This window comes from Trichosurus vulpecula, chromosome 3 (genome assembly GCF_011100635.1).
Source record: "Trichosurus vulpecula isolate mTriVul1 chromosome 3, mTriVul1.pri, whole genome shotgun sequence".
Lineage (NCBI taxonomy): Eukaryota > Metazoa > Chordata > Mammalia > Diprotodontia > Phalangeridae > Trichosurus > Trichosurus vulpecula.
Window position 1 is genome coordinate 91,729,196 of NC_050575.1, and position 251,511 is coordinate 91,980,706.

Sequence of the window (251,511 nt, forward strand, 5' to 3'; positions counted from 1 at the left end):
CAGCCACAAAGGCTAACATGATCTTAGGCTGCATAATGTCCAGACAGGAAAACCATAGTCCTGCTGTTCCATCAGACTATGTCTGAAGTTCAGTGTTAGGGAACTTCCATCTCCTGAGACAACCCATTTTGTTGTACCAGAATTTGTTGTAAAGTATTTCTTCTTACACAAGAAAAAGTAAACTGAAATAATCAATCAATCAGTACTTATTAAATGCCCACTATATGCCAGGTCTTGGGCTAAGTGCTAGGAATGCAAAGACAAAAATGAAGTAATGCCTGTTCTCAAGGGAAGGCTAATAAGAATTCGTATGTGTTCTTAAACTGTTGTTTCATTCCTTTTAAGTATTTATAGCAATTTGAACTGTGTATTGCTAAGCACAAGTGCTGCCTGATATACCTTAATGAAGAGATCTGAATCATTGTAATTAGCATATCCTCTCTGGGTTTGTGAACTAAACAAGAATTCTTTGTTGTTTTTTTAAAGTGTTTTAAGGGGCTTTTTTTTTCCTTAAAAGAAGTTAAACATTTCTCGAGATTTTTTTATGATATTAATTTATTTGGGAAAAATTTCCCCCTTCATTCTGTAGTACCAAAATATGTTAGAGGAGTTAATATTTCAAGTTATAACCAAAGACCAGTTAGTTAAATTTTTTAGACAATCTCCGCCCCTCATGTGCGGTAATAGAATCTAATCTAAAAACAGCACGAAGATATTATATTGGCGCTTTATGATGTGTTTCCCATTTCTTTCCTTCCCTGCCCTGCTGGGTAAGAGCCTGAAAGCCAAACTTGAACTGAGTATTTACCTCCTTTATATTTACAAATCTCCTAAGATGCTTTTAACACAGCAGGTGATGCTGGCGCTTTGTGGGTTTTAACATAAGTTTGTAAGGGGTGTGTGAGCAGCCTGTGTTGGGGAAAGAGCAGAGTTTGAGAAGAAGAAACGATAACAAGAGGCTAAATCGATGAAGGAGAATTCCTAGAACATTAAACTTGAGAAAGATTTTTGATTAAAGAACAAAAGGTTAAAGAGCTGGAACAGACATTAGAACAGAGAACAGAATGTGAGAGCTGGTAGGGACATTAGAGCATAGAACACAGAAGACAGAACATGAGAGCTGGCAGAAACATTTGAACATAGAACACAGAACAGAGAATGTGAGATCTGGCATGCACATTTGAGCTCAGAACACAGAACACAGAATGTGAGATCTGACAGGGACATTTGAACATAGAACACAGAACGGAGAATGTGAGAGCTAGCAGGGACATTTGAGCTTAGAACACAGAACACAGAATGTGAAAGCTGACAGGGACATTTGAGCATAGAACACAGAATGGGTAAGCTGGCAGGGACATTAGAACATAGAACACAGAACAGAGAATGTGAGAGCTGGCAGGGACATTTGAGCTTAGAACACAGAACACAGAATGTGTGAGCTAGCAGGCACATTTGAACATAGAACACAGAACACAGAATGGGTGAGCTGGCAGGGACATTAGAACATAGAACAGAGAATGTGAGAGCTGGCAGAGACATTTGAACGTAGAACACAGAACGGAGAATGTGAGAGCTGGCAGGGACATTTGAGCTTAGAACACAGAACATAGAATGTGAAAGCTGACAGGGACATTTGAACATAGAACACAGAACGGAGAATGTGATAGCTGGCAGGGACATTTGAGCTTAGAACACAGAACACAGAATGTGAAAGCTGACAGGGACATTTGAGCATAGAACACAGAATGGGTAAGCTGGCAGGGACATTAGAACATAGAACACAGAACAGAGAATGTGAGAGCTGGCAGGGACATTTGAGCTTAGAACACAGAACACAGAATGTGTGAGCTAGCAGGCACATTTGAACATAGAACACAGAACACAGAATGGGTAAGCTGGCAGGGACATTAGAACATAGAACAGAGAATGTGAGAGCTGGCAGAGACATTTGAACGTAGAACACAGAACGGAGAATGTGAGAGCTGGCAGGGACATTTGAGCTTAGAACACAGAACATAGAATGTGAAAGCTGACAGGGACATTTGAACATAGAACACAGAACGGAGAATGTGAGAGCTGGCAGGGACATTTGAGCTTAGAACACAGAACATAGAATGTGAAAGCTGACAGGGACATTTGAACATAGAACACAGAATGGGTAAGCTGGCAGGCACATTAGAACATAGAACACAGAACAGAGAATGTGAGAGCTGGCAGAGATATTTGAACATAGAACACAGAACTGAGAATGTGAGAGCTGGCAGGGACATTTGAGCTTAGAACACAGAACACAGAATGTGTGAGCTAGCAGGCACATTTGAACATAGAACACAGAACACAGAATGGGTGAGCTGGCAGGGACATTAGAACATAGAACAGAGAATGTGAGAGCTGGCAGAGACATTTGAACGTAGAACACAGAACACAGAATGTGAGAGCTGGAAGGAACATTTGAGCTTAGAACACAGAGCACAGAATACGAGAGCTGGGAAAGACATTAGAACTTCTATTCTAAGCAGCATAGAACGTTAATGCTTAAAGGGAACTTGGAACAAAGAAAATTAAATGTAAGAATAGGAAGGAACTAGAGAACATGGAATGCAGGAGTTGAAGGATCATAGATTTAGAGCTATAAAGGATCTTTGAGGCAATTGCATTTTACAGTTAAGGAAACTGAGGCCCAGAAGATGTAAGTGACTTTCCCAAGGTCACGTAGCTGGTAAGTGTCTGAGGCAGGCCTTGAACTCTCCTCTCACACAGTCATCACCCTAGTTCAGACCCTCCTCACCTTTTACCTGGACTATTGCAGTAGCTTTCTTTTTAGTTTTTCTACTAACTACCTTCCATGTAACTCCCAAAGGTGATTCTCCCACCCCCCGCCCCCCTTCAACTTCAATAGATTCCAATGACTCCCTGTTAGCTCTTAGATTAAATACAAATTCCTATGTCTGGGATTTAAAACTTCACAACCAGGCCCCTTCCTGCCTCTCCAGACTTCTTGCATATCAACTCCTCCATGTGCTCATTGGGCCAATTATGATACTAGCCTATTTGCTGTTTCTCACACTCAACAGTCCATCTCCCTGCTCCCTGCCTTTACTCTGGCTGTCCACTCTGGTTCTGAAGTCCGTAGATCTGGCTTTAAATCTTACCTTTGTCATAGACCATCTATGTAAACTTGAGCAAAGCATGTAATTTCTCTGAGCCTCAGTTTCCCCAAATGCAAAATGAGGGGGATTGGAATGGATGCCCTCTAAGGTCTTTTCAAGTTCTAGATCAATGATCCTGTGACTCCTGCCTCATAGAACCAACCTCTGGTCTCTACAATTCAGCTTGAATGCTACATTCTACAGGAAGCTTTAGCTGGTACCCTCCACTACTAGCATCCTCCCTCCCAACACTGTTGTGTATTCATCTCACGTATATTCTACATATACTCACATATGTACATGTTAAGAGACAATATGGAATAGTGGATTAAGAGCTGCCCCCTGAGCCAGGGTGACCTGGGTCCAAATCTGCCTGACTCCTAATGGCTGTGTATCCCTGGCCAAGTGTCTTCACCTCTCGATTTTTTAGGCAGCTCTCTAAAACTCTATGTTGCTAAGAAGGTGCTAATCTGCACTGGTAGAGGGAGTGTCCTCACCCAGGAGTTCCCTATACCAATGAAATCACAGGTCCAGTCCCTATCCCCTATGTGTATGTTCTCTTTCCTCCTAGACTCGAAGCTCTTTGAGGGTAAAGATTTTTAATTTTGTTTCCGTATCTCCCCCACACTTAGCAAGTGTCTGGCCTATCGTAGGAGCTTAATAAATACTTGTTGACTGACTGATTGACTCGTTGACTGAGGCATGAAAAGACCACAGAATAGTCCTTACTGCCTTCCTCATCCTCCCTTCCTTCCGTTCTTCCTCCAGGACAACCACTAACTTCTCTCCAGGGCAGAAGAGAGACTCCCTATGCACACCAATACAGACACCCCTAGCCCCATTGTAACTGGTCCACAAAGGTCAATTTGTTTAGATATAGATGGTTCAGTTTTGCATTATGCCTCATGCTTACCTCATGCCCTGGGTCTTCTAACTGCTTAAGAACGTTTTTATTCTATAGTGGTGTTGGGTTTTGGATTGATCAACAAACCTTTGGCCCCTTTCTTCATTCCAAAACATAGTTTTAAACATATTTTTCCCCTGCTCCCCTGTGTAGTCAGTCTCATGGAGGTTGCCTGATGCAGAGTCCAAATAGAAGAGGGATTATCGATAAATGATCCAGAGGTTCTCCAGGTGCTACTTGCAAACGACACTGTGCTGATTGCACTGAGGCCCAGATCACGTCCAGGCTTCCTCAATGAGACCCATGGTTCCTAACAACAGAGGGGGCCTAGTAATCCACATAGGGGGAAAATTGTCAATTAAACCCTGAAATGCAGCTGGATAGGCAGTCCAGTGAGTTAGCCTATCAGCACACAGATCTGGAATAGTCACAGCAAATGGATGATGGGCTGAGTCCAGAGTAGAAAAGGAAGATCAGACCTGACTAGGCTGCTTTTTGAATATCGTGCACCATTCTCTATGATCCCAAACTGTCCTTCACAGTGTTTTTAGAGGCAGCTAGGTGGTTAGTGTTGGGCCTGGGATCGGGAGGACCTGAGCTCAAATCTGTTCTTAGACACTTACTCACTCTGTAAAGTTGGGCAAGTGGCTTAACCTCATTTGCCTCAATTTCCTTCAACCATAAAATGGGGCCAATAATAGTACCCAGTGAGGCTCAAAAGAGATAATAACATAATGAGCTGAAGTATTCAAAGTGCTTTTGAGACACTAAAAAGCCCTGTAAACGTCAGCTTTTATTATGACACCACACAACCAATGACTTATTGATAGCGCTTGAAGGTTTACAAAACACTTTACAAGTATCATATTTGATCATCCCACCAACCCAGGGAGGTAGTTGGTATTATGAGTTCCACTTTATAGATGAGTAAACTGAGGTAGACAGAAAGAGGCTAAGCTACCTGCCCAGGGTCACACAGCTAGGAAGTGTTCTGAGACCGGATTGGAACGTGCTGTGCTCCATCTAGCTGCCTTAAGCTAGTAAGGAGGGGAGCTCACATTTATATGATGTGTAAATGTAAATGTATAAAGTGTTCAGGTCACAGAGACTTTCATCACAAAACCCTGGTAGGTAGGCAGAACAAGCATGATTTTTTTTTCTGTTTTATAAACAAGGAAACTGAGGCTCGCAGGCAGGGGTGGGGTGGGGGAGGAAGTGGCTTGTTTATGGTCCCACATCAAGCTAGTGGCAATGCCAGAAGACCCGCTCTTCCCGTTGCTTTGCGTCTTCTTACTTTTCCTCTCTCTTCCCCTCCTCTCCTCCCCTCAAAGTTTTTACTCCTGTAGAATAAGGGGACAGGTATGGGCCTAAATGATCCCTAAGGAACGGTTCAGCTCTGAATCTGACGCTCGCACCGGCTTGGCTCTGGAGGGCTTGGCTTCGGGTCTTCATTCCCTCTGAGTATTGCTTTGCCCCCTTGTGGTAAAAACTGAGAACTTCAGCCTCAGAGAGGAGAAAGATCTCGAGTGACTTTAAAAAAAGAAAGAAAAAGAAAAAAAAACTGCCTTAAGACTCTCTCCTTAATTGCAAAATCAGCCATGTCCAAATTGGTGTTCGTGCCCTTCTATACTTCAAAAGGATGCTTAGAATCAATCAACTTCGTTTTCAAAATAATGATTATATATCTGAAAAGTTCCATTATATAGGTCTGTTTCCATATCTAAAAAATGACAATTGGGGAAATGGTCTTTAAAGTGTGTTCTAACAATCAGTATAACTCAGGGTTTGTCTGTTTGCTTGGCCTAGAACTTTTAAGGTTCTGAAAAACAGAAAAACAGTCTAAGGTTGTTTGTGGGTTTGTTGGGTTTTTAAATTTGAAAGAGATTTTTAAATTTCTCTGATTGATTTTAAATTTCTCTGATTGCCACTTTGTGGCAAGATTCAAACTCACATCAGTGGGCTGGTCTCTTCGGTCAGTATACCAAGCAAAAAGTTCTATATGGGGACCTTAGCAAATACAGTGTGTCCCAATTCAGCATTAACTGTAGTGGAGAAAACCTTGGTCTTGGACCTGGAAGACTCGAGGTTCAATTCTACCTCTGGCACTTGGGAGCTTGGTGATTTTGTTCAAGCCTCAATTTCCTCATATGTAAATTGGAAGTAATAATAGTTTCTCAGTCCTAGCTTAGTGAGGGAAATAAAATGTAAACCTTAAAACTAGGGAAAACAAACAAATGAGTCCCGATATATTGTGAGAACATACTTCAGAGAGCATTTCCTCAATACTCAGTTTTTAGATAAGGAAACAGATCCATTAGTGAGGAAGTGACTTTCCCCAGGGTTTCAGAACCAGGTCTCAAACGTATTCTTTGGATTCTCAATCCTGTGAACTTTCTCTGACTCCACCCTCTCCTTCTGCTGGGAGGACACCCTGGAGGAGACAGAATTTGAGAAGGCTCCCTGGAGGAGATGGCATCTTAGAACAATTTTCACTGGCAGAGAGAATTTGGGGGAGAGAAAGAAAGGGAGGAGAGAGAAGAGGGAGGAGAAAGAAGAGAAGAGAGCAAAGCGAAGAGAAGAGAAAGTGAAAAAAACACATTCCATTCCAACCATGGGAGATGGCCTGACATGCAGCAATGCAGGGAGGCTGGCGGGGCAGGCTAAGATCCAGGAACAGCTGGCATGGGGGTGTGACAGTTCTGTGCTGAGCTAGAGCTCCAGGGTGCCTACCTGGGAGTGACACACTTCTCCCACTTCCCCCTAGCCCTGTACTGTCATTTCCAGCTAAGACCCAAAATCAGAGGGTGGAGGATCTCCACCCCACCCCCACCCCCCAAGACTCCAGCCTGGAGAAATAAAGCTTTGTTTTCACATTCCTAAGAGGGGCGGCTTCATCCTGAAGCACTTGCTTCTAGACATCTACTGGGAGATGCCCAGCTGGGACAGGGCTGTAATAAGGACCCATATTTGGTAGGCTCTTAGATTGGTGGGTGGTGGTACGGGAAGCCCACCAGGTTCAGTTGTGCTTAATAATAGCTCTAGACATGGGGACAGAATATGTTTAGTGGAAAGAAGTCTGGATCTGTAGTCAGAGAACCTGGGTTCGTTTCTTGCCTCTATGGCTTACTATATTGGACAAATCACTTAGATTTTCTAGACCTCACTTTCTTCATCTACGAAATGAGAGGATTAGAACAGATGACTTCTAAGCCTTATTCCACTTCTTTTCTTTTTTCTTTTTTTTGGAGGGGTGAGGGCAGGGCAACTGGGGTTAAGTGACTTGCCCAAGGTCACACAGCTAGTAAGTGTGTCAAGAATCTGAGGCCAGATTGAACTCAGGTCCTCCTGACTCCAGGGCTGGTGCTCTTCTCACTGCACCACCTAGCTGTCCCTCATTCCACTTCTAAAGCCAATATTCCAGGTTGAGGTGACTCCCCATCCTTCAGAACCATAATGTGGGTAATTTAAATTTCATTCCAAAAGAAGATACAACTGGTGCAGTGGAAAGGATGTTGACTTGGGAACTGGGAAAGCTGCTTCTAGCCTTAGCTCTGCTACTGTAGTTGCATGATCAATGACCAGTAACCTGGGGTCCCTGGGCCTTAAAATCTCCTAGAAATAGGTTTATAAAACGAGAAGCCTGGACACCAATGACATGTGGAGCTGCTCGAGGAATGGGAGATGTTTTTGTAGGTAGTAAGCATTTAATAAACGTTGAATTGAACTGAGAAGATTAGAAGAGGAGGTAAGAGGGCCGTGATGGCTATCCCCACGGACATGGCCTTGCGGGACATTCAACTCTAAGCTCAGCAAGTTTTTTACAACAATAGTTACCACTCTTATAGTGTTTTAAGGTTTGCAAAACATTGTTCATTTGTTACGTCAGCCAGGCACTGGATTGAGGTCTGGGCCTGGAGTCAGGAAGACCCAAGATCAAATCTAGCCTCAGACGCTACCTAACCATGTGACCCTGTGCCTGTAAAATGGGAACCAGCACCTGCCTCACCGGTGAGTCTCAAATGAGATGGGTTGGTTGTTTTCCTTTGCTCTCAAAGAGGACCAAAATGACATTACTACATTAGAGTCAAGTTCCAGTGTTTCGGCCTGTGGCTGATCAGACCAATACGAGCTCCAAATGTTCTACCACAGGTCAGGCACAAATAGTCCACGTGAACCTTTGAGGGGGATTCTCTAAATCTGTGTATCTCTCACTTCTTTTGAGCTATTTCAATTCTGTTTTGCTCATAGGGCAAGGCACCTTCTCTGATGAGGGCACACCACGTTGGGAGGTCCTGAGATAATATTTGTGAAACACTTACCTGTGCCTGGCACATTATAGACACTTAAAAAAATGCTCATTTCTTTTCTTCATTAAATCCTCACAATAGCCCTGTAATGTAGATGCCAATATTATCGTCTTCATTTTACAGATGAGGAATCTGAGTCAAGCAGAGGCTAATTGATTTATTTGCTCAGGGTCACACAGCTAGTAAGTATCCAGAACAGGATTTGAACTCAGGTCATCCTGACTCCAAGTCCTGTGTTCCTATCTACTTCACCACCTAGCTGCCTCCATTATATTATAGTGGAACTTGCTTATTTCATTTATGCTATAGAGATGTTGGGCTTTAAATTAATCTGCAAGCCAGGATGAAGGGTTAGTGACGGAACAGTTCCCAGCACATGGTAGGCCTTTACTGAATATTCATTGGGCTGGCTTATTTGACGTTCATAAGAAGGACTGATTAGACCTTGCCTGATTGACCTCACAGGGAAAACTAGCTAACAGTTAGACCTGTTATTCAGAAGTAGCATAGGCTAGTTCCTCTAGGGGAAGCTTTGGGACAACTTGTTGGGGTTGTTGGGCAAGGGATTCCCGTTCAGGTAAGAGACATCTTTAGTTGGTCCATCCTTTTCAGCTTTCGGATTCTGTGGGTGGGACTAGAGGAACTCAGTCAACCAATCAATAAGCATTTATGAAACACCTACTAATTCCAGACACTGTGCTGAGTGTTGGGAATTTACAAATGCAAAGAATGAAAGAAATCCCCATTCTCAAAGAACTTATATTCTGAGAGGGTAGACAAAAAAGACACATGTAAGTACATGCAGAATGAAAATAGGGCAGCTAGGTATAGCATAGTGGATAGCGCGCTGGGCCTAGAGTCAGGAGTTCAAATCTGGTCTCAGACACTTACTAGCTATGTGATCCTGGGCAAGTCACTTAACCCTGTTTGCCTCAGTTTCCTCATCTGTAAAATGAACCAGAGAAGAAAATGGCAAACCACTCTAGTATCTTTGCCAAGAAAACCCCAAACGGGGTCACAGAAAGTCAGACATGACTAAAAATAACTGAACAGGAACAAGATTGAAAATAAGGAGAATAAATACAAAAGCAGTTAAATACCAGGAAGATTGGGAGAGAGGGCCCTAGCAATCGGGAGGAGTGAGGGAAATCAGGAAAAGCTTCGTGTGTTATTTGAGCTGAGCTTAGAGGAACAGAGGGATGCTATAAGGCAGAGGAGAGGAGAGAGTGCATAGGTGAGGAATCTGGAGATGGAGTGTCCAGAGAGGAAGAGCTGTGATGGATCTCCAGTAGTGTTCCTTGCAGCCATAAATCCTATGGCACTCTCAGCCTCCAAATTGACTCTCCAAAGCTGTCACCTAGAGCCGGTGCCTCCTTTTCCCTTCCAGACAGGAAGGGTGGAGGATGACCTGAACCCCCACCCAGAATGAGCACAGAGCCCCTCATTCCTCAAGGAGTGAGAAGCTTTGGCATGAGCCTGGCCCTGGGGCTAGGATCTAGAAGTTCCCAGAGAGGGTGAGGCCATTCTAAAAAAACTGCATCATGAGCTCAGGGGGAGGGATTCTTGGGACAGCCTTTAGGGCATTGGGTGTGGACCTGCAGGATTTGTCATGATTAGAGGTTTTGAGTTTGCTAGGTGAGCACTGAGGCTCCTCTTTATTTCCTACTAGGTACTTGGTCTTCAATTTGACAATGCTGCCACCAGGTGGACTGTGGTACCAAGTTTAAAGAATTATGGGGAAATTCATTTCCCCAAAGCATTTATCAAATACTAATTATGTGCTTAGCTGTGCTAAGTACAAGGGTTGAAATATAAAAATTAAACAGTTTTTGCTTCTCCCGCAGGTTTTTTGTTGTTTTTCAGTCATATCTGATTCTTTGCGACCCCATTTGGGGTTTTCTTAGCAAAGGTACTGGAACGGTTTGCCATTTCCTTCTCCGGCTCATTTTACAGATGAGAAAACTGAGGCAAACAGGGTTAGATGACTTGCTCAGGGTCACACAGCCAGTGTCTGAATTTGAACTCAGGAAGATAATCTTGCTGACTCCAGACCTGGTACTCTATCCAGTGTACCACCTAGCTACCTCTCTCCAAAAGCTTACCTTCTATATTTCACCCCTGGAAGGGACTTCACGGAATACGCGTCTAATCCAATCCCCTCGTTTTGCAATGTGGTACAGCTGAAAAGATCCTGGACAACACAGCTGGGTTGAATCTCTACATACATTTAAGAACTTGGTGATCATAAACAGGTCACTTAATATCTTTTCGCCTCAGCATTCCTTATTGTTAAAATGGGGATAATATCTATAGTACCCATCTCACTGGGTTGTTATAACCTTACGTAAAAGGGTCAAGGACATAAAAGAACCAAAATTACATAGTAAGGTCTCTGGTCCCCAAATACACTGTTTTATTTTTTCTGCTTTACCTCCCCAACTCTGTAATTTACAATTACATATCACTTTATGGTTGCATACTGCTTTCCAACTGTTAATCCTGGTGAAGGCTCTGCGAGGACAAAAGGGCAAAATGGGATTATTATCTCTTTTTCACAGATGAGGACACCGAAGCTTACACAAGGGAAGTGCCCTACCTCCCCAAAGCCAGACTGCTGGGAGGAAGCCAAGTCTAGACAGGACTTGAATCCAAGGCATTTAACTAAATCCTGCATTTTCTCAACTGTACCATAAGCTTGTGACTTCCTGAGAGAAAGATCAAAATATCCTATAGGCCTGACTGACCGAAAGGCAAGTTTCTTCCCAGGAGCACTAAAGGAGACATTAATGATATAATTTTTGTGCTCAGTCATAATAACTCAGGGGTAACTAGGTGATGTAGTGAATAGAGTGCTGGGCCTGGAGTCAGGAAGACTCATTTTCCTGAGTTCAAATCCAGCCACATACTAGCTGTGTGACCCTGGGCAAGTCACTTAACCCTGTTTGCCTCATTTTCCTCATCTGTAAAATGAGCTGGAGAAGGAAGTGGCAAATCGCTCTGGTATCTTTGCCAAGAAAACCCCAAATGGGGTCACAAAGAGTAGGATACAACTGAATAATAACAACACATTTATATAGCGCTTCGAGGTTTACAAAGCACTTTCCTTATGAAGTAGATACTGTGTGTATATATGATTCCCATTTTACAGATTACAATACTGAGGCTAGAGAAAGTGACTCCATTTGCCTAGGATCACATGGCTGGTATTTGAGCCCAAGTATTGTCATTATAAATAGAAATCTCACTACAAATCTTTGAACTACACCCTGCTGCTCCCCCTTTATAATGTCTTGTAATCTGGACATAGAACAGCGAATGTCAGAGCTGAAAAGGGCTTTAAGACATAGAACACAAGTTCTAGAGCAACACTGAAACTGCAGACCACAAAGAATCCAGAATATCGATCAAAATCAGAGCAGGACAGGACTTTAGGGCATAGAACATAAGAGTCAGAGAATATCTTAGAACACAGATAATAGAACATTAAAGCTGAAGGGGGCCTTGGAACATAGAACACAAAATGGCAGAGATGGGAGGGGTCTCAGATTGCTGAGTTCAGCTCTTTCCCTTGATATGTGAGGAAGATGAGAATGAGAAAAATGATGCCACAGAGCAGGAAGAGAACTAGGTTAGCAGTCAGGAGACCAGTTTGGCTCTCGGCCCAGCCGTCATTGACTAGTGCCACCTTGACTAAGTCCCTTGTCCTCTAAGTTTTAATTTCCTCCTTTGTCAAATAGGGAAAATGATCTCTGTCTGGCCTCTCTCCCAGAACTGTCGTGAGAGTCCGCTAAGGCAAGGTGCCTTGTAATAAGAAAAGACGTGAGGTGACACCCTTGGGACACCTTTCATTTTGTCCGTGTCAAATGTAAAACGAGCACAGATAGCCACGTGCCATTTAGGCTGCATGCAGTGTGTGGCAATCCTGCCAGAGGGAAGGAGGAAAGACAAGAGATGAGGGTCTGGGGAGTCTCCAGCATTACTGGGAGGCAATCAACGGGAGGAGAGGGGTGTTCTGAATGAGCCATACCCAACTCCAAAGATAAGGCATGGAATCAGGCTTAGAACTGTAAAAGGCAGACTTCATCTAAATCAACCCTTTCATTTCATAGATGAGAAAACCTCGAGGACCAGAGAGGTTGTGATTTGTTCATGGTCACACAGGTCGTGAGTGGCAGAGCAGGGCATTCAAACCCAAATCCTCTGATTCCAAATTTATCGCTCTCCCTACTGCATGTCATGGCTGGGCACATCCTCATGGGATCCCAATGGCCAGATGTTTGGATTTGGAATAGACATTTCAGATTAGGCGGTTCAACCCCCTCTAATTGTGGAGGTCCAGGAGGAAAGGGACTAACCCAAGGTCACCCAGTGAATGATGTATCAGTGGCGGAGGAGACTCGAACTTATGCCCTGAGTCCAAATCCAGGACTCTCGCCTCTACCCTGTGCCACCTAGCTTTTCTCAGTCTTTCTGCTATAGAAAATCCAGAGACTGTAGGTCTTTGAGAAGGATAAGGTCCTCCTCAGCATCCAAGTCCCCAGAGGAGAATGAACTGTCAATGTCAGACTTCCCGAGGCAGGGGTCCCAGGCTCTGCAGGGTTCCGGAAAGTCTCCCCCAGCCAACTGTGGGTGGCCATTCCTCAGAAGGAAAGGGGCCTCCTTTCCTGTGTTCTGCCTTCAAACTGGAGCCAAAGGCCTTAGGCTGGTGTGGAAATAAATAAAGGCTGGGACAGAAACAAAGGCAGTTGGAGTGGCAGCTGTTTCTGTAAACAGCGGCCTTCCTTTCCAGAGCTGGCCAGGCATATTCCAGGTCTGCCCCCCACCCCCATCCCCCTCCTGGCAGGAACTTTGGTTGGCTCACAAGTCCTGCTCTGTTTCCCTACACTTTATAGCTGTGTGACCTTGGGTAAGTTGCCTTCCCTCTCGGAATCTTAATTTCCTTCTCTGTACAATGGGATGATTTTTTCCTATCTAGCCTTCTACACAGAGTTTACATAGGATTAAACATGAAAATGCCTTGGTTGTAGAATATGGAGTGTGAGTCAGAAGAAAACTCAAGACTACATACAGAATGTCAGAGATGGATGAGAACTTAGAACTGAGACTGTCAGAGCTGAAAGGGACCTGAGAATATGGAACATAATTCAAGCAGGAAGAAATCCAAGAGCATAGAATGAAGACTGTCGGAGCTGGAGGGGCCTAAGAGGCAATCTAGTCCAACTTCCCTTATTTTACAGGGGAGGAAACTGAGTCCCAGAGACTAGAAGTAGTTTATCCAAGGTCAAACAATGAGTTGGCAGCAGGAAGGAGTATGCCCCACCTCTGTCCCCCAAACACATACAAACCCATGGATACAAATCCTAAAATCTCATTTTTATATAATACTTTACCCCTGTGGCATGTTGGATAGAGAGCCAGCTTTTAAACCAGCAAGACTTAGATTCAAATCCTGTCCTATAGGAAGATTCCTGGGGAAACTGAGAGTATAAATTACTTGCTGAGGGTCAAACAACCTATATGTGTCAGAGGTAGAATTTGAACCCAGGTTTTCCTGATTCCAAGGAAGATGAAGACATAGTATAACCCCAAGTGAGTCACTTTACCTCACTTGAATGTACTCTGAGATTAATTGCAGAGAAGGTACATTGGTTGAAGGAGTTTCCTCCCCTGGGAGTTCCCTATACCAGTGAAATGAAGAGTTCAGTTCTTATTTCTATCCCTTGAAGTTAAAAAGCAGTTCACTTTCACTGCTCCTATGGGGTAGCTAGTACAAGTTGCATTCTCCCCATTTTATAGATTAGCATACTGAGACCCAAGCAAGCTGAAGCGACTGGGCCAAGGACCCAGGTCTGCTGACTTGAAGTTGACACTCTTTCCACTGTGGGCAATCCTTCTTCTCCCCACCACCCCTCCACCTCCCTGAATTCTTGGCCAACGTTGCAGTCTACTGGACTGTGATTCAGAGAAGGTTGGACGGTAGTGAATGTGATTCTTCCAAAAACAATTTGCAGCAGCAGCCCCTCTGATACCATCTGCCAATTAGTCACCAGACTGTCAATGGGCAGGTTTTATGACTGAACTGTCTGCCCCTCCCATATCAGGCATTAGGTGCTGCCTCCCTGGCTCACCCTCCTTCCTTTGTCCCCCTCCCACATAATAACTTGAAGCTGGGCAGGGAAACATCTCTTCACCTCTGAGCCCAAAGTAGAAATATTTGCAAACTCAGCCACTGCCTGAGGCTTCAAGACTTGGAGGAGTCAAGTAGATAAAGCTTGTATACAAGAGAGAGGTGGGGAGGAGGAGAGAGGTGGAGCAGGATATCTCTCTTCAGCCTTAGTCTTTCTTTTAGCAAACATCCCCTAAAATCTCCTGTGCATTCACTCCTCTGTGAAGAATTTTAGGATCTTGGAGTTAGAATACTCAGAGGCTATCTAGTCCAGCCTAGACTTGAATAGAGATACATTTGGGGGAGTCTAGATTTGTGATTTCATTGACAGAGGGAATTCTTTCTGAGGAAATCCCTTCTGCCAAGGTAGACAGAGTTAGGAAGTTTCCTTGGGGCCCTGAGAAGCTAAATGACTTGCACACTGTCAAAGGACCAATATGTATCTGAGGTAGAACTTGAACCCAGGTCTTTGTGATTCCAAGGTCAGCTCTCTACCCATTGTGCATGAGAGAAGAAGTGGTGGTCTACTGTCAGAAGCTTTTGAGAGGTCAAGGAAGATGAATACTGGGAGAAAAAAAAAGTGTTGATGAAATTTGGTGATATGGTCCATGGTGGTCCAAGAGAGTGAAGAGTGAGTGTAGACCCTGATTGTAAGGGATTCAGGAGAGAGTGGATAATGGAGAAGTGAAGGAAGTTTGAAACAATGGAGATGGCCCTGGATTTGGAATTAGATGACCTGGGTTCAAATTCTGACACTACTCTTTAATACCTAGGCAAGTCACTTAGCCTTTCGTGACCTTAGTTCCTTCATTGTAAAGAAGGGATTGGGCTAGAAGACCTCCAAGGTCCCTGTCAGCTCCACATGATCCTAGGGGCATTCAATGTACACAACTTTTTATATGAAGTTAAGCACTGAAGGGGAAGAGAAAGATGAGGCAAGGTGATTGGGTTAGAAGGACCAACAAGGCTCAAGGGTGTCTCCCTCGGTACAACTTCCCAGTGTCCCTTGCCTGTGTTGATGTGGCTTTCCGGTCACCTAGGAGCAGAAAAGATCCCACCCACGTGGGTTTGTTGGTTTGTTTGTTTTTAGATGTGAGGAGATCTGAGCATGTAAAGGCAGAAGAGAAGGAGCCAGTGGAAAGAGAGGAACTGGAGATGCCTGAGGAGAAGATGGGATGATGCTTGAACAAGGTTCTAGAAGAATCAGGAAAAGGGAGCATCAGATGAGAAACTTAATCTTAGTAATTAGTAGGGATATCACTTCCTCTCTAACCAGAAAGAAGGAGGATAGAGAGGGTGATGATGCTGAAAAGGTGTTAGAATAGCAAAGGGGAGCTGTGGAAATTCTCATCATATGATCTCAATCTTCTCTATGAAGCAGGAGGCTAAATTATTTTCTCCGTGTTTCTGGTCAGCTAAAGATGGGGCCAGCAAATTGACTAGACCTCAAAAAAGGAGAATTCATTAAGAGATGGTGGCAGATGAATGTCAGAAAGCAAGAAGGATGCCTACCACCTCCCCTGATGCCAGGAGTCAAGGGAAGAGGGAGGAGTGTCCATCAGGAGGGAGGGTCCTGTTTCTGTTAAAGAGCAGAGGTAGAAGGAACACTGGTTGAAAAGTCTGATGTTGCGGAGTTTGTGGACAACAGAAGTGGAGTTGGGCAATGGATTGGAATCTGACTGGGTGATGAGAGGGGGAGGGAGTAATTAGCATAGGGATTAGGCTTCAGCACATTACTGGCACCTAAGGTGGTGGGGCCAGACAGATGGGGTTACAAAATGCTCCCTCCATTTACGCTGACAGAATTACTCCTCCCCAGAGTGCAAGATGGAAACAAGAAATCTGATATTTTAGCATGTTAGACTCTCCTATGTCTCTTCTCAAGGCATGACATGGCTCTGTGATTGACGGACCAGGACCTTGGGTCTCTGTGCTAGAGGCATTTTAGGCTCTAGGGAGAGGAAGGGCAAAAGATTGCCAAAGGACTGTGTTGTACCTCCTTTAGGTTTTGTCTATACAACGACTTTTATGGGTCGTCAGCCAACCTTCATTTGCACAGTGTACTGACAAGAGTATTAGCTATGGAGTCAGACGACTTGAATGTGAACTCCCTCTCTACTCTCTATTAGTTATATGTGACTTGGAGCAAATCACTTAATCTCTCTTCACTTCAGTTCCTCTATCTGTAAAATTAAGGGGTTCAACTACATGAACTCCAATGCTCCCTCCAGCTCTGTATTTGTTAGGGGTGGCCACTTTATGACTTCAGATTGGATACTGGGGTGAAATGAGGCATTCACCAAAGGAGGTTTACTTAGCCCTAATATAGCAAAGATATGCAACAAGTTTCCAGTGGCTATTAGTGTCTTCATCTGGAAATGCATCTGATTATCAGTGCAGGATGCGGTGAGTCCAGTGCTTTTCAGGCATCCACAGAGATGAAGGGCCCCAAACTCACGTGGGTGGGATCTTTTCTGCCTCCAGGTGACAAGGAAGCCACATCAACACAGACAAGGGACACCAGGAAGTTGTACCAAGGGAGACACACCTTGAGCTTTATTTGTCATCTTTCATGGGAAAGTCTATCCTAAACTGTGTTGTGTGGAAGAGAGGGACCCAGATAGATCCTGGTCCTAGCATGACATCCTATGAAATTGCCAGTAATATGAACTCCCTCCTGAAGCAGCTTATTTCACTTCTTGGAAGTCTAATTAATAGGAACACAGTGGAAAGAGATAAAAAAAAATTGTGAAGCTAGAGCTGAAAAATGCCTTTGTTGTTGTTCAGTCATGTCTGACTCTATGTGACCTCATGGACTTTTCTTGGCAAAGATACTGTAGTGGTTTGCCATTTCCTTCTCCAATGTGTTCCCATTTTACAGATGAAGAACTGAGGTAAATAAGGGTTAAGTGACTTGCCCAGGGTCATACAGCTAAGTACATGTCTGAGTCTAGATTTGAACTCATATCTTCCTAACTCTAAGCCCAGTGCTCTATCCACTGAACCACCTAGTTTCCCTGAAAGTCACCTTAAAAAATATCATGTCTAACCATCTCCTTTTATGAGTAAGAAAACTGAGGCACAGAAAGGTTAAATGAATTGCCCAGGGTTACATAACTAGTAAGCATCTGAGGCAGGATTTGAACCCAGGTTTTCCTAACTCCAAGTCCAACACCATACCCACTATACCTCAAGCTGGACTCAGAGACAGGAAGACCTGGATTCAAGTCCTGCTTCTCTGATATATACTGGTTATGTCATGACCTTGGACAATTCATAACCTCTCAGTGTCCCCAGCCAAATCTCAAAGGATGCATTTTGAAAACCAAGTATCTAACTGCATTGGTGAAGGGAGTTTCCTCATTGTGTCTTCTTTATACCAAAGAAATCACAGGTTTGGGTCAAAAAAATGGTTAGATGATTTTTCCTTATATTGAAACTAAGTCTGCTTCTTTGCAGCTTCTAGCCTTTGTTCCTAGTTCTGCCTTTTGGAGCAAAGCAGAACAATCTTCCTTCCATGTGATGACCTGTCATATACTGATAGATAGCCATCACATTTCTCTAAATCTTCTCTTCTTTTTATTTGTTTTTTTTTTAAATTTATTTTTTATTTTTAGTTTACAACACTCAGTTCCACAAGCTTTTGAGTTCCAAATTTTCTCTCCCTCCCTTGCCTCCACCCTCCCGCCAAGATGGCATGTAATTCGATATAAGTTCTAAATATGCCTTTGCATTAAACTTATTTACATAATAGTCAAGTTGTAAAGAAGAATTATAACCAATGGAATGAATAATAAGAAAGGAGAAATGAAACCAAAAAAGAAGGTAAATAAGAGAGCAAATAGTTTGCCTCCATCTGCATTCAGACTCCATAATTCTTTCTCTGGATGTGCATAGCTTTTTCCATCGTGAGTCTTTCGGAGCTGTCTTTGAATCTTGCATTGATGAGAGTAGCCAAGTCTATCAAAGTTAGTCCTTACAGACACTGTGTCTGTAATCATACATAATGTTCTCCTGGTTCTGTTCCCCTCACTCAGCGTCAGTTCATATATGTCTTTCCAGGTTATAATGAAGTCCATCTGCTCCTCATTTCTTATAGCACAATAGTATTCCATTACATTCATATACAACAATTTGTTTAGCCATTCCCCAACTAATGGGCATCCTCTTGTAAATCTTCTCTTCTCCAGGCTGAACTCTGTAGTCCCAAGTCACATACAGCTAAGCCAATGAGTAGCAGCGAGGGGATTCAGATCCAAGTCTTCTAACTCCAAATCGAATCCCCTTGTCAGTGCTCCTTCCACTCCTCAGATTGCATGATTTCCCAGCCTCTCACCATCCAGATTACCTTCTTCTGGATACTTTTGAGCTTGTCAATGTCATTCCTGAAATGTGGCATCCAGAACGGAGCACAAATTCCTGATGTGAGATGATTAGGGAGAGCAGGTGTGTACTTGTAAGGACAATATATGATGGCAGCACTATCACCTTTCTTGATCTGTACACCGTGTCTCTCAATGCAGCTGGAGATGGCTGCAGCTTTTTTGGCTACCAGGTCATTGTTGATTCATAATAAGCATCTCTTCTGCTACAAGCCCTAGAGCATTTTCATGAGAACTGTTCTTTGGCCATTATGTTCCTGAAATTAAAAACAAAACAAAACAAAACAATTCAACTGCTGGATTTTTACCACTTAGCCATTTTAAACATCATCCTTGTAGATCCAGCACATGATTTTAGCCTCTAAGGGTCCTCATCTTGTGATTTTAGCCTCTAAGGATCCTCATCTTGTCATCTAATATGTTCATTGCTTTTCTCAGCCCCTGTCGGTATAGTTCAATACCACATCAATGCTGACTAAATGCAAAGATCTATACCAGGAGTTGTCGATACAAAGAGAAAATGTGACACAGTCTTGCTCTCAAGGCAGGATATGACATATACACATTAGTATAACTCAAAGTGATTGGGCAAAGGAGACATCTAGAGAAGGTACAGTTATCCCTTCCATATCACAACTTCCCTCATAACATTTTCAGTATATCAGGGGTCACCATAAGAAATTAAATGGGAATTTTGGGGCAGTTTTGCAGAAGCCACAGATGACACACAAAGGCCAGCAGACAACACAGAGCCTATGACCAAATGCTTAGACCAGATTTTACAATAAAATATTATAAACACCCCATAAAAGAAAAAGAAAAAAAATCAGACTTCTCTGGTATTAAGAAAGGGCCAAAAAATTTAATGTGGATTTTCCGGATCATGGGGGGCAGGATTGTGGAAGGAATGACTATACTTTAGGAAAATTTGAAGAGGGAGACAATACTTTTTAACTGTAGCAGCCAGAGAAGGCTCCACAGAGAACATAGCACTTCAGCTGAGGGCTAAGGATTCTGAAAGGTTGAGATGAAAAGAGAGTGTGTTCCAGGTATAGGGACAACTGGCATTAATTCATAGAGGCTAGATGGAATGTTGAGTTTAGGAAAATAGTGAGTAATTCAATTTGGCCGAAATAAGAAGTGGGGTAATGGGAAGTAAGGATGGAAGATCAACATGATGGTGCAGGGAGAAAGCTCTGGAGCTAAAATTAGGCAGATCTAGTTTCAAATCTAGTAGTGGTATTACCCTGGGCAAGTCACTTAAACCCTCTGTACTTCAGTTTCCCAATTTGTAAAAATGGGATAAGAATAATACCTATCTCCCATGGTTGCTGTGAGGATAAAAATGAGTTAATATTTGAGAAGTGCTTTGTAAACCTTAAAATGCTTTATAAATACTAGTAGCTCCAGATTGAGTAGGCACTTAAGCATCAGGCTAACCAGTTTGTATTTTTTTCTACAGACATCTGGAAGCCACCAAAGATTTTTGAGTAGAGCAGTGATGTCATCAGGCTACTTCATTAGGGAGATTATTTTGGCAATTGTGTAAAGAATGGTTTAGAGAGAGAAACAATTTACAGTTACAATAGTTCAGATGAACGGTGATGGAAGTGTGAACTAAGGTGATAACTTTATCTCAGAGTGTGACCCTTAGATGGCTGGGGATTCCTAAGACCCTTTCAGGAGGTCTGCAAGGTCAAAACTATTTTCATCAAAATATGAACATGTTACTTACCTATTATGATTCTCCTCCCTTTTCCATTTGTGTGAGGCTGGACCTTTTTCATATACTTAAACCAAAAAAACATATCACAACATTCAATAATACAGAAGCAGCTAGGAAAATTGTATTCTATTACTATATTCTATAAAGCCAGATACTAAACAGATTTGCAAAAATATGTAAAATAATACCACTCTTCTAATTATTTTGGGAGGCAAATATAATCTTTTTTTATTGAAAAGTTATTCATGTTAACATGTAATTAGTTTATTTTTAATCAATTAATAAATGTTTTTAAAATTTGTCACTTTTAATTTCTAATATGGCAAATATTGCAAATATAACCCACATAAACAACTTTCTGAGAACCTTGTTAATTTTTAAGAATATAAAAGGATCCTCAGAGGTGAAAAAAAAAATTGAGAATCTCTGGAATAGAGAGCAGGGAACAGAGTTCAAATGTAGCCAATGGCATGCTGCTAGGTCTCCCAGAATCACACACTTTTAAGTTTATCTGTATTATTAATATTTGTCCATTACCTTTTTAAGTCTAAATAATTAACAAAACAATAAATCAAGACCTAATTCAAAGTATTTGCTGATTTCCAAGGTGTGAAAGCTCATGCTGAAAATTTAACAATATACTCTCATGAACTGGAGCACCCCCTTGCTTGTAGCAGTAGAACCTGGCAACTATTAGTTTATGGGAAATGAAAGAATGAGAAAAGTGCAATATTCTTTGTCAAAAGCCCTGGGGTTCTCAGCATGGGGATGATGAAAAGATAGTGGTGCCATAGAGAAGTTGTGAGGAGGGGCAAGTTTAACAGGGAAATAAGGATTTTATTTTGTTGAGTTTGAGGTACTAGCAGGGCATTCAGGTGGAGCTGTCCAGCTAGTGGTTGGAGACTTGGGGACTGACCACTAGAGAGAGATTAGGGCTTAATGATAATTGAGCCTGTGGGAGCAGATGAGACAATCTAAGGGGAGGAAGTAAAGAGAGAAGGGTAACAGTCCAACAGTCCTATCCCTTCTTTGACCCTTCTCTTGCCTCAAATATAGGTATAAAAGCCCATTCTGTTTTCCTTATGATTTGCTGCCAAACTTCAACTTAATCTGAACTTTAACCCTCTGAACAACATTCTTAAAGGAATTGTCTTGTTTTTATATTTATCTCTTCTTACTTGCTCTTGATTTCACCTTTAGTATGTGTTTTAAAAAAAATCTAAGCTGGTCAATCGGTTCTTCGAGTCAGTGTGACAGTGGATAGAGTGCTAGAATGGAGTCAGAAGAGTCTGGATTCAATTCCTACCACTGACACAAATTAACCGTATGATGAGCTCAGACATATCACTTCACCTCTCAGCCTCAGTTTCCTCATTTGTAGTATGGGGATATGAATACATGTAGTATTTACTACATAAGATTGTTGGGAGGCTCGTGTATGTTAAATACTGTGTAATTTAAAATCTTTGGTCTGGATTTGTGATTTCACTGGGACAGAAAACTCCCAGTAAGAGAATTTCCTTTGCCAATGACTATCAGCAACAGTTATGCAACTTAATCTTAGAATCGTTTAGGACATTAAAAGGTTAAGTGACTTGACCATGGTCACACAGCCAGGATGTGTCAGAGGTAGGACTTGAATCTATATCTTCCTCTCTCTCAAGCCACATCTCTATCTCCTATGTGATGTTATTAGTATTTACATTGGTTTCTTTAGACAGATCTCCCACCTTCCCTTTTCTTAACCTCATAATTTTTTTTTTCTGTTTGAGTCTGTAACCCAAATCCCAAAGCTCATTAGCATGGAAAACAATGCCCATGCCTTCATAGGGGCCGGAGTGAGTTGTCAGGTGAGGGAGAGAGGAGAGCTCTGCTCTCTTTAGAACTTCAAATTTCTTCAGTGTCTTCGGGGTTCCGCAGTCGATCTGGGTACTCCTGGCCTCTAGCTTTGAGAGGGAAGATGGATGATGCTAGCCCCACTTCAGGCTGCTAAAGGAAAAGACTCTAGTAAGATGTTAACATAAGGGGAGCTTGTCAGCCTCCATCATGTTCCGAACCTTAGCTTACTATTCTAGAGACTTAAGGAACTTTCCCTTGGGTGAGATCTGAGACTTTCTTGGATGAGTAGAGTTTCATTACTTCTAATGAGAGCTCCTTCACCCTCTATTACCTGATATATGTTCTCCTACATATACTTTATCTGATTTCTATCTTGCTATTGACTTGAACAAATGGATTTCTTTGCTCCTTCCTATGTGTTCATTATGGACCTGGCATCCAGTGTGGGTGGGGAGGCAGGGGTCAAGCCTTGGATACAAAGCTTGTGTCTTCCTTTCTCCATTAGACAATAATCAAATGTGTAGCTTAAACCTGAAAACCACATCCCCTACACTAACTATATTTAAGTGAGCAGGCAGCTATAATTCTAGCCCAGTGCCCTCTCTGTGAGGAGAGCAGAATGGTAAAGCTTCTGCTCTCAACCTCCTATTCCTCCTCCTGGCAGAAAAAGAAGATTTCTTTGGAGAAGGGTAAGGGGGGAAAGAGTCTAGAGATGTCTATTCTACACCCTTTGAGCCACATGATGACATACCCCCATGCTACATGTAGAACATATGCTTCACTACATGTCATTACAATTTTATTCTTGAGGCCTTTCCCTCCCTCCCCTGTACAATTTTCAAAGGATCATAGATATATCATAGGATAATAGGTTTAGAAATGGGAGGGACCATCTACTGCAGTCTCCTCATTTTAAAGATTTGGATGCTCAGGCTCAGAAGGGCTAAGTGACTTGTCCCAGGTCATATAGGTCATAAGTCGTAGAACCCAGATTGAATCTAGGTCTTCCGGTTGCAGGAAGTTAAGTGGTATAATGGATAGAATGCCTGCCCTGGAGTCAGGAACACTCCTCTTCCTGAGTTCAAATCTGGCACTCACTAGCTGTATGACCCCGGGAAAGTCATTGAACCTTGTTTGCCTCGGTTTCCTCATCTGTAAAATGAACTGGAGAAGGAAATGGTGAATCACTCCATTGTTTTTGCCAGGAAAACCCCAGATAGACTCACCAAGAGTCAGGCATGAACAACTGAACAGCAACAACCACCTCTGGTTCCAAAGCCACCCCTCTCTTCACCATACCACTCCAACTACCTCAGAACTACCCTTCCCTGTCCTCAGAATGCTTTAAAATCTATTTCCTGAAAATCTAAGGCATACATCACACTACTTTTTCTTCTCTACATGGTCTTAGATGAAGTGGGCACCTTTCCTCAAGTTTCCCCGGCCTTTCCCTCATTGGTCCAAATTAATTGCAGAAGAGCAGTTCCCCTTCATCACTCATCACAGGCAGTTCACAGATTAGTAAGCACTATTAGATCAGAGGACTTAAGACTAGAAGGGACCTTAGAGATCGACTAATTCAACCTGCTCATTTTACAGATTAGGAAACAGAGGTGTGGATCAAGGAAGCAGCTTGCTCAAGGTCATGCAGATGGTAAGCAATAGAGCCAAGATTCAAACCCAGGTTCTCCGATTCCAAAGCAATGCTCTTCCTCCTACATTCATCCATTGACTCGTTCAATGAACATTCAACATTGACTCTAGTTACCATAACACAAGCCAGCCTGTAGGCATATAATAAGAGAAGGATAATTGTTCATCACCGAGCAATGCAAATATTAAATCACACATAGCTCTCATCCTGAAGGAGCACACACTTCAGTAGAGCAATGGAACACAAACATATTAACATGGTGAGAAAATAAGGGTGGTCCAAAAGCTAAAGTTATGAAAAATTTTAGGAAAGAAAGGTCACTTTGAGGTGGGGATGCTAGGGATGGTTTCTTGGAAGCAGTGGCATCAGAGTGGTGCCTAAAGAAGAGCTAAGATTTCAATAGTTAGAGATGAGAGTGGGGGGCATTCCAGTTGTGGGGAGCAGCCTAAGTCAAGTAATGGAAGCAGGAGCAAGTGCCTCCTACTTGGGGTGAAAGCAGACTGGTTTGGTTGGAGAGTAAGGTACAAGAGAGGAAGGCATTGAAGATGAGAATTTCCATTTTATATGACCTAAAAATAGTCCAGGCAAAAGGCACAAAAATCATATCTGCAAGATATCTGCTTTTTAATACCTTCCTTAACACACATAATTGATGGTCAAAAAAATCCCAAAGTTAGAAAGGACTCAGGAAGATATCTAGTTCAACTTTTAAACCCATGTCAAAGTGCTGTTTGTGAAATGACAAAGTTTATACATAGAATTATAAAGCCATGTAATTCATGGTTTCCTAGTACTTCAATTTGTACTTTTTTCTTTCAGTTATCTCCTTGGAGAATGTCAGAACTTTAAGGAATTTTAGAACATGGAACTTCATAGTGGAAGTGAGTTACACACATACAACATAGAATGTCAGTATTGGATGGGCCCTTAGAACATGGAACATAGAATGTCAGAGCTGGAAGACACTTAAAAGTATAGAATACAGTATGTTCACTATCAGAACCTTCCCTCTGTACGGCATCATAGTAGCTCACCTTAGTTTACTTTCTGATTACAGTGAGCATCGTATCTATTGCCTCATCTGATCCTTGTAGAGAAGTTATGAGGATGGTAGATGCAAGGACTGTTATCTGCATTTTATGGATGAAAAAACTGAAGACACAAGAGGAGAAATAATTCATTCAAGATCATATAGTGACTTTGAGGCACACTGCAATTTGAGCCGAGAGCTCCTGACTCCCCGTCCAAGGCTCTGTCGTCTGCACAGTGCTGCCTCTGTTGTTTTTTTTTTTCCCCTGGCTAATTAAACTCTGAACCCTTTTCAATCGTAATTCCATCTAATTTCTATTTCCACCCTTTGAATATGGTTTCCTTCCGTCCCTACTGACCTTGCCTTTGGGTGGAGAATTTTACACTACACCGCCTTCCTTTCCAGATATATATCCTTACATCCTCAAGTAGGGCTGGTTTCTGGTTCACCTTGTTCTTTGGCAACTTGTCTTTGCTCATTGGGATACAACATTGATCTTACCCAGTTTGACCCTTTCAGGGCATATTTAGCACGAATAGGGTGGGGCATGTTCTTTTCTTTGTGGCAGGGGACATGCAGTGGTTTGTGAGGTTGCCAGAGGCTAATTGTGTTCTAAGTCAACATGCCTACAATCTAATAAAATGTCACCAGGCAAAATGTTGTGTGGAGGTTATAGTTTAGAAAGAGGTTCTCAAATGTTTTGGTCTCAAAAGCGTTTACACTCTTAAAAATTATTGAAGATCCCCTAAAGAGCTTTTGTTTGTGTGGATTGTTATCTATTGAAATTTAGAGTATTATACAAAACATCTTAATGATACAAGTGAAAGTAGCTGTGACTTTGTGGATTCCCTTAAAGGATCTTGGAGACCCCTAGAGATTCTTACACGACACTTTGAGAACTGCTGGTTTAAAGGGAGAAATAGCCAGGTTTCCCATAGTTAATATTTCTCAATTTCAACTCCTTCCCTCCTTTCTCCCTTCCTTCCTTCCTTCCTTCCTTCTTTCTTTCATTCCTTCCTTCCTTCTTTCCTTCCTTCCTTCTTTTCTTCTTTTCTTCTACTTATCCATCATCAAACATTTATTAAACATCTACTTTGATAAGAGCACAGTACTAGGCACTGGGGGAAGTAAAGGTTTGGATGAGATACATAGTTTGTCCTCATGAAGCTTACAGTCTATTGGGGGTAGACACTCACAGATAAATGTGATTTTTAATATCACACGGTGAACAATCAGAGAGGTTTGGAACGATGTTTTGTGCAGTTGGAAGGGGAAGGTCATTAATAACAATAATGATGAAGTGTCCTTCTTAGAGGAGGTAGCATTTGAGCATAGGGAACAACAGGAACAAAGACAAAGTGGTAGTAATTTTTCTATAAAAATATAACTCTTAATTAAAATAAAACCATAATTTGCTCAACTCTAATTTGTCGTCCTAAGGAATATGCTATATATTGGAAAGGAAACTTGATGCAGTGGGTTTGAAATCAGAAGCCTTGTATTCAAGTCTCAAATCTAGAATCCTAAAAGCAGAAAATCTCAGAATTGGAAGGAAGCTTAGAGAGCATCCAGTCCAATCCTCTCGGTAACATCCTTAACAATTGGCCTCTAACAGAAGACCTACAGTGGTAGAGAAGCAACTACTGTCCAAGGCAGGCCAGTCTGCTAAGGGACGGTTTTAATTAATAATTTTTCCTTATATAAAAACTAGATTTGCCTCTCTCTACCTTTCCTCCACTGGCTCCACCCTCTGGAGGTAAGAAGAACAAGCATCATCCCTCTTCCTCATGATTATCCTTCAAATATTTGAAAACATCATCATAGCTTCTTTTCTATAGGCTAAGTGCTAGTTCCTTCAACTGATCTTTTAACACTTACTATGTTACACTGGGCAAGATACATACTTGTAGAAATACATATATATGTATATATATACACACACATACGTACATGCATTATATATCTATATATCACTGTAGTCTTCATTTTCCTCCTCTGAAGATGAGAATAATAATTCTTGCCCCATTTAGAACTGTTGGGGGCTCAAAAGAGATAACTGAAGGGATACTCTTTGCAAATTGTAAAATGCTAAACAAACATGAGTTACTATTATTGCTTTTATGAAAACAGTTTTAGGGGGCAGCTGGGTGATGCTGGGCACTGGGCTTGGAATCAGGAAGACTCATCTTCCCAAGTTCAAATCTGGCCTCAGACATGTACAAGCTATGTGACCCTGGGCAAGTCACTTAACCCGGTTTGCTTCATTTTCTCATTTGTAAAATGAGCTGGAGAAGGAAATGGCAAATCATTCCAGTATCCTTGCCAAGAAAACACCAAATGGGGTCACGAACAGTTGGACACAACTGCACAACAACAACAGACTCCCTGTGGAAGTCAATTCTAGAATGTCTTGTTGAATTGGTGGAGATCTGGATGCCTGCAGTCTCCTCCCCATTTTCCCATCCCTCAATCATTAATTAGTACCTAGGGGAAGAAGCAGATAGGAATCCCATGTAACCTATATGCTCCAGCTCACTCTCTCAGAGCCATGCTGGCTATATCTCCCTTATGGTGCCAAAGGAGGTGCACTGAGGAACTAGGGCACCTTTTATCCACTGTTGCTTTTCTCTGCTAAAGCCCCCATTGGCTATGTTCCCCCCCCCATTGTGAGGCACCAGTTACTAGTACCTCAGTCCATGTAACCATTTAACATTAATTAGCTTTTCCAAAGGAGTATATATTTCAATGCCATAGCAAGAACAAAGTATAAATGTTTCTCCCAATACCTCCAGGACGTGGTCTCCCTTACACCACCTCGGACTCTCTGGGAGTATCCTTAAAACTTAGCTCAGTTCCTCTATAGCATTAGTCTCACCAAACTCACTGGAAAGGCGGCATTCCTACCAGATGGAATGTGAGCACTGAAATATGAAAGTCATAGACTCAAAGTCTTGGGAGCAACCTGAGAGATCCACTAGTCTGCTTCTCTCCTGTCCAGGTTCAAACCCTGACTCTGTCACTTAATAGCTGTGTGATCTGGGGACAAGTCTTTACCCTTCCCCGAGCTTCAGTTTACCCTCTGTAACATGAAAAGATTGAATTAGAAACTCTTATTTGGTCTTTCCAGCTCTTAAGGCTGTTGTTGGCATGGGACCAGACAGTAGATCCCAAAGTGTCAAGACTGAGGATTACTCCTTGTTCCTCTGGAACCTAGACTCTGGCACACTGGGATGCCACAGATCCCACTGAATGATCTTTTGAACTCACTAGGTCAAGAGACTCCCTTCATCTGAAACTGAAAAAGAACAAACCAAAAGGTCACCAACAGAGGCCTGTTTTCTTGGGGCCCATATGGTCTCTGGGGGGAAAAGGAAGTGCACTTAAGAACACCAAGGGGCAATCTATGACATGTTTATGAAATCCCTGTCTCTCACAGAGTTTGACATAATCCCTCAGAGAATTATGGTATCATCCTCTTGTTTTCACACTCCTTAGAAGGAAAACACACTTTAAAGTTCCTCAACAAATGAGTTAACATGGGTAAAGCACTTTGTAAGGCTTAAGGCACCCTGTAATGCACCATGTAAAGCATCATATAATATCGTCACCATCATCATCAAAAAGGTAAGTATCCTTACCATTGGATGGGCTTTTCCCCTTAGAGCATGGTTTTTCACTGAACACTGTGAACAGAAGAGTAACCAAACTCCCTCACATTTGAACGAAACAAAGAGAAAGAAGAAAGAAAAGAAAGAGAAAGAAAGAAATTAGTAGGATTATTTGAATGGGGCCAGTTAAAGAGCCTCCACTTCTCCAAGTGGTTAGTAGCCCAGAACTGGTTACAGAATGCCTATGCATGCTTCACTGTCTCTCCACAGCTTTTTCCTTATTGAATATCATGATTTTCCCGGAAGCCATCTGCCTAGTATCCTCCATGTGGAGAGGTCGCATAAGCTGAGTAAGTTGATGGAGTCTGCACGTTTGCTAGACTCTCATTACACACAAGTGCTCACTCAAAGCTTTCTCAGAAACTTGACTGGAGACGACTTTAAGATCATGGCATTTAGCAGCCCAAGAGATGGTAGCATCCATGGCAGTGGTGTAGTTTCAGGGAGGGCCCTGTAGAAACACATAGTAGAAGCAGATATGTGCTTGGACAATGTTCCTGACTTCCAACCTCCTGTGCAGAGGAGGAAGAATCTTGATTTCCTAGAGTAATATTAGGATCTAGCCATCTAGCTAGGGAAGGAAGATCTCTTGGGAAGTGCTCCTGTGGGGGTTGCCTCGTGAATTTGAGAGTGTCTGAATATCATGTCTATTGGGAAAAGAAGAAGATTCCCCACCTGGCCCCATAGCTGCAAGACTAAAGCTATAACATAAGTTGAGAGAGAGATTGGGATGTTGCCACACCATGATAAGACATACTGGAGAACCAGGATTTGAATCTATGTCCTCCTTGGCTCCATATTCAGCATTTGTTTCTACTATACCCCGCTGCATTCCAATGCTTCTGTCTCTAAAACAAGTTCAGGGTGAATTGTTTACTAAAGGTCAAAGGGAGCTAGAGATCAGGATGTGTTTGCTCACCGTTAAGGGTTAGTGAGAAAACACTAGCTGGTGCTTAGATGATATTCCTTTCATTTTTGCTCTGTCATCTAAATCTGTTTACATTATAGCAATTATAGTGATTCATGTTTATTTAGCACTCCATTATTACTGTGATGGATTCAGACAGTGCACATCCAATGGTAAGGATAGTTACCTTTTTGATGATGATGGTGAAGATATTACATGGTGTTTTATATGGTGCATTAAGGGTGCCTTACGCTTTGCAAAGTGCTTTACCTATATTAACTCATTTGTCGCAGAGCTTTAAAGTATGCTTTCCTTCCAAGGAGTGTCAAAACAACAGGATGACACTAATTCTCTGAGGGATTATGTTGAACTCTGTGAGAGACAGGGATTTCATAAGCATGTCATGGATTGCCCCTTGAGATTCTCAAATTCAATTTCAGAGGAGGGTTCTCTAGTTCAGAGATGGGTCATACCTGCAGTTAAATTGCTTCTAAAAAGAGTAAAGCTGTGACCCTGAGATTTTTACTTAGACTTCCAGGAAAGTGAAAAAATTAGTTTCACCCTGTTTCATTCCAGTCATCTGGTCACCTGCCATTATCCATTCCATTCAGTACAGGTTGATGTGCTTACGGGGAGTCTGTGCCCCTCACCAGCTCCACCCTGGGTCACAAAGGACACCCTTCTCTTAAGTTTTTCTTCAGCACATTCAAAGCCATATTTTTCCTCTACTTCCCTTCTTCTTCCTTACACTCCTGCTGCTCCAAACACAAACCAGACCTTTCTCCTGATTTCCCCATCTCCATCACTAGCAGTACTATTCTCCCAATCCACAAGGCTTTAAAATTTGTGGTTATTTTTTAACTTTGTGCTCTCCTTTAGTTCAAATTTCACTAGTCATCAAGTTCTGCTGATTTTCCCTTTGTAGTATCTTTCTCTTCTGAACCCTCCTCTCTACTCCAAGAGACACTATTCTTGCTCAGTCTCTTAACTGGTCTTTCTGACTCTGGCCTCTCCCGCTACAATCCATCCTGAAAACAGCATGATCTGCAAATGAGCAACTCAGATAATGTTCCCTCCTGTTCAGAAGGCTTCCTCTTGCCTATATGATAAAACTAAAACTAGGATCTGATTCCAACTAGAATCATAGAATTTGTAGAGCTGGAAAGGTCACTGAGATTTTCTACTTTAGTCTGACCCTGACCTGCTTACATTCTCTCTCTCTTCTCATTTAATGGATGGGGTAACTAAGACTCAGAGAGGGGTGTAGCATTAGAAAGATTTGATGCTGGGAGTCCAGAGTTTGAATGCTAGCTCCTTCACTTACTAGTTGTGTGACTTTGTACAAGTCTCTTCAGCTCTATAGGTCTCAACATGACTCTCTGTAAAATAAGGGGAATAGACTAGATAATTTATAAAAATCCAACCTAGCTCTCAACCTATGAAGGACGAAATATATGGCTTTTCCAGCACTGACAATAGAGAGCTTATGTTAAGACTTCAGAGCTGGAAGGAACCTCAGAGGCCATTTAGGCTAACCTGAACTTGAAATTGACCAAAACTAACCAGGTTTTACTTAAAACAAATTTAACTAGAACCAAACACCAAACAGGTGATCGATTAATTCAGCTTTTGTTTGATGACATCTAGTGAGGGAGAGCCTACTTCCTACAGGACAGCCCATTCCATTTCTGGATAGCTCTAACTGCTAGGAAGAATTATTCTTCTTTTAAATATCAAGTCTAAACCTGACTGTACAACTCCACCCATTGCTCCTAGTTCTGCCTTGTTTGGACTGAACAGAAACATAATCCTTCTTCCAAACAATAGCTATTACAATGTTTGAATACAGTTGTCATGTTGCCTGCCCCTTAGTCTTTTCTTCTCCAGGTTAAACATTCCTTTTCTTTCTGTTCATCGTCCTCTGGCATGATCTCATGACCCTTCTCCATCGTGTTTACCCTCCCTGGGATATTCTATCATTAATCTATGTCTTTCTTAAAATGTGGCTCCCATAAGTGAACACAATATTCCATATGTGCTCCGACTAGGGCAGAGCAGAGTGGCACTATCACCTCTGAAGTCTTGGATGTTATGCCTCATAGTATAGTAATCTTACATTCATTTTGGGGCTATGACATCATTCTATCCATTCCTATCAAGCTTTCAGTCCACTAAAATCTCCAGTTCTTTTACATATAAACTGGTCTCCCCCACTCCTCTGTAATCCCATGCTTGGACCATGATTGTTTGAACCCAAGTGTAAGACTTTACATGAATCCATATTATATTTAACTTTATTAGATTTGTCCCAGTGTTCTAGCCTATCAGATTGTTTTGGATCCTGGACCTGTTATGTAATGTGTTATCTGATTCCTCTAAATCTGAGTCATCTGAAAACTAGATAGGTATGTCTATACCATTTATGTCATTATCCAAGTCATTGATAAACCAACATGTTAAAGAGAACAGGACCAAGGACAAATGGCCTGGAGCATTACATCTATCAAGGGAAATAATTTTTTAGAGTGGAAAAGAATCTTAAATCAGATTTCAAACTAGATTACAAAACCTTAATTATGAAAATGACTTGGTTCTAGTTTAAAAAAATGGGGAGCTTGATCAATGGAACTTATTAGGTACAAAACATGCAAAATCAAATATAATAAACATAGTGTTCTCTAAACCCAAAGAGCCCTGCTATTGCATCTATAGCTAAGAAAATTGGAAAGCAGTCTGGCAGAAATTAGTTATAAACTATCATCTTACCCTATATATCAAGTTAACTTCCAGTGGATAAAATTGTTCAGATACAAGAGGATGACATCAGAAAAAAATTAGAAGAGTAAAGAAGAAATTACCTTTCCAATCTGTGGATAGATGAAGAGTTAATGATTAAACAAAGGATAGAGATAATCATGGAGAATAAAATGGGAAATGTGGGTTAAATAAAAATTTTTAAAATTTGCACAAACAAACCAAATGCAGCTAAAATTAGAAATGAAACCACCATGCAGGAAGAAAAAAAACCTTGGCAGACATTTTCTCTTATAAAAGTCTCATATCCAAAATATATAAGGAACTTAGTTCAAATTTATAAGAAAAAGAACAATTCCCCAGCAGATTAATGGTCAAAGGATTTGAATAGGTAGTTTTCAAAAGAAGAAAGCCAAGTTATCAATAACCATATTTTTAAAATGCTGCAAATATTAATAATTAGCAAAATGAAAATTAAAGTAATTCTGAGGTTTTACTTTACACACCTCAGATTGGCAATGATGAAAAAAAGTGAAAATGAAAGTTGTTGGAGGGGACACAGGAAAATATATACAGTAATACATTGTTGGTAGAGCTGTGAATTGGTTCAGGCATTCTGGAAAATAGTTTAGAACTTTGTCCAAAAAGTCACTAAATTGTTCATACCCTTTGTCAGCCATACCATTACCAGACTTATTCCATAGAAGGGTCAAAGAAAGAGACAAAAGACCCATATGTATAAAAATATTTATAGCAAGCTTTTTGTGGAGGCAAAAAAACTGGAAATTAAAGAGGCGAACATCAACTGGGGAATGGCTAAACTAATCATAGAATATGAATGTGATGAAATATTATTGCTCTGTCCGAAATTCCAGATAAATCTGAGAAAACTTATACGAACTGATGCAGAGTGAAGTGAGAAGAAGCAGTAGAACAATTTATGCAATAACATTAAAAAGCAAAACAACTTTGAAAGACATGGAATTCTGATCAGTGTGATGACCAAACAAGATTGCAGAGTACTCATGAAGAAATATTTTAGCTACCTTCAGATAGAAAGGTGATGGACTCAAGATGCAGAATGAGACGTACATTTTCAGATACGGCAAGTTGTTTTGCTTAACTGTATGTGAGAGCTACCAACTCTTTGTTTTTTCCTTTTTTTTCCATTGGGGGAGGATGAGATGGAGATGGGATAGGGATAAGAAGAAAAGGAAAGAAAGAAAAGGAAGGAAGAAAGGGAAAGTAGGAAGAAATAAAGAAAGCAGAAAGGGGAGAGAGGAAAGAAGAAAAGAAGGAAGGAAGGAAGGAAGGAAGGAAGGAAGGAAGGAAGGAAGGAAGGAAGGAAGGAAGGAAGGAAGGAAGGAAGGAAAGGAAGGAAAGGAAAGGAAAAAGGAAGAAAAGAAAGAAAGAGAAAGAGAGAGAAAAGAAGAAGAGAAAGAAAAGAAGGCTATTTATTGAAGCATCTTTTTTTAAAAAATGCAAAGAACAGAGAGAAAGAAATAATCATAGATAAATGGGATGGCTTTGAAAGTTACATTTTGAAATACATATATATTACATGTATTTGCACACAGACTTGCATGCAAAATAAATTTGCATTCATTTGTTGCATATATTATTATTATATTATATATGAACAAGCAGTATATTATAGATATATCCAAGGTTTTGTGTACAATTTTCCTTTGTTCTACTATGTATATAGAAATGTATATTTTATTTGGTGTTTGTTAAGTTCAGAAGAAAAAAAGTTTTATGACTTTAAAAACATATTTTAATATAACCAATCTAGTATTTGTGGTCACTCAACTAATTATGAATCCACTTAACTGTACTATCATCTGACTCCATCTCTCTAACTTATGTACAAGGGATAGCTGAAGGGACGTCATTACATGCTTTCCTAAAATGTCCATGATCTCTGTATAAACCATCTCTGTTCTAAGCAGCCTATCAGAAAAAGGAAAAAAGGCTGGTCTAGTATGATCTGTTCTTGATGACGCCAAGCTGACTATTTGTGATCATCACTTCCTTTTCTAGAAGCTCATTAATCATGACTCCTTTAATAATATGCTTTAGGATTTCATTAGAAATTCAGTCAAGTTCATTAGTCAGGGCTTTACAGAATCCGCTAGCTGTCCCTTCTTGAAAATTGGCACAGGATTTATCCATCCTTCTCTTGGCCGATGGCACCTCTCCTTCCTCCACTGTCATTCAGCTATCACTGACAGTGGCTCAGCAGTCACACCCACCATTTCTTTCAGTATTTTGGGTTCTAGATTATACTCGATTGCTTGAATTTATCACGAACAACTAGAGATCTCATTTTTACTTATTTCAGTCTTCCTCCAACTGTAGCTACTTTGGTTCTGCCTTTCTTTGTATCCCCAAAACTTAGCACAATGCCTGGAACATGGTAGGTGCTTAACAAATGTTTATAGATTGATTGGTTCTATATTTTGGGGACAAAGACTATTGTTTTCTTCTGAGAAAATAGAAGCTAAATCAAGAACAAGAACAGAATTCTGAGCTTCCTTTGTTCGTTATCATCCTGTTCCCTTCACTATTTTTCTATTTTCTTCAGTATAGCTAACCACCCCTTTTTGTTGTCCTTGGCAGCCTTTGACAGCCTCATCTCTTCTGCCTGACAATGTTCTTACAAGCCCATGCCCCACTTTTGTATTCCTCCTCCATTACCTGTCCTACTTTCCTTGAGCTGTATGTCAAAAAACAGTGTCACAGAATACATAGAATGTGAGATTTGGAATCAGGAAGCCTCTAATTTAAATGCCACATCAAGCATTGACTGTGATTATTCAGAAAGCATTTAGCTTTTCAGAGTATTAGTTTCCTCAATTCCAAAAATGGAGATAATATACTTCTGCTATTTTCTCCATGGTGTTATTATGCGTCAAGTATGTTGCAAGCCACAAAGTGTTATGTAAATGAGAATTGTTGCTATGTCTTTAAAAAATGTAAACTTGACCAGTGAGTTCTGTGCATCTTCACTTTGGTCTCTGCATCATTGCTCCTCTTTCTACTTAGAATTATTTGTCTTTGTGTCTTTAATATGTCACCATAAACGGGAGGTCCCTGTATCTTTGGTTTTTTCCCTTTTTAATTTTCTGTTTTTTTCCGATTACACATAAAAATAATTTTAAACATTTGTTTTTTAAAACACTGAGTTTCAAACTCTCTCTCCCTCTCCCTCTGACCCCATATCCTTACCTACATATCACAACCTTGATATAAGTTATGCATGTGCAGTCATGTAAAACATATTTCTATATTAGTCATGTTGTGAAAGAAATATGGACAATAACATGAGAAAGAACAAAAAGAAATAGTATGCTTCAATCTGCATTCAGACTCTCCCTGGAAATGGGTAGCATTTTTCATTATGAGTCCTTTGGAACTGATTTGAATCAATGTCTTGCTCAGAATAGCTAAGTTTTTTCAATTGATCATCCTTACAATATTGCTGTCACTGTGTACAATGTACTTCTGGTTCTGCTCACTTCACTTTGCATCAGGTCATGTAAGTCTTTCCAGGTTTTTCTGAAGGTATCCTGCTTATCATTTCTTATGGCACAATCATATACCACAACTTGTTCAGCCATGCCCCAGTTGATGGACAGCCCTTCAATTTTCAATTCTTTGCTACTACAAAAAGAGCTCCTACAAATATTTTTGTACATATAGGCCCTTTAGAAGGTTGTTTTTCATCTCCTTTGGATTCAGACCTAGTAATGGCATTGCTGGGGTCAAAGGGTATACACAGTTTTATAGCCCTATGGGCATAGTTCCCAATTGCTCTCCAGAATGATTGGATCAGTTCACAACTCCACCAACAGTGTATTAGTGTCCCAATTTTCCCACATCCCCTCCAAAATTTGTCATTTTCCTTTTCTGTCACATTAGCCAATCTGATTCCTTGTCTCTCTTGGACTGGCTTTCTCTGTGGAATTCTGGTCTATGAGATCCTACTTATCCTTTGTCTGAACCCTGTGAAATATACATTCCCAGACCATGTCCAGTGTTCTAATCTTACAAAAAAAGATGATAGTCACTCTTCTTCAAGAGTCCCATCAGTTTTATTTTGGTGACCTATTTCTCCTTGGTGACAACATGGTTTGGAATAGCAGTTCTTCTCATTGGTTTCTCCTCCATTTTTTGAAAAATTAAATGATCCCTAAGGCAAATCAGAAAATGACCACCACAAAAAGAGCTACTATAAATATTTTTGTACATGTGGGTCTTTTCCCATTTTTATGATCTCCTTGGGATACAGCCCTAGAAGTGATATTGCCAGGTTAAAAGGTATGCACATTTTTATAGCCCTTTGGGCATAATTCCAAATTGCTCTTCAGAATGGTTGGATCAGCTCACAGCTCCACCAACAATGAAAATGTTCCAATTTTCCCACATCTTCTCCAACATTTATCATTTTCCTGTTTTGTCATGTTAGCCAATCTATTAGATCTGATGTAGTACCTCAGAGCTGTTTTTATTTGCATTTCTCTAATCAACAGTGATTTAGAGCATTTTTTTTTGTATGACTATAGATAGCTTTAATTTATTCCTCTGAAAACTGTCTGTTCATATCCTTTGACCATTTATCAATTGGGGAATGGCTGAACAAGTTGTGGTATATGAATGTAATGGAATATTATTGTTCCATAAGAAATGATGAGCAGGCGGACTTCAGGAAAACCTGGAAAGACTTATATGAACTGATGCTGAGTGAAGTGAGCAGAAGCAGGAGAACATTGAAAATTGTTCTCCTCTGGAGAATGGAGAGGGATTTTTTTAATCTTTCTACTATGTTTTCTGGAACATGTGTCTATACTTGGCCATGGCAGAAAGATAAATGTTGTTCATTCTCCATCTGTCACTTGTAAAATTTACTTTGTTCTTCATGCTTTTTAGGTATCAGATACACAGTCTCTTGTCATTCCAGCTGGTGTATTAGCTCTTATATTCAACTCTCCACAAGAGTTCTGAGGTTCCTGGGATCACCTCAGAATACATATGTTATATTTTCCATTTTAAGACCACCTACGGCTCATTCTATATTTTCTATTTTAAGGCTCCTTCCAGCTATGACATTATATAACTTCATGACCAGAGCAATAATTAAATGGGCTTTAAATAAGAACTGACTTAATATTTTGAATTAGAAAAGGAAGTACTAGGAGTTGTCATGCCAGAGACCAGTTGCAGGGCTAAACCTTTATTTTTCAAAAATCGTTTTTATAAACAATAGCTGTCTGGCACCAAACCGGAGTCTTTGCCAACTCTGCCTCTCTTAGGAATTCTTCCTATGATTTCATACTATTACATTGTCAAAAGATCTAAATTCTTATGGGTGTGACTTACTTAGCAAGTTTATACTTGATGTTGTGCTCCCTCCAAGGAGCAAGATCAAGCAGGAGTGAGAAATGATAGCGTGGGAACATTTTGGTTCCTTGGATTTGGTCACCTGGATTGTTCAGTCTTAGCTTTGACTGCTGGTCTCCTGCATGATGCTGAAGTAACCGGTTGGAAATAGGAAAGTTTCTCCAGCAAGCTGGAGATTTGTTTCATTTTTCCCCAGATTCAGCTCCGTGCAGCAAACATTTATGGAGCATCTATGATGTGTGCTGTATACTATACTAAACATAGGGAACACAGAACTAGAAAGAAACACAGCACCTGGCCCAAAGGGCTTTACAGTCATAGAATCATAGGCTCAGAGCTGGGCGGGAACTTAGAGATCATCAAGTCCCACCCCCCTCATGTTATAGATGAGGAAACTGAGGTCCAGAGATGTTGGGTGACTTGTCAGGATCACAATTATCATGTCTGAGTCAGGATTCAATCTTGGGTCTTTCTGAGTTCAAATCCAGTGCTATCCACTATGCCACCTAGCAGTCTATTGGGAAAGGGATGAGTCAAATACACAAACAACCTCAATGGAAGTTATGATGTGGGAGGGAAAGTTTATTATTGTGTTGAATACTTACTTGTGTATATGCTTTTCTTTTTCTGTTGAGGCAATGGAGTTAAGTGACTTGCTCAGGGTCACACAGCTAGTAAGCATCTGAGGCCAGATTTGAACTCAGTTTCTTTTGATAGTGCTCCATCCATTGCACAGACCTGCCTGCCTGTGTACGGTTTTCTACAAGACCATAAAGATCATGAGGACAGAGGCTCTGTACATCCTCCGGCCAAACTGTGAGTCTAGGAAGGCAAGGTTTGTATCTAGCAGTCGACGAGCTCTAGGACGACTGTTGCCATGCATCGGCCTACTAAATTATAAGTTCTCTGAGGGCAGAGACCTTGCATCTGTCCCTACTAGATAGGAAACTCCATCAGGACCAGAACTGCCTCTTAGCTAACCTTTACCCCACCCCAATACAAGTACTTTCCAAATACCAGGATTTAATCCAGATTTGCTGATTTGAAGAGGAGAAGACTGGAGGGGAAGTGACTGTTTTCTTCAAGCATCTAAAGAGCCATCATGGAATAAGGGGGTTAGGCTTTTGCTGCTGCTCTGGAGTACAGACTCTACAGCAATGAGAGAAGAGAGGTGGGAAGCTGCAGAGAGATCAGTTTTCTCATCTGTAAAATGAATGGGTTGGGTACAATGGTCTCTGGTATCCTTTCCAGTTCTAAAGCTATGTCTCCTCAGCAGTATCAGTTAAACAAAAGCAAAACCTTCCTAAAAACTGGGCCAGTTTGATGATGAAGACTGGCTACCTTGTGAGATCAGGAGTTGCTTGTCACTGGAGATACTTGAGTGGAGGTTGTATCAATACCAATCAAGGATGTTCTGGAGAAGATTCTTGTTTGCAAATCAGATGACCGTTGAGGGTTGCTAGGTGGTACAGTGTATAGAGTGCTGGTCTTGGAGTCAGGACGATCCAAGTTAAATGTGGCCTCAGACACTTACTAGCTGTGTGACCCCGGGAAAGTCACTTAACCCTGTTTGCCTCAGTTTCCTCATTTGTAAAATGAGCCGGAGAAGGGAATGGCAAAGCACTCCAGTATCTTTGCTAAGAAAACCTCAAATGGAGTCACAAAGAGTCAGACAAAACTGAAAAACAACTGAAAAACATGACTCTTGAAATCTCTCCTAACTTTGAACTTCTAGGATTCCCCTTCAGGATCCTCTACATGCCAGACACTTTTCAGACATAATGAGTGATTGTTAAATTCCAGTTGCATGTAGATTTTCTAAAGACTTTTACCTCTGAAGAAATTTTCCTTTCAAAAGTCTGTTATACTTGTCGGTTAAGTTATATAAGTGTATCTTGATAGTAAAGCAAGTTTGCTTGATTTCATTAAAGATAGGCTGACTCATTCCAGAAAATAATTTGGAACCATGCCCAAAGAATTACTAAATGGTGACCTTTTAGCCCAGAGATACCACTACTAGGACAATACCCCAAAGAGATTTTTTTAAAGAGGAAAAGGTCCTATATGTAGAAAAAATGTTTCTGGCAGCTCTTTTTGGGGTGGCGAAGAACTGGGAATAAAAGGTCAGTTGGGGAATGATTGCACAGATCATGATATATGAATGTAATGGTGCACTCCTATGCTGCTAAAAAAAATGATGAAAGCTATGGTTTCAGAGAATCCTGGGAAGACATATCAATTGATGCAGAGTGAATCAAGTAACATCAGGCGAATAATTTGTACTATAACGTTGACATTGTGAAAATTAACAGTGTTGAAAGACTTAAGAACTCTGATTGATGCATAGACCAACCATGACTCTAGAAAACAGCTGTTGAAGAATTCACTCACATCCAATCAGAGAAGTTATGAGCTATATGTACAGACTGAGGTACACGATCTAGGACAGAATTTATATGGGAATTCATTTTTCTTAATACACAGCTTTATCACAAGGTTTTGTTTTTCTTTTTTTTCCAACAGGGTTTGGGGAGGCTGGAGAGGAAAATACGTATGAAAATTGACAAAAAAACTTTAAGAAATATAACCAAAAAAGATAGATTGGCTCTATGTTATTTTGCTCTGAATAGACCACACTTTCTTCTTTTCAAACTGGCATAGAAAACCTGAGTGTTGCCTGTAGTAGGTGTCATTTTTCAGAGAACAGATAGATTTTTTTTTCCTTGCATAGAGTTTTCATTTTGGGTGTGTGGCTTACATTCAGACCAGCACTATGTGTGGAATAATAGAGAAAACCCCAGCTTTGGAGTCAGGATTTCAACTCCTAACTGTTATTGTGTGACTTTGGGCTAGTCTTTTTATTTCTGGGCCTCAGCTTCCCCCATGTGAAATGATGATAATGATACATGGACTTTTTCCCACACAGGGTTGCTGTGGGAAATGAGGTAGTATATGTAAATGCTATACAATGACCTTTGTGGGATTGTGCTTCTATTGTCTTCTCCACATCCATTAGTAAAACTGGGCATATGGTATTGACTCTATCCTCACTGATTGGAGGCCAAGTGACTATGAAGCATCCCACTTAGCTGGCCTAAGACTGTAGGCCATGCTTCACTTTTATGTCCCATTTAGCCATCTACTCATGCCATCTTGCATCTTCCTGCCACTGCTCCCATAACTCTCCTCCACCCTCATTCTCCCATACCCTCTTTCTACCTCTTGCTCTAGGAACAATAATTAAATTAATAGTGGCTTTATTTTGGGTGAAAAGTAAGTCAATTGACTGTCCTGTGTCTTTATTTACCATGAGTCCCCAGACCATAACTCTCTTACTTAGCCAACATTTCCCTCTTATGTTGTCTTCCTCTTAAGCAAAGTTCATTGAGGGCAGGGAGTCTTTTTTTTTTTTGTCTTCAGAACTTATTATAGTGCCTGGCATTTGGTTAGTTCATAATAAATATTCAATCATTCATTCTATCTACATGTTCTACATGTAGAAAAAGGGATTTTTCCTGTCTTCAGCCTTGGTGGGAAGAGGTTGAGGATTGTGAGGGATGTTGGTGAGAGATAGGAAGCTGGATTTGGTCTTCGGTAAGAAGTCAGAGGTATAAGATGACCATTTTCTTGGAATTCTAAAGTCCCAACTATAAGGGATTCATATGATCATGTGATAGATGGGATCATAGATTCAGAACTGGAAGGAGCCTCAGAATTCACCTAGTCTAACCCTTTCATTTTACAGATGAGGAAATGAGGCCCAGAGGAGATAAATGGCTTTCTCATGATTGTACAACTATTAAATGTCAGAGGCAGGATTAGAAGCCAGGTCTTCCTGACTACTAAGGCTGGCACTCTAGCCATTTCACCATGATTCCCCAGGCAAACCCACCTTCTGACTACCCTCTGCTGTCAGAACAAATTTATCATAGATGATTATGATTCATAGAAAAGTTTCCTTCTAGGAGTTGTGAAGTGTGAATGACAGGTTAATTGTGCCCATCTCTGAAAAGCAATTGCATTTCCTGACCAGCTTCCTACCCACTCGTTAAACCTGTGCTTCTTCCCTATTTATTCCCCAATATCTTTCTCTATCATGACGTGGAGGTGATTCTGGATTCTCACTGAATGGGCATTACCTTACTCAAAGTGAGAACCTGAAAAGACCTTAGCCTGAAAGGGCCAGGGTCTCACAATGCATCCTGGGCCATCTCCAGTTGTCCTGGTGAATATCAGGCCACTGGACCCAGATGGCTCTGGAGGAGAAAGTGAGGCTGGTGACCTCACACATCCCTCCCTCACTGAAGTCAAAGTCAACTGCAAGTCATGTCATCATTTCCCTGATGTCATGGTCCTCTTTGAGAATGAAGGACAAACACACAACAACCAGTAGAGCACAATCTCCAACAGGTCCTACCAAGCTGAAAAGGCATCCATGGCGCTAGTCTGGCAAAGAGATGAGAGGTTCATCACTAGAGAGCTGAATTGTTTTGGCCACAATAAACCATAAAGTGGGGGAGGTGTTTGTGTGATCTAAACCCACAATACCTAGATCAGGGGTTCTTGATCTAATGAGAGGTGTTTTCTATTCTCCTGGCCTGTGCTCTGATCTGTGAGCAACCACAAGCACTCTTTTCTGTCCTGGAACTGTGAGGAGGGTCATCCCTCTACTGTAGCCACAAACTCTGCTATGCTAATGCTCCTCCTCACCCTGGGATGGCCACCCAGGACTGGGACCCATAGATCAAGGATTCTTAAACATTTTTGTGTCATGGATACCTTTGTCAATCAGGTAAAGTCTATGGACCCCTTTTCAGAAAGTACCTAAATTAAAATGCATACGATTATAAAAGAAACCAATCATATTGAAATATAGTTATCAAAATTAAAAAACAAATACAAGTTCATGGACCCCAGGTTAAGAAGCCTTGGCTTAGATGGTCCTCAGTCCTCGGCTTCTGGCTTTTTTTTTCTTCAGCCAGTTGATAACAAGGCAACAGAAAAGGAGACAGGGAGTGCTGAGAATAGCACAGCTCTTGTATAAAGAAAGAAATTCAACTGTTGTCACTGTTAATATTCCATCATTATCCAATAAACAAGTTGACAGATGACTGAGAAATTGGATATCTATTAAAGCAATTGGGAGGAGACCTTCACTGTACTATGTAGCCTTTAAGGAGACTTTATAGAAAGCCAGGGACGGTAGAGGTGGAGAATACCTGATGTGGGGTGTTTGGTATTGTCAGACATAGTCAACATGTTGGTTAGTTTTACTCTTCTGAGTTATTTTTCTTTCTTTTCAATCTTTCTTATAAGGATGGCTCACTAGGGAGTAGTGGAGAAGGGATATAATTGGAAATGAATGTGATATAAAAATCAGAAAGTGCCAAATATTTATGTATTTATATATACATATATGTGTGTGCCATGCATATGTACATGTAAGTACGCACATACATACACAACATGGTTTTGTATGTACATGCATGTATATACATATTTAAAGGAAGACATGGAGAAGAATTGCACAAGTGAAAGGGTGGAAAAGGTTTGCTTTGATATTCTATGGTATATGTTCTTGAATCTTTTCCAGATCTCAAATTCTGTGTTCTGAGAGTCCCTCCCAGCTCTGCTGCTCTCTATGTGTCTCTGAGTCACTGCTATGGAGAACCTCAGGGGGTAGCCCCAGGGCTCTCTGTGCATGGAACAAACACAGATGCCTGTGACTCTGTTCTCTGCAGCACCGCCGTTGGGTTTTATTGACATGTGGTGGTGTTTTCTTTACCTGTCAGCTTTTTACATTTCCCATAAATATCATTGGCTTTGAGCTCAGAGAATTTTTAAATCAATTGGCTGCTTTCAAATATGTTTGCAAACACCAGTGGAAGCAGCATGAAGCTTTGCATGAAAGCCTTCTCTGCTGGAGTCTGGGTGTGCCCATCGACCTGACTTGGCTCACAAACAACTGAAACAGAGTCCATGGGGACAAGATGTTCCCAAGTTGGGGAGGAACATCTCTGTGGTGAATGAGCCTTGGATTGGGAGTTGAGAGGACCTGGGTTTGAAGCACAGCTCCAATACCTAACTATGTGATCCTGGAAAAGTTCCTTAAACTCCAGAAATGGAACTAGATGTTCTCTCCAAAGTCCTTTCCAGTTATATATGGTCTTACAACTATCCTGTAACCCAACAGTCTACAAAGAGGGGGATCTCAACTTCTTGGGGGACTCTGGCATGACCCCAAAAGGTATCATCCAAACATGGGCTTGTTCCTAACATATCCACATCACTGACTTCCCTGATTGTCTCCCAACTCTCCCCACCCAGCCTGTGGGGAGTACAAGATCCCTGTGACTGTACAAGATCCCAATTTATCCCTTTCTGCCCTAGCATGGGACCCTCAGCATGGTTATAATCTATCCTCCTCCAGTCACTCACACCTGAAACTGTGGAGGTGACATTAGGACAATTCCTCCTCCTTCAGTGTACCTACACCAGGATCCCCACATCACCTCATAGTCACACCAGGCACCCCTTGGCTGCCTGTGCATCATTTGGATGGCTCTGTGCTCCAGGAGTGGTTAGTATGTAAGTAACCCCCATCCCTTTTTGTTTATAGTGGGGCAGAATGAGTTGCACAGGATGAGTAGGCATGGATGAATTGCAATCTGCACTGCACATCTCATTATTTTACATTATTTTCAGCTCCCTTTCTTCTTCCCTCCCCTTTCTTCCCTATTACTGTTGAGGACATCACAATCCTTCCGGTGGCCAGAATTCTCAACCCTGGTGTCATTCTGGACTCTTCTCTCTCCTTCACCTCACATAGGCAATCGACAAATTTTGTTGCCTCTACTTCTCCAATATCTCTCGTATCCACCATCTTACCTCCATTCACAAGGCCATGACCTTAGATCAAGTCCTTCTCATCTTTCCCCTGGACTATTAGAATAACCTCCTAATTGGTCTCCTGCCTCAAGTCTCTTTCTGCTCCAATATATGTTCCGCACGTATGCCAATGGGATTTGCATGGCGCACTCTTCTACTCAATAAACTAATGCCTCCTGATTATTGCTAGGATCAGATATTTCCTCTTGATCTCATTTTTAAAGTTCCCTTTTGTGTCAGTTTTATAATGCACATAATTATTAGAATAAGAGTACATATATGTGTATATATGTGTGTGTATATATGTGTGTATATATACATAAACATATATGTATACATATACACATACATATACACATATATACACATACACATACATGTACATATATATACACATACACATACACATACACATACACATACACATACACATACACATACACATACACATATACATATACATATACATATACATATACATATACATATACATATACATATACATATACATATATATCAGTGGTGAGATTCAGCCAGTTCACACCAGTTTGGGAGAACCAGTACCTAATTTTAGGTTGAGTTCGGTGAGCTGGTTGTTAGCAGGGGCGAGGCCTGAGTCCGCCACATCAGCAGGGGCAGCATCTAAGCTTGGTTCCGTGGAGAAATGGTTGTTAATTTATTTGAATCCCACCACTGATGTATATACATACATATGTGTACGTGTGTGCACACTGGAGAAGGAAATGGCAAACCATTCCAGTATCTTTGTCAAGAAGACCCTATGAATACTTGGTCAGTGGGATCATGAAGAGTTAGACATGACTAGACGACTCAACAACAACAACAAAATACATGAATATCTCTGTGTGTGTGTGTGTGTGTGTGTGTGAGAGAGAGAGAGAGAGAGAGAGAGAGAGAGAGAGAGAGAGAGAGAAAGCTAGATGGTGTAGTAGATAGAGCACTGGCCCTTGAATTAGGAGGACCTGAGTTCAAATGTGGCCTCAGACACTTACTAGCTGTGTGACCGTGGGCAAGTCACTTAACCATTTGCCTCAGTTTCTTCATCTATAAAATGAGCTGGAGAAGGAAATGGCAAACCAGTCCAACATCTTTGCCAAGAAAACCCCAAACGGGATCACAGAGAGTTAGACATGAATGAAATGACTCAATGACAACAACACCACACAAATACATATATGTGTAAAAATAAATATACGTATATTTGGGGGTACATGCTAATAAAAATTTCACTGATAAGTGTGTATAAACAAAAAATCTGAAGACTATTTCCCTAGTCATGCAATATTGAGCAAGAAGGTCAAGGACGGATGGCTACTGGAGAGCTCCAAGTTCCAGAGTTTCCCCTTACCATTTCTTCCCTTGGACCCCATTGATTTCAGCCAGCACCTCTAGGCTGGAGAAGGGAGAAGTATGGAGCTATATGCCTAAGGGATCACAGGCACACGGAACTAGAACTAGAAGTGACCTCAGAGACCATCTAGTCCAATCTCTGGATTTTATAGATGAAGAAACTGAGGCCTAGAGAGGTTAAATGACTTGCCCATGGTCACACAGGGAGTAAGTGGCAGAACTGGGATGTTGGTAGCCTCAGTTCCCGCTCCCCTCACTTTGAATGGCTATTTCTAATGTTAACTCTAATTGTTATAGCACTTAAAAGATTTTTTTTAAAAAAATGCTTTCCTCACCAGAGCCCTTGGAATGCAGAGATTATTTATTCAATGCTTTCATGGCTCCCTATAACTGTTAGGATAAAACATTCATTTTAAAACCCAGTATTATCTGCCTCTAATCTATCATCGCAAGCTTTAATCCATCCTCCCCCCTCTCCCCATGCTGTTTTTCAGTCCAAATGCCCTAATTCAGAGGTTTTTAATTTGGGGTCTAAGAACTTTAAAAATATATTTTTGATAACTGTATTCCATTAGTAAGCATTTATTTTCATATATTTAAAAACATCATCATAAGAAAGGAACCATGGCTTTAGCAGCCTGCCAAAGGGCTCCTGGACACAGGCAAAAAGGTTCAGGATCCCTGCCCCCCTGCCTGTTTGATGGTCCTCTTATATATCATTCCATCCCCACGTGTGTGCCTCTTACTGTGTAGGTGGTGCCCCATGCCTTGAGCTCTCTCTTTCCCAGGCTCTTGAAAGTCCTTGCTTCCTTTAAGGTCTAACTTCATTTGCCCCAGAGCCTTTCCTGATCCCCTTGGGTGCTGATGCACCACTATCCACCCATCCCTCCATACCCCAAATTACTTTGTATATGTTCTATATCATCTTATTTGTGTACATAATGCCCCCTGCCCCACCCTCAGTCTAACGTAAGCTCCTTAAGGATGGGGAGTGTTTCATTTTTGTTTTTGAATCCCCTGTGCCAAGTATAGTGCCTGGCAAACAGTGCATTGTTGTTGTTTTAATAAGTATTTTAAAATTATATTGAGCCCATGGTTTTAGTGGTACAGGTACTCCCTCCACTGACATGGACCACAATCCTTCAGTCATAAACAATGGTCCTTAAGAAATGCTGGAAAATCCGTCCCCCTGGTGATGATCCTTTCTGTACTCAGTCATTAAATGATAGGCAAAATCTATCTTTGGGTCCCTATTGGAAATGTAATTTCATATCTTTGCAGTATTGCAAAGGATATTTTTATACTCCCTCCCACCCGAGGTTCTTGGGAGGAAATGTTCTGGGTTAGAGGAAGAAGAATCAGGACCAGAACTTGCCCTTCACCTGCCTAGGGTTCTAGAACCCAGGGTTCCCTCCACACTTCAGTGAGGTTCTTATTGGAGAAGGATATTTGGTGAAGAAGTAAAGTAAGTTTTCATCTCATTTTGCAGATAAGGAGCCTGAAGGTCATGAGTAAGAAGCGACTTCTCTAAGGGAACGCTTAAAGAAGGTTCCAGAGGCTGCATTGGAACTCAAGTTTAAAATGTACGTGGCATATTGCAAAGAAGGAGCAGTTTGGAGTTCCAACCCCAGTTTTGCTACTTGTTAGCCATGTGACCTTGACCAGATAATTTTCTCACTTTGAACTTCAGTTTCTCAACTGTGGAATGAGGAGGTTAATCTAGATGCTTTTTAAAAGGAATGACTTAAGTGCCTACAACATACCAAGAGCCTTACAAAAATGATCTCATTTAATCCACCTGATGACACTGTGAAGTACATTCTATTAGTCGCATTTTACAGATGAGGAAAATGAGACACACGGGGTTAAGTGACTTGTGTAGGGTCACATAACTAGTAAGTGTCTGAGTCTAGATTTGAACTCAGATCATTCTGACCCCAGGCCTAGTGCTTTATCCACTGTACAGACAAGGTGCCATGATTTTTAAAGTCCCTCAGCTCTAGATCCTAGGAAATCTTGTTCTATCCATTGAGCGCTTGCTAGCTCACAAACCTACATACCTTCATTGGTAATGGCTGGAAATTCTTCACTTGGTGAACTCTTGCCTTCAAAACCATTTCAAATGCCACCTCTTTCAGGAAGCCTTCCTGATGTTTCCAGTTGGTAACAATTTCTTCCTGAGACCTCTGATAACACTCTGGACCTTGAATGCATTAACTATATAATCTTGTTTTTATCTATTTATGTATATTATAGTTTTCTGTGTTTAGCTCATACTCCCTTGCTAGACTTTAGGCTCTGTGAGAGCAGGAATACTGTCTTTTCTTAACTCCATATCTGCCCCAGAGCTGAGCATGGGGTTCTGTCTATAGCAGGATTTGAAAAAAACATCGATAATATAAAACCTATATCAAATTCTTTATTGTCTTAGGGAGGGGTGAGGTGAGAGAGAGAGGGAGAAAGAAAATTTGGAACTTAAAATTTGAAATGACCAGCAGGATTACTTCCCCACCTTGTTCTGATAAGTATGTGTTTATTAACACACCCTAGGTGCAGGTAGAGTTAGCTTTGGGGACAACCAAGTTATGCTGTTAACTTACTGAGTTTACAAGCCACTAACCTCGCTGGTCTTTTCCCCTCAGCACCATCTGGGAAGCTCTGCTCTCTGTATGTTGAATATTACTTTAATCAAACATTCAATAAGTCTAAGTGATATATTCTGGCCGCCAGAGGGCGCTGGGATGCTGAATATCTGAGTTTCACTAGACAACCCCTCCTCCCTCTCCCCCCCACCCCCCCCCCATCCACCTACTCCCCAAAGTGGCTCACTCACTGTGATACTCAGGGGACCTCTAAATAAATCAGTCCCAAAATGTCAGAGCTAGAAGGGACCTTGGGGATGGAGTCCAGCGCTTCCACTTTTACTGGTGAAGACACCCCAAGTCACACATTTCTTGGCTATTCCAAACAAAGATGATGTAGCACACAACAGTATACTCCCAGGAGGAGTACTGAATTGAACAGAAAGAAGTGGATTCTCTCTCGACTCTGCTACAGTTTAATCATGTGAGCTCGGACAAGTCCTTCCCCCTCTCTGAGCCTCAGTTTCTTCATATGTTAAATGAGGAAAACCATCCCTGCCCCGTCCCTCTCATGGGCCTAATATGGTAAAAGTGCTTTGTAAAATGTCAAGTGTTATAGAAATGAAACCTATCATTACTTGCTAGCTCCTAGCACTTAGGACAATTTCCTCTTTTTCAATGTTCTTTAGAGCATTCATCCTCGCTAGGTGAGTCAAATTAGGATGATATCATGGAAAAAGGACTGGGTTGGGAGTCAGCCTATTTGAGTATGAATCTTTTGTCTGCCAATGACTCACTATATGTCCTTTTCCTATCTATGCCTCAGTTTCCCCATCTGTAAGATTAGAGGGCTGAATTTATAGCCTCTAAAGTGCATTCCAGATGGAATATTCTATGTTCTAAGTACCAGCTGGCTCTTGAATTCTGTTCCCTGTTCCAAAGTTCCCACTAGCTATGAAGTTCTATGAATCAGATTTATAGCTAACATTTACATAGCACTTCAAAATTTACAAAGCACTTTACACATGTCATCTCAGTTGATCCTCACAATAAACTTGCACGCTAAAATCATCCTTCCCATTTTACAGATGAGAAAACTGAAGATGAGTGAAGTACAGTAACTTGCCAGGGTCACGCAGCCAGTAAGCATCAGAAGCTGGATTCAAACTCAAGTCTTCCTGTCTCCATGAAGCATCCAGTGACCTATCCACTATTCCACCTAGATGTGAACTAGAAGCTATGGTATATATTCCCTTCTTTTAAGTTCAAAAGGTTCTTCTCATCGACGCTGCCCTCCCCAAGTCCCCACATACAAAGCTTCGTCAGGCTGCAGAGAAAGATCTGTGTCCTTGAGTCATACAAAGGGGAGCATGCTTTGTGATGAAGATGTCTTCCTTAGAGGCAGCTCACTGGTAAAGAAGACAGAGCCCTGGGCCTGGATTCAGGAAAGTTTGAATTCAAATCCAGCCTCTGACACTTATTAGATGTGTGACCTTGGACAAGTCCCTTAACATCTATCTCCCTCAGTTTCCTCAACTATGAAATGGGGATGATAGTAACCCTTATCTCCCAGGATTGTTGTAAGGACAAACTGAGATAATACTCGCAAAACATTTAACATAGTGCCTGGCACATAGTAGGTGCCTAATGAATGCTTGTTTCCTTCCTTCCTGAGATGTTTTGTGTGATGTGAGTTTTTGTAAATAATATTGTACGTTAATTGCACATAGGGAATGCCTTATTTAGAGGAACCGTGCGGTGAATGTGAATCCTTTTGTAGTGTGGTTATTTCTTCTTTTCTTCTATCCTTTTGAAAGTCTGTGTTTTCATAATATTCATTTTCCCTAAACAGAGGAGGGCAGTGGAGGGGCACAGCTGCACTCACATTCTGCTTCATAGGAGTGTTGGAAAAACTAAACATTTGCACTGCCCCCCCCCTTCCCTTTTGTCAGAGCAGCATGGAGGCTCTAAGTGAGGGAAACAGATAAACAAATGGAGTAAGGAAGGGGGAGAGAGAAGAAGAAAAAAAGAGTAAAAGTCAAAAAACAGGCAGATAGAGAAGGAAAAAAGAGGAAAAGAAAGTGGGGAGAGAGAACAAAGGAAAAGAGGGAGGGAGAAGAGAGAGTACAGAAGGAAGAGAAGAGAGGGAAAAAAGGGAAAGAAGAAAGAAAATGAAGGTGGGAGGAACAAACATGATATGGAGAGAAGAGAGGGGAGGGAGGAAGAAAGAAAAAGAAGTAGGAGAAAAGAGAGAGAAAGAGAAAGGGAGAAAAAGAGAGGCAGGGAGGGGAGGGGTGTTGTGGAGAGGATGAGAGAAAGAACCATGACCAAGAATCAAATGTCAAAGTACAAAGTTAAGCTTTTTCAATGTTTCTTCCATTTATGTTAAAACGATTATTATTTTTTTCAAACTTGACAACACAGCCCATCTGGGTCCTGTTGTCCCCTGGGTCCCATTATGAGGCCAGTTCAAGCTGACTCCCATGAACTTGTTAATAATAAAGAAAGAAAATCCCTGGAGTGTCGAGGCGTTGTGTCACTGTCCTCGGGTTAGGTGGGATAGGGAAGCCCACGCTAACCCTCTTCTCCTTCCTAGAGACCTTGGTGTTTGGAGATCTCTGGCTGCAGCAGCTTGCAGTTTCCTGGTTTCACCCTCATCTCCTGGCTCTTGACCGGCCGTGTTCCTTCCAGATTATCTCCTTCCACGGCTCATTGCTTCTTTGCCTTCAGATCCTGAGCTCCTCTGTCACCTTTCCAGTGGCAGAAAGGAAATTACTGTAGACATGGACGTGGAGGCAGGCAGCACCGTGAGGTAGCAGTCCCCAGGTCAATGCTTGTCCTCCCAGGAAAGTAGGAGAAAATACAGCTCACTCAGCTTTCAACTGTCCTAGGACGGTCCGGGGTCCCTGAGGAAGAATGAAAGAGACGATGAGATTTCAGAGAGCCCCTAGTTCTTTCATCCTTTCTGGAGCAGCTATATAGAGATCCTCTGGGACAGAGGTTCTTAACTTAAGTTCCATGGACTCTTAAGGGGTCTCCAGAGAGATTTCAACAGGCTTATGAACTCAAATGGCAAAAAATTTACACCTTTAATTTCAGTATAATTTGCTTCTTACATAATCCTATGTATTTTATTTAATGCAATTTAAAACATTATTCTGAGAAGGGTTCCAGAAACTTCATCAGACCAAAGGTATCCATAACACACAAAAATGTTAAGGACCCCTGGGGCTCTACAGTTGTAGAAATTTGAGTTGAAAGAGGGACCATCTAGTCCAATCCCACGAGGAACCTAAGGCCACCAAAGGGGAAGGGACTTCATGTGGTATAGTGACAAGATTGCTGGCTTTTGAATCAGGAGACCTGGGTTTGAATGGTGCCTCTGACACTAGCTGTGACTTTAGAAATTTCTCTTTTCTGAAACTTTCACTCTGTTCTTTCTATGCCTTTCTGCCCTTCTCTCCCACCTTTCCCCTTCCCCTTTATTCTTCTCTCTGTCTCTCTATCTCCTTCTCCCTATCTTCCTCTCTCCTTCTTCCTCTCCTTTTTTTTCTATTTCTCTCTCCTATTTTTGTCTTCTTTCTCTCTCCCTCTTCTTTTCTCTGTTCTCTTTCTTCCTCTGCCGTCTTTGTCATTCTGCCTCTCTATTCCTTTCTCCCTCTCTTCCCCCTCTTTCATTTGTCTGTCTCTTCTTTTTTCTTTCTATTCCTTCTTTTTTCCTCTTCTCACTCTCTCTGTCTCTTCTTTTTTCTCTCTATTCTCTTTTTTCCTCTCTTCCTCCTTACTCCCTTCCTCTGTCTGTCTCTGTCTCTCTCTATGTCCTTCATTTTAAAATGAAGACAAAGGCAACATGGGATAGCTCTCATTTTCCCATCTGTAAAATGACAGAGCTCTTCCACCTACGACATTATATGAAAAAGGGTTGCTATATTGGCAAAGGCCACAAAGCTAAGAGATACAACTGAAATGTGAGTCTAGGTCTCATGATTCCTAGCCTAGGGATGCCCAGGCATACCACATCTGAAAGAGCAATTTTAATCAGTGTAGGCACAGAAAGAAGAGACATTGTGTATCCTATCCTCAAACAACAAAACTCTAACTTGACTCTTTCATGCATTTGAGCATCTATCCTATGTTCCTCTGCCTTCCATTCCAGACCTTATTTTCCTCAATCATTTCCTATTTTCCTCAATCATTTCACCATTTATTAATACTTCAAGACTTTGATGTGGAGCCCTCCTCACAAGTATAGACCACAACCTTTCCAAACTTTAATAAAGTGGTTGCCTGAATATCTGTGGCCAAAGGAATTCATCCCGTGGTTTCAACCATTTCTGTTTCCTTTTATGTGTTATCTTCACCTATTAGAATGTAAGCCCCTTGAAGGCAAGGACAATCTTTTTTTTTGTTGTTGTTGTTGTTGGCTTGCATTTGTATTCCCAACATTTGGCACAGTGCCTGACACATAGTAAGTACTTAATAAATGACTTGAATGAGTGAATAAATGAATGTCATGAGCTTCTGCATGTGTAATTAAGCTGGTCCTTAGATGATACATACAGCATCTGCCACTGGGGTCTGTATTTAAAGGCTTCCTGGATGGGTAAGACCTACTAGCGCTTGTGTTCCACTAGAAGAGTCTCTAAAAATTTAAAGGCAGAGTATCACAGGATTTTTTCTTTTAGAAATCGAAGAGGACCTTAGAGATCACCTAATCCACCTCCCTCGTTTTACAAATGAGGAAATCGAAGTCCAGAGAAGTTGCCGATTTGCTCAAGCTTACCCAGCTATGAAATTTCAGAGCCAGGATTCAGATCCAGGACTTGTGACTCCAAACCTTCATTAACGTGCTCCTCAGACACCTCAAAAATCTAGTACTATTTCCACTATACCGTTTTGCTTACAAGCCATGATATAGGATTAGGGTACAATGGCAGAAGTTCTTCATTTATAAAACAAAATACATTCATATAAAGAACCTTAGGACTAGAAGAAAGGAATTTCAGTGATTCTTGCTTCTTTGAGTTGGAGGATTGATTATACTATGCATTTCCTTGTTCCTGGGATGCTGACCAATGCAATTCTCAGGTAAAAGCCTTCATTAGATAGTGTGTTAGTTAAAGGTTCTCTGTTGTAATATTCACTGTCACACAGGGGAAAGAAAGAACCAGGACTGAAAAATCAGAAGATATAGATGTGCATTCCTGCTTTGATGCTTCCTACCTGTGTGACCCTGAGCAAATCACTTAACCTCTCTGGGTCTTAGTTTCTTCATCCATAAAATAATGGAGTTAGAATAAATGATCTTTAAGATCCCTTCTAACTCTAAATCCTATGATGTCATAAATGCCAACTGGTATAAACAAATAAATAAATGAAACCAAATATCACAAATCCCTACACATTTTCAGTGAGATCTCACCACAATGTGATCTTTCAGTTCTCTGGTCACAGGGCCATGGGTGGAATCTCAGTGGTGACCGAGGGGATGATGAAGTACCAGGAAGAAAAGACGAGATAGCTCAGTTTGTTTAGAAATGGACTCCAAAAACTCTGGGCTCTGAAGTAAGCTCTCTTATTAACAGAGTTCATGACCCTTGAAAAATCACTCACATTAGGTTATAGGTGTCCTATTTAGGGACATGGGCTATGCCTGCTAGAATCAGGAAGGTTAGAACTGAAGGGCCTTTTGAGATCTTCTAATCCAGCCCTTTCATCCACCTCCATTATATAGATGAGGAAATTGAAGCTCATTGAGGAGAGCTGAGTAGCTGAAGGCCAATGAGTAAATTAATGGCATAAGCAAAGTCCTGGATTTGGAGTAAGAGGGCCATAGTTTCAAAACTAACTCATGGACAAGCCACTCCACCCATTGGGGGCCTCTGATTTCTCATCAATAAAATGAAAGAATTAGATTGAATAAATGCCCTTCAGTCTCTGACACTGTATTCTGAAGGCCTTTTATTGCTAAAATTCAGTGCTCTGAGGTCCTTCTGAGTTCTAACCTTCTATATTCTAATGTCCCTTTCAGCTCTAATATTCTATATTCTCAGGCTCCTTTCAGCTCTAACATTCTATATTTTAATCCCTTTCAACTCTAACATTCACTGCCCCAAGACCCTTCGAGGCTCTGATATTCTATATTTTCAAGTCTCTTCCAGCTATTGACATTCCATGTTCTATTGCATATAATGTAAGATTTTCAAAATTGATTTTGCTGAACTGCCCTCCCTCTTCATTTGTTTGTTTCTTTTTCTTATTAGAAATTCTTTGTTATAAGAGATGGCCCTCTGGGAAAGGGGGAAATCTAAGTGATTTAAAAGCAAAAGACATCACTAAAGCTCTTTTTGGAATATTTGGTTCTAAGGTCCCTCCCATCGCTAATGTTCTATAATTTTGTGATATTATTCATCTTAACACCCTGAAATTTGCCGCATAAGTCTGAGAATGGGGAGTGGTAGAAGGTGAGGAACAAGATTGAAGTTTCTCATAAAAAACAGCAGTGCCAACTGGGAGATTTCTCTCCAAAACTCAGGGCTCTTTCTTCAACCAAGTTTCTTCCTTTTGCCTAGATTGCCCATGGGGAAGAGAGCATAGCTCTGCTTACTCTCCTTCTCTACACAGAGACATCCTGCCTAGCTCTCCCTTTCTCCCTTCACAAACACTCCCAAGTGTTTTCTCAGCTTCTGATTGCCCTGACTGGCCAAAATGGTTGCTCTATGCTGAATCCCCTAGCCTCCCTCAACCGTGTCAACTGGAAAATATGATTCCAGAAGCAAACTTCTTGATTTGAGAGACTTGTATTTTTTGGCTATGTTGTATTACAACAAGCCTTGGAGTTGGGCCAGAATGTGAAGCAGCTGCATAGCACAGAGAGACAGCAGGACATGCTTCTCAATCTCTCTCTCTCTCTCTCTCTCTCTCTCTCTCTCTCTCTCTCTCTCTTTCTGCTTATCATATTTGTCATATTAGATCGATGGTTGCAAAGTCCAGTCAACTCTGCAGTGACCAAAGACCTTAGAGTCAAACAACTCTACAACTACTGTTTGCTAATAATAATTGTATTAAGAAGAAGGAGAAGGAGAAGGAGAAGAAGAAGAAATGTTCTGTATTATGTGTAGAAGACAGAGCTAGGCCTAATGGAAGGAAGTTACCAGGAGGCAGAGTTTGGCTCCATATAAGGGAAAACCTCTAAACAGAACTGTCCCCAAGTAGAATGAAGAAAAATCAGAGAAGGGAATCATAGGATGTTAGAATGAAAAGGACTTCAGAATGTTTCTAGCTCAAACTCTACATTTTACAGAATAGGAAACTGTGGCCAGGAGGGGAAAAGTGACTTGGCCAAGTTTATACATCTAGGAATCGGAATCATTCTTCCTGGTCCCAGGGGAGAGAGCCACAAAAAAAGTTGCAGATATTTTGAGTCAATATAAGGGAAAACTTCCTAACAATCAGACGGAACCAAAAGTGGAATGGTATGCTACAGGAGGCAGCGAATGTCTTCAAGGAGAGGCTGGCTGACTGCTTGTCAGGAGTGCTGTGAAGGGGATTTCTGCTCAGGTTAAACTAGGTGTATTCTGAGGTGCCTTCCAGCTCCAAGGTTTAGATTTCTATGAATTTGATCCTGTAAGGATTTCATTAGTAGGGTGTTTCCTCCATTGGACCCCTCTGCATCTCAGTTGGCGGTCAGAGGACCATAACCTTAGAGTTGGAAGAGACCCTGGAGTCTATATAGTTCAACATCCTCATATTACAGATAAAGAAACTGACTTCCAAGGAAGTTAAGTGATGTGTCCATGGGGACAAGGGCACTAAGTATGGGTGGTGGGATTCGAACCTAAGTCATCTGATTCCAGAGCTGGAGCTCCTTCCATTGTATCACACTGTTCTTAATAAGTTGCCAAGAGCGTTCTTGCTGGTGGCCATATCTCAGGCTATGAGATTCTCTGTTGCCGGTTGCATACTTGAAGATTTCCAGCTTGGTAGGAGAGCTTCCTACTGGAGCTTGGCTTCTCTTGGACCAGGCTTTGAGAGATTAGAGACATTTCCATGCCAAGAAGAAGCATCAGTGTTAGTGGAATAACAATGACTCTCATTTCTATAAAACTTTACAATTTACAAACTTTTCTTTTCACAACAGTCCCTCTATAGTGCAAGGATCATTACCTCCATTTTGCCTATGAGGAAACTGATGCCCAGAGAATGAAAATGACTTGTCAAGGATCACACAGCTTAAAAATGCCAAAGCCAGGAGTTCATCCTGTGTCTTCTGCCATGCCAAGGGACCCTTCCACCATGGCACGCTGCCTTGCTCCTTGACAGTGGAAATGAGAGCACCAGACTAAGAGCCTGGGTTTAAATCCCGCTTTTGCCACTCCCTTTGCACCTTCAAGGAAGCCCTTTAATCTCCCTTTGCCTCAGTTTCCTCATCTGTAGATTAAATGGATAGGACAAGAAGGCTTCCCAGGGCCCCTCCAGCTTTAGATTTAGAATTCTCTAGGGGTCTGATTCTCTGGAAGAAAAAAAGAGAAGTGAGTTTGTCTCAATTGGAAAGAATTTATTGAGTTCTGCTTGTTGGATCTAACTGTTCATTTTTATAATCAGGGAGCAGATAACTTAGTGGAAACAGACCCGGACTTTAAGACAGAGGGCCTGCATTCAAACTTCACTGCCACTACTTTCGGTGACCTTGGAAAACTTGTTCAATATCTCTGAGACTCAATTTCCCCATCTGTCAAATGGGGATAAAAGTCCTTGCTTTCTCTCCCTTGTGGGGCTATTGTGAGAAAATTGCTTTGTAAGCTGTATATCCCTTTAGAAATGTGAATGGTTATGATTCCTCTCGAGGAGAAATTGTAAGGAATAAATATGATAATGGATATAAAGCAATTTTTGGCTAAAACACTATATAAACAGGAGCTATTATTCTGTTGAGGTTTGTTTCCCTACCTATAGGAAAACAGGCAGCTAGGTGATAGAGTGATTGGCCTGGAGTCAAGAAAAACTGAGGTCAAATCCATCCTCTACTACTTCCTAGCTATGTTGAGCAAGTTTTCTCATCTGTAAAATGGTAATAAATAATATCATATTATTTTATAACAATAATACGATATAACATATTATAATATCTAATAATATAATATATAATGAGAATATAGTAATAATAGTCACTACCTCCTACGGTCACTGCAAGGATAAAAAGAGATAATATTTGTAAAGTACTTTGCAAATCTTAAATAGTTACATAAATGCTAGCTGTTGTTGCTGTGGTTATAGGAACTGGCCCTGAGGGATACGCATCTACTTTCTTAAACCTTCTGAGCTAGAGATGCCGTAGGCTTCTTGACAATGCGCCCAAACATCCTGCAGCCATCTCCATCTAAAAAGCCTCCTTCTTTCCCAAACGAAGCGACTTCTGCTGCCATCTCAGTGGGTTCTTGCTTGTGCAAACAAACATTTGTGGTTCACCACCACCACCACCACCACCACCACCACCACCCCACCCCAGATGCTCTCCCATAAAGAGAGTTGACACGGCTGCTAAGCTACTATTCTCAGCTTTAGTGGAAGGAGCACTGGACCTGGAGCCAGAAGACTAGGAGGCAGCTAGGTCACCATGGTGAGTCACTTCCTTTTTTTCTAAGCCTCAATTTCTTCGTCTGTAAAATGACATCAGTAAGACTTTTATTACCCACCCTGCCTCCCAAGGTTGGTGAGTGGAAGCTAGGATCATGGATTTAGAGGTGGAAACGACGTTTAGAATGTATCTATCTAGAACTCATTTTATAGATGCAGAAGCGGGTTCAGAGAGATCAAGAGATTAGCCCTGGGGCATGTCGCTAGTAAGGTGTCCAAGGCAGGATTTGAACTTTGCTCTTTCTGGCTCCAAGTTTAGCACTCTATCCACGAATGCGTTTTGTAAACACTAAAGGACTATAGATGTGTGAAATATTGTCATCACCATCACTGGTACTATTATTAAAATTATAATTGGATCTATGATTTCCTGGCAACACCAAGAAGTCAATAAGCATTTATTAAATGCTTATTATATGCCAAGCATCATGCTAACCACTCGGATACAAAGAAATCCAACATCTCAAGGAGCTCACAGCCTAACGGGGAGGCGCATACAAACACCACATAAGTGAACTATATACAGGCTAAACTAATTAGAGATAACCAAACAGAGGGAAAGCACCAGCATTAAGGCAGACTTCTTGTAGAAGGTGGGATTTTAGCAGGCACTTGAAAGAAACCAGGAGGTAGACATGAGGAGGAAGAGAATCCCAGGAATGAGAAGCGGTCAATGAAAATGCCTGGAGTTAGGAAGTGGACTGTCCTGTGTGTGAGGAATGCATTTTACTGGTTGGCAGAGGACATCAAGGTGCATAAGGTGTAAGAAGATCAGAAAGGTAGGAAGGGGCCAGGTCAGGAAGGTTTTAAAAGCCAGACAGAGGATTTTATCTGTGTACAAAATTCCTAATAAGTAATTCTCTCTTCCAGCGTCAAGCAAAGCATACTCCGAAACTTAGAATATTAGAGAGTTGCCTGGGCGTAGTCAGAGGTTAAGTGACTTGCCCAGGGTGACGCAGAGTCAGGACTTGAACACAGGTCTTGCTGACTCCAAAGCCAGCTCTATTACACCACACTGCCTCTCAAATTATTTTCATTGTCTCTGTCAAAGTTCATATGACTGAAACAACGCTGGAGCATGATGTAAAATGCCTTAACGTGGAGCACAAAATGTTAGAAGCAAAATGTACTGTAGCACTTAAGATATTGAATGTTCACATAGGAGGGCACCATAGGACACAGAACAGGGCTAGAAGGGGCCCTGGAAATCATCTAGTTCACCGCTCTTGCTTGAAAGATTGGGAACCCAAGGTATCAGAGAAGTTATGTGATTTTCCCAAGGTCACACAGCAAATCATTAGCACATACAGGACTAGAACCCAGTTTTCCTGATGTCCCAAATAGAATTCTTTGCTCTGTAGAATCTGGCCTATCTCAATTTAATGGAAATTCATGGGGATGTTTTGTCTTGGTGTGTGTGTGTGTGTGTGTGTGTGTGTGTGTGTGTGTGTGTGGGTATGTGTTGTTTAATATGTGCAAACTGAGTTGCTCCTCATGAGATGTATACAACAAGACCCTAATTCCTTAACTGTGAAAAGAAGATGCTAGAATCAGATAAAGATCATATTTCGCCTTCAACCATAGTGACGAAAGAACATTTTTAGAAACTATGGTGATAGCTAGAAAAACTCATTTTCTTTCAAAGAGAACCAAGAATTGCATGTTTGGGAATCCTGAAGGTGAATGCACTCTGCACAAAGTTTCCTCTGGTTCTCTTCACCTAAAATTCCTTCTTCCCATATTGAATGGCTGTCATAGGGAAGAGGGATTAAGTTTGTTCTGCTTGGTCCCTGAGGTAGAAGTAGCAGCAATAGAGGAAATCTGGGGAACATAAGGGGAGGACAGGTCAGGGAGTGGAGTTACCCATAGGCTGAATTTGGCTTAATATAAGGAAGGGCTCTCTAATGATCAATGGAATGGACAGGTAGTAGTGAGACTCCTGTCACTGAGAACAAACATAAAGAGGCTGCAAGACCAATTGGCAGAGAAGCCATATACACAAAATAAAAAATTCTAGATGGGGTTCCTTCCCCCTCTAAAATTATCTGGTTTCCTTTATCTACTCTTCCAGACTCAGATCAAATTAACCACTTTCTCAGGCCACAATTTCCCCTTTTCTCTCATCTATCATCCTTACTGTCTGTACCCTTGAGTACTTAGGAAATACTTTCTTGTCCTGTTGGTTAACTTTTTGCATGTAAATGTCTCATAGGGAGTCATGGGGCTAGAGAGCCAGTCCTGGATTCACTAAGGACTGATTTTGACACAGGATCACTGTGCAACCCTGAGAACTTGACATGTGAGCCTCTCCCTTGGCCCCTCAACTCTAAATCTTTAGACATAAATTGCTGATCTGCCCTGGGGAGGAGGGAAGCTCCATATAAAGAGTTCCCTCCATCAATGATACCACAGGTATAGAGCACAGAAGCATACCTCACTAAAGGACACTGATTGGGTCTAAAAAACATGATTTTAAGTTTAACAACGTTTTGGGGAGCATGGCAGTAGAATGAAAATGGTAGTGGACTTACAGTCAGAATACTTTGGTTTGAATCTAAGCTCTGGCTTACTGGCTGTGTAAGCTTGAAATAAGTTGTTTAACCTCTATAATCCTCGGTTTACTCTTCTGTAAAATGGGGATAATGATATTTTCACTACAAACTTTGCAAAGTAGTTGCAGGGAAGGTACTTAGTAACCTTTAAACCGCTACAGTAATCTGTGCTAGTACTGTGATTAGCACCACAGGAATGATGTTAAAATGTTATGAATAGACAGTTGCCAAATGATGTCATAGAAGCATTTTGCAATGTTATGGTGAGGTTTGGTTATAATTCAATAGTGATGTTATTGTAACATGTTCTTGGTTTGGGCAACCTTATGCTGAAAAAACCTCTACTTCTTACCGTGAAAAGTAGAATTTCAATTAATGTCTGCCTAGACAATCGAATTTTTTTGAGGGGGGAAGGCAGGGAAATTGGGGTTAAATGACTTGCCCAAGGTCACATAGCTAGTAAGTGTGTCAAGTATCTGAGGCCAGATTTGAACTCAGGCTCTCCTGGCTCCAGGGCCGGTGCTCTACTCGCTGCACCACCTAGCTGCCCCTAGACAATCGATTGAAGAAAAAATTCCATGTGAATTAGTGCTTTAACACTGATAGAGAAATCTAAATCTTAATTTGACAATTCATTTTTATTATTCCTGCTACCATCTCCAACGCCAATATTGTTCAATGCCCTAATATTTTGTTCCCTGTTTCCTTCTAATTGTGCTATTTTGTGTTCTATGTTCTGTGTTCAAGTCCCTCATTTGGACAGAAGCAGGAAGCGACTTTCCCAAAGAGGGAAGTGATTTGCCCAGGGACATATGGGGAGTTAATGGTAGAGCTGAGATTAGAACCCAGATCTTCTGACTCCCAGCTTAGGTTCATCCAGACTACCCTTCAAAAAACATTTTGGCCTCCCTTACTAGCATGTATAGCCCCCAAAGCATACATCCAGGATTCAATGTAGTTTGACAGCGGGTACCTGGCACAATGCTGGGCACACAGGAGCCCTCAGCAAGTGCTGTATGGCAAGAACCCGTGAAGGCTGGCAGTGTCTCCCTCAGTGTTCCTGGCCACAACTCCCCTTTGCATTCAAATATTCTCCAAGGGACAAAAGCCAGGAAACAGTAAGGGAAGTTGCCAATAGGTTTTACAGAGACATGCCCAAAGCTGGCAGAGTGCTGTTGACACAGTTAGCTCCCAATGGGGACAGAAGCCTGAGAGGGTGGAGAAGGGGATGGGAGGGTCCCAGTGCCTCCTTGCATACAACCAACTGCACTGTTTATTGGGCTGTTCTCTGCCTCAGCCTGTCTACTCCCTTCTGGCCAATCCTCAGGATAGAAACAGTTGCAGCAGCTCCACAGTTTAATAAGGATAAAGACAGGCATTTATTATCACAATGTATTTTACAATGCACAAACTATTTGATTTCCAAATCAAGCCTTGGAAGGAAGCAAGGTAAGGCAGGGCTGTTTCTTCCCATTTCACAGAAACAGAGACATAGGGAACGAGGTCCAACACTTAAAACGCCTCCATGTCTTCTGGACCTTTCCAGCTCTGAATAACAACAAAAACAGCTAACTACAACAATAGCCAATAACATAGCTAACATTCATATTGCACCTACTTTGTGCCTGGTACTGTGCTGAGTCCTTTACAAAATATCTTCTCCTTTGATTCTCACAACAACACAGGGAAATAGGTACATTTATTATTGCTATATAACAGGGGTTAAGTGACTTGCTTAAGGTCACACAGCTAGTAAGTGTCTGAGATAGGATTTGAACTCAGGTCTTTGTGACTCCAGGCTTAGTGGCACATCATATGGTTTAAGGTCTCTTGTTGCTCTCACACTTAATTTTCTATGTGCTAGGGAACTCTCTGATGCCTTGCTGTAGCATGGAGGTGAGCCTGGCTTATCCAAGGCTTTGAGTGAAAGCTGTGACAGCTCCCATCTGCCAAAGGACTCTAGAAGGGATTGGTAACAGATTGTGTGTCTGGCATCTAAGGACCAGCCTAGCTACACTTAGTGTAAGGAGGGGTATCACCCAAAGGTTGACCACTGGGTGATAAGATCATTCAGCCACAGCAACTTGTGAAGACTAACCATCTTCTACAGTGAGTATTTTCACTTTACTATAGTGAATAATTATAGATCCTGGAAGTGTTGCTTGAGAGGCTTTCAATTTAAAATGGAAAGAACATCCTGTAGACATAGTGTAATGGGGGAAAAAAAGAAATCTGGAGTGAAAAGATCTATGTCACCTTAGGCAGGTCGTTTAATTTCTTTGGACCTCGGTTTTCCCATCTAGCCAACTCTAAGACTAGAGGGAAATCGAGGCAAAGGTGTGCAGTGGAAGGAACACCGAACTGAGAAGTAGGAGGAAGCTGGAGGGGAACCTGACCTCCAACAGTTACTAGCTGTCTGACCCCAGCAGGGCATCTAATCTTTCTGAGCTTCTGTTAGCTCTTCTGTGGGGATCAAATGAAAATGACCTGTGAAAAGTGTTTTGAGAACGTTAATACACTATACAAATGTCAGTTTTTACTGCGATTATTTGGAAAATGAGGAAGTTGGATTAGATAATCTTTAAAGTCTGTTCCAGCTCTGAATCCTATAATCCTGTGACCCAATAAATTCCCTTCTAGCTCTGACTTTCTACATCCCATGTTTGTAGATCATGTTGAGTGCAGCAAAACCTAATTTACTAGTTTGATTTTTCTAAAGTTTTGATTAAAGGGGCCATCCCTTGATTCACTTCTTAAAGAGCCTATTCACTGAATGGGCCTTACCTCACTCAAAGTGAGAACCTGAAAAGACCTTAGCCTGGAAGGACCAGGGTCTCCCAAAGCATCCTGGGCCATCTCCAGTCATCCTGGTGAATATCTGGCCACTGGACCCAGAGAGCTCTGGAGGAGAAAGTGAGGCTGGTGACCTTGCACAGCACTCCCTCACTCAAATCAAAGTCAACTGCAAGTCATGGCATCATTTCCCTGATGTTATGGTCCTCTTCCAGAACGAAGGAAAAACACAACAACAACTACAATAATTTACTAGGGTCATAGACTTATAGCTGAGAGAGCTGAAAGAGACCTTACAGCCCAACTCCCTCATTTTAAAGATGAGGAAACAAGCCCATGGAGATTAAGTGACTGGTTCAAGGTCATGCAGTTAATAAGTGTTTGAAGCAGGATTTGAACTCTGGTCTTTCTGACTCTTAAGCCAAAATTATACAAATTAGCCAATACAAATATAGAGAATACAGAGCCTAGCTTTGGCTTGGCAGAGAGTCTTCATGAGGGCATCTAGTTTGTATACTTTTATAGGACACCCAATTCTTACTCATTAGTGGTCTAGGGTCACTGAATCTTAGAACCTCATATTTTAAAGAACCTCAGAGGGCAGCTGGTCCATCATTCACCTGAAGAGGAACCCAAACAGCTATTTGTCTGATCTCTGCTTGAATATCACTGGGGGAAAGGAGTTCACTTATTCACAACATAGGCAATGCTGTCATCAGGCTGCCCTGATACTCGAAAGTTTTTCCATTTATTAAGCCAAAAGTTATTTCCCTCTAATCTGCCTCCATTGTTCTTTGTTCTGTCCTCTGAAGTGTCATTGGGGGAAAAATGGAATCATTTTTCACCTTTGTAGATCTTCGTATATTTGAAGAAAGTCATCAATCCTACTCCCATCCTCGGCTTCTCTTTTCTACTTCCCTCACCTTTGCTTTTGAATGTGGGGAGGGGTAGTTAATAGGACACCAAGATCAATTTATTTCTTCCCATCACCATTAATGAAATTATAGAAGATAAGAGACAGATAACAGACAATGAAGTGTTAAGGTATTAAACAAAGAGAAAAGAAGGTTTTATATTCTGTTACTCCTTTAGAAGTTGTGACATTCTCTGATCAAAATTGATGGAACCAGGAGGCATCTATTGGCTGGTCAAGGATCAGCCTCATGGTAGCCCTTTAAAAGGCAAGACGTACTCCTTAGGAAGTAGTCAGAAGCAGTTAGAAAGGGCATTGTTCCTCACCTCTTTTTTGTAGGATAGGGAGAGATTATTTGTTTTCTATTCTTTCCATCAACTATAGTTTCTTAGAATGGAGATACTTGTCTAGGAAGAAACACTGGACCCAACAAAGAGGAAATTGTGAATCAAAGCAGGAGAAAGCTTTGAGGATCTTCTCAACTCACTTGAGAAGAAAGTCAGTCTTGGCAGTTGAGAGTTGAACTATGGAGAAGAATAGGCCTAAGTACTCAAGCTGAGCAACCTGCCCAACATATATGCTGCACCCACAGAAAGAAACATAAGGACACCATGAGAAACAAAAGGACATCAGGGCCTTGCAGTGTCAGACATGTGAATTTCCTTGGTTAAATATTGACTGTATGTGCCATTTCTAGTAGTGTACTTTAAAAGTATGCCCCCTCTTTCCACTGATGCTATGTGTAGCTGTGGAAGAGTGTATCCCAGCTTTATGAGGAAAATGTTTTTATAGCTACTATTTTTATGATGCCATCTAGATAAGTGCCTTTGTTTTGAGATAATTATGTCTACTGCCTGACTATTAAAGGTAAGTATATCAGTGGGGGCTCATTAGTTGCAGTTTTAGAAGTGTGGACCCATAGAATACCTTGATTATGAAGGTAGTCACCCTCTAAAAACCAACCTATGTGTTTGGGTTGGGGAGACATCTGGAGGGGATTTTACACTAAGAAATCTGTACCTTCTCTCTCTAACTGGTCCCTACATTTTATCAAAGCCCCTTATGTGCTTATCTGATTTGTTGTTGACTTCAAATCCATTGGTATCTCCTAAAGAAGCCAGAGAGGCATCTCTTATCACTCAACAACAAATCACCAGAAATATTTGCCACACCTACAAAAATTTGTCAGAATTTTATAACCCCAAAGGTACCACATGTTCCTCCCAATGCAACACTCCTGACAAAACACTTTCTGATGTGGAATATCCTGGAAATATCAGCTAGATATTTCTGCCCCAGATTTCTTTTCCAGAGCTTTCTGAGTACATATCAACCACTAGCAGGTTAATTCTTGTAGAGCTGGAAAAAAAAAGACAACCACCTTAGAAATCATCTAGCCTGACCCTTCTATTTTACAAAAGGGAAAACTGGGACTCTGAGAAGTGAAATGATTTGTCCAAGGTCATTTAAATTTGAGCCCAGGTCTGACTATTCCTGAAGCGTTCATGCCCACATCACCTTTTAGATTGCCACCAGAATACTCTCTGAGACATAGCGTCTTATTTCCTTAATCCTGGGCTATCTTCCCACTTTCTGATACAATTGAAGTATCTATAACTAGATCCAGTTCATTCAACAAACATTTACTAAATGCCTACCATGTGCCAGGCACTATAGTGAGTATTTTGTTATAGCCTGGGATCAGGCTCCTAGTGTCCCGGAAAGGACAGCTTCTGGATCATCAAAAGGCTTCTCAGGACTCAAGGCTCCACCTGCCTTGTTGGGAGTATTTTTGCTAACCAGTTTTTCTGGGCATCTGATTAATAACAACAATATGCGGCTCACATTTATCTAGTATAATATGGTTTGCAAAACACTTTCCATTGATTATCTCTTTCCATCCTTACAAAAACCCAGTAAGCCAAGTATTGAAGCTATTATTAGACCCCTTTCGAAGATGAGTAAACAGACCTAGAGAAGTTAAGTAACTTGGCCAAGAGTACACAGCTGGTAAGCAGACAAGTCAGGATTCAATACCAGGTTCTTTATTGCAAATCCACTGTCCTTTTCATTACATCCCAGAAGCTTAGCCTACCAGGGTGGCAAACCGAGGCCCATTTAGGTAACCAAAAAATCTTTGCACAACTTCCCCTTCAAAATCTCAGCTACTAATATCAGAATCCCCTTTAACTCTTTCCTCCCATCCCTTCCCCTCCTCCCCAATCCAATCAGCTGACAATTCTGACGATTTTACTGTGGCTCTGTGTCTCACAACAGTTCCCTCATATACACTCTGACTGCTACCATCCTAGTTCAAGCCCCCATAACCTCGAAATTATCTCCTGGGATTATTTTATTGCTGTTGTTATCATGAATAATAGCTAGTTTTTATTGGATACTGTTTTAAAGCTTGAAAACTTGTATATATGTATATATGTGTGTGTTAGCTAGCTTTTAGAGTATACTGTTTTAAGATTTGAAAACTTTGATGTGTGTGTGTGTGTGTGTGTGTGTGTGTGTGTGTGCCTCACAACATCCCTGTAAGGTAAGTGCCATTATAATTCTCATTTTATAGATGAGGGAACTGAAGCTGATAAATGTTTAAATGACTTGCCCAGAGTCACCATATGGGGAACGTCTGAGGCCAGATTGGAACTCGGGTGCTGATCCCTGCAAGTCCAGTGGTCTTACCCAAATGCCTTAATTAATGAAGTAGGCACTTTGTAAATGCTAGTTGACTGACTGGTTGACTACTTTAAAAACCTCTTAACTCATCTCTCTGTTCTCAGGCTCTATCCTCTCCAGTCTAGCTTTCAAAGAGCTGCCAAAATAAACTTCCTAATGAACAGGTTTGACCATGTTGTTCTCCTGCTCCAAAGTTTTCAGTGGCTTCCTTTTGCCTTTAGGATAAGAAACAAAAAAATTGTTAGCCAGGTAGTTAAGCCCTTCCACAATCTAGCTCCAAATTCCCTTCCTAGACTTTTTTCTTTACACGCGCGCGCTTGCGCGCGCGCGCACACGCACACTCACACACACTACTCCTCGATGTTCCCTGACTGTCTCTGGCCCTTTTCTGCCTCTATGACATAGCAGTCACTGTGTTTCATTTAGGCACCATTTCCTCCATGAAGACCTTCCCTGATTTCCCCACGCCCAGTTCAAAGTGATAACCTCACATTTTCCTAAAGTACAGGGTGTCCATAAAGTCCGTGTGCAATTTAAAATAGTTCTAACTTTTTAACTATATGTGATAGAAAGAATCTAACAAGGATTAGAAAGCTTGATGTATCTAGTTTATTTTTGTCTTTAGAAATTTTATGTTTATTTTATCTTTACTTTTAGAAATTCAACTTAAGAATTACTTATTTTTCAGGATTACTGTTAACCCATGGCTTCACTAGAAGAGAAAGTAAACTGTGTTCTTTGGTTGGCTGAACTAAAATCTACCACCGCTGTCCAGAGTCTACCATTTTCTTGGCCTCCACATTTGCCAGATTTGATTCTGTTGTATTTCTTTTTATGGGGACATGTGAAAACTAATGTTTATTCAACCAAACCTCGATCTAAAGAAGACTTGCAAGCTAGGATAACTGATGTGATTGCTTGAAAATGTTTTCCACGAACTACAGAACCATATTGTATTAGTAATGATGGTGGACAGGTTGAAAATTAACAAGAACAATAAAAAATAAACTGTTTCTGCTTTCTTTTGCTTTTTACAGATTCTTTCTGTCACATATCGTTACAAAGTTACAACTATTTTAAATTGCACAGGGACTTTATGGACACCCTGTACTTCATTTGAATCTTTCCGTTACCTCCTCTATATTCTACCTTATATTATACAGTTGATCAGGGGTAACGTTCCTAGAAAACAGTGCCAAAGTAAAAAATGTGAATGCTGATGTCCTGAACCTATGAGAAACTGGAGACTAGATTCCCATGACCACTAAAAACCGTAGCCTTTTGCTAGAGATTGCTGAAAATACACTTTTCTGCATATAATTCTTTATCACAAAACATTAATCCGGATAACATGCACTTTTCCTAACACAGGAACCATGAAATAGCCCATAAAATGCAGTACACAAAATAAAACTGGTAACATGCAAAACATTTTTTCTCACTAGTAATTCCCTAGAATTCTATGACCCTTTGTGTTAACATCTCAATTTAAAAAAAAAAACAAAACATTGATTTCAGACAATATTCACCTTTTAAAACACATGAAATCCACAGTACCATAAATATCTCACAGTAAATAAAATTCTCTACTGCACACAGCTATGAATGTGTGGCTGCCAATGTGAAAGAGAAAATGAAGCTCCTAATAAAATCACGCCAATACTTGGTCACCAAAGTTAAGCACGTGAATGTTGAGGTTTAACTGTACTTATTTCCAGACATGATGCATCCCCTCTCTCCCTTTATTACTGTAAGTCCTATGTAGGCTGTAGCTCTATATGCTTAGCCTATATATGTATTACTGTAGCCTTATGTATGCCATCTTCCACCTTCAGATCCACAGTATGGGGCACAAGGTCTTGTTCAGAGTACCATAAAATTTAGAAGTTGAAGGTATCTTAGGTATCATCTAATCCACTGGATGGAGCAGCTAAGTGGCACAGTGGATAGAGTGCTGGCCCAGGAGTCAGGAAGACCTGCGTTCAAATCCAGTCTCAGATACTTACTAGCTGTGTGACCTTGGACAAGTCACTTAACCCTGTTTGCCTCAGTTTCTTCATGTGTAAAATAAGCTTGAGGAGGAAATGCAAACCACTCTAGTATCTTTGCCAATGAGTGAAAACAACCAAAAAAAAATCCATCTACTACAAAGATGGGGGAGCTGGGGACCAGGAAGCTCATTTAGCTTGTCCAAGATTACACAGGTAATACGTAGCTAGGCTTAGGATTCATACTCATATCTACTGAAACCAGGCACAGTATTCTTTAACCCTTTGGTTTCTAGCTTGATTTGAACTTAATTGAACTGTCTGGGACTCCAGGAAGAAAGAATCTAATCTAACTTCTACCTTAAGTAATCGCTTCCAAAAAACCATGGATAAGTGGATTTATCCTCAAGTTGAGCATGTGATATAAGACTACTTGCTCCATCTGCATTAAGGCATTTAATTGCTCTCTGGAATAGCTCTTACTGCTAGGATATTTTTCCTTGTGCCCAAGAAGTCTAATCCTTTTTCCCCATTACAGGCCTTCAAATACTTGGAGGCAGCTGTCACGTCCCCAACAACTCTTCTCTTCTCCAGTCTAAACATCTCCATTTCCTTGATGTGATCCTCATATAGCATCTTCTCCAGTTTGTCTCCACATCTTCCTAGTTTTCCCCCATTGGCTGAATGAGGTCTTGTTAGTTATTATCTCTCCATGTAACCAGCAAATCCTAGGAGATGCAGCAAATTGAACTGGCAAAAGACTGGATCTGTTTTAAAAGGTCTGGAGTCAAGTCCAGATTCTTCCACTTAAGAGTAATGTGAACCAAGACAAATCAATTTCCTCCTCTGCGACTCAGTTTTCTTCTCTATAAAAAATGGAGATGGGACTAAAGAAGCCTCTAAGGGTCTTTCCAGCTCTAATAACCTGTTTCTTAGGTATCATTCCTACAGGGTTAATTAAGCCTGTAGCTTCCCTTTCCTAGGCCCCAAACACACAACCCCAGGCCCCCAGACTGCTTGGCAGTCCATCTCTTGGCCAAGGCTTCTTGGGGAATAGCCCTGGGGAGAGTCAATAGTCCATTCAGCACCTTTTGGAAGCTCTCAACAAGCTGTCTATAGGAAAGCTGGCTTGGGGACTGGCCTCTCTCCAATACCTCTTGACAATCTCCCCTGAATGGCAGGGTGTATCCCTTGGGCAGATCCAAGTCCTTCCACGGCTGCCTGCCTGGCATCAGACAGGCTGGGTGATGCCATTTGTTTTTCTGTAGCTCGCAGAGAATCCGATGAAGGCATCTAATTGCGACCCTGTAATTTCTGGGCTCTCATTCCCTTTCATAAAAATTTTTTTTTAAAAACAAACAACAACCCAAACTCTAGTCTATTTCTCCTCTAATTATAATTATACGAGCCCTCACTTTTGTACCGCTTGGAGAATCACAAACCTCTTTCTTCATACCAGTACAATGAGGAAGGGATTGGTTACAAGGAAGATGAGCCTTATTCTACAGACAAGGACATAGAGCCAGAAGAGAGAAGTGGAGAGGCAGATTGGTAGAGTGAAAAGAGTATGAAATTTCGGAGTCAGAAATCAGGATCTTGCCATTTATAAGCAGGATGTCTTCAGGGCACTTGCTTCCTCTCTCTAGGCATGGGTCCTGGTCTGTAAAATGAAGGGTTAAATTAGATACCTCTAAGATCCTGACAGGCTCCAGCATCCAGGAATTCAATGACATCGAAGCTCAGAGAAATAAAATAACTTGTATAGACATTTCTTTAAAATTTTATATTCTTAAGCACTTTCCACAAACCACCCTATATGATTCTCAGAACAGCCTTGGGAGGGAGACAGAAAAAGTATTATTATTATATCTTATTTCTAGAAGCTGAAAATGAGGTGAAGGCAGAAGTGATGTTCATTAGAATGGAAGTACTGGTTAGAAGTAATTGACCCTAGGCTGTATTTCACCTCCGCAATCACTAGCCATGTGAATAAGGACAAGCCTCTCTGAGCCTCAGTTTCTTTATCTGTCTGTAACCTGTGGCTCAAAGTCCAATTGCATTAGACACTTCTTATTGGTGGAGGTTGATGTGACTCAGTGGTCCTGGTCTTCTGGCTTCCAACTTTGAGAGAAAACAAGAGGCTCCAGATTTCCTTCAGGGAGAAGTCCTGGACGGGAGAGAATCATCCTGTGAAGAAGGAGACTTGTAGAAGCGCTGGCCCCTTGATCGTGCCCTTGTTCCCAGAGTGTTTCCTCATCTATAAAATGGAGATTATAATAGCATCTACCTCCCAGGGTTATTGTGAAGACAAATGAGACATAAAACATTGAGTACAGTGACTAGTACGTAGTAAGCACTATATAAATGTTCTTATTATATATACACCTTATCTCCCTGAAGAGAATCTGAAATTGCTTGTCTTCTCTCTCAAAACCGGAAGCCAGTAGACCAGGATCTCTCTTCTCTCAAACACTGGCCAACTACATCCTGTCCCACCCATCCCTCCACCACCACCCTTCCCCCCCTCAGCAGACTTGGAGCACTGAGTCTTCAATCTCCACCCATGAGGAGAATCTTATGTAATTGGGCTTTGAGCCTTGGGTTACATGTAGAGTAGGGATAAATATAAGTATTTATCCTACCTACCTCACAGGGTTAGGGCGAAATTCAGATGAGGTGACACATGTGAAGCATTTCGTAAACCTTAAAGTGTTATTGTAACATCAGTTATTGCTATGATAACAAAGCACTTTCCATATGTCTACCTGTGGGGGAGGCAAGATGGGTATTATCATCCTCATTTTCATAGAATGGTAGACCTAGAAGAGATATTAAAGACAATCCAGTCTAACTCCTGGTGAGGACTAGTAAAGGTCAGGAGCTGGTCATACAGTGAGTCAGTAGCAGACCCAGGACCTGAAACCAAGTGTCTTTACAGATGAATAAACTGAAGCTCAAACGACAGGTAACATCCCCCACGTCATAAGACAAATAATCAGGGATTGCCACTAACCTCATTCATCTGGGAAGAGAGAAGGTTTTAATCAGAGAGGTGTTCCCTGGCGTCAACATCATCTAGCTTTGGTTGAAATTCTTTGAGCACAGACACAGCTGCACACCACTGGACCTGAGGACCTGGCCTATCCCTAACTGCCCCAATCTGGTGGCAGTTCCTGATGTTTATCACTTGTCAATTAGGCCCCAAACAGATATCTCTCTCCCAGCTCCTTTTAATGTACATTTTCTAGAAAACTCATTGTCAAGCAGAGAAATCTGTGGATCTTGCCTTCTCTCCCTGAATTTTGATAGAATTTGGATGAGGTAATACTCCTGTTAAGGGGACTGGATTATTACACATGTATAGACATTTCTGAGCTAATATTTCTAGAGATTTCTGGTTACCTAGCATTCTTTGTCTCAAGTGAGCACAACTGCCCTGTGCCATGGGATATGTAAAAATTATCTCCATTTTGCCTGTGAATAAATTGGGGATCAGAAAGCTTAAATGACTTGCCAATGGTCACAGAGCTAGTAAGTAGCTGAGTCAGGTCTACTGACTCCAAATTTAGTGGTATTTTTGCACTATGCTTGACTTTGTATTTCTGTTTTTACCTTTATTATTTTAGCTCCAAGACCTCTAATCCCAAGATTCTTAACCCATAGCCTATGAACTTGTTTTAGATAAATAGATGAGTAGATAGATAGGCAGATATAGATAGATAGATAAACTGCATGTCAATATTATTGGTTTTCTTTGTAATCTACGTATCTTACTTTATGCATTTAAAAACATTCTTCTGCGAAGGGGTCCATAGATTTTACCAAACTGCCAAAGGAGTCTATGACACAAAAAAGTTAAATACCTCTGCTCTAATCAATGTGCTATGAGAGGCATAGTAGTTAGGGAGCTGGTCTTGGAGCCATGAATACTTCAATTCAAATCCTACCTCTGACACATGTGGGCCATATAACTTTGGGCACTCTCTAGATAACTCTCTCAGCCTCTAATTTGCAGAAGGGTTAAGCTGCTTTGGAAGGAGAAGTCTCCTCATCTGGGAGTTCTTTCTATCAGTGAAACCATAGGTCCAGTCCCTGTCCTTAATATATTTATTCTCTTTGTCTAGAATGGGCCACCCACGTCCCATCTCAATGTGCTGTAGTCTCTCTTTTCCTTTAAAGCCCAGCTCAGTTGCTACCTTCTCTGCATAGAAACCTAGCTGAAAGGGTTCTCTCTGTGCTATATCTCTCACAATATTTGTACTTATTAAATTCCGTAACTGGTCACCCTAAATCGGGACCATAAATCTATCCTGTTCCCACTGACATATTCACCTTTACATAAGACTGTTCTCTGTCATGGGATCACAAAATCATAGAATGTTTGGATCAAAAGGTACCTTAGAGGGCATCATCAACCACCATGCAAGCCTGTGTTTTGTACAACACACATTATGGGCAGCATAGCATGGTGAGAATGAAGCCAGATTTGGAGTCAGGAGATTCCAACTCTCAGCTCTGGTTTGAATCCTCTTTCCCAATTGTTACCTGTGTGACCTTAGGAAACTCACTTAATACCTCTGAGCCTATATTTCCTCTTCTGTAAAATAATGGGTTGGGCTAAATTGACTCTTATGTCCCTCCCAGCTCTAAATCTATACTCCTGTGATTGTATGTGGTCATACAGACACCACTTGAAGATCTCCACTGACAAAGAACTCAGTATTCCCTTAGGCAGCTTGTACAACTTCAGGATAGTTCTCATGGCTAGGGAGTTTTCCCATACATCAGGCCAAAATCTGCCTCCCTCAGACTTCCCCCTCTTGCTCTTAGTTCTGCCTTCTAAGGTCAAGCAGAACAAATCTAATCCCTCTTCCCCATGATAATACTTGAAGTCATCAATTATGTTCCTTACTAAACTTATTTTCTTTAAGCTAAACAAGTCAAATGGCATAATATTTATAAAGTATTTAATATGGTGCCTAGCATATAGTAGGTGATTAATAAAGGTGAATTGAATCTAATAGTAGGTATTTAATGAATGTTTGTTCCATTCCATTCCAAACACCTTATATTCTTTCAACTGATACTCCCTTGACATACTCTCCAGTCCCTTCAATATCCTGGTTGCCCTCTTCAGGACTAGCTCATTAATGTCCTTCTTAAAATGTGGCACCTAGAATTGTGTACAGTACCCCAGATGTAATCTGAACAGGGCAAGGGTCAGCAGATCAATCACTTTCCCCATAGTCTAGTGTACTAAGAATTCTGGATCTTTTTCAAATATTCTGTTGTTTCAAGATATTTCCCCTATACTGTACCCATGGAGATATTTTTTAAACCTTTGTGAGACTTTACATTACATTTATTCCAATTAAATTTTAACCTGTGAGATTCAACCCATCCTATTAGTCTATCTGGGGCAGCTGGATGGCACAGTGGATAGAGTTGCAGGCCTGAAGTCGGGAAGACTTCCTGAGTTCAAATCTGGCCTAATGCACTCACTGGATGTGTGACCCTGGGCAAGTCACTTCACCCTGTTGGCCTCAGTTTCCTCGTCTATAAAATGAGCCAGAGAAGGAAATGGCAAACTGCTCCGGTATCTTTGCCAAGAAACCCCCAAATGGAGGTACCAAGAGTCGGACATAACTAAAAACAGCAACAACATTTAGTCTGTCAAAGTTTTTGATCCTGACTCTGTCGGCCAATGTGCTGGCTATTTAATATCATTTGCAATTTTTATAAGCATGCTATCTTTGTTTTCAAGTCATTGATTTTTAAAAATAGCAGCTGGCTGAGCATAGATGCCTGAGGAACTCTACTAAAGACCTCCCTCAATGCTAATCAGTCTTACTCTTTGGGTACAATTAATCATCCAGGCCTGACATTTTCAGGAAGACCAGAGTTTGAGTCCCACTCTAGCTACTGACTAGCTGCATAACTATGGGCAAGTCACTTATGCAGTCTTAGCCTCAGTTTCCCTCTCTGTTAAAAAGGGGACAATAATAGTACCACTCCACAGGGATTTGCAGGATTTCTGTAGGGATCAAATGACATATTGTATATGTACCAGGGGTCTGGTGCAATCACAAAGCACATCTGAGAGGGTGCCCCCTCATAGAAGGGGTAAGGAACCTGCTTCTGGTAGACTTGTGATGATAGAGAAGCACCTAGAAGAGATACTGGAGCAAGCATGGACATTCCATGACTGATTCCGGTAAGCTAATCAGCTGGTGAATAGGAAGGTCTTCAGTTAGCTCTGGAGATGTTCACAAAGCACCGTCAACCAGAGACACTACCATACTCTCTTCAGCCTCCCCCTGGTGGTCTGAGTCTTTCACTGACAGAATTTGGTCAGAGACAATGCAGTAAGGGGAAAGGGCCTGCAGAGGTGGGGAACCCCTGATTTCAGTCACTGATTTCAGTGCACTTGAGCACCTAGAGGGCTACGTGTGGCCTCGAGGCCACAGATTCCCCATCCCTGGAAGCCAATTCCCGTCTGTGTCCATGTGTTCTGTGAAAATGGGCCTCACTATTTTGCCCGACTCTATTTTCTGATCTTCTGTTCAAGGTGAGGGAAGTTAATCTGGAGGCTCCCACTCTGTGAATTTTGAAAGGTCAGGAGAGTGAGTCTCTAGGAGTTTGGGAGTGAGAGTCCATGCTGAGTCCTTCAGCATGGATAAGCATTGATGCACCAAGGAGCCTGGAGTGACCTTCAAGAGTCTGTCCAGCAATAACTGAAACCGATTCATCCAGGAGTAATGCTACATTTAAATGTGAACTTGGTGGGACCAATGTTATGTAGAGATTGTTCTAAGAGCAAACCCAGAAGTCTTGACATTAAAGTTTGTACTTTTGCTCGTTTTTCGGTTCCCGGCTTCCAAGATGGCCAAGAAGAGGAGGAACAACGGCCAAGAAGGGCCACGGCCACGTGCAGCCCATCCGTTGCACCAACTGCGCCTGCTGCCTGCCGAAGGACAAGGCCATCAAGAAATTTGTAATCCGCAACATCGTGGAAGCTGTGGCCGTCAGGGACATCTCCGAAGCCAGCGTCTGACTCCTACGTGCTGCCCAAACTGTATGTGAAACTACATTACTGTGTGAGCTGCGCGATCCACAGCAAGGTAGTGAGGAATTGCTCCCATGAGGCTCGGAAGGATCGGACGCCCCAGCCCCGATTCAGACCTGCAGGTGCTGCCCCCAGACCCCCTCCAAAGCCCATGTAAAGAGCTGTCCATCAACATTCCTGAACCGATTGGAGGAAAATAAAATGGTTGGTCTATCTTAAAAAAAAAAGTTTGTACTTTTGTTCTTGCTATACCTTTGAAGGAACTGTCTCTTTCCAAAAGCTAATTGTTGTTAAGTGGTTAAGTGGAATTGGGGTGCTACTCACTGACTCCTAACATTGGGAGGAACACAAATATCGGGGAATCAAGCTGATTGCATTAGAGAAGAGATATCCCCAAAATCTTTTGTTGTACCTCTAATACTCCAAAGATCAGATGTAGCTTGCATGGCTCTGGGACAGGGGGCCAAAGCATACTTTTTACATATGTAAAGCACATTGCAAACCTTAAAATACTACATAATGTTAGTTGTTACTACTACCACTGCCACTACCACTACTACTTCTACTATTACTACTACTATCAGCCACATCTCACCAGCTAGCAACCTTGCAACCAAAAGAAGCTTTGTGAAGTTTTATCTAGGCGAGATTATCCAGACAGGATACAAATCGGAAGAAGGTATATCCATGGCTAAGAAGATTGATGAGTAAGGAACTCCCTGTACAACATTGGTCGAATCCCTCGGTTGTCTGCATTTGTAAAATTCCAGATCCAACATTCTAAACGTAAAACTATGCTAAGCTAGGAGAAACTCTGCCCCACGATTTAAGGTCCCTTACAGGTGTGACATTTTATGCTATAAGTTCTCTTCCATCTCTAACACTCTCTGTGCTAGTTTTACAATCTTTCCTGATGCTGACATTCTTTGTGTTAAGGTTCCTTCTGGCTCAAACACTTTATGTGTTAAGGTTGAATCCAGTTCTAAATTTTCAACGAAAACTAGCCCTGACAGTTCCCAAGGGAAACAAGTGACCCACTTGCAAAGGGCCAGGAGAAGAACCATGATTTGGAATCTAGGGGTGGGGCAGGTGGAACACCCACATAATAAACACAATTTGGGTAGTGGAGCCTGTTTCTCCAAGCCTTGGCCCAACACTCTGATTGCAGCAAGTTGTCCCTTTGGCTTTTTGGCAAAAACATTTTGGAGCTCACTTCTCTGAACCAATCATACACTTGACAAGCTCACCCCCTTCCTGTGTTCATGAGGGGCAGAGTTCAGCTTAACGACTCTTCATCAGATTTTCAAGAGGGAACATTTTGGGGAACACCCGCCCTTCTGAATTATTTTTGTCCTGAAGAGTGTCTACTGGGAGGACCCAAAGACACCTTGATCTGATAAAGTGAAAATCAGGCCCAGAGTCATAAATTCCAATCAGGTATCACACAACTACAGAATTTCAGAAGTGAAAGTGACCTCAAAGGAGCTTTAGTCCATTTTAGGATAACTTGAATTTCCCTAACATCTATCTCCCAAAATCTCTTTCTCTGCACTTTTTGCCCATTGCACAAACAGTAGTGAATATAATCCTTCTTCAAGCCAGCCCTTCAACCGTTTCTTTTCTTAAGGCTAAACATACCTCACTCCCTCAATTGTTCCTCATATGTCATGGTTTCAAGTCTCAGAGTTGTTTAGACTTGCGTAGGTAGATACAGAATCACAGAATCTCAGACTGGGATGCCAGGAGATCTTGTTTTAAGGAGGTATAATAGCAGGTAGCATTTATATATATAACTTTGTAAGGTTTGCAAAGCACTTCATAAACATGATCTCACTTGATCCTTAAAACACACCCTGGGAAGTAGGTGCTATTCTTATCCTCATTTTACCAGTGAGGAAAATGAGGCAGAACAACTTGCCCAGGGTCACACAGCCAACAAATACCTGAGGCAGGATTTGAATTCAAGTCAGCCACCACTCCAACCTTGCTGACTCTCCAATATCCGTAGCAATCTCTACAATATCCCTGCGTGGTCATTCAGCCTCCACTTGAAGACTTATATTAATGAGGAACTCACAAACCAACCCATTCCACTTTGGGAGAACTTTTCGTGTACTAATCATTTTGGGGTCTCAACAGGCAGGCAGTCATGGTAGATAGTACGGCCTTGGCAATCAGGAGATCTAGGTCCCAGCTGAGGCTTTGATATTAACAAGCTGCATGAACACATATGTGTCAATACATTCAATCTAATTCAACTAATTCTCTACTATGTTGTTGTCAGTTGTCCTTCGTTCTCCAAGAAGATCATGACATCAGGAAGGGGATGCCATGACATGCAAGGGAATTGGATTTAAGTGAGCAAGGGAGGGCTGTGCAAAGTCACCAGCCTCACTTTCTCATCAGGAGCCATCTGGATCCAGTGGCCAGATATCCACCAGGATGACTAGAGATGGCCCAGATTCTACTGAGAGAGGCATTATGAAAGAATAGGAAATGCCCAAGTATAGAGTTAGGAGACCTGGTTTCCAATTCTACCTTTGATACATACTGACTCTATGATGCCACCCCCCTGCCCCTGGTAGCGTCAGTCTTCTCTGCCAGTTTCCTCATTTATAAAATGGGGCTAATACTACTTGTATTACCTTCCTCAAAGAGTTATTGTGAAGAAAGCCCTTCTGAAGCCCCAAACTCCATAGATAAATGATTTTAGAAGAGTAGAGGCCTTTGCTCAGCACTGGGGGAAACACTAAAATGGATAGAAAAAGATGCTTATTCTGAGAGGGCTCACACTCTAGTTGGGGAGATCAGTACTGCACAGCCTAACTACAATTCAAGATACAATGCAATCAAGGCCTAAAAGTTAAGCTAAGCCAATAAGCATTTATTAAGTGCTAACTGTGTGCCAGGCACAATGATAAGCACCATTGAATACAAAAACAAAACAAAACTGCAACAGCCCTTGCCCTCAGGGAGTTCACATTCTAAAGGTTGAGAACACACACATGACTGGAAGGTAAATGAACAGGGAAGGCACTAGCAGGGTGGGGGTAGGGGGTGCAAGGGGAAGACTCCAGGAGAGGCTCCTTGCAGTAAGCAGGACTTGAGCTGAGTCTTGAAGGAAGCCAGAGAGTGAAGCCAGGAGGTGGAGATGAGGCATAAGCTGATATGATAGTTTATAGGAGTAAGAGATCATTTCTAGTTTGGAGCGAAGGGGGCAGAGAGTGGGAACAAAGGATCGGGGAAGGTTTCACCAAACAGTTAGCATCTGGGCTGTGCCTCTCTGCCTTCAAGGATGAGTAGGATTTCAACCGGAAGAAATGGGGTTGGGAAGGAGGGCATCCAGGTACAGGTGCCAGACAGCACAAGCAATGGTACAGGGGTCAGCACTAGAGGTGTGATGAGTTTAGGGAAAAGAGGAAAAAATAGTCCAGTTTGCCCAGAATATAGCCTAAGTTGCATGAGATAAGGCACGGTGGTGCCAGATCATGCAAAGTTTGAATGGCAGGCTCTGGATTGGGTACTTTAGCCAGTAAGCAACAACAAACTACTGAGAGGCTTTGGGTCAGCTCTATGCACTAGGCAGCCCACACAGGACCAATTGGAGGAAGAGCGACTGGAGGTAGAGAGACCTACTAGGAGAGCTAGAGGACAGAGGTGATGAAGGCCTGCAATGGGATGGTTGCTATGAAAATAGAAAAGTGATGAAGGATGTGAGTTATACAGCAGACACAGAAGAACAGGGCTTAGCAGCTGATGGCTATAGAGGATGAAGCAGAAGGAGTCAAGATGACTCTGAGGTACTTAGCTTGGTGGTGGCACCGACTGAAATAGAAAAAGTTAGGAAATAGTTAAAGTTAGAATTGGGGAAGTTATGAAGAGTTAGGCAAAGCCACTTCCTCCCTCTGGGTCTGGTTTCCTTCCCAGTTAAATGATAGGATCACGCTAGAGGGTGTACAAGGGGGTGCACAAGCTCCCTGCTAATTCTGAGATTCTGGGTTCTAGGTCCTCTTTACCAGGGACCTGTGCTCTTCTTCCCCTGAAGCTCTGACATTAGAAGTGAGAGTATATTTATGTACATAGATACATGCAGACACACATGCATGTATCTATGTGTATATATAGCTATGTCTATATACATACATGTATGTGTGTGCAGATATAAAATACAAATACACAATACATATATACATGTATGTATATATCAGGAGTGGGGAACCTGCATTCTCAAAGTCACATGTAGCCTTCTAGGTCCTTGGGTATGGCCTCTTGTCTGAGTCCAAGTTTTATATAACAAAACTTTTTATTAAGGGGATTTGTTCTATGAAGTTTGGATTCAGTCAAGGGGCCACACTTGAGGACCTAGAGGGTCACATGTGGCCTTAAGGCCATAGGTTCCCCACCCCTGGATATATATACATATACATACACACATATTATATATATATATGTGTATGTATATATATACATATATATGTGTGTGTGTGTACACATGCATGTGTATATATGTGTGTATACATATATACACACATATATGCATATGCATGCATGTATATATGTGCATGTATATATGTATATGCGTATGTGTGTATATATACATATGTGTGTATGTGTGTACATGTGTGTGTGTGTATGTGTATAGGTGTGTATGTGTGTGTGTGTGTATCACAGAATTCTGTCCTTGGCATTAGGAAGACCTAGGTGTAAATTCCACCTCAGATAATTAATAGCTATGTGACTCTGGGCAGCTCACTCAACCTCTTGAAGCTTTAGTTTCCTCTTCTGTAAAATGGGGATAATAATAGCAACTGTCTTATAGGATTATTTTGAAGCTCAAATGCAGCCAAGTGCCCTGCAAACCTAAACAATGCTACCTAAATGTGTTTATGATGGTGATGACAACCGTGCTGAGTATCCTCCGTTTAGAGAAACAGGAGAATACGCTTAGAAATATTTCCTCCTCAAATGATTCAAACGTTTAAAAAATATTTTCACAAGAGCTTCATTGCTTAAATGAATCGATAAGACTATATGAAGCACCTACTAAGAATGTGTGCTAAGAGCTGGGATTACAAAGAAAGGCAAAGCCAGTCTCTGCTCTCAAGGAGCTCACAGTCTAATGGGAGAGGTGACACACAAACAACTATGTGTGTACAAGCTACATGCAGGGTAAACTGGATTTGCTCCACAGAGGAAGGCACTAGCAGCAAGGAGCATCAGGAAAGGCTGCCAGTAGAAGGTAGGACCTCAGCCGGTAAGCCCAAGGTATCAGAACATTCTCCAATGATAACCATAACAGCACACAGTCTTCTAGCTCTTTACGGAAACAAAACACTTTATAGTCATTGCTCCATTTACTCCTCACAACTGGAGGAGGGGGAGAGTGAGTCTGGCTCCTATTACTCCGGCACTTAGAGGTTTACAAAGTGCTTTTCTGCAAGTTGGTAAAGCAAGTATTCTTATCCCCACTTGACTGATGGGAAAACACAATGAGAGGGTAAATAATTTGCAAAGAGTTATAGAGATGGTAAGTATCAGTCAGAACAGAGATTCGAGCCCGTATCTCCTGACTCCAGTACCAGTGTTCTTTCCATGTACAGCTCCATCCTGTTCGGACCTTGATGGCCTCTGAGATCTCTTCCAAATGATATTCTGTGATACCAACAATGCTGACTAAATGAGGCCTCAGTGTACTCAGAGTAACCAAACATAGATATGATGTTTGGCTACAGTGCTTGGCAACGGGGCACTCACTTCACCCACTCCAGGGAACTGGGGTGAAGAGTTGAATCATATCTCTCTTCCCAGATGCCTAGTTCTGTCACAGACTCATGCATTTCAGGATTTACAGCTGGAAGGAACATTGCAGAAGCCATCTAATCCTACCTCTTCAAGGGATAGAGACAGAAATTGAGGTCCAGAGAAGGAAGAGCTTTATTCAAAATCACACTGTGATTTTGGTGGTGTAGTGTGGACTGGGACCCAAGCCTTCTGACTCCTAACCCAAGGCTTCTCCAGCTCCTTGCTGCCTTGCATAATAACCTACCTATGAAAGTAAAGGGAGCACAGAGACAGGGAGATGAGCTGGATGGTAAGGACGTAGGCTCAATGTTTTTGTGGCTCTCTAGGTTTCCAACATAAGGAAAACTTTCTGCCTTCCAGGATCCTGAAGCAAATGATCTAATGATTTTTTTTCCATCTTTAAGCTCTGTGATTATCATTAAACAGTATGAAGTTGAATCATGCTATTTAATCCCCAGCCAGCCACACCTGCCTGATTCATTGTGAGAGACCACATTCCTCTATCTGGGGCATCACACTGGCTCCAGTTGTGATATGTTATGATATCATAATTTCTGGAATGCAGCGTTCCTGAACAGATTCAGGCATGAGGAGCAGAAAGAAGAGAAAACAGAAAATTTGGATGCAAATAGAGGTCCAGAGATGAAAGACGGGTGAGAGGGATGATGACCATTTGATGTAATCTTGTTCCTGAAAGTTGGAAGAGATGTAGAAGCTATGACTTCCTTCATGATGGGAAATCAGCAGTCTTGGGGGCTGGTCCCAGGGATACAACAGTTAAGAGATAGGTAGGAATGTACTAACATATACCTACGTGCTTTTCCTTTTGAATCTTGCTCTTTGGTACTGCTAAAAAAAGTATAACAATCTTTAAGTCAGTTAGTCTCTCTCTCTCTCTCTCTCTCTCTCTCTCTCTCTCTGTCTCTTGCTTTGTTATTCAGAGGAAATGTTTGCTAATCTTGTTCCCTTAACCAAGTATCCAGGAAGTCTGGTGCCTCATACCACAAATTCAAAACCATGAGAAAAATCAATCAACGATCAAGGAATGCTTACCAAGTGCCTTCTGAGCACAGTAGGGCACAAGCTCAACTTCAGAAAACCTGGTTTCAGGTCCTGGCTCTTTCACTAACTCTGAGAAGTCACTTCCCAAGTAAGAGAATGTCCTGATAAGAATCTCAGTTTCTTCCTCCATAACACAGGGAGAAGAATGCTTGCTTTCAGTCCTTGCCTCACCAGAGTGTTGTCAGCATCAGAGGAGGCAATGAACAAAATCGTCCTGTAACCACAAAAACTATCACAAATTGTATACTATTATTAGGCAGCAGGGTGACTCATAGATAGAGTACTGGACCTGGAGTCAGGAAGATCCCTCTTCCCGAGTTCAAATGTGGCCTCAGACACTTACGAGCCCAAGGTCACCTTGGGCAAGTCATGTAACTCTCTTTGCCTCGGTTTCCTCATCTATAAAATGAGTGAGAAGGAAATGGCAAACCACTCTAGTATCTTTGCCAAAAAAGCCCCAAATGAGATCACAAGGAATCAGACATGACTAAAATGACTGAACAACAAAAATACTATTGTCACCCTGTTAGGTGGTCTTGCTTAATTTTTTTTTTTTAATGGAAAAGTTCTATGGCAGTGGGATGGAAGAGGGGTTATTTGTTGGGAAGTGACTGATATGCCAAAATTAAATGTTATCGATAAAGGAAAATTTAAAACACACACACACACACACACACACACACACACACACAAATGTGTGTTTTAGTGTTGGTTCCTACTCCCCAAAGAACCAAGTCAAACCAAGAAGCAATTTATTCCAGATGACGTGCAAAGTTCCACAAAGATCACAGGGCTGGCCATGCTTATGAGACTCAGGTGTGTGCATTTGTGTCCAATGCAGATCAAACATGAGGACAATTCTGATCAATAGTCCTGGAAATTCTCAGACAAGCTTTTCAAGTCTTTACGGGGATTACAGGAAAAACAACACTTAGTCAAACTTCATAGTAAATGAAATGATGAGATTCCCTTCTGCTTCCCCTCCCCTCTGCCCTTTGATACACGGAATACACTACCCCCCGGGTTACTACCACTGGGAAGGGCATACACACAAAGAACAGCCATGACCAGGGCATCCATATGAAGAACACACACGTAAGGAACGTCTGGCACCCCATCTGATCCAAGTGTGGCCGGCGCAACAGGTGATTACATTTTGGTAAGACAACAGATCTGGGCCACAAAGCAGAAGAATATCTAGGTCAAGGTCATAGAAATAAATCAATAGTACTAAGGGATGGGATTTCTGAAAAGTGATTTTCTGAGTACTGTGCCCTATGTCAAGATATAATCCTAATCATAGAATGTCTGAGCTGGAAAGGACATTATAACATAAGATAATAAAACTTACACTGTAAGTGCTGGAAAAGACCACAGCGATCATTCCCCATGCCATTCCATCCATTTTACGGATGAGACCAAGATTGTTTATATGACTTGCCGAAGGTCATATAGAGAGACAGTGGCAGAGCTAGACTGGTACAACACCCCTGGTCTTTTAACTTCCAGGCTCCACTGTTCCTATAATTATTTTTTTTCCACTAGAGATTTCTAAAAGTAAATGTTGATAAGGGACGGATGGGAAAAAAAAATCAAGAATATGAATACCTATCTCAAGGAGGTCTCAGGAGGATCCAATGAGATAACTATGTACAGTAATTAGCAAACTAGGTCAGCTAACAGGATTCTTGTACATTTTTTATTAATAGAAAAGAGAAGAGAGAAGGGTGGAGTAAGGAGAAAGGAGAGGAAAGAAGAGAATTTGAGGGCTTCATGAGCACAAATAATCAGGGGCAGGCAGTGTGGTCTGAGCCTTTAGCAGGTGAATGCCTGCCAGGGAGAGGGGAAAATGGAGCAGGGGAGTAAAGAGAACTAAAGAGAAACTTTGCCTACTTTACAAGTGGGCCTTCCATGGGCAGCCTGTGACTCACTTGAGTGTCCATCCACACATCTCTCCTGTCACTGGCCATGACTCACTTGAGTATCCATTCACACACCCACCCTGTTCCTATTGAGTAATTATTGCATAAATGTATCTCAAAGAAACATGTCGAGCTTAGCTGTACACCAGATATCCCCAAGGAATGTTCCCTGACCTCTACAAAACAGAACTTGTCTCAGCCACCAACCTGTTGTATGGCTCTGGGAGAGTCACTTGTCCTTTGGGCCTCATGGAACCTAAGAATCTCAGAGATGGATGAGGCTGCAGAGGTCATCTAGTCCAAACTGTACCTGAGCAAGAAGTCCTGACAAAGATCCATTGGAAGACTTTCTAATGGCGAAGATCTCAAGACCCTCATTCCCTAATGTGTAAAGTGAGAAGGTTGGGCCCAGTGATCTCTAAGGTGCTATCTCTCAGGTTGATGGCTCTATGGTGCCTCCCAATTACCCACTTGTACTTAAGTAAATGCTATTTCAGGCATCCAGAATAAGGATTCAGCTGCTGGGAAGGGGATAGTGAAGAGGGGTTGGATAAATCATAAAGGAAGTTTCAGAGAGTGAGGGGAAAGGATCTTGTAGCCCCCATGATGCTCTAGGATTTAAGGAATTCCATTTGCAAACAGTGACACAGCCTTCAAATAATTCCTCTCCTTTCACCTAAACATCACTAATTAGGGTAAGGGAAGAAAATTTAGAGAGGAAGGGAAAAATAAAAAAGAGGAACTGAAGGCACAAGCCCAATTTCTCTACCCACAGAAAGTACACTCTGGCAGGGCTTGGAAAAGGACTCAGCCAGACAGAGACTGTCTTTGTGCTCCTCAGCATAAGCGAAAGAGGCAAGGAGAGTTTCCAGAAAGCCCCAGGACGTTAGCTTGGGAAGGAAGCTTGACAGAATGGAGTCTGGACAAGTTTATGTATCTCATCTGTTAGGATCAGCATGAGAGATTCTCAGAAAACTGGGAGGTCCCTCACAGTTCAGTTGTCTTAAGCCCTATCTGGCCTCCATGGTCTCCATCTATAGTGGGGGTGGGAAACCTGTGGCCTTGAAGCCACATGTGGCCTTCTAGGTCCTTGGATGCAGCCTTTTGACTGAGTGCAAGTTTTACAGAATAAATCCTTTTATTAAGGGGATTTGTTCTGTGAAGTTTGGATTCAGTCAAAGGGCCTCGAGGCCACAGGTTCCCCACCCCCGATATAGCATCTCCAACAAGTAATTCAGACAACCTCTGCCTGAAGAGTCCAGTGACAGGGATCACACTGTCTTCTCATGAGACAGATGATTCCATTGGAGAATAGCGTTGATTGGTAGGGAATTCCCAGAAGCCTACAACTTCAGAGTTGAAGGGGACTTTAGATGTCCCTAGCCCAAACCTGAGCAGGACCACCTTCTATGACATCCTTAAGAAGTGGTCATTCAGTTTCCACACAAACACCTCCAGTAGCTGGGGAACTCATTGCCTTGCAAGGCAGCCTGGTACATTTTGAGGCTGTGATAATTGTCTTTTGCTCGTTGCACTACTTACCCATTCCTGGTCACCCTTTTCTGAACTTCCTCCAGTTTGTTAATCCCCTGGCACAATAGTCCAGACATAGTCTGAAAAAAGGGACATTAGGATGATAACCTCCTTCACAATGGACATTGTGCTTCTCCCAATGTACCCTAAGACTCCATTAGTTTTGGGGGCTGCCACGTCACAATGCTGACTGCTGTTAAACTCCTAACTCATGAAGACCCCCACTCCATTTCCATAGTCACTTGCACATGAGATGTTATCTAGTTATGCCTTACATTGACCTGAAATCCCTTCCTATCTTCCCTCTTCATGCTAGAAGCAGCAGTCTGGTGTCAGAATTCTGGCTCAGCTCAAATCTTGCCCCACATGCAGGGTAATTAGAATTGGGTAAATCACTTAATGCCCCTAGGCCTCAGTTTACCATAAAAAGATAAGGTTGGACTCGATAGCCTTCCAGGTCCCTCTTAGATCTACAGCAATGATTCCACACCTCTAGTGGTCCCATGTTTTCACCTCTGGAGTTAAGAAGCCTGGGGCCTCCTCGATTCTTTCTACCATAGCCCACTGGCTCCCTCAAGTTCAAGGTAGCCTGGAAAGATGGCAGGGAGATGAGCCTGAACAACTGTTATCGTGACCAAACCATAATTCCGAGGGCAAACAAAGGCACCATTAACTGGGAGCCTGGAAAGCCAGGCTTTCCTCCCTGATAGGGGTAACATTTGAACTGCAGTGTTGTTTATCTCTGACTGGTCTCTGGGCAGGAATCCCTAAGGCCTTCCCTCAAGCCTCATCTCATACCAGCTCCTTGTGGGTAAACTCTCCGTTTTGCATTTTTTCAGAATAAGTTTCTGTGAATTAGACAGCTTTGCAGTGTTATTCAGACCGCGTACTCCCAAAGAAACACTGGCCAAAAGCATTTGCTTCTGTCTGAGCTGCCAGCACAGGCGCCTCCCCTTCTGGGGGCTTAGCTCGCCTTTAGGAAAGCATCTGATCTTAGTGCACCCTGACACAGGACCGTGGAATATCAGGGTTGGAAGGTTCACTGAAGATCAGAGAAAGTCCAAAGTTGGGAGAAGAGGAGAGGGCGTGAACATAGAACATGGAACATCAAAACTAGAAGCAGATTAGAACATAAAACACAGAACAGTCTGTGACTTTTTCCATTACTATATTGCCTTGCTCCCCACTCCTGGTGGTCCTCTAGTTCCCACATTACCCAAGATGCACCAGTGACTAACTAAATGACCACTGAGTTCTTCTCCACTCCTTCTTCCCTCTTTCCTCCCCTTTTGTCTTTTCTTCTTTCCCCTACAGATCAGTATTCTTCCCTACAGTCCTCTTTTCACCCCCTTCTCTCCCCTTATATTTCTCTTCCTCTCTACTCATGTACAATGACAGTCTTGCTCAGCCTGTGGGGAGTACAAAGAGCCTGTCCTGGCAGGGAAGACTGGGAAAGGAGGGCAGAAAAAAGTTTATTCCCCACAGGGGGAAAGCAGCCTGGCAAGTTAAAACAGCTGGCAGCAGCTCTGGTTAGAGGTAGGGGGTGAGGGGAAGAGGGCTCTTGGCAGAGCCCTAATGACATGTGTGGGCCATTCAGAGAGGTTTCTCCCCCTCTGGAAGGAAGCTAAGGAGGCAGCTGGCTCATTGTTTTCTGGGGGGGGGGGTCTTCTCAGAACCTGTAATAAGGTTTACCTTGGGAATTATAAGCAGCCAAAAACAGGATGTTCATGAAACCCAATACAAACCTTAGACATAGGGCCTAAAGTCTGAATGCAAACTTTTGTTTTTGGCCTTTCTTTGTATTATTAGTGCCTAGAACATAGTAGGCCCTTAATAAATGCATGCTGACTGACTTTCTGTCCTGAAGATTCCCACAGAGTGGGACAGTTATGTATCGCAGCCCCTGAAACTTAGCCCAATTCCTAGAGACATACTCTATAGGCTTACCTCCTTTCTCCTATCATTCACACTGTCCCTAGTCAGACATCTACCATGCTGTCTGGGTAAGAGACTGAAAGGATGGAACTTTAAAAAACTAAAATTCTGTTGAACATCAGGGCTAGAATACAGAGTGCCATAGCTGGAAGGGACCAGAACACAAAATGCCACAGCTGAGAAGGACCCTTGAACATATAATGCTACACTGGGAGAAACCTAAGAACGAAGAATATCACGGCTAGAAGAGAACTTAGAATGTAGAACATTGGACTGGAAGCACCTTTGCACATAGCATGGCAGAGCTGGAAGTGCCTTAAAAAGCAGAATGTTAGAGGTGAGTGGTGATGGAGCTATGGAGGTCTGGGAATCACAGAAACACAGATCATCTAATCTAATTCCTACCTGACCCTCAAAATCCTTCTGCAGTCATCCCTCCTTTCTTCTCCTCTTTCATCCTCTCCTGTCTTTTCCTTTCATCTGTCTTTCCTCTCACTCAGTTTTTGACAAGTGATCATCTCACCTCTGCTCAAGTAGCTCCAAAGACGGGAAACTCACTATCTACCAAGACATCTAGTTCCACTGAGGGACAGCTCTGAGCTGAACTCTATCTCCCAATTAAGTTTAATACACTGCTTCTAATTCTTCCCTGTGAGGCCAAGCAAAGCAAGTCTCTCCTCCCCCGACAGCCTTTCAAATATCTGAAGACAGAAACCCCATTCCCCTTTAGTCTTCTCTTCTTCATCCTAAACACCTCCAATTCTTTCAACCGATTCCCTTACAGCATGCCTTCCAGCTCCCTCCCTACCCTCTTCACAGTCCTCTGGATTGATTTCTGCTGTTCAGTGTTCTTCCTAAAATGTGATACCCAGAACAATATGGATGTTCTCCTCAAAGTTTAACTCTGGCACTTAAGACCCTTCACAGTCTGGCTCCTTCAATGGAGGTCCTTTCCAGCTCTAAATCTGATGATCCAATAATCCCTCATGTACTCTACATATGAGCCAAATGGAACCACTCCTGTTCTTGTCCTACCCTTGCCCCCTTCTCCCTGCCTTTGCTCACTTCATTTCCCATGCTTAAATGGACTCTTCTGCTCTAAGTCTCCATCTGTTGAAGCTTTTCCCATCCTTAAAGACTCAGTTTAGTTGTTACTTCCTCTATGAAAGATGAGAAACTGGCTAGAAGGAACCTTAGAACACAGACTCTCAGGTCTGGAAGGGACCTCAGAAAGAAGCATGTGTGTGTGTGTGTGTGTGTGTGTAGAAAGGACCTTGCCATTTAGACTATTTGCTCACCCCCACTGGTGAAAGTGACCTCTCCTTTCTAAAATTTCTCACAGCACTTTCCCTGGAATCCTCTCCTTCCCCTCTCCAAGGTCCTTGAGAATAGGGTCTGAGTCATATTGATCCTTTTAAATCTCTCCCCACCAGCCCCTAGTTTAGCCTACCACAGGGTCTTACACCCAGCAGGGATTAGGTTGAATTGGACTGAATTGTTTTCATGATGGATGCATTCCTGAAAGATGACTGTAAATGTAATTTTTGAAAACTAAATCCTACTTTAAATTCATGAGAATATATTTATATCAATCCTACAGTGATTGATGTTATAAGGAAAGGGCCCTGGACTTGGACTTGGAGTCCTAAACCGGTCAATTTCAGTGTCCCCTTGGATAAGCCACTTAAGTTAAAGGGAACATTAGTTTCCTCTTATGTAGAATGGACATAATAGTCCCTGACATGCCTCCTTCACAGAGCAGCTGAGAGGATCAACTAGGATAATGTATATTAAACATTTTTATAACCATAAAGCACCAAAGAAGTGTTAGATATTAATATAATTTGATAATTATCAACATTAGAATGATGATTTATTATCCCCTATCATTTCCTTGTTTGTAAAAATTGTACCATTGATAACGCAAATGATATGAAGCAGGCTGCAGCTCCTCCATGCCTTCATGGACATTTCCACGTACTGCCGAAAGCATCAAACTCCCTGGTGGCCCGCCTGCTGGTAAAGAGCATCGCCACACTCCACTAGGCTGGTCATCAGATGACAGACTGACTTTGTGTTTAACCTTTTTTTCCAAATGGTAGGACCTGACAGAGCTTGGGCGCTCCATTCTGTGACAAGGCACTTGAGTTAGAGGATCTCAATACTGAATTTCCTTAAAGGGTGTTTTATAGCCTGTCCACAATCTCTGCAGCATAGAATTCAGTTTACCCTGAGACCTCTTTAGGGCTGCTGGGCATTCCACTGACCTGTCTCTGCTGTAGATATCACTTGGAGATCCCTTCTTCTCACCAAAAGTGGTAGAAAGTTACAGAAGAGGCCAGATCATGGAATAATATTAATGGCTGACACTTACTGTGTTTTAAGGTCGGTGAAGAGCTTTGAATACAGCATCTCATTTGGTACTCACAAACTCCAGCATATCTATCATCTCCATTTTACAGGCAGCTAGGTGTTGCAGAGGAGGGAATGCTAGATTTGGATGGAGTGAAGAGGAAATATACCAGAAGAAGAGGAACCATTTAGGGGGCTTTGGAGACAAGAAGAGATAGGGCCTGAATTAGGAGGTTTGCAGTGGGAGTAGAGAGGAGGGACCAGACAGGGAAGATATTTCTGAGGTGAACTTGATAGTAGCTGACAACTAGCTGGATGTGGGAAGTGAAGGAGATAGTAGGGTCAAAGATGACCTCACAGTTAGAAGGCTGAGTGACTAGGGGTTGGGGGAGCTGGGAGGGAGGGGAGGTTCTATGAACAGAGACAGAGAACTTTAAAAACTGAAAATGAAAGTCCATAGGCTTTGCTCATGAAATTAGCTCCTCCTGTAGTTGCAGTAGCTAAAGAAAGAGAAGTGAGGACAAGAAAACAACTATTTATTAAGCACCCACTATATACCAGGCACTTTACAGATATCTCATTTGGTCCTCACAATAGTCTTAGAAGGTAGGTGCTTTCTTATTAGCCCCATTTGACAGTTGAGGAAACTGAGACAGACAAAGGTTAAGTGTCTTGTCCAGTCACACAACTTTTAAGTATCTGAGGTCAGATTTGAACTCACTCAGGTCTTCCCAATTCCAAGTCCAGGGCTCTCCCCACTGCACCACCTAGTTGCCTTTCAATTAGCAAGGAACAGCTTTAGTAAGGGAAATAAATCACCAATTCTGTTTTAGACATGTTAGGTTTGCAGGGCTGTTGGGATCCATGTTAAGCAGGCAGATGGAAATAAGGGGCTGGAATTCTGGGGCTGGACATGTAGATATAGGAATTGTCTACAGAGAGGTGATACCTAAAGCCTTGCTAAGAGAGACACCAAGAGGATTAAGTGTGGATCTGTAGGGAATACCTGAATTTAAAAGGTAGGTGGAAAAAACCAGAGTGGGGTGGAGAAGAAGTGGTCAGAGAAGTAAAAAAGAAGCCAGGAAGGGACCTCTTAAAAACAGGATTTTTTTGTACTTTGAATAAAGACTCTATTTTCCACTTCTTAACAAGACCTGTGATTTCATTGGCATAGGGAGTTCCTAGTAGGGGAAGTCCCTTTACCAAGGTGAAGAGCCCCTGCTCTGAAACTTAGTCTCAGAGAGTTGCCATGTAGCACAGAAAGGAGAAAAAACTTGCCAGGGTCACCCAGCCAGTCTATGTGTCAGAATCAAGACTTTAACCCTGACACAGATCAGGGCTTGCTATCTACTAGGCCACAGGTGGCCTTGAAAATTAATTATCTTCTCCATCTGCCTGCAAATTCACCTCTCTATAGTTCATTCTTGAGGATCCTGCTTGGACAGGAAAGAGAGAAGGAGGCAAGGAGAACGAAGACAACCAGATCCTCTCCCAGGGCATGCCCATTTTCAGCTTTCTATAAATACTACTCAGGATTTACAACCCACCCAGAGCCAATGGGATTCATAGGATCACAGAATTTTGGAGTTAGAAGGAACCCTAGAGATCCATATTCCTCATTTTATAGAGGAAGAAACTAAAGGCTAATAGAAGTGACTTGCCCAAAGATACATGACCAGTGTTTTTTAGTAGAGGAGTGAGTAATATGATTGAACCTCAGTAAGGTTATCGAGTCAACAAATACTGTGAAGATGACCTGGAGAAGATGGCCGGCGGGGTAGGGGTAGACCTTGTTTTTAGGGACAGATGCTCAGAAATCATAGGCAGAAAGCAACGAGCAGGAGACCAGAGTTTTAGCCCCAGCTCTGACATTCTGTTTCATTCAATCCAAGTCAATAAACATTTATGAAGAACCTGCTTTCTGTGCCAGATACTGCGCTGGACACCAGAACAACATTGAAATCGGACACCATTCCTCATCTAAAAGAACAAACAATTTAATAGGATAATTTGACACGAACACAAGTATTTTTGATGTGAGCTAAAATAAGATATATGCAAAGAATGTATAGAGTACTGATCTTGGAGTCAGAAAGACCTGAGTTCAAATGTACCTCAGAGACTATCTGGGTGACTGTAGGCAAATCACTTAACCCGTCAGCCTCAGGCATCTTCCATAAATTTGTTGTTCAGTCATTTCAGTTGTGTACGACTCTTGTTTTCTTGGCAAAGACACTTCTCCAGTTTATTTTACAGATAAAAAACAGGGGCAAACAGGGTGAAGTGACTTGTCCAGGGTCACACAGCTAGGAAGTGTCTGAGACTGGATTTGAACTCGAGTCTTCCAAACTCCACACCAGGTGTTCTATCCACCGAGCCACCTAGTTGCCCTCATCCATAAGAGGAGCATAGTAATAATAGCAGTACTCTACAGTGTTGGGAGGAACCAACAAGATAAAACATATCTGCAAATTTTAACTATGTAAATGTTACTATTGTGTTTATTATTCATGAGAGGTTAGAATCAGATTGTAGAGGGTCTTGAATGCTCAGATGAGGACTTTACTCTTAGGGAGGCAGTATGGTATCATGAAAAGAGCCCTAGTTCTCTCATCAGAGGGCTTCAGTTCAAACCTGACCTCTAATGCATACTCCCTATGTGACCCTGGGCAAGTCTCTGGATCTTAGGTCTTCACATGTATAATAAAGAAGTTGGACAAGACGACATAGGAGACCCCTTCTTGTTCTATGATACTACGGAATAATACAGGTTTAGGGTCAGGAAAGCTAGTTTGGAATTGTTACTTTGCTACTTAATACTTTTTTACCTTCAGCCAGTCTTTTCCCCTCACTGGCCTCAGTTTCCTTGTTTAGAACTACATTAACTCTTGTTTCTATTACGGCTCTAAATTGTATTATCCCCTGTAGAACACAAGATCCTTGAGAGAAAGGGCTATTTCTTTTTGTCCTTTGGATCTCTCATATCTAGGACTGTGCCTGGTACACAGTAGGCACTAAATAAATGTTGGTTGGTTGATTGATCCTAATTTGTTCAGAAGGCAATAGAGAGCCAATGATTTTTTTTTCATGAAGGGGAATGAGTAATATGATTGAAGTAGCAACTTAGTAAGATAACTGGGGCAACCACCCCAGTTGGAATGGAGGAAGGACAGGCTGGGGACAAGGAGACCAATTAGGAATCCTTTGAAATGTAACTGGGGGGAGGAAATTTTTAGGGCCAAGTCTTCTGAAATCACAGACAGAAAGCAATGAGCGGGAGACCAGAGTTTTGGTCCCAGCTCTGACACGCACTAGTGTGACCTTGTATAAGTCACTTGTTTCTTCTAGACCTGATTTTCCCAATCTACAAAATGAGAGGGCGGAAAGAGATTAATCCCTGGTGTCCCTTCCAGCTCTAAGAATTATGTCCTATCTATAGTCATATGAAAAAATGTTCTAAATCACTATTGATTAGGGAAATGCAACTTAAAACAATTCTGAAGTACCACCTCACACCTCTCAGATTGACTAAAATGACAGAAAAGGAAAATGACAAATGTTGGAGGGGATGTGGGAAAACTGGGACACTGATGCATTGTTGGTGGTGTTGTGAACTGATCCAACCATTCTGGAGAGCAATTTGGAACTATGCCCAATGGGCTATACAACTGTGCATACCCTTTGATCCAGCAATACCACTGCTAGATCTATATTCCAAAGACATCCAAAAAAGGAGAAAAGGTCCTATTTGTACAAAAAATATTTATAGTAACTCTTTTTGTGCTGGCTAAGAATCAGAAATTAAAGGGATGCCCATCAATTGGGGAATGGCTATATGATTGTAATGGAATGTAATGGATATAATGGAATATTATTGTGCTATAAGAAATGACAAGCAGGATGATTTCAGAAAAACCTGGAAAGACTTACATGAACTGAACTGATGCAAAGTGAAGTGAGCAGAACCAGGGGAACGTTGTACATAGTAACAACAATATTGTTCAATGGAGAATTGTGAACGACTTTGCTATTCTCAGTAATACAATGATCCAAGACAATCCCAAAGAGCTAATGATGAAGCATACTCTCCACCTCCAGAGAAAGAACTATGATCGTTTGAATGCAGAATAAAGTAGGCTATTCTTCGCTTTTTTTATTCAAGTGTTCTTGTACAAAATGACTAATAAGGAAACGTTTTACAAAATTGCACATGTATAACCTATATCTGATTACTTACTTTCTCAGGGAGAGGTGAGGGGAGGTAGGGAGAAAGGGATTGAATTTAGAACTCAAAACTTTAAACAAAAATGTAAAAAAAAAAAAAAAGAATCATGCCCTAAGGCCCTTTCTAAGCCTTAACTTTCAATGACCTGAGGGGCCTTTCAGGGCTGACATTGTCAGCCTATTAATTCTCGTTCCTTCCCCTTTTTAGACCCTTCACCTTGGGCTCAGTCCATGAACCCTTAAAGTGAGGGATGGGCACTTATGTGACTCCCAGACACAGGATGGTTTCCCGGGCATGTGACCCAGTTCCCTGGCCTGCCTCTCCCAATGCTCCAGAAATAGACACCAACTTTATGGCTTTGCAAGGACCCTGTGACACCACTAGCTGGGTTGCGTTCCTGAGTAATGGGAAGGGACAGAAAAAGAACAATCTGGTCTCCTAGGCAAAACTGTAAGCTTCCCTAGCATGCTTTGTATCCCCCAGGGCAGCAACAGCCCCAGGCTTAGCACACTATGGGTGTTCTGCGTGAGTTCAAAAGATGAATCAGAGAACTCTGGGTTTGGATTCAAATCTGTGCTCTGCTACTGATAACCGGAGCATGGGATCTTGGGCCAGTCACTTCTCTCTGGGTCTCTGATTCTCCATCTGGAGAATGGGGTAGGGAAACATGCTGGCCTAACCAAGCTCTGATTTCTAGGAAGTGCCACAGACTAGCCACTATTCTGAGTCTTTTTGTTGTTGTTCAGTCCTTTCAGTCATGTCTGACCCTTCATGACCCCACTTCTTAGCAAAAGTACTGAAGTGCTTTGCTATTTCTTTCTCCAGCTCATTTTACAGATGAGGAAACTGAGACAAACAGTATGAGGTGGCTTGCCCAGGCCCACACAGCTGGTAAGTGTCTGAGGCCAGATTAGTACTCAGGAAGATGAGGCTTCCTGATTCAAGCTGTGCTCTCTATCCCCTGAACCACCCAACACTGCTGTTAAATAGCTAAGTGATTCTAAACCTTCCTCATACAGTCAGGAATCACAGGATCATTTGATGATAGATTTAGAACTGGAAGGGCCTTCAGAAGTCTTCTAGCACACTGGTCTGTCTCCTTTACAGAGGAAGATGCTGAAGCCCAAAGTCACGTAAGTGATTTGCCCAAGGTCACACAGGGAATGGCAGATTCAGAACTTGAATTAGGGCCCTCTGCCTCCCAAGCCAGCACTTTTCATTGTACTCCACTTCTCATTTTTACAAGGTAAAGAAATTGAGGCCCAGAGAGAGGAATGTGACGAATCTGAGGCCTCCCCCCATTAAGTGGCAGAGCTGGGACCCAAACCCAGGCCTTTGGGCTTTTCTCTTCCCCCTCAATTTCAAAGCCTTGCCATAGCTCTTTCCAGCCCCCCTTTCCCCCAACTCTTCACCCGCCAATTCCTGCTTTTCCCTTGTTTCTCCCCCTTCTGCCACCTCTCCTTTACTGTCCTCTGAGAGAAACTCCCCAAACCCTTCACCCATAGTCCCTGGGCCCCAGCCTGTTCCACTTCCCCCTTTGCCTCCAGTCACTTTCTAGTCTGAAGGGCTCCCTCCTTGGGTTCTGTCAAACCGCTCTTAAAACTCCACCTCTCCCCCATAAACATGGTGATTTCCCCTTTAGTCCACCCTGTGTAAATATAAGAGGCCTGTGACTCATTTTTCCCTCTCCACCAGGGCTATGTACCTACCATTGTTGCTAAATAACGTGGGATATATTAAGTTTCTATGGGGTGCTGCTATAACAACACAAATAACATGCCCCCCTCCCCCATTTCTGCACTGCAAAGCGCTTTCTTCACAATAACCTTGTGGGGTTGATAATGCAAACAAACATGCTTATCCCCATTTCACAGCCTAGGAAAGCGAGGGTAGGGGTCTCAGAGATCCAGGACCTAGGGACTCAGGCCTAGTTTATGTGACTATGAGCCACATATTTTTCCCACTACAGTTGCCTCCAGTTGCTATCTATCTTTAAAAAAAAAAAACAAACAAGTATTTATTAAGGACCAGGCTCGTAGCACTGTGCTATATTGTCTTATCTTGTCCTCACAACCACCCTGAAAGGTGGGTGCTAATATTATTTCCATTTGACAGATAAGGAAACTGAGGTCATGTGACTTGTCCAGAGGTCACACAGCTAGGAAGTGTCTGAGTTCAGATCTGACCTCTGGTCCTCCTGACTCCAAGTCCAAGGCTTAGATTTAAGTGCCACCACTTAAACTGTGTTTCGTTGAACTGTTAACAAAACACCAGGAGACTGGGGACCTCACAGGCCAGGGAGAGTCAAGTTGGAGCTTCCAACAAGCAGGTCCCTTCCCCCTCTCTCACCCTGCTGGATGCACTGCCTTCTGGCTCCCACCTCCCACCACTCTACACAGGAGAAGGATGAGAAGAGCAGAGAGCGTTGAATACAAACCACCAACTGTCACATCTTGCCTATCTCTCATGACCAAGACAGAGATAAAGAGAGAACAGACTGTAAATGGAGACATGAGGCTGTTCTCTCCACACAGGCACATGCCTTTCATGCTCAAGCAATCTTAGAATTTTCTTACAAACAAGCTCCTGGAGACCTTCTTCATCAGTCCCTTGTGACCAATAGCCAGATACCAGGAGTTCAAGGTTAACCTCAAACCCAAAGAGCCACTAGTCTGGCTCTTTATATTAATTGATACAGACATGCATACAGTAGTATATCAGATTTGCTTGCATAATTAGTGACATAGACTGTCAAAGGTGGAAGGAGCCTTAGAACATAGAATATCAGAGCTGGAAGGGACCTAAGAACAAAGAACACTGAAGGCCACACTTTAAAGAGTCCTTGTACCATAAAATGATAGAACTGGAAGATACCCTAGAACAGGGAACCAAAGGATGCTAAAACAGTCATTCAATCAATCAGTAAACATTTATTAAGTGCCTACTACATGCCAAGCACTGTTCTAAACACTGACAGAATTGAGGACTTAGAACTTGGACCATAGGGGCTGAAATGACCTTGGAATACACAATATTTGGAGTCAATGACTAAAGTCCTACCTTAGACAAGGAAAGTGAGACTCATAGATGGAAGTGGCTTATCCAAGGTCACTCATTAAGTTAGAGAGAGAACCCAATCTTGAAGCTAGGTTTCCTGGCTCCAAACTCAGTGTTCCTTCCCCTGCACTGTGCCAGCCCCCTATGTTTGTTTGGCTTCTTGGCTGTATTATTTTTCACGACGGGGCATGAGGAGGAAGGAGAAGTTGAAATGGGAATTGAAATGGTCTGAAAAAGAAAAAATGAAGACTTTTTGAGGTTACCAGAATGTTTCCATTTTAGAAAAGCCCTGGCAAAAAAAATAGAACAAATTGGTCCCAGTTCCCCTTAGCAGATGGCTGAAGAGGAGACAATGACACTCCCCCAGCCAAGAGCTGCAGGCCACTTGGCACTACCTACATCAATATGTTCTTTGAAAGTCTCTACAAGTAGAGGCCAGAAAACAGGGCTACGAAGAAGTCCCCAAAGGTGCCTGGATTTGGGGCAACGGATTGGGAATCAAGGACACAGGTTCAAATCTCTCCTCTCATATGTGTGAGCTTTGTGAGAAAGGGCAAGCCACTTAATCTCTCTGGACCTCATCTTCTCTGTCCATAAAACAGGGATAATAATAGCTACATTATCTATCCCTGTGTTATTACTAGGATGAAATGAGATATGTTGAGCACTGTCCAATCCTTAAAACATTGTATAAATACAAGCAATCACTGTTATTAATGATAATTTTAATAATAATAAAGACTTGCTCCGGGTACCAGGGGATTTTAAAAACTAGAAGGAAAACTAGCAGTGGATAGCAAATAATTAGTTGTGATGGATCAGAGCCTTGGATTTAGAGTCAGAGGACCTCAGCCTCAAACCCAGGTCTGCTAATTACTGCCTATGTGATGTTAGGAAAATTACTTCCCCTCTCAAGGACTAAATTTCTATATCTATTTGTAAAATTAGGGATTTCATTTCATCACTCTATGAATACACAAGAATGTTATGTCCTTCTCACAAATGACCCTTACTCTCTTTCATCCCCTCTCTTCTTCCCTATCCCTTATAATTTTACCAGAATGTAAGGGCTAGGTGGCACAGTGGATATAGCACTGGGCTTGGAATCAGGAAGACTCACCTTCATAAGATTAAATCTGGCCTCAGACACTTAGTAGCTGCATGATTCTGGGCAAGACATTTAACCCTATTTGCTTCAGTTTCTTGATCTGTAAAATGACCTGGAGAAGGAAATGGCAAACCACTCCAGTGTATTTGCCAAGAGATCCCCAAATGGGAGTTGGACACAACTGAAATGACCTGACCAACAAGAGTTTATTGAGTAAAGAAGTGACATTGCTAAATCCATACCTAAAGAAAATCATTTTGTCAGTAGTGTATAGGATGAATCACAGCAAGGAGAGACTTGAGGCAAATAGGAGGCTGTTGCAAAAATGTAGCCAGAAGGTGATAAGGCTTAAACTAAGGTGGTAGATGTGCAAGCAAAAAAAAAGGGGGGGTTGTACAAGAGATATATTTTAGAGACAGAAACAAGATTTGGACAACAACAAAAGAGCTCAAAGAGACCTTAGAGTGCCTTAGAAAATAAGATGTTAGGGTTGCAAAGGACGTGAGTTGTCATCACACCCAATCCCCTCATTTTATATTTGAGGAACCTGAAGCTCCAATAGGCTATGGGACCTGACCAGAGTCACGTAGCTAGTCAGGGGCAGAGCTAAGGGACAAACCCATTTCAAGGCTCTTTTTACAGTATCATCATATGCCTCTCTAAAGGTGAAAAAACCTAAAATGGACCTATTAGCTTTTTCATTCAACTAACTTTTAAAAATGTTTTTATTTTATTTTTTCTCAATTACACGTGTTAACAATTTGCAATATTTGCTTTTTATAATTTTTGAATTCCAAATGCCCTCCTTTTCCTCTCCCATGCTTGAGAAACACTTTGATATAGATTCCACATGTGCATTCATGCAAAACATATTTCCATATTAGCCATATTGCAAAAGAGAACACAGATCAAAAAAAGAAAAATGAAAAGAAAAATAAAGAAAGTTTTTAAAATATGCTTTAATTTGCCTTGACTCCATCAGTTTTTTCTCTGGAGGTGGATAACATTTTTCATCATAAGTCCTTCAGAACTGTTTTAGATCATTGTACTGCTGAGAATAGATAACATATTTGCCCACGTATAAGATGCTCCCATGTATAAGACGCACCTTAATTTTGAAAAAAAAATGTATTATGCAAAGTTATTGAATTCAAGTTTTATTCGTCTGCTCATAGCTTTCAGGCATCTTTTGGGCAAGTCTGGTGCATGTACACATGCTTAGTCCATTCTGTTTCATGAACCTGAAGGACCAATTGTGTCCTACTTTGAATCAGTAACTTCTTTTTCATCAGCAATTCTTCTTGCCTCATGCTGAACCATCTCTGTGGACACAGGAATTCCAATTGCCCTTTGCTCTTCAATACATTATCTTCAATTTCCTCTCTAAATCAGGCCATTTTGCTGACTTGCCTCTCATGGCCTTCTTCTGCCGTGGCGATTTCAGTAGGGTTTCTTCTTCCTGTAGCCCATCTCAGATTATTTTCTCAGTTGGAGGAGGACCAAACTTACATTCAGCAGCATGATTTCCATTCACTTTTGCAAACTGGATCACTTTTAACTTGAATTCAGCACTGTACAAAAATCTTTTCTGAGCCATTTCTGGAAGGAATGTGGCAAAACATAATCTACTGTACTGGTAACAAACAAGAAACAATGAGCGCAAAGACAATAAGTGCAAAAAAGCAGGAAATGCAAGTAAAAAAATCTACAACGAGTGCAAAAACAAGCATGAAAAAGCAAGAGATGCAAGTAAAAAAAAATCTACAACCACTGTATAAGACGCACCCAGTTTTTAGACCCCAAATTTTTCGAAAAAAAGGTGCATCTTATACAGGGGGAAATATGGTAAGTCATTCACAATTGATCATCGTACGATATTGCCATGTACAATGATCTCCTGGCTCTGCTCACTTCACTTTGTATCCTTTCATATAAGTCTTCTTAGGTTTTTCTGAAAGCATCCTGCTCATCATTTCTTATAGCACAATAATTTTCTATTAAAATCATATACCATAGCTTGTTTAGCCATTCCCCAATTGATGGGCGTCTCCTGGATTTCCGATTCTTTGCCACCACAAAAAGAGTCCCTATAAATATTTTTGTATATATAGGACCTTTTCCTTTTTCTTTGATCTCCTTGGGATACAGATCTAGTAGTGGTATTGCTGGGTCAAAGGGTATAAACAGTTTTATAGCCCTTCGGTGTTTTAACAACCCAGCTAGCAGCTTCTCTGGGGGAGTAAGATCCCTCCCCCACAGCCGGCACCCAGGGGGCTGCGGGAGGGGGGGGACCCAAGAGGTTGCTGGGACAGCACAGGTTCTTTTTATCTGCTTAAACAAGGAAAGCACGGTGAAGGGGTTGATCAGCTTACTTTAATCCAGCATTCAGTTAGCATACAGACAACAATCATTTAGTTCAGGGGAAAACGCCAGCATTCAGTTAGTTCAGGGGAGCATACAGACAAGCATCAAGAGACAGACCAAATACAGATTCATTGACTTACTTCAAGGGAAAAAAACCAGCACCCTGAGGTTCAAAACATTCATTTAGTTCGGAGGAAAAAACAAACCAGCATCCCGAACCTCAAAACCAAAACACAAACAAATTACAAATATCAACAGACAGACCCAATACAATTCATAGTTACCAACATCTGGGCTCGGCCCGAGAGCAAGGGCTGGCCCAGAGTCACGCTTGCTTGCCGCTGCTCCCACACCAACTGGAAGAGGAAAGAGAGAGCTTCAAGCTGTCCTCTCCCCTCTTATAGGGTTTTTGACATCATCAAGCGCCACCTGAATGACCAGGGACGATTGGTTCTTGACTTGGCCCCTCCCCCTAGCGTAGACCAGGTTCTGGAGCTAACACCTCCCCTCAGCCAGCCCCATGACTCATCACACAGGAAGTTGTCTGCTTCCTGGAATGCTCTTTGGGCTTCCTGCCCCGGAAGAGCAAGCCACAGTGTTCAGAGGCTCAATGAGGTAAGCTGAGTCATTCAAAGAAAACAAATGCCATTCTGGTTACATTTGGGCAGAGTTCCAAAGTGCTCTCCAGAATGGTTGGATCAGTTCACAACTCCACCAATAGTGCATTAGTATCCCAATTTTCCCCATTCCAATCCAACATTTGTAATTTTCCTTTTCTGACATTTTAGCCAATCTGACAGGTGTGAGGTGGTACCTCAGAACTGTTTTAATTTACATTTCTCTAATAGTGATTTAGAGCATCTTTTTCATGACTATAGACAGCTTAGATTACTTTTGTCTGAAACCTGCCTGTTCATATCCTTTGACCATGTATCAATTGGAGAATAACTCATGGCCTTCTAAATCTGACTTATTTTTCTATATATTCATTCAACTAGTTCTTATCCTTCCTTAGTGTATGAGTACAAAACAGCAACACCCTGGAATAATGCAGTCTTTGTTGCCACAGTGATCTATTACTCTGTATAGAATTACATGCTGGATTTAATTTTTAAAAATCCCTCAAGTGTAATCTCTTGCATTTCTTATGACACTGGCCCACCCCCTTTTCCATTCACACATGTTATTCATGATGTTCATATGCAGTTTTCTCATGCACTAGACAAAGTTGGTAATATGCTCCAAATTCCTGTAAATAGAGTGCCTGTTTCTCTCCCAGTCCCAGTTTCAATGTTTGGCTCAACCTAAAATTGTGATTCTTCTGAGACCATGGTACTCCACGATTCTCGGAGTCATGGCATTCCCAAAATTCTAATATTTAAAAAGATGAGCTTTGGACACAGTGAACAGTTTGGGTCATCTGAAAGCACTGAACAATCTTCCAAGTATAATCCAGCCAGATTGCCTACTCAGTTCTTTATCCTAGCTCACTATTTATCTCTATAGTTCAAGATTGGTTTACTATCTATCTCAATAGAACACCATGTTGGTCGGAAATGGGCCATTCTCAAATAGTGGCCACTCCTCCAAAATAAGCTCTCTTTGAAAGAAATATATATTTGCAAATATTTATATTATACATGAATGTGTGTGTTGTATGCTATAAAGTAACAGTAACTTTGCATTCAGATTTTATGTAAACTAAATACCAGGGAAAAGGTGTACCCTATTTTCAGACCAGTTAATTAGGTCTGTGTGTAAGCACTTCTAATAGGTCAAGCTCAGATCATTTCAGCTTCCCTAGCCTTCCTGCCATCAAAGTTAGTCATTTTCCTGCATAGTTACATGCGCTTTTGAGCTTCAGCCCCCCTAAGACTGGTTCCAACTTTGCTGACGCCTTTCCTCCCGGCTGGCATTCTGAAAGCACGCATACCTTCTTTTCAAAGAACAGGTTTCTGCTTTTAATTGAAACTGGGGCTGGGGTAGAAACAGGCACTCTATTTACAGGAAAGAGCATTCTCGCCTTTTGAAGATCATTCCCCCAAGTTAGGCTCTTTTCCTCTGACTTTTGAGCAATTTCCCAAAAGCTTCCTGGCCAGAGCCTGCTTTTCATCCTCCTCTGTCTTAAAGAAGAAATGACATTGTCAAAGCATGGGGGATATCAGTGCCAGATAAGGGTCCTCGTACAAATTATCATTTTCTTTGCTACTGCTACTATTCTGCAGACTCCCAGAGCATCTACTCTGGCAGCAAAGAGACTGCTGTTTGGATCCACCTGCCCTTGTGTTCCCCTTCTCATGCTATATGGGCTCAATCATAGGATCTATAACTAGAAGTCAATTAGAAAGCATTTATTAAGCACCTACTATGTGTCAGACACTGTGCTAGGTACTGTGGATCTTAACTGCTCTTAAGGAACTTCCATCCTACTACGGAGGATTGATAACACAAATCAGGTAGTGGGCATGAGGGAAAGGAGCTTTGCTCTAGGCAGTCACAGAAATTGTGAGGGAAGCCATAGGGCAGAATATTTCAATGTCCTTTCCAAAAGCAATGTCAATATTGAATCAATTATTGTACCCAGAGTAAATAGTGAAAGGCAGTACAAAGGCGGTTATATGTGAAGCGGCAGAAGAGATAGCCAAATGCCTGCCCTGAATAAGCTCTGGTGTTCTAGTGGATAGTTGGATGGGATACGGCATTGTTTGGAAATCTGGGATCTGCTAGAAATAGAAGGCTGATGTGAGAATTGCCTCACTCACCTTCCAATCTAGGCAGCCCCACTCTGGGTCAAGTCCCAAAGCCGAGTGGAGTCATTCCTGCCAAGCAGCAGGGCAGGGGTGACAGCAACAGAGAGGAATTGTAGAGGTCATCTAGTTCACACACCTTATTTCATGGGTGAGGAAACCGAGGCCCACAAAGGGGACCTCATCTACCCAAGTCATATGAGTAGAAAAGGGAGCAGAAGAAGCATTTACTAAGCCCCCACTCTGTGTCAGGCACTGAGCAAAGCACTTTACAAATATCTTGTTTGAGCCTCACAACAACCACGGGAAACAGGCGCTATTATTATCCTCATCGTACAGTTGAGGAAACAAAGGCAGGCAGAGGTAAAGTGACTTATCCAGGGTCACAGAGCTGGTAGGCGCCTGAGACCGGATTTGAATTCAGGTCTTCCTGACTCCAGGTTAAGCCCTCTTATCTATCCACTGCACCACCCAGCTGCCTTAGCAGAGAGAAAACTCAAAGCCAGGTTGTCTGACTCCAACTTCAATTTTCTTTTCATAACACCATACTTCTTCCTGGCCAAAGACCCTGGTCTGGGCTTAGTAACACTAATTCCCATAGGATTTTAGGATTAGTGCTCAGCGGGAGCTTAGAGATTTATTTCGCAGATGAAGATAATGAGATCCAAAAACTTGCCCAAGAACACCATTTACCTTTCATAAGCCCTAGTGAAATGGAAGCTCCTTGGGGGCAAGCATTGTTTCATTTTTTAAAATCTTTGTATGAGCAGTACCAGTACTTTGTACATGTTATGCACTTGAAAAACATTTCCTAAATTATTGAATTTATTCAATTACTAAAGTAACAGAGCCAGGATTCGCTCTTTAGCCCTCGTATTCCAAATCAGTGCTTTTTTTCCTCCTCTGTATCTACAGGCATGTTGCCTACCCTATGCCAAACAGTGTTAAGTGCCAGAGATGCAAAGACAAAACTGAGACAGTTTGATGCTGAGTGAAGTGAGCAGAACCAGGAGAACTCTGTACACAGTAACAACCACAGTGTTTGAGGACTGATTTTGATAGTACTTAGCCCTTCTCAGCAATGCAAGGACCTAAAACTTTTCCAAAACACTCATGATGGAAAATGCCATCCACATCCAGAGAAAGAACTATGGAGTCAGAATGCAGAATGAAGCTGACTCTTTTCTCTTTTGTTTTGTTTTCTTTCTCATGGTCTCTCCCATTTGTTATAATTTTTCTATGCAAAATGACTAATGTGAAAATGTGTTTAATAGGAATGTATGTGTAGAGCCCATATGGAATTGCATACTGTCTTGGGGAGGGAGGAGGAAAAAATTAAAACTTATGGAAGTGAATGTTGAAAACTGAAAATAAATAAATTAAATATTAAAAAAAAGCTGAGACAGTTCCTGCCCTTTAGGAGCTTGCAGTCTATCAAGTGGTTCATTTCCTTTTTTTCTTTTCTCTCTTTTTTTTAGAGGTGGGGTTTGTTTGTTTCTTTCCCCATCACTTTTCAAATTTTGACTCAGAGTTATGAGTGAAGATCTTGGCATGCGTGTGTGCGTGTGTGTGTGGATGTGAATCCCAGATACCTCACCCATCTCTCCCCCAGTCCTCTGCAGTAGTAAGTGAGGCCTGTGTAGGATAGCGTAGGGTAGGCCTGGAGTTCAGTGTGTATGCCTCCAATAGCAAAATTGCTTTAGAGAGGTATCTGCGATGAACACTAATATATTCAAAAGTAACTTCTCTTCAAAAACAACCTTTTAAAGTTATAACTTAGAAAATAGCCAGGAATTTGCCAAGTATTTTAGGATTTGAGGGTGGGGAGGCACTACTATAAATTGCATAAATAACAAAGTTATGATTGGGGTCCCAAAAGATATGGATAGGCTAGAATGATGGGTCATATCAAATAGGATGAAATTTAATAGGAATATATGTAAAGTCTTCTACTTGTTCAGTTAGTGGTTTTGAGCCCAAGTACAGGATAGGTAAGACATTTCTGGTGTAATTTATCGGAAAAGGACTGTCTAGAGAATCAGTTTGGTACAGCAGAAAGAACTCTGGATTTCAAGTCAGAAGGCCTGGGTTTGAGCCCTCCTTCTGCTCCTTACTATCTGAGTAACCTTGGCCAAATCTTCCTTAACCGCTTTGGGCCTTATCTTTCTCCACGATAAAACGAGAACTTTCAACAGAATGATCACGCTCCCACTCAGTTCTAAAGCCTCTGATCCCAGAATAGGAAAGAAGCCAGTAGGTCCTCTAGTCTGGGGGCGGGGGGTGAGAATACCCTTTCCAGTGCAGGAATTTTCAGTATGGATGCACAGGCAACTTTATAAACTGCAAGGGATCTGTTACCTCAAACAAAGGTCTCTTTCCTCTCCTGCAGCTCAAGGCAGGTGTGTATTCTCTAGCCTCCTCTACTCTCTTCCAGATATGTGATGACAGGAATGATCATAGGCAGTGTGCAGAAATTACAAAGAGCTGGGGATTTAGAGATGGAGGAGCTGACTTGGAATCCTGACACTTGCTCCCTGTGTGACCTTGGAAGCAAGGGATTCCACCTCCCTTGACTTTAGCTTCCTCATCTTTAAAATGGGGGTGGTGGTGGTTGGGTAAGATGGCCTCTGAGGTTTCTTCTAGCTTTAAAACAGTGATCCTATAATCTTGTTTAACATCATGGTGGTCTTGGGAAAGTTACCTTCCTTTTTCCACATGCACCCCTTCGAAATGAGGCAACCATTTCTATGCTGCTTCCCTCCCCTCACAAAGCTGACACATGGTGATGATCAAAAGAGACAATGGATGAGCAAGGTCTTGGTGATCATGAGGGGCTACATAATGGCAGTTATGATGATGATGATGATGTGTCCTTATAATTATTTCTCCTCTTCTCCAGAGTAAACACACCTAGTTCATTTAAAGGACATTAACTTGTTGAGAACAGGACTTGTTTCATTTTTGTTTTGTATACTCAGCACAGTGTATGAGTTCCTAATAAACATTCTTTTTACTGGTGTCTGGGAAAAGGAGCCTCTCCCTGACCTACTTTCCCTCCTCTGGACATGCTCTAATTTGTCAATGTTCTTCGTAAAATATGGCACCTGGCATGACCATAAAACTCCAGATGTGGTTGAATGAGGATAGAGGTCAGCAAAGCTGCCACTTTCCTTGATTATAATGATAGTTTGCATTTATTATTAGCACTCTGCATGCTTGATCTCATATGCTTGGGAGGGACACTGTGATTCTATTCTTTTAATGTAACTTGAGATCACATTCACTTTTTTGGCTGCTACATCACATTCTTGACATACTTGAATTGGAGTCCACTAAGGCCTTCTAGTCTTTTTCACACAAATTACACTAGATATGTCTAATCTATCCTATACTTGGGCTCAAAATCATTAACTGGACAAGTATAAGACTTGAAATTAATTCTTATTAAATCTCATCTTATTTAATTTAGCCCATCATTCTAGCCTGTCCAGATCTTTTGGGACCCCAATTACAACTTTGTTATTTATGCTATCTATACATTGTTGCATGATAGAGATAAGTATGTAGAGTCTTGTTATACAAGCTTTGAAATCTATAACAAAGGGAAGGATCAGTGAACAAGTATAAACTACTAGGGAAAAGATGACATGTTTTCTATAAGAGAAATCATTACTAAATTATCTCAGAATTTCTGGCAGAACAAATGTGCCAGTGGATAAATGGGAATTGATTTTAATATAAGCTATCTAAGCTTTCCAAAAAGTCTTTAACAAGATTCCTCACTGCAGGTTATTAACAAAAAATGAGTCACCAAGGGGACTGAGGTCAGTAGTTTTGTCATGGATGGGGAAGTGACTTAAGAACAGCAAACAAAGGATAGGGATAAACAGTCGGCTCTCTGAAAAAAGAAGCATAAACATCAAGGTTCTCCAGGGAGCAAGACTGGGACTAGGATGATTTTGCATCTTTAGAAACGCTGTCTAGGAGGGAGGCCATAGTCTTGGGGTTTGTCAAGGACCCTCAATTCTTCAGGGCAATAAAAGAGTGATAAGATGTTCACACACCTGCTCCTTTCTACTTCCATGAGCGCCACTCAAATCTCCCATATTTCTCCCTCCAATCTCTCCTTTGTACCACATTCAAAATCATCTGTTAAAGCACAGTTCAGATTATAGCATTCTCCTGTGCATTGTGGTGTAATGGAAAAGATCATTAGAGCTTAGAAAGGTACTTTTCCAACTTTAAATATAAAAGGCCCATGATTCAATGCCTAGGACCTCACAAAGCAGTTTGTACCTTTCTAATGCACTTGCTATTTATTATTATGACTATGCCTCACTGCCCTATAAGACTATAAATCCCATGAGAGCATGTATTTTTTTTTAATCTAAATTTTGTATTTTTACCAGCCCTGAATGAAGTACCAGGTACTCAGTAGGGGGTTAATAAATATTTGTTGAATGAATGAGTGAATATTAGAAAGCAAGGTGACACAGTGGAAAGCATTTTGTTTTTAGAGTCAGAGGATTTGTGTTTCAATATTCAAGGTTGCTACTTACTACCTATGTGGCCTCTGAATGAAGGGGAAAAGCATTTATTGAGCACTCTGAGAGTGCCATGCACTGTGTTAAGCTCTGAGGTGCTTAAAAAAGGAATACAGTTCCTGGCTTCAAGAAGCTTACTTTCTAACGTGGGGAGGTGAGGAGAGACAACACAGGTAGAGGAGCAAAGACCAGGAAGGAGTATTTTTTTTTTTGAAAGTTCTAAGGGTGGTGAGTAGAGCCATAAGAAGTGGACTAATATAGCTTTTTTCCTGGAATAGTGACAGAGTTAATTTGATTAAGCTTCAAGAATGGAAAAAAGGGGAAGAGGGTGAAAGGTACAGGGAAGCAGCAAAGCAGCTGTCAAGAAGATGGCCTGAGGGTAAAGTGAAGCATGAGTGGAGTGGGGCCTAGAAGTAATAACAACCCAGACCACAACCAATCAGGACAATGGGGCCCCACCACAGTAATTTCCTGATAGAGTTAAATCCTCAAGGGTGTGGAGGCAAATTGGTTAAACTTTCTGGCCTTAATTTTCTCCTATGTAAAGTGAGGGGGTTGAATTAAGTAATTTCTGATGTTCCTCCCAGTCTAAATCCTATAATTTACGAATAAAGTTCAAATTTTTTAGCTTGGCATTCAAGGCTTTCCACAGTAAGGGAAGACTGATCCCATACTATTTCTGTTCATGTGTTTTATACTCCAGCAAAATTGAGAGATTGGCCACTACTAGTGTATTTCCTGAACTTTCCTGTTCAAACTGTTTCCTATGCCCGGAAGTTCTCTCTCACACACTTTTACTTCCCATCTATTGAAGTCCCATCTATTGAAATCCCACCAATCCTTGAAGGCCCAATTCAAATAGCAAAGGTTCCCTGATCTAAATAACACATATTAAATACTTTTCTTCCCTCAAATTTCACATAGCATTTTCTTGGATCTGTTTTAGATGTGTAGGATTATCAACAAGATTCTGCTGGAAGTTCCCAGATAACTTCCATTCAGAGAGTGCTTTAAAGTTTACAACATGCTTAGCCAAAGAAACAAAATATGATGCAAAAGTCTGGGAATTTTTTACTGTTAGATGTGCATAATATAAGGCATTCTACTGGCCTTTTTTTAAGCTCTTTTTCCAGATGGGATAGCTCCTAGCTTTGCCTTTGCATTAAAAGAACACAAATATTTCCTTATCAAGGACAGACTTTCTAGCCACTGCACCTTAACATAGGACAGCAGTGAGATATAGATATTCCCAAAGGGCTAAAGCCCAGCTGTGGAGACATCAAGCAGAGAGAACTCAACAGTGAGCAGAGATAAGTCATCCAACAGAGTGGAGAGTCAATGCCCAACTGAGAAGAGGAAAGAAAACCATTGTATCATTAGACGACATCAGCAGCTCAGAAGTGTTAAGAGAATGAGTTGCCCTAGGCATTTGTGTCTCTTACATGTCTTCCATGACTGTGTTCTGACTATATAGGTTCCTGACCAGCTTTGACCATGATGGTTCCTGACATAGGTACTCTGGCCAAAGAAGTTTCTAGTGTGGGCACCTCACAAACACTTCCTGGGAAGAATCTTTTTTTTGGTAATTTTATTTGTCAGGGTGTTTGATTAAAATGTCTTTTGTTTTGAACTAACTTGTCTTCTGGCTGGCTGATAAAAGTAACCACATCTGTGGGGACCTGTGAGTTATGATGTTGAGTGGGTGATCTTGAACCAAGGACCTTGTACATGATGGGTTGATCCAAGTACTATGAATGTATCATGTATTATTTTATATCATAGTGATTTCTGCATGAATAATATCCCCTTATTCTGCTGGAAGTTCCCAGATGCTGTGGAATATACTGAAGCAACTAGGTGGCATGGTGGATAGAGCATTGGATCTGGAGGCAGGAAGACCTGAGTTCAAATCTGGCTTCAGACACTTATTAGCTCTGTGCCCCTGGGCAAGTCACTTAACCTTTGTTTGCTTCAATTTCTTCATCTATCAAATGGAGATAATAATAGCACCTACCTTGCAGGGTTGTTATGAGGATCAAATAAAATGATAATTGTAAAGCACAGTGCCTGGCACATAGTAAGAGCTATACAAATGTTAGCTATTATTACTAGTGGGGAGTGAGCTTGGATTCAGGCAATCTGAATGTGAGTCCCAACTTTGATATTTACTAGCTGTGTGACCTTGGAAAAGTAACTGTACCTGATAGAGATAAACACAGTTGTCCATTGTACCTCATAGAGTTGTGTTGCTTCTTTTGCTGGTGTGAGGGGTCAGGGACCATGTCATAAGTACACTTTGAATCTCCCCAGCATTGAACATAGGGCTCTGCACTCTGTAGGTGTTTAATAAATGTAAATTGGATTGTATTAAACTGATGACGTGTGGTTGACAGATTTCCAACAGATGGCAATAAGGTTGAAAAAATTAGTGTAAATGCATTTAGGGGAAGTAATCCCAATTTTTCTCTGAAGATGAGTGAATCTAGGCACTTTACCATAACCCAGCAAAGATTCTCTGTGGACCATTCCCTGAGAATGCCAGCTCGGGCTGCTACAGTAATAATAACTTCCATTCAGAGAATCCTTTAAAGTTTACAACATGCTTAGCCAAAGAAACAAAAAACATCTGGGTGCCATTAGATTGTGAGCTCCTTGAGGGCAGAGACTGTCTTTTGCCTTTATTTGTATCCTCAGTGCCTAGCACACAGGAGGTGTTTATAAATGCTTGTTGACTGACTGATTCTTGGCCAAAGAGAGACACTTTTCTCCTCATAGTCTCCCTAGGGAATCAGGAGTCTCTGTTAGCTTCAAGGTTCTCTTGTTCTAATCTTCCACTAATGCTCTTGTCTAGGAATTCATAATGGAATGGTGGTGACCCTAGAGCCTGAAACATTAATACAGCAGAGTTAGACAGACAGACAGGGAGAGAGACAGACAGACAGAGACAGAGAGAAAATAAGATCTGACGACTTGGACCAAAAAGGAAAGGCTTTGAATACGGGCCTGGGCATGGATTGCGTGTCTATCACTCAAGGACCAGAATAGTAAAGCAGGAAGAAGCTCTGTCATCAGTGGATGACAGGGAATTTCCTTTTTTTTGTTGTTGTTCAGCTATAGTAACTCATGAAGTCCATCTACTAAGGTGTGGATGGGCTGAGATCAGTATCAATCAACCAACCAACCAATGAGCATTTGCTAAGTGTTAGCTATGTGCCAAGTACTATGCTAGGCCTTCAGGTTACAAAGACAAAAACAACAGTGGGAGGAGGTGTGCACACCAATGAAATCATGGATCCCTGAAGTATAGACATGGGATTTTGGCCACTGTCTCTCCAGAAAACTGGGGATGTTCCAGAGAAGGAAAGAGAAGAGACTAAAAAGATGTCTGCTTCAGACCGAAAAGATTAAGCCCATGGTGGTGGAATGGGACCGTGAAATTATAGAATATCAGAGTTATAAGGGACCTCAAAAAGGCATTCAGTCCAACCTATGCCTGACTATGAATTCCTTCAATAGTGTTACTGACAAGCAGTTACTCAGCCTCCATTTGAATACATCCAGGATGGGAAAGTCATCTCTTCCAGAGGCAGCCCATTCCATTTTGGATTGCTCCGATTGATAGGAAATGTGTCTTTACATGGACACCAACATGTAGCTTCTACACAACTTCCATCCATTACCCTTAGTTCTGCCTTCTGGGACCAAGCAGAACAAGTCTTATCTGCATAATTGACCTTCAGATACTTGAAGACAATTATTATGTCCCTCCTGAGTCTTGCTTCTCTGGACTGAAGCTTCTCTTCAGTTGAGTACCATCTGGCATGATCTTGAGATTCTTCACCAACTTTATCACCGTTTGCTGGATGGTTTCTAGCTGAATAGTATCCACCTGAAAATGGGACTCCCAGAATTGAACAAAATAGTCCAGGTGTAGGATGACCAAGGTAAACAAAAGTGAGATCGTCATCTCCCTCATTCTAGATGCCATGATCTTCTTAACATGGTCTACAAAATTACAAGGAGCATGAAAAGAGTGAATTTCTCTTTGTTCATCAAATTCCAAATACCAGAAGAAGAGACTCTACTGGAAGCTCGAGAGATGATTTCAGGGGAAAAATAAAAGGAAGACCTATTGAAGTTATGGAATATGTTGCTCCCATAAAGTGGTACCAACAAGGGAGAGGTTTAAAAAGAGTTTAGACAAACCTGTGAATGGCATTTCTGAAGACATTACTCATCAGCTCAAAATAGCTTCATTACCTATTACCCACATGATAAAATCCAAACTGCTGATCATGGAATTTGAGGACCTGTGCAATTAGGCTATATCCTACTTTTATACCATCATTTCATCCTGTTTCCCTTTCCATATTTGACAGTCTTGACAAACTAGACTACTAACAGTCCTCTGGATTTATTTCCCTGCTCCTATCCTGACACTATATATTTGCCCACACGGTGCCTTCTGCTTACAATGTCTTCTTCTTCCCCTTAAAATCTCCACTTATTAAAATCTTATCCATTCTTCAATACCTAGATTAAATATGCCTCTCTTTTCTGTGAAGCCTCCCCTAAAGTACACCTTTCCACATATCTAGAATTTGTCTCTCCTTTTTCCGATCTCACCATACTTTATACCTGTCTTTTTAGAAAGAGCACTGCAATTTGAGGGGTTATTGTTGTTCAGTCCTGTCTGACTCTTCATGACCCCATTTGGGGTTTTCTTGGTAAAGATACAGGAGTGGTTTGCCATTTCCTTCCCCAGATCATTTTACAGATGAGGAAACTGAGGCAAACAAAGTGGCTTGCCCAGGGTCATACAGTTAGTAAGTGTCTGAGGCCAGATTTGAATTCAGGAAGATGAGTCTGTCTGACTCTAGGACCAGTGCTCTATCCACAGCACCTATCGAAGATCAAATTCCATCTCTGACACCTACTGTGTGAGCACAGATAACTTACTCACCTTTCTGAGTCCCTGTTTTCTCATCTGTAAAATGGAGATAACAATACTTCACAGGGAAGTTGTGAGGAAAGACATTTGGAGCCCTTGAAGCACTACAGAAATGAGATCTGTCATCATCGATCATTAGCAATTTGGATTGCAGTCATTTGTGTCCATGGGTCCATGTGCCCGTGTCTCAACTAGATGGCAAACTCTCTGAGAACAAAACACAAGTCTGGTTGTCAAATTGTGTAGTTTCCACCTTTCACAACGTATTCATCCCCTTCTCTCCAACCACAGAGCTAGCCCCTAGTTCAGGCCCTCAATACTTTTCACCTGAGCTATTGCGCTAGCCTCTTAATTGGTCACCCAGCCCCAAGTCCCTCCTGTCTCTCCACATCAAAATCCATCTTCCACTTAGCTGCCAAAGTGATTTTTCTAAGTTGTGGGTCTAATTATGTCATCCCCCTTTTCGGCAAACACTAGTGATGCTTTAATGTCCCCGAAATCAAATATAAAGTTGTCTGTTTGGCATATAAAGCTCTTCAGAACCTATCCCCTTCCTCTTTCCCATTTTCTTGTACTTGACTCTCCCTCCACCCACTCTATGGTTCAGTTACAACCACCTACCTGCCGTTTCTCACAATGTTACACCTCTCTCTGTTCGCACTAGCTATACCCTGTCTCTAGAATTCTCTGCCACCTCCCTTTTGCCTTTTAATTTCCCTGACTTCCTTAAAATTCAGTCCCTGGTCTCCCCTCTCTCCCCAGCTACTACTGTCTTCCCCTCTCAGATTACCATCCATATATTCTGTATTTATCTTGTGTCTATCTAGTTATTCACATGTAATTTCCCCCATTAGAATGTGGACCACTTGAATTTAGAAACTGTTTTTGCCTTTCTTTGTATCCCCAGGTACAAAGTAAGTTCTAAAGAAATGTTTATCGACTGATTGACTTTGTGTCTCCCCTAGCACTGAGCTCTGTTCACTGTGAGTCCTCAAGAATTCTTCAAGGTTGTAGAAAGTCCCCAGTTCGGCATCCTCCTGCACGTTCCTACCTAAGGCAGCCCTGGAATCATTCTTATGGCCACGTGCGATGCTTAGCTGAAACTGCAGGTCATACCAAAGCCTTCTATAAACATCTGCAGGAAGCATGTGCTGTGCTTGGGTGCTGACAAGGCATTATCTCCCGCAAAGTAAGCAGTTTCTTGATATTTGAGTCATTCTCATTAAACCTCTCCTGGTGGCATCTGCTGACAGTCTACAAGGTGAAGCCTTCTGCTCTGAGCCTCCCTCCCATCACTCTCCTTCCTTCCATTGCTAAATTCTTTAAATCTACCTGTTAAATTTGTAATACGAAAATTCAGGTTGTCCTCTCCAGGATCACATACAACTTCCTTATTATCAAATAGGATTATCACTCTCCTTTTCATTTTTCTCAGAATCACAGGATTCAATGTTAGAAGATCTCTCATGGGCCAATTAATTCACCCCATACCTGAATGAGGGGTCACCCCTGAAAATGGCCATCCAATCTCCACTTGAGGAACTCTAAGGAAGAGGAACACACTTCCTCCTGAGGTCTTCTGTCCAACTTTGGTGCACCATTAATAGTTAAGAAGTGTCTCTTCCCCATCAAACTTCAATCAACTTTTCTATTCCTTCTACCCATTCCTTTAATTATTTGGGGCCAAGAAGAATTTCATTCCATTCTATTTCATTTCACAAACAAATGTGCTTTGGATATGAAGCCAACAATGAAAAATAGTCCTGGTTCTCAAGGAGCTGAGTCAATTGTGAGGTGAGAAGGGGAGATAACATGTACACACATAAGTAAATACAAAATGTATACCAAAAAACACAAATTAATTTGAGGAGAGCACTAATAATTTGTAGGGGAGTATTGGGAAAGACCTCATATAGGTGATGGCATGAATCAAGACTTGAATGAGGCTTTGGATTCTAAGAGACAAAGTTGAACAAAGAGCATTCCAGGCCTATAAGACCTACAAAAGATCTTATAAGTGAAGTAGCAAGGAGGCCAATTTGGCTATAACAGAGAGTGTGCGAGGGGCAGTAACTATCTCAGGAAGTAGTATGGAATAGTCTGAAAAGCCAGGTTGGTGCCATGTTGTGAAGGCTTCCAGTGTCAAAGAGAGGAGTTTATATTTTATCCTGAGGGGAGTCTTTGGAGCCTCCTTAATTAGGGAATGATGTGGAGAACGAGCCTAATCCCTCTCTGATATGACAGCCATTCATATACTGAAATGCTCTTCTGTGTCTGACCTTGGGAGAAGTAGCAGGGTATCATAGAACTGTTGATGCACTGAGGATTCCAATATCTGGCTTCAGCTCCCAGCCTTGATGTTTGTAGCTGGTTGACCCTGGGGAAGTCACCTCAATACTGTGACTCCTTTCCTTATCTATGAGAAGGGTGTCCCCAGACCCATCCTGGCTACTTCACCACCTTGTGTGGAAGGAGGTCCTTTGTCAGACTTCAAGTGTAAATGTAAATCGAGGTTACTCTTCTTGACACTGCTATCCTTTCTTGACTTTCTGGTTTTCCTCCCACCTCTCCAGCTTCTCTGTCTTGCTGTTTTCCTTCTCTGCACTTTTAGGACAGGGATAGAGGCTGGACCTGTGATTTTACTGGTGTCTGAAACTTCCAGGTGAGGAACTTTTTTTACCAATGTAGTTAGGCACCTTCTCTGCCTCTTATAACTTGAGAAGATGCAGGTTCCCCCCGGTTTAAGCAATAGTCAATAACTATCCCTTATACAGCACTTACTATGTGTCAGTAACTGCGCACAGGTTACAATTATTATCTTATTCGGCCCTCACAACAACCTGAGGAGGTGGGTGCTATTATCAGATGAAGAAACTGAGTCAAATAGAGGTTAGGTGACTTGCCCAGGGTCAGTAAGTATCAGTGGCAGGATCTGAATACAAGTCTTACTGGCTTCAAGGTCAACTGTCTATCCACTACTCCATACTTCTCCCCTCTCCCCCACTTTGAACTATGGGAATTCTCTTGGCTCCCTGCTCTTTTCTCTCAGCATTCTTTCACTGAAAGAACTGATCTCATCACATGGCTTCAATTACTGATCTTAATAACAACAACAATAATGATAAAGCTAGCATTTTGATAGTACTTTAAGGTTTGCCAAGAACTTTACAAATATCATCTCATTTTATCATCACAACAACCCTGGGAGGTAGGTGCTATTATTATCCGCATTTTACAGATTGGCAAATTGAAGGCAAAAGGGGTTAAGTGACTGGCCCTGGGTCACACAGCTAGTTAGTATCTCAGGTTGTATTTGAATTCAGGTCTTCCTGACTCCAGATCCAGCAGTCTACTACATCTCCTAGCTGCTGGTAATTCTCAAAATCTCTCTGCAGCTTTGACTGCTTATCGAAGTTCCAGCTTCGGTACACTTGGTTATCCCAAGTGGGGCTGTATTTTCCTTCTTATCTCCAGTTCTTGGCACAGTGCCTGGCACACAGTAAATGCTAAATAACTGCTTGCTGTTTGACTGATTGATCCCATCACCACCTCACACTGATCATTTTCCAGGTAAGGATTCAAACATGGGCCAGATAACTACCTAATGGGAGTATCTTGGAGGAGGGTCATACTGCAGGCAGGGAACAGACCAGATGACCTCTGAATGCCTTTCTGGTGAAGAGATTCTGTGTCTGAAACTATATCCTCCAACTTCAGCAAGGTGTAATGAAATGGGCCTGCACTTGGTATCAGAGGACCTGGGTCAAAACCTTGCTTTGCTTTTCTCTAGCTGTGTGACCTTGAGGCTCAACAGCTTGACTTCTGTGGACCTCAGTTTCCTCCTCTGTGAAATAAGGAAGAGTTTGGATGAGAGGATTTCTGGAGGTGCGTGTTCCCTCTTAGCCCCAGTCTATGATTCTGTAGATTCTATAATCGCTGTTCTTGCCAAATCAGATTCCCCTACCCTCTGAGGCAGGAGAATCTAGAAACCAAGAACAATAGAATTGAAAGGCACCTTCTAACATTGGACACACTGTACCCTCAGACCTGAGGATCAGTTTCCTCAGGTGTAAAACAGGAATAACAGTCCCTGCTCTGCCAACCTTGCCAGGCCTTTGCCAAGATCATACAAAAGAACGGCCTCACTGGGGGAGGCCAAAGAACTGGGTTCTCACCAGTTCTCTGTCATTGACTCTCTGCCTAGCCTCAGGCAAGTCATGGTCAGCTCTTGAAGGTCCTATCTTCCTCTCTGTCTAGTGATCAAAAGCTAAGGTCCTCCCTGGACCACAGTTTCCTCGGAGGGGGTTGGTCTCTCTGATCTCTAAGATCTCTTCCTGTTCCGAAAATTTTTTGAGTACACATAAGGCCACCTTACATTTCTAGAGCATTTTGTGACCTTACAAAGCATTTTCCTCCCAACATCCTTGTGAAATAGGGCAAGGATGATTATACTCGTTTTTACAAATGGGAAAACTGTGACTCAGAGAAGTCAAAGGCAGAACCAAGACCTCAATTCAGGGGTCAAAGATCAACATTGTAAACATATGAAGGGAAGATAATAGAATTCAAATCAAAGGACCTAGATTTAAATGTTGGCTCTTTCACTTTATAGTTTCATAATGATGGTCAAATCATTCCCTTCCTCTGAGCATTAGTTTCCTCAGCTATAAAATAGGCAGGCTAGATTAGAGGATCTCTGAGGCCCCTAAAATTCTGATTCTGTGACTCTACATTCCTGTTAAGCTCACAGGGCCGAGCCTTGACATTACTTTGGAACAGAAAAGTCAAGGAAGACTCATAGTCAAATTACAGCTTTAACTTGTGATTAGGGAATGAGAAGCCTTCTTTCAGGACATTCCTAAAATGGATTTCTTACCCCTCTCCCACTTCCTCACCATCATTTCCCACAGGCACGAAGCCCCTTTCTAACTGTCCCTTGTGCCTGCTGTGACACATCTCATTCAGCAATGAGAGGGCCTGGAAGCCTTAGCTCACCCAGCAGAGGCCTGTGCAGAATTGGGAGAAGTCTCAACCCTTAGTTACCATTCAGCTCTGAAAGGAAACAGACCTTCCACACCCCATGTGTCAGGTTATTCAGGGCTTACCCCCCGCCCCAACCCATACTTCCCAGAACTGGGTATAAAATTCATTCCAGAATAATAGAATTGAAAGGAATGCTCATAACATCAGAGCTGGAAAGAGTCAGAGGACAAAGAATGTCAGATCTGGGAGGCATCTTAGAACACAGAACATAGAATGTTAAAGCTGAAAGGAAACAGATCAGGGGTTCTTAACTTTTTTTGATGCAATGGGCCCCTTTGAAATTCTGGAGAAATCTAGGGACTCCTCAGAATAATATTTTTTATAGAATAAAATGAGATGCATAGGATTACAAAATAAACCAAACTATATTGAAATATAGCTATCAAATGTTCAGGAAAACAAGTTCATGGATTTGACGTTCAGAACCCCTGACTTAGAACACAGAATGTCAGGGCTGGGAGAGTCCTTAGAATCACAGCACCCCAGTCAGAGGAGTGCTCAGAGCCCATCTTGTACAACCCTTATCTGAATGAGAATCCCTTGTACAATTTATTCTTCAGGTGGGCATCATCTATATTTTGCTTAAGGACCCAAAGAATGTGCTGGAGAAAGTACCAACAGGCTCAGGGGAGTAGACTGTTAAATTTTCAGTGTGAGCATTTGGAAATCAAAAACACTACAAACCAGAGCTTATACTGTTTTGTTGATTGTGTAGACTTAAGGAAGTGATGGAGAAAATGTTTAGTGCAGATTAAATTTAAAAGTATGTTTCCCATGTACCTTTTTTTTTTTGAGAGCTGGTTGTTAAACATTTGCCAGCACAGCCCTGCCAGGAACCTGCCATCTTCCCAGGCAGTCTATTCTGCTTTTCAGTAGCATTAGTTGTTAGGAAATTCTTTACTTTGTCTAAGTTTGCCTCTGCAAATCCCATTCATTGCTCCTAGTTCTGCCCTCAGAGACCGATCAGAGCAAAATTTAATGCCATCCCCGATAGTTCATCAAATATTTGAAAAGAGCTATGAGGTCTCCATGATAAAACGTCAGTAAGTCAGTCAGTCAGGCAACAAGTATTTATTAAGGGCTTGCTATGTCCCAGGTAGTGTGCTAAGCACTAGAAAGTCTTCTTTTGTCCAAGCTAACCATCCCCAGTTCTTACAAATAATCTTCATATGAAATGAATTTGAGGCTACCCTGGTTGTCTTCTTTCTATCTATGTTTCAATTTATTAACCTCTTTCCTAAACTGTGATTCCCAGAACCGATCATAATATTAAAAATGTGGTCTGACAAGGTCATACATAATGCAACGTGACTAGCACCTGCTTAGAACACTTTGAAAACCATATCGTATATGAGGTATTCATTCAGACTAATGTTAAGCCAGGTGTGGGGAACCTGCAGCCTTGAGGCTTCATGTGGCCCTCTATGTCCTCAAGTGTGGCCCTTTGACTAAAGTCCTCTAAGTCCTCAAATGCTGCCCTTTCACTGAATCTTCAGCCAAAGGGCCACACTTGAGGACCTAGAGGGCCACATGTGGCCTCGAGGCCGCAGGTTCCCCACCCCTGTGTTAAACTCTCTTTGCTGCCACATCATACATCACACATACCAATGTTCATTCGTATTGAGCTAGGAGTCTACTAAATTCCCAGGATCTTTATCAAACAAAATGTTGACTAGCCATGTCTTCCCCACATTTTACTTATAAAGTTGATTTCTCAAACAGAACATAGAATAAGAGAACTAGAAGGACCCCTAGAACATAGAACGTCAGAGTGAGAAGGGACCTCTCTAACCTCCAGTATCTCATCTCCAATATCCTATTGGAAATTTCCAACTGGATGCCCTATAGACATCTTAAACTCAACATGTCAAAAATGAACTCATTATCTTTACCCCCAATTTCTCCCTCCTTCCAAATTTCCCTATTCCTGTCAAAGGCAGTACCATTCTCCCAGTCACACAGACTTGCAACTTTGGTCATCAGGCCACCTATCCAATCAGTTACCTAATCTTGTTGATTTTATCTTTACAATATCTTTCATATATACTACCTTCCTTCTCTCTTCTGACACTAAAACTTCCCTGATAGAATCATCATCAGCTCCTACCTCATTTTGCATATTATTTCAATAGCCTGCTGCTAGTTGGTTTCCCTGCCTCAAGTCTCTCTCCACTCCAAGCAAACCTCCACTAAACTGTCAAATTGATCTTCCTGAAGTAAAAGTTCAACCATGTCACCATCACACACACCCCACCCCCATTCAATAAACCCCAATGGCTTTGTAGCACCTCCAAGTTCAAATGAAAAATCCTCTGTTGGGCATTCAAAGCCCTTCAAAATTCCTTCCTATCTGTCCACTCTTCTCACATCTTAGTCACCCCCACTAAATTGTGATTCAGTGACACTGGCCTCCTCAAAGCTCTTCACATAAGACACTCTTGTCTCCAGACTCTGGAGATCTTTATCCCCCCATGATTGGAATTCCCTCCCTCATCATCTCTGCCTCCTGATTTCTGTGGCTTTCTTCAGGTCCCAGCTAAAATCCCACCTTCTAAAAGAAGATGTTTTTTATTCCTCTTAATATTAGCAGCTTCCCTCTGTTAATTATCTTGAATTTATCCTGAATATATCTTGTTTGTACATAGTTGTTTTTATGCTACTATCCTCCATTAGCCTGGATCTCCTGGAGGACAGGGACTATCTCTTGCCTTTTTGTATCTCTAGCACTTCGCACAGTGGACATAGGGCACATAGTAGGCTCTTAGCATTTAGCACAGTGCACATAATTGGCTCTTAATAAATGCTTGCCAACTGATGGATTTACAGATCATTCGGTCTAACCCTTTTACTGTAAAGATGGAGAAAATGAGGCCAAGAAAGACAGAGTGATTGAGTCACTGGCAGAGCAGGTACCTGAACCCCAAGCCCTTTGACTGCTGGGCAGTGCACTTTGCCCCACTCCATACTTCCTCTATGGAGGGTGTTTTGGGTGGCTATATTTCAGACAGAGAAAGGGACATAGCATCTTTCTCAGCAGAGCCCAGTGGAGTAGAGACTGGAAAGAACTAGAGAAAAGTCACGGAGAAAATACAAAAAACATTCTCTTGCCTGTTCTTCCCTTCTCCCCTCCCCTAGCACACACAGTTTTTTGGTAATGCAACTGTAGCTGCTGGTAAAAGTGGTTTAATGGGCTTGGGAGGATGGCCTTCTTTTCAGGGACAATCACACTTGTGTCCTTAGTGGCCTTGCTTTGTGGTCTCTCAATCAGGCAACACTTCCAGGTGACTCAGCTGGTCTTTCAGAGTCTTATTCCTCTTTTGGTCGCCTGGGATTCCTGTCCCTGAAACCCTGCTCTGGCCTACCCTTTTCAGAGCTGGTGACCTTCCTCCTTCTGTCCTGTCTCTCCCTCAAAGTGTATTCGTCCTGTCCCCCAGTTCTCCTGGACCCTACTTGCTGCTTCATAACCTAACAAAAACAGTTTGGCTGTGATGTGTGTGAATCTATTGCCATTAGAGATAACACGCTGACATTTCAACACAGCCTTTGGGTGACGCTCTTAACCCCCAAATCCCTCAGACTCCACTGCATATTCACAAAACTGAAGAGCCTTCAGGTCACAGAACGTCAGAGCTTAAACGGACTTTAGAGCTAAGTGCACAAAACGTCAGGATCAGGAGAGAACAGAGAACACAAAACAGAACGTAGAGCAAAGCCTGGTGGGACAGAAAGACATCTTAGTGGCTATGTTGTCCAATGGTCTTATTTTTCACAGAAGCACACTGAGGGTCGTGAAATGATTTGCCTGTGGTTATCCAGTGAGTAGCAGAGTTGGGTCTCAGTTCCTGGGGTCCCTTCTTCCCTCCGACTGGAGGGCAGAGAGCTCTCCTTCCAGAACCTTCATTTAATCAGCGAGCCCAGGTCAGTGATCTCTTCCTTTCCTACCTTGGTACGCTGCTCTAGGCTTCATTATGTCCCAGCCCAAACATCTTCTTCCCCTTCTTTATTTTTCTGCTTCCTTTCCTATGCAGTTTTCATATATTAATTATAAGCTCTTGACTTTCGCCTTTCTTTGAAGCCCTAGTGCTTAGCACAGAGCCTGGCATATAATAGGCACTTTATAAATGTTTATTGACCAGCTCGCTGACTAACACATATTATTATAATGGGGTTTGATGCATACTTAGACTACCTGAGACAGTATCATCCATAGGAAAGACACTGGGGACATGCTTCTGGGGTACTGGAGAACTAAAGCATTCATGTATATTGTGCATTAGCCTTACCGCAGAGTTGGGAGTGACCTTTTCCATTGGCTGTGTTGCTGGAAAGGTCAGCATCTTTAAGATGGTCTGACTCAGTACCTTTTCCCACTTTTCTGTCTGAGGGTGAACATCTCCTTAACTCATACCATAAGGTAATGGGGAAGGGTCTGAGGGCCATCTCCCTTGTACTTCAGGCCATGTGGTCCCAAGAAATGGAATCGGGCTTTTGGTCTTTTACTTTGTTCTTTTCCACTGTAGATGCAAGGAGTGGAGTCTCGGACCCAAGAGCACGAGCCATAGAGATCTGGGAGGCCAGAAATCCCAGGCAGGTATTATGCTGGCTTTTTAGCAACATCTTGAGATACAAGGATTCAGGGATGCTAGCCCAGCAGAGACTTGGACTTTAATTTGGTGGGACTAATGCTATGTAGGGACTGAGCTAAGCTGTGAAATTAATCCTCACCATTTCCCCAGAGGCCTAGGTGTTGTATGTGTATGTATGTATGTATGTATGTATGGATGGATGGATGGATGGATGTGGGGGGTGGCTGAGTGTGTCGGTGAGTATGGCTGTGTGTGGAGGTACTTGTGACCCTGAGGTACTGGGGAAAATGTTGGAATGTTTGTTCTTGCTATATTTTTGAAGTAAATATTGCTTTATAAAATCTAATACAACATTAAGTGGTTAATAGAACTGGGGTGCTGGTCACTGGGCCTCTAAAAAGTGAACATAATTGGTGAAGCCTCAAGCTGATGGCAGAGAAGAGAATCTTCCCAACCACCTCAGGGTACATGTCACACCTTAGACAAGCCTCAACATGTAAAACAGTTATACTGGAACTTCACTCTTAAAGTTTCTTTCCATCGCCAACATTCTATGATCCTAAGATTGTTGTTTGTCATTTGTCCTTTGTTCTCAAAGAGGACCATGACATCAAGAAGATGATGCCATGGCTTGCAAGCAAATTGGATTTAAGTGAGGCAGGGCTGTGCAAGGTCTACAGTCTCACTTTCACCTCCAGAGCCATCTGGGTCCAGTGGAAAGATATAGATCAGAACAACTGGAGATGGCCCCCATGATCCTTAGAGAGGCTGTTAGGAAGGATAGTAGATTCCTGGGTATTCCAGGACAGTTCTGTTGGGGAGTCTGGGACATGGGATAGGGTAGCTGCAGGATTGATGGCACATGCTGGTAACCTGCGGAATATTTGGATGCTTTTGTGAAAGAAGTGACTCAATTTGTGGTGATAACCTCACCGAGAATCTTCCCTTTCTTATCATGTTTTCTTTGTGAAAATATCTGTGACTTCTGGAATTTGCTGCTGCCTTCAGATGTGAAGGGGGTGGAGGAGGGAGTGTTAAGATTATAGGCAGCTAGGTGGTGCAGTGGACAGAGGGCTGGGGCTGGATTCAGGAATACGTGAGTTTAAAATCAGCCCCAGATACTTATTAGCTGTGTGACTTAACCTCTTTGGCTCAGTTTCCTTAACTTTAAAATCAGGATAATAGCAGCACCTTGCAGGGTTGTTGTGAGTATCAAATGAGGTAATATTTGCAAAGTGCTTAGCACAGTGACCCTGACAAAAATTCCTTTCTCTAGAATTATAGATTTAGAGCTGGAGGGGACCTTGCCATCCATGAAGTTCAATCCCCTCATTTAACCCCATTCAAGGCCGGTCAAGGTTTGATTATTTGCCCATAGTGACACAGCCACTAAATGTCTGAGGCAGGATTCAAACTCAGGTCTTTCTTGAATCCAAGTCCAATATTCTATCCACTGTGCCACCTCTCCATAGAACTTGTAGACTTCCATTTGTAAAATGAGGAGGTAGCACTAAGTTATTTTTAAGGTCCTCCAAGCTTTTACATTCTATATTCTAAGCTCTAAGCTCTAAGGCTTTCAAATTCAATGTTGTAAGTTCTAGCATATTATGTTCTAAGGACCTTTCTTGTTGCAACATTTTGTGAGTTCACAAGCCAGTGAATTAATATTCACATAGAACTGTTGCTATCTCTTTGACCTTCCGATGTGAAAACAGCAACAAAGGAAAATGAATGAGGAAATTCTGCATCTAAAAGCAGCCCTGGAAGCCAGGAAGCTAGTGCACAAATAAGGGAAAAACTGAAAAGGGAGAGAAAAGATACTCTTCCCTTTGCCAACCCCCCCTGCCCAAATCAGGAATTCTAACTAGAGTATGAAAAAACAAATTCCTTCCAATTAACTGTATACTTGCTGTAAAAAGATCAGTTCCATTGTACAAGATGCTGTATGTACTAGTTGCTGTACCAAAAAGCCAATGTGCCCCAAGTGTTTGGGGAGGAAAAAGAGGGGGTGAGGAAAAAGCGGGGTTGGGAGGCGAGTGGGAGGCGGGGGTGGGGGACGGAAGAACAGGTTCTACATTATGGACCATTAAAAGAGAACATAGAAAATCAGAGCAGCTTGAAATGAGCTTAAGACTAGAACAAAGCATCATAGCTGGAAGAGAACCTAAAAGATAGAAACAAGTTGAGGCTCGATGAAAACAAACACTTAGAGCTGCCCCAAAGCAGGATGGGCTATCTGATAGGCTTTCTCTCATTAGAAGGCTTCAAGCAAAGCCTGGATTCACCACTTTTTGGGTCTGATCTAAAGGGGATTTTTTTTTCTTTCCAAGTAAGTCCGGGACTGGATAGCTACTGATGTTCCTTTGAACTGTGAAATTCTATGATTCTATGAACGTCAGAACTGGGAGAGACATTAGAACATAGAATGAAGAAGTGCAGATGGACTTCTCTGAGTTTCATTTGGAAATACAGTAATTGCCATTGGTTGTTAAATGATAAACACAGTCACAAAGACCCATCTGGCCCCAAGTCCAGAAAGTATCACATGTTTAGAGGTGCTGACATGAAGGTAGGTTTGTTGTCTGGAGCTCTGGGGAACTCAGAGGAAAAGCTTGGGAGGACACGTGGGAAATAGAGCAGGCCAAAAGAAATGAAAAACTAATTAACTGGTAATAAAGGGGAAAGGATGCAGAGGTACAATCCTGAGCATAAATATTTCCTCTATTTCACACGCACACACACACATGCACACACATGCACATGCACACGCACACATGCGCACAAACACACACACACACACACACACACACACACACACATGCTCGCACATACCACACATATAGAGGGACAAGGTGGTATGGCAGGAAGAACCTATGATCCAGGAAACTTCAGTTGTTGTCCCAGATCAGATGCTAATTCACTGTGCAACTTTAGGCAAGTCACCTCCCTCCCCTGGCCCTTAGTTTGCCACTATGTGAAATAAGGAGCCTTCTTTCTAACTAACAATCTATGACTTTATAGCCTCTTTTTTGGAAATACTTAAAAAATAACTTGTGGGAAGGGAAAAGGGGATGAGAGGGGAGGGGGGTGATAGAGGGGAGGGCTGACTGGGGAACAGGGCAACCAGAATATAAGCCATCTTGGAGTGGGGGGGAGGGCAGAAATGGGGAGAAAATTTGTAATTCAAACTGTTGTGAAAATCAATGCTGAAAACCAAATATGTTAAATAAATAAATTGCATTTAAAAAAAAAATAACTTGTGGGAGAGCAGAGGAAGACTGACAAATAACAGGTATCTTGTTCTTTTGCTTCCCAACTGGAACTCCAGCATAGAACAGTTTGCTGGAAAAGGCACCCGACTGGAGATCTTAGAATCAGAGAAGGAAAGGTCCTGAGAGGTCATCTAGTTAAGCCTCTTCGTTTCACAAAGGGGAAATTGTGGCCCAAGAAGCAGAAATGACTTGCCTAAGGTCATCCAGACAATCTCCAGAAGTTTGGAGGAGCAATCCTAGGGCTAAAGCTATCCACATTACTCACCTTAGACAACATAGGCACTTTATATACACTTGTTGAATTAGGAATAATCATTTGGTATCTCTAGGACTTTGTACCTGGGAATTATGACTGCTCCTTCATTCTACCTTTTGGGGATATTGTGGGCATAATAGCACCACTTCCATTTCTATAGATGTTAGAGGTTTACAAAACCTTTCATCATAATAGACCATTTTACAGAAGGGAAATAGACTTGTAGAAAGGAAGTGAGTTATCCAAATTCATACAGGTAGCAATTATCAGAGGACTTGAACTCAGATCTTCTGAATCAAAATCTATGATCTTAATTCTATAGAATAGGGTCTGGATTGCCCACTTTGATAATGTAAAGGCTTAGAAACCATGGGAGGTGAATCTTTCATAGTGAAGCTCTTGTTGTCTGGAAACTCTTGGAGAGTTGGTACCAACTTGGTGCCCCCACTAGAGGCAGTCTGTTAGATGGTCAGGTATGGAGGCCATGCTTTCTGCTGGAGTCCCTAGGAAACCTCTCCTCTTAGCTTGTTGTAGAGATTCCTGTGTGCATCAGCTGAAAATGCCCTGGACTCAGAGTCAGGAGACCCGAATTCATATCGAGTCATCCTGGGCAACAGCAACAAGAACAGTACTCTTCTCTAGCAGAACCAGATGTCTGACTCTACTATAAACAAATAACTATCAAAACTATTTGGGACTATTTGATTGGTAGAACAGATTACATACACAGAATGCAGAAGCAAACACAGTCGTCTGATGAACCCAAAGACCAAAACTACTGGGGTAAGGACACATTATTCAACAAAAACTGCTAGGAAAACTAGAAAACAGTCAGGCAGAAATTAAGTATAACTCAAAATATTATACCCTATATCAAGATAAACTCCACCTGGATATATGACTTAGAAATAAAAGGTGATATTGTAAAAAAAATAACAGAAGTAAGGATGAAATTACTTTTTTAGATTTGTGAGTGAGGGAGAGTTCAAGATGAAGATGAGAAAGAAGAAAGGAAGGAAGGGAGGGAGCAAGGAAGAGAGGAGGAAGGGAGGAAAGGAGAGAAGGAGGAAGGGAGGAAGAAAGGAAGGGAAGGAGGGAGGAAGGAAGGAAGGAAAGAAGGAAGGGAGGAAGGGAGGAAAAGAGAGAAGGAGGGAGGGAGGAAGGAAGATACGAAGAAAGAAGAGAAAGAAAGAAAACAAGATAAAGAGGGCATATAAAATTTAAATGATTTTGCACAAAGCCAGAACAGTTAAAATTTGAAGGGAAACGGTTAATTGGGGGGACAGCTTTGTAGCAAATTTCTCCAATAAACGTCTCGTATCCAAGATATAAGAAACTGGGTCAAATTTATAAGAACAAGAGTCACTCCCAAGTAGAAGAATGGTCAAAGGATTTGTACAGGCAGTGTTCAAAGGAAGAAATTCAAGCAAACATATTTAAAAAAAACCAAACTCCCAAACACCAGTAATTAGAGAAATACAAAAAAAAAGCAATTCTGAGGTTCTACCTCATACCCATTAGATTTACAAAAAGGATAAAATGGAAAATGATAATTGTTGAAAGGGCTGCAGGAAAATAGGCACACTAACACACTATCGATGGAGCTATGAATTTGTCCAATCATTATGGAAAACACTTTGTAACTATACCCCGCCCCCCAAATCACTGAAATGTGCATATCTATTGACCTAGCAATACCACTATCAGGCTCATAATCCCAAAAAAAACAAAGAAAAAGGAAAAAAGTTTTACACGTACAAGAATATTTATAGTAGGGTTTGGGTTTTTTGTTTTTCAGTAGTAGGAAAGGTTTGGAAGCTAAGGGGATGCCTATCAATTGGGAAGTGGCTAAACAAATTTTGGTATCTAAATGTAATAGAATATTTCTGTGTCATAAGAAACAGTGACATGGATGGTTGCAGAGAAAGCTGATAAGACTTGAATAAACTGATGCAGAGTACGGTGAGCAGAACCAGGAGGAAAATGTATATAATAATAGCATTATAAAGAAAACAGCTTTGAAAGTTTTGAGGACTCTGATTCACACAATGACTAGACAGTTAGAGGACTGGTGATGAAGCATACTTACCCACCTTTTGAAAGAGAAGTGATGGACCCAAACTGCAGAGTAAGATATTCATTTTCAATCATAGCCAATGTAGAAATTTGTTTTGTTCGATGATACATATGTTACAAGGACTTTGTTTTTCTTTTCCAACAAGAGTGATGGGAGGGATAGGAGAAATAGGTAAAGGTGGAGAAACAGGAGGAGAAAGAAGAAGAAAAGGAGGCACAGGAGCAGGAGAAAAGAAAAAGAAAATCATTGAGGAATCTTTTAAAAATATGCAGACACAGGAAGAGAAGACATAAAGAAAAACAAACAAGCAATAATCTAAAGTTATCATATACTTGAAAATACAAGATGTACGTTACCAAGATATGCAGTTTCATATATAATTCTCTTTTTCTATTCTATTATTTATGTGGAAATGCCCATTTTATCCGGTGTTTCTTAAGTTCAGAATACAGATAAATTTTAAAAATTAATAGTTTTCATTTTTATAACACTCTAATTACAACAAAGTTGTGAGGAAGGAAGTGCATGTATCATCTTCCTAATATTACTGGTGTTAGACCTGGAAGGAATTTTAGGCCATAGAATTTTTCAGCTGGAAAGAAGCTTAGAAGACAGAACACAGAATATCAGTACTAAAAGAAATGTCAGAACTTAGACAATTGAATATCCGAGCTGGAAGAGATTTTTAAAACATACATATGCAGATCATAGAGTTGAAGAAAATTTTCCCAAGGCCACACAGTTCCCAGCTGTATTCCTTATTAGTGTTTAGACAAATCAAATATTTGTGAGGAGGCTGAGTATTGGAAGGAAAGTACCTTAGTCCCCTCTGGCTCAGTTTTCCTCAGTGTGCTGGGGAAAACCCTTACTCTGATCCACCCCATCTCCTCTCTCCCTCCCTCTCCCCGCCCTCATGCTCTATTTTAGAACCCAGCTTATTTTCAGAGCAGGGATTGAGTTACTAACTGTAGCCAGCAGACCTCTTACCCCCCACCCCCCAGCCCCAGTCCCTTGTTTTCCTATGTACTGGGGCTACGGAGGGTAGGTGTCCAGCTACCATGTGGCCTCCCCTCCTCCTCATTTTTCTCTTCTTTTTCCATCCCCAGAAATTTGCAAACCCCGTTCCTTGTCCTTTCTAACCACCCTGCTGTTTTCTGGCCCCATGCCCACAAGCCAGAGACAGGGTCTCAGGATGTCTTTAACCCTGATTTCCTTTGTATTTTTTTTCCTGTTTAGGAAGCCAGGCCTCCTTAGTCCCAGCTAGTAATGATAATCCTCCCTCCTGCCAGCCCCTATCACAACACACACGCACAAAGCCCTAACCTGCTCCCAGAACTGGCTGCTACCCAGCAGCATCCAAAGGAAGCAGCAACATTTGGCAATATGTAATGGAAAGAGCTCTATCCTGAAAGACATCCCTTCCAGCACCTCACTGTGTGAGCTTGAGTGAGGCTCTTCCTCCCTGTGGACCTCACTTTTCCCATTTGCAAAATGAGGGTGTTGGCTTAGATAACTTCTAAGTTCCCTTCTGGATCTGACAATCTATATTATGTTTTAAGTTCTCATATAACAGTTTATGTTCCTAAAATCTCTTCTAATCCAATCAATCCAGTCCAATATATGCCAGGCACTGTGCAGGGTGATGGGGATTCAAAGCTAAAAGGAAAACTAGTCCCTGCCCTCAAGGAGTTTGCATTCTACTTGGAGGAAACTACACGTACATATATATCTATCTATCTATCTATCTATCTATCTATCTATCTATCTATCTATCTATATATATATATGTATGCACATGTGGATAATGTAAAGAAGAGGAAGAACATTTAGGGGGATCAGGAAAGATTTATTTTTGGAGATGGCATGGGACAGAGCCTTTGGAGGAAGCTAGCGATTCTAAGAGGGGAGGGAAGGAGAGGAAAGAATACCTTCTAGACATGGGCAACAGGCACAGAGATGGAATGTGGAGCTCAGGGAACCCCAGTAGGTCAGTTTATTTCCATTAAGGGTAATAATGTACAATAGACTTGAAAAGTAAACTGGAACAGGGGAGCGACCTGGCCGGATTTATGTTTTAGGGAGATTACTTTGGCAGCTGGGTAGATGATGACTGGGAGAGGAGAGAGACTATAAGCTGGGAACCTAATTAGGAGCTTGTCACAATAGTCCAGGCAACAATGATGAAGTACTACATTAGTGGAGAGGAGAGGGTGGATGTCAGACTTGTAGAGCTGAAAGGGATGAATCTTGGTAACGGATTGGATGTGGAGCAGGTGAGGGAGAAGGAATAGTCAAAAATGTTGAATGATATATTGAAAAACTGTTGAAGAAGTCTAAAGCGAGCACTCCAAGCAAACTTTCTAGAGGCTCATGTTACTATTCAGATTTGTTATGGTGTCTATTTGTATCTAAAACTCCTTCAGAATATTCTACATTTTAGTTTTTTTGTTTGTTTTATTTTTACTGTTATATTATTTTGGAACTGTGATGGCTCTTGCAGTCTAACCCCCTCATTTTACAGAGGAAGAAACTGAGTCCTACTGAGAAAATAAGCTTTGCTTAAGCTTACACAGCTAGCTTGAAGTAGAGATAAACCAAAACCAAAGTTTCCTTCTCCCCAGCATCATGTAGGTTTTCTCCCCAACTATTTTGAATTACTGTCTTTTTCAGTTCAGTGCTCTGTTGCCAATGGCAACTGTCTCCCTTATTTGACTTAGAAGAACACTGTATCTCACAGCCACCCTATGTTTTTCCTCAGACAGAGTGGAAAAGGCAATGCCTGACCAATTGCTGTAAACAGCTTGGCTGATGGTGCACTCTGGAGAGAACAAGGGTGTTCCATATATTTTCAACAACTACCGTTTCAACAAAAATCCTTTTAGCACTTACTTGGTACAGGGTCCTATATTGAGTAATATGACTTGGCAAGGGTTTTGGGGGAAGAAGAGTGTTTGGGATATGAAGACTAAACAAAACGTCAGCCATACCCCTAGAAACCGTGGCATAGTACGAAAATAAAGTGAAAATATAAATAACTATAATATTGCATACTAAGGGCATTAGAGACGTACCAAAGCACTTTGTGAGGTCAAAGGAAGAATTTTTTTAACTGAGGAGTGGAGGTGAGGAATTAAGAAAGGCTTCATGGAGTAGATTATATATTTGCTAGGCCTCAAATGATGTATAATAATTTCACCAGGCAGGGGTTGATTTGGCCGTGCATGCTGTAGGGAGGCTACCAGGGAGCAGCAGACTGCCCCTAGGGGTGCTGAGGCTGCTGAATTCCTTGAGCGTGGCAGTTCTAAGCTGAAGTAGGGTTAAAGCCTATGAGATGTCCACTCTGAGTCCAATATAGTGGTCCCTGAGGCACCAGGTTGCCTTAAGGAGGGGTAGACTGAGCAGATCAAAACTTCCAAGCTGATCAGTGATAGGATCAGGCCCATAAGTGGCTTCTGTACTTCCAGCATGGGTGAGAGAGGGAGATGTAGAGTGAAAAAATCATGAAGCCAGCAGGGGAAAGGGGAGGAGGGTGGAAAACACTGGGGTGAGAATCAATAGAGAGAGAAAGAGAAGCAATATTTTAATCAGATCATTTGGACAGAAAGAAGAAATAGACGAGGAGCTTGGGAAATGAATCACAAGCCTGGCACAGAGGCATACTTGAAATAGTGATGGGGATGTTAATTATTTAGGTATCTGCTGGAGTTCTCTGGCCAAACCAGGGCAGCTGATAATATCTTGTTCTGCCTTCAGGATAGTTTTATACTACAAAAACTGCAGGGACCAGTGAGGAGGAGCCTCTCTCTAGCATAGATCAGAATAGCTGCCAGGATGGAAATGGTGTGTGTGTGTGTGTGTGTGTGTGTGTGTGTGTGTGTGTGAGAGAGAGAGAGAGAGAGAGAGAGAGAGAGAGAGAGAGAGAGAGAGGTGTGTATGAGAGAGAGAGAGAGAGAGAGAGAGAGAGAAGGAAAGAAGGAAGGAAGGAAGGAATTTGGGAATAGCAGATTGTAAAGAGTGATAGGGGTAGTTAGCCCCAGACAGATGGGAAATCGAAGAATGAAACTGAAGATACAATGAGAAACAAATAAATATAAGAAGAAAAGGGGGAAGCAGTATAAAGATACCCATGTGAACTCACAGAGAGCTGGGCCCTCTTCTCTTATCCCTATATGCTATTTTGCTTAGCAATCCCATCAACTTCCAAGAGTTCAATTACCATCTCTATATAGATGATTATCAAACCTATATATCCAGCCCCAGTCTCTCTCGTGAGCTACCATCATGCATCACTAACCGCCTTTTGGAGATTTCAAACTAAGTATCTTATAGGCATCTCAAACTCAAACAGATCAAAACAGAACTCATTATCCTTTTCCCCCACACCCTCCATCTTCTGAACTTCTCTTATATGTTGTAGGCAATACCATCTTCCCAGACTCCTAGGATTGCAATCTTGTTATCCTAGGAGCATCTAGTTGGCACAATGGATGGATCACTGGGCCTGGAGTTGGGAAGATCTGAATTTAAATTCCAACTCAGATACTTCCTACCAGTGTGGCCCTGGTCAAGTTTCCTCAACTGTAAAATGGGGAAAACTAGAGCACCCTTTTTCCAGGGTTGTTGTGAAGATTAAATGAGATATCTGCAAAGCATAACATTGTGCCTGACACATAGTAGGGACTACATAAATGTTCATTTCCTTCCTTCCTCAACTCCTCACTCTTATTCACCTTACATCCAATCTGTGGCCAAAGATTGTCATTTTTATTTTCACAGCATCTTTGCTATGTGTTCCCCTCTCTCTACTTATATAACCACAACCCTAGTTTGGCCCTTATTACATCTTCTTCAGCATTGCCTTCTTATTAAGAGAGTCTCCCTGACTCTCTTCCCACTCCAAACCATCCTTAGATTCCAAAATGATTTTTCTAAAGCATAAGTCTAGGAGCAAAGACGGCAGAGTAAAGGCAGGGACTCACCTGAGCTCTCCCAAATTCCTTTCCAAACAACATTAAAAATAATGTTTCAAAACAAATTCTGGAGCGACAGAACCAACAAAAGGATGGAATGAAGCAATTTACTAGCCCAAGACAACTTACAAGGTTGACAAGAAAGGAGGTCTATCTCTCTGGAGAGAGACAGTGGAGTTCAGCCCAGCCAGCAAAGGCCCTGCCCTAGCAAGGTCTTGGGGGTAACTGAATTGGTGGCCACAGTTTCTGTAGCTCTCACTCACACACAGTAAAACGGTAGGGACAACTGGTCAGAAGGAGATTAAAGAGGACTGGTACTGGAAACAGTACTCTGTTGCATATGCAGTTCTAGGTTGGAGAAGGAGGAGCACTAGCAGGAGTAGGGACCCTGGTCATAATTTCAGGGTAGAAAAGAAGGCTTGTGGTCACTGACAGACCAGAACACAGGCTAGGAGAGCAATGGCCACAGTTATCCTTAGATCACACAACCTTTGAAGAAATGAGAACTTAGAACTTACAGATCCAGAACTAGCTCTGGAAACAACAGCATGAAAAACCTAAAGCTTGAGAGAGTATCCCTGTCACCCCAAGAGCAGAGCCCAACTTTAACATAAGGTTAAAAGTCAAGAAATAGACTGGAAAAATAAGCAAACAATAAAAAAAGAACTTGATCATAAAAAGTTACTATGGTGACAGGAAAGGTCAAAACATAAACTCAGAAGAAGAAAATGAAATTAAACTGTTATATACAAAGCCTCAAAGAAAAATGTGAATTGGTCTCAGGCTCTAGAAGAGCTCAAAAATGATTTTAGAATTCAAATAAGAGAGGCAAAAGAAAAATTGGGGGAGGGTGATGAGAATAATACAAGACAATCATGAAAAAAGAGTCAACAGCTTGGTAGAGGCACAAAAAAATACTAAGAAAATAACCTTAAAAAACAAAGTAGGCCAAGCAGTAAAAAGAGACACCCAAATCCACTGAATGGAACTCCTTAAAAAGCAGAATTGGCCAAGGGGAAAAAGATGTACAAAAATTCCCTGAAGAGGAGAACTCCTTAAAAAGCAGAATTGTCCAAACAGAAAAGGAGGTACAAAAGCTGACTGAAGAAACTAGAATGGTCAAGTGGAAGTTAAACACTCCATGAAATATCAAGAAACAATAAAATGAAGGCAAAAGAATGAAAAAATGGGAGGGTGGGATGTGAAATATCTCATTGGAAAAACAGCTGACTTGGAAAATAGATCCAGGAAAGATAATTTAAGAATTATTAGACTACCTGAAAGCCATGACAAAAAGACAGCCTCAACATCATAGTTCAAAAAATTATCAAGCAAAACTATCCTGATATCCTAAAATCAGGGAGTAAAAGAGAAATCAAAAGAATCTACCAATCACCTCCTGAAAGAGAACTCAAAATGAAAACTCCCGGGAATGTTATAGCCAAATTCCTGAGATTCCAGTGCAAAGAGAAATTAGCAGCTTCTACATTAAAGGATCAGAGGGCTTGGAATATGATATTCCAGAGAACAAAGAAGCTAGGATTACAACAAAGAATTACCTGTCAACAGAATTCTTCAGGGGAAAAATAGACATTTAATAAAACTGAGAACTTTCAAGTATTCCTGATGAAAAGACTAGAACTAAATAGAAGAGAAGCATAAAACAATAAACAGGGAAGAGAAATCATATGGGATTCAACAAGATTAAACTGTTTACATTCTTACATGGGAAGGTAATACTTGTAACTCTTAAGATCATTATTATTATTAAGGCAGTTAGAAGGCATGTACATAGACAGAGGGCATGGGTGTGTTGACTATGATGGGATGATATCCCAAAAAATAAAATTAAGGGGTGAGAAAAAGGATACACTGGGAGAAGGTGGAAGAGAGAGGTAGAATGGGGTAAATTATCTCACATAAAAGAGGCATGAAAGAACATTTGCAACAGAGGCAGAAATGGATATGAGGTGGAGGGCAGCACTTTAACTTTACACTCAGTGGAGTTGGCTCAAAGAGGGAATAATATACAGATTCAGCTGGGTATGGAAATCTATCTTACCCTATATGGAAGTAGGAAGGGAGGGGCATAAGAGAGGAGAAGAATGATAAAAAGGGGGATAGGTTGGGAGGGTAGTCAAAAACAAAACATTTTTGAGGAGGGACAGGGTGAAAGGAGAGAAAGCAAAGGATAAATGGGGAGGGGAAAATAAAATAGGGGGAAATACACAGTAATCATAACTATGAATGTGAATGGGATAAACTCACCAATAAAATGGGAGCAGATAGAAGAGTGGATTAAAAAACAGAATCTTATAATATGTTGTTTATAAGAAACACACTTGAAGCAGGCAGACAGACAAAATAAAAATTAGAACGTAGAGCAAGAATCTATTATGCTTCAGTGAAAGTAAAAGAAGCAGGGGTAGATACCACGATCTCACACAAAGCAAAGTCAAAAACAGATCTAATTAAAAGAGATAAACAGGGAAACTAAATTTTACCAAAAGATACCATAGACAATTAAGTAATATCAATACCAAACATACATGCAACAAATACTTTTCATCTAATTTCTTAAAAGAAAAGTTAAATGAGTCACAGGAGGAAATAGATAGTAAAACTATACTAGTGGAGGACCTCAACTTTGGCATCTCAGAACTAGATACATCTAACCAAAAAATAAATAAGAAAGAAGTTAAGGATGTGAATAGAATTTTAGAAAAGTTAGAAATGATAGACCAATGGAGAAAACTGAATAGGAATAGAAAGGAATATACCTTTTTCTCAGTGGTATATGGCACCTACAAAAAGCCATGTATTAGGGCATAAAAATGTCACAACCAAATGCAGAAAAGCATAAATATTACATGCATCCTTTTCAGAATATAATGCAATAAAATTACATTCAATAACGGACTGTGAAAATTAAAAATAAATTGGAAATGAAATAATCTAATCCTAAAGAATGAGTAGGTCAAAGAATAAATCATAGAAATAATTGACAATTTCATTAAAGAGAATGACAACAATGAGACAACTAGTACTTAAGGAATAATTTCTCTCTAAAAACTTACATCAATGAAAGGGAGAAAGAGCAGATCAATGAATTGGGAATGCAACTACAAAAAACTAGAAAAAAAACAAATTAAAAATCCCCAATCAATCACCAAATTTGAAATCCTAAAAACTAAAGGAGAGATTAATAAAACTGAAAGTAAGAAAACCATCAAACTAATACATAAAACTAGAAGCTGGTTTTATGTGGGGAAACAATAAAGTAGATAAACCATTGATTAATTTGACTTAAAAAAAGAAAGAATGCCAAATTACTAGTATCAAAAATGAAAAGAATGAATTCACCACCAATGAAGATGAAATTAAAGCAATTATTAAAAGTTATTTTGATCAATTATATGCCAATAAAATTAGCAATCTAAGTGAAATGGATGACTATTTATAAAATTATAAATTGCCCAGATTAAGAGAAGAGGAAATAGAATACTTAAATAGCCTTATCTTAGAAAAAGAGACTGAACAACTTCATCAGTGAGTTCCCTAAGAAAAAATTCCCAGAACCAGATGGATCCACAAGTGAATTCTACCAAACACTTAAAGAATAACTAATTGAAATACTATATATACTATTTGGAAAAAACAAGCAAAGAAGAAGTCCTATGAAATTCCTTTTATGCCACAAATATGGTGCTGATGCCTAAACCAGGAAGAGCCAAAAAAGAGAAAGATAACTACAATTTCCTTAATGAATATCAATGCAAAAATTATAATAAAATACTAGCAAGGAGATTATAGCAATATATAACAAAGATCATACATTATGACTGGAGGGATTTATACCAGGAATGCAGGAATGCTTCAATATTAGGAAGATAATCAGCATAATTGACCATATCAATGACAAAAACAACACAATATATGATTATCTCAATAGGTACCAAAAAAAGCTTTTGACAAAATATAATGCTCATTCTTATTGAAAATATTAGAAAGCATAAGAATAAATAAAGAACCTTTCCTTAAAATTATTAGTATCTATCTGAAACCATCAGCAAGCATTATATGTAAGCTAGAAGCCTTCCCAATAAGATCAAGGTGAAGGAAGGATGTCCATTATCACCATTATTATTCAATATTTTACTAGAAATTCTAGCTGTAGCAATAAGAAAAGAAGAAATTGAACAATTTAGAATAGGCAATGAGGAAACAAAACTATCTCTCTTTACAGATGATAGGAAGGTATACTTAGAGAATCCTAAAGAATCAACTAAAAAACCAGCTGAAATAATTAATAACTTTAGCAAAGTGGCAGGATATAAAATAAACCCATGTAAATCATCAGTATTTCTATGAATTACCAACAAGTCTAGCAGCAAGAGAGAGAAAGAAAAATTCCATTTAAAATAAGTGTAGGTAACATAAAATACTTTGGAGTGTACCTGCCAAGACCAACCCAGAAACTATATGAACACAATTACAAAATACTTTCCACACTAACAAAGTCAGAGCTGAGTAATTGGAAAAAATATTAATTGTTCATGAGTAGGCTGACCCAATATATTAAAAATGACAATTGTACCTAAATTAATTTTCTTATTCAGTTGGCACACCAATCAAACTACCCAAAAAACTCTTATTTTTTAGAGCTAGGAAAAATGATTTTAAAAAATTCAACTGGAAGAAAAACACTCAAGAATATCAAGGAAATAAATTTTTAAAAAAACGCAAAGGAAGGTAGTTTTGCCATACTAGACCTCAAACTGCATTACAAAGTGAAATCATCGAAACAATCTGTTACTGGCTAAGAAAGAGTGGTGGATCAGTGGAAGAGATTAGGTACACAATGTTGTTGTTTACTCAGTTAGTCATGTCTGACTCTGTGACTCCATTTGGGGTTGTCTTGGCAAAGATAATGGAGTGGTTTGCCATTTCCTTCTCTGGCTCATTTTACAGATGAGAATACTGAGGCAAAATGGGTTAAGGGACTTGTCCAGGGTCACACAGATAATAAGTGTCTGAAGCCAGATTTGAACTCAGGTCTCCTTGATTCCAGGGCCAGCACACTCTCCACTGAGCCACCCATCTGCCCCAGGCAAATAATACACAGTAGTAACTGACAACAGCAATCCAGTGTTGATAAATGCAAAAATCCCACCTTTGGGAGACAAGAACTCACTATTTGACAAAAACTGCTGGGAAAACTGGAAAGTGGTTTAGCAGAAACTAGGTATAGACCAACATCACACACCATACACCAAGATACAGTCAAACTCAGGGGTGGGGAACTTGCAATCTTGAAGCTACATGTAGCCCTCTAGATCCTCAAGTGCCACCCTTTGACTGAATCTAAATTTCACAGAATGAGTCTCCTTAATAAAAGGATTTGTTCTGTAAAACTCATACTCAGTCAAAAAGCCACACCCAAGGACTTAGAAGGCCACATATGGCCTCAAGGCTGCATGTTCCCCACATCTGGTCAAAATGGATACACGATTTAGACCTAAAGGGTGCCATAAGCAAATTAGGAAAGCATGGAATAGTTTACCTGTCAGATCTATGGAGAAGGGAAGAATGTAAGACCAAACAAGGAACAGCATTACGGGACCTAAAATGGATAATTTTGATTACATTAAATTTAAAAGGTTTTGCACAAACAAAACCAATGTACCCAAGATTAGAAAGTGTAACCAGAATGGCCTTTGTTTTCTTTGAGTGACTCAATTTATCTCAGTGAGCTTTACTAGGTGCTAAGCCCCAGGCCCCAACCCCATTAGGTGTTAACGTAATCTGTGTGGGTGTGAACCTCCCAGGGTCCTAAGGGGAGGGGCCACCTCAAGAACCAATCACCAGAGCCTGAGCTCTGGTGATTCAGATGATGTTTGATGTCTGAAGCCCTATAAGAAGGGAGGACAGAGCCATTTGTGGGGGGCTCTGGAGATGGTGTTGATGAGGAGACTCCGGGCAGCTGTAGCCAAGGAGCCCTCCAGCTTGCAAACCCGGATGTTGAGATTTTGTTGAACTCTGGTAACTATATGTTGGGATTGAATCAGACAAAGTCTGTTGATGTTTGTAATTTGTTTGCATTTTGTTTTGAAGTTCAGGGTGCTGGCTTTTTCCCCTGAACTAACTGAATGATATTTGAATGCTGAATTAAAAGTAAGCTTGTCGACCCCTTCACCTTGCTTTCCTTAATTAAGCAGATCAGAAGAACCTGTGCTGTTGGCAGCTTTCTGGGTGCTGGCTGTGATTGGTTCTTCTACCCCCACAGAAGCTGCTAGCCAGATTGTTCAAACAGAAAGAAAGTAGAAAAATGGGGGGAAATTTTTACAGCAAGTTTCTCCAATAAAGATTTGATTTCTCAAATATATAGAGAACTGAGCCAAATTTGTAAGAATGTGAGTCATTCCCCAATTGATAAATCGTCAAAAGATATGAACAGGCAGTTTTCAGATGAAGAAATCAAATCTATAGTCATGTGAAAAAAATGCTCTAAATCACCATTGATTAAAGAAATGCAAATTTAAAAAACTGAGGTACTATTTCACACCTATCATATTTGCTAATATGACAGAAAAGGAAAATGACAAATGTTGGAGGGAATGTGGGAAAATTGGGACACTAATGCATTGTTGGTGGAGTTGTGAACTTATTCAAACATTCTGGAAAGCAATTTGGAATTATACCTAAAAGGCTAAAAAATTTTGCATATCCCTTGACCCAGCAATATTACTACTAGGTCTGTTTCCCAAAGAGATTTTTGAAAAGGAAAAAGACCCATATGCACAAAAATATTTATAGCAGCTCTTTTTGTGATGGCAAAGAATTGCAAATTGAGGGGATGCCCATCAATTAAGGAATAGCTGAATAAGTTGCAGCACATTTTTGTGATAGAAAACTATTGTGCTATAATAAATGACAAGCAGAATGCTCTCAGAAAACATGGGAAGACTTATATGAACTGATACAAAGTGAAATGAGTAGAACCAGGAGAACTGGAAGAGGAAGGGATTAGCAGCTGGAGGGACTGGGAAAGTCTTTTTTAGAAGGTGAAACATGACTTGAGTCTTGAAGGAAGCTAGGGAGGCCAGGAGGTAGAGGTAAGGGGCAATATTGTATGATGATCAACTGTGAGTGACAGCTAATCTTAACAATACAAGGATCTAAGACAATTCCAAAGGACTTATGATGAAAAATGCTATCCACCTTCAGAGAAAGGACTGATGGAATTTGAGTGCAGATCAAAGCATACTTTAAAAATTTTTTTCTTTATTTTTTTTTGTTTTTTTATTCTGTATTTTCTTTCACAACATGATTAATGTGGAAATATGTTTTGATTGACTGCACATGTATAACATATCAAATTGCTTGCCTTCTCAGTGAGGAGGGAGAGAAGGAAGGGGAGAAGAGAATTTGGAAATGAAAATTTTTTAAATATATTAAAAATTCTTACATGTTATTGGAAAAATATTTTTAAAAATAAAGCATAGGTATGTTAGATCTGGCTCTTTCCTACCTGGTTATGCTCCTGTGAGAAAGATAATGCCACAAGCAGAGATGTCTTGGGCCCTCTCCATCTGAGGCCAATACAGCATCCCCACCCCCATCCTTTGCCTCTTTACATTTCTTCTGTCCTGCTTTTAAGTAAAGGAAATTGTAGATGGTTATGACTTCATGAGTTTTGAAAGGCAAAGAGAATGATTTACTCTGGGAACAAGGCTCATGCTGAGATTTACTAGAAGCAAGACAATGAAGAGTCCCAAGTAACCTGGCCTAGTCCAACAGTAGCAACTGACACATTTGGAATTGAATTTGGTGAGGCAAATGTGATGTACAAACAACTGTGAGTCCACTTTTGCCAAAGACTAAACCAGTAAAGGGGAGAGAGTGTGCTCCCAGCTTTTTGTGGGGTGGAGAAGGGGTAGAAATAAATGCACCTCTGACTTTGTCATATCTTTGAAGTAAATATCCCTTCGTAAAAAATTTTTTTTTAAAGTATGTGTCTTAGTATGTCAACCTCCTGCTCACTGAACTCCAATGGCTCCCTATGACCTCTAGGATCAAATATAAACTCATCTGTGAGGCATGTAAAGCTCTTCATAACCTGGCTCCCTCAATGTGTTCTACAATTCCAGCCATACTAGCCTACTTGAAATTCCTTGAATATGATAATCCATCACCCAATTCCACACTTTTGCACTTGCTGGCCTCTATGCTGAGAATATTCTGGCCCCTTACCTCTACCTCCTGTCTTCCCTAGCTTCCTTCAAGACTCAAGTCACGTTTCACCTTCTAAAGAAGACTTTCCCAGTCCCTCCAGCTGCTGATGCCTTCCTCTTTCAGTTGACCTTCCATCCACTCTGTATTTGTTTTATAACTACCTAGTTATTTGCACATTGTCTCTCCCATTAGAAGTACATTCCTTGAGAGCAGGAACTATTTTTGTCCTTTTTTGGTGTCTTGGCACTTAGCACAGTAAGTGACACATAGTAAGTACTTAATAAATGCCATTTGTTGACTGATCAACTTAGATTTTTAAAAGATACTTACAAAAGAGGGAAGCAAGGGCAGGTATGGAAAGTAAACATAAAATCATGGCATTCTCTCGTAAGAACAGCATAAAGAGAATTAAAGCTCTGAAAAAGACGAGACTGCAGAAGATAACTAGAAATGAGTCATTATTTGTGACACAGCAGCTGAAAAAAGCAAATTAAATCTTAAAGTGCATTAAGAGAAGCATGGGGGATATAAAATGTGCACAATCAGAGAATAAAAGAAAATTTAGAAGGAAGCATAGAAAATAGTAATTTTGAAAATGATAAGCAAATAAATAATCTAAAGCAAAGAAAATGACATATAGTTCTTATTATATAGTGTTTTATTTAAAGTAAACAGTGTGAAATGTAAATTCATGGTTTTGTGTCCTCTTTTTATATTGAGCTGTATTCATGGAAATGTTATTTTTCTGTCTTTATGTATTTAAGTTAAAAACGAATAAAGAACAAGGACCCCTGTTTTAAAAAACTGAAAAAAAGATTGGTATAAACAACAAAATAAGTAATAAATATCCCTTGGATAAACAAAAGCTACTTTTTTAGTTCCAGTTCAAACTCGACAATCTCAAATACACAAATATAGACTGGACAAAAAATTAACTTTATAAACTAACAACAAAAGGGAGAATGGTGTCTAAGACTAGAGAGGTGATGGTCTTGCTGTCCTCTGTCCTGGTTAGACCACATCTGAAGTTCTGCATTCAATTTTGGGAGCTGCATTTCAGGAAGACCATTGATAAGCTGAAGAACTTTCAGAGAAGGGCAATCAGGACCAAATCAAAGCCTGAAAATATGCCAGATGAGAATTAGTAGGTGAAAGAAATGTAGGTGTGTGGCCTGGAGAAGAAAATATTCAGGAAGATTTGATAACTTTTTTTCAAGTTTTTGAAGGCTTGCCACATAGGAGAGTGATTAGGCTGTGCTTCAGAGGGCAGATATCATGGAAGTTACAAAGAAGTAAATTTAGGTATGACATTAGTGGGGAAGGAGCATCCTAACAAGGAGAAGAGACAACCTGGAAAAGGAGTGGGCTTCTCTCCTTCAGTGGCTTCCAGCAAAGTCTAGATAGCCACTTGTAGTGGGGATTCTTAGTCAGGTACTACCTGTGGAGTCTCTGAGGACGTTTGAGAAGCTAATTTCACAACCAGATTTATGCATAGGAAATACGTTTGACAGCCTATCAAGGGTAGTTGGAAGTGTAAAAAAAAAGTGGAAGTGAGATCTGCTAGAAAGCTAATGTAATTAGTCTATTAGGATGGTAAAGGGAGGTCTAGTAGTAACAATCCAGCAGGATGGCAAATGAAGGAAAATAATGGTAGTGACAGGGGATAGAGAAGAGGGGACAAAAATCAAGAGATTGAAGAGGGAGAATCGACATGACTTAATAAGCAATTGTATATGAGAGGTGAAGGAGAGAGAAGACTCCAAAGATGACCTCAATGTTTTGAACATGAAAGACAGGGTTTGCTTTAGCGCCACTCCCCAAAACAGGGAAGCCAGATGGAGGACTATGGTCCTTTCCAGCTTTCTTTTTGGTGTATCCCTCTCCCCTACTATGAGTCAGTAGATCACATAGTGCACCCTTTCCATGGGATGAGAAACATTTCTACTTCTGAGAATAGATTGCTTGTGCTTATCCACCAGAGTCTTGCTGACTTTCCTCCCTCCACCCCCTGCCCCTTTATGATCCATTGAACATACTATGTGTGTAGGACAACTTAGCCCAAATTGCCTTGCACTGCTGTTTATAATTTGTCTCAGTCATTGCTCTGTATCTGGTGCAATGGACCACTCCAAGCCTGAGGGTTATGATCTCCAATTTCTTTAATGAAAACACATTCAATAACACCCAAGTAAAACCATTCTACAAAGTAGCAAAAGTTGTCAAGTAGATAAAGTCTGAAAGGAAGTTTCTAGGGTTCTCAGAAGCTCTTGCTGTGTTTTATATTGCTCAAAGAGTCCATAACTGGGTTCCAGATCAATCCATCCCAGGGGGAGGAATTAATTCAAATATCCCCAGGTCTGTTCCACAGTATTTTCACTCAAACTGTCTTGGTTGGTGGAATGAGAGTATGGGGCTCAACTCAAACCCAATTCCACCAGTGTCCTGGGCCACAACACCTTTGGATAAAATAGTTTTGTTTTTCTTATGAGTTTGGGAATCTTTTGAGGGCTAAGACCTTCTATCTTAACTTCCTAATGTTAGGGCTGAACACAGGTGCTATGCACATATTATACAGTAGGAGTACTTTTGCTGTCGATCAGGAATAAAGCAGGCATTCTCAGGATGATGGGATATGGTTAGAGTCTATGGAAGAGACCAAATATAAGTGACTTGATTCTCCTGCTCCTTCCCAATAAATACTTGATCTTTATCAAGCGATGTGCCAGCTATCCAGAAGGTGGGGAGGGGGTAATGTAGGTAGAAAACACTTTTCAGTTTAATCAGAACTATCAACATTTTCTTCAACATTTTCTTAAATCTGTACAATCAATAAAAAAATAAATCACACCCTGGTTTGTAGCCATCTCCCCAGGTATAGGTGCTTATACTAAACATTTCACACTCATCTCACACAAGCTAATTCGAACTGGCTCCTGCACACCCCTGCCTTTAACCAGTGACATACATAATTAAGGAGAAGTCTGCAGAGTTAAATGATCATAAACTGCTAAGTAGGTTAATCTGATCAGTCCCAGATTGCTGAGTGGGCAGAACTGAAGAGCAGACTGAGTTCGTCAATCACAGATTAAGGAACAGAGTAGGATAACTAATCACAGACCACAGACCACATTAGGCTGGCCAATCACAGACTGACGATATGGTTCTGGCCATCATTAACCCAGCTAATCACTGGTCTCCTGCCACCAGGTCACTGGTCCAAATTATTTAAAAATCTCACCATCTCAAATCATCCTTCTCTTAGGGTAGCCTGGCAGGGAATATAGAATAAGGGTATTCTGATTAACTGAATGTTCTGATCATTGAATTTTATTGAAGTTTAAAAATGGCAGGCTGCTAGGTGGCACGGTGGATAAAAAGCCTGGCCTGGAGTTAGGAAAACTCATCTTCCTGAGTTTGAATTCAGCCTCAGACACATTAGCTGTGTGAACCTGGGCAAGTCACCTAACACTATTTGCCCCTGTTTCTTCATCTGTAAAACAAGCTGGAGAAGGAAATGGCAAACCACTCCAGTATCTTTGCCAAGTAAATGGTGTCATGAAGAGTTGGACATGACTGAAAAACAACATGACTGAACAATAACAACAAAAGTAGTTCCTGATTAGGACACTATATGCAACAGATAGGCCAGCTACGACAACTCTCACACTCTTGGCAGAGCTGTAATAGCTGATCCCTCAATTAGGTATTTTTAGAAATACAAGTCTTTCCAACCACAGCCCTAAAATCTAATAACCAGATCGTCAACTGTGTCAACATACTTGGAGAGAACCTGAAATCAGAGGGGTGCAAAATTAAAGTCTCTGTTTCTACTTGAGAAAAAAAAGAAAATCTTTATGCCAAACTACTAGCAGAAATGAATAACCAACAGCTAACAATTATATAATACTTGAAGCTTCACAAGGCACTTTAGCTATATTGTCTCATGTAATCTTCACAACAACCCTGTGAGGTAGGTGCCTGTTATTATTTCCTTTTTAAAGATGAAAAAACTGGAGGTTGTTGAAATTAAGTGACTTGCCCAAGTTCCAATATCCTATCCACTAGGCCATATTACCTCTCTTTAAAAAAAATGTTCAGTAGAAACCAAGTAGGAAATTCAAAAGATTTAGAATCATAAGATGATAGGATTTTAAGTATGATAGATACAAAGCTGGGAGTGACCTTAGAAGGCATCTAGCACAACTTTTTCATTTTGTAGATGAGGTGAAAGAGGAGTTAATTAGTTAAAGGACCTATCCAAGGCCACACAAGTAATTAATGCCAAAACCAGAATGAAAACCTGGGTTCTCTGACTGTAAATCCAGCATTCTTTCTAAGGACACAGAATATGGGATGTCAGAATTGGAGGGAACCTTAGAATACAGAATGAACGTATTGAAAAGAACGTTAAAAAAAAAGGCTGATCAGAAGCCCTCATTTTCAAGATGGAAAAACTGAGTCTCTGAAAATAAAGCGACTTGCCCAATATGACACAGGCCTGAGACTCAGTTCCTCAGATACCTTTTCAGCTACAGATAACTTGGTAATCTGTTCCCCTGCATCCTGCCCTTTTTCTAATGAAAGAAGAGTCTCGGGCACAGCCTGAAGGCCCAGCTGCATTACTGATTACTAGAAAAGAAGTAATAGGACTGGTTGAATAGAAACTTTTCTAAGCTATTATTATATTCCACATTTTTGTCCATGATTAGGATAAGAAGGCATAGATAGCATCCTTGTCATATTTTCAAGCCGAGAAGAGTAGCTGACACATTGAATGACAGACTTGGGATCCAAAAGTACCTTGACAAGCTAGAACAGTAGGCCAAATATAATAGGATGAAATTTTTAAGAATCTATACGAAATCCTAAAAAGCATCTAGAAAACATATCACTTTATACCTGTATTTCTCCTCCCTAATCACAAATTCAACCTAGTGCTCAAAAATAAAAATCAGCTTCAAATATACGGGAGCAGCAAGGCAAAGATAACAGTTTTTGCATAAAAGATGTAAAAGTCATAGTGGACTACAATCACAATATAAATCAGCAATGAAACCAAGGCAATTAATAGAAGCTTGATTCCTAGTAGAAAAAAAGGTTATGATCCCAGTGTCTTCTGGCTTGACTAGACCACAAATAGGAATATTGTGTCTAATTCTGGGGCATTTCAGGGAAGACAGTCTTATCTAAAAGAGAGCAATCAGGATGTGGAGAGGTTTGGAAATATTTCTATATGACAATTAGTTGGCCCAGCTGGGGATGTTTAGAGAAAAACAGATTCAAGGGAAATTTGCAGTCATTCACTACCTTCAAATCCTTTAGAGGTTGTTCTGGGAAAAAGGGTTAGACAGAACTAAGTTCAAATGGATCTAGGTTTCAAGAAAACACTTTTCCTTAATGTAAGGAAGAATTTATAATCAGAGCTGTCCAACAGTAGAATAAGTTGCCTCAGGAAGTCTTTATTGAAGGTCTTAAAAGACAGGCTGGATAACCACCACCTATAGGGTCTACTATAGAAGGGATTTTTGCATCAGGCAGGAAGCGGGATTAGTTGACTTCCAACTCTTTGGTCCAATAATTCTCATTGGGATACTACTAGGAGCCAGCACAGCACTGTGAAAAGCACCCCAGCTTTGGAGGTACAGAAACACAGAATTTGAATTTGAAAGGACCTCAGCAGGTATCTGGTCCAATACTAACGTGAAAAGAATCTCCATTAAAATACACCTCACAGTGGAGCAGAACCAGGAGAACATTGTACACAACCTCAGACATATTGCTTCTGTGATGACTTTGATAGACTCGGATCTTTTCAGCAATACAGGGCTCAAAGACAGCTCCAAAGGACTCATGATGGAAAGAGCTATCTACATCCAGAGAAAGAATTATGGAGTCTGAATGCAGAGTGAGGCAAACTATTTGCTCTCTCTCTTTTTCTCTTCTTTTTTGGTTTTGTTTCTTCTTTTTCATGATTCATTCCATTGGTCATAATTCTTCTTTACAACTTGACTACTGTGTAAACAAGTTTAATGCAAAGGTATATGTAGAACATATATTGAATTCCATGCCATCTTGGAGGGGAGGGGGGAGAGAAGGGAGCAGAAGAAAATTTGGAACTCAAAAACTTGTGCAACTGAGTGTTGTAAACTAAAAATTAAAAATCTAAAAAATAAAAAAATACACCTTACAAGTGGATGGTTATCCATCACCTGTTTGAAGACCTCCAAGGATGGGATGGGGACACTATCATCTCAAAGCAACGTATTTCACTTTTTTTTACTTTTTAATATATTTTAAAAATTTTTTCCCAGTAACATGTAAAAACAATTTAACATATTTCATTTTTGGACAGTTCTATTATCAGTATTCTTTCCCCTGATATCCATCCTAAAATGGACTCTGTGCAACTTGCATCTATTGCTCCTGGTTTTCCTTCTGAGATTAAAGAGAACAAGTCTCATCTCTTCTCCCTATGACAGTCCTTCAAGTACTTGAAGATAGCTATCAATCCTTCCTAGTTCTTTTCTCCTCCAGGCTAAACATGCCCAGTTTTTTCAAATGATACACATGTGCCATGGACTCCAGGCCTTTCATCACCCTGCTTACTCTACACTGAGCACTCTCTAGCTCATCAATGTCCTTAAATTGTGGTTCCCAGAATGAACCCAATAACCCAGATAAGGTCTGATGAGGGCTGAATACAATGGGACTGTTACCACTTTGTTCCTGGAAGCTACACTTTGCTAATTCAGCACAAAATAGCACCTGCTCAATGAGCTGTCCCATCACACCGCTGACACAAATTGAGCTTGTATCCCACTAACATTTCAGATCTTTTTCAGAACAACTGTTGTCTAACTAATTTGTGAAATTGATTCCTTGTACCCAAGTATAAGTATGGGCAGCTAGATGGCACAGTGGTTAGAATAAGTATGGGCAGCTAGGTGGCACAGTGGTTAAAATAAGTATGGGAAGCTAGGTGGCATAGTGGTTAGAGAACATGGCCTGGAGTCAAGAAGATTCCATTTCTTGAGTTCAAATCTGGCCTCACTAGCTGTGTGACCCCGTGCAAGTCACTTCACCCTGTTTGCCTCAGTTTCCTCAGAGAAGGAAATGGCAGAGAAGGAAATGGCAAACCACTCCAGTATCTTTACCAAGGAAACCCCAAATGGGGTCATGATGAGTCAGACACAAATGAAATATCTGAGCAACAAAAACAAAGCCAAGCATAAGACTTTACATTTATCCCTACCGAATTTCATCATATTAGATTCCACCCAGCACTCAAATCTGTCAAGCTCCTTTGGATCCGGACTCTATCATTTAATGTGTTAGCTATCCCTCCCAGCTTTGTGCCATCCAAAGGTTTGAGGTATGTGCCATATTTTTCTTTATTCAAGTCAACAATAAAAATGTCAAACAGCACCAGGTTGAGCACAGCTCTCTGGACATTGAGCCATTAAATTCTTTGAATCTGGCTATCCAAACGATTCTGTATCCATCTCCTTTTATTATCATCTACTCCAAAGCTCTCTGTAGTGTCCATAAGAAAGAGATGAGATATTTTATCCATAGCTTTGCTGAAATCTAAGTAAACTGTATACCCTTATCTGCTAGGTTAGTAACCCTGTCCAAAAAGGACATGAGGTTATTAGACATGACCTGTTCTTGACGAAGCCAGGTTGGCTCTTTGTAATCATCACTTCCCTTTCTAGATTCTCCAATCATTTCATTAATGATCCATTCTGGATTTTTCTAGGCACCAAGGTTAAGATATTTGACCTCTAGTTTGAAGATTCTGTTCTCTCCCCCTATCTTTTATTAAAATTGGGCTAACATTTGTCCTTTTCCAAACTAGTGGCACATCTCTCATCTTCCATGATCTTTCAAACATGTCATCCAGCAATCACATCTGCCAGTTCTTTTTGGACCAAAGGACATAGTTCACTAGAGACAGGTAATTTTAATTAATCTAGAGTCACCCTGGAGCTTTTCTACTCTTTTTGTCATTACTTATCTTGGGTATCACCTCCCTCCTAGCTATTTTCGCTCTGTGATTTCTAATGAAAGCTCATTCTCCTTGGCTGGAAAAGGCTCTGTTCTGGTCATGTTTGAGCTGAATATTAAAGGAAGTCAGGGACTCTAAAAGTTGGAGGCAAGAAGGGAGAGCATTATGGGCATGTGCAAAAGGAGATGGGGATGGAGAGTCATGCATACAGAACAGCAAACGAGCCAGTATGGCTCCTGTAGAGCACATAGAAGGTGGTGCAGTTTAAGAAGATTGGAAATGTGAAGAACTTCAGATCCCAAAAGACTTTCTATTTGTTCCTGGAGGTAGTGAGAAGTCTGCAGAGTTTATCGCATAGGGGAAAGGTTGGGATAGGGGAGGTGACATGATCAGACCTATACTTTAGGAAAATCCCTTTGGCAGCTGGGTGGAGAATGATCAGTGTGGGAAGAGACTTGAGGCAGGAAGATCAGTTAAAAGGCTATTAAAACAATCCAGGCAAGACATTATGAAAAGGGGAGAAAAGATACAAGATAGTAGCTAGCAGGTAGGGCAGGATCAAGTAAAGCTTTTAGAAAAACCATGGAAGAGATCATTCAACCTCCTTGGGCTTCTGTGTGTGGAGTGGGGTGATAAATGGCCTTTCTAGTCCTTAATCTATGAGCCTATCATTTGTACCACAGTTGTTGGGGTAAAAAAAAAGGATTTGGGGTTCTAATGCCATAGGAAGTGAAGTATGACCTTGTTACCAACCTCGACAAGAAAATTTACTGAATAAGGTATAAAGGTGTCATAAGCTATATGTAAAATAGTTTAAAATGATTATAGAAACACATCATCTCCAACACTGTATACCTAGTGTTATATCTTTTCTCATGTTATTTTTGTCAGTAAAGCAGGGTGGGATTGGAGATGGGGGGAGTGGAGGGGAGGGAAGAAAGCAGCACAACGAGACGTGAAACCAAAGAGAGTATAGGATCACCTGGGTACTCTTGGAGTGTTTCCCCAAAGCTGGGACTGTGCAGAAGAAATGGGGATGAGCACAGTGGGACATAGGAGTCTAGCTGGATGGATTCCAACCGAGAAAACTCTAATACACACAAGTGCCAAGAAGTCAAGTGGCTGTATGGGTATTTTCTTCAGGGGCAGTCTAGATAGACTGCCTCCAGACAGTCTATCTGGGGAAGACAGAATCAGAGGATGCCGCTGCTCTGTTTCCCTGGAGGTGAGCCGTGTTACTGTTCCAATTGCAAAGGATCGTGTTAGGGAAAAGAGTGAGGGAGAAATCATGATGGAACAAAAAATCCAGAACACTAGAGCTGGAAGGGGCTTCAGAATAAAGAGTGTGGAAGTTCAGACCTGGAAGGGTCTGGAGAACATAAAACATAAAATGTTGGAGCTGGAACAGGAGAGGTGCAAGTGGCCCATTGTGACTTTAGTGCCCTTATGGGGGAGCATACCTCCTCTAGCCACTGTACCATGATCCTTTTCTTTGTAAAAGTTTGGACAAATGAATACACAGCTCCTGAGAGAACATGGCCTAAGCCTGATGGGGGAGCGTATGGGTTGAGAATAGAAGGAGAAACCCAACCCCTGCATATATCAATGTGAACATTCCTGAGCATGTAAGCCTGAGGGTGCTGTATCTCTATATGTGTGTCCAGGTGCAAGCTTTTAATGGAGCATATACCTCTGCACAGATATAGCTGGGGAGGATTGTATGAGTGTGGGCATCCTTTTAGGCATGGGCGAAGTGATACTTAGGAGTGGGTGTGAGTGTGGAATCTTGTCTGGTTGTCTCTCCTTTTTGGTGCATGCAATAAAGGAAAGGAGATAAATGTATACTCTGTGTGTGTGTGTGTGTGTGTGTGTGTGTGTGTGTGTGTGTAAGAGAGGGTAGGTGAATGTTAGCAAAGGTACTTGTACAGGCAGGAATGCATGTTTATGTGTGTCCATACACAAACACTTTCAGTGCTTCTCAAATTGAATTGTAGGGGGCTGAGTTCAGTCCTGCTTTCCCTTCCAGACTTAATCATTTTCGTGGGCAGGTGTTCCTGCCTGGGGAGATGACTAAGTCCTATTATTTCCTGTTTCTCTATTTAGGAGACAACTCTCTAGTTGCCAGGTAAGTATCTCTGTGATATGTAAGTGGTGATACAGTGTTTCCTTCAGATTCTCTAAGGTCTATTCCTCATTCTCAAGCAGAGGCTGGATGATGCCCCTCTCATTGCAAACACCGTTAGAAGAGACCTCTGCATGAGATTTAAGGTTGCAATCTGTAAAGTTCCTTCCAGCTTGGAGACCCTACATTCTAGCATTCCTCATTCTAAGTTCTCCTCTTAACTCTATTATTCTATGTTCTGAATTGCTTAGTTCTGTTGAGTTCCAATATTCTTTGCTTTGTGTTTTTAGAGCCTTTCCAGTTCTGACATTCTGTCCTAAGGTCTCATTAGTTCAGATATTCTTTGATCAACATTCCAAGGGCCCTTCTAGGTCTGACATTCTATGTTAAATGTTCTAGCATTTTATATTCTGCTACCCTTTAATAGAGGTGGTTTGCTGGAGTAACTAATAGAGTGCTAAACTTGAAATCAGAAACACCTGAGTTCAAAACACACCTCAGACATTTAGTAGCTGGTGTGACCTTGGGCAAGTCACTTAGCCTCTCTATACCTCAGTTTCCTCATCTGTAAAATAAGGGGGTTGAGTAAGACATCTTCTAAGGTCTCTTCCAGCTCTAAGTCTGTTAGCCTATCAACCCTTTATTTTCTGTAGCTATACCCAAAGAGAAGCCACAGTCATTGGTTCCAAAAATAAAATCTCTGAGCTAATAAAGGGTCAGCTTGGTGAATATTCTTAGGTCAGTGAAAATTTTGCATGTCATAGATGGACAAAAGTACCTGTGACAACGAAAGAATCCCTTATCCTTCTATAATTATTTGCGTTCTATATAGGAAATGTCTTTACATACATTAACAGATTGATTCCTCATAAAGCTCAGTGAAGAAGGACTTCATAAGGCAGACAAAACAAGAATTGTAATTCTTGTAATTCTTGCTTTGAACTCAGAGGACAAGCACAAATTTAGAGTTCAAATACTATCTCAGCCATTTAAATGGGAACATGGGCAAGTTATGTCCCCTTCTACTCTGGGCTTTAGCTTCATCCTCGGTAACTGGAGGGGGTAAGGTAGGGAATAAATGATTTCTAAGTTTCCTTCATTCTCTCAACCCTATAGTTTCTATTTAGCAGATGGGGAAATTGAGGCTTTGTGAGATGAAGCTATTTGCCCTATGTGACATAGCTAGAAAGTGCTTGAATCAGGCCTTGAACTCGTCTGGGGATGTTCCCACCACGCAGAAAAGACTCAGGGTGAACAACCCTTCACCTGGGCAAAGTGACTCCTGTGAAAGGGCCTCCAAACATTTGGGAAATGAACAAGCCCAAGATTCCTATTTATAGATGGGGGAAATGAGGCACAAGAACATGACGTGACCAGTGCCAAGGATTTCAGACTCCAGGCCATTACTGCACACTAATGTGAAAACCAGACTCAACTCAAGTGTTGCTGAGGGAGGGGGAGGGCTGAGAGGACCAAAGTCTCTGGCGTATGCCAAAGGGAAGGGGGGGGAAGGGGAGGAAGGAGCTGAGGCAGAAACTGTGACAAATGCTGCCATGCCTCATCTCTGACACTCCCATAATCCAAGGGGATCTCAAACTGGCTTGAGAGCTGCTGTTACCAAATGGGAATAGATCAAACAAAAGAAATAAGCAAAATGTGAGTCACCCAAACAATGCAACTATCATCCATGTGGAAAACATGCGAAGCCACGTGAAAAAAAAAAGAAAGAAAGAAAAGGGCCCTTTTGCTAAAAAGTATAGGCGCTTAGTGGTTAGAACATGGATTATTAGAGCTAGAAGGAACCTTAGAAGACAGAATATTTGAGATAGAAGGGACCCAGAACACAGAATGTCAGAGTTTGAAGAGAACTTAGAATATAGGATGTTAAAGCTGGAAAGAACCTTAGAGTAATAGCTAATAACAACTAACATTATGTAGTCCTGTGCTAAGTGCTTTTACAATTACTCTCTCATTTGATCCTCACAACAACCCTAGGAGGAAGGTGCAATTATTATCCACATTTTACAGATGAGGAAACTGAAGCAAACAAGTTAAGTGACTTGCCCAGAGTTACATAGCTACCCAGTGCCTGAGGCCAAATTTAAACTCAGACCTTCCTGACTCCAGGCTCAGCACTCCGTCCACTGTGCCACCTAGCTGCCCCTTAGAATAAAACTAGAAAGAATCTTGGAGTATTGAATGTTAAAATTAAGAGAGGCCTTAGAGCATAAAAGGTCAGAATATTGACTCTTAGATATGAAAAGGATCTTAGAACATAGAGGATATCAAAAAAGGAAAGGGTTTTTGAATATTAAATGTCAGAGAAGCAAGGGACCTTAGACAGCCTAAACCCTTTGTTTTACAGATAGGAAAACTGATGTCTTCCAGCAGGGATTGCCATACCTGTGATCAGGTATAAGATTGTACTACAACATTCAGGAAATGGCCCACATATGCCGTTATTCAATATTTGTTGTTCAATATTTAGCTTTATTTGACACTCATTGTTAACTACTCACTCATTCATTCATTCAACTGACATTTGTTAAAGCTTACTAGGCATGCAAAACTCCATGTTTGGCACTGTGGAGAAGACAAAGATAAATAAGAAATAGATCTCGTCACCAAGGAGTGCTCCGCCTAGTAGGGCAGACGTGAATGAACATGCACAGTTATTACACAAAATAGCAAATTTTAAATGTAAAAGAGAGGTACCAACGGTGTTTCACTAAAGATTTCATTAGAAGGGGAGAGATGACACTTCCACGTGGGGATACCAGGAAAAACTTACTGAAAGAGGTAACATTTAATCTGAGCCTTGAGGGGTTGGCAGGATTTTGATGGGCAGAGTTGGAGAGAGGGCATCTAATGCATAAGGGAATGCATGAGCAAAGGTACTGAGGCTTGAAGGCTTGGGATATGTCTGGGGAATTCTAATTGGTCAATCTGTTTTGAACGTAGAGTATGTGAGAGGAAATAGGGGAAGATAAAGCTTTAGTTCAAAAGTGGGTTGGAACCAGAGTAGGGACCAGAACTAGGCAAAGGTCTTAAACACTCAGATAGAGTTTGATCTTTAACCTCTAATTAGTGAGGAGCCCTGGAAGGTGATCTGCAGAATGGAGGAGTTGGACTAGATGCTATTGGAGTCCCATTCCAGCTCTGACATTCTATGTTCTGTATGATAAAGTGTCACAAATCTGAGTTGGAAGGGACCTCAGTGGCCATCTTGTCCCACCTGTGCCTGGAGAAGAATCCGTGTTATAACATACCTGACAAGTGGTCATCCAGCTATTTCTTGGAGACCTCCAATGACTCTCAAGACAGCCTATTCCACTTTTGAATAGGCTCTCAAGCCTCACTTGGCATGTCTATCTGTTTCTCCTGGTTCTACTCTTTGGGATGGGCAGAGCAAGTCTAGGCCATCTTTTGGGTGACAGCTCTTCACAGGTCGGAAAACTTCTACGATGCCTTCCTAGCTCCATCAGAAGCCTTCTCTTGTATAGGTCAAACATCCCTGTTTCCTTCAATTAATACAAATATGTCATAAACTCTTACATTCTTTCCTTTTTAACCAGAGAGGAAATAATAATGCTGAATACTAGAGAATTCTAGATTGTGAGTGTTCCGTCAGAACACCTTCCAGCGATCTGGAATCAATTCTGACAATCAATGTTCAAAGGTCCCTTACATCTCTGACATGTAGTCATGTTCTCTGGTCTCTTCTAGTTTTGACATTCAGTGAGGCCTATGACTCAACGATTTTGAATGCAAGGATATGATCAGTGCTGTGCCTTAGGAAGATTAATTAAGAAGACACATTGTTGAATGAATACATGAATGAATGAGTAAAGGGATGAATATGTTTGTGAGGTATGTGAATACAGGGAATGCCTACTTGTATCCATTCCATATTTCCCTACTCTGCATATTCAAAGCTGCCTACTATTTCCATCATCACCACTTACACATGTTCAGTGGATACTTTCTGCTGATGTCCAAATAGCTGGAGGCACTAGAATATTCACCATCTGTTTTTGTTCTAAAGCAATCCATGTCTAAGGACTATGAATCAGGGCATCTTGTCTGTGCCTGCTGGGGACCTCACGGGCAATGTGTGGGGTTGTAAAGCATGTATAGGCTACTGAGGGCAGTCAGAACAGGTGGGAATCTAGGATGAGATCACAGGGAATGATAGGATTTAGGGTTGAAAAAAGACCCAAGAAACCGTATAGTTACTCCCTCTCTTCATTTTACAGATAACGCTAATGACTTGTCCAGATTCATACAGGTTCTAGCAGAAACAAGACTGGAGCCGGTCTTCTTCTAGAAATATACTTTAAGACATCTATGATACGTTAGATGATGTTTTTTTCCACTATACTATATTTCCAGAAGTATCTGGGAGAGAACTAAATTAAAATTCCAAGTTTCAGAAATGTGCAAAGGGAAGAAATTGTTGGGGATGGGGGAGAAGGATAAGTCTTGCTGTCAGAATATACAGATACAGTCACACCTTTCCAGGACCTTAAGGGACCTTTGACACTATGTCCTTGACCCTTTGGTCTCTTCCCTCTCTTCCTGTGATCTGACTTCTCTTGTACCTTTCGTCCCTTAGACCAGGGATTCTTAACCTTTTTGGTGCCATGGATTCCTGTGGGAGTTTGGTGAAGTTTGTGGACCCTTTCTCAGCATAATGTTTTTAAATGCTCAAAATTAAATAGATAGGATTACAAAGGAAACCAATTGTGTTGAAATAAAGATTGAATTTTTTCCCCCATCCAAGGTCATAGGCCCTCTGGAATCTATCTCTTGTTTGAGAATTCCTACTTTAGACTCAGTTTCAAGAGACTTTTTGTCTCAGGGTGACTTTCTCATACAGAGAGGAAATGACAACAATTTAAACATGCATTTAAACATATAAGGGGAGAAGCAGAAAAAGAATCCAGTGGGGAGGAAATGGAAGATTGATTACTATTTTCTCTAACATCTTTCTCCAATCTTTCCCTCTCAGATTTCTCTTCCCTCACTACCTTCAATCATAGGATAAATAATGTCACAGCTCAAAGTATCTTTGAATATAGACAAGAGAATAATAGAATTGGAATGAAACTTAAGACTATAGAATGTTGAGCTTCAGAGCTGGAAGAGACTTTAAAATATAGAACACAGAATGTTAGAATCTCAATGGGGAAAAAAGGATAAAAGACAGAAGATGAATGCCCAAAATGCCTTTTCTCATGGCATGTAGAATACTAGGGCTGAGAGGAACATTAAAACATAGATTATAGATTGTCACAGAAGGACCTTAAACCATAGACTATGGGACTGGAAACATTAGGGGTCATCTAGTATAAATCTCTTATTTTAAAGATTGAGGTACTGGGGGCCAGACAAGAGAAGTGACTTAACCAAGGTCCCACAGTTAACTACTTAGTGGTACTCCACTATGAAAGCTAATTTCTAATCTGTATTTCTAATCACATTACTTCATTGATGACTCTCTGACCTTTCTAAAGTTTTAGAATTAAAGAATGCCACCACTTTGCCCATGGTAATCTAGAAGAATGTGGTACCAAGAAGGGAGCTTTCTGTCTTCTCCAGGGAATGGTTTCAGAAGTCAGATTCCCTTTACCCTAAGAGACTGGTCCCATCCAGTGTGGTGGAGTGGAAAAACAAAACAAAACAAAAAACATTGAATTTAGAATCAAAAGCTTTGTGTTTGAATATCATTCGCTATCTACCATCTTGGAGAAAGTCACTTCTTTGGGACACAACTTTTCCTCTGCAAAATGAAGAGGTCAGTCCAGATCTCCAAGGTCCTATCCAGCTTTAAATCTAGTGACTAAATTCAAGATAGCAAATAAAAGGTGGAAAGTTGGTGACTCACAGCAGGAAGGAGAGTGATGTTCAGCTACTAGGCAACCCCTTGGAGTCAACTCCCAAAGCATCTAAGACTAGGGAGTCCAGAGCTATTGTACACATGCAAAGGTTAGTAACAGCTCATTGATTTCAGCTGACTCAATCACCACTTTGATGTCAGGAAGCTTTCGAAAACCAGAACTAAGCGGTGATACCGTTAGGTTGCTCTTCTGTCCAAGTTCTGGGTCAGCTGAGCTGAAGGTAATGAAACATGGAACGTCAGAGCTAGAAGGAACCTTAGAACATGGAACATAGAATGAGAGAGGTAGAAAGGACAGTAGGGAATATATACAATGTTAGAGGTAGGAGAAACCTTAAAACGGCTCATTTTACAGATAGGGAAGATGAACTCCAAAGGGGGAAGTGATCTGCCCAAGGGCACAAGCAAGTCAATGGCAGAGCTGTGACTAGTGTTCTTGTGCCCAAGTGTGAGTGTGTGTATGTACGAGTGTGTGTATGTGTGAGTATGTGTGTGTATGTGCACGCGCGTGTGTGTGCTGTGAAGGATGTGATAGAAATATAATTTCTCAGTTTTTGTATTTTTGCCAAGAACACAAGTAATTAAGTTAAAATTTAAGATTCCCACTCAACTAACCCTTCACTTTTCATGCGGTCTGGTTGTTTTTTTTTTTTTAATTTAATTGACTTTCAGAAGTCAGATTCCTTTTACCCTAAGAGATTGGTCCCATGTACTGTAGTAGAGTGGGGAAAAAAAACAAAACAAAACAAAACAAAAACAGCCAATGAATTCGGAATCAAAAGGTCTGTATTTGAACACCACTTGCTATCTATCATCTTGGGGAAAGTCACTTCTCTGGGGCACAGTTTCTTCTTCTGCAAAATGAAAAGGTCAGTCCAGATCTCCAGGGTCCTTTCCAGCTTTAAATCTAGTGACTAAGTTCAAGAGAGCAAATAAAAGGTGGAAGATGATGACTCACAGCAGGAAGGAGAGTAATGTTCAGCTACTAGGCAACCCCTTGGAGCCAACTCCCAAAGCATCAAAGAGCATCTTCGAAATAAAAAAAAAGAATTAAAACCTTGTGGCCTCAGTGAGGGACTGCCCTGCCAGAGTTCACTGTTCTGCTAAAGTTTGCCATAGCTCTCACATTCTCGCCCTAGTTTCTGAATCACTAAACCACAGGATCTCAGAGATAAAAGAGACCTCAGAAGTCATATCTTCCAGCTTGTGCCTGAATAGAAATCCCTTCTTTAATACCCCTAAAGAGTGGTTATCCGGCCTCTACTTTAAAGATATGCAGGTGGACGGTGGACGAAGCTCGATATTTCCCAAAACACATCATTCTTCTTCAGGACAAAAGTGCCTCATTGTTAATATATTTAGTCACCTGCTCCCCCCCTCCTCCATGAAGACTTCTCTTTTCAAAGTTAAACATCTCTAATTCCTTCCATTGATCCTCATATGGTTGGTTTTCTTCTTCAGACTACTGCTTTTTTTTATTCTTTCTTTCTCTGGGACAACAATCCATTGCAAAGAGCGCTAGGTCTGGCATTAGAGGATCTGGGTTCAAATCCTGGTTCTGCTACCTAGTACGTACGTATTCTTGAGGAAAATCATGTGACCCCTCTGAACCTAAGTTTCTTTATCTGTAAAATAAGACAGGTGGACGGGGTCATGACCCACAGTTTAAGAAGTGCTGAAGGGGTCGAGAGTGAAAAAAGTTTAAGAAACCCTGGACTAGATGATCTCCAAAGTCCCTAAGTCTATGATACTTTCAATATGTTCTAGATTTAGTATTTCTCTTTGAGGGTCAATATCATAGCCACTGGCAAGCACAACATATTCACTCTCTCATAGTTCCTTTATACATCCCACAGTGTCTAGTTATAGGAGAAGTAACTGGTTCCTAAAATTGTTTTAATAGAAATAAGGATGGCTGAGTCTGCTCTGATGTCAAAACATATTACACATTTGATCTTTGATTTTATCAGTTACTCAGTTTTACTGTCCTACAAACAGAGACCCGGGTCCCAGTTATCTGTCCCGAATGCTTATTGCCCATTGTTAATGACATATTCTCATACACACAGCCTACCCCTGCAGACAAAAAGGAGCCACATGTTTATATGTGTACCCATAATAAAATAATAGAACCACAGAATGTCAGAGACAGAAGGGGCCTGTCAATACAGAATGCAGCCAGCACATGTATCTTATACATTTCAGTAGGATTGCACCCACTAGAAGAAATTCTAGGTCACAGGTGCCTGCTTGGGGAGCAGCTGCCAGTTCTGCCCTCCCTCACTTTGTTTTCAATGCCTTCTACACACAGCCTCAGGCTGATTTTGCATGGCCTGGACCTGCTGCAAGAGAGGAAGACAGAGACTAGAAAGTCAAGCAAGGAGGAGTGTAGGGACTCCCTCAGAATCCCCAGGACTCAGTGGAAGATGTTGAGTGGACTAGATTTACATACCCTGACCTTGCCCCTCAACAGGGCCTCAATCAGCATATACATGAACGTACAACTTAAGAGCTCAAAAGAAAGTTAGTGATCATTTAGTCCATACACCTTTCACAGATGGGATCGCTGAGGGCCACAGAAAGGAAATCATAGAGTCTTAGCCCTTTGGGGCTAGAAAGGGCCATAAGTCCAACCCTGTCATTTAGTAGATGGGAAAATTGAGGCATGGAAAGGGAAATCATAGCACTGAACTCTATATCTAGAAGAGATCTTAGAGATTACCTTATCTAAGTGCCTTAGCCAAGGTCACACAAGGAGTCAGTGGCAGAGCCAGGACTACCCCATGTTCCATACGCCCATCTGTTTATATATACACCCTCCCCGAGCAGATGGGCACACACCCAGAGTGGGGGTTGGTAAAAGCAAAAACCCACTCTGTAGATGCCACAATTTTACCAGAGCTTAGCTTTGGGACCTTATTGTTGCAGAAGAAGGAAAACATAATGAGCCCAGCCCCTCCTCAAACCAAACTTGCTTTGGACCAGGAATAAATGGTATCCCCAGTGTTCCTGGGGAAGTGCTCCCCTCTTCTCTCAGTCCCCAGTCTCCAGTGACAAGGCGGAGTTGCTTCTAGACCGTGATCATTGGCTGTTTCCAGGCTGGGCAACAGGAAGAAGGTCAGGTCGGGTTGCATAAAGATTGCCTTGTATGTGCTCAGCCCCTGGTGTTGCAGTCCTAAGTGGAGCCTGTGTACAGTTCCAATCTGGGATTAATCCTTTAATAGAGTCAGTCATCCAGATAAGTAAACACAAGCCAAGATGGTAAACGAGGGGAAGTGTGTATGTCCTGATGGGGAATGCATCTGCAATTATATCAGTACAGCTCATAAAACAGTCAGCACATGAAGTCCAGCACAGGCCAGAGAAGAACAACAGAGCTGGCAGGAAAATACTCCCGGGATATCACTGGGAAGCAGGAGACCTGGCTTTGCCACTGACTCCCTCTGTGACCCTGGGCAAGTCTCTATTCCATTTTGGTCCTCAGCTTCCCCCTCTTTAAAATAAAGATCATGTGACACTAAGTTGGACTAGAATATCCCCAATGCTCTTTGTTCTGAAGTCCCTTCTTTAGAGGAAGCTAGGTGGTGAAGTGAAGAGACCATTGGATTTGAAGTCAGAAGGATCTGACTTCAAATCCAGCCTCAGATACTGTGTTGCCCTGGGCAAGTCACTTAAGCTTAATTTCCTCATTTATAAAATGGTGATAGAATAGTCCTATTTCCTAGGATTGCTAGGAGGAAAAAATGAAATAATTTTTGTAAAGCACTTTGCAAAAAATAATGTGTTATATATCCAGGGGAACACTGTACACAGAAAGGGCAATATTATATGATGGTCAGCTGTGAGTGATTTAGGTATTCTCAGCGATACAATGATCCAAGACAATTCCAAAGGACCCGTGATGCAAAATGCTATCCACCTCCAGAGAAAGAACTGATGGCATCTCAATGCATATTTAAGCATACTTTTAAAGCTTTCTTCATTGTTCTTGTTATTTTGGTCTGTGTTTTCTTTTGCAACATGACTAATATGCAAATGTTTTGTATGACTACACATGTATAACCTATGTTAAATTGCCTACCTTCTCAAGGCTTAGAGGGCAGGGGAGGAAGGGAGGTAGAGAATTTGAAATTTAAAATTTAAAAAAACCAAATGTTAAAAATCCTTATTTATATGTAATTGAGAAATAAAATAAAAATCGGTTGATTAAAAATGCTATATAAATGCTAGCCATTGTTATGATGACGATGATGATGTTGCAGCATTGGACTTAGAGATCCCAAACATTCTCTGTTCTAAAGTCCCTTCCAGCTCCGATGTTCTATGTTCTTTATTTTCAGATCCCTCCCAGGGCTGATATTATATGATTCTCTAATGATCTCTGTTTAGCACAAGCTTAGGCAGAAAAGTTGTTAGAGCATAACTACCATTGCACCTATTAGAAGGAGGGCTTCATTTCATTTAATTTAGTAAATACAGCACAGGCGGCCAGGGAGCAATTAAGGAAAACACATTAGAGCTAAGAAAACCCGATGGTTAGATGGCTATGCGTGGATTTTCAAATGTATTTGCCTTGTATTATTGCTCAGGGAGAGATCTTTGAGGATTTAGCAGCTTGGTAGCTGATTAGAGGCTACTTTCCGCTTCCTGGAGGGCCCCTTATAAAAGCCTAAGATCCCCCTGAAAGGGCAAGCAACAAGCATGATCTACCAGAAGGAGCACCATCGGGCACATGCCTGACACTTACTGTGTGACCTGGCACAAATCCTCTGCCTTTTCTGAGCCTTTGTTTCCTCCTTTGTGAAAATGGAGATAAAAACAATTTCTGTGTGTGTGTGTGTGTGTGTGTGTGTGTGTACATACATACACATATATGTGTGTATATATATATATATACATATATATAATTGTGTATATAATTATCTCATTTGAGCTTTACAACAGCCTCTGAGGTCTGGTACTATGATAACAGCAAGCATTCACGTAGTGCTTTAAGATTTGCAGAGCATTTAGCACATATTTGATCTCATTTGATCACCATAACAACAATGATAGGTAGCATTTAGATAGCACTTTAAGGCTGTCAGAGTGATTGACAGGTGTTATCTCAAGTGATTCTTACAACTCAGGTAGATGCTATTATTATGCCCATTTTACAAATGAGGAAACTGAGGCTGAGAAAGAAAAAGGGATCTGCCCAGAGCCACACACCTAGTAAGTGTCTGAGTTTGAACTCAGCTATTCCTAACTCCAAGACTAGAATTCTATCCACTCCTAATATGTCTATCTTAACATTTATCTAGCACTTTACAATTTGCAAAGTACTTTCTGTGTTATTTCATTGGTATTCACAACAACTTTGCAAGGCAAATGCTTTTATAATCCCCATTTTGCAAGGGAGGAAACTGAGACTGAGAGAGGTCAAAGGACTAGTAAGTGTCTGAGTCAGGATTTGAACCCTTTTGGACCTTTTTGACTCCAAGCCCAGAGCTCTATACGTCATGACAAAATGCCTTTTTAATTTTACCAGTATTATTAACTTGGACAGGGTAAATGGCCTAGCCATGACCACACAACGAGTATGAGCCGGAGGGTCAGTCAGTCAATAAGCATTTATTAAGCACCAACTCTATATAAGGCACTGTGCTAAGTGCTGGGGATATAAAAAGAGGCAAAAGACAGTCCTTGCCCTCAAGGAGCTTGCAGTCTAATGGGGAAAACAACAAGCAAACAAACGTGTACAAATAGGAAGTAATTAAGGGGAGGGAAGAAGATACTAGAATTAAGTAGGGTTAGGAAAGGCTTTCTGTAGAAGATAAGATTTTAGTTGAGACTTGAAGGAAGCCAGGGGTCCCAGGATACAGAAGATGAGGAGGGAGAGAATTCTAGACATGAGGAGCAGCCAGAGAAAATGCCAAAGCCAGGAGATGGAGTGTCTTGTTTGAAGAACAGCTGGGAGGCCAGAATCACTGGACTGAGGAGTCCTGATTGGGGGGATAAGGTATAAAAAGCCTGGAACGGGGATGGGAGGTGGAGCTAGGTTACAAAAGATTTTGAACACTAAACAGGGATTTTGTATTGGATTCTGGAGGTGATAAGGAGCCACTGAAGTTGTTTGAGTAAGTGGAGGATGACAGGATGTGACCTATGCTTTAGGAAGATCACTTTCAAGGCTGAAAGGAAGATGAATTGGAATGGAGAGAGACTTGAGGCAGGCTGAGCATGAAGTGGTGAGGGCTTGTACCAAGATGGTAGCAATATCAGAGGAGAGAAAGGAACATATTCCACAAATGTTGCAAAGGAGAAACAGACCTTGTCAACAGACTGGAATAAGGAGTGCAGGGAAGGGAAAAGATGAGAGATAGGAGTTGAAGAGGACACCTAGGTTGTAAGCCTGGGAGATTGAGAGAATAGTGGTGCCTTTGCAGCAATAGAGGAGTTTGGTGGGGGGGAGGCTTTAGGGGGAACTTTAATGAGTTTAGTTTTGCACATGTTGAGTTTAGGATGTCTATTGGACATCTAGTTCAAGATGTCTGAAAGTCAGTTGTAGATACAAGATTAGAGGTCAACAGAGACGTTAGGGCAGGACTGGTAGATTTGAGAATCACCAGCACAGAGATGACAATTAAACTAGGAGTTGATGAGATCACCAAGTGAATAATACAAAGGGAGAAGAGGGCCCAGCATAGAACCCTGTGGGACACCTATGGTTAAAAGGCATGACCTGGATGAGGATCCAGCAAAGGAGATTGAGAAGTAGTCAGATAGGAGAAGAACCAGAAGAGTAGTATCCCCAAAACCTAAGAGAATAGAATATCAAGAAGAGGTTGGTCAACAGCGCAAGGATGTCAAAGACTGCAGAGAATAGGATTTCAAAAAGGCCATTGGGATTTGGCAATTAAGAGGTCATTAAAAGTAGTTTCAGAGGAATGATAAGATAAGCAGCTGGATTGTAAGGAGTTGAGAAGAAAGTGAGAGGGGAGAAAGGGAAGGTGCCTATTGTAGATAGCTTTCTCAAGGAAATTATCCACAAACGGCAGAAGAGATATAGGATGATACTTATTAGATATGGAAAGATCAAGTGAGGGTTTTTTGAGGATAGGAATGACATGGACACATTTATAGGCAGCAGAGAAGGAGCCAGTAGACAGAAAGAAACTGAAGATAAGTGAGATAACGGGGATGACAGAGGGGGCCATCCGTTGGAGGAGACGGGATGGAATGAGATCACTTGAACAGGGGTGAGGGTGAGCCTTGGTAGAGAGTAAGGCCACTTCATCATGTGAGATAGGCGTGAAGGAGGAGATCACGGCAGGAGGCATCTGAGTGATATGAAATAGGGAAGAAGGGGGAAGAGGGAACTCACAGCAAAAGACTTTCAATATTTTCTGTAAAATATGAGGTCAAGTTCTCAGCTAAGGGAGATGGGAGGAGGAGGCATGGGACGTTTGAGGAGGGATGAAAAGAGGTCACAGAAAAGCCAGCTAGAGGTGGCTTTGTCCACTATAGTCAATCTTGTTAGCAGTGCTTGCAGTATTACCCCTCCTAGGGTGGTTGGAAGGAAAGTGTTTTATAGACTTTAAAATACTGTTGAAATGGAAGTTATTATTACTGAATAGAGTGATGGAAACAAGACCACAGGAAGTGCAATGATGGAGGGGGGGAATAAAGTCTTAATAGTCTTTGCAGAGAAGACCCATTATTTTCTCTCTGGGAGGTCATAAGTCACTTGGAAAAGGCATGGGAAGGACAGCTGATGAACAGGACTAATAGTTTGGAAAACTGCTTAACCTTTTTGCTCTATTTCTGGGTTTCCATCTCTTCCCCCACCCTACAGCCCAGAGCTGTTAAGAGACTGATTTCCTGGGTAGTTCCCCAGTTGGGAATACAGTGAAAAGCCTTCAATACAGATCACTGGGATGAAAGCTAGTGTGAATTGGAGAAAAGTCTGACTTCAAGAATAACTTTTTAAAAAAAGAAATAAAATTTTATTTTCTTCTACTTTCAAGAACACAGTGTCACTAAATCTCAGAATTGGAATGGACCTTAAAGGTCATCTCTTCCAAACTCTCATCCCATTCGGGAATCTCTTCTTTAACATCCTTGACAGAATTAGCTTCTGCTTGAATTCTTCCAAAGATAAGATGTCACCACTTCCCAAAGCAGTCCATTCCATAGATTCACAGAATCAATAGGGACTCATAGAATCTCAGGAGGACAGAGAATATCTAAGTTAGTCTAGAACTGAACTGGAACCCCACTTAAGAGATGCCCAACAAGTGACCTCCTAGGGTCCCCTTAAAGGCCTCCAGTCTCAAAGGGCTCATTACCTGACAAGGTAGCCAATTCTATTTGGAGGCATCTCTCTGGAAGTTTTTATGCCAATATTCATCACAACATCTTCATTACAACATCTATCCATCAGTCCTAGTTCTACCCTTTGGGCCTGAACAGAACTGAGTCCAATCCCTCTACCATGTGACAGTCCTTCAAATACTCGAAAGACAAAAATCTCCCAGAGTCTGCTTTCCTTATGGCTAAACATCCCCTGTTTGTTCATGTGGTATGGTCTCCAGTCCCCTCATCATCCTGCCTACATTCCTCTGGATATGCGCTAGCTTGTCCATCTCACTCCTAAAATGTGGGACCAAAAACTGAATAGAATACCCTAGATATATCTTAGCCAGGGTAAATAAAGGATAATTAAATGACTGCTTCCCTCATCTAGACACTAATTCCTATTAATTCAGTTTAAATGAAGCTAGGGTTTTGTTTGTTTGTTTTTTGCTACCATGTGAGCTTAGAGAGCTAAGAAGGTAATGACCCATACTGGGAGAGGGAATTGCCTCACTGGGGGTGTAAGGTACGCCGGGGAAAGCACAGGTTCTTTCAGTCTGCTTAAGCAAGGTGAAGGGGTTGACCGGGAAAGCACAGGTTCTTTCCATCAGCTTAAGCAAGGGAAGCAAGGTGAAGGGGCCGACAAGCTTACTCCAGTCCAACATACAAACAGCATTCAGTTCAGGGGAAAAAGCCAAACTAGTCAATGGCACTTGTTGACTAAGTGCTAAGGAGCCCATTTTTGGTTGCCAACACACTCACACCAATGAAATCACAAGTCTGAGCCCCATCTCTATACTTATCCATGGGAGTCTTCAGGCCACTACAATTTGGGATCTAACCAAAGTTCTCTATCCCTGTACTGACGCAGTTTTTATACCCAAGTGAAAGTGTTTTACATTTATCCCTGGTAAATGTTATCTCAGGGCAGTTAGGTGGCACAGTGGATAGAGTGCCAGGCCTGGAGTCAGGAAGACTCGTTGTGAGTTCAAATCTGGTCTCAAACACTTCCTAGCTATATAACCCTGGGCAAGTCACTTAATCTTATTTTCCTCAGTTTCCTCATCTGTAAAATGAGCTGGAGAAGGAAATGGCAACTCCCTTCAGCATCTTTGCCAAGAAAACCCAAAATGGGGTCACAAAGAGTCAGACACAACTGAAAAACAACTGAATGAATGTCATCTCATTAAATGTGGACAATTTTAGTCATATACTAAGATTTTAAAAATCTGTTTTCTCAACTCTTTTACTAAATGAATGATTGATTGATGGATCGGTCCACTTATAATTAATCCACTAATTCACAGGGTATTAGTGCTAGGAGGGACCTAAAGATCATTCAGGAAAACCCCTTCATTTTACAAAGTAGCCACCTGAATGCAGGCCTTCTGACTCCTGGTCAAATATTTTCTCCACAACCCCAGCCAGGCCATCTCTTCTTAATCATACATAGATGGCATTTTAAAAGTTCTTGAATGTACTTGAGAAGTTTGTTCTTTTAAGTATTTTAAATATTCCCCAAGCAATCTTATTTGTACCCTCTCTGAAGCAAGATTGTTGAGAACAGCCCCTGTGCAAACTCACACAGGAGGACTGGCACTTGGTAAATATTGGTTAGATGAATGAATAAAAATAGAGTACACTAAAATGAACACTGCATGTAAAGTCAGAGGTCCTGTGTTCAAGTCCTTGCTCAGCAACTTACAACCTGTCTACACAGGTTGGCAAGGCACTTTAATTCTCCAGGCCTATGGTTCCTCCTACTCTGTGAACTGCGGGGGTTGCACAGAAAATCTTTAAGGTTCCTTCTAACTGGCATTTTGTGAATCTACGACGAGATAGCCTGAGTTCCTTCATTTATCAAATGGAGTTAATTATACTGGTGTTCCCTACCTCTCGGGGCTACTATGAGGATTAAATAAGGCAATGGAAGAGAAAAAAAAATTGTTGCTTGCTTATTATTATTATTATTGCATGAATGACTTTCCCCCATTATATGAAACCCTCCCTGCTGCCAGAAAATCAGTTCTATTGTACTAAGAAAGTGAGCAGAACACTTAAAGTCTCCTTCATAAGCCAGCTGTGGCCTGCCAGGTTTCTAACAAGTTCCAAGCCTCAGGACAACTCTAGCCACAGACTTGCCTTGCAATCAGGCCGCCATGGGCACCATCCCAAACTCACCAAGAACCAGTTTGCCTGGGTGCAATCTGGGCAGTGCCAAATATGTTGCTGCAGCTTTACCCAGACACACTCGGTTTTGAAAGTTTCACATCCTCTTTTCACTCCAGCCCAACCCTCAAACTGAAACCCAGAGCCAAAACAAGGGCCCGGAGAAAAGGGTCAGGCATTCTGATGAGCAGGTTGCTCTTCTGTTCTAACCACAGTGATGAGAGAAGCCTTACACCATCATCTCAGACCACAGTTAGTTCTCTCCAGCTCTCTCCATCAAATGGGACTTGCAATCTGCACATATGCCTGGAATCTAGCTTCATCTCACAGGCTGTTAGAATAGAATACTGAGAAAATTACAGCAGGAAAATCCTTAGATTATAGAATGTTAGAACATAGAATTTAGAACATCAGAGTTGGAAGGCCCTTTAGACCACAGAATGTTAGAATATAGAAAGTATACTCTTAGAACATAGAAAGCCAGAGCAGGAAGTGACTTTGGAACATAGGATGTTAGACCAGCCACAGGCTCTAAAGATCATCTAAGTCCAACCACCTCATTCTACAAAGAACAAAAGTTAAGCTCAGAGAGGAAAAATTACAGTCTGTCTCAGTCAGGGTCAGAGCTGGGACTAGAACCCAGGCCTCTGGACTCTCAGATCCAAGTCTCTTTGTACTGTACCACACACGCAGTCAGTCATTGTCTTTTACTGCCATTATGTGGATGTTTATTTTGTTTTCCCAAGTAGATTATAGGCTCCTTGAGGGGAGCAACCAAGTGTTATGCCCTCCTTATATGTCCAGAGTAGTCAAGGTTATCACAGTGCGATAATCAATACTTGGTTGGACTCCTTGTGCAGGCTGTAGCATAGCCTGCTCTTCATCAAGCCTTCTGTAGCCTGCTTGCTTCCCATCCTCCCTTTCCTGGATTCTTTCCCTCAGTAACCGTCCCCTCCCTCCACCCCCACAAGACACACCTGTCAGCTGGCATCTCAATATTAGTTTCTCATTTGACAGTTCCTGGGCCCTTCTAGCCTAGGCAAAGGAAGTTTTGTTCTGGTGAATATACCACAAACGTTATGTAACCCCTTGACAACAAACAAATATGCATGACAGAGGGACATAAATAGAATCTTTTTTTTTTTTAAATCAGATCTGCCACTGTTCATTTCTAAAGGGAGTGGTGTTTAAAGTCAGAGGACAAGAGTAGCCGGCTGTTCATACCTGTGTGACCTTGGAGAGGTCAGGCATCAGATCCTTATCTATCAAAGGGTTTGGGGGAAGGAAGGGTCCCATTAAACGGCTTCTAAGGTCCCTTTTCACTCTACATTTTCATATCCTAGGAAAGGCAGTTACTGGTTAAGGCCCTAGAGGCTGAAAAAGGTACATACAGTTACATTAATCCCAAAACATGAATGACCACACTGAGATGTATGCTGAATGAGGTAATAAGCATGGTGAATCAGGAAATCTTCAAGCATCCTGAAAGGAGAGAATGTCCTAGTAGGTGTTTCCTGAATGAAATAAATAATTCTTTAGAGTTTGAATCTACTCTCCTGCTTGCTAGCTATGTGAACCTCGGGAAAAACAATTTGATTTCTCTAGGCTTTAGTAGCCCATTCTGTTTAAAATGAGGATATTAGGCTAGATTAACTCCCCCCCCCAAAAAATCTATAAACTCCAATTGTTCCCTATTACCTTTAGCATTTAAATTCATTCACAACCTGGCTCCAGTCTATTTTCCCTTCTCATGATGCATTACTCTCTTTCATATCCCATAGCGTTCAGCCAAACTGGTCTTGCTGTTCCTCATATACAACACACCACCTCTTACCTCTGTAATTTAGTATTCCCCATGCCTGGAATGTACTATGTCCTCATCTCTGCCTCTTAAAATCCCTAATGTCCTTCAGTTCAAGTACCACCTTCTACATGAGGCCTTTCCTAAGCTCCACCCCCCCACTCCCCAGCTGCTAGTGTTTTCTGTTCTGTATCTGCATATATAAAGCACATGCACGTGTACACACATACACACATCTATCTATTATATAAATGTATGCCTACATAAGCATATATGTATATATACATGTAATTTGGTTGCATAGGATCATAGAATATTATACATGTATATATACATACACATACATATGTCAACATGTATCTATAAGTATACAGATCTCCCCCAATACAATGTAAGTTCCTTAGGGACAAGGGTTGTATCCCTACCAATATTCAGCAAAATATCTGGCACATCGTAGGGATTAATAAGTGATCTCTAAGGTCCACCCCCCCCCTTCCAAATTCTATGATTCTAGATGGTATTTTATGTCACTTCCAGATCTAAGATTCTTTGATTCTCTGTTAGGAGGCTGAGCAGAGCTGGGAAAGTTATGAAGGGCTTGTTACAAAGGGGAAGGGCCAGGAGGGGGACAAATAAAATGAGATAACATACCAATGTGCTAACAGATTTAAAAGTGCTATATGAGAAGGCCGATGGTCTCCCACACAGACTGTTATTACACAGTGTACTAAAAACATCAAGCCATACAGCATTTGACTGAGATCACAATGCACACACCCAACCCCCTTCACCCTGGTAACCAACAGGAAACACAGGAAGGCCTATGTGGTGTCAGGGAACATGTACAATACTGAAAGTCAGAAGGCCTGGGTTCTAGTCCCAACTCTGCCACTCATAAGCTCTGTGTTCTTTGGATCATAGATTTAGAGCTGGGACGATTGTTTCAGTCATGTCCAAATCTTCATGAGTCCATTTGAGGTTTTTTTGGCAAATATACTGGAGTGGTTTGCCATTTCCTTCCCCAGCTCATTTTACAGATGAGGAAACTGAGGCAAACAGGGTTAAGTGACTTGCCATGGGTCACACAGCTAGTATCTGAAACTGGATTTGAACTCAGGAAGATGGGTCTCTCTCACATCAGGCCCAACACTCTAACCACTGCACCACCTAGCTGCCCCAGGAAACACCACCTAACTTGAACTCTTTATTTTACAAATGAAGTGATTGAACCCCACAGAGATTGTCCTTGGTCACTAAGGTGATCAAATGAGGGAGGCAGGATGGAGCAAGTCATTTTCCTTCTCTGGGCCTCAGCCACATCATCTATAAAATGAGAGTGTAGAGCTAAATGTCCCTTCTATCTATGATCCATTGTGGTCTGAGGTCTTTTCCAGTTCTAGCACTCTATGTTCTTCTCTGTTCTAAGTTCCCTCCTCATTCTGGTATCTTATACAGCAAATTCTGTGTTCTAGCTCCCTCTTCCTCCCAACACACACACACACACACACACACACACAGACATACACATACACATGCACATGAGTACAGTACCATGTAATGGCATGAATGTGACTCTGGGTCAAAGTATACCAGCACACCACAAGTTCTGACAATCTTGTCAAGTTAGAACAACTGAATATGGACTTCAATATGGGCTGTCTCTCTTTTCTGAGGACTAGTCTGGCTAAATTCAAGAAGGCACAACACCAGGTGATGACATTTTTTGGCCATAGAAACTCGTGAAAACCATCCCTGAGACCACAGAAGGTTTGCAGTCTTCGTGGATGAAAAGTGCCCATGCTCCCTGAATCAGACACATTTTATGTGCAATGGCCTCCTTCCAAAACCCTATGATCTAAGGTCCTGTGCAATTCTAATATTTCACTGCTCCGTGTTTTACGGTCCCTTTCAGCTCTGATGTTGTGTTCTAACACTCTGTGATCCTAAGTGAATTCCTAGCCATTGGTAAGGTTAAGGCTGTAAGAGAGCTGTGCTGACAGATGGAGAGAAGGGAACCACTGTTTGGAAGCCGGAAGCAGCTATTCAGCTAAGGAACAAATTAAAGATTACTGAACTCTGTTCAGACTAAGCCCTCTCCAGTCATGGGGGGAGAAGCCAAGCTAGGGCCCAGATACCTGATGTAAAAATAGAAGAAGGATGGAGAGGAAAGGGGGTAAAAGAATGTGTTTACTTTTTTGATTGTCATATAAGTGGCTTTTAAGGGCATTAGAGTCATTCCATAAAACAGCAGTGACTGTTCCCCAACCCTCTCACTACTCACAAACCTGTCTGAACCAGCGCCCTCCCAGCAGCTCTGGTGCCACCTGGGCACCTTCTATCCTGGCACCACTGAAATAAGGATGGGACAGTGGATAAAGCACCCAACTTTGCCGGGGTCAGGGGAGGACAGGAATAGGGAAAGTCACCAGACCTGTATTCTGATGTTGCCTCTGACCTGAAGGGCATGAACTGGTTTTGTTTTATTTTTTTGGTTTGCTTTTCTTTGCATTCTCTGCACTTAGGACAGTGGTTGACACATTGCAAGTATTTAACAAATGTTTGTTGACTGACTGTATGACATCTAGGCAAGTCATGTTCCTTCTCTGGGCAGCAGATTCCCTATCAGTAAGAAGACACAAATTCGAATGCTAATTCTGTTACTCACTACTTTCGTGACCTTGAGCAGCAAGATGGGGGGGGGTGAATCCTAGATTCTAAAGACTTGGGTTTGAATCCCATTCAGTTCTACTATTTGCTAATCGTGTGACCCTGGACAAGTCACAACCTCTCTGAGTCTTTGTAAAGTCATCTGTAAAATGAGAAGTTTGGACCAGGTCCCTTCCTGCTTCAAATTTTATGACCCTATTAGACCTTAAAAAATTATGTGACCTGTGATCATTTGAGTCCTGTCCAGCTCTAAGCTTCAAATCTCTAGTGCTCAAGGAGGGCTAGAGGAGACTTTAGAGATCATCGAACTAAAGCTTGTTCTCATCCCCTCCCCTCTCACTACTCTTCCCTCTTCTCCTCTCCAAAGAAACCAAAGAGGGGATTTAGTGATTTGGGACCTGCTTCAGATCACAAAGATAGCTAGTTGAGGAGTGGGTGAAGGGAAAGGAAATCTAGGGAACTGATCACCAGACTTCCAACAGAGCTCATTCTGCCCACCCGGCCACCAACTAACTCCTGGTCCTCTGCATTCTGGTGGAATGAGAGAGGCTGTCATGGGAGAAGGTGGGTGGGAAGGCAGCATTTTCATAACAAACAGCTGAATCCTCTTTCTTTTCTAACCCATCCAGTCTTGGTAGGTTTGGAGACTCTCAAGAAAAGGCAGAGTGGGGGTATAAATTTCGGAGGCTACCATGCACAGCAAACAGGGAGGTGGCTGTCCATCACCTCACGTCCATGAGTCAGTCTTTCTGATGTAAACAGCACACAGCAAATCTAACAGGAGGCAGTGTGTGGTGCAACAGGAAGAGGGCTGCATTTAGAGTACGGAGAGTTCAGTCTGAATCTCAGCTCCAAGACTTTACTAGCTGTGAGACTCTTGAAGAAGTTACTTCCTCTTCAGGGCCTCAGTTTTTGCATTAGGCAAATGGGGATGTGCTACTGTCCACACGAAAGTATGCTAGGGAATCCAGTGAGGTAATGCATCTGTAAAGATCTCTGTAATTTTGAAGTGCTAGGTAAATGGGAACTATAAGTTTGAGTATCATTGAACTGTACTGAATTTTTTACTTGATCATAGGATACTAAATCTAGAGCTTGGAGGGATATCAGAGGCCAGCTAATCCAGCCTCCTCTTTTTACAGATGAGGAAACAGAGGTCTAAGGTGGCCAAGTGGTTTCACTTAAGGTCAGGTGGGTAATAACTGTCAGTGGGCACTTGAACCCAGCTGGATGTTTTGTCCCTTTTTCTACTGTACCACCATCTTCCTATGAATAATTTTGGAATAAATAATTAATGGAAAATTGACAATTTCCCATTAATAATAAATAATAATTTTGTTATTTAATAATCATTAAATATATTTACATATCGATAATGCGTAAATAGGTATACTAATGAGCAACATATTTAAGCAAATCAGAGGAGCTTGACTTAGGGTAGAAGGATTATTCGAGACGTTTATTATAACACTCAATGCCAGCAGACTTAAGTGTGTGTAAATGTAATTCCAGGAAGTGTGGTACGAAAAAAAGAAGACGAGCTGGAGTAGAAGCCCTGGATTCAACTCTTTGTAGCCATATGATTGTAGGCAAGCCCCTTCCTTACCTCTTGAACCTTGAGCTCCTTAATACAATGCAGATGATATTTCCCCTGCACACCTCACAAAGCTGTGGGGAATAGCACTAGGTAAAACTGGCAAACACCACAGAAATGTGAGGTCTTATTATGATTACTATTAATTCACCATTAAGTAACTGGACAGCCATTACAAACAGTTACCTGTGGTTTCCAACAAGAATGTTCCGCTGCGGGGTTTGGACAAACAGGTGCAATGCTGTCACAGCAAAACAATTTATTTACTGTAAACGTTAGACTTTGCTCATTCAACAGCAGAAGCTGCCCCCTCTGTGTCCCTGCCTCCAACAGCCCATGTGAGCAAATAAGAGGAGACGAATCCACATTGACAGCCAGGTCCAGCTGGAGCATCCACAAGGCCCAGGGTGGAGGCCTGCTCCTCCAGATAGATGTCCCAAGTAGAAGTATGCCAACCCTAATACTTGACAAATGAGGTAGATCTATGAGAAAGCCATCCAAACTCGACCCAGGTCTTCAAGGCCTGAGGCCCTCGAAGTGGGATATACACTTCCAAACTCCATTCCAGGCAGAACCCAACTGTTACAGAAATGAGGAATCTCTAGGACCGGTGGGTGAGTTGTTTTGTTTCCTGATAACTTAAAAACAATAAATAGCCTAAGACTGTTCTCCTCCCTCCTGCCCATCTCTCTATAGGCTGACCTAGACATTTCTAGCTCATGAGTTAAAGAGTAGGCTTAGTGTTCGGGGGTTTGTGGTGAGTTGTTTTTGTTGGATTGTTTTCGGGGGGGTTTGTGGTTGTTGTTCTTTTAAAAATTGTTCCTTTTTTTTTTCCCCACCTTGCTTGGTTTGTTGAGGGTTTTTACCAACCAAAGAGAGAGTCACAAGGGGGTATCATCCAGAGTTTGATCCTGGCTCTCTAACTCAGCGCTAGCGTTAGGCACGGTACCTGCACAGTTCAAAAAGCCCTCATTGCCTGGGAGGTCTTCATACAGCAGCTCAATCTCCTTCTCCTGCTCAGTGGGATAGCTCCCGTGCTCCCCGTTGTGCTCGCTCCTCCCATTGCTGTTGCTGGAATGGCCATTGCCATAGAGCTTCAAGGCTGACCTCCTCAAACAGAGGAGCTCCTGAAAGGCATATCTGAAGTCGGGGCTCCGGCAGTAGATCAGGGGGTTGAAGGCTGAGTTGGCATAGCCCACCCAGTTCAGAAAAATGTACACATACTTGGGGACAATGTTGTCCTGTATTGCATGGACAATGTTGACAATGAAGAAGGGCAGCCAACAGAGGGTAAAGGTCCCCATGATGATACCCAAGGTCTTAAGAGCTTTATGTTCCTTCAAACAGAACTTGGAAGACCTTCGGTGACTTGTCCTTCCATTCTGCTCCATCTGGCTGCTGTTCTGGACGTGAAAGCGGCCCTCAGATTTATCTATCTTCTGAAGTTGCTTCTTGGCCACCTGGAAGACCCGGGAGTACACAAATACCATGACCACCAGAGGCACGTAGAAGGACACAATAGAAGAAGCGATGGCATAAGCCTGGTTAGTGAAGAAGTCACAACAGGTCTCGTTCTCATAACACACGAGAGCTTCCTTGTGGCTGGCACGATACCAGTGCATCTGAATGGGCAGGAAGGAGGTGAGGGCCGATACCAACCAGACCACTAGGATGACCACCCTGGCTTTGCCCTTGGTAAGCATACTCTGGTAACGAAAGGGTGCTGTGATGGCGAAGTAGCGGTCCACAGCAATAACACAGAGGGTCTCGATGCTGGCTGTGACACACAGAACATCAATGGAGGTCCAGAACTCACACCAAAAGTTCCCAAAGGTCCACATTTCCATGAGGATGTGACTGGCACCAAAAGGCACCACAGCCAGCCCCATAACCAGGTCAGCACAAGCCAGGGATGTGATGAAGTAGTTAGTGACAGTCTGCAAACGCTGGAACCTGGCGATGGCTGTGATAACCAGCACGTTGCCAAAGACAGTGGCCAGGACTATAATGGACATGACAATGCCCAAGCCCACCATCCACGCTTCACCCTTCGGAGTGGTGGTGTTTAGAAAGCTGTGGCTGAAGTTGGCAGACATGGCCCCCCAAGCTGTCCCCCCCGGGGGGCGGGGCCGTCCCTGGAGGTCCACAAGCCTTAACTGAGAGTGCCCCGCTGCCAATCTCTTCTTGGCAGGGGCTCAGCTCCCTGAGAGTCCCAAGCAGCTGCTGGCCCGACAAGGACCCGTCATTCAGTCTCCGTAAGGTGCACAGGACTGCCAGCAACGGAGGAATGGAGGAAAGCAGGGCGCGCCCTGGTCTGCTAGTCTGAGTTTGCGAACAGCGAACAGCGGCAGCTACTCCGAGCCAGAGCGCAGACTGCAAGTGCTCCGAGCCGCTATGCGCCCCGGACTTCAGAACTTCGGTTGTCCCCCGTCCCGCCTCCCTCCGATGACGTTACGTTTCTTTCAACCAATGGTGTGAGGGAGACCCCGCCCCTCCCCCCCTGCTGTTGGGCGCCCTGGCCCGCCCCTGGAGCCGCACCTTATCGAGGGCGCGCAGAATGTGGAAACTCTGGGCACTAGGTTTCCGCGGGAGCCCCAGGGGGTGAAGCGCTGCCTGCCCTGGCATTGCAAACTGGACGTTCCCCTGGGAGTCAGCAGAACCCAGGAGAGACACACACGCAGTGAGGCACGGGAGACACGGAGAGACAGTCACATACAGAGGCACAGGCATACCGATAAAGACATTGGTGCACAGGGACACAGACATCCAGAGAGAGAGACAGAGAGACCGAGAAAGAGGCAGGTACACAGGCACACGCTGAGACACAAGAACACCGAGTAACCCTAACCCTAATTATGTAACCGTAATACCTAGATACACATAGACACAAACGTATAGACACATCGGTACGCGCACGAAGAAACAAAGTTGTAAACATTAGGACAAAGATACGGTTGCACACAGAGAGCAACAGGCAGTGAGTGACACACAGAGACACAGAAACAAACATATTCGCACAGGCACAAGCACATTTCTTTTGGATTAGCTGAAAAACTGAAGTCTTACAGCGTAGTCAGACAGTCAATCAAGGAACATTTAATTAAGCACTGTGCTGGGCAATGGGGATACAAAGAAAGACAAAAGCAGTACTTGCCTTCAAGGAGGGCAACAACACACAAAGAGCTATGTATGTGCAAGATATGTACAAGGTACTGAAAGGTAGGTAGTCCCAGAGAGGGACGCGGAAAGGCTTCTTGCAGGTGGGGTTTTAGTGGCTGGATGACAGTGAAGTTCCTTTTTAGCAGGACAGAGAGCATTTGTCCGAATTTCCATGGCCATTGTCTGGCCATGTAATGTTGCATTTCTTTTTCATTCATCTTTGGGCTCACACATTTAGAAGGTGGGAGAGACCTCAGAGGCCACTCTAGATCTTCCTTTCACTTTACAGATGAGGAATCCACAACCCTTAATGAAAAAGTGACTCATTACAAAGTCTCAGGCAGTGACTAACAGACAGAATCTGAACGGTCCTCCTCTTATTCCAAATCCAAGGCTCACTCCACTGAACCCCACTGAACCCCACCGAGTCCCAGACAGTTGGGTTTATTTTCTTTTTCTACTATTTCTTTTATGGAGAGTGGGAGAGTTGAAGGTGGGACAGGGTCCCAGGGAAGCATCTTGTTTATCTTTAACGCAAAGGACATAATTCTTCTAGTCTGATTTCATTTTCAAGTGAATTTTCATTTTCAATACTTCAGGTTTCAAGGTTAAGTATCAGATTTACTATACTCTCACTCCCGGATTTCCACACACACTTGCATTAGCATGATAGTCTACTCTGCACATCTGCACAGTCATATGGAGCAAATGTCAAAGCTTACAGAGATCAGAGGGTGCCCACCTGCATTTGCAGAGGGAGTTCCCCCATCTGAGAGTCCCCTATACCAATGAAATCACATGGTCACAGGATCATAGGTTCAGCCCTAGAAGGAACCTTAAAAGGCATCTATCGAGGTCAACTCCCTCACTCTACAACGAGAAATTGAGGCCTGATGAGGTTAAGTCACTCGCCTAAGGTCACACGGTAGTAAATAGCAGAGCCAGGATTTGAAAAGAATAAAGGTACTCAGTAACAAGACCCAGTGTCTGGTGCTTTACAAATTACATTACATCCATTATCTAATCCTCATAACAATCCTATCAGGTAAATATTATCCCCCTCCTCTTTTTTTCTAGATAGGAGAATTGAGACTGAGAAAAGTTAAATGACTTGCCTGAAGTCACAAAACTAATTAGTAGCAGAGACAGGATTTCAACTTGGGTCTTCTGACTTCAGATCCCAGACTCTTTTCACTACCTAACATTGGTAGCTATGTGACAACAGTTTTCATTTCTTCTATGCTTGATAATTATGAATCAGCCTGAATCCATTATCTTCTTTGATCTTTACAGCATAGGGGTGACAACAGAAGCAGCAATTATAATAGCCCTGAGAGCAAAGGGATGCAAATGTTTCTAGATGAGGAAACTAGGAAACTGAAGCAGAAAGAAGATCTGGACAACAACTAAGCCATGGTAGATCTAGAACTTGAATTCATGTCTCCCAAAAGAGAGTCTGGCATCATACAGAACCCTGCCTCTCTCCAAATGGTTTAACAGGAAGTTCCTTGCATAGCCACAGTAGATACTTTCCAAAGACTCTGGAGTTTATTAGAGGCAGAGTGGTGTAGCAGACGTTTGACCTAGGAAGACCTAGGTTCAAGTCCTGCCACTGATACATACTGGTTGTATGACCTTGGGCAAGTCACTTAACATCTCAGTGTTCTAGACAACTCTCTAAGACTAGAAATTGCTGCAATGGTGGCCACCTGCATTTGGAAAGGAAATCTCCTCATCTGGGATGTTCCCTATACCAATGAATATCTACTATCACTGTTGGTCTTACTATCTGGCTGAAGTGCATGTGTATTGAAACAAACTTCCTTAGGGTATGTAGCAAAATCAGTTTGGGTGGGTGTTTTATCCAGTGCAATTTGGTCAGGCAGTCTTCACCAACACACACTAACGTTCACATGAATAGCCTACAGCGGGCACCTAATTTAAGTCCTTTACTTTACAAGTGAGGAAACTGAGGCACAGAGAGCCTAAATGGCTGGTCCAAGATCAAATGGGTAGTAAGTGGCAGAGCTGAAATCCAAACCCAGGTCATCTGACTACAAATCCAGGGCTCTTTCCATTGTACCACACTGCCTCCCAGAGGGAGGGGAGGAGAAGAGAGGGAAGGCAGAATTGTCAGTAGACCATAGGCTTAGAGCTGGAAGGGATCTTAAATGCCTTCTCCACCCCCCTCATTTTACCGATGAGGAAACTGAGACCTAAAGAGTTTAAGTGATTTGTCCAAATTTGCACAGGTAAGTCCCCTAGCAGCTAGTTCCCTCCTTCTACTCATTGTGAATGTGTAGATATAATCTCTCTGTCTCTGTCTCTGTCTCCCCCACCCCCACCCCTAACTATCTCCTCCATTAGGTTGTATACACTCCTTGAGTTTCACTTTTGTCTTTGTAGCCCTAGCAGTTATCACAGCCTTGCAGTTAATAAGCCTTTAATGAATGTTGTTTGAGTGATCATAAGTGGCAGCAGTTTGAAACCAGGTTCCGTGACTCCAAATTCAGAACTCCATCCACTGGACCGCACTATAGTCTGTCTTCCAGGAGCAGAGTTGAGAAACATAGCATTGTTGGCATGCAGCAATGCTGTTATAAATCAAGAAATTGTATGAATCGATGCAATAGATATTTATTGAGAACTTAATGTGTGTACATGTTGTAGTTGAAAGGGGACTGGACTTGGAGGCAGAAGATCTGAGTTTGAGTCTTCAGCTTGGCTCCCTTCCAGCCCTGTGATCTTCAACAAGTCACTTCTATTCCCTGGGCCCCAGATTCCCCAAGTATAAACTGAGGGAAATGCGCTCACTTGATTGTCTCAAAGGGCCTTTATAGCTCAAAATCTCATAATATATAAAATTTGGCCAAGTTTGCACAATATGCATACCACATTCCTGTGTTTCTGCACTGGGCTGTAACATGATGGAGGGGCAATTATTAATGCTTGTTTTGTAACACCATTTCCTTAAAAAATGAAGTTCAGTCTCTCATTAGTTTCCATCTGACTTACTGCAGCAGCTTACTAATATACTTGCTGCCTTCACCCTTGCGAATCCAAGCAAGTGTCCAGCAAATCTAATCAAAAGAGCTTTAAAATAAAAAGAATGGGGGGAGAGAAACAACTGTTTGTGTATACAGAGTCAACTAAGTGGCAGAGTAGTTAGAAGCCTGGAACCAGGAAGACCTGTGTTCAAATCCAGCCTCAGACTTAATTGTGTGACCCTGGGCAAGTACCTTAACTTCTGTTTGATTTGGTTGCCTCATCTATAAAATGTGGATAATTACACTACCTGCCTCCTAGGGTTGTTCTGAGTCTAAAATGAGATAATATTTTAAGTACCTTGCAAACCTTAAAGTGCTATATAAATGCTAAATATTATTATTTTTTTATTATCAAATTCCCTTAAATTAGATACTATGTAAAGAGAAGTCACAAAGAAGAAGAAGGAATAGAAGTTGAGGCACCCAGAAATTCAAAGAAGGTGATATTCAGGAAAAGATTCAGTAATAAAGTCCATGGCTTCAAATATCTAGATGCAAACTTGAAATGATAAACAACAAAAAACACGGGTCCTAATTCAATGGAGGGAAATAGACATCACAGATATCACTGAGCCTTGGATGAAATCCATGCCTGGACCACAGTTCTGGATGAGTATATCTTATTCAAAAGGAAGAGAGTGGCTAAAGTGTGTGGTGGGGAGGGGAGCGTGTGTTGGGAAGCGTAGCAATGTACATTATATGAGGCAATGCAAGAACCAGTGGGGAAAACGTGATGGAGAGTATCTGGGTAAAGGTCAGGAGTGTCAGGAATGCTAAAGTTCAGCATGAGTTGACTCTGGCAAAGGAAGCTAAGGACAACAAAAAAGGTTGTAGTTCATACTACCTTTAGCTATAATAGGATGAGATGGCAGATGCGAAAAGCATTAGGACATTTTGCTTGATATGGATAGGATGATGATAGCTGACAGCTGGGAGAAGGTAGAATCGCTTGATTCTGTTTCTGTTTCTTTGTAAAGAAGGATGACCTTTACATTTAAAATAACAGAGAAAAAAAAAACAAAAGACTAACAGGGAATTGATAGTCAAGATAAGGAAAGAGATAGTAAGAAAGTACCTGGCTGCTCTTGATAAAATCAAGTGGCCTTGCCCAGATGTATTGTATCCTAAGGCAGGGCTATCCAAAATGGGACCCATGGGCCACATGTGCCTGCCTACAAGCACAGATATTTACATAAATGCTTTAGTAAAGGAAGCTGAGCTACCACAGAGCTCTCACTAAAATGGCAAATCAAAATATATTGTCTGTTATTTCAATAAAAATCTAAGGTTGGACACCCTGTCCTAAGGTACTGAAATAACTGGCAGATATGATTGCTGAGCCACTGCAATGATATATGAGAAATTATGAAAAATAAGTGACATGCCACAAGTTTGGAGAAAGGCAAATGACTCGGTTTTCAAAAAGTTTGGAAAAGAAAGGAACAGAGACTACGAACTATAGGCCAGTGAACTTGACTGATTCCTGGGAGGATCCTAGAACAGATCATTAAGAATATAATTAGCGAACATCTAGAAAGGAAAGGGGTGATTACAAAGTGCCAGAATGACTTCATCAAGAACAGATCATGTAACAGATTATGTCGTGCTAGTCAGTCAATCAGTAAACAAGCATTAATTAAGCACTTACTTTCTGGCTGGCACTGTGTTAGCAGCAGAGAATATAAATCAGGGGTGGGGAACCTGCAGCCTTGAGGCCACACATTGCCTTCTAGAGCCTTAAGCCCAGCCTTTTGACTGAATACAAATTTTAGAGAGGATTTGTTCTATAAAATTTGGATTCAGTCGAAAGGCCACACTTAAAGATCTAGAAGGCCACATGTGGCCTCAAGGCTGCAGATTCCCCACCCCTGAAAGAAATGCAAAAACTGTCCAGTTCTCAAGGAGGTCATAGTCTAATGGAGGCAGCAACAATTATGTATGAACAAGATATATACAGGGTGGGTGAAAGGTAATCCAAAAGGGGGACTGGGAAAGACTTCTTGCACAAAGTGGGGTCATAGTTGGGACTTGATAGATGTCTTCAAATATTTGAAGGGCTGACATATGGGAGAGAGATTAGACCTGCTCTGTTTGACCCCAGAGGGCAGAACCAGAACCAGAACCAGAACCAGAACCAGGTGGAAGTTCCAAAGGGATCAGTTTAAACTTGATGTCAAGGGAGGAAAAGAACCTGCTAAAAACTGTCCAAAAATATACTCGGCTACTTTGAAAGAGGATGACTTCCCCTTCCTTGGAGGTCTTCAAGCAAAGTCTGGACAAGCATTTATTAAGTGTGTCCTAGTAGGGATTCCTTTCATGTATGGCTTGGCCTAGGCGACTACTGAGGTGCCTCGTAACTATCAAATTCTGTGATTCTCTTCTTGGCTAATGTATCCTGCACATCTCACCAGATGATCATTTAGCTGTCCTGCTCAGAAACCTTCCATGGTTCCTCATTACCAATATGATAAAGTCCATAATTCTTAACCTGGTATTCAAGGACTTCTACAAAATTACTTTCCAAGCTTATCTCCCATGAATCCCACTCACATACTAGCTCCAGGTAAATGGATATATTCTCCTTTGCAAATAGTCACGCATTTTTCTATCTCTATGTCTTTATTCAGAGCAGCTAAGTAGCACACGGGATAGAGTGCTGGGCCTGGAGTCAGGAAAACTCATCTTCCTGAGTTCAAGTCTGGTCCCAAACACTTGTTAGCTGTGTGAGTCTAGGAAAGTAACTTAACCCATTTACCTCAGTTTCCTCATCTATAAAATGAGCTGGAGAAGAAAATAGCAAACTGCTCCAGTATCTTTGCCAAGAAAACTCCAAATGGGGTCACGAAGAATCAGATACAACTGAGAAAACAACTCAGCAACAACACCTTTATTCCTATCTTTCTCTATATCTGGAATACACATGGTACAACCTAAGCCTCTACTTACTGACATCTTGTCTATCTTATCAGCCTCAGCTCAGGTATCATCTCCAGGAAGGTTTCCTTGATATTTTCAATAAAAAAAAATTATAGGTGCGTGACTTCATGGTATTTCATTATGGTGATCTCTTCGAATATTCATTCTAGATTGAGTTCCTTGAAGATAGAAATCATATACAGTGGAAATAGCATTGCCTCTGGAGTCCTGGGTTCAAATTCTACCTTCAACACTTATCACCTGTGTGATCTTAGACAAGTCACCCAACATTCCTGGACTTAAGTTCCTCAACTCTAAAATGCTGGGCTTTCCAACTCTGCATCTATGATCCCTATATCTCTCATCAGGGAGCATGGGACCTAGCCCTTACATGACCATAGAACGCAGAGCTGGAAACAGACTTAAAAGATACTCTAGTCTAGAACAACCCTCTCCTTTTACATACTTTGTATTCATATGTGTGTTTGTGTGTGTGTGTGTGTGTGTGTGTATACGTACATATTGTTTCCCTGACAGATTGTAAGCTATCTCATTTTTGTCTTTGTATCCAAACCATAATTCATAGTGCCTGGCACCTAGTAACCCATTTAACAAATTCTTATCAGTTGATTGATTACCGAAGAGAATAATGAGGCTTATAGAGGGGTCATGATTTGTCCAAAGTTACAAAAGTAGTTAGTAGCAAACTCAGGACTGGAACTCAGATCTTTCTACTTCAAATCTAGTCTTATTTCCATTGTGTTATATTCTCTCGTTTAGTAGGGGCTTAATAAATGTTTATTCAATGAGTGAATGGATGAATGAATGAACAAACACATTGTTTAACTTGTGGAAAAACAACTTCCTTCCTGTCTTTGAAGATCTATAATAAATAAGCCCATTGTTTAACCTCCACACTGAAGAGATTCAATTTTAAGAGAACTTTGTAAGCTAAAAATAAATTCGTTGGGCAGAATAGCATGCAAGTTACTCAAGACATTAAACGTTAAGATTAAACATTTGGGGAATCATAATACGAGCATTAACTTCAGAAAAGAAAATGACTTAACTGATAATTTTTTATGGCTCTTGGTTGACTGTTGGCTTTGCCAACTAGACATACTCTCACTAGGCCTAAAGGAAAATTTCACCAGTCTCTACTGTGAAAGATGTTCCCTTCTCTTAATGGTCACAGATATGCAGAGATAGAAAGGTCCTTAATCAATTTACAAATAGTTATTAAGGCCTACTCTGCCCCATACACAGTGCTGACTACTAATGATACCAAAGCAAAAATGAAAAAGTTCAAAGAGCTTATATTTCATCAGAGGAGTCAACACATACACAAAGAAGTATAGACAAGACGCATAAAGAAAAAATATAAGAAAATCAAGAGGGCAGGATTCTACCAACTGCTAGGTGAGGGGAAGGGAAAGGCCTCATGAAGAAAGTGGTATTAGGACTGAGCTACAAAGAAAACTGGTGAAAGGAAACTGTCTTAGAACATAGAATACAGTGTTGGTACTGGAAGGTACCTCAAAAACTAAGTTTCAAAATGGAATAGCATGTAGACCCCTTCATCATTTTAAATTGCTATTAACTGTACAAATCACCTTTATGTAAAGTATTCCTTTCTGATAACATCTGAACAGTCTGTGCTCACAATTCCTGGTAAAATGATTGGACAGAGGGAATTAGCCTGCTTGCTTTAAAAAAGACAGGATAGCACTGAGGATTATAGACCAATTGGCTTGCTCTCCTCACCAATGAAATGTTGCAGACTGAATCATCAAACAACACTATGTGTCAATCCCCTAGGAGACCAAAGGATGCTTCATGGCAACCAGCATGGCTTTTGGAGAAACAGCCTGAACCCACTGGATTTAATTTCCTGCTTGGATCTGTGTTTTTATGAGGAGGATGCTAATAAGTTCCCCACACCTGAAGAAGACTGAATGAGAGGAAATTAGCTGAATCAGAAACAGGAGAGATCGGGCTGGCCAGAAGGAGGACCCTCTTAACTGTGACTAACTATGATGATGCCATCCAGTGCGGGGTCACTAAGGGTGGTCATTGCCTCTTTGCTTAAGTGAGTGAATAGTATGCTGGGAAAGAGACATTTTGAACCATAAAACTGAGGCAGAGGGGATTTCAGAGAGCACTTAGCCCAAATCTCTCACTCCCCATATAAGAAAACCGAGCCCCAAAGTGGTCAAATGACTTGCCCAAGGTAATATTAATAGCTCACACATCAGTAGCTCATCATGGTTACTTGAAATCAAGAATCTCATTTGGATCTTCCTAACCTCCTGAGGGAGATATTATTAACTCCATTTTACAGAGGAGCAAACTGAGGGTCAGAGAGGTAAACTGAGTTACACCAAGTGACAAGGCCAGGGTGTTGCAGAGCCAGGACTGAAACCCAAGGTCACTTACATTAAGCCTTGTAACCTTTCCACTACTCCAAACAAACAAAGGGAGGAGGAGGGGGTGCGGTCAACACAAAGATGACATCACCTGCCAGCTGTCTTTTTTCATCTCTTCATTCAAAATTGTTGAGCAATTTCTATAATCAGATCACTAAGCTAGGCACAGTGGGGTAATGCAAGCAGACTTAGCGTTTACTTCCTGCTCTCTTAAGTGTTATAATCTAGTTGGTAGGCATCATTCCAACTTTAAAGGACCCCTGATTTTGTGAGTGTAGGTACTCCCTCTACTAGCCTCCCTGTGCTTTCATATTCTTTTCCCTCCTTAATTAAATTTTAGGCTTTTTAAAATTATTAACCATTTATTTATCTTTCTTCCATTTCTTCCTCTATGGGAAGAAGAAAAAAGAAAATTACAAATAATTGTAATCAAGCAAAAACATTTCTTATATTAGCTGTGCCCCAAAATATATATATATATATGTGTATATGTGTGTGTGCATGATTTCATATATATGTGTGTATATATATATATATACATATATATATGTATATATACATATATATATATATATATATATATATATATATATATATATATATATATATATATATATATATATATGATTTCATTCTGGCATCTCTGTCAGGAGATGCAACAATCTTCATCATCCATCCTCTGTAATCATCGTCTATCCCAGCATTTATCAGAGTTCTTGTCTTCCAAAATTGTTCATTTTCATCATGACATCATTTTATGAATTGTTCTACTGGCTCTGCTCACTTTACCCTTCATTAGTCCATACAAATCTTCACAGCTTTCTCTAAAACCTTCCCTTTCATCATTTCTTTTTTTTTGGAAGGGGGAAAGGCAGGGCAATGGGGGTTAAGTGACTTGCCCAAGGTCACACAGCTAATACGTGTGTTACATGTCTGAGGCCAGATTTGAACTCAGGACCTCCTGACTCCAGGGCCAGTGCTCTACTCACTGTACCACTTAGCTGCCCCCCCTTTTTTTTCCTTTCATCATTTCTGATAGCATAATAGTATTTCATTGATTTTTATGCCATAACATACTTAGCCATTTCTCATTTACTTAGCCATCTCCTCACTTTCCAGTTGTTTACTATCATAAAAAGAGCTGTTTAGCATTAGTTCCTATTGAATTGCTATGGCCAAATTAAAAAAAAAACCCTATCCTATTGGTGAACCCTTTCATGAAAAATATTTCTGCATTCAGCTAACTGTTCCTCAGATAACAGATATGCTACCCATCACCAGGTTTATCTTTAAAGCTTTTTTCAGCCATATGACTCACTAGAACTTGTGATCCCAGGAAGATATCAGAAGATAATGGTGGTAGAGAAGTTATCATCAGAATGATATTGTGACAGTGGAAGAATTGGGAGACATTTGAAAAGTTAAATTATAAATACAAGGCAATTTACAAGTAAGTCCTAAAGTCAGAAGCACTAAGCATCAGAGGAGTCAAAAAGGATAAAGAGATATTTTTGGAGTAATCAGGGAGAACCTACTGGAGGAAGTGAGGCTTGAGTTTAAGTAGGACCAGGATAGCATGAAAGGTGGGGTCAGAACATTCTAAGCAGAGTGAGCAAAGGTGAAGAGTTAAGAATGAACGGGACATGTTTGAAAAGGAGGGATTAAACTAACCTGGCTGTGGATTTATTAGAGAAGTAGGAGATAAAAGCTAATGCCCAACTATAGAAGGCTTTGAATGGCAAAGTATCTTTGGAGTTTGGATTTTTTACTGTAGGCAATGGAAGGCTTTTAATTTGGGAGACTGAGGTAGCCAATAAAGTACATTAGAAAGGATTTGGGTATATGTGCAAGATAAAAAGTCTAGTTTGAGGGAAATATGATGAATCAAAGCCTCTTGGAGTCAGATTCTAACTCTAAAGAAGGGATCTAAGGACATCTAATCTAACCTGTAGTTGAGCAAAAATGCCGTCAATAATATCCCTGACTTGTGGTCATTCAGGCTCTTTCAAGACCTCCATGGATAAAGAATGCACTGCCTCCTAAAATATCCTGTTCCATTATTGGGCAGAACTGGTTAGAAAGTTCTTCCTTATATGTATTGGGTCCCAAACTGCCTTTCTGTAACTACCACCCACTGTTCCTAGGTCTTCCTTCTGGAGCCAAGTAGGCCAAGTGCACTTCCTGAAGGAGAATGTAGTGCTGGAGCAAAAGAGACAAGATTAGCCTCTCACAGAGCAAATAGCTTTATCTCAGCTATTCAAAGGAAGGAGGAAGTCAAGTCAAATTAGAGGAGAATCCTCTAGTCCAGCCAAGAAGTGATGAGGGCTTGAATTAGGGCAGGAGCTCAGTTCTCAATAAGGCACAAACCTCTGAGGAGGGGGAATACTACAGGACCCATGACAAATAAGATTGGCATAATGGAAAGAAGCTTCCTGAGAGGCAAGAGATCTGTGTTCCAGTCTCAGCTCTGGGGCTGACTCATTTTGTGACCTTGACCAAGTCAATGAAAAAATAAAAGGGCAGTAATAACATGGGCTAACTCTAGGCTCTCAGGGCTTGTTTTGAGGGTCTCATGGATTCATGCAGGTAAAAAGTCTATACACATGTGAAGTGTGGTTTATGACTGAAGAAGTAAAAGTGGAGGGTGAATTTCAGAAGAGAATAGAATCTGAAAAGGGCCTAGGAAATGAAAAAGGAAGTGATCAGGTCAGGAGACTTGGAAGCTGCTATGAAAGAACAGACTTGAGCTCAGTAAGCCATTTCCGGGGCCTCTGTTTTCATTGCTTGGGGTAGCCCAAAGAATAGCAACAGGGCTAGAAATATATCCTAGTACTCTGCTCATTGCATCTTGAATGTACACCAGAGTCCAATGCCTTCATTTTATAGATATTTTGAGTTCCCTGACAGTGCTGATAGTCTTGGTTCCAGATGTAATTTTAGTCTTTGTGTATATAGACCCAGCCCCTAGAACAATGCCTGGCACACAGTAGATATTTAGAAATGCTTGCTGATTGGCTAATCAATTTGAAAATTCTATGTTCTAAGCTCTTTAAGGCCCTTTTAGCTCTGTGATTTTTTAACATTGTTATTATTCAATCATGTCAGACTCTTGGTGATCTCATGGACCCTATTGTCCATGGGATTTTCTTAGTAAGGATGCTAGAGTGGTTTGCTATTTCCTTCTCCAATAGATCAAGGCAAACAGAGTTTAAGTGATTTGCCCGGGGTCACACAGCACACAGTCTGAGGCTCTTTCTGGTCTTCCTGACTCCAGGTGCAGTGCTCTATCCAATGAGCGGCCTAGCTGCCTCTGTGATTCTTATATAATATACTGTGAGTGCAAATAGCAATTGTTTTTTGTTCTGGCCAGAAACTCTGAGGGTATTCCCCTCCCAGATTGATGCCGTAGTGATGATAAATTGGGCCATCTTTTATCTCAGTTCTTATCTAATCCCTAGTCATTGAAGGGGCCTGACCTTAAACAAACTGAGAGCTGAGAGAGACCTTAATTTTAAAAGGCCAAGGTCTCCCACTGCATCCTGGACCATCTCTAGTCATTTTGACACTTGTCTTGCCAATGGACTCAGATGACTCTGGAGGAGAAAGTGAGGCTGATGACTTTGCATAGCTCTGCCTCACTTAAACCCAATTTACTCACAAGTCAAGGCAATGCCTTCATGATGTTATTGGGTCCTCTTCAAGAATGAAGGACAAACAACATATTACACTCTAACATTCTATCTTCTTTGATCCTTTTCAGTTATCAGATTCAATATTCTGTCTCTCTCTCTCTGTCTATCTCTCTCTGTCTCTCTCTCTGTCTCTGTCTCTGTCTCTCTTTGTCTCTGTCTCTGTCTCTCTCTTCTCTCAGTCTCTCGCTCTCTGTCTCTCTCTCTCTGTCTCTGTCTGTTTGTCTGTCTCTCTCTCTCTCTCTTTCTCTCTGTCTCTGTCTCTGTCTCTCCCCCCCACCACACTCCATTCTATTTTGACTAAGGGTCTTTCCAGCTCCTAAATTCTATGTACCATATTCTAAATTCTCTATTTCCATTTGTAAAACTCCGGGATTCTAAGAAACTAATATGGTAGAAATTGGAGAATTAAAAGATGGAGACTTTAAAAATACACATTAAAAAACCCAGTATTTATAAAGTTCAGAGTCAGGAGAGATAAGACCTGCTGAAAATAGGGCTAAGGGGAGGAAACACAGAAGCACCTGATCTCAGAGTGAGCCAGTCAAAAAGAATTTTGGAATCACTTGCCAAAGGTCATGGGGATGAAAGGGTTGGTCAGCTAAGGCCAAAAGGAACACTTTGCAGAGGTTTTTTTTTTTTTTGAAGAAATGGACAAGAAGACTAGGGATTCATGATGCAGAAGATTGGAAAACTTCGCTCGCCATGCTTAATTAGACCAAAAAATTGGCAAATGGATAGGCATAGGGGGTACTAAGTGTGCTAAGGATGAGATCAGTGAGGAATGAGAGGCAAATGTGAGGCAGTCAGGTGGTACAGTGGTTAGAACACAGGGCCTCCAATCAGAAAGACCTGAGTTCAAATTCCATCTTAGATACTTATTGTGTGACCCTGGGCAAGTCCCTTAACCTCTCTGGATTTGTTTCTTCATCTGTAAAGTGGGAAAATATTAGCACCTACCTCTCAGGACTGTAATGAGTATAAAGTGAGATAATATTTGTGAAGTGCTTTGTAAAACTTAAGGCTTTCGATACATACTATTATGAGAAAAGGAAAAAAAAAACCACAAACCACAAAATGAGTATATTTGTGTTGGTTAAGAAGCCTATGCTGAAATTTTGTGTTTGTGGAAAAGTTTTTCTGGGGAAAATCTTGTAAATATGGAGAACAATGTGTAAAAATATTTTAAATGACAATATATCTGAGGAAGTTTCATTTCTGGATATCTTCAAAAAAAGAATAAACAACTATCATTCCTAACATGTTACTTCTCCTCTATAATCCTCAGTTTCCTCTTCTGTAAAATGAGGTTGGACTAAGTGACCTCAAAGTCTAGTTCTGATATTCCATGTTTTGAGGGCCCTTCCAGCTCTGATATTCTAGATTGTAAGTTCCCATCACACACTAACATTCTCTAAGGTACCTGCCAGACATGACATTCAGTGATTCTGTACAATAGAGACTGGAATCCCAGGTGTGGCCTCCCTGAGCCAGGGGAAATCAATGTCATACTCACTAGACACACCCTTTCCTGGATCCTGATGCATCCTTTTGTAATTTCTGCATGACTCTCTGCTGCCAAAAGGCTGTTTGCATTTCCCTCCCCCATTTTCACCTCCCTTATTGAGTGAAAGGAATAGATAGAGCCGCAGGAAGGCAGTGGGGAGACCCCAAATTTTCAGGAAGATTGACCGTGAGGTGCAGGTCCCTCTGTAAGCCAACGTGTTTTATGACCATCATGGTGAGAGCCCTAGGGCCAATGGGTTGGTCTCCATTTCAGAATGAACCGTCTGTGAGGAGTTACCCTCCATTGAGGGCAGCTTGCCATGGTTACCAAAGCCCGTCGATGATTAGTGGAATTATACTCTCCCCCCCACTCTTTTTTTTTGCTTCCAAATAATGAGGTGGGGCTACTGTGGGATTAACTCCCAAGGATGATTCACTGAGTGAAACATGTTCCTATCTGTCCCAGATAATCCTCAAGTTTAGAGACCCAGTAGAATCAGTTTTGTGCTCCATATGACCTGTGTTTATCTCAAAGCATCAGGCAGGTTTGAGTGTTTGTTGCTATTAGTTTTTCATAGGAAGAAAGACAAAGCTAGGCATTCTGGCAGAAAGATTCCTGGACTTGGAATTAGGAGACTTGAGCTTCTGTTCCAGAGAAGGATGTATACAAAAGACAACTTATATGACCTTAGAACAGTTACTTTGCCTCTTCTCCAAGTCTTGGTTCCCTCCTGTGAAATACGAGAATGACTCCTACCTTCCTTCCCTACAGGGCTGTTTAGTGAGGACTACATAAGCTAACAGAAATGAAGCATCTCATAAGGAAGAGTGCCACATCGTTGTCAGCCATTGGTTAGATAGATGGGTGGCCAAAGCTAGATTTCTTGACCAGTTGCAGTGATTGTTAGGGTGTTAACAGAAAAGCTAACGGCACTCACGTCAGATACCTCAGAGGGAGGCCTCTTTGGGAAGACGTGGAAGACCTGGATCCTGTGATTCAGTTTCCTTTGTCCCTGAGGGCATTTTTGGAAGGACCAGAAGTAAATGAAAGGAATTTTTATTTAGAACCATCACCTCATAGAACATCAGAATTGGAAAGATCCTTAGAACACATAGTATGTTAGTTCTCAAAGCTCTTAAAAGATAGGACACAGAATGTCAGAACTAGAAGGGACATGGCCTCTACCCTGAAGGGTAATTCTAAATATCAGAAGGCATTATCTTTGCCCAAGAAAACCCCCACTCCTCTTCCAAACTTCCCTTTTTCTCTCAAGTGCATAACAATCCTTCTAGAAACTCAGATTCACGTCCCTGGAGCTACCCTCAACTCCTAATTCTCCCTTACTTCACATCCAATCAATTGCCAAGTCAACTCGATTCTACCTCCCGAACTTTCACATCAGTACCTTCTCTCTACTCAGATGGACACTATCCTTGCTCAAACCCTTGTCACCTCTTACCTAGACTATTGTAACAGAATCCTAATGGTAGCCCTGCCTCCAGTATCTCCTCTCTCCAATCCATCCTCCAAATGGTTGGCATAGTGATTTTCCTAAAGCACCGTTCTGACCATATCATACTTCGCACAATTAACACCCGTGTCTACCAACTCTTGTATTAAGTACAGCCTTCCCTGTTTTTCATCTAAAGTCCCTTACAACCTGACTTCAGTGAATCTTTCTAGCCTCATTATAAATTACTCTCATTCATGTACTCTACAATCCAGGAAAACTGGACTTCTTGCTTGTTAAATACAATACTCTATCTCCTACCTATGAGGCTTTGCACAGGCTTTCCCTCCTGCCTGGAATGCACTCTCTCTTCACTTCATCCTCTTAGGGTCCCTACAAGAGGCATTTTTTGATCCTCTACAATGTTAGTTGTTGTTGGTCAGTCATTTAGTTGTTCTTTGTAACCCCATGGACCATAGCATGCCAATACTGGCCATGAGGTTTTCTTGGCAAAGAAACTAGAGCAATTTGCCATTTCCTCCTCTAACAGACTGAGCCAAACACAGGTTAAATGACTTGGCCAGGGCCACAAGCTAGTAAGTATCTGACGCTGGATTTGAACTCAGGTCTTCCTGACTCCAGGTCCAGTGCTATTCACTGAGCCACCTAGCTGCCTCTTCACTGTTAGTATATCCTCTCAGAAAATTACCTTGTATTTAATAATGATAATAATAGCAATTTTTGTTAGCCTTTATACAGCACTCGCTGTGTGCCAGGCATTGTGCTAAATGCTATACAAATATTGTCTTATTTGATCCTCACACCAACCGTGGGATATAAGTGCTATTATTATCCCCATTTTAAAATTAAGGAAACTGAGGCAAACAGAGGTTAAGTGACTTGCTCAAGGTCACACAGCTATTAGGTGTCTGAATACAGATTTAAATTTATGTCTTCCTGACTCCAGACCCAACACTATATCCATTTCACCACCTAACTGCTTGAATTTATTATGTACATAAGTTCATAAACTTAGAGGCAGAATGGACCTTAGAAACTCCCTAGGCCAGCCCCTTCATTTTACAGATGAGGAAATCAAGGCTCAGAGAGGTTATCTGACTTGACTATGGTCACAGAATGCCAAAGGCAGGATTTGAACCAAAGTCTTCTGGGTCTAAATCTAGAACCCTTTCCACTGGCCCTCTCTCCCTATAGAGTACAAGCTCCTTGGGAGCAATGACTTTCATTTTGTTTTCATATCCCTACCACTAGGTGCTTAATAAATACTTAATTGATTAGTACCACTCTTTAAGGGAAGATACGATTCTTATGATTACCCATCCTATAAAACAGAATGTGAGAAAGGGCCACAAGAGAGGAAGGAACAAAGGGATATAAGTAATCAGAGGAGGGAGAGATCTCTTCTACCTGGGCTGATCAGGGAGAAACTTCATGGAGAAGGTCGCACCTACGCTGAGCCTTGAAAGACAAGTGGAGATGGGGAAAGGAAGCGCAGAATATTAGTGTAGAGTAGGGGTTGGTAACTTGTGGCTTAGAGGGCCATTTAGATTCAGTCAAAGGGCTATATTTGAGGACCTAGAGAGTCACATGTGGCCTCGAGGCTGCAGGTTCCCTATGCTTGGTAGAGTGAAAGGGAGGGAAGAGTCCAATTTGAAATGGAGTTCAAGGTAAATGATGACGAAAAGTAATAGACAGAGCTAGCAAATTAGGATACAACTCTAGATGGCCAGTCAGTACCTTTGGTCCAGGGCCTGAGCCTCATTTAGCTGAGCCCCACCCCTACATGCCATCCCAGTTTCTAGTGCCTTCCAAAATTACCCTTTAAAAAAATTACTGATATATGTACATGTTGTTTCTCCCATGGAATGTAAGCTCCTTAACTAGTTACTGTTGGCAAATTGGTTAGTCTGTCTTTGTATTCTCACTGCCTACTGTATGGCCTGGTACATAATAGGGACTTAAATGTTTATTGTTTTTGTTATTCAGTTGTTTTTCAGCGGTGTCCAACTCTTTGGGAGCCCATTTGAGATTTTCTTGGCAAAGATACTGGAATGGTTTGCCGTTTTCTTCTCTAGCTCATTTTATAGCTGAGGAAACTGAGGCAAGCAGGGTTAAGTGATTTGCCCAGGGTCACACAGTAAGTGTCTGAGGCCAGATCTGGACTGAAGAAAAAGAGTCTTCCTGACTTCAGGCCAGGAACTCTGTGCACTGTACCACCCAGCTGTCCTGAATGCTTATTACTTGATAACATAGAAGAAAACTGAGGCTGAGATATGAAATGATTTAGTGGAAAAGCAAACTGTATTCAGACCAATAGCATACATCCAGTCATTTGACATTCCGTTCATTTTACAGGGGAAAAAATCAAAGCACAAAAGATCATGGAGCTAGAATGAGAAGGGACCTCAGAAGCTGTCTAGTCCTGCCTATTTATCAGTTGAGGAACTGAATAGCAGACAGGGTAAGTGCCTTGCCCATGGTCACAGAGGTATGAGACATCAACAGCAGGATTTGAACCTAGGTCCTCTGACTCTAGAACTAGTGCTTTTTCCACTGTTACATGCTGCCAGATGGTCCCAGAATATCAGGTGAGAAGGTTCAGGAACCAGTGCCTTTAAAAAGTCACTTTTAGGAAGCAAATACCTGTGCAGAGAGGAAGAATTCATTTGAGTCAAGAAAGCTATTTATAAATAAACTACAAAGGTCTGATTCAGGGATGGGGAACCTATGGCCTCACATGTGGCCTTCTAGGTTTGGGTGTGGCCTTTGACTGAGTCCAAGTTTTACAGAACAAGTCCTTTTATTAAGGGGATTTCTTCAGTGAAGTTTGGATCCAGTCAAAGGGCTGCACTTGAGGACCTGGAGGGTCACATGTGGCCTCAAGGACACAGGTTCTCCACCCTTGATTGCCTGAAGTGTTTAAATCATAAATAATAGTCATGTTTTTTCCCCCTGATATTGTAGCTACAATGTTGTCAGTCAACTTCAGACCTAAAATGCTGACATGTTTACATAAAAAAAGACACCCCACATTCTAAAACCCACACCCTCTTCTTACTTCCCCAGGTTTACATAGAAATCCAGTGTCAGAGGCAAGGCTGATACCAAGGTCAGATGACTCTCCAGCCAGATTTCTTTTTCGTTGCCCAGCATTAAATACCTTAATGAATGACAAATGGACCAGCTTTCAAAAGCGAAACAAGGGAGCTCAAATTTCTATACGAGATTGTTTCATAATTCAACAACAGGCAGATATGGCCTGTTGGACACTCAACTCAATTTCCTTGTAGATGTGGTTTCATTATAATCAGTGTCTGGCTAGTGACACCCATTTTTAGTTCCTGATTTTTGGCTTTCTTGTTTTGACTCTGAGGAAAAGAGCACAGAAGGTCAGAGCTGGAGGAGCCTTAGAAGATAAAACTTAGGCTTGTTAGACTCAGACCCTTTCCTCGCAGAACTTACATTCTAACTGAGGAGATGATGGATACACAAACATGTAGGATACAAGGAAACCCTAGTAGTAATAAGTCACATTTATGTAGAATTTGAAGGTTTATAAAGTACTTGCCTCATAAAAATTTAATTCAGGTGAGTAGGACAAGTAGTATTATCTCCATTTCACAGATAGCAAAATAAAAGCTCAGAGACTGTTGTTTGTCCTTTATTCTCGAAGAGGACCAATGACATCAGGAGGGTGATGTCTTGCCTGGCAAGTGAATTGGAGTAAATGAGGCAGAATCGTCAGCTTCATTCTCTCCTCCACAGTCATCAGCAAAAACTCAGAGAGAAGTGACTTAGCCAAGGTCAGTCAGATGATAAGACAGCACTTCTTAACCTTTTTTGTGTCATAGACCCCTTTGGCAGTCTAATGATTCCTAATCCCCCTGTGGTTTGTCACCTACATTCATAAGAAGGAAATGCTGAAATTTAGTTACAGATTAGTGGAAATAAAGATATGTTTCATTTTGTTTTTTTTTTTTCTCACCCAAGTTCATGGACCTCCTGAAATCTATCCATGGTTTCCATACCTCAGGTTGAGATCGGCTGTGATAAGAAGGCAGGAACCAGAATTTAGACCTAGATCTCTTCACTTCAAGTTTAGCCCTGTTCATGGTCCATGCTGCCTTTGTGGGAGTATGTCTACCCAGCAGAGCTGGATTTGAAGATGAAATTTAATAATGATTCTGGTCTAAATACAGGACAAGATGATAGAGGTCATCAATTTCCTCAGTCCAGTTGATTCCCTGTGACCTTCAGCAGCTCAGGTGATTTACTCAGAGACAGCAGAAACTAGGAAATGGATGGGAGAAAACCAGACTCTCTTCAGGATGGAGCTCCAGGTCCAGCAGCCCCAGCTCCTAGGTTTGCACCTTTTCCTGGAGTACAGGAGCAAGGTCTTAGGTATCTCTTTGTCCCCTGTGGCAGAGCCCAGTGGAGGGCCCTGTACATAGTCAGAAATGATTGTTGAAAGAATGAATTTGTCTAGGGAGGAGGAAAAGACACAGAATCATAAGTGTTAGAGCGAGAAGAATCTTTAGGAAATCATCTGACCTAACGCCTTCTCTACCCTTCCACTCTCCCTGGTACCAGATCACCTGTCTATTCCTAAAGTTCCCACTATGCTAGAGTGGGTTGTTTCAGCTTCATCTACCGCCAAGGAGAGACTCTGCCTGGTGGAGATGACTAGAAAGGTCCTTTCCAGCTCTGTCATTCCATGCTCTGTTTTCACTTATCCATAAAATAAGGATGCTTTTGCTAAGACTTCAACAAGTCATTGTAAGAAAAACCCTTTGTTCACCTTAAAGTGGTATGGACATGGTATTCACTAATATTGCTATTATCATTCCTCGCATAATAATAAGATAGTAATAACTGATGCACACTCTGAGCAGTCTACTAGTATCTGTCCAAAAGTGGGGAATCTGCAGCCTCGAGGCCACACATGGCCTTCTAGGTCCTTGGGTGACACCTTTTGACTGAGTCCAAATTGTACAGAACAAATCCTCTTATTAGGGGGATTTTTCTATGAAGTTGAGGTTCAGTTAAAGGGCTGCACTTGAGGGCCACATGTGACTTTGAGGCTGCAGGTTCTGCACTCCTGCTTTATGTAGTATTGAGAGATCTAGCAGGAGGCCCCAGGATGTTGGGTGAACCTCCAGCAGAGGATTTATAGGATGTGGACAAGAGTCTCACTGGATGAGTGGATAGAGGAAAATTGTAATCTACAGATTTGGAGGCAGTGTTCACATAGATAAGGTTATAGGATCATTCAGGTAGCAAATGTCATCCTGAAGTTCTTTTCAGCCCACAAGTTCTATATTCTAATAGTCTATCAAAAAGCATTTATTGAGCGCCCACTATGTAGGCATTGAAGATGCAAACCCAAAAATGGGCTAATCCTGCTTTCAAGAAATTTACATTCTAGGGAAGAAGGGATGGATACAGATAAGGACAAATAAATAGAAGCTACACACATATCTGTTCACATAATAAATACGTAGTGACAGGAGTCAGGGAAGTGCTCACATTTTGGAAAGCTAGGAAAGGCCTCTATTTTCTAACGTTCTTCCCAAACATAATGTTCTGTCTTCTATATTCTGTCATTCTAAGTTCTTCAACCATATTGTATCCTATAACCAGGGGTGTGTGTTGGTAACTGTTTTAACAGCCAACTTCTCTGGGGAGAAAATCTATCCTGTACACATTTTTAGGCTTAATCTGCATTATTAACCCTATTACTTTCTTAAGTCTAGACCAGGGGTAGGGAACTTGCAACCTCTAAGCCACCTGTGGCCCTCTAGGTCCTCAAGTGCAGCCCTTTGATTAAATCTAAATTTCACAGAACAAATCCTTGGGGCCACACTTGAGGACCTAGAGGGCCACATGTGGCCTCAAGGCCACAGGTTCCCCACCCCTGGTCTAGTCAGTCATCAAAAGAGTAAATTAAGCCCTGATTTGTACTGTTTGCTGATTTTTCTGATGTAAATCAGCTCTCATTAAAAATTTAACAACCAACTTGAGAGCCAATAGGAGCTGGCTCCAGAATACCTCTGCCCCTAATTGTAGATATCCCCCAGGGCTCTGTCCTCAGGCCCCCATTTCTTTATCTACACCCTCTTGTTTGGTGATCTCCTTGGTTCCAAGGAGTTTCATTATCTCTGCTTAAATGACTCCCAGACAAATATATCTAGGCTTTCTCCTGAGCTATTGTCCCACATGCCCACATGACATTTTCAACTACATGTGCAACACTTCCCAAGCACAACTCATTACCTTTCCTGTCAAATCCACTCCTTTTCAGAACTTCCCTATTTTTGAGAGCCCCAATCATCCTTCTAATCACTCAGGTTCACAATCTTAGAGTCTGCTCAGCTCCTGATGCTCCCTCACCCCATGTATCCAGTCACCTGCCAAACCTCATCATTTCTACCTATATGACATCCCACAGGTCAGCACCTTTCTCTCTATTCACACAGAAACCTCCTTAGTTCAGGCCTTTATTACTTTTTGCCTCAATGATTGAGTAGCTAGGTGGCACGGTAGATAGAGCACCTGGCCTGGGGTCCTGAAGACTCATCTTCCTGAGTTCAAATCTGGCCTCAGACACTTATTAGTTGTGTGACCCTGGGCAAGTCACTTAACCTTGTTTGCCTTGGCTCTTCATCTATAAAACGAGCTGGATAAAGAAACAGCAAACCATTTCGGTATCCCTGCCAAGAAAACCCCAAACGTCATCACAAAGAGTCGGACACAACTGGAAAACGCCTGAACAACAATCTTAATGACTTCAATAGCCTCCTCAATGCTCCCCCTACCTTGAGTGTCTCTTTACTCCATCCATACTTACAGCTGTCAAAGTTATTTTCCTAAAGTGAAGATCCAACCGTGTCAGACTTCTACTCAGTAAACTACCATGGCTCCCTATTACCTCCAGAATCCAACACACACTACTCTATTTGTCATTTAAAACTCTTCACAACCTGGGCACATCTTACCCTAATTATAGCCTTATTATCTCTGATTCTCCCTCACAAATTCTGAAGTTCAAATAGACCTTTTTGCCGATCCTCCCGCATAGGACTACCTTTCCGGTCTCCCTGCTTTTTCACTGGTTGTCCTTATGTCAGGAACGTCCTCCATTCCTCCCTCTGCCTCCTGGAATCCCTAGTTCCCTTCAAGACATCTCAAGTATCACCTTCTGCTACAATGTCTTCTCTACCAAGGTTACCTTCTATCCTTCTTGTTCTTTACGTTTTCCAAAAGAGAGTGGGTTTGGAGTAGTGATCTGATGAGTATAACAAGCTCACCTATCTGGAACCACCCTCTACCGATGTAGGTCAGCACCTTCTTAGCAACTTTTAATCTTAGAGAAATGTTTGGAGCACTGAGAGGTTAAGTGATTTGCCCAGGGTCACTCAGCCAGGATGTGTCAGAAGCAGAATTTAATCCAGGGCTTCCTGTCCTCAAGGCTCTCTGTTCACTATGCAGTGCCACCTCAACATAAGCCGATATAAATGTGCATGTTGACTCCCCCACAGAATGTAAGGTTCTTGGGGGTAGGGACTGTCTCTTTTCTATGTGTGTATCCCCAGTGCCTAACACAGAGCCCAGCACTTGCTAGGTACTTAATAAATGCTTGGGATTAATTGATTCTCTTCTCTGATATTAGAAGGTCTATTTTACTTCTGATATTCTACAATCTGTGGTTCCGTCCATCTCTGACATTCTGGCTTTGTTTTGTTTTTATTTTGTTTAAAGTTCCCTCCCAGTTCTAATATGTTTTTGGAGATAACCCTGATTTCATTGAGGTAGTTGCTATAGATTCCCAAGAGACAGAATCCTAAAGATGTGTAAGGACCTCATCCCAGCCCTGGCCCAATCACAAAATGTGACATTTCCCGTCTCCTGTCTCCAGGCTCCACAGTTATTGTTTACACATTCCAGAGAAGACAGAGGAAGGAAATTAACATGGTTCCTAAGCCAGGGTTCCCTTCCTGCTTAAACTGGTTCCAGGGAGCACCACCAGCCCCAAGCCTTCAGGGAAGCAAGGAGAAGGGAGGCCAGAGAAGGATGAAGGAGGGGAAGCGGGGGAAGCTTTCAGCTCAGGAAGGTCTCTGAATGGGCTCTGTCTGACTCATTTAAGTGAAAGCTGGGGCTTCCTCTTGCATTCCTAGAGTATTCTCTAGGTCTCTCTGGTGGCTTTGATCCACTCTGTCTAGGTGCTCAGGGAACGTGCTGGTGTCCATGTCCATGTGCTCTTCGTGGAGAGGAAGCTGACTGACTGTGTGTCATGCAGGGCAGAAGGGGAGCTTGGCATAGAGACCTAGAGCATGGCTCCCCCTCACTGGGAATTTGCCTTGCAAGTACCTACCCACAGCTTCAACAATCTGCCATATGTATAACATATTGGTCTAGTCTTTCTCCACTTACCTGTTCAGGCCCCTGCTCTGCTCAAAACTCTTCAGTGGCACCCAAATAATGCTCTGCTTCTCTAAAGTTTCCCCGAAATAAAGTTCCACTTCTCAGCCTGGCATCAGGTCCCTCCATAACCTGAAGCCAACCTGACTTTCTAGCATTATCTCTCTCTGCTACAGCCAAGGCAGATTACTCTCTGGTCATCTCCTCCTCACCCTAGCCTTCACCCCAGAATATCCTTCATTTTCTGTCTCCTGGTCTTTGCTTGTTCCGTGTCCTTAGGTGAACTCCCTCCTGCCCTATTCCACTACCCCCACATACAGAGCAATTAAAAGATCACCACTTCAGATTGCACCCATTCAGTGTAAGTAATAGAACTAGATTTTTACAGCTGGGAGAAACCTTAGGGAGAATTTTTTTTCATTTATTCTTCATTCATTTAATGTTAATTAACATCCTATGCTGGTAACTGGGGGGAGAGAGACTAGTAAAATAGTCCCTTACCTCAAGAGCTCACTGTCTAGCAGGGGAGATTAGATGTACCTGAAAACTCTTATAGAGGTAATGTTGGGTAGTGGAAAGCCCATCAGATCTGAAGCCAGGAGACCTGGCTTCAAATCGCTTCACTGACACAAACAAGCCATTACACCTCTGAGTCTCAGGCTCCTCTCTAACATGTTGACATTACAATTTGCATCACCTCTACTGAAAGGTATGGTAAACCTTCAAGGACTATAGAAATATGAATTGGCATCATATAAGACAAAATGTGAGATATACATAAGATGAGGAAAATGCTAGGGTATAAAAAAGAAAGATCACTTGTGAATGGGGAGGGGGAGGAAAAGGAAGACTCAAGAAAGGCTCTCCAGAAAACTTGGCAATGGCCAATTTTACCTGAAATTCTGGGCATGATTTCAACCAGGAAAGATGAAGGTGGTGCACATACTGTGGACATGGGGAAAGGGGGTGAGCAAAGACATGGAAGCAGGAGAGTAGACTATGTGTGTGGAAAAAGGGTTTGGTCAGTAGTATAATTTGTCTGGAGCAGAGTGTAAAACAAGGTGAAAAAAGGAGACCGGTGCCAGATTAGGAAGTGTTCCAAATGACGATCTGTGGGTATGTTTGGATTTTATTTGTTTAGCAATAGGGAGCTACCGAAAAAATTAGAATCGGGGGATGGCATGCTTAGAGCTGTCCATTAAGATTAGTCTGACAGGGAATGCTAATTTATCATTGCACATTTGCAAAGAAAGTTAACAAAGCAACAGGACCATATTGATTTGGGAGCTTGTTGAAGTATTTCCTAGAAAGCTATTTTCAAGCTTGAAAAGAGCAACATTTACATACAAACAACATACAAATGAAAAATATTTTTTAAAATCTCCAAATATTCATTCCAATAAATTCTTTAATGAGGAGAGCTAGTTCAGCTAGGCAGCACAGTGGAAAGAGCACCAGACTTGGAGTCTGGAGGACCTGAATTCAAATCCAGGTTCAGACACTAACTAGCTGTGTGACCCTGCACAAGTCACTTAATCCCAATTGCATCCAAAAAAAATGAGAAGAGTAACTGCCTAGCACTTTCTTAAAAAGAAAAGAATCTTGGAATATGAAATATGCAAGGTAGTGGGATCCTTAGAATATAGAATGCTAGGGTTGCAAAGAAATTCAGGGCATAGAATGCTAGAGCAGGAAGGCTTTAAGGATTATCCAACTCCTTCAATGAATGAAGGCAGAGACTGAATCTCAGAGAACATCTATTGTTATCCAGGTAGTAAGTGGCAGAGTCAGAGCCTGGACCCAGATCCTTTCTGCCACACCAATGTTGCCACTCTGCCAAGTAGTAACCACACCTGCCAGAATCTCTGAGACAGTCCCAGATTCAAGGAAATAAAGTATATTTTGAATGAGGTATTTCAAAGTAATCTCTTGTGTAGGTACATATGCCCTGATTATCATCTTGAAAAATAATACCTGCAAAGACGCACGACTCATGTGGATTTAAGGACCTGGACAATGATGGAGAAGGAAGATATTTCTGTCTGGGCTTCTGTCAGGAAATGCTGCTTATAGTATGAGTTGGAGGGCCTTAAAGGTCAGCTAATCCAACCTCTTCACTTTTCATTTAAGAAACTGGTCCCCAAAAGAGGGAAGTGACCTGCTGCCCAAGGTTATACAACTAGATAGAGCAGAGCTGGGCTTTGCGTTCAGGCCCTCTGGCTCCAAACTTTTCTGGGGACTACTTCTGGGGACACTCCCCACCTCCGCCCCAATAGCCTTGGCAAGGTGGCTCTTGATGGCCCAGATTAAGCAACAAACCAAGGTCCTCAAGGAAACACAACAACAACAACAACAACAAAACCCCAAAGGCTCATATTCAGTTGGTTTTTTTTTAAACAAAAAATGACATGTTTCCAAACAGTAGGGATTTTTTGGAACAGTGTCGAGAGGATATCCAGAACTTCAGAACTGAAATGAGTCCTGTGTGCCTCCCTTCCTTGTGGTGTCAACACAACCTTGGACTCAGTTGGACACTTCCTGGTTTCCTCCGAAGCTGAATTCTCATAGGATCTAAAAGGGGTCATGGGACAACAACGATTGTTGTTTTCAACAGGCACGTAGCTGAATGAAACCCACAGGAACCTACCAAGGCCCTTGGGAGCTTATTATGAAATGGCTGCTGAAGGCTTGTGCTGGAGGAGGCAGTGCCTATTCTCTCGATAAACACGGCTCATTGTAGTTTCAGCAAAGGGATTCGGAGCTTACGGATGAGAAAGGATCCTAGGAGGTCAGAGTTGGCAAGACCTTTCAAGTGTAGAATGTCAGAAATGAAGAGGCCCTTGGAATTATCAGATCAGAGATCTAGGGCTGAAGAGGACCTCTGAGGCCACGTCTTAGAATATGAATTGCCAGAGTGGGAAAAGACTTTGGAGCACAGGACATAGATTAATGAAATTGGAAGTTCTAGTAGATTGTCAGAGCTGGAAGGCATCACAGAGCACATTTAGTGTGATTTCCTCATTTAACAGAGGAAAACTTTGAAGCCCAGAGAAAGGAGGTGATGTTGCCAAAAGTCAGGCAAAAAGTTGGTAGCAGATTAGAGAGGAGAACAATCTTCTCAAGTGTTTCTTCTCTAACTTACTGGCTCTGAAAAAAAGAAAACTAAGACCAAATCTCTCCTCGAAATCTTACTAACCTTGGTCAAGTCACTGAATGTCCTTGGCTTCAGTTTCCTTATTTATAAAATGGATGGGTTATCCCAGAGGTCCTCTAAGTTCCCTTCCAGCTTTAGATCTATGAGGCTATGATCTTTGGACTAGGTAGAGATGAGAGTCTACATGGGCCATGATGATCCTTGTTCCTCTATCTCTTCCTTTCCCAGTCCCAGTAGGTGGGCAAGAGTTTCAGACCCTTGGGACACAAGGTAATATTCTTTCCATTACATGCTACCTGGATAGCGGGGTTTCCTGATTTTGCTGATGCATAAATTAAATTTCCATTAATTTCTCAACCAGCATGGTCAAAGAATGAGGAACTCAAGCTACTCAGATATGATGGTAAACTCAGAATCATAGCATCTCTGAAATGGAAAGGACCTTAAAGGCCATTGGCCAACTCATACGTGAGCAAGAATTCCCTCTACATGAGGGCTTCTCAAGCTGGGAGCAGTATACTTAAAAAAATATATCTCTTTTGATAATTGCATTTCCATGTAATTGATTTACATTGTAATCCCAGGAGTTTTATTTTATGCATTTAAAAGCATTATTCTAAAGAGTCCATAGATATCTCTAGCCTGCCAAAAATTCCATGACACAGAAAAGATAAAGAAGCCTTGCTCTACATCCTTTTTCAATAGTTGATCACCTATTTACTATTTGGAGATCACAATTGATGGAGATGGAGGTAACTACCTCAACTGTACCTTACCTGGTTAGACAATTCTAAATGGACATCTAATCTAACCCAATGAAAAAAACCTAAACTACCCGCCTTTATAAAGCAATTGTCAGGTGGGAGGTAAGCAGTTGGGTGGTATAGCAGATAGAGCACCAGGCCTGTGGTCAGGAAGACCTGTGTCCAAATCTGGCCTCAGATATTTACTAGCTATATGACCCTGGGCAAGTCACTTAACCCCACTTGCCTCCTTTTCCTCTCTGTAAAATGAGATGGAGAAGGAAATGGCAAACTACTCCAGAATATCTGCCAAGAAAACCCCGAATGGGGTCACAAAGAGTTGGACATGGCAACAACAAACGTGGGAGGCAGCATGACATACTAGACAGAGAGCCATCCTTGGTGTCTGGAACACCTGAGTTCAAGTTCTGTCTCTTGACATGTACTCTCTTAGTGACCTTGGCCAAGGCACTTAACTTCTTAGTGACCCAAGCAATGCTCTAAGACTTTAATGAAATTACTGAGAAGTTGTGATCTTCATTGGTAGAGAGGGTAGAGCTCCTTGTAGAACTCCTCACAGGGAGGAATCAATGAAATCACAGGTTTAAACCAGAAAATGTTTAAGCCACTGTGCTAGGTGCCAAGGGTAGAAAAACAGTCCCTGATCTCAAGGAGCTTACACTTTTCTGGGGGAAGGTATATAGATCGCAGAAACAAATAAGGATATGCATGATTATTTGAAGAGGGAGTGAGCATGAGCAACTGGGAGTTATCAGAAAAGTTGGAATACAAGCTGAGCCTCCAAAGAAGCCAGAGATACAGAGAGACTAAGATCAATCAGGCAGGCAACAAGAATTTATTAACCACTTCCTATTATTAGAAAATAAAGCAAAAATACAGTTCTTGTCATTGAAGAGCTAACATTCTAATAGGGGAGACAACAAGCAAATAACCATGTCCATTTAAGATACAAAACAGTGTAAACTGAAGGCAAGTTCAGAGGGAGGCTCCAGCAGTAGAGGAGGCTGGGAGGGCTTCTGGCAGAGGGTAGGATTTGAGCTAAGTCTTGAAGAAAACCAGGAGGCAGAGAGGAGGGGGAGCATTCCACGTTTAGCAGACAGCCAGAAAAGAGAGGGAGATGGTTATTAGATATGCTGTTGAGGAAAGAATAAACAAGATTTGGAAATGGAGTGAAAAGGAAGAATCAGCCATAATTCTGAGGTTGTGAACATTAGTGACTGGGAGAGTGGTGATGGCAGCAATAACATTAACAGTACTGTCAATGATAATAATAACATTTATATAGTGCTTGAAGGTTCACAAAGTCCTATACATGTTATTTCTATCTCACAACCCTGGGAGGGACACGTTATTGTGACCTTTATTTTATAGCTGAGGAAACCGAAGCTGAGAGAAATTAAGGGTGCCACAGCTAGTCTGAGGTGTGATTCGAACTGATTTCTTGACTCCAAGTCCAGCACTCTTTCCATCATGCTCCCATCTATCTGCCCATACAGAAAAACTGGGGTAGGTATGGGTTTAGGGGGAGGTGATGCCGAGTTCCTTTTTGGACATGTGAAGTTTGAGGTACCAATAAAACATCCAACAAAAGTCCTATAGGTAACTGGTGATGTGAAACTATAGCTCAGGAAAGAAATTAAGGCTGGGTATACACAACGGAAAGTCATACATTAAAAAGTGACAAATAAACCTATGGGAACTGATGAAGTTAACAGACAGATTTAGTGAAGAGAAGAAAAAAGGATAGGACAGAAGAAAGGGAAGGGAAAGGAAGGAGAGGGGAGGGAAGAGAGGAGAGGAGAGGAGAAGAGAGGAGAGGAGAGGAGAGGAGAGGAGAGGAGAGGAGAGGAGAGGAGAGGAGAGGAGAGGAGAGGAGAGGAGAGGAGAGGAGAGGAGAGGAGAGGAGAGGAGAGGAGAGGAAGGGAGGGGAAAGAAGGGGAGGGGAGGGAAGAGGTCCCAGGACAGGTCAGATCATGAATGATTATGAAGCAGAGGATATTGGTGAATGGTTAGACATGTATGAGGAGAACCAGGAGATAGTAGTATCATGAAAACACAGGGAAGAGAGCATCTATGAAGAGAAGGTGGTCAGTGATGTCAAATGCCATAGAGAGGTCAATAAATATGAAAACCAAGAAAGACTATTGGATTTAGCAACTAAAATGCAATTGGTAATCTTGGAGAGAGCAATTTCAGTTAAGCTAAAGTCAGATTGAAATAGGCTGACAAATGATTGGAAAGAGAAGAGGAGGTGGCAACTGGCTTTCTCTAGGAGTTGGGTTGTGGAAAGGAGGAGAGAAACTCAACTAACAACTCAAGACAACAGCACAATCAAGAAAACCCTGTTGAAGGATGGGGAAAACTTGAGAATGTTTTAGTTCAACAAGCATTGACTAAGCCCCTACTATGTGTGGGGCACTTGTGATACAAAGGCAGAAATAAAACCATGTCCAGCCTTCAGGGAACCACAGTGTTACAGGGGGATAGAATGTGTATTCAGATGAGTAAGTAAATAAAAAGCATATACAAAGTGATTTAAAGAGGAAGAGCTTGCTAATCACTTAGAGATAAGGAAGATGTCCAGTAGGAGGTGGACCATGAATTACATGAGAGAAACTAAAGATTCCATGAGCAAGAGGTAAGGAAGAAGTTCATTGCTGAAATAGGGGACCACTCCTACAATGGTTCAGGGGTAAGAGATAGAATGGCAGAGATGACAATGACTTGAAGAGTAGAAAGAGAGGATAGTTGATGAGTTAAGTTTCAGGAGATTGCAATATTGTATCAAGGGCATTGAGGGCCAGGGCATAGTGGTGCAGACCTACAATCCTTGGGGAAGACTGAGCTTGGTAGATTGTTTGAGCTCAGGAGTTCTGAGCTGAAGTGGGCTAAGCCAATCAGGAATTTGTACTACACCCAGAACTCCTGGGCTCTGGTGGGCTTCCAAGAGTGGGGAGCCACCAGGATGCTTAAGAAGGAGTGAACTGGTCTAGGTACGAAACAGAGTAGGCCAAGGGTTCCATGTTGATCAATAGCAGGACTGAACGTGTGAATGGTCACCGTGTTTCCATCCTGAAAGAGATAGGGAGATCTAGTCTCAAAAAAAAATTTTTAAAACATGGAATAGTTGATCTTGACAAGAAAGACCATCTCTTTCTGAGTAACTGGGAAAAAACAGAGAAGAGAATAGGGGAAGATGTTGCAGAGTTAGAAGTTTTAAAATGGGAAGAAGTGGTAACCACAAAAGATGGCCTCTATTTTCTCAATAAACTAGGAGGCAGGTTCTCTACTGGGAAGGAGAATGGAAGCAGGGAGGTAGTATACGAAGCTTTTGAGAAAAGATTTTTAATAGTTAATGTGGGCTAGTAAATTAAGGAAGAATAAAAGGATTGCTATGTAGAAGTGAGGGTCCATCCAGCTGGGATAATATCAATTTGTTTGGATCTATCAGCATGGTTTTTGGCATTCAGCAGCATAGATAGATAGATAGATAGATAGATAGATAGATAGATAGATAGATAAATAGATAGATAGATAGATAGATAAATAGATGGATAGATGGATGGATAGATAGATAGAGATAGATAGACAGACAGACAGACAGACAGACAGACAGGTATGGATATAGATACATATAGGAACAAAGTAACCCCAGGCCAGAGTTTGGCAAAACTTAACTATGAAATGACAAGGGAGCGAGAGATTAAAAGCAACTATCTATAGTTGAACTATGGTTTTTAGTATGCCCCTACCTCCCCTCCCCTCTCCTCCCTTTCCCTCCCTTTTCCTGTCCTCTCCTCTCTTTTTCCCTTCTTTCCCTCTCCTTCCCCTTCCTTTCCCTTCCCTCTCCTCTCCTCTTTTCTCTCCTCCCCATTCCTCTCTTCTTCCCTCCTCTCATCTGCTCTCCTCCAGGTTAAACATCTCCATTTCCTCAGTTGATCCCAGTTCCCAGACTCCTTCCATGTCATGCATTTGTGTTCTATAAAGCCCCTCCTGATCATCCCAGTCCTCAAACTCTTCTTCTTCTGAGCTTTTATGATAATTAATGTCTATAGAGTTCGTTGGCTATTAAAACCCATCTGGCCTCATGACCCTATTCTTTGGTGATCTTATGCCATTCTTTAAATGTGTTATATTCATTTACCTTTTCGTATGTTTGAATTTGCCTCGTTAGTCCAACCCTGAGCTCCCCAGTCTCACTTTCTTTTGTAGCCCCAGGCTTGAGTACAGGAAATGGCCTAGAATAGGTGCTCTGAATAATTCAATTTAGTTATGAAAAATATTACTTACATTTTATAGCTTTTTCCATGCAATGGCTATTTCCCTCACCTTCAGCCTCCTGTGTCTGTACCTCTCCCTCTCTGCCCCTTTCCTCACCCCACTTACAGCCCCTAAATTGAGTCTTGAAAGAAGAGAAAAATCTGAAAATAAGGACTCTGAAAGGCAGAGGTAAGAAGCAAGTGCATTCCAGGCTTGGAAAATAGCTTGTGCAAATATACAGGGGTGGGACAGAGAATGTGGGGTTCAGGTAACAACTAATAGCCTAGTTTTGTTGGAACAAAGAATGCGTGAAGGGGAGTGATATAAAGCGAGACTGGAAAGGTAAGTAGGAGCTACATTCTAGAAAGCCTTGAGCACCAGGCTGAGGAGGTTTGTGGGTTTTTTTTTGTTTGTTGTTTTTTGTTTTTCCTTAGAGGCAATAGGGAGCCACTAATGGATTTGAGCAGGGGAGTGACAGTACTCACACATGTACCTTAGAAGATTATAGTGGCAGCTATGTGGAGGTCAGATTAAAGTTGGGAGAGCCTATAAACTGGGCATTCAACTAATAAGGTATTACTGTCATCTAGATGAGAGATGAGGTTGTGGTCAGGTTTAAGGAGAGAGAAGGGATGGATGTGAGAGATGTAGAAGGAGAATTACTAACACTTTGCAACTAATTGGATTTGGGGGATGAGAGAGACGAAAGAGTCAAGGATGACTATAAGTTTACAAACCTGAGTAACAGAATATATTGGTGACATCAATAGAAATAGGGAAGTTTTAAGGAGGGGTGGGTTTGATGGAGTTAAAATGATGAGTTCCCTTTTGAACATGTTGAGTTTGAGGAACTGGGAAGACATTCAGGTGGAGATGTCCAGCAGGCAGTTAATGATGAAGAGACTGGAATTTAGGGGACAGTTTAGGACTAGACATGTACATTTGGGAGTCATCCACCTAGAAGTGATAATAAAACCAATAGGACCCAATGAAGCCACCAAAAGAAAAAAAGTATAGGGAGAAAAAAGAAGGCCACGGACAAAGGCTTGGAAAGAACTCACCCTTAGGAGGTAGGAGTTGTATGAGGAAAAATGTGTGAGGATAAAAAAAATGAGAAGCAGTCACACAGAGAGACAGAGAACCGGGAGAGAACGATACTGTGGAAGCCATGGTGGAAGATTGTATCCATGAATATATAAATCCATGAATGGTCAGTGGTGCCAAAAGCTGCCTGGTTCAGGCAGGATGAGTCTTGAGAAAAGGTGATTGATTAGATTTCAGAATTAAAAGACTGTTAGTAACTTTTGAGAATCTGGCTTCTGACACTAGCTCTGGGACTCTGGGCTTCAGAGACCTCATTCATAAAATAAAGACAATAGTATCTATAGTAGAACGTATTTTAGTACAGGGCTTCCTAAACGTTTTCCCCTTCTACCCCTTCAGTGCTTCCTAAAATGTGAGCCGCAGAACCATATAGCACATGTCACAAAAATGTTGTGAGATTTGAGATTTAAAAATTGAAAATGTTTTGTAAACCTTTAAGGGCTATATAAATAATGACTATTTTTGGATAGAGCAGTTTCAGTGGGTTCGGAAGTCATGATGGAGAACAGGAATGGCAATGGAATGACAGTGAGAGTGGAAGGGCTGCCTAGAAATTTGCATAGGAAATAACTAAGGACAAATTTTAGAGAATGTTGTCAGCCTAAAGGAAGTCTCAAGGGCATTTGATCCTTGGCTCTGCCGTTAGAGACATTAATTAATGTTTTTAATTAGTGAATTGGATGAAAACAGATATATTCAGTCCCTTCCAGCTATAAAATGTTATAATTCTAGAATTAGAAAAGACAAGCATATGTGTTTGAATGCCCTTTGCAAGTTCCTACACCTCTCTGGGCTTCAGATCGGCCATCTTTAAAATAAAAGAGTTGGAATAAGTTCCTTTCAGTGTTAATATTCTAAGAGTCTATGCTATTTGTCTTTAAATCTTGGAAAGGCTGCAAAGGAGAAGAGGGGATAGCTGTGTTCTCTTTTGCCTAGGTGTCAGAACTTGTAGCAGGGGGGTGGGGCAGGGGAGGAGGGGGGAGGAGTGTCAGGGAGGCAGATTTTGACTCGTTATAGAGAGGACCTTTCTCACATCTTTCTGAGGGTGGATTGAGCTGCGATGAGGTGATAAATTTTCTGCCCTTGGAGCTTTTAAAGCAGAAACTGTGTGTTAAGCAGCATCTCTTTCATGGAAGCTCTAAAAGGGATTTTGGCGCTTTAGTGGGGGAGGTTTGAACTGGCTGACTTCCAAGGTCCCTCCCAGCTCTGACAACCTGTGTTCTATGTTAGTTGACTCACATTTCAGGGAATTCTGGATTTTTACCTCTTGGAACTGGAACATAAATAAGGTAACATTTTTTTGCGGTGAGACCTTTGTCCTGCAGAAACCCTGGGAGTTGTTCTTGAGTTTCTGGCTGAGCAAATAAATAGGAACTGGGACCCTAGAGCATTTCAAAGAGCTCCAGGCATGAGGGGTATGCTTTCTAGCCCACAAAGTGACAACTCTAGGTCCCTGGGGTTGGGGGAAGGGTGGAAGTGGAGGAAAAATAAGTTCTCAAGGCAAAAGGGAGATTGGAGCAGTTGATCCTAGGAATGTTTCAAAATTGGAAAAAAAAACAAGTAGGGAAATAGGCAATTACTAGAAAGTTGAGGTGGGGGTAGGGCAGGTGGGTGGCCAGTTGAGTGCCCAGTGCTCAGCCTGGAGTCAGGAAGACTCATCTTCCTAAGTTCAAATACGGCCTCAGACTCTTATTATCTGTGTAACCCTGTTGGCCTCAGTGTCCTCATCTGTAAAATGAGCTGGAGAAGGAAATAGCAAACCACTCCAGTATCTCTGCCAAGAAAACCCCAACTGGGGTCACAAAGGGTCAGACATGACTGAAACGACTCAACAACAAAACTATGTGAGTGAAGTGGACAATGGAAGGAAGATAGGAAGAAATGGCTAAATCTTAAGATTTAGAGCTAGGAGTGATCTTAGTCCTGGAGTTGAAGGTGGCATGTAGGAGAGGACAGTTAGTTGAGCGAAGTCACATAAGGTACAAGTAAGAGAATCAAGATTCAAACTAGGTTTGGTTTTGATAATGCTGCTGTCTTCTGCCTTGATTCAACTATATTTGGAATATGGTGTCTAGTTCTAGGTGCTTCATTTGAGGATGGACTCGACTCTGATAATCTGGAGAGCATCCAAATGAGGATAACCAGGATTTTGAGGAAAACAGAAATTAAGTCATAGAAGGGCTAACTGTACGAAACTTATGGAGAACATGATAGCTTTCTTTGAGTATTTGAAGTTATTCAGGAGAAACAAGGAATAAACTATAAGCCCAATGGCTGAAATCCAGGTAAATCACTTCTCCACTCTGAATTTCGGTGTCTTCATCTCTAAAAATAGCACTACCACCTGAACAGAATAGTTCTGAAAATAAAACAAAACATAACACAAGACAATATAGACCTTAAAGTGCTTAAAGAAATGAGTGGTCACTACTTCCTACCTCTATGATTCTGGTCAAATCACTTTACCTCCTCTGGAATCAGCTTTATCTTCTCTAAAATGGGAATATCACTATTTGTACTACTTACATCAGGATTGTGTTACAGAACATGCAGCCAATCTATTATAAGTCTTCTTGCTTTTCTTTTATTCAATCAAAGAAGAAAAATCTAATGCTAATGCTGTTTGATATAAGCAGCTTCTTTTTTGAAATGCATTTAATAAATGAGAATGATCGATGTTGGAAGGGCTGGGGAAAGACAAGTACGTTAATGTATTTTTGATGGATCTGTAAATTAGTATAAAAACATACTGGAAAGCAATTTGAAATTGTACAAATAAAGTGATGAAAATGTCCATATCCTTTGACCCAGAGATTCAGCTCTTGGGCATGTTGCTCCAAGGAGATCACTGACAAAAATAAAGGCTAATCTGCACTGGAATATTCACAGGAGCACTTTTGCGTTAACAAAGAACTGGGTGGGCAGGAATAGGTGCCCATTAATTAGAGGGAATGGTGAAACAAACTGTGGCGCATGAATGTAATAGGATATTACTGTGTTGCAAGAAAAGATGAATACAGAAAAGCATTGGGAAGACTTATATAAACTGATGCAGAGTGAAGTTAACAGACAGAAAACAATATTAACAATGATTATACCAATGTAAATGGAAGGAACAACCACAAAACAATAGAAAATGAGTGTTGTAAAATTATAAGGAATAAGTTTACTCCCAAAGAAGAGCTAAAAGAAGATACCTTCCTCCCATTCCTTTACAAAGGTGGGGGATGGAGAGGTTATGAGACCTCCATAGGTGTGTAAAATTACATATACGTAATATACACATATGTATCTGTGTGTATGCATATATACATACATATATTGAAAGGAAGGGATTGTTTTGATGATTTTTTTTCTTCATCCTCTTTTGTCTTTTTTAAATCTTTGTTATAAGACATGGCTTTCTGGAAGAGGTATAGGGAGGGAGAGAAATAAAGAAGGAGATCTAGGCAACATAGAAAACATATGAATTAAAAATCTACTTAAAAATGAAAAAAGAAAAGAATTCTATCCTAGGATTCAAAGGACAGGCAGGAATTATCCTAGGTCAGCAGCATGTAAGTTGAACTAAAGAGCTAAAGATTTCCTCCTCTATCTAGTGGCATAGTTAATTTTGAAATATATATGAATCAAACCCTAGCTTTTCTTTTGATCAGAGCACAGTTTGCAACAGAGCTTGTCCAGGTAGATGGACGTTTAGATAGGCAGATCCATAGGAGGTATGGAGGTTGGAGGCCAAGGTTGGGGAAGGGACAAACGGATGGTAGATTGTTAGCTCAGAAAATTTGCTGAGGCAGCAGTAATCAAAAAACAGCAATGCTGCTCACTTGCTGTGTGGCTTTGATGTGAAAACTGAGCCAGAGCTCTTGTGAGACTTGTCTAATCTAATGTACACTCTCAAAAATATTTCTCATGGAAATGTGGGCTATCAAGTTAGTTGGAGGTAGCATGGGAAGGCAGTGTAAAAAAAAGGATAGATACTCAGATTTGGAGTCAGAAAAGACCTGGATTCGAACTCTCCCTCAGATCATTCCTACCAGTGTGAACATAAGTCAGTCACTCCATTTTCCTAAGTCTTCATTTCGCATAAAATGAGGGAGCTGGACTCAATTAGAAGTGTCAGACTCGTGGCCCAGTGCCACAAAATTCCCCAGTATGACTCAGCCAGATTGAAATGTAATTGGGAAATAGTTAACAAAAGAAACAAAAATACAATAGATCATAGATAATGTAAACATGTGGTTGTCTGAGTCACTATGTGGCCCCCAGGGATCCTTCTGTATGGTTTAGTGGCCCCTGTTTCTATCTGAGTTTGACATCTCTGGACTAGAGGACCTGTAAGGCCTATTTCATCTCTAGGATCCTCTGGAGCAGAAGGAAGAGAACTACACTGGGAAATCACAAGAACTGAGTTCTGCTCCTGGCTCTGCCACTAATGGCACATTTAGAGCTGAAAAGGACTTTGGAGAGCATCTATACAAATGCCCTCCCCTTTCATTTTATTGAAGAAGAAATTGAAGAACGTAAGGGCATGCAGCTGGTAAACAGCTGAGCCAGGGTTGAAACCCAGGTCTCTAGTCTCCAAATCCAGTGCTCTTTCCACTGTCCCACATCATCTTCCTTATCATGTGACTTTGAACAAGTCCCTTTTGTTCTCCTTGCTTCAGTCTTGCCACAAGTTAAATGGAGTTATGAGTTGTACAAGTGAAAGGTGTCTACAAAATGCTAAAATCTTGGATCTTATATAGCATCATATGAAAGCTATTGGAAATGGTAAAGTACTACAATATAAAGTTTTATTGTTATGATTGTTATTATAATTTTATAAATTCAAGAGATTTCATGTGATGAATTGTCACTGGGTGAACAATATGTGTATAGGCAAAAGAGGTGACTGCTTTCAAAAAAGTAAATATGATGAATTCCAAAAATAACAGACTAGTCTATTTGATGTTAATTTCTTAACCAAATTATTTTAGTAAACTGATGTCTTATGATCACTCAGAAAAGAAAATGGTGATCACTGAGAGGCAGTACAGATTCAGTAGGAACAAGTCTTATCAGACTATTACAATAATCCAGATGAGAGGTGATAAATACTAGGGTAATGGCCAGGCAAGTGGAGAAAAAGGGGTGTATTCATGAAATGATATAGAGGTACAGGTAGCATCAACAATTCTTGGCAACTGACTGGGGGCGAGAGTTGAGGATGGTGCCAAGGTTATGAACAGGTTATTGGAAAGACAGTTGTGCCCTTAGAAAATATGAAGGAAGGTTTGGAGGGAAAAATAATAAGGTCTGTTCTAGACATGTTGAGTTTGAAGTGTTCATGGGACACCCAGATGAAAATATCCAATAGCTAGCTCCTGGTGGAGTACTGGAGGTCTGGAGGGAGGCTAGAGCTAAAATTTTAACCCTAGGAGTCAATGGCATAGAAATGACAATTGAACCCCATCAGAATGAATAAGATCACTAAGAGAAAGGATATCGAGAGAGAAGAAAAAGAGGACAAAGCCTTGAGGTATACCTACACATAGGGAATAGGACATGAATGATAGTATAACAAAGCAGATTGTGAAAGAGTGGTCAGACAGAAAGGGAGAGAACCAGGTCAGAGCAAGGTCACAAAAATCCCAGTTAAGAGTGAATATCTTGGAAGAGAAGGTGCCAAATTCTGCAGAGGAGTCAAGAGAAATGAGACCCGAGGAGAGGCCATCAGGTGTGGAAATTAAGGAATCATCAGGAAGCATGGAGAGAGCAGGCTCATCTGAGTGAAGAGATCAGAAGCTGAATCATAAGGGGATGAGAAGCAAGAGAAATGAGAAGATATGGAAACAATGAGTGTGGACAACTTTTTTTCTAGAAATTCAGCTATGAAGGGGAGGAGATAGACAGGATGATAGTAGCTTGAAGGTAAGATAGGGTCAAATGAAGGTTGAGAGTGCAAAGAATAAGCTGCCCACCTCCTGACAGAGAGATAATGAACTCAGTCAGCAGATTGAAACATAAATATTTTTGGACATGGCCAATGCAGAAATTTGTTTTGCTTGACTATACATATTTTTACAAGGGTTTTTTTTATTATTTGGAGGTGAGAGGGAGAGAAAATAGATTTTTTGTTCGTTGAAAAGAGTAAAAATTAATTTTAAAAAATTTTAGAGTCAGTGGGTCAGTTGACAAATGTTTATTAAGCATTTATTATGGGCCAAGCACTGTGATAAGTTCAGGGCATACAAATATGAAAAAAGAAAGCTACTCCCTGCCCTCAAGAAGCATATAATTTAATGGGAGAAGAGAATGTGCAAAACGAAGCTGAAAAGGGGACGGTTTAAAGGTATTTGATGTGAGGGCTTAGTGAAAGAGTGAGAGAAGTTCCAGAGAAGGTAAGAAACTAGGGAGTATCTGAGCTGAGTTTCCCCCCTAAATGGACATTTTGGAGTTCATAGCTCCACCATCCAATCAGAGGGACAGAGGGTAGTGATGAGGTGGATACCAAGGCTGACTGGAGAATGCCGGATGATGAGGTTTCCCTAATACTGAGCTTGCTGGGGCATGGTGGAGAAAGAAGTCAGTGAGAGAAGTCTCAGAGCAGTGAAGCCAGAAGAAATAAGGAAGAGATGGAGGAGAAATGAGGCAGGGAGACAAATATTGGGGCTGTTTTAATAGTCCTGGCAGGGCGTGATGAGGTCTAAACTAAGGTTGTGGCTAGGTGAGTGGAAAGGAGACATACAGGAAGGTAGAAATGACAAGTTTTAGCAACAGATTGGATATGAGGGGTGAGTGGGAGTAGAGTCAAAGGTGACATTGAGGTGGCAAACCTGAGTGACTAGATAGTGGTGTTCTTGTCATTAATTAGAAAGCTGGAAAGAGGGGAGGGTTTGAGAGGAAAGGTGAGTTTCGTTTGGGATATGCTGAATTTGAGATGCCCATGGGACTTCATCACTTGCTATGCTCAGAAAAGCAGTTAGTGATGGGGGACTGGAGCTCAAGGGAGAAATTAGGTCTAGACATATATTAAACCCAAGGGAAATGGTGAGATCACCAAGAGAGACAATATAGACTGTGTCAGTGGATCAATGTTAACCTGGAAAGAGTTCTGGAGTATACTAGGTCTCTGTCTTTGGCCTTATACTACTCAGTATTTTTTTTAAATTAGTTACTTGAAAGAATATAAGTGGCACATTCATCAAGGTGAACACAGTCAGAACTCATAAAAGACTTTGACAAATTAGAATAAGTCCAATCTAACAAAACGAAGCCTAATTTTTTGATGAAGGAATCACCTTCTACCAGTGTAGGTTGACACCTTCTCTGCAACTTGTTTTAGAGTGTTGGCTTATGCCACTGAGAGTTAAGTGACTTACCCAAGGTCACAGAGGCAGTAAGTATCAGAGACAGAATTTAAGCCAAGGTGTCTAGCTCCAAGGCCCATTCTCTATTCATAACAAGGTGGCTACCCTTCATAAATATGAAATTTAATAGGTATAAATGTAAAGTCCTATATTTGGGTTCAAAAAATCAACTTGACTTTTTAGGATGAAGAAGAACTTGCTAGAAAGCAAATCACAAGAAAAAATACTGCAGGTTTTGGACTGCCAGTTCAATATGAGTCAACAGGACGAAGTGGCAACCCCAAAATCTAGTGCCGTCTTAGGCTGTATTTCTGCAGATCTGAGCATGTTTGGAAGAACACTAATAAACTGGAAGGATCCAGAGGTGGGGGAAGAAGATGTTGAGGGAATTGAAATATCAGACCTTCTGAAATTAAGTAGAGGGAACTGAACATATTTATCCTGGAGAAGAGATGACAGAAGAGAGAAACAGCATTCCAAAGTGCCAGTGGTTCTGTGGTTGTAGTAGGCAGAAGTTCAGGCAGTTGACCACCTGGGAATTGAGGGAAGGGAAAGCAGAATGGATGTCAAGTGCCAAGACTTCAGTCGAATATTTGTTTATTCTCTTGTTGAGCTTTCAGTGGTTCCAACTGGGCTTCGAAGATGGTTTCTCACTATGTATGTTCCCTGGAGGAGGGAGCAGGGAGGGGGAGGGAAGGTCACATCCTTGTTCTTGAGGTTCTCCCTGGACCGTGACCCCTCCAAAATCCGGGAAGACTATGGACATACAAGGAAAACAGAACAAGGACAAAAAATAAAAGGTGGGGGTGGGGGTGGGGAGTCTAAATGAAAGAAAGTACCAGACCAAGTAGTAGAAATCATAACTCATATTTATGTAGCACTTTAAGTACTTTAACTTATCGTAGCCTCATAAAAGTCCTGGGTAATAAGTATCATTAGAATTAACACTCCCATTTTGTAGACAAAGAAATCGAGACTTGAGGAACTGAACTGATTGGCCTAACATCATATAGAGAGCTGCCAGAACTCATGCCAAAGTATGCATAAAATGAAGAGAGTAGACTATATGGATGATCTTTAAGGCCCCTTCAGGGTCTGCTATTCTCTGTTCAAAAGACTCCTTGAAGGTCTATTTAATTCTACGTTCTACATTCTAACATCCTTGCCATTTCTGGCATTCTTTATCCTCAGATTCCATTTCAGCTCTAACATTCTATGTCCTTAGGCCTCTTCTAGTCCCAACATCCTGTTTGCTAAGACACCTTTAGCACTTATGTTTTTGTTTTCCTATAGGTTTACAAGTCCAACGATCTTTCATGTGCTAATTTTTATTTTCAGAGGTTAAGTTGATTTCCTTTTCTTCAGGCTAAAGTATCTCTGATCTCCTTGATTTGGCTACTTCTTCTAATACTGGACATCACGAGCATTCATGTAGGGATGTACTAGTAAATGTTTTAACAACTGACTCTTCAGGGAAAAATAAATAAGCATAATACACTTTTAAGCTTAATTTGAATTAACATTTTCTCCATCATCTTCTTAAATCTACACAATCAACAAAACAATAAATCAAACTCTAATTTGTAGCATTTGCTGATTTCTTAGGCATAAATGTTCATACTGAAAATTTAATAATTGGTTGTCTGGAGCTGGCTTGAGCTGGCCCTGGCATACTCCTGCATCCATGCTCACTCATCCCATGCAATGTTATAGATTTGCTAAATAGGTATAGGGGTCCCTCCTTGTGCTCCTTGCACCTTGTGATGATACCAGTGGAACACATGGCCTGTCAGTTGTCCTTGACTCTTGTTATATGACTGGTCCCTCTTCTTTGATCATACATTTCTTTGATAACATCCTTTACTCAGCTTCCCCTGGGTGACTCCTCATTTGTAATGGGCAGAAGCCTGCTCACATGTGCCCATCATACATTTCTCCACTGTCCTCTGGGTGATCGCCATCTCCAATTCTTTGGAGAGCACAGTGTTCCGTGACGTGCAACTATAAAAGACCATCAGAAGAATATGTGGTTAAAAAAAAAAGACAGGGTTTTTCTTCAGGGAGCGCTCAAGGTCAGAATTTCTTTTAAGAGTTTCACAAATTGTGAAGATTTTTTTTTCTCAAACTTTTTTTGCTCTCACGGAAGTGAATATTACTAGTGCAGCTCCCCAGATTTTCCAGAAACCCTAGTTTCTCTTTCAAGCCTCATACAAAATGTCACCTTAAAGGAAGAAATAACCTACTACTCTGCAGGAATCTATCTGCTTAGTAAGGGAGGAGACAGCAGAAGTGAGCCTGGTCACATGCTTGGAGAATCAGAGATTTAGGGCACGAAGAAATATCTGAGATCAGATTAGAATCCTGTCCCGCTCATTTTACAGATGAAGAAACTGAGGTCAAGATATGTGAAGCCACTTACCCGAGGTTGTGTGGTTTGTAAGTAACAGGACTGGGATCTCAGCCTTTGGTCCGTAGGCCAAATCCAGTATGCTTTGCAAATTTCCACACTTCCTGTCACAGTAACTTTAGTTACTTTCTAAGAAAAAAGGCTTCTGCATTGCCAGGGATCTCTCTGCAGAATGTCTGTGGAGATTTAGCAGCAAGAGGGCAGCGGTTTGGTGCAGAGAAGTTTCAAATTCTAGAGGCTGCTCTGGCACAAACATGCAATATAAACTAGGACAAGTTGATTTCAGTCCCCGGGCCTCAGTTTCTTTATCTGTAAAGTGAACTGGTCCCTGAGGCCAGAGCTGGAAGGGCCTTTAGGAGATAAGCCAGATCATGTCATGGTGGGGTCAGCAGAGCCAGGACTCCAATCTCAGACCTCTCAGTTTTTACCTCTGTAAAGTGAGGAGGTTGGACTAGATGAGGGTTCTTAACCTTTGACAGTCTGGTGAGGCCTATGAACCCATCCTCAGAAATATTTTTTTAAAAATATAATTGAAGGAAGTACTAAGTTTCAGTTAGAGGCTAGGTGTGGTGGTGCAGGTCTGTAAGCCCTGCTGTTAGGGGAGAGGAAGGCTGTTGGAATCTCTTGGGCTCTAGAGTTCTGAGCTAAAGCTGATTAGGTGCCCACACTGAGTCCCACACTAGTAGAGTAAGGCACAAGGAGCAGGAGATCACCAGGCTGTCTGTGGTTGTTCAATTGTTTTAGTTGTATCTGACTGTGACCCATTAGGAGTTTTCTTGGCAGAGATCCTGGAGTGGTTTGCATTTCCTTCTCCAGTTCATTTTATAGATGAGGAACTGAGGCAAACAGTGTTAAGTGACTTGCCCAGGGTCACACAGCTAGTAAGTATCTGAGGCTAGATTTGAACTCAGGAAGATAAAGTCTTCTTGACTCCAGACCCAGCGCTCTATCTACAACACCACGTAGCTGCCTTAAGGCTGTCTAAGGAGGGGTAAACTGGCCCAGGTTGGAAATGGAGCAGATCAGAGTTTTTCTGCTAATTAGCAGTGGGATGGTCCCAAGAGAGGCCATTGCACTTTCAGCCTGGGCAAGATAGGGAGACTTAGTCTCATAAAGAAAAAAAAATCAGACATTAAGGAAAATAAGGATGTTATTTTTTCCCCATCTAAGCTCATGGACCCCCTGAAATCTATCCACTAACCCCCGGGGAATCCTTGGACTCCAAGTTAAGAACCCCTAGACTAGATAGCCCCTTCTAGCTTTGGACACATAGAATATCAGAGCTGGAAGGGCCCTTAGAGACCATCATTCAACCTTTTCACTGTATAGAAGAACAAGATAGAATGAAGTCATTTTCAAGTACTGAGAATAACACTTCATGATCCTGAGGCTGCCTTAGTGATGTTGAGATGACTTCCCAGCGTCACTGTGAACAGCCTGTTCATTGGCATAAGGAGTGGGGCAGGGGTTATTTGCAGCCATTCTGAGCTCACTGAGTTTCCCCAGGATCTTCTCTGACCACTGGAGCAGCCTTGGCTCTGAGGGAAGGCTTTTCACCTCATTATTCTCTACCACTCTCACTTTGGCCAATGAGTGAACGATGGCCCTTTCAAACTTTTAACCTCAAATGTTCCTCCCTCTTCTTAGTTAACAGACTAAAGTCATGGCCCTCTGGATCTCACTTTCCTGTTCTTGTGAAATGTTGACCCGGAATAGATAATATCTAAGGTCTCCATCAGGTCTGGTATTCTGTCATCTGGGTTCCCTTTCAGTTATAACCTTCTAGGTCGGGGTGGGGAACCTTCGGCCTTGAGGCCACATGTTCTGTGAAGTTTGGATTCAGTCAAAGGGCCACAGTTGAGGACCTAGAGGGCCATGTGTGGCCTCAAAGCCACAGGTTCTCCACCCCTGTTCTAGGTTGTAAGGCCCCAGTTATGCATGCTTCCTTCAGCAGCACTGATCTATTGCTACTGCCTTATAGATCCCACTTGCCAGCCTGAGCTCCAACTCACAGACATGGCGATTTTCAAAATCACAGAATCATAAATGTACAGCTAAAAAGAGCCTTAATGGAGTCAAATCCTTCCATTTTACACAGGAGGAGACTGAGGTCCAGAAAGTTTAAGTGACTTGCCCCTGTGTCTGAAGCAGGACTTTAACACAGAACTTCCTGACTTTAAATCTGTTGCTGTACCCATTACATCACACTACCCCTAAGGTAAATAACTGGGACTCAGAAAGGTCACTTGATGTTTCTGAGGTCCCACAACTTCTTTGTGACAGAATCAGAGCTAGAGTCCAGATTTCTAAACACTCACAGGAAGGTTTGGAATAAACATTGTGGGAAACACACAAGGGACAATATAATACAATAAAATGAGGAGCACCGAGGATCCTGCATTATGACCTGCTGAGCCCAGATCTGTGACTGTTCTGTGAAATAGCACTAGCTAGGGGATGAGGGAAAGCAGACACACTCATACACTGTTGGTGGAGCTGTGAACTGAAAAACAATTTGGAACTATACCCCCAAAGCTATTAAACTGTGCAAACCCTTTCACCCAGAAATATGCTTACTGGGGTTACGCCCCTAAGAAATCCAACAAAAAGGAAAAGGACTCATATGTACATAATCATTTACGGCAACTCTTTTTGTGATGGCAAAGAATTGGAAATTGACAGGACTGGGGAATAGATGGCCAAATTGTGGTGTGCAAATATGATGCGCTGCCATTGTGCTACAAGAAATGATGAAGGGGATGGTTTCAGAAAAGTCTAGGAAGACACATACGGACTGATAAAAAGTGAAGTGAGTAGAACCAGAAGAACAATCTACAATACTGTAAAGATAATCAATTGTGAAAGACGTAATAAGTCTGATAGACACAATGACAACCATAGTTTTAAAGGACTCACGATGAAATATGCTAGCCACTCCTAGATAGAGAACTGATAAAGTACAGAAGGAAACATATTTCTTCCTCTCTTTTTTTTGGTTTTCTTTTTAACATAGGTAATGCAAAATTTTTTTTGTATGAATAATTTTTTTAAAAAGGAAATATATCTTCCTAGATAAGCAGAAATGACTTACAGGTGTGAAATATCATTTATACTGTCAGATGTGGTTGTCATAATTATTGGCTTTACTTAAATGTTTTTGTTGTTGTTACAAGAAATGGTTCAACATAGGTAGGGTTTTAGGGGAAATGATTACAGTATAAAAACAAAAGGCAACAATAAAGCTTTCTTTTTTTAACGGAAAAAAAAAGAAATGCAACCAACCACAGAACAGGAGCAGATAAAGGTTCCTGATCTGTCTGAAGGTTCATTGTGTTAAAGTAAGCAAGAAGACTCTATGTGCTGGACTTCCAAAACCCCATCTACAGAATTCCCCTTCTGGGCCTTCCTTTCCTTTTCTGTAAAACAATATCTGCCTTACCTCATTTGTAGTGTTATTGTAAGAGTCCATGGAGATGTAAAATTCTTTAGAGCCACAAAGCTCCGTATAAACGGGATCTGGCAAAATTCATTAACCCCTTACTATGTACAGGAAAACTGGCTCTGTCACTAACTATGTGTCATTTCTCCTTTTGGGGCCTCAGTTTCCCCCTCTGTAAAATTATAGAGGTTAGACTAGATGACCTCTGAGATACCTTCCAGCTCCAAGATCCTATTGTCATTGTCATTGAAAATGATGATCCCAGAAAGATGATTTAGTCATCTCTCGCCACCAGAGGGCATCTGGGTTGCACACTGGGAGGGCTGCCTCCTGGCTCATTTCTTCTTTTCCCCCCTAAACTTCAAATTCATTGTTTATTTATTTATTTGAAACATTCTTTTCTTTTCGAATTTTGAGTTCCAAATTCTCTCCCCTCCTCCCAATTCCTCCACCACCCAGTGAGAAGGCAATCAATATAACACCAATTATGCATGTGAAATCATGCAAAACATACTTCCATATTAACCATATTTCCAACCCAAAAAAAGCAAGAAAACTAAAGAGAGTGAGAAAATCATGCTTCAGTTTGTACTCAGAGTTCATCCCTCAGTTCATTGTACTCAAAGAGTTTCTCTCTCTGGAGGTGGATAGCAATTTTTTCATAATGAGTCCTTTGGAATTGTCTTGGATCATTATATTAATCAGAGTAATTCTGGCTCATTTCTGAAGACGATTTCTGGCGATGTCTTTTTTTCTCTCTCCTTTTCTTATCTCATTTCTTTTCTTCCTTTCCTTTCTCTTTCCTTCCCTTCACTTCTTTTCCCTCCCCTTCACTTCTTTCACTTTTTTTCACTAAGGAAATTATAACTATATTTTGTTGAGTCATGTTTGGGAAGACACTAAAATGAATTACCCTAAGGAAGGTGATTCAGAGACAGCATGACATAGTGACAGTGCACCAGTTTGAATTAGGAAACCCACTATTTCCAGTAACTTGATGCTGAACTCCGGGCTTTTCCCTTCCTTTTTCTGGGTGTCATTTTCTTCCTCTTTGAATTAGAAAGCCTCTAAGGTCCCTTCTAGGTTTGACTTTCTCTGACTCCATGAGCTGTGTGATTCCTGGCATCTTGGAAATGGTCAAAAGTCTTAAATTTGACCTGAGACACTCAAACCTTTCCTTTCCAGGGCTGTTTCCTTTTCTATAAGATATGTACATTTTCTGTTGCTAGGTTCAATTCATATACTTGAAGAGGTTAAAAGTTGGAGTCTTGGCTCTAACTTACTGTGTGACCCTGGGTAAGTAACTTAAATGAACCTATAGCTCCTTCTCTGTAAAATGGAAATAATATATTAACTACCTGTCTTACAAAGTTGTTATAAAGAAAGAACTTTATAAACCTTCAAGGGCTCTAGAAAAAGAATCTATTCTAGGTCATAGTTTATTTTTGTTTTTGTGGATGTTCTTTCTATTGTCCAGTTACTTTGACCCTTTTTTTAATGTGAAAATATTTTAATACAATAAAATATTCCCCCAAGGCAAAACAGATTATTCTCCAATAATAACTCAGATCTATATAACATTTATATTTCTAAAGAACTTTTCTCACAAAAAAAGAAATCCTGAGAGGTAAGTAGCATATTTATTATTATTTATTATCATTCCCATTTTACAGATGAGATAAATGGAACTCTGAGAGGTTACCTGACTCCCCATGGTCATACAGATGGCAAGTAGCCTATGCAGATATTGAATCTATGTCTCTTTATGCCTAAACTACTATACTCTTTAAAGCCAGTCATAGTTTATTCTTAACCCAAGTCTAGTCATCCAGCTCAGGTCAGCCAGGTAGCCCTATCTACTACTTGAGTAATCTCTCCCATCCAATAAATCTAGTCTACTAAGGGTAGTATATTCTTACTCTGCTTTGTACAGAAATTTATTAACCCTGCCCTCCAGTCCCCCACCAACTCCTCCCTTTACACACAATTGGTCATAAAAGTAAAGGATTAACAGGTTAGAGAAAGAATCTTTGCCATTGCTATCTTTCTCCTGGGGCCTGGAGAGGTTGCATCCAGCAGCAATAACATCTAGGCTGATGCTAGATTATGAACGCTTCCCCAAAAGTGGTGAAATATGGAAAAGATTTGGACTAGTGAAAAGTGTCCCTGGAATATATAGTCAACTTTATATTGCCATTACATAGTTCCCAGAAATTATCTGATTGCTCTTGTCAGGGATATTCTAGGAAGAGTTGGACCAATTGACCTCTAAGGCCCCATGTAATTCTGATTATCCATAATTATAAGAGTCTATGATCTTAAGTTTCTATGACTCAAAAAGTCAATGTTTCTGTAATTCTACAGATCTGCTATCCTATGATTCTAATGCTGTATGATTCTACAGTTTGATGTGCTTCTGATTCCAAGTTCCGACAGTTGCTCTTGGGCCCTTGAAATAATATGTCACAGAAAGTTAGAACATAGAGTACCATAGCTGGAAGGAACCTCAGAGGACAGTTAGTCCCATACCTTCTTTTTACAGTTAGGGGAAGTGGAGAGAGCGGAAGTGACTGACTCAAGGTTACACAGGGAATTAGTGGCAGATTCGGGGCTAGAACTCAGGCCTTCTGACTCATGGCCTGCTCTTCTGTTCTTTGATTCCCCTGGCTTCAGCCCAGGACTCTGTTATTTCAGACTCAATTTCACTCAACACAGCATAGATTCAAACCGAGCAGATCAAAGTGAACCCTAGTGGGAAAAGGATGGGCCAGCATAAGATGACTTCTAAGCTGAGGGGCTATTTCCCTGGCTGTCCCACCTACCCTGACACACATTTCCTCCTGAAAAAAAAAAATGGAAATTCATCTCCTGGTGTAAACAACTACACATTCCCTGACCTTTCACCTTCAGTGGAGTCACATTTCCAATAATTACCGGCAGTGATGGTGTCTTTTTTTGTGGGTGTTGGTTGCCAAGGCACACCTACCTCCCTAACAAAGAGAAGGTATCTCCTTCTAAAGGAATGTGCATTCAGTGAACAAGGAAAACAAACACAGAAGAAGAAAAAAAACAATAAACGTTAGGAAGCATTCATTCACTTGGTGGAGGAATCAGTGATTAGCCACATTCACTGAGCACCGGACATTGATTGCATATTCTGTATAGTGCCAACTTACAGGATTTAGCCTCCTCATTTTACAGAAGAGAAACTGAGGCACAAAAAATTGAGGCAAAGTGCCCACAGTCCCACAGTTAGTAAATATCAGAGCCAGGGTTTGAAGTGAGGGCTCCTGGCTCTGTGTCCAGTACCCTTTCCATGACCTTGTAGGCTGTCCCCATTTAGGCAGAGCAGCAGAAGCAGCAAGCCTGACTCATGATAGTCCAAGTTGTCCAGGACTTGCTTTTTGTGTTTCCTATATACACACAAATACATATGTTGTGGCACATATGCACAATGTCTCCATGGATGTTTGCGTGTGTATCTATGTGTGCCTTTGATCCTGCATTTATGGACTGCAAGCACGTGTATCTATTAGCAGCTAAATGGTTCAGTGGTTAGAGTCAGAAGACCTGAGTTTGAATCCTGACTCTAACACTTAGTAACCACGCCTGCTTGTGTGGCCCTGGGCAAGTCACTTAACCTTCATTAGGCTCAGCTTCCTTATCTGTAAAGTAACAATTACAGCTACTTCACAGGGTTGTGAGACTCAAATGAAATAACATGCAGAATGCTTCGCAAACCTAAATTCTCTATACCAACGCTAGCTGTTCTTACCTCTATATCCAATCCTACATTTGCACGTCTTGCTTATATTATAGTCCACACACACATTTGCCTCTCTGTGTGTTTATGATACAGTCCATAGGTGCATATATGAATCTAAGTGTGGGCTCATGCAATAGAATTCATGTTCAAGGGACTGTATGCCTCTATGTGATGGATGTACACCTGGGTACGTGAAAACAACTATTGGGCTCCTTTGAAAAACTTTCTGCAGGGCTGGTATTGGTCTGATCAGCCCCAGCCAGACACACTGTACACTGACCCCGACACTGGGATGTTGTTTTGGTCCTTTAGGAGCACAAAGAACAAACAACACCAGGACTGTGCTGGACCCAGCTCAAACCAGCTCACGAGGGCCAATGATTAAATGATCAGTGGGAGCATTTACCACCCCGGAAATCTGTACAGAGCAGGGCTTGATGTATTGTTTTGTTGATTGCCTCGACTTAAAGTGCTGGAGAAAACAGTAATAATGCAGATTAAAATTAAAAGGGTGTTGAGTATATATGTATATATATATATATATGTGTGTGTGTGTGTGTGTGTGTGTATGTATATGTGTATGTATGTGTATATGTATGTATATATGTATATGTATGTGTATATGTGTGTATATGTATGTGTGTATGTGTGTGTGTGTATGTGTCCTTCCAGTGTTGTGGCGTATATATATGTGCTTATGTTACAGCTATATGTGCGTGATTGCATATACCTGTGTTACAAGCATGTGAATACAGGTATTCTTCTGTATCTGTCTACATTAATATCTAAATAAATGCATGCCTGCATATTCTGGCATGAAGAGTCACATGAAGCATATGCTTATGTGCGTATATATACATGCATATATGAACACATGTGAATATATGTGTTAAAGTCTATATGTTTGTGCCTGTACCTAGAGTTTAGTCCATGAGTATACACACGCACCTAGCTGGGTGCGTCTACATGTGGAAGTATGTGGGCTTACGTTATCATCTCTGTGCAGAAAATGGCCCACTTTGCTGATAGGAATGGTTACCATCAATGGGTCGACAGAACCAGTCAAAAGCGCTGAAAGATATGGCCATTCAAACCCTTTGAGGTCGTTCATCTCTGATTTCATATTAAGAGAGAAAGGCAATGTGTCAGGCAATGAGTCAGGAAGACCTGGGTTCAAATTCTGTCTCTGACACTACAACTCTGGTCTAATCATGCAATGTCTTGTTCTACCACCACCACCTTGTGGCCTTGAGGCCACGTGTGGCCCTTTAGGTCCTTGGGTGTGGCCTTTTGACTGAGTCTAATCTAAATCAAAAGTCCTTTTTATTGAGGAGATCTGTTCTGTGAAGTTTGGATTCAATCAAAGGGCCACGTTCGAGGACCTAGAGGGACACATGTGATCTTAAGGCTGCAGGTTCCCTGCCTCTGCTTTAAGACTATAAATTGAAAAGAAGGTGTTTATCTTCCTTTGCAGAAGGAATTTTCTCACTAGATGTTCCCTAAACCAATAAAATTACATTTTTGTTCAATAGTAAATAACAAAATAAAATAAAAATAGGCACAAACTGCCTGCTGAGAATGAGTTTGATTCTACTTTATTAGTGGAAAGGACACAGGAAGGTCAAAGAACCTGGGTTCAAACCCCAGCTCTACTGCCTACTACCTGTGTAGTCATAGGCATCACTTAACCTTTCTTGACCCCAATATCCTCCGGAAAACAATGGGGTCAGACCAGATGATCCCGAAGATCCCTTCTCTCAATGAGCCCTATGGCCCTTTCTTATGATTCAAACCAATGGCTCAGATGAGGCTCTTTCATGATGACTTGCTAATAGATTCCTCATTTGTTAACTCATTAATTCATTCCCAGAATTCCAGATCTCATGGTAGCAACAGATCTGAGAGGGTGACAAGTCCTACCTTCAGAAGAATTACCACTTCATTATCCCAAAGAAGCAGTCATCCAATCTCCACTTGGAACCTTTAAGTGGCAGGACACTCACCTCTCCTGCCCCGCCCTGCCCCCGCCCCCGACAATGCAGCACATTCTGCTTTGAGCTATAATTGTTAGGAAGTTTCCTTTATCTCAAGCCTAAATTTACTTCGTTGTAAATTCCTTCCATTGCTCCTAGTGCTGACCTTGGATTAAGCAGAAGACATTTAACCTTCCTTCCACATAATAGCCCTTCAAATATTTGAAAACAGTTATCCTTTGTCCATTAAATTTTCTCTTTTCCAAAATAAACATCCCCAAATTATTTTTTCCACATAGAATGGTCTCCAGTCCCCTCACCATCTTGATTAACCTCTTCTGGGCACATTCTAGCTTGTCCTTAAAATGTGATGCTCAGGACTGAAGAAAAAAACTACAATTGTACAGTAGTCCGACTAAAACAGTACAGTGGGACTATCACCGCCTCCCTCCTCATTCTGGACACCTTGTCTCTTGCTGCATCCCAGCTCAGAGAGCATTCGATTTTTTTTTGTCCCCATAGAATACTCCAAAAAGTCTCTTCTGATCATCATGACTTAGTTCTCTAAGATTAGTCCAGTAAATACAAGCTCAGACAGCTTCTTCCTCAGTAGGAAGGCTTCAGCAACGGGCTCAGAAACTGTCTTATAAAATAGATAAACGAAAAACAACTGATTCCGATTGAAACTTTTTCTATAGTTGTTTAGCCCCATAAAGGACTTGTCACAAGGAAGTCAAAAAAGCACAGAAATGAGCTGAATCTATCAACACGTGAATGCTTCACTAAGTGGAAAAATGGAACAGCAAAGGGCAACAGCAATTTAATCTTATTTATGAAATATTATGGAGAAGAGACTTCTGGTCAAGAAGATGGCCACAAGGATAAGAGGCAGGCTGCCCAGCTCCTACATACCTACTTCAGTAAAAACCTCAAATTCGTAGCAGACCGAATGACAATCAAGAACTTCAAAGAGAAATTACTCATTGGAAGTGACTTCTTCTATCTCAGACCTATAAAAAAAGATATCAGCCAGAAGCTCCCAGACAGTAAGAAAGAAGTTTCCTCCAGTGAAATCATTTCCACCAGGAACAGAACATGTGTCTCTGTGTCTGGAGGCAACAGGAGTGGAAGGCTCCCTTGAAAAAGGTCCAAGGTGTTCATAAAATACCAGGATAGCAACTTTGGAAGCCTGGGGTGAGGGGAAGTGGAGTGGAGCAACGGAAGGCCAACTACAATGGTGCTTATGAGCTCAGACCAGGACAACACAGGCATGAGGGGTGGGGGAGGTGGGGGTGCAGGAAGGGAGGAAGGGAGGACTTGAGTTGCCTAACACTGTCTTGAGATGTCAGATCTTGCCCTACCAATAGTAATTACTACAAAAAGAGGGCCATTGTAATCTTTTAAAAATACATAAAAGATGGTGGAAGCATGGAAAAGTAGGGTGGTTCTGAAAGTATCTTGCAGAATTTACTGTATGCTTAAAAAAAAGAAAGTGGTATGAAATGATTTCATACAGAATCTTTGTCTTCTATTCGGCTCTGTGTATGAAAATCCTCTTTTTTGTTGTTTAAGTTGAGGATAAATTTTTTTCCAAAAAAAAACCCCAAATTGTTATGGAGGAGAATGGTGAAAGATTATAAGCAATATTGCCTCACACAACAGTAAAGAGAATGGAAGGGAAAATAAGTCAGCCAAAACCTTGGCATGAGACCTATGTTATCTCAAGAGTATTTATAAATTAAATTGGAAGAAAGGAAACAAAAAAGTGTGCCAGCATTTCAATAGTGATCTATTCTCATAATCCCCAACAGTCAAAATACCATATAAATATAAATTCCATACTCACATCTTAGTACCCAATATGCTAACATTTAAGAAGATGAAGTCAGAAAGAGTATCCAGAATAGATCATGTAGACACAGAAGAAACCTACGTTGGAGGGGATGAACCTTTGGAAGCATATTGCAGTTGTTTTAGTTGTGCCCAACTCTCTGTGACCCCATTTGGGATTTTCTTGGCAAAGATACTGTAGTGGTTTGCCATTTCCTTCTCCTGCTCATTTTACAGATGAGGAAACTGAGGCAAACAGTTTAAGTGATTTGCCCAGAGTCACACAGGTAATAAGTATCTGAAGCCAGATTTGAACTGAGGAAGAGTTCATGACTCATCTTGACTTTGGGCCCAGCACTCGATCCACTGTGCCACCTAGCTCATGAAGAGATCCCTATTCACAGGTTATCTCAAAGGGCTGCAATATATCAAATGATTGGGGGGAAAATAAGGATGGCATTATTTTTAAAGACAATTTTAAAAGACATTTGTAACTACTTACTTTTTTCTCTTTTCTGTAAAATCTTTTATGCAAATGATATACACACGTATTGAGGATAGACTTTATGAAAGTATGGGAAAGGAACAGGCAGGCTTTCAAAAATTATTTTCTACAGTGGATTACATCAGTATAGTCTTATAATTGACTGAAAGTTGCTGAGCACACAAGATTCCACTGTACTTACTATTGACTTTTTTTAAGTATTTGATTCAATAGCATATCTTTAACAGCTTTCCTCCATCAAGGTATCTGCCATGCATATGTGATGATTATACAAGATTCCCTGATAGAGGCAAATATAAAGATTACTTTTTCCTAATAATCCTCTGATTAGAGTACTCAGACATAAAAGAAGGAGATGTATGCTTCCTATAAATGGCTGTCAGTGATACTGAGGACATATTGCACAATAACAACCAATTCTCCAGGGAACCTAGATGAGGCACCACCCCTGCCTGCTGATGTGAAGGGCGCAGATCCCGCCTCTGCTAACACCAGTTTGAGGAACTAAACCTAAAATTAGATACGGGTTCTAAAGAATCCCACCACTGTGTATGTGTGTGTGTGTCTGTGTGTCTGTGTGTGTGTCTGTGTGTCTGTGTGTCTGTGTGTGTGTGTCTGTGTGTCTGTGACTAGCTCTACCCAGGAAAAGCAAAATGGATAAAGAAAGTATACAGCTCAAATTATAATGTGCAGTTGGATGGCCAAACCATTGAGTTAATCCATTAATACAGATATGTTGAACAAACACTGTATTTAGACATTGGTGGATGACAGATTTGAATAAGAGAAAGAAGGTATAACAAACTTTGGAATACTTTCAATGATTCCACAATGCTCCTTGCCACAGAAGACTATTTTTGTTTGTTTTTTTGGTTTTGGAAGCAAATGGGGTTAAGTGACTTGCCCAAGGTCATACAGCTAGTAAGTGTCTGAGGCCACATTCGAACTCAGGTCTTCCTGACTCCAGGGCCAGAGCTCTATCCACTGTGCCACTTAGCTGTCTCAGAAGACTATTTAAAAAAAAATTCTGAGGATCTTTATCCTAACTCCAAGGCTAACTAATGAGTCAGGTCCCTAGAGCTTAACTAACTTCCTCTCCCTTCAGGGTTCTAGGATCCCCTGAGAGGTCATGGGGGTTTCTTTCTCTAATACCATTGGCTCAGAATCAACCAGTGTGCTTCCCCTTCACGATTATCAGTTGAGGATCAATTAGTCAGCTAGCCTTAAGTAGCTTTTTAGTATTCACTAAGGTGGTACAGTAAGAATAGCTGGTATAAAACATCTCCCCAAAAGTCCGTGACACACTCTGCCACAAGTCCCTATAGCATCCAGTGGAAAGTGGGCTCAAGCTAGGGAGCACATGTGGCAAAAGGGGAGTTTATAGCTCCTGGGTGTTGGGAGACATTTTTTTTGTCGTTCATGGGGTCCAATAGAAGGGAAGGGATCTAGCCAAGCCTGAAGCCAAGGCTTTTGCTCTCTCTGCTCCCCAAGGTAGATTCCTCCTCAGGTGTATGCTAGAAAGCTATACTTGCTCCAATATCTTGAATGACTCTGGTTCTCTGACTTGATAATTTATAGATGACCCTTAGAGCATAGCAAAGTTTCCTTCGCCTATCCAAATGTGATTTTTGTACAAAACATCTCCCCAGATTTTTGTACAATCATTACATTTCAAAAGACTTTTCACACTTAGTCTAAAGCTTATGATCGATTTCAGCTAGGTGGCAGAGTGGAGTGTTGGACTTGGAGTCAGGAAGACCTGAGTTCAGATCTGGTCTCAGACACTTACTGACCTTGAACAAGTTACTTAATCTCCCTGTTCCTCAATTTTCTCATCTGTAAAATGGGGATGATGATAGCAACTACCTCCCAGGGTTGTTGTGAGGATGAAATTCAACGATAGTTGAAAGACACTTTGCAAATCATAGAGTTCTTTATAAATGTAAATTATTATTTTGCATCTTATCACTTATTTTAAATTGAATGAGGTGAAAAGTAAATATCAATCAAAGACACCCCTACAACACCAATATTTTGCCTAATAATTATATCTGGCAGCAAATCATGGAACACCATGATCTCTGAGGAATAAAAGCTGCAAGCAACTCCATGGGTATGTAACATCAGTTGCAACATGTCACCAGCAAGGGTTTGTACCTTCTCGGAAAATCCTAGGGAATCAGCATAGATTTAGCAAAGTTGTAGGTTACAAAATCACCCCACCCCCACCCTGATCAATTGCATTTGTATATTAATAATTGGCAAAGATGACTAAAGGTGGCAACAGTCAAATTAAACAATTTGGAAGTATATAAATAAAATGACTAAAAAGTCTATACTCTTTGACCCAGAAATTCCATTACTGGGATTACGCCCTAAGGAGGCCATTAAGAAGAAGAAAGTCCCTCCTACCTTACCTCTTTACAAAGATGTAAACAGTACAGAGGTCCATATGTGTTGCATATTGCACATATTTTCAGACTTTTTCAATGTACTGATGAGTTATACAGATTTTTTCCTTTTTTTTCTTTCTTTGTCTTTAAAAAAATACAAGGTTTTATATGGAATGGTTCTTTGGAAGAGGAAGGAAGAATACTGGAGAAAACTATAGTGATAAAAAACAACAAAAGACATTAATAAAAACTTATTTTTTAAAAAATTATTTGTGCATGGGAAATGGTATAAAAGAGATAATCTAGGAAATGTGATTACAAAAGGAAGTCATGTAAAGTCAATTAAGTTGAGAGATGGACAGCCTCATTGTGAGCTAGAGGTGACCCCAAGTTCTCAGAGGCTTTGCCAATAAAGCACAAACTAGACATTAAGAAGAGAGGAATGGGGTGGGTGGGGGAGATAGAATTGCTATTTTCAAGTATTTGAAAAATATTTTTTTAAAAAAGCATCAATAGCTTAAAAATGTTCTGCTCCATCCCAGAAGAGAAAATTAAGAGCAATTGGTGATTTGGAGTGAAAAAGAGAAACCAAAGTATTAGAATTACAGACACTTAGAATGCATCTAGTTCCCATCCACAATATTCCTGACAGTGGCCATCTAGCAACCACTGGAGGACCTCCTGTGATAGGGATCTCACCATCTCCCAAGACAGCTCTGATCATTAGAAAACTTGTTCTTACCCTGAACATAATTATGTCTCCCTATACCTTCCACATGTTGTTCCTAGTTACTCTTGAAGCAGAACAAATCTACTCTTTTCTTCCCCATGATAGCTCTTCAAATACTTAAGACACTATTTATCCCCCTTGTGTACTCTTCTCTCCGGTTCTTTTAGTTTGTACCTTATAGCTTGATTTTTGGGCCTTCTCTTAGAGTCTACACAAAGTACATAAAGTGCGATGAAATTGGATGATTCCAAAGGCCAAGACATACCTTTTGACAAGGAGGTTTAGTAAAAGTAGGCTAAAGTAAAAGAACATGAAAAGTGAACAGTCGAGGAAGGTAAGGAACAGTGGGGTCCTAGACCCTGTTAGTTCATCAACATGGATATTGAAGGTGTCAAAGGTCACATAAGGGGAGGCAAAAGGTGAAATGATGAGGAACTTAGCAATGAGTCTTTGTGGCCAGTAGACAATAGCAGCACAGAGTGGTAGAGAGTGTGACATGGGTTTTAAATCATGCAAAGCAAATGGAACTTGTGTCAGTGATTCTCACATAGCCCAAAGGAGCCAGATACACTTTGGGGGATTTCCTGTTTCTCTGGCTTATTGTACCCACCAAAATAATCCATGAATTTCACTATGTGACACCACCTAGTGTGCTGTCATCAACTGCCTTTGCAAGCATATGGTTCACAAACCTTGAAGAATGAAAAGGCTTATTTAGAGGCCAATCACTAAATCACGCTCATTTCTGAGTTCATAGAAAGCCTATAAGCAGTCCTTTCCTAGAGACCTGGAGGTTTTCGTGATTTACAATCATCCCTGGAGAAGGGTTCCAATCAGGTGTTGCTTCTAGTTGATCCCTCAATGATGATCTCCTATTGAGGTCCTCTGTAGTTCCAGCAGATGGTCCTTCATAAACCCTTGGCACCCTTCAAGGCTCCTCTGCTTCCTTCACAAAGTTGCTCTGCCTGGCATTTTCCAGCAAATGATGCCAGGCATCCTTTGCTTTAAAAAAAAAAACACTTTTTATTTTCTATTTACAACCATTATTTTCTCTCCCTCTCACTTGAAACAAAAAAAAGAAAAAAAACCTAACCCTTTAAACAAGTACGCATAGTTAAGTAAAACAAATTCCTATGGCCATGTCAAAAAATGTAAGTCTCATTATACACCCTGAGTCCATTGCCTCTCTGCTAGAAGGTGAGTAACATGCTTTATCATCGGTCCTCTCTAATCCTGTTTGACCTTTGCATCGATCAGTATTTTAAAATCTTTTCAGAGTTGCAAACAATGTTATTTTTATCATATAAATTGTTCTGGCTTTCCTCATTTCACTTTGCACCAGTTCATAGAGGAAAAAAAGAAGGAAGGAAGGAATGAGGGAGGGAGGAAGGGAGGAAGGGAAGAAGGAAGGAAGAAGGATTTAAGTGCCTGCTATGTGCCAGGCATCATTCAAATATTTTCTCATTTGGTTCTCATAGCAATCCTGGGAGGTAGATGCTATTTTTATCCCCATTTTATGACACACAGAGGTCAAGTGACCTGCTTAGGCTAGTCTGAGGTAGGATTTGAATGCAGGGTTTCCTAACTCTAGGCTAGGGGTAGGGAACCTGTAGCCTCCAGGCCCCATGTCTGCTCTAGGCCCGTTGCTCTCTTCACTATGCCACCCAGCTTTCCATATTTCTTTGAAACTGTCCCTTTCATCGATGTGAAGCAAAATTGTAACCATTACATTCATATATTGTAACAAGCTTTTCTGACCCTCTCAGCTGTCATTGTCAGCATTGCTCCTGCCGCTCTCCACAGCTCCCAGCAGGTGGCACACACACCCCTCTTCTGCAGCTTTCAGCTAGGCTAGCAGGGATGCGGTAGCATAACTTCAAGAGAAGTTTTCCTCCAGAGTCTGCAGGTGAGGAGCGAGGAGGGGGTACATTGGGGATATTTCAGAACACCCTTGTCTAACTGCAAACTCCTGGCCTTCCTGCCTTTAGCTCATGCAGTGCCGAATAAGGGACCCTGATCCAGGTTTCTCTTCTGCCTTCCAATATATGCCAACTTTCAACCTCAGAGTCAGGCTCAATGATCAGGAACCCAGTGCTCTTCTTTCTTCTGCCTCACAGGAAGTGCTCTGTAAAGTGCTATGTAAATATGATTTATAACTTTTTTGTGGGGAGAGAGTATAGGATTTAAAGCTGTAGACTTGGGAGTCAGGAAAACCTGGGTTCAAATCCTAACTCAGATACTCAGTCTGGGCAAATCGTTCAACTTTGTGCCATAGTTTCCTCATTTACAAAATGATGTTCTGGGCTGAATGGCCCCTGGGTCTCTTACAATCCTAAATCTATGATCCTATGAATGCAAATTCCTTCATAAGAACATAAGCTCCTTGAGGGCAGCAGGAATGGTTTCATTTTTTCCCTCTGAATCCCTATAGCCTAGCATAGTGCCCAGCACATAGGACTTAATCATTGCTCATTGACCAATTGCTAAAGCACTCGACTTGGAGTTAAATACATCTGGATGTAAATTCTGCCTCTGACACTTCCAAGCTATTTGGCCCAGGTAGTCTCAACATTTCTTGAGTGTTTCCTTATCTGTAAAATGGAGCTATTACATCTCTAGTACTACCCCACAGGGTTGCTGTGAGGCTTAAATGAGATGATTTCACACCTTAAAACTCTCCATAAATGTCAGCAAGAGTTGCTACCATCATCATTCTCTTCTTATATTTAATAGGGTTCAGCTGGAAATGGTCCACAATCAAGCTGCCATTCCATGGGTGTTCTTTTCTATCTCCTGTTTTCCAGATTCTTGTCCAAGCAGATAAAATGAGTTCTTTTTGTTCCTGGAGAAAAATGTTAGGATGTCTGCTCATCTTCTAGGCTTGCTGAAAGCATCTTTGGGTCACATCCCATAGCAGATAGGAGGAGGCCAGGGATAATGTACTCTGCATTCTGCTTCTATATGACTTCAATTTCTTCTTCTAGGCCTCTATATTTTGACAGATTTCTACTCCTCTGGTTTGGAGATTATGAGTACTGAATAATGTAACATTGATTAAAAAATAACCTTTTTCAGTTTTTAAAGGGTGAGCATGGGTGCCCATATCCAATATGTAGTGGGGTCAAGGTGAATTTCAGTCTGATGTCCTCTCCTCCCCCCAGTACCTGGGAAGTGTAATTCCCATTTGTCTCAGCACCATGGGTTTGGGGGCTTGGCATACCTCCTGGTTTCCTTTCCCCACCTATTCCTCATCAATTGTCTTCTTAGTACCCACACGTCGCAGTAGACAAGGTTATTCCAATTACTTGGGTCTTCTTCCCATGATAGTCTTGACTAAATTGCGGATCTTGAAACTGTGGTCTGGAAGTGGTCTATAGAAGGAGTTAACCTCCCTGCCCTCCTTTCACTTAGAGCTGGTGGAAATAGGTATGGTCAGCTTAATCAATTGCAAGTTAGATATGTCAACCATGTGGCTAGAATGGCGACCAGACAAGAATCTAGGCAACATATAATTGGTGCCTTCGTTCACTCACTCGCTCATCCACTCATTCACTCCTCAGACATTTATTAAATTTATGCTATGTGCAGAACGGTGGGTAGTTTACCTAAGATCTTGTCACTGCCCTCATATGACTTTGAGTCTAAGACAAAAATAAGATACGGATAGTAATAATACATGACATTACATGGCAAATTTATCAGAAAGTTACGAAACATAATATGATCTATAATATTAAATGGAAAATGAATTAGAAAGGTACAAAGCAAAGAACTACCCATTGTTCCAAGAAGGAAGGTTATTTCTGACCAGGCAATCAGGGAGATCCAGGCAAGCTTCGTGGAGGAGGCGACTTTTGATTCGAACTTTAAAGACTGGGTAGAAATTTCATAGGCCAAAAGGAAAGGGGAGCACATTTCATACACAGAGCAGTGCAAGCAGAAGATGGAGAAAAGACCAGTGAGGCATGTAAAGGTTATGTAAAGATGAATATAGACTGAATTATTACATGGGAGGGTTCTTTTGCTTGTTACATGGGATGGGGCTGCAGGGAAGATTGAGTTGAACTGGATGATTTCCAAGGACTCTTACAGCTGGGAAGACTCAGAGTAAGGCTAGCTCTACGTGGGTAAGAATCACAAGAGCCAAGGTTACGGCCTTCTGCAGCTACTCGTTCTCAAAATGTAAACTCTGAGAGAGCTAATGGAACAGAGTCCTCACTGCTTCTTGGCTTCTTGGTTCAACACTTAGCCCTTGGCTGCCCCTTGAGTGGCTTTTAACAACAGCCAGGGCAGGCCTTTGGGGGAATAACGCCAAGTCCCTTTATTGCTGAGCTGATGCAAACTTGCCTTTAAATTCTGCATCTTCCTTGGCTTCTAAATGCGGGCCTTGCTCCTCAAAGGCAGCATGGTGTACTGGAAAGAACAGGAGAACTGTGTTCTTATCCCCTTAAGACCACCTGACCACCCTTAAATACTCAGGACTTCAGTTTTCTCATCCATGAAATGGGCTCATAGAATCAGAGACTGAGAACTGGAATCATTATCTTTCTCCTACTTACCTAACGAGGTTTATTGTTAGGAACAACATCGTCCACTACAAAGCTGCATAGAAATAGAACTGTAACTATTACTGTTCTTCTAAAGGGATGTCAGTCATTGGATATTTTCAGGTCTGGGGTGCCCCCTGGAGGCCGACAGCCAGAGCTCCTGTTTGCACTTAGCCCTGCTGCTCCACCCAGAGCCGGCTAATGACCGCGGTAGTTACCTCTGATTGAGTAACCACAGGCTCCTGTTACCTGATTTCACTTCAGAGTTTGCTGTCTCCATGAATAATTTAATTTAGTGCTTTGGACTTAATTCATTGCTTCACCTTTCCTCCCTGTTTCTGTCCATGGCTCCTCTGTCTTCTAAATCCCTCCAATTCAAAACCTGAGAATCACCTTTGACTCATACCTAGGCCTTGTCTCACACAGCCAATCAGCAATCAAGTCTAGCCAATTCTTTATCTTCTTGATAAATTTGCCCTCGTCTTTGACATTTACGTAATCATAGGATCTTAGATCTTGAGCTGGAAGAAATTTCAAAGGCTGTCTAGTCCAACTCCATCATTTTGCAAATGAGAAAACGTAGGCCCAGTCAGATCAAATGGAAGAGGGATGGAAGAATGAGGAGTATATTTGGGGAACAGATAGCATCCTGAGAGCAGAGGAGGAATAATTAATAGGGCTAGAAAGCTAGGAAGGCTACTACACTATAGAAAGCCTTTAGCATGAGACCCTTCAAATTTTATTCAAAAGGCAATAGGGAGTCATTGAGTTGAGTAGTGACATGGCCATCTTATCTCATACTATGACTTTCCACGTAATTGATATTCAGCCAAACTGGACTATCCACCATCCTCTAGATGCTTCCCATAGTCTCCTGCCTCTTCACTAGCGATCATGTGATAACAAAGCCAGTGTCCAAATCAAAGGAAAACTAAACAGATCATGGGAAATGGAGCTGCAAGAGAGTTTGGAAATAATCTACTCCAACCCCCTAATTTTACAGAGAAGGAAGCCATGGCTCAGAAAGGTGAATGCCCTATGTCACAGTAGAAAGTGCTGGGTTTGGAACCAGAGGACCTGGGCTTTGCTCTGTCCCTTACCACCTGTGTGATTCTGAGCAGGTCAGTTCCACTTTCTATCCCCCAGTTTTTTCCACTGCAGAATGAGGGGATTGAAAGAAACGGAGGCTGCTTCAGGTCCTGAGTCTATGATTCTCTGATCTCTGAGGTTATTTCCAACCCTGGAAGTCAGTGAGGCCGTGATGACACTCCATTAATGTTTGGCAAGCAAGTCAGGGTCGAAGGTTTGCTCCAACTAGCACAGAAAACATGTCGCAGAAGCATTTTTCACATCAAGGCATTGTGCAGGAGCCTGTTCTGCAGAATTGGTCCAAGCAATGATCCTGACAAACACTGGAGATGATGAATTATGCTAAAATGGAGGGGGGAGGAAACCTAGTAATTTCTTCTTAAGTGAGAGGAATTTGACACTTAGTACAGGAATGTGCTTTTTAACTTTAAGAAAAGATGGCTTTCCTGCTGAGCCTGTTCCAATATCTTTGGGCTATTTCTGATTTCCTTATTGAAGAAACCAATTGTTTTTAGTTCTCCAGGGGTTTGACCTATTTCCTCCCTGTGACAGTTCTTTGTGATGCCCCAAACATTTCAATAAGGGTGAAGATATGAAGATGGAGAGAGGAGAGGGAGAGAGAGAGAGAGATAAGAGGAGAGAGAAAAGAAGAAGAAAGAGAAGTGAGCAGAGAGAGAAGAGGAGAGAGAGAAGAGACAGAAGAAAGAGAGAGAAGAGAGGAGAGAGAAAAAGGGAGGAGGAGGGGTAGAGTTGAGAATAGAGAGCTGACTTTGAAATCAGGAAGACCTGGGTACATTAGACCTCTCTGTGTCCCACAGTAACTCTCTGAGAATCTAAAGCACTCACTGATGTGCAATGATGGAGGAAACATTTGCTCACTGGGAATAGCAATAAAATACCAATGAAACTACAGGTCCACTCCAAAGAAAAATGTGGCATCTTGGGCAAAGGACTTGCCTAAGAGTCAAGATACCAGAGTTTGAGTCCTAGTTCTGCTACTTCTGTTCTGAATGGCCTTATACAAGTTATAGGGCATCAAGTTTCTTCATCTGTGAGATGAGGAGTTGAACCAGATGATCTCCAAGGACCCTTCTAGCTCTAATATTCTATAATCCTAATATAACTGTGTGCAAATTGTGGAGTCAGAGTTCTGGACTGGTGTTTAAGGAGGCCTGGGCTAGAATATTGCCTCAGACACTAGTTATGGGACCCTGGCCATGCCACTTAGCCTTAGTTACTTATCTGTAAATGAGGGGGCTGGGCTAGATGGCCCTTAAGGCTCTTTCTAATTCTATGATCCTACAAATAAGCAAAAATTAATTATCATTAATCATTAGTCTATAATAGAATTTTAAAATCTTAGAATATCACAGCTGGATGGAACCTTGAAAGGCATTGAATCTAGTCTGTACCTGAGCAATGAGTCCCTCTACAACATTCCTTACAAGTGGTCATCCAGCCTCAGATTGAAAAGTTCCATTGATGGGGAACTCACTACCTCCCAAGTCAGCCCATTTCACTTTGGAAGCTCTAATTAATAAGAAGTTCTTCCTTAGGACCAGAAGGTCTAGAACTGGGAAGGATTTTAGAGATGAATATATCTAGCCTCATCCCTTTATTTTACAGATGAGAAAACTGAGTCTTAAAAAGGCTAAACAACTTGTCTAAGGTCACTTGGCTAATAAGCATCAGAGCAAGGTTTTGAACCCACATCCTTTGGCTCTGAACCTAGCACTCTTCCTACTCTACCACAGAGTTAAAATCCATCTCTCCAGACCTTCTCCCCATTACTTCTGGCTCTGCCCTCTGGATCCAAGGAGAAGTATACAACACTAATAATATTTATAGAGTGATTTCAGATTCTCAAAGAATTCTCTCTATAATAGCCTTGTGAGGTGTGTAGTGAAAGTATTAATACTTTTAAATCATTACTTCATAAAACATTTGGCAGATAAGGAAGTTGAGTTCCTAAGAGTTTAATAACCTCATGACTTAAACCAAATGGCCTGTATTCAGCCCTCATCCTTCTTGACTTCTCAGAGGTTTTTGACCCTGTTAACCACTCCTTCCTTGACACTCTCACCTTGATTTCTGTGACAGAACTTTTTTGGTTGTCCTCCTAGGTTTTTGACAGTTCCTCCTCAGTATCTCATGCTGAGTCAACCTCTTCCTCACGTCCACTAAATATAGGCATTGCCAGAGGCTCTGTCCCGGGTCCTCTTGTCTTCTCTTTCTCTATGTACTCTCTTCCTTGTGATCTCATTCCTGGTGATCTCATCTGCTCCCATGGGTTCAATTATCTTCTCTATGAAGATCATTCCTAAGTCTGTGTTTCCAGTCTTTATCACATCTCTGAATCTTAGCACCTTATTATCAATTGCCAGCTGGATATCTCTACCTCGATATCTCATAGGATTCTCAAACTCAGCATGTCCAAAACAGAAGTCATTTGTATTTCTGGAATATCATTGTTCCTTCTGCATTTCTGTTGAGGTTGCCACCATTTTTTCAGTCACCCAGAGTCAAAATCTTGGAATCATTCTTAATTCTTCCCTCTCCTTCATTCCCATATTTAATCAGTTGCCAAGTCTTGTCAACTCTGTCTCCACAACATCTCTCTCCAACCTACCCCCTTCCCTCTATACATTCAGCCTTTATCCTCATTCAGGTCCTCATTATATCTCTCCTGCACTATTAGGATAGCCACTGACATGAACTGCTTGCCTACAGTCTTTCCCCTTTCCAATCCATCTTCTGCATAGTTGCCAAACTGATGTTCCTAAAATAGACATCTGAGCTGGGTGTGGTGGCCCATCTTTATAATTCCTGCTCTTAGAGGAGACTGAGGCTGGTGGAATCCCTCAAGCTCAGAAATTCTGAGCTGAAGTCAATAGAGCGTCTATCCTCATCAATTTCTGCATGGGTACGGTGAGTCTCTGGGAGCAAGAGGCTGAGAAGGGGGCTACCTGAGAAGGGGAAAACTACCCTAGTCAGAAACAAAACAGGTCAAAGATTCTGTGCAGATAAGCAGTAGGATCCAGCCCCTTAGAAGGCACTGCACAGTTTGAAGTAGATAAGGAAAAGGGGCAGCTAGGTGGCACAGTGAATAGAGCTGACTCTCCTGGATTCAGGAGAACCTGAATTCAAATATGACCTCAGACACCTACTATAACTATGTGACACTAGGCTAGTCACTTAACCCTGTTTGCCTCAGTTTCTTCATCTGTAAAATGAGCTGGAGAAGAAATGGTAAACCACTTCCAAGAAAACCCCAAAAGAGGTCACAAAGAGTTAGACATGACATCAACAAAACAACAAGAAAAAGGGAAGCTAGGTGATGAAGTGGATAGAATACTGGTCCTAGAGTTAGGAAGGCTCATCTTTCTGAGTTCAAATCTGGCCTCAGACACTACCTATAGCTGTGTGACCCTAGGCAAGTCACTTAACCCTGTTTGCCTTAGTTTTCTCAATTGTAAAATGAGCTGGAGAAGGAAATGGCAAACCACTCCAGTATCTTTGCCAAGAAAACCCCAAGTGGGGTCACAAAGAATCAGACAAGACTGAAAACAACTAAGCAACAAACAACAGATAAGGAGATTCAGTCTCAAAACAACAATAATAACCGATCTGACTATGTCATCACTTACCAAACAACCTTTAAGAGATAAGAAACAAATTCCTCAGTCTGGTATTTAAAACACTCTACAATCTGACCTCCACTTCCCTTCTCAGTCTCATTTCTATATTACTCCCCTTAGACCGTCTCTGTTCAAACTGGCCCATTAGTCCTTTCTCATACACTGTCTCCTTGCCTTCATACAAATAGCTTCTTGGATCTGGAAGTGAGTCTCTTACTTACTTTAATGTACAACTCAGCTGCCATTGCCTACACAAGGTCTCTTCTCATCTCCCCAGTTTTTGGTATTTTCACCCTCTTGCAATTATTTCATATTTATTGTTTTCTCTTCTCTAAACTAAAATCCCCAATTTTTTCAACTGATGTTTCTATGGTATGATCTCCAGTCAGTTCCCCATCCTGGCTGGACAGACTCTGGCTTACCCAAGGCCTCCCTGAAATGTGTCACCCACAAATGAACACAATACTTCATGTATGGCATGACAGGGCAGATGGCAGTGGGACTGACTCAGAGTGGACATCCTTGAGCTCTGTACATCCTCGGTAACTTCCCACTTAGTTGGATTCTCTCCATGATGCTGTTATTTCTCCTTGCCTTCTATGCCCTGGCCTGAGAGTAACCCTACAGGACTCTTTAGTTGCCTCAGGGGGGCTTAACTAATTAATATGTGTAAGATATTTTCAGATCTTGAGAGGATTAAGGATAATTAAGAGAACCAAGTCAAAGGAGAGCCTGTTGATCTTTCCTGTGGTCCAGTTAAATTGGCCCTGAGGCAGATTAGACTCAACTGGATATCTCTTCATAATTTATAGGATTGAGAGTTGGAAGGGACCTTAGAACATGGAACATGGAATATTAGAACTGGAAGAAGTCTTAGAAAGTGGAACATAGAATGTCAGAGCTGGAAGGGACCTTAGAACACACAAGGTCTACAGAGGGATGGACCTCAGAGATCATCTAGTTCAGGGGTTCTTAACCTGAAGTCCATGAATTTGTATTGTTTTTTTTAATTTTTTGTTTATTTTATTTTTAATTTATGAAAGAAAACAAGCCTTTCCATAACATAGTGTGTGGGGAGGAGATGATTACACATGAAACTGCAAATCTATTTTGTACAACTTCCTATTCCTTTTAAATATATAATAAAGTTATCATGTAACTTACTCTTTTCCTTTTTCTTCTTCCCTTCCCCCCATAGCACTAGAGATGGCTACCATTAGACACAAATATGTGTGTGTATGTAAAATCATTCTACACATACTTACCAGATCTTAAACTATATTATAAGACAGTAATGATCAAAATTATCTGGTACTGGCTATGAAATAGAAAGGTAGATCAGTGGAACAGAATAGGCATACAATTTACAGCAGCAAATGAATACAGCAGCCTTGTATTTGACAAGTGTAAGACTGAAGTTTTGGGGATAAAAATTCATTATTTGATAAAAATTTTGGGGAAAACTGGAAAGCAACTTGGCAGAAATTGGAAATAGACCAGTATCATTTACCAAGATAAGGTCAAAATGGATACATGACCTAGATATAAAGAGAGATATTATAAGAAAATTTGAAGAACATGAAATACATTACCTATCAGACTTATGCATAGGCAAACAATTTATTAGTAAATAAGAGATAAAGAGCAGTGTGAGGTATAAGACAGATAATTTTGATTACATTAAGTTTAAAAGATTTTGTACAAATAGACCAAATGTAGCCAAGATCAGAAGGAGAGAAGAAAATTGGGGACAATTTTTATAGACAATTTCTCAGATAAAGGTCTCATATCTCAAATACATAAAGATTTTTGTCTATAAGAATGAGTCATTCCCCAATTGATGAATGGTCAAAGGATATGAACAGTAAGTTTCTAATGAAGAAATCAAAATAATTTATAGTCATAAAAAATGTTATAAATCATTGTTGGTTAGAGAAATGCAAATTAAAACAACCTTGAATTATCATTTTATACCTAGCAGATTGATGGGGAAAGTGATTAACATTGGAGGGGATGTGGAAAAAATTGGACACTAATTCACTGTTGGTGGAACTGTGGACTGATACAACCATTTTGGAGAGCAATCTGGAATAACACCCAAAGAGTTATTAAACAGCCTATACACTTTGACTCAGCAATATCACTACTAGGTCTATTTACAAAGATTATTAGGGAAAAGGGAAAAGGACCTATATGTTCTAAAATGTTTATAGCAGCTCTCTTTTTGGTGGCAAAGAACTGGAAACTCCAGGGATGCTCATCAGTTGGGGAATGACTGAACAAGTTGTGATATGTGATTGTGATGGAATACTACTTGTATCTGTAAGGCAAGTGTCACAATATCGATGGTGACCATGAATATACCTGTATAGTTCTGTATAGCAGAATATAAGAGACTCTCCATAGAGAAGGCAGAAGAAGAAAAACATTTATTCAGACACCAGAGGATCAAATCCCAAAACCAATAACTCCAATTCAACATGGTAGCAACTGTATCCCAAAACCAGTAAGTTCACTTCATTATAACAGTAAGGAAATTAAAACACAATATCGAAGCAGGGAGGCAAGCCATCCTGTAGCCTTCCCCTCTGCTGGTGCCTTCCCATAAACACTCACTCACAGATTCTAGCTGTCTGCTCACTTTCATCCTCTCTTCCTGAAGTTCTGAGAGCTTGAAGTTCCGAGAGTCCTTGCAGTTCTGAGAGCTTAATGGCTACCCTCAGGGTGTATATATATATATGTATGTGTGTGTGTGTATGTGTGTATGTATATGTATGTGTATATGTGTATATATGTGTATATGTATATATACATACACATGTAGACTTGCATGAAATAATGAAGAGTGAAATGAACAGAACCACAAATTTGTTGTTTTTTTTAAATGTTGATAACTGTATTTTAACGTTATTGGCTCCCTTCGTAATTTTATGTATTTTTAAACATTATTCTAAGCAGTCTATAGGCTGAAACTGAAGCTCAAGAAAGTGAAAGAGCCTGGCCCATAATCACAGAGATAGTGTCAAATTTTATAGTCTCTGAGTCAGATGTGTTGGTCATCCTACTGCCTTGCTAATGTACTCAAGCTTTTGCTTCCATTCTGATTGTGGATTCATCCTTGACTTGAATTTATCTGCATATGAAATACATGAGGTATATGGGGTGTTCAAGGAGGACTAACACCTCTGCCTTGCTGAGACCTTTTCAGGGCTGCTCATCCACTCCTGGTGTCCACTTTTCACCCAGCTCTTACCTGTGGCTCCAAGAAGCTGTGGCCAGCACAGGGTCATACCCCAGTAAAACCCTCTTGACAGACAGGTTAAACCGGGCTGAGGGTAACTGACAAGCCTCAAACCTGTTGCTGACCTAGGAGGGTATCTACCCTAAGCATGTAAAGACTTCTCTGGGTGGAATGGGAAGATGAGAACAATCTGTTCGAACAGCCATGAAGATCAGACATCGAAGATGCCAAGGTCATCTACTATATCCTGAGCCATTGCCAGTTGTCCTGACTTCTGTCTCATCACAGGACTTCGATGACTCTGGAGGAGATACTGAGGGTGATGCCTTTGTGCAACTCTGCCTCACTTAATCCAAGTCACAAAAGCATCAAGATATCACCTTAGGACATTATTGGTCCTCTTTGAAAACAAAGGACGAATAACAAACATATGATGTGTATATGTACACACATATATATGTTTATATACTATATGTTTTCACATGATGCAATATATTACATTATATAGTATGTTATGATATTGTTATATTGTATTACATTATGTCATATTATAGGGATCTTCCATTACAGAAACGCCCTTCATTGGTGCAGATCATAAACGTGTCCATAGTTATAGTCTTAGAGAATTGACCAGTGCACTGAGAGATTAATTTACTTGACCAAGATCATAGAGGTTCAAGGAAGAACTTGAATCTAGGTTTTTCTAATTCTAAAACACTCTCCCTTTATCTACTATGCCATGCTGCCTCATTTACCTACTACACACACACACACACACACACACACACTGAAATCCACTCAAGCACACATAAGCACTTATTAAGTACCTATTAATCTCAAATCTATATCTCCAGCACTGAGCTCTCTTCAGTGATCTAGGCCCACATTTCCAACTCTCTTTAGGGCATTTATATTCCTTACAGACTCTAAATTTATACTATGATCTCTTCCTGATTATCCCACCAATATTTTCAGCTTAGCATGTGCCATGTGGAGCTCATTGTCTTTCTCTCTAAGTCTGCTATATGCATAGATAGAAATATGTGTATGTCTATATATGTTTATGTATGCGTGTATATATATACACATACATATATACATACACACATATGTATGTATACATATATATTTGTTGACATCTATGATTTCATAGGTATAGGGAATTCACTTGGTGGAAATTCTCTTTTCCAATCAGGATCAGAAAATCCCCCTCATAATGGAAAAAATTGGGGGCACTTAGAAGGGTTAAGTGATTTGTCCATGATCGCATAGCCAATATAAGTCAGAGGCAGCACTTGAACCCAGGTCTTCCTACTCTAAGTCCAATCCATCATCAATTACGCCATGCTGCCTCTCATTATATATAGGATAGGAAAGTCACATTTTCCTCTCTTATAGAATAAGAGAGTTAGACTAAGAGGCCCATGAGAGATCCCTTTCAGTTAGTGACCTTGTGATCCTCTCTCTCTGTCCCTTTCTGTCTCCCTCCATGCACTCACATACACACAAACACACACACACACACAGACACACATATTCATACATACATACACACACATACACTCATACATACACACACATATAGATCTGACCTCTCTTCTACCAAGTTCATATCCCTGCCTCCCTTAGAACAATCTGCACATGAATATCCAACTAATACCTTGGGTTCAACATGTCCCAAACAGAACCTTTTTCTATTTTCCTTAACTGCTCCTCTCTCTGACTTCCCCATTTTTGTCTGTGGCACCATAGACACTCATACATTTGAAACCTTGGGTTTTTCTTTGAGTTCTCCCTCTTGTTCCCCTCTCATAATTGATCTGTCACCTAGTCCTATAGATTCTACTTCTGCAACATCTCTGTCCTCCATGCCTTTCTCTCAGCCTTCACCCTAGTACATACCCTTATTACCATCTGCCTGGACTATTGCAATAGGCTTTGAACAGACCTTTCTGTCTTTTATTGTCTCCACCTACAAACAATCCTTCACAATATAGGCCAGAGTAACCTTTCTAATGCATAGACTTTCTCTCAGCACTATTCTGCTTTAAAATATTTAGTGACTCCCAATTGTTTCCTGATAAAAGTTCACATTCCTTCACCTGATTTTCACATTCCTCAGTAATCTGGTACCAGGTGACCTTTCCAGCCTTTCCTGAAATTAATCTCTCTCTGTTTGAAGACTTCCAGTGAGAAGGAGCTCACTACCACCTGAGACAACCCATTTCGATGTTGAAAACTCTAATAACAGTTAGGAAGTCTTCCCTTATATCTAGCTGAATCTGTTTCTCTACAACTTCTGCCATGTGATCTTTGCCCCATCCTTGGGAAACAAGCAGCACAAATCTAATCCCTCATCTTCTTCTTGACAGCCAGTCCTTCAGGAATTTGAAGCTAGAGATCATCTTCCCATTAAGCTTCTATTCTTTAGGCTAGACATCTTCAATTTATTCGACTGTTCTTCCAAAAGCATATGCTTCAGTCACTTCCCTATCATAGTCACCTGCCAACAGGTGCTCTATAGAACTGAGATCCTATGATTCTGGGTGTAGCTTGGATTGAACCTGAAAACTGTTTGAATCAGAAGTGGGTTTGTAACCGAGCTGCTAAGAGAACCAATGGAAAAGCCTACATTGCAAACAGCTTTGTCTTTTTCAACTGCCACATAGAGTATCTACAGAGAACAAAAATAATTTCCAAGTTGGGGAAAATATAGAACAGTTTTCAAGGATTGGAGGAAGAGGGAGAGGAGAGTCAGAAACAGAGAGAAAATGCTAAAGAGAAAGGACAAACAAGAAAAAGGAAGAAGGAGAGACAGAGGCAGAGAGAAAAAATAAAGAATAAGAAAAGAAAGAGATGAAGAGAGAAGGGACAAAGAATCATGAGAGAAGCAGTCATAGGGAGATTGTTGTTATTTGTCCTTCATTCTCAAAGAAGTCCATGACATCAGGGAGCTGATGCCATGACATGCAAGTGAATTGGATTCAAGTGAGGGTGGGCTGTGCAAAGTCACCAGCCTCACTTTCTCCTCCAGAGCCATCTGGGTCCAGTGGCAAGATATAGATCAGGACAACTGCAGATGGCCCTGGATGCAGTGGGGGATCTTGGCCTTTTTAAGCTAAAGTTTTTAATAGGTCTCAGTTTGACTGAGGCAACACCCATTCAGTAATTAAGGTTAGTTAAGAAATGGGGCAGAGAATGCCTCTTTTACCTAGTCAAAAAAAATCAATCTGGGAGGGGAAGACCCTCAGGGCCAAAACAGAAACAATTGCTATTTATACTTGCTCTGCCTCATCAGGGCGCAAAAGATGACCAACTAGGGCTTGGGCTGGGACCTATTGTTGGCCAACCAATAAGAACCAGAGTGATTTGAGTTTAAGGCATGGTCCTTAAGAAAAAAATCCCAAGACATCTTGGGCAGAACACCTGCAGGTAAGGGTATCCTACCTTTATATGGACAGAGGAAAGGAAGGAAGGGATGAAGGAGGGAAGAAAGGAAGGAAGGAAGAAAAAGAAAGAAAGAGAGAGAAAAAGAGAGAGAAAGAGAAAGTCAAGAAGGAAGGAAGAAAGGAAGAAAGAAAGAAAGAAAGACAGAAAGAAAGAAAGAAAGAAAGAAAGAAAGAAAGAAAGAAGGAAGGAAGGAAGGAAGGAAGAAAGAAGAAAGAAAGAAGAAAGAAGAAGA

At 41.4% G+C, this 251,511-nt stretch overlaps 1 protein-coding gene and 1 pseudogene across 1 annotated transcript; one reads left to right on the forward strand and one right to left on the reverse strand.

Annotated features, from left to right (window-relative positions):
- Positions 1 to 51,098: 51,098 nt before the first annotated feature.
- ADRB2 (adrenoceptor beta 2) lies at positions 51,099 to 177,385 on the reverse strand. The gene is made up of 2 exons (XM_036748189.1): positions 175,191 to 177,385; positions 51,099 to 51,639 (listed from the first exon to the last, which is right to left on the reverse strand). The coding sequence occupies exon 1, from the start codon at positions 177,098 to 177,100 to the stop codon at positions 175,886 to 175,888; it is 1,215 nt and encodes a 404-aa protein (XP_036604084.1). The 5' UTR covers positions 177,101 to 177,385; the 3' UTR covers positions 51,099 to 51,639; positions 175,191 to 175,885.
- Positions 76,183 to 76,523, forward strand: LOC118840831 (annotated as a pseudogene).
- Positions 177,386 to 251,511: the final 74,126 nt, after the last annotated feature.

Excerpts from the sequence above, each read along its gene's own strand:
- ADRB2 (XM_036748189.1), bottom strand. The coding sequence starts at position 177,100 with ATGTCTGCCAACTTCAGCCACAGCTTTCTAAACACCACCACTCCGAAG.